At 38.9% G+C, this 288,358-nt stretch overlaps 12 protein-coding genes across 18 annotated transcripts in view; 4 read left to right on the top strand and 8 right to left on the bottom strand.

Annotated features, from left to right (window-relative positions):
* Window positions 1-19,653: 19,653 nt before the first annotated feature.
* Window positions 19,654-22,846, bottom strand: drd1a (dopamine receptor D1a). Its single transcript, XM_056250311.1, has 2 exons — window positions 22,452-22,846; window positions 19,654-22,350 (listed from the first exon to the last, which is right to left on the bottom strand). Exon 2 carries the CDS (start codon window positions 21,940-21,942, stop codon window positions 20,839-20,841), a length of 1,104 nt encoding a protein of 367 aa, XP_056106286.1. The 5' UTR covers window positions 21,943-22,350; window positions 22,452-22,846; the 3' UTR covers window positions 19,654-20,838.
* Window positions 22,847-61,441: 38,595 nt separating this feature from the next.
* il4 (interleukin 4) lies at window positions 61,442-62,788 on the top strand. Its single transcript, XM_056250310.1, has 4 exons — window positions 61,442-61,730; window positions 61,832-61,879; window positions 61,975-62,073; window positions 62,595-62,788. Exons 1-4 carry the CDS (start codon window positions 61,581-61,583, stop codon window positions 62,697-62,699), a joined length of 402 nt encoding a protein of 133 aa, XP_056106285.1. The 5' UTR covers window positions 61,442-61,580; the 3' UTR covers window positions 62,700-62,788.
* A 35-nt stretch (window positions 62,789-62,823) lies between these two features.
* kif3a (kinesin family member 3A) lies at window positions 62,824-87,665 on the bottom strand. 2 transcript variants are annotated; one of them, XM_056250307.1, is made up of 18 exons: window positions 87,514-87,665; window positions 81,356-81,638; window positions 81,130-81,274; window positions 80,878-80,962; window positions 79,387-79,492; window positions 78,111-78,250; window positions 77,837-78,034; window positions 77,528-77,702; window positions 76,600-76,698; window positions 71,289-71,445; window positions 69,713-69,893; window positions 69,502-69,612; window positions 69,301-69,426; window positions 67,694-67,747; window positions 67,520-67,588; window positions 67,290-67,417; window positions 63,630-63,666; window positions 62,824-63,508 (listed from the first exon to the last, which is right to left on the bottom strand). In XM_056250307.1, the coding sequence occupies exons 1-17, from the start codon at window positions 87,517-87,519 to the stop codon at window positions 63,657-63,659; spliced, it is 2,073 nt and encodes a 690-aa protein (XP_056106282.1). In that variant the 5' UTR covers window positions 87,520-87,665; the 3' UTR covers window positions 62,824-63,508; window positions 63,630-63,656. The 2 variants fall into 2 exon arrangements, with proteins under 2 accessions (XP_056106282.1, XP_056106281.1); XM_056250306.1 differs by lacking the exon at window positions 63,630-63,666.
* Window positions 87,666-88,385: 720 nt separating this feature from the next.
* On the bottom strand, window positions 88,386-101,189 carry sh3rf2 (SH3 domain containing ring finger 2). The gene is made up of 10 exons (XM_056250309.1): window positions 100,829-101,189; window positions 98,994-99,254; window positions 98,358-98,453; window positions 96,053-96,358; window positions 92,398-92,519; window positions 91,896-92,066; window positions 91,506-91,747; window positions 89,648-89,937; window positions 89,262-89,551; window positions 88,386-88,973 (listed from the first exon to the last, which is right to left on the bottom strand). The coding sequence occupies exons 1-10, from the start codon at window positions 101,183-101,185 to the stop codon at window positions 88,793-88,795; spliced, it is 2,316 nt and encodes a 771-aa protein (XP_056106284.1). The 5' UTR covers window positions 101,186-101,189; the 3' UTR covers window positions 88,386-88,792.
* Window positions 101,190-133,130: 31,941 nt separating this feature from the next.
* On the bottom strand, window positions 133,131-176,610 carry kctd16a (potassium channel tetramerization domain containing 16a). Its single transcript, XM_056250308.1, has 2 exons — window positions 175,194-176,610; window positions 133,131-133,956 (listed from the first exon to the last, which is right to left on the bottom strand). Exons 1-2 carry the CDS (start codon window positions 175,996-175,998, stop codon window positions 133,523-133,525), a joined length of 1,239 nt encoding a protein of 412 aa, XP_056106283.1. The 5' UTR covers window positions 175,999-176,610; the 3' UTR covers window positions 133,131-133,522.
* Window positions 176,611-182,953: 6,343 nt separating this feature from the next.
* Window positions 182,954-211,234, top strand: nr3c1 (nuclear receptor subfamily 3, group C, member 1 (glucocorticoid receptor)). The gene is made up of 9 exons (XM_056250305.1): window positions 182,954-183,279; window positions 185,046-186,145; window positions 203,469-203,623; window positions 207,767-207,883; window positions 208,032-208,316; window positions 208,395-208,539; window positions 208,700-208,830; window positions 208,971-209,128; window positions 210,319-211,234. The coding sequence occupies exons 2-9, from the start codon at window positions 185,055-185,057 to the stop codon at window positions 210,469-210,471; spliced, it is 2,235 nt and encodes a 744-aa protein (XP_056106280.1). The 5' UTR covers window positions 182,954-183,279; window positions 185,046-185,054; the 3' UTR covers window positions 210,472-211,234.
* Window positions 211,235-214,147: 2,913 nt separating this feature from the next.
* fgf1a (fibroblast growth factor 1a) lies at window positions 214,148-216,886 on the top strand. Its single transcript, XM_056250141.1, has 3 exons — window positions 214,148-214,439; window positions 216,424-216,527; window positions 216,610-216,886. Exons 1-3 carry the CDS (start codon window positions 214,295-214,297, stop codon window positions 216,805-216,807), a joined length of 447 nt encoding a protein of 148 aa, XP_056106116.1. The 5' UTR covers window positions 214,148-214,294; the 3' UTR covers window positions 216,808-216,886.
* A 1,705-nt stretch (window positions 216,887-218,591) lies between these two features.
* Window positions 218,592-227,170, bottom strand: ndfip1 (Nedd4 family interacting protein 1). The gene is made up of 7 exons (XM_056250304.1): window positions 226,947-227,170; window positions 224,056-224,143; window positions 223,814-223,944; window positions 223,633-223,720; window positions 222,174-222,298; window positions 219,848-219,914; window positions 218,592-219,758 (listed from the first exon to the last, which is right to left on the bottom strand). The coding sequence occupies exons 1-7, from the start codon at window positions 226,974-226,976 to the stop codon at window positions 219,652-219,654; spliced, it is 636 nt and encodes a 211-aa protein (XP_056106279.1). The 5' UTR covers window positions 226,977-227,170; the 3' UTR covers window positions 218,592-219,651.
* Window positions 227,171-234,339: 7,169 nt separating this feature from the next.
* gnpda1 (glucosamine-6-phosphate deaminase 1) lies at window positions 234,340-236,524 on the bottom strand. The gene is made up of 7 exons (XM_056250140.1): window positions 236,436-236,524; window positions 235,931-236,078; window positions 235,742-235,843; window positions 235,453-235,635; window positions 235,196-235,380; window positions 234,593-234,767; window positions 234,340-234,488 (listed from the first exon to the last, which is right to left on the bottom strand). Exons 2-7 carry the CDS (start codon window positions 236,052-236,054, stop codon window positions 234,448-234,450), a joined length of 810 nt encoding a protein of 269 aa, XP_056106115.1. The 5' UTR covers window positions 236,055-236,078; window positions 236,436-236,524; the 3' UTR covers window positions 234,340-234,447.
* Window positions 236,525-237,344: 820 nt separating this feature from the next.
* On the bottom strand, window positions 237,345-251,679 carry hspa4b (heat shock protein 4b). The gene is made up of 19 exons (XM_056250303.1): window positions 251,396-251,679; window positions 250,121-250,178; window positions 249,006-249,146; window positions 248,660-248,782; window positions 247,582-247,681; window positions 247,371-247,504; window positions 247,038-247,282; window positions 244,173-244,249; window positions 243,931-244,082; window positions 243,705-243,811; window positions 243,452-243,585; window positions 241,672-241,856; window positions 241,422-241,514; window positions 239,813-239,968; window positions 239,598-239,723; window positions 238,920-239,027; window positions 238,279-238,398; window positions 238,028-238,189; window positions 237,345-237,832 (listed from the first exon to the last, which is right to left on the bottom strand). The coding sequence occupies exons 1-19, from the start codon at window positions 251,500-251,502 to the stop codon at window positions 237,635-237,637; spliced, it is 2,526 nt and encodes an 841-aa protein (XP_056106278.1). The 5' UTR covers window positions 251,503-251,679; the 3' UTR covers window positions 237,345-237,634.
* A 244-nt stretch (window positions 251,680-251,923) lies between these two features.
* Window positions 251,924-276,158, top strand: mars2 (methionyl-tRNA synthetase 2, mitochondrial). The gene is made up of 3 exons (XM_056250302.1): window positions 251,924-252,238; window positions 256,571-256,905; window positions 274,948-276,158. Exons 1-3 carry the CDS (start codon window positions 251,956-251,958, stop codon window positions 276,136-276,138), a joined length of 1,809 nt encoding a protein of 602 aa, XP_056106277.1. The 5' UTR covers window positions 251,924-251,955; the 3' UTR covers window positions 276,139-276,158.
* An 875-nt stretch (window positions 276,159-277,033) lies between these two features.
* med12 (mediator complex subunit 12) overlaps window positions 277,034-288,358 on the bottom strand; it is a 36,001-nt gene continuing 24,676 nt past the window's right edge. For 2 of the 6 annotated variants that reach the window (XM_056250294.1, XM_056250295.1), the window contains exons 31-39: window positions 287,968-288,079; window positions 287,797-287,886; window positions 287,478-287,587; window positions 287,256-287,391; window positions 286,400-286,549; window positions 285,952-286,308; window positions 285,728-285,863; window positions 285,432-285,631; window positions 282,732-282,939 (exon numbers count right to left, since the gene is read on the bottom strand). In XM_056250294.1, coding sequence (XP_056106269.1) covers window positions 282,808-282,939; window positions 285,432-285,631; window positions 285,728-285,863; window positions 285,952-286,308; window positions 286,400-286,549; window positions 287,256-287,391; window positions 287,478-287,587; window positions 287,797-287,886; window positions 287,968-288,079 — 1,423 coding nt within the window. In that variant the 3' untranslated portion in view covers window positions 282,732-282,807. Of the gene's footprint in view, window positions 277,391-279,477; window positions 279,560-279,717; window positions 279,961-281,849; window positions 282,022-282,512; window positions 282,940-285,431; window positions 285,632-285,727; window positions 285,864-285,951; window positions 286,309-286,399; window positions 286,550-287,255; window positions 287,392-287,477; window positions 287,588-287,796; window positions 287,887-287,967; window positions 288,080-288,358 lie in introns of those variants that run through there. The other 4 variants (XM_056250299.1, XM_056250298.1, XM_056250296.1 and 1 more) reach the window with 4 other exon arrangements.

The raw sequence follows: 288,358 nt of genomic DNA, 5'->3' as shown, positions 1-288,358 counted from the left end.
CAAAACTCCAGTGTTAAATTAACTCTCCTGGGTGTTTATATGACTCCACACTCAAGAGTGTTAAATTAACACTGAAGCAGTGTTAAAGTTAATGAGATAATTAAGTGATTAATTGAGTGATGATTGACCAACATTGAAGACACCTGATGTTAGAATCACTGAAGGTGAAAAATCACAATTTTAAGTCACCATTATAGAGATCGGTGTTTGCTTCAGTTGGGCAGTTAACCCTTACATTTTTTACTTTAGATTTTGTTTGGCTGTTGTAATAGCGTTATAACTGCCAGATGAACAAAGGGACAAGATGATCTGATGGTGTTGGTTATGTTTTAACAAAATCATCAGTTGACCTGAATCACTGAACTAATTTAGAGCCTAATCTCTGACTTAAATGTATATTGTTGACACAATACAGCAATACAGCATCACAGTGATTCTACAGCGTAAGATCCAGAATTTTTTATACTATTCAAATGCTTTCTTAAAAGTTGTTCTGATAAAAAAATCTTTCTTTTAGGCACTCACAGACATCAAGAATCAGTGTATGAATCTCAACAATGGTGACAAACAAAATATTCAATTAGGAAAAGGAAATTACTAATACAATTCAGATCATAATTTATTCATACTGCAATGCATGATGGGAGCCATGAATGAGTTTTAATTGGTGGAGCCCATAATGCACTTCAACATGCTTTTTTATTGTCACCATTGTTGAGATTCACAGGCTGATTATTGATGTCAGTGTGTCTAAATAAAAACATTTTTCAAACTCTTTTGATCAGAACAAATTTTAAGAAATATTTTGGATTATATTGAAAGTGCTGAAAAACGTTTGCTATAGAATTATAGTGTTGCTGTAATCAACAAGGTAAACCTAATGCTCTAAATGAGTTTTGTGATTCTGGTCAAACGATGATTATGTCAAACCATAACCAACACCCCCGATCACCTTTTCTCTTGTAACTCAGTAACAACAGCCAAACTAAATCTAATGTTAATAGTTTAAGGGTCAAGAGGCCAACTAAAGCAAACAATGATCACCATAATGGTGACTTCGAAAATGAGATTTTCTCCTTCAGTGATTCTGCTTGTTAACATCAGGTGTCTTCAATGATGGTCAATAATCATTCAATTAATCACATAATTAGCTCATTAACTTTAGCAGTTTGTGGTGTGTAATACGCACGCACTCCGCACCCCTAATCCTACCCAAGGGGTTTACATTGCATATGCACGCAAAAACGAATTTTGGCTTATAAATGGCACGATAAATAAAATTCGTGGTAGACAAATCTAACATATAGATCCATAATAAAACAGCAGCATACTTTCTTGTATAAAGCTGTCACTCAAAACAGTCCCAAACGCAAAAAGTGTAACAATTTAGTTTAAATGGTTACATCTCTTACATTTTTTGTCAAAAAAGTCTGGAAAAATAAATAAGTAATGATGTGTATTTTGACAGCCTTAACACATTTACAAATCTCATCTTTGTAAAATTTTAAGTAAAAAATAATTAATCTTAATAATAAATAATAAAATGATGTACCTCTTCCGGGTCAAAATGGACCCGAATGCAATAGGAAGGTTAAGAGTTGGAGGCCTTTTGCGTCGTACAAAGACTGCAGTGCTAATGACAGTAGTAAATATTATGTGACTAAATACTGATAAAGGACCATTTTTGATCTTCAAGTCCAACTTTTTTTTTTTAAATGCAGTGGCTTCAAAACGTCATTGGCTTCCTAGATGCTGCTATTTACAGATGTATTTTATTTGTGTAAAATACATCTGTTTTTTATAAGTGATTTAGTCCTGCTGACCTGGTACCAATGGCAACATTCTGATTATCCAGTAGGCCTATAGTGTCTGTTTTAACTGTCCACTAGATGTAGCAATTTCTCTGAGAAAATAAAGACAAGACAGTCCATTGACAATGAACATTGAATATATATATATATATATATATATATAAAGTTTATATTTTATATTATAATGTATCTATATCTCTTAGTATATTTATTTTGTCTATATTTATTGTAACACCACTTTTATCACATCATAGTACATTTTAGTGAAACAAAAGCCTTTTGATGTTTATGTTTCACAACTGAAATAATGGTAGAAAAAAAATGTAATGTAAAGACATACCACTAACATCTGATAGACCCTGGGTGTATTTTATGTCACACAAGTGCAACGTTTTGACCTGCTCAAGGTTGCATCTGTGAACAAATTTCCTGTGCCTGTCAATATTTATAGACACACAAATACAACCTCCATCTTCGGAGGAGCAAAAAATAATTTGTGTGCAATGTTTCCAATATGCGAGGTGCGTCCGAGGTGGAATAAATTGTGGTAATTGCTCAAAGGAATGCACAATTGATTGACAAAGAGCACAATGGCTCTGATGGGGAGTAAAAGAAGCCAACCGATGCTGCTGTGCTGAGCTGCACACACCTGCCAACATGACCAGTGGCTCAGGCATCTCTCTGCTCAGCGGAGCATGCAGCGAAACCAGTCTGAGAGAAACAAACTTCTGACTTTGTGTTTTCCTCTTCACTGAGCTTTGGAGAAACATGTTTTCTCGAAACAAGAGGCTGGCTGAGAGAATGATTCAATGATGAAAAGTCTGTAAGATAAATGAAGAAACAACGAGCAACAGTACGATGAACAGTGCATATATCAATGTGCCAAGATCACACAGTTAAGATTAAATGTCAAATTAGATGGAGGAAGATATATTCACACAATGGGAATTCATCTTTCAGCTGAAGCACAGCACAAAAAGAGTCGTATCTGAGCACGCGGTGACTCCTTTACTCCAGAGGCTGAAATGAAACACTCTTTTTATTTCAGATGGTGTCATTATGGGAAATCCCTTTATCTGGCTTCAAAGCCCTTGAGCAGGTGTGTTTTATGAAACAATCGCTTTATTCAGCCTCTTAACAGCAGGGGAATGAAGCTGTCTAAAAGCTATCCTCCAGGAAGATCTCTCTGTAGTTATGCAGGTGTTGTCGATGCTTACCTTTATTTGAATTTTGAAATAATTAAAACACAAATTACATCATTAAATAATACTAATAATTCGAATCAAGATGCTAAAGTGTTAATTGTATATCCTACCACTATACTCAGTGATCTAGACAACTGTACAAAAGTTTGGGGTCAGTACTATATTGGCCACACATTAAATTAGGGTTCAATTCTCACTAAATATTAACTAAGACTTTTGCCTCAATAAACTCATAATTACTGATTATTAATAGTTAGTAAGGTAGTTGTTAATAGGTATTGGATAGGATTATGGGATGTAGAATATGGTCATGCAGAATAAGGCATTGATATGTGCTTTATAAGTACTAATAAACAGCCAATATCCTAGTAATGTGCATGCTATTATAAAAATTAGTTAATAAACTAGTTAATAGTGAGAATTGGACCCTAAAAAAATACCAAAAAATGTATATTAAACTAATATTTAGCAAGGATGCATTAAATTGATCAAAAGATTGAAGAAATGAAAATAAATTTTATATAATGAAACATTCTGAATTTTTATTTTATTGTGATTAAGCCACACAACTATTTTCAACATTGATATTATTAAATGTTACATGAGCATCAAATCAGTTTTACGGGTTCAGGGTGCTGTCCGAGGGGAGGGCTCTGAGCTCAGAATATGGCCCCAATATATATACTGTATATATATATATATGAAAATAGAAAGATGAAAATGTGCTTACTGTCCAATCAAAATTGCAGCCATTTGTAGAGATTCCTTTTGTGTTTGCGTGTTAAATTTTTGTTTGTTTGTTACCATATAACCTGCCAAGGGACTACGGAGGAAAGTCCCTTGGCAGGTTATATATATATATATATATATATATAGAGAGAGAGAGAGAGAGAGAGAGAGAGAGAGAGAGAGAGAGAGAGAGAGAGAGAGAGAGAGAGAGAGAGAGAGAGAGAGAGAGAGAGAGAGAGAGAGAGAGAGAGAGAGAGAGAGAGAGAGAGAGAGAGAGAGAGAGAGAGAGAGAGAGAGAGATTAGTTTCTCGCCCTGATTGGTTGGATTACCTGAACATTCTCCTCCCAAACTTTGTTAAATAAACTTCTTATATTAGAATGATTTCTGAAGGATCATGTGACACTAAAGATTGAAATATATTCAAATAGAAAACATTTATTTAAAATGTTAACATTTGTTTGTTTGTTGGTTTATTTAATCAGGGACTATACATAATAATACATGACAATATGTAAAAGGTGCCAGATTTAGCCAAATTGGCTAATTTTCCTCCGTAGTCCCTTGGCAGGTTATACGGTAACAAACAAACAAAAATTTAACACGCAAACACAAAAGGAATCTCTACAAATGGCTGCTATTTTGATTGGACAGTAAGCACATTTTCATCTTTCTAGAGAAACCACAATGACCTTTTATATGTTTTCATTCCTTTAGTTCTGTTGGAAGTCTAGTCCAGCCATGTGTTCCTCTAAAAGTAAATAACTGGCCAAAGGTTCTTCTCAATCGTATACAATTACCCCTTATACCAGCTCTTGTCAGCCTGTGGCTGACATTTTGCATGTACATAACAACACCATCAACACATTTGACAAATCAACATATGGGGAGAAGACATGGTAAATCATTTACATATTCATACTAAACAACAATGGACCTAAAATCGATCCTTGTTGAACTCCAATGATATAATCTAAATATTCTGATTTTGTATTTATAACTCTTGTACATTGTTTCCTATTTTATAAATAAGATTTTAACCACATAATGGACTCAACTGAGAAGTTAAAATTTGATTACCTAGAAAGCAAAATATCGTGATTTACAGTTTCAAACGCTTTCTTAAAATCCAAAATAATACAGAACCAACTACACCTCCTTCGTCCATCTTTGATTTGATATTTTCCAGCATAAAACAATTTGCAATTCATTTTTTTACCCAGCAACTTTAGACATTAGACGGGAGAATACTGATCTATAATTATTGATTTCTACATAATATATTTTACAATGTTACTGATTTTATCAATCAATCACTTTATTTTTAAAGCACAATTAAACACAACTTCCGTTGACCAATGTTCTGAACAGAGTAAAAAAACAATTTAAAAAAACAATAACAGAATAAAATCAACAAGGACAAACAGGACAACTGCATCAACATTCATATTTTTGTTAGACAGATCAAATAAAAATGTTTTTAACCTAGCTTTAAAAATGGACAGAGTGGGCGCAGGTCTAATTTCAGTAGGCAGATTGTTCCAAAGTCTTGGGGCAGCGATGGAAAATGCTCAATCTCCTCTAGTCTTAAAGGAGTAGTTCACTTTTGAAAAAACTTTTGCTGATAATTTACTCACCCCCATGTCATCCAAGATGCCTATGTCTTTCTTTCCTCAGTCGAAAAGAAATTATGGTTTTTGATGAAAACATTCCAGGATTTTTCTCCATATAATGGACTTAAATGGGAACCATACGGTCCAAGGTCCAAAATACAGTTAATAACAGTTTCAGATGCAGCTTAAAATGTCTTTAAACGACACCAGACGATGAATAAGGGTCTTATCATGTGAAACGATCGCTCATTTAAAAAATAAATAACAACGTTTAAGTTTTATAAGCTCACATGCTCGCCTTTCTCTGTTCTGTGTAACTCTCCTGTTCGAACTCGTTCATCAAAATGAACAAATCTTTTTCCGAGTCAATTCGTTCATTTCGGTCGTTAAATGAATCAAATGACTCGAAAAAAGATTTGTTCATTTTGATGAACGAGTTCGAACAGGAGAGTTACACAGAACAGAGAAAGGCGAGCATGTGAGCTTATAAAACTTAAACGTTGTTATTTATTTTTTAAATGAGCGATCGTTTTACATGATAAGACCCTTATTCATCGTCTGGTGTCGTTTAAAGACATTTTAAGCTGCATCTGAAACTGTTATTAACTGTATTTTGGACCTTGGACCGTATGGTTCCCATTTAAGTCCATTATATGGAGAAAAATCCTGGAATGTTTTCATCAAAAACCGTAATTTCTTTTCGACTGAGGAAAGAAAGACATAGGCATCTTGGATGACATGGGGGTGAGTAAATTATCAGCAAAAGTTTTTTCAAAAGTGAACTACTCCTTTAAGCCTGGATATAGGAGCCACTAAGAGACCTAAGTTTGCAGACCTAAGAGCTCTTGCAGGTTGATGGACTGTCAGCAGATCAGAAAGGTAAGACGGTGCTAACCCATTTAAAGACTTAAAAGCTAATAGCAGAACTTTAAAATTGATCCTATAATGCACCGGCAGCCAGTGAAGTGACTGAAGTACAGGAGTTATATGTTCTCGTTCACAAACTCCTGTCAAAGCTCTGGCAGCACCATTCTGAACTGTCTGAATTTATGGAAGATTGACTAATCCCCAAATAAAGCAAATTGCAATAATTCAGCCTTGTGGTGATAAAACCATGTATTACTTTTTCAAAATTTGAGAATGAAAGGAAAGACTTCATTTTTACCAGGGTTCGTAACTGGTAAAAGCTTGACTTCACAACTTGGTTGACCTGTCTATCAAGCATTAGGGCACTATCCAACACCACACCCAAGTTTTTGATTTATGGCTTAGCATAAGGTGCCAGAGCACCGAGATTTACATTTGCTGTGTAATGTACATTGGAAGGGGTAAACACCATAACCTCAGTTTTACTCTCATTCAGACTTCCGAAACAAACTCCTGTTTGTCAGATAGGACTGAAACCAATGTAAGGCTGAACCTCTGATGCCCACTATGTGTTTAACGAGACAGCAGAACGTTATGGTCTACCGTGTCGAATGCAGCACTTAAGTCCAGGAGTACCAATGCTACCGAGTCTCCAGAGTCAGTGGCTAAAAACATGTCATTAAGCACTTTTAAAAGAGCCGTTTCAGTGGAGTGACATTTTCTGAAGCCTGATTGAAATATATCAAAAATTTTGTAGTCGGCCAAGACACTTTGAAGCTGACACAAAACTACTTTATCTAAAAAAAATATGTTACTAAGCAAACCTGTGTATTTTAACTGGCCTGCAGGATCACCAGCAGTCAATTTGATGTTATGTCTAATTCCAGATATCTGTAAATAACTGGCAGAACCGCTCACATATAGCTCACACAGTAACTATTTTACTGTAGTATTGATCAAATAAATGCAGCCTTATGAGCATAAGAGACTTCTTTCTATAAGATTAATATGATCTTACTGACCCCAAAACGTTTGAAATGTATCATTTAATACTGTGTGTTAGCTGCTGCCTTATAATTATTTAAGGGTCAAACACAGGGCAAAATACTTCCCTTTGTTGTTGAAATGGACATGTATCCAATCAAACTCATAATGCATTCAATTAGGAAGAGGCTAACATGGACAGGTTGCATGACATTTGTGACTTCATCAATACCATAAACAAAACCACACAAAAAGAAAAGACAAGCCATCAAAGAGAGACGTTTAGAGCCCAATCATAAGCAAATTATTCAATTTAAATGTCAGTTTTTGTATACTTCATATCTTGCTAAACGGTAAGCAAATTATTCAATTTAAATGTCAGTTTTTGTATACTTCATATCTTGCTAAACGGTTTTGGTATCGTGTTGGATCATCAATCATCACTCAATGTCCGATATAAAAACTGGGTCCTGAAGCAAAACCTGTTAAGAACCGCCGCCGCCTTAGGCTGAAGTGTGTCAGATTTGAAGCCAATCACATACAGAGAGGAACATCCTCCCATCCAACACTTTGTGGATCACAGCTCTCTCCCCATGGCTATTACTGTCTGAGAATGTTATATCTCCGTCCCTACGACTCTCCATCACAGGATGTAGAACAACACAGTTCTGGTCCTCTGATGGCAATGGTGTGGACATTGTTTTGCTGAACGAGAGCTTGCACTTCAGTGACTTTGATCTCCGGGCTGGAAGTGGAGTTTTTTTTTTTTATCTCAATGTGCAAGGTTGAGAGGTCTTAGCTTAGAGGTTGGGTCCATTATAAATATTTCACTGGCAAAGCAAAAGTGCTAAAAAAAAAAAAAAAAAAAAAGCCAGTGACCTAAAAATACAGCAGCTTTAAATAACCTCAACCACGACCCGTGAGTTTAGTTGCAATGTAACTCAGTCATCTGTAGAAATGGCACAGATTGTTGCATTGATCCGACAACAACACAACTATTTTTAGGGTGAGATGCAATGTATATAAACTGTTCCCAAAGGATGTGTGCTGTGCATGCTTTAAGGTCAGAATAACAAAGTACAGTGTGTTTTGACCTCTCTGTGAGGGAGTGTTTGTACAGCACGTTGAATGTGATGACTGTGGGAATGCTGTGGGAGATTTTGTACGCCACAGCATCTGCTTCAATGTGTGCATTAGGATCGGAGATGTGACATTCAATGAATACTAATTCTCTTTGACTGATGGGATGAACTGGATTTATCAGACCAATGAATATTAAGAGAATCGTGTGACCGTTTCTGCCACTGCCTCTCGATCATTTACATAAGAACAAATGTAAGAGAATCACATAGATGTTTGCTTTACTCTTTCATGAACTGGGGAAGGTTTGTGCAGCTGTTGTCAGTTTTATATTTATTTATTTTCTCCTCTGGAAGCTGTTGCTCTTGTTTTGAGTGAGTCATCAAATTCTCAGTCGGACTGTAGGGCGCATGTGACATGCAAAGATACGGCCCCTTTTCTTGCTTTTATCAAAGGAAAAAGGCCTGGGTTGTGTTTCTAAGCGTGCTTAACAAAAACTAAATGGCTGTGGATGAAGACTTTTAAAGGACTGTTCAAATCACTTAATCTGTGTTACAAGTTCAGAGACCCGATGGATTTTAACACAAGGTTACATAATAGCAGAAAACAGCACATAAGATTTAGGTTAGTGATCATTTTGGGATAAAATGTAGCTTGGCAAGATTTTTTGCACATCTGCACAAAGGAATCACTGCTCAAATGAATCAGCATGTGATCCAAATATGTACATGCAACATCAACAGCACTTTCCAACACGTTATTAATGACATTTGTAATGAAAGGTTTTTGATTTTTAGCCTTGCTTCAAGTAACCACTTTTAAAAAAGTACACTCAAAAAATACCTTGTCCTAAATTTAAGATTTATGCAATTGAATTGCATATAAATGTCCATCCGTTTGGATTACACAGTTTTAATATAAACAAAATAATGAACGTAATGTGATGCATATTTGTCAGTCATACACAAATCAAACAGGTAATATTTCTGTAATCGACCTAAAAACTGAATGAGTCGAATGCACAATAACCGGGTTTATATATTTATCATCATTAAATCCAAATTGTTTCAATCTCATTTTAACTATGAATGTTGCTTGTTCCACAGCTGCTAGCCATATTTGAACAATGTTCATACATTTTATCTAAATAAATCTATGCTGATTCTTAAAGGTACTTACTATTTTACATCATCAACAGTCAATACATCATCAATCATTACTTCCAAAACATGTTTGTATCTTACCCTGATTCACTATGGTAAGCCTGTTTATATTTTAGACCTGTCAGGATGTTTTTTTCGCTGGAAATTTGAGTACTCTTCACTCGCCAGTGTGTATCCATAAATAAAGAAAAGTTGCTCCACAGCTACTTTGACGTGTGTCTGGCAGAGGTTAGTTGTCACAATGAGTGAGAAAGGTTGACATGAAACACACTAAATCTCGATCCTCGGGGGAATCACTCGTTTTAAAAATGGCAGAACAGAGGAGAGTCTGCTGGCAATAAGAAAACATGAAAGAGCTCGTAATAAAACCAGAATCAACATGGGCTTGGCTTTTTGGAGATTGGTGAGAGCTGAGGGATTTGAAATGTAAAAATGTTGTGTTTTTATCACTCAACAGGTGGGGGAAGGTATTTTATTGAACAGATAAATTGCATATGTATAGCTCTCTAACAGAGTTCATTGTAAAGCATTATCTATTGTGAAGGGTCGTTTCATTATGGTTGTTTTAGCGCTGTGCTGGAATCTATTTTCAAGGAAGTACCGTGTCTATTAATGGGTAAAGCTAGAGAAACGTCTTCAGCTAGTCAGCTTGAGATCCTTTCCATCTAAACTGGTTATATCTCTTAAGCCTAGTAGTGAATGTTTTATGAGCTGTAGAATAACCATATTCATCCGCACAGTCACGTAGATCCGAAGCACAACCAAAACAATGTTCTTCCACAAAATGAATGCAGTTTTTTTTTTTAGTGTACCTTCAACAATTTGAATAAATGCATTTAGCATTTAAATTAAATCTGCAAATAGTTAACAATAAACAGTCATTATTTTATTTATTTATTTTGGAGTGAATCACAATATGCATCACATTAAAGGGATAGTTCGGCCAAAAATGATATTTAACCCATGCATTACTCACCCTCAAGCCGTTCGAGATGCATATGTCAATCTTGTTTCAGACGAACACATTTTCAGTTATTTTAGAAAATGTCTTAGACCCTTCAGTGGATATAATGTGAAGCAATGGGGTCCACCCCCTTCAAGTCCCAAAATGTGCATACATCCTTCACAAAAGTAATCCATCCGGCTCCAGGGGGATAAACGAAGGCCTTCTGAGGGTAATCCATGCGGTTTTGTCGTAAAAATATACATATTTAAAACTTTATAAATGAAAATATCTGACTTCCGGCAACGATCGACGCGCATTCACGGGTGAACTCAGGGTGAACTGAGTGGAGTTTTGTTTTGCTCTGCTCTCTGGCTGCGCAGGCGCGTTCGTTCTACGTCACGACGGTTCCTACGTCATACCTCGTACGCCGACTTCCATCCGTGAACGCGCGTCGATCGTTGCCGGAAGTCAGATATTTTCATTTATAAAGTTTTAAATATGCATATTTTTACGACAAAACTGCACGGATTACCCTCAGAAGGCCTTCGTTTATCCCCCTGGAGCCGGATGGATTACTTTTGTAAAGGATGTGCACATTTTGGGACTTGAAGGAGGTGGACCCCATTGCTTCAAGTTTATTAGTTTATGTCAAAACTGAAAATGAATGGAAATTGTAAATTCAAATAAATAAATGTAGGCCTATTTTTTTTGTGGGAAAAAACTGAGGAAGACTAAAAGCCCTTGTTGTTCATTTTCTGGATTTCACTGTATATAAAATATTCAGGATGCAAAATCCCTACACAGCTGCAGCTGAGTTTATTTGACTCTTCCTTTTCAGAGGGGGTCGGCTGGCTCCCAGGAACCCATTTGACACATGCATTTTTCAAACGGGGCCATATTTAGCCTGCTATTTGCTATTTCTATTGTGAATCTGGAATTTCTACTTCGACGTGGGCACCGGTGCAATATTATTTAAGGCTGTTTTGTTGAATGCTGAAACGTTTGTCTTCCTTTGGTGAGGCCGGACTCAAACCTCAGAAAAAAAGGTAAAGCTGTCACTGGGGCGGTACCTTTTCAAAAGGTACACTTTTGAACCAAAAGGGTACATATTAGTCCCTAAAAGAAACAAAATTGTACCTTTGAAAAGGTGACAGCTTTTGTACCTTTTTTTCCTGAGAGTGTATGTATTGTTTAACTCTATACACATGTGGTGTCTTTCTTGATCAGCTATATTTTTCTGTTCCTTTACGATCAATGTTTTGTTGTGTATGACTCACGCAGCTGTGGAATTCAGGTGCTCTCTAAGGTGAGTCCGACGCACAGGAAGCTTGGCAGCATCGTTTGAGAGCTGGAAACCCTTGTTGAAGGTCTAATCGTTGGCAGCAAGCAGGAGTATCATGCTTGATTGTGCCCCGCGCCTTTGAACGGCATCCAAACCGCACCCAAACCGCACCAGAGGTAACGATGTCTTTCACAATCTGTAAATTAGCGCCATTCACTACTGAGATGTCGTATTCTTCATATGTTGCCAAGGCGTTCATGTTTTTTTTTCTGGGGGGAATGCAAAGAAACAAATTTTCTCCCTCACTTTCATCCACTTAAGTCCTTTAGTCTCTCATCCTCTCAGTGCGAGGTTGGTGTCTTGTTTTGTTGATAGAGGGCATCTGTCCGCCAATGGCAGTGATGTGATGAGATTAGTCCGATTGGACAGGCCGCACTTCAAAAACAGGCCTAAAGGGCAGTGCATTAGCATTGCATCCATTCAAACATGACACAGCTTCCCCAGACTCTGTCCTTCAATGGGCATTCCTATTTTTGAAAGACCAAACCATCAAACTCTAATTTACATTACACTGTAAAAAAAAAAAAAAAAAAAAAAAGGTTGCTGCCTTCAATTTTTAGGTAGGTTACATATTTAGGTCATTTCGAATTAAATTTCACTTCACATTAAACTGACTTCTGTTCTATAACATAAAACGTGGACAGCTTAACTTATTTTGATGAGTTAAAGCAATGTAAAAGCATATGTTGTCATAACTTATTGATCAAAAAAAAAATTTTTACAGGCCTACATCTATTATGGCTGTCTTCATTCACTCACACGTCACACAACATGTTGCTGGCACAAACCGTATCAAATATGCATCACAAGGGACTTGTAAAAGTAATTTACAAGTCTTTTCTGATTAAATAATTTAAAATGTGTAGTCTTGTTGTGACTTTTGTTTTGAGTTTTTGTGTTTTTGGTTTTATGTTTGCTATTTTACTTAAATTGATGTCAGATTTTAAGCCACAGCAAGACTTGACATTTTAAATCAGAAAATATTTCCTTTTAAAGTTTACTTAGCCTAAATTATACATGCAAACTGTTTAAGTTGCATTTTAACATCCCTTGTGACGTATAGGCTATTTGATACGGTTTGTGCAAAAACATCAGTGACCTATCAATTTAAGTAACATACTAAAAACATGCGGACATCATGAGACAGCTACTAAAATATGACAATAAAATCAACAACTAGCCTACGTAAATTAACCAAAGTGTAAAATACTGTAAACAAGTCATGACCCAGGGTATGCTGTGCTGGGAGGAATGCATGTGAATTATGGGACTGAACCCAAACACATTTATTAGGTCTCTTTAAACTATTTGAAATTCATTCATCTAATGCTTCACGTAAAAGCTCCGTTTGTGAACGCAAACCTGCGCCTCAATGCCAGAACATGTCTGATCAGGGGCGTAATTTGTGGGGGGGATATAACCCCCCCAAGATTTAAATCTATGCATTACAACCCCCCCCCCCCCCCATTATTTATACCATGATCACAATATCAGGAGGCATACCCAAACTTCAACCCCCCCAATGTTCAAACCAAATCTACGCCCTTGTGTCTGATGATGGGGTTCTGGCAGAGGAAGAAGCAGCAGAACGTTTGTATAGCCTACAAACACTAAAATAAGGAAAAAGAACAATCGCTGCGAATCCGGGCAGACGGAGAAATGAACCGCGAGTGAATCGGATCCGTTCAGAATAACACACAAATGAATGAGTGGGGACTCTCGGCTCGGGGACTAAAGACTATGTCACATCGTGATGGCTTCACGGGACTGCCCGGAGCACATCTTGTTGGTTGGTTGGTTTGCTTGAAGTCACAAAATAAAAGGAGCGTTTTGGGTTTTCTTTTCTTTTTCCCTTAACCACAAGATGGCACAAAAACTCACCGCAGCACAAACATCCGCATTTACTATGCAGGTGGAAATTTGTCTGATCCTTGACACCATTGCGGGTAGCCTACATATTTTAATGTCGATTTAATGTTTTTAAAAATGTTATAGATTAATGTAGGAATAAGAATCGTTTAAATAACCAACAAAAAAAAAACCAATACAATTCTTTCAAAACTGAAATAAGTAGGCTACTAGGCCTACTGTAAAAGTTTTTTTTTTTTTTTTTACACCGTCTAAAGGCATATAATTGACGTGATAATAAGCCTAAATGGCTGGCTGACTTTTCCACGTGTTGACATGAATCAAATGGTCAATATCATTTATTAAGATTAGAGATAATCGCCATATTCATAGTGATATTTTAAGAATATGGTAGGCATTAATCATATTATATTCTATAATTAAATATCATATTTATTGTTACTACTGATTTTCCTTAAAGTCACCATAAATCAAAATTAACAACTATTTTTTTTTTGTAATATTTTTTAAATTAATTTGCCCTCGTAACCTTTAATCAAAACACCTTCCCGCCTCTCTTGCAGCGACATCTTCTCTGATGATGTGTTTCATGACTCGAGGACGGGACAACCTGGCTGAATCCGAAATCGCATACTTCCCTAGGCAAAAAGCAGTATGTGACAAAAGAAGTATGTCTGAATTCACAGTAGCCTACTCATGAAAGAGTAAAAAGTACCCTGATGATCTACTTCCGGCGAGATACTAAAGTGTGCATACGATGGACCCTTTACTATCAAGGCCACGGAAGAGGATTTGTGAATGGCAGTGAAGCGACCCAACTGACGCTGGTAGGTCACGTGATAAGAGTTTCTCCTTCTCTCCTCCATATCACTTTAAAATCTAGCGTTCTGTGCAGATTTCAAATGGGCCTGCATTGACTCGCGCATATGATCCGCTCTGTGATATCATGTCTCTGGACCAGAGCTGTGTGTGCGCGGTGGTTCAGTGACATTAACGTGAAACCAGACTTCATTCACCCCAATATTTACACTGCCTGAATCGTTCCCTATCCCCTATATAGTGCACTATGTGCCATCCACCATATAGTCATTTTTTAAACAAGTGACCGATTTTATCCACCGCTTCAGCGCCTATTTATAGGGGGCCGGACGCTTTAGATTCGAGCATTTGATTGGACGGAAAATCTGATGAGAAGCTGAAGTGCAGACAGAGTGATGTCATTAAAATCATTGATCCATATTGGCAGAAGTGAGAGACTAAGTTTTGAATGCTTATATCTTCTAAATGAGAATTTTTTATCTAGATAACAGTAAGGCTAACATATTCATACTAAAAGCCAAAAAACGTCAATTTTGATTTCATGGGGACTCTAAGGTGTGTATTTTGCACTCTATATATGTATATTGTAATACTTTTCATAGTTTGAACTCTGGAATATCAATTAAACAAACAAAATCTACATAAAAAAAATCAGTTTACTTGAATTAGCGAATTAGGCAACTTTTTTTTTTTTATGAAGAAATTATAATAACTGGCACTGCAATACACACTGATCAGAAACAGCATGAGTACCCTGCAGTGGAGTTTCATCTGAATTCACTGGCACAGGTTCAGCCGTTGTCAACACAGTTTATACAGCCCTTGTCTTTTGTCAATTGATTTAGCATAATCTCTTTAAAGGCACACTGCGGAACTTTTGGCCACTAGTGGCGCTCGACCTGTAACTTTCACGTCTAGCGTCCCTAGAGGCCACAAGCTCCGCAGCACTGTCGCAAAAGTCAACAAAAAGTCAACCGGTCCGCCCATAGACAGTGGGTCAGCTTCCCGTGTCTTTAGATTGTGTGTGCTTGCAGTGTTTGAGGCGGGCAGCCTGGCCGCGCTCGATTCCCTTATAGCAGTCTGCTGAGAGAGAGCGAGCGGCTTAGTGCTAACATGTCTGTGAGTGAATGTGGGCGCGGGACGGCGGGCCGGGCACATTTACTGCACTAAAATCACCGTCGGCCTGAGCTGACTGTAACTTATGTGTGTTGGTTTCGTTTTACAGAAACCGTGGGACATGTTGTGTGTAGTGTTTGTGGGCACTGAGTCGTGGGAACGTTCACTACATTTAATGTACATTTGACATGAGTCGATTTTATTTGTTCGAGCCCTGCACTGTGGCGGGCTGTGTTTGTGTGTAGAAATGAACAATGGGCTGTGGGCATTTTATTACACTCATAACACCATCGGCTGTGGCCGGAATACCAGAAAATACTACACTGCTTATTTGATTTATCTGTGTCACCTTGGAAACGGCATTTGTGTGCAGGCAAGCGTTAGCATCGGTCGGGCACCCCTCCTCCTCCTGTAGCTCACGCCAGCGAGCGAACGCTGGACCAATGGTGATCCTCGTCCTGGCTTTTCATTTGTCACTATGCCTTTTTCTTTTTTTTAGTGTCCTCTGACAAAACCTTTGCCTTCTTCCTTGTAGCTGTTGGTTCGGCCATGACGAAAACATACAGACGGCAATCAAACGCGAGTTGAGCTCTCACGTCAGAATCTGAGGAAGTTGTGGGTGGTGGGGGAAGTGACGTATGCCGTAAAGCGGTCGAATTTTGTAGTTCTTTTTGTGCTCGGGTTCCTACCCGAACCCCGAAGTTACATAGTGCTAGGAAAAGCGATACAGACACCTTCAGGCTTCGGCAGACGTGTCATTCAACCTATTGTAAGTCGATGTACCATCTCAATGGGTTTTGGTAATATATTATAAAGGTTGAAAAGTTCCACAGTGTGCCTTTAATGCAATTCGAGCATGTTTTCATTTTTGGAGGGGAATTTACTCATCACTCTTAAGTCCCAGTCAGGGGCTTCTTTTGGCAAAGTGGGTGCACCATTTGGGCCTGACATGTGAATGGACTGCAAGGATTAGGATGGATTAATACAGAGTTTGCCTGATGGCTGCTGAGATTTATCTTAGCGCTACAATGTGTTATTGCTCCCAAAAGGCTGCACCCACCCATCTTTACTTTGTAATAAGGTTGGATAATGCTGATCGCTGGTATTTGCCTGTTTCCAATTTACGAATCCAGCGGTTGTGGGAGGGGTCTGGAGGTTGAGTGACAGAGCATCGCTGACAGGTTAAACGGCTGTGTGAAAACAAAACCATCACTCACCAGCGTGGTAGCATTAAGACATCAGCATGTACAGCAGTCACTGTAGCCTTTAACATCAAACGTGCAGTTCTATCAGTCGACATGTGGATGTGTAGACTCATTACCGCTGTGTCCCTCACCGCTTCCGACCCTTTCCTTATGAATCTGTCACAGCAATTGTATGCCAGCTATTAGAAATGCATTAGTTCTGGTAATACATACAGTAGCAGCCTATACATTTTAAATGAGGGGATAAAATTAATCTAAAGGGACTTGATTGCACTTCCATCATTCTCCTTTCATACAGCTGAGAGCGTGGACAAAGGCAATGTGTTTCATATTTCTCCCACCCGTATTTACTGGACATGTCTGTTATAGGACAGTCTCCAATGACATGGTGAAACATATAAATGATTCTCCCACATTTTGCCCAAAACTGACATTGTCGGAAAATTGTGGTAATAGACTGCTTATGCAAGTCTCTCTCTAAGGGGCCTCTTCCTGTCCCTCTCTCTCTCTCTCTCTCTCTCTCTCTCTCTCTCTCTGAGGTCATCAGTAACTTTACTTCTAAAGGCTACTACACTGACCACACAAGTTACTGTTACACTTAAAAATGTATGAATGTTCTGGCATTACATAACAAATACAAATGGAATTTTTCTGTAAGAAAACAAGCACAAACACACTTTTCAAGCAAGACATTTTACGTGAAAAAAATTGTGTTAGGTTTGAAACAATAGATTAAATGAATTCAAAAAGATATTCTGAAACTTTCTGGCTGTGAACTGTTAGTTGATCACAGTTGTTCATAGTTAATGCGATGAACTTCACCTGTGGTTACACTGCTACGGGACCTGTGCGAACTTGAGGAGAACTGGCTTCATGCATCCACTAAAAACTACCTCGACACCAGCTGATTAAAGTCAAAGCTGAAGGCAAGAGAAAAGCGTCGTTCTAGCATTATTTTCAGTCAACGCTTTGATCATTTGTCTCATACAATAATACATTTTAAATGTGGCTTATGTCCAGATACTATTTGGGGCTATATCTAAACATTAAATACAGGCTGGAAACCCATGTAAATAACCTAGACCTACTGTAAAAGAAAAAATTATATTTTGACTTGAATAAAATCAATTCATTTAGATGGCACCACATGTACTGTATATCTCAATGAACTGATATTATTCAAGTCAAAAGCATTATTTTAACTTTTTTATTATTATCTGTTACTGTATTACTAAATCAACAGAAATGAATTAATGAGCTTCATGTGGTAACATCTCTTTTAAAGTAATTGAGTTTGTTCATAATAAGTCAAATTAACATTCCTGAATCAACCTAAATACATTAGGTTACGCTGACCAAACAAAATTTAAGCGTTCAAAATAGTTATTTAAGGTTTCAGGTTACCACTTTTTTATAGTTGTACAAGAGAAACAAAGGTTGCTTTAATAGTTGTACATCATTGTGTGAGTTTATTTATAGGAGGCTGGTAAATTGAATATACACTCCTATGGTACCTGTCTATTAAGTATGCACATATGCTATACAATACTAATGCTCTTCATTACACTAATTACACAGTGGCCCCGCTGTTTCCTGTCAGCTGACGTAGACCAAACACAACGTAGTACGACAGTGATGACTCACTCACTGCTGTTTCTGGATCTAAAGCACAGCATCTACTGTTTAATAACTCATCCAATATGCTTCCTATTGTTTCTAATATGAGAGTGTTGTATTTGAGGCTGAGTGGGGATGTCAGCTTTGAGGGCCCTGCTGTGAAAGCTTGACTCTTACACATTCACGGAGGCTGGCAAACAAAAACAATTTGACTCCCCAGTTCCCCTGAGCCAAGGCTGAGCTTATTATCTCTATTTATGCCAGCTTTGCACAGTGTCAAAAAGCACATGACGGTAACCAATGAAAGTTTAAGAGGTTGAGGGCCACGGTTCCTGCCGTCTGTTATTGCTTCCAATTCAAGTTTGATCAAATGAAAAATAAGACCATGAGTGCTGAGGAATTATGAATCCAGAGATGTAATTTCAAGAATTTTCTAGACGTAAAGTTGATCATGTTTTGAACAGTTTAACAAACACAATGCTCGCAAAGAAAGAATGAACACTTTAATTTACCAAAAGCCAATGGAATGAACTTTAACACCATGAGTCCTAATGGTTGCTTTACATATGTACTTTCTCATCAGTCAATACCATAATTGATAACACTTTAGAATAGTGTTCCATCATTAATGAATAATTACACAGGAACAAATGAGTAACGCACTATTAACACTAGTAATAGTGACACTCATTAGTAGGTAATAGTTCATCAATAACTACTTTTTTTTCATTCCTCCCAGAGGACTACTAAGAACTGTTACATACAGGTTCATAATCAATGTAAATAATGCAAAGTGAACGCTATAATAACGCTAAAATGAAGGTATGGTAACCCACTAGTAATGATTCAAATCCATCAGAAGCAATTACTATCCAAAAACCTTCCAAAATCCTCAAAATATTACAATGACTTTGGAGTTGGAGTGGAGTTACAATGAAGTTATCATGCTTTTCACTTTAGAATCCAAATTATTAGTAATTAATAATTCCTTCTGAAGGATGTAGTAACACTTGAGTCATAACTAGTGTGTTACCATGACCTTCACTTAGAATTAATTATACATTATGTATTATTCATGTCAATTATGAACCTGTATAGTCCTGGGAGGTATGAAAAAAATAGTAGTTATTAATTTAACTAATAGTGAACTACCACATTTGACTGAGCACTATTACTTACTAATTCGTTAATCAGAGTTTCTTGTTAGTTAGTATTTACTAGAATGTCAATAGTGCGTTACTCATTTGTTCCTGCGTAGTTATTTATTAATGACGGAACGGTATTCTAAAGTGTTATTTAATTCTACTTCAACATTGTAATGCTAAAAGTCAAGAGTGAATCAGTGTCTTTCTCAAAACACCACAACAACAAATGTAGTGCTGTGAAATACCAAATTATGTGTTGTGAAAGCATGAAAATATCTCTGCCACAAAAATACCATAAAATTGACCACATAGTTGGACTCATCACAATTAATTACATTCAGTTTGCCACAGACGTTCTGAGATTCTCGACGTTTCATTTTCTACATTATCACATGGCACATTGCATCACATCCACAGACATAGTAACAATCCAGTGTTATTTTGTACTGGGCCTGAAGGCCCCATACGCTTTCAGAAAATAATTACAATCTCAACAATAACGTATCTATTACTGGATGACCGTAACTGAGCACACTGCCACATCTGCATTTTTATTTTATGGCCATCTGTTCTGCTAGTCGTAGTGTTTAGCTTTCACAGTTTAATAATGAATCAGAAAACAAGTACCACAGAACAATATACATGTTCATTATGGCAATAATGGGATGGCCATCTCATGATTGACCATCTGCCCTCTTGTTTTGGAAAAAAAAAAGTCTCATGAATAAGGCAGATGTAAAGGAAATGTAATGAGAGTGGAGAGGATGAGATAGTTATTTATCAAGCAGTGATGTATTAGATTTAGATTACACTGAATTTTATTGCAAATGCCTGAAATGGTCATTTATTCAGTGAAACTTCAGATTAATGGAATGATACATTGAGACCATATTCTCAATTCATTTGCCGCTAAATACACAACATTTGTTCCAGTGTATTGCAGTTTTGCCCAGCACTGTATAGCTTCACAAACATTATTACTGTACAGTTTCTTTCAAATGAAAATGAACATTCAAAGAAACATCTATATTTCTTTTGATAAAACATTGCTTCTCTAATTTCTGCAAGTCACTTGTGGATTCAATAATCTGTTGAGTATACTGTCTAAAATACACAGACCACCCTTGCGTCATTCTTTGGTGAAGAATAGCTTTTTATAGAGATTAGCCTTGCTTAAGGGACGTGGCGACTGCTTTCTCTGCTCTCCAGCTCAGCAGGAGGGCTCTCTTCCCAGAGTCTTAATCCCAAATCCATTTCCCCCCCCCCCTTTTTTTGCCTTCCTTGGCAAAACATTGATGTGACATGGGCTCACACATTGAGCGTTGCTTTTCAGTTCTTGTTCAGGCTCGGTGTCTCCATGCTAGTGGTTCCTGGACAGAGTCTCTGGCATCCCAAAAGGATGGCAAAAGCTCGCCGAAAGTCAGCATTGAAGGCGTATATGATGGGGTTGAGAGAAGAATTGGCCCATCCGAACCAGACAAAAACATCAAATGTCGTTGGACTGATACAGGGGAGACCAGTCGAAGTGCTCTTACAAAATGGCACAATGCAGTTCAGGATGAAGAACGGCAACCAGCAGCACACAAAAACTCCGATTATTACGGACAAGGTTTTTAAGACTTTCGTCTCCCTTTTGAAGGACAGTTTGAAGGAGCTTTCGGACTCCACGTTGGAGCTGCCGCCCATGCTGTCATGGCGGATCTTGGCGTTCTCCGCGGCTCTTTCCAAAGCGGAGATCCGTCGGATCTGCTTCTGGGCGATTCTGTAAATCTGAGTGTACGTTACAATCATGATGGCGACGGGAATGTAGAAGCTGATGAGCGAGGAGGAAATGGCATACGTTCGGTTGAGGCTGGAGTCACAGTTGTCCGGCAGCAGAGCCCTGTGAGAAGCGTTGACCTCTGGGAAGCTCACTGGCTGAGCCTTGTGCCATTTGAGCTGCACTGGGATGAAGGAGATGAGCACAGACAGGGTCCAAGCCATGCTGATCATCACGAAGGCCACCCTGGGAGTCATCTTCCTCTCGTAGCGGAACGGGCTGGAAATGGCCCAGTATCGGTCCACGCTAATAACGCAGAGGTTCAGGATGGAAGCTGTGGAGCACATGATATCGAAAGCGACCCAAATGTCACAGAAAGCACCAAAGGGCCAGAAGCCGGCTACCTCTGTCACAGCCTTCCAGGGCATGACCAGAATGGCCACCAGCAGGTCTGACACCGCCAGTGAGATCACAAAAAAGTTTGTGACTTTAGAGCGCAGGTGGCGGAATTTTGTGACCGCCGCACAAACCAGTGTGTTTCCGATTAGGGTGGAGAGGATTAGAACGGAAAGAAAGCAACCGGTCAGAACCCGCCTGGACTGGTCACTTTCCATGAAACCGCTGTCAATTACAGTTGTCAAGTTCAAATCCATCACTGCCATTGTGCTGTGCATTAAGGATCACTGCATCATGAGAACTAGACGTGAACTGTTCGAACACTTCATCTTCGAATCCGTCAGACCTGTCACACTTCAGGTAATGTTGACCGTGTGTTCTTATTAAGACATTTTCATACCAACGTTAACATTTCCAGTTCATGCTCCATTACACAAAAGATTTGTCCTGCATTCCAGTTTGGAAAGTGCCAATAAAGTGTTTCAGTTCAGTGTTACTGTCATGCCGGTTGATATCATAATATCATAGTATATGATCCCATCAAAACTGTTCAGATAAGTTCATCTAATCACTCTGCACACAGTTTTTTAGTGTTCCCTTATATATTTGAGTGTGATCATGTATGAGTCCTTATGCCATAAGAGGACGTTTTAGATTCCAGTGAGCAATAACCGGTTCCTGCAGTTCTGTTAGTCAAACAAAGGGACAAAACTCATATTACAAGAGTAAAGACACAAAACAGCTATTATATTCTCTATGATAATTAAGAAAAACACCTTATCCTCACCTGTTAGATAATACCGAAGAGCTTCTTTTGTGCTTAAAGCTGCATTTATCCGAAAAATGTTGCACAATTTGGTCTTTGAAACATCTTGTCCGCAAAGAACGATTCACTTAAATAAACTAGAAAGAAAACTTGTTTCGTGTACGTCCTCCTCGATGAATGACTGTAACGCACCTTCATCCTGTCGAAGATCAGGTGTTATTCCATCAGCATGAGCTCCACGCGACGAATGCGCGTCGTGTTCTTGCTGCGCGAGCGTGGCGAGATTGGTGAGACCCACGCCGAGTGACATGACAAATACATTTAACACCGAGATGTGTCGTGTCCGATGCCCGAGGGGTTCGACAAATTACTCTAACAGTAGGTCATCCAGTTTCTAGAGTCGATGCTAAAAGAAAGAAAAACACTGTGGAGTCACAGTGAAGTGCACGTGAGCGATGCGCTCCTGTAATATTACGATCATATTACGAACTTGAACGGTTCTTGAACCGTTCATCTTAATTAAATCTTTACTTTATGGTCAGGCTATTAATTACATGACTAAGTTTCTTTATTGTTGTTATCGCTTTCCACTAAAGTAGGCTTCTGTGTGAATGAATTGCTAATTCCTTTATTTACCTGAGTGCTGCAGATTTTCACTGCTAATCTTCACCTAACTGGAATTAAGGAGATAGCCTACCTGAATTAAAGAAAATGTTGCAAAACTCGCATATTTGGTTTGCCAGATGCTATAACCTAAATCAAGTCTATGAGGCCACCTAATGGGGAGTCTTATACTAAGCAAATGTGTTTCTTACATGCTTTTACATGACATCCAGTGCTGTTAGGCTACTTGTTTGTTATCCTCAGTCCTTTACAAACAAACAATGCTTCATAATTAAATTACAAAATTCATCATTTTTTCAAGATTAAAGATAGCACAGCACATTTCATGTCTACTGCATGTAAAATGTTGAACTAATGGTTTATCAGATAAAATATTAATAGAATGATTAATACTGCATGTTTAATTCCCTAATTAGTCATTTGTTACAGTAAAGTGCATCACATGAATAAGCAGTGATTCATAATGAAGAACAGCATGTATTTAATATGGATTATTTCCTAGAGCAGCGTACACGTTGTTATTGTTAGTCCTATTGTATTTATTATTGCACTGTATTTATTATTATTATTATTTTAAATATGCAATGCAGTGTCGGGCACGGTAGTTTGAAATACTGCTCAAATGTCCTGTGGACATCAAATTTCCACACAAAATTGTTGTATGGAAAAATACACATTAAATTATGAATATTTTAATAAGTAAAATTCTCACAAAGGATCAATATGACAAGAGTTGTGTATAAACACACTGGCAAGAGAGAAGTGGCTACACAATGCAATAGGGTAAAAAGTCCAATGTGAGTATTTTTATCTTCTGTCTCTGTCATTTCCACTCTGGATGTAGGTCGGCTCTTGAAATTTGCTCAAAGTTCAGTGGAATTGTGTGAGAGAAACTTTTGTGATGATGATGACACCTTGTTGGTGGGTGTGATGTAGTAAAGCTTCAGATCATGAGTAGATATTAGACTGACCTCATCGCTGTCATCAACTTTCATCATCATCCACAGCGTGGAACAGAAGAATGCTGCTTAACTGTACAACTTTAGTGTGCTGCTTTAAAGCAACATAACTGTGAACAGAAAAGACATGCATTATATCTATAATGGACTATAAAGTGGCCTCTTTCCTCAGTGTGTTTTCTGCAATAACTTGGTTAATCTTGCAGTGCTTTGAAAGTCTAGAAACGAGCATATTTTGCCTGCAGCAATTCCTTGAAAAAAAATCATACATTCCCCCTACCAATAAATATCCTTTTTCTTAGAAGTTACTTTTTCCCCTTTTATTGTGACAATGTTTGATGCTACATTCCCACAGTGATATAACAAGTCAATCAATTTTAAAAGCTTTTGCAATAAGGATAAATGCACAATTATAGTGGTTAATCCTTACCTAAATTAACTGGTAGACTCATGATGTGTACCACCGTTGAATGCTTAAAGGTTCTCTAAGCGATCCTGGGTGACGTCACTTCTTGTTGACGTTCGAACTATTGTCAAACAAAACGGAGGCTAGCTAGACCCCCCCTCCTCCTCATTCGCACACTAACCCCCCAAACCACACCCCCAAACCCTTCTTGTCGGTCATTGGCTGGAACAGTTTGTTATGTTTCGTGGTGCGGGTAAGCCCAGTTTGTTTTTGTTGCCGTTTGTGGAGCCTGGGGTGTCTGCAGAGACCGCGTTTTTTTACAGTGTGTTCAGGGGACAGGCAGCTAGCGGATAGTGAGGAGATGTTTGCTGTGTGTGACAAAAAAAGTTTTGGCCTAAAAAACGCGTGACATCGCTTAGAGCACCTTTAACTTTGAATTGTTATATTGCTATAATCAGGTCAATTACTGAAACCAAAAGGATCCATTTCATAAGAACTAACGCCTTAAATCGACTTTGTTTGTAGAGTTTCTTGCTGAATTTCCTGATTATTAGACTTTATTCGAAAAAACAACAATATATTTTAGAAATACTCTATTATGCATTAGTATATTTAGAATACTAATATGTAAACTGTTAAACAATGTGATTGGTAAAGCCTCTTGTATAAATGGCACACCATCTAAAGGAGTTTGCTGACCATATAAGGTGTGCCTACACTTTTTCTGACCATTTCCTTCTGTGGCTCTTTCCTGATTAAGGTCAGCCTGCTTCAAGATCAGACCTAGATCAGTTCAGACATGGCTACTGGTTTCTCAGGTTGGAGTGATGAATGTGGACACTTGAAAAATCATCAAAGACACTGTGATCTACGAGTTTAGATTTGGGCACCAGCAGCCCATAAATCACAGCTTTAACAGAGACGATCTTGTCTGGAGTCACCGAAGCCTCAGTTGAGGGCTTATACAACCTCCAGCTGCTCTTGGAGTTTCTTTCAAAATCATTGACTGACTGGTGTGGGTTCTTTCAGTCATCATTGTCTGCCAGCTAGACTGACAACAAATCTAAGTATAGTTATTTAACCACAGAGGCTCCTTCATGACTCATTTGCAATCACTCATCATTACCATCAAGTGAAAGATTGATGATTTCTTGCCTTGGGAATTTATTTGGTAAAGCATATGAGGACCTTCAAAAAAGAAACCAATGCAATAAGGTCAACATAAAGTTGGACTTCCCCCTACTCACCCTCTTCCTTCATGACAAACTAACAAGCCTAACAAAAAAAAAAAAAAAAAAAATCCTATAAACAACCAATAAGAAATATCAGTGAATTATTTATTCTACAATAGTATTCATAGAGAACAAAGTAAAGCGTTTACAGGAAATCTCTTCCCCACACTCGTCCTCGCAACTATGACTCTCAAGATAGCATCTTATGTTTCTATGCATGATAGACCTGAAATTTCAACTGTGACTGGATGTCACAAAAAACCCTAGTTCAGTTGTGAAATGGATGGATTTTTTTATTGAATGCTTCTCAGTGTTGCAATAACACCCACAAAATACGAGTGTATTGTGTGAGTGCATACTGTTTTGTCCATGTCCATGTTCATGTCTAGTCCAGTTCTAACCAGATGGAGTTTATAAATAAAGTAATTGCAGTGCAGCTGATGGCTCCCTTTGTGGTTGTGGACAGGGTCCAGATAAGGTGCATGTACAGCATGTTGAAGTCTACATAATGTTTGATGAATCAGCAAAGACACTTTCCACAAATAGGGTACAAAATAAGGTCCAAAACCCTTTAAAATACTACATTTTTAAGCAAATATGAAGAAAATTTATGTAAGGAGGTGCAAAGCCTTCAGAAAATGTTAATCGTCAACCACATTAGGTCAAGGTATCTATAAAATACATAGCAAAAAGTAACGTAGTAACACTTTACAATAAGGTTTCATTTGTTTCATTAGTTGTGTAATTATACATTTAGGTATTGAGTAATATTAAAGGGGTGGTATAAAGCCCCTTTTTACAATATGTAAAATAGGTCTCTGTTGTCCCCAGAGTGTGTATGTGAAGTTTTAACTCAAAATACCCCACAAATAATTCTTTACAGCGTGTTAAAATTGTCCCTTTTTGAGGGTCAGGACGTTTCGTGTGTGTCCCTTTAAATGCAAATGAGCTGCTGCTCCCAGCACAGAGGGTGGAGCTTCAAGAGCTTGTGTGTGTGTGTGTGTGTGTGGGTGTGTGCAGTGTTGCCAACTTAGCGCCTTTGTCGCTATTTTTAGCGACTTTTCAAACCCCTTTAGCACATTTTTTCAAAAAAGCGACTAGCGACAATTTTAGCGACTTTTTGGACAAACCTCAGTAACTTCCAAATGTTGCCAGTACTGTCCTGCGAGCGTGAGGTCTTGCTTTCTCCATGTCATCACTCTCTCTAGCTGCGTCTCCCCTGTTCAGTGAATGGCTGAGAGGAGCGCACGGCCGCTGACAGACGCGAATGAGCAGTGTTTTTCCACGGACTTATCACTTATCTGCTTTTCTTTTGTTTTATATTTAAAGAATTTAGTTTGACCATTTTAATTTTATTTCTTTTCTTGTGCTTATTACTTGTAACACTCACTTTCACAGAGCTTAGTTCATCCGGTTCCCTAACTCTCTCAATTCAGATAATGTTCCACGGCCTATAAAAAATGTAATCATTCACTATATTATGGCTACTCGTTCTATTGTCTGACAACAAAAAATAGGAAATGAGAACAGCTTTATTTGACATTCGGCTATATTATATTAAATAGAGCATTAATTTAGAGAGAAAACGCACTAGGCTGACCGAACGCGAGTACGACGCGATGACGTCATTAACCCTTTGACGCGTACGATCACACCGGTGTGATCAGTCTTGGCTGGTCCCTGGTGCGTACGATCACACCGGTGTGATTAGAACGGTCAGTGCATCACGTGATCAACTGCTAAATTCAAACGTGCTTTCGTGCGTTGGCTGGCGCTGAGCCAGAGACAGACGCACTCAGTGCTGTCATATATCACAACTATTGAGTATTTTAAACCACATAATGTTTATTTTAGGTTTCAGACATTTAAATACACATAAGTACTAGCAAAACAGTGATTTTGAATTAGTAAAATAGACACTGATGTCTATGGAAACGGCAACAATAATCATTTCCATTATAATAAGACAAAACGTTTTATTCATATCAGATACACATTGTGTAAGTAGCTTTACATTTTACCCTATTCTTCTCCTAGTTCACCGGCCACTTACTTTCATGTATTTCGTGAGAAACAACAGGTCCGATTCTCTGAACTGTGAAACAAACTAACATGGCGCCGCCCATCGTGCATACAGCTCAACTAACGCGATCGTTATAAATATGTTTAAACAACAAAACACATCCACTTGCACATATTTGACAATCGGAATATCAGTGTTTCATGCTGTAGCTAATACATTTGTGAATATTTTGAATAGAAAAGGAAAAAAGACATAAAAGCAGATCATCACTCATTCAGCTCTGTGTTGTGATTGCGCTGTGTCACGTGACAAGAAATGACGCGTCACCATGGAAACATTAAAGTGACAGGTTCTAAATAACGGTCGCCTTGAAAAACTCACGCTGGGGGGTCAGTTAGAATATTTTAAACTTACGTGTGAAAGGGTTAATATGCTAAGTAACGTATGACGTCATCTAGCGACATTTAGCGACTTTTAGGGAAGGCCTTAGCTACTTTCCTTTGAAAATAGTTGGCAACACTGGGTGTGTGTGTTAGCGGCTCCGATTAGCTACCTCACGCAGACAAGCACTAAAATGTCAGAAACTGTTCTGCCTTTTATTTTTAAACTGGAGTCGGAAAATGATGGAGAGACTTGAGAAGAAGTGACAACATGTAGAATGCAGCAGGACGTTTCTGAAAGGTTAGTTGATTCATTTATGTTGCTGATTTGGAGTTAGCTATCTTCAATTACCATATTCTGGCATGATAATCTATAAAATCGCTCGTGTGGGAACGGGTGCATGCTATTGCATTTGTGTTACGTAGTGTATTGCATGTAAAAAGACGGATGCGACAGCTTGAGCAGACTCACAAATGTGCTCTTCTACAACAACTCTTCCTCTTCTCAACACTGCTTGTGTGTTCCCGGGGGCGGGGTTTATGTACATTTTAGGGTTAGTGATGTCACTAACCCGGAAGAAATGTTGTGTAGTCCATTTGTTGTAGTCCTTAAAAAACGATTTAAAAAAAAAAGCAAATATCTTCCTTTGCTTTGAACTTTGAGTGTTGTAACTTTACAGACATTTATGCTCAAACAGCAACATTACACACTAACTAAAGATAGAAAAGTGAAATCATAATCAACCACCCCTTTAATAAACAACATATAGGTCTACTTGCTATAGGTTAAAGGGTTAGATTATGGTTTGGTTCGAGGTTACTTGCATGTAATTATGCATAATTTATAGTTATTACAACACTGTAAAAATGATCATAAGTAATTAATAAGTATGATCAATAAGTTATGACCATAGACTGTAAAAAAAGATGGACGACGCCCCTTCGCTCTCTTCCATTGGTGAGAACCCAAGTGGGTAATCAACCAGCCGGAAACTGAAGTCTCCCCAGGGGCCGCCATTGGCTAACAAGCCTTCACCAGCTGTTAGCATTCCATTGACTCCCATTCATTTTGCCGTCACTTTTACAGCGAATAACTTTACATCTGAGGCGTTTAAAGACTCCATTTGCCCATTGTTTATTTCTAAAGAAACACAACAATGTATAAAAGGCTCCATTACCTTGTATCTTACGTTATGGCCCCGTAGAAGCAGTTTTTGTAAAAATAGGCTAATGATTGCGTCATACCACGCGACTCTCTGTCGCACAGAATGAGAAATTACCGTATAGACAGAAGTAGAAGCTCGCGCGCAATCGGGGGGACGTGGAGGCATAAAGTCCGATAAAGTCAACGGAGAAGCCTATAGAGAGTCATAAAGTTGCTCCTGCTGCTAGCTCATGGACAGCTAATACTCACGATCTCCGGCTGTGCAAGATTCGGAAGGGAATGATTCAGATTGCTCTTGGCACAGCTACTAGAAGACGTACAACTGTCAGACAGGTTGCTCACGTCACATCTACGTCGTCAAGCTCAGTGTGAGCCTGCGCAGTGCGCTCAGCCATCATGAAGTGAGTGCTTCTAATTGACTACACTTTTCTCCGTTGAAATCTATGGGGTCGCTGTGTCCATTTCATTTACTGTCTAAGAACTGAAGCCGCCAGTGTCCCGATATGGCGCTGACATCTTGGGACTTGAGTCTGCGCAGTAACGATCTCAGGACCAGACCTGCGCAGTAGTGAGCAGGAAGTAAAGCCGCGAAATCAACGCTCCGCCCTCACTCTCGCAGAATGCACTCTCCCTGCTCTTTTTTAAGTGGCCTATGTCTGCTCCGTTCCTCCGTTCTGCTCCAATTTTGATGTCTGTTGATTGTAGTATGACAAGAGGCTTGTTAAAATAAAGTAAATACAATCTCCTCCTCAGTCCTCCGAAGATCCCGGAAAAAAGTCTGTTGGTGCTTCAGTGACTACTTCGCTCAGAGAACCTGTCAATCACAGCTGTCAATCACCGAATTACACCGCCGTTTTTACAGCATCACGTAACTAACTAAAAAAAACTTATTTTAAAAACAGACACTTGAACTTACATCAGCCGCAGCGTGATAAAAATGACAGCAAATGACAGAAACCACCTTTGGAAAAAAGATTTTGAAGTGTTATTTAATTGTTTAATCGTTGATTAACACGGGGAGGCGGGGTTTATGACCTATACTAGGACCAGTCACCGGGGGGCGATCAAGACGTTTTGGCTTCACTTTTCAGGGCTTGTGCGGCACGCTAGGTTATGACAACATATGTTTTTAAAGTTGAACTAAGTAACTTTTTTACCTTAACCGAACAGCTTCGGAGTCATTGTAATGTTTATATTACTGATTTCGTGTTGAATGGTGGTCGTCTCGCACCCCCCTGGTGCCTGTGAGCCGCAAAACCACCCTTGCAACTTTGGGCCGGCGAGCCGCCGGCCTCAGTGTTAGGAAGTATCGTGTGATATCAGGTCTCGCGAGGTAACGAATTGCTTTACGGCAAAAAAACAGATCTGATAAAATTCTGATAAAATGAGCATCAAACAGAAATAACCCGGCGCCGTATACATGTGGTGTTGGGCGCGCGCAGCTCTTAAAGGGGCCATACCTTATTTCCACTCGTTACAGCGTCCATTCTACTGAACAGGTACCGGTGTACAGGGGGAGGGGATCCGGCCGTGAGTGCGTGCCATCTCTGCGTGAGTGCTATTCACGACAGTACAAGTACTCCACAGCGACTCTAGGGGTCGCTGTTTTGACAAAAACGGAATTCTTACTGAGTGCTGCTTTAAATTGCTTTAACTCATCAAAATAAGTTAAGTAATTTTCAACTTTTTTACAAGTTATACAAGATTCAACTAAATTTAAGTTGAAATGATTTAAACATCCAAGTTGACTCTTAAAAATGTAAGGCAGGATTTCATTTTTACAGCTTATACCTGTAACAAGGACACTGTAAAATAGTGTTACCAATCATTATTTTAAGAGGGGATGCGGACATTTGATATTTAACTTGCTACTTCCGTACAATTTTTTTGTTAGATAAGAGTTTTTTATAACATTTCTAATAGTTCAGAAAGGATTTGTGCATCTCATTTTTAATATATAAAAAAACAGGTACATTAAGGTCCCATTAGTTAACGTCAGTTAATGCCTTAACTAATACATTTGTTACAGTATTTATTAATCTTTGTATACATTAGTTAATAAAAATAAAACTGCTCATTCACTCCAAAGAAATTAAGCCTTTTTTTTAAGATTTACACAATTTTATTTTACAGTTAAATTCCATCAAATTGAATTGAATAATCCTTACATATTATTCCTTTTATGAAATCAAGAATTTTAAATGTTTTTTTTTTTTTTTTTAAAGCTATAGCTTAATAAAACATTTTATTTAAATCGTAACGGAACAAGGGAATGGATCATTTAGTTTATGTGATTCGTATTCATAAATTTAAACATCAGATAAAATTAAATGGTCCATTCCCTTGTTCCATTAAGATTTGTATAAAATGTTTTATTAAGCTAGAGCTTCTTTTTTTTACTCATTTAAAATTCTTTAATTCATAATATGAGTAAGGATTATTCAATTCAATTTGATGGAATTTTACAATAGCCTTTAGGCTTTATTTTATTTTAAATTTGTGTGTGTGTGTGTGTGTGTGTGTTGGTAGTTCATGTTAGCTCAGGCCCACTACATAATATTAACAGATACTGCAGCTGTACATTAACTAAGGTTAATAAATGCCTAACATAGTTAACTAATGTTATCAAATAACCTCATTGTAAAGTGTTACCAAAAAAAACTAATGGGACACAGAAGTGTACCATGGTGGAAAGCGTCATGAATTGATCGATACTGAAGTCTTGATAAGACCGAGGAAGCTAAATCTCTGGACACAATGGTTTCGAAACACACTCTGGAAGCGGGATGTTCTTAGTCACCGGTCTCCTGAACATTCCATCCTTGTGTTGTTAGAGATGTTCCCTTTCGACAGGACACTGCCAGCAGCAGCTGCGGGACTGTCTGTTTCCATCCATCAGACTTAATATTGTATACAGCCTCCTTCAAGACTCGCCACATCCCAACAAAAGACAAACAATACACAGCTGGGTCAGTTAAAAGTGAGTGAAGTTTTTACTGCAGCAATACAGATTTGTTTAGTGGCCTATAAATATTATGTTATATGCAACTTAATGTGCATGAAGTTTTGTATCAGTCTAGCATATAAATGCACGGAAAGGTATGACATTTAGCAGATACGCCATTTTTACTAGGCATAGGCATAAGAGTCAAGACAAAACATGAATGAAACAACAGAAAGAGTTCATCTTAAAAATATTCTTTTTATTGTTTATTACATTGAGCATAAAATACTTTGGACCAATAAGTAACATGATGTTTGTATTGTTACAATACATGTCAAAACTTTAAAGAATAAAGTATAGATCATTTTCCATCCCGTGATGAAGAAAACAACATTAATCTTATTGAACTTGATACATTTTGTAGCATAATTTTGTAATTAAGTGCGAGGATAGAGAACAACCAAACACGCACTGATCAAAATAAATAAATAAATAGCCCATTAAATAAATAAATAATTACAAAGTGACATTTTTTTTAAATAAATAAACATGTGATTCGCATTTCCACATCAGGACGTCCGTTTAGTTTCTTTAGTGCCTTTTCGGCTTGCAGTTTGTATTCCAGTTTTCGATGAATTCAATGTTATCCTTAATCAAGTCATTTTTGAGAGATGCATATCTCAACTTATGTGTTCTGAAGTGACAGTTGTCATTTGGCTTCTGGAAAATCAAAAGAAAAAAATATTCATGCATTGCGTTATTTTAAATGATAACGCAGCTTTCTATGCTGCATAACTGCATTGTCTTTCAATGATCCCGAATGATTTCTTTACTTGAACAGAGATGTTAAAATGAAATGAGAATGTTTAATAAGAGTGTCTTCGGGCCTACACTCTTCATCTTTCATGTATTGTGCAGGGTTAAATATTAATAACCCAATGGATGATGCAAGTAATTTAAGGCAGAAGTCTCACCTTGACCTTAGGCAGATGAAGGTAATCAAGGTTGTCCAAAATGTTGGCAATTTCATCCATGGGTAATACTTTTATAACTAACATCAGAGCATCTTTCAGGTGTTGAACAAATGGTGCCTCACACTCACACTGTGGGTGGAAAAAAAAATCCCCATAAGTAACAAATTTATGCAAATTATTATTTAAAGCATTTGTTTCAATGATCTGCAATACAGAGGGAATGTGAAAATACTTACTGCATTCTTTAAATCTCGAGGTGTTTGGATTTTTACTGTTTGATTGAATTCCTGGAAATTGACAAAGTCAGTTGATATCAGAGAATGTGTGCAACTGATGTTACTTTACATCTGCTTATACAGAACATATCTATAAGCTATAAAGACAAATACTTCTCTCTTCACACTTGGTGGTTTACTATTTTAACTTAACTAAAGCAAGTATGACAAATATGGCCAAATCACACGAAGTCTCTCTCCCTTGCCATAATGAAAAAAAAGATGTACTTACTGTGAGATGCTGCTTAAGTTCATGCTGCTCAAGTTTATCAATTCCTTTTTGCATTTCGTGAAGGTCTACCTTAATTTCATAGAAGATCGAGTGAGGGTTTGAGGTAGGATTGCTCAAACTAGGGTTAGTTCGAACAAGCAGTGCGACGAGAAGAATTAGCAGTTTCATGTTCTTGTTCACAGGGATGCTTTCTAGAGATAATGATCTCATTCTGCACTCTAACCCTTAAATACGTGGTAAAACAGGAAACTAATGCCACATAACGCTCACACCTTAAAACCGTGATGTCAGGTTTCTAAATTGGTTAAAGGGGAAAATACTGGGGTTTCATTAACAACGCTATACTGCCCACAGAGGAAAAAAAAAGGCCAAACTGCACGGGAATATACAATATTGTATGTGAAAAAGGCACACGTTACATGTTAATTTGTCAAATTTGTTAAAATGTTACAAGAGTAATTTTTTGTTGTTTTTTATATTAATACTATTGCAAATTTGAATTCATATAATGGCTGCAACATGGTCTCCAAACAAAGCTCCAACAGTCATTATCCCGTCTGGCGGACACAAGGAACTGACTGGACTGTGCGAGACTCTTGGAAAAGGAAGAGGACATGATAGTTAATCAGCTTAATTTCAACGGTCTACTTTTGAAACAAAGCATCATGAGAGTTTCATCAAAAAATACATTAAAACAGCAGATTTAGGTTAACGGTATTACTTTGATAAAAAGTGGCCAGAATATTCAGTTTGTAAATCCCAGAAAAACTTCAAATGTGTTTGTAAAGCACCATAAGGGTTTCATCAAACATTAAAGGTCCCACTTTATATTAAGTGGCTTTAAGTACTATGTACTTTCATTGAAAAATAAGTACAATGTACTTATTGTGTTCATGTTGTATTGTAAAACACTTGTGCTGCTATTGATGTGGGATACAGGTAAGGTTAGGGTCAGGTGTGGTGGTATGGGTAGGTTTAAGGGTGGGTTAAGGTGTAAGGGAAGGGTCAACAGTGTAATTACAGCTGTAATTATATGCAGTGAAATGTAAAAACATATGTAAATTGTAAATTTACACAAAAAGTAAATTGTATCAAATTATTAATTTCAATGTAAGCACATAGTACTTAAAGCCACTTAATATAAAGTGGGACAAGTGGGGAGAAAATTCAGTTTGTATTTCACAGAAAAATTCCACGTGTTTAGAACAAGTTGAGTGCGAGTAAATGTCTGTTTAATGAGATCAAATTCTAACTCACACATAAGCTGACAATTCATGTCGGTGTCAGTGGTTTCTGTAGACAGTCTGTTTGACAGTGGCAGATTGACGCTGTTTACATTAGTATAAAAAAGGTCATAGTATAGATATTTTTACATTAGAGGTCTGAGTGAGAAGACTGGGTGTTTTCACATTGCATTTCAAAGCGGAAGAGGCTTGTGTATTTATAACATATGTAGGCTTGTTGAGGGAAGTCCATTGATGATGCAGTGATAAATAATATAGGCCTTCACAAGGTGTCATTAGCAATAAAGGGAAATTTAGAAATTCAAATGAATGACAAAATAAAATAAATAAAAAACTTTTTTTTACACTCATGGACAGTGTTAGGAAAGTTACTCTAAAAAGGGTCGGCATTTCTTTCATAAAGAATTTTTGTTTGACTTTATTTTGTTTGTTTTGTTATACTGGTTGAAACTCTCTTTACATCCTGATGGCAATCAATAATAGAAGTGGTCTAAATTAAAAATTAAAAAAGTACATACATCTTATGTGGAAGTCTCGGGACCAAAAAATGTCAATCCAATTTGGTCCGAACGCAATGATACGATGTCCTACCTGCCTGCCAACAAATGTATTTCCATACATCACTCGCCAACAGTGTGTTTCATGAGGCTGTAGTAGTTGTAGACAGACAGTCACCGCAAACCGCAGCCTTTTACAGTTCCTCCAGCACCAACACAATGAGCTCACGCTGCGATCATGCCATGTCGTAATCGAAATTACAAGGCGACCTGTGAAGTTGTTCACGTACTCGAAGTTGTACGTTTCTATGTCAACACTATCAACGCCGAAATGAATCTGCAGCAGTCAGGTGGTACAAGAGCTCTGTAAGTTGTTTACTTTCATTATTATTGTAATGTAATGTAATGTAATGCTTTGAGACATGAAGTAATTTAACGCTGTCTATCGTGTCGCGTCTTTGGAGACGCTCTGAAAGGAGGGTGGGATCTTATGCTTTCAAAGCTAGCTTGCTATTGCTAGCCTCTCCGAAATTGCCTACCCTTACTTTAATTACTAGCTACTAGTTGCATCTTCAACAATTACATCACTGTACTAATTAGTTGAACAATACAAGGAAACACATGAAATAGCTATTAATTTAGTTAAATATAAAACTGTATAAATTATTCTTGAACTGGCTGAAATATTTAAAGAGAAAAGATTACATTAACAACAGGCCTACATATAGTCTATACAGTATTTATTGCAATTACATCAGAAGTAACTGTAATGAAATTACAGAAACATTAAGAGTAATCCCTTACTTTTCCAAGGGAAACGTAATTAAATTACAGTAATTAATTACTTAATGCATTTCACCCATCACTGCTCATAGATAATAAATAGTAATAATAAATTAAATACCAAATTTTATTACGTGTTTAGTGTTTCTTCAATGTTTAGGACAGAATTTTGATTGCATTCTATTAATAGTACATTAAAAAGTTATTGAGGAGAAGTGTATAGATTTCATCCATGCTACATTTTATTGAGTATTTATTTGATTAACTGATTTCCTAAAGAGTTGTGCTAGTTTCATGGCATACTGTACATTCTCTTTCTTTTCACATTTTATTCAAATAAAGTCAGCTCTAATCAGTAAAGGCATTAATACTTACAGACAAAGCTTCTATAAATGATTGCAAAGATGATGAAGAGATTGAACTGCTTTAACCATGTGACTATCAGCTTCCACTGAGTAAACAAGATGGCTGCAATTAAGGTCAGAGGTTACTCTCTCTGACAACATCAAAAACATACATGGACAAGCACCACCTAGTGGCTCTTAAAATAAACTACACTAAGAACAGTGCATTTATGCCTCGTTTCCACTGAGTGGTACGGTACGGTTCAGTACGGTACGGTTCGGGTCGGGTCGCTAAACCATGATCGGGGATCGCGTTTCCACTGCCAACAGTACCCTACTTGATAGGCGTGGTGTATGCCGGAAAGTAGTGATAACGTCACTTGATAGGCGTGGTGTTTGCCGGAGAGAAGCGATCGACGTCATTTTCGCGCGAACAAAAACGACATAGTAAACAACAATGGATGACAGACAGCAGATCTTGTTCTTGCTTCTCGGGATGTTTGTCACAAGAAACAAGCGCTGGCATTAGGCGTTTCTCAATACCAAGTAGCCACGCAAAGTCCGACTCAGGAGAATGACTCCCGAGGACGCGAGTCCAGTAATTCTGCTGATGGAACAGCGCGTTCTTGAAAGCGCCACTCAGCTCGCTCTGCTACTCCGGTTATGTACATTTTAGCCAACAATAAAACGAAATATGTTATAAAACACCACTCTGCTTCTTTTCGATTTTATTTAAATACATTTTAAACATTATAAGCACACAAATGTGGTTCAGGCAACGCATAGCCTATATTGATTATATTCACTGCATGTAACGTTATATTTATAACAAAACTAAATATAAAACACAATCCTGCCTCTTTTCGTTTAAATTTAAAAATATTAAACATATTCCAGGCAATGTATTGCATATTGCATTGGTACAAATGTTGCAATAAACAACATTACAGATGATCTTGTAATAAAATAAAATAAATTACAAAACTATCTATTTTTGTTGAATTGCAGTTTTATCAATAATAGCCATTATAAAAGTATAAGTAAAAGGTACAAAAATATATACAGTAAAGCTTTAATAACAAAGCAAACAATTCAGTCAAATATACAAATTCAGCGCTCAAATATATGAAACTTCACTTAGCCTTCTGCCAAAACTATTGGCCAGGGAACGAATTATAGATTCACGAGACCAAAGATCGCCTGTTAGGTCTGTACAAGGCGAATTATATCTCATGTTTAACCACTACAGAGACGTCAGAGTCAGCGGCAAACATCAGAACGGCTAGCCGGGGAAAGGCTGCTCCAGGCGGGGTGCACGAGCGCCGAGCGTCCGGTGATTGCTTGGAATGGATCTTCAAATTATCATAAATCTATAAATAAACCACAGATTTGAGCTTTAAAAAACTACTTTCTCGCCTGAAAAACTCTTAAAACTACATTTCGTGACACAATAACAGTAGTATTATATTTTAACTGTATGCTTCTAATGCCCTTGTAGCACGCGCAAGTGACGATACTCTGACAACCAATCACCGTTCTGCAGTGAGTCTAGCTCCACCTTTTAGTACCGTACCACTGTGCTAGGTACCACAACGGAAGGGTACCCAAAAAGTGGTACGGTACGGTTCGGCTTTTTGGTACCATTCACAACTTTTGACAGTGGAAACGCAAATAATTGCGTACCGAACCGAACTGTACCGTACCGTACCGCTCAGTGGAAACGAGGCATTAGTAAGTAGCTATTTAATAATTAGTATGATGACAGTCAAAATTACATTGAAATGAAGGCTTTCAGGAACAGGCATTGTTCGGCCCGGGACAACAAACACGGTGTAAACATGCATTCGGGAGACACTTTGCTTCATGTAAGGGTCCTGATCGCAATGTTGAGTTTCACTTTGACTGGTTACCTTTACAGGGATAGTTACCCCAAAAATGAAAATTCTGTCATTAATCACTCACCCTCATGTCGTTCCAAACCCGTAAGACTTTGATTCATCTTCAGAGCACAAATTAAGATCTTTTTGATGAAATCTGAAAGTTTTCTGTTCCCCCATTGACAGCTATGCAACTGAAACTTTGATTGCTTTATATGATGAACAGATTGAATTTAGTCTTTTTATTCATATAAACATTGATCAGCGAACATAAACTCATTGGTTCTTGAGTAAGCTCAAACAGGCTGCGTAACACGAGAATGGACCTCGTTGGTTCTTGCTGAAGCTCAAACACACTGCGAAACACAGGAAAATGAATTTCATTGGTTCATGCTGAAGCTCAAATGTACTGCGTAACACGAGAATGAACCTCATTGGTTCTTGCTGAAGCTCAAACACACTGCGAAACACAGGAAAATGAATTTCATTGGTTCATGCTGAAGCTCAAATGTACTGCGTAACACGAGAATGAACCTCATTGGTTCTTGCTGAAGCTCAAACACACTGCGAAACACAGGAAAATGAATTTCATTGGTTCATGCTGAAGCTCAAATGTACTGCGTAACACGAGAATGGACCTCGTTGGTTCTTGCTGAAGCTCAAACACACTGCGAAACACAGGAAAATGAATTTCATTGGTTCTTGGTGAAGCTCAAACGCACTGCGTAACACAGGAGAATGAATTTCATTGGTTCTTGGTGAAGCTCAAACGCACTGCGTAACACAGGAGAATGAATTTCATTGGTTCATACTGAAGCTCAAACGTGCTGCGTAACACGAGAATGAAACTTTGACGGTTTAAAAAGTTCATAAAGAGATTTAGTTATTTTCTGAAGAGACTCGATCGCTTTATTTGATGAACAGCTTGAATTTAGTCTTTTATTCATATAAACATTGATCAGCGAACATGAACCGACTTGACCCGCCAGAACAAACCTCTTGTGGAAGCTCAAACGTGCTGCGTAACACACAAGAATGAACCTCATTAGTTCTTGCGGAAGCTCAAATGAGCTGCCTAACACGAGAATGAACCTCATTGGATTTTGCGGAAGCTCAAATGTGCTGCGTAACACGAGAATGAACCTCATTGGTTCTTGCTGAAGCTCAAACATGCTGCGTAACACGAGAATGGACCTCATTGGTTCTTGCTGAAGCTCAAATGTGCTGCCTAACACGGGAATGAACCTCATTGGTTCTTGCTGAAGCTCAAATGTGCTGCCTAACACGAGAATGAACCTCATTGGTTCTTGCTGAAGCTCAAACATGCTGCGTAACACGAGAATGGACCTCATTGGTTCTTGCTGAAGCTCAAATGTGCTGCCTAACACGGGAATGAACCTCATTGGTTCTTGCTGAAGCTCAACTGTGCTGCCTAACACGAGAATTAACCTCATTGGTTCTTGCTGAAGCTCAAACGTGCTGCGTAACACTAGAATGGACCTCATTGGTTCTTGCTGAAGCTCAACTGTGCTGCCTAACATGAGAATGAACCTCATTGGATCTTGCGGAAGCTCAAATGTGCTGCGTAACACGAGAATGAACCTCATTGGTTCTTGCTGAAGCTCAAACGTGCTGCGTAACACGAGAATGGACCTCATTGGTTCTTGCTGAAGCTCAAACACACTGCGAAACACAGGAAAATGAATTTCATTGGTTCATGCTGAAGCTCAAATGTACTGCGTAACACGAGAATGGACCTCGTTGGTTCTTGCTGAAGCTCAAACACACTGCGAAACACAGGAAAATGAATTTCATTGGTTCTTGGTGAAGCTCAAACGCACTGCGTAACACAGGAGAATGAATTTCATTGGTTCTTGGTGAAGCTCAAACGCACTGCGTAACACAGGAGAATGAATTTCATTGGTTCATACTGAAGCTCAAACGTGCTGCGTAACACGAGAATGAAACTTTGACGGTTTAAAAAGTTCATAAAGAGATTTAGTTATTTTCTGAAGAGACTCGATCGCTTTATTTGATGAACAGCTTGAATTTAGTCTTTTATTCATATAAACATTGATCAGCGAACATGAACCGACTTGACCCGCCAGAACAAACCTCTTGTGGAAGCTCAAACGTGCTGCGTAACACACAAGAATGAACCTCATTAGTTCTTGCGGAAGCTCAAATGAGCTGCCTAACACGAGAATGAACCTCATTGGATTTTGCGGAAGCTCAAATGTGCTGCGTAACACGAGAATGAACCTCATTGGTTCTTGCTGAAGCTCAAACATGCTGCGTAACACGAGAATGGACCTCATTGGTTCTTGCTGAAGCTCAAATGTGCTGCCTAACACGGGAATGAACCTCATTGGTTCTTGCTGAAGCTCAAATGTGCTGCCTAACACGAGAATGAACCTCATTGGTTCTTGCTGAAGCTCAAACATGCTGCGTAACACGAGAATGGACCTCATTGGTTCTTGCTGAAGCTCAAATGTGCTGCCTAATACGAGAATGGACCTCATTGGTTCTTGCTGAAGCTCAAATGTGCTGCCTAACACGAGAATGAACCTCATTGGTTCTTGCTGAAGCTCAAACATGCTGCGTAACACGGGAATGGACCTCATTGGTTCTTGCTGAAGCTCAAATGTGCTGCCTAACACGGGAATGAACCTCATTGGTTCTTGCTGAAGCTCAACTGTGCTGCCTAACACGAGAATTAACCTCATTGGTTCTTGCTGAAGCTCAAACGTGCTGCGTAACACGAGAATGGACCTCATTGGTTCTTGCTGAAGCTCAACTGTGCTGCCTAACATGAGAATGAACCTCATTGGATCTTGCGGAAGCTCAAATGTGCTGCGTAACACGAGAATGAACCTCATTGGTTCTTGCTGAAGCTCAAACGTGCTGCGTAACACGAGAATGGACCTTATTGGTTCTTGCTGAAGCTCAAATGTGCTGCCTAACACGGGAATGAACCTCATTGGTTCTTGCTGAAGCTCAAATGTGCTGCCTAACACGAGAATTAACCTCATTGGTTCTTGCTGAAGCTCAAACGTGCTGCGTAACACGAGAATGGACCTCATTGGTTCTTGCTGAAGCTCAACTGTGCTGCCTAACACGAGAATGAACCTCATTGGTTCTTGCTGAAGCTCAAACGTGCTGCGTAACACGAGAATGGACCTCATTGGTTCTTGCGGAAGCTCAAATGTGCTGCCTAACACGAGAATGAACCTCATTGGTTCTTGCTGAAGCTCAACTGTGCTGCCTAACACGAGAATGGACCTCATTGGATTTTGCGGAAGCTCAAATGTGCTGCCTAACACGGGAATGAACCTCATGGGTTCTTGCGGAAGCTCAAATGTGCTGCCTAACACGAGAATGGACCTCATTGTTTCTTGCTGAAGCTCAACTGTGCTGCCTAACACGAGAATGAACCTCATTGGATCTTGCGGAAGCTCAAATGTGCTGCGTAACACGAGAATGAACCTCATTGGATCTTGCGGAAGCTCAAATGTGCTGCGTAACACGAGAATGGACCTCATTGGTTCTTGCTGAAGCTCAACTGTGCTGCCTAACACGAGAATGAACCTCATTGGTTCTTGCTGAAGCTCAAACGTGCTGCGTAACACGAGAATGGACCTCATTGGTTCTTGCTGAAGCTCAACTGTGCTGCCTAACACGAGAATGAACCTCATTGGATCTTGCGGAAGCTCAAATGTGCTGCGTAACACGAGAATGAACCTCATTGGATCTTGCGGAAGCTCAAATGTGCTGCGTAACACGAGAATGGACCTCATTGGTTCTTGCTGAAGCTCAACTGTGCTGCCTAACACGAGAATGAACCTCATTGGTTCTTGCGGAAGCTCAACTGTGCTGCCTAACACGAGAATGAACCTCATTGGATCTTGCGGAAGCTCAAATGAGCTGCGTAACACGAGAATGAACCTCATTGGATCTTGCGGAAGCTCAAATGTGCTGCGTAACACGAGAATGGACCTCATTGGTTCTTGCTGAAGCTCAAACATGCTGCGTAACACGAGAATGGACCTCATTGGTTCTTGCTGAAGCTCAACTGTGCTGCCTAACACGAGAATTAACCTCATTGGTTCTTGCTGAAGCTCAAACGTGCTGCGTAACACGAGAATGGACCTCATTGGTTCTTGCTGAAGCTCAACTGTGCTGCCTAACATGAGAATGAACCTCATTGGATCTTGCGGAAGCTCAAATGTGCTGCGTAACACGAGAATGAACCTCATTGGTTCTTGCGGAAGCTCAAACGTGCTGCGTAACACGAGAATGGACCTCATTGGTTCTTGCTGAAGCTCAAATGTGCTGCCTAACACGGGAATGAACCTCATTGGTTCTTGCTGAAGCTCAAATGTGCTGCCTAACACGAGAATTAACCTCATTGGTTCTTGCTGAAGCTCAAACGTGCTGCGTAACACGAGAATGGACCTCATTGGTTCTTGCTGAAGCTCAACTGTGCTGCCTAACACGAGAATGAACCTCATTGGTTCTTGCTGAAGCTCAAACGTGCTGCGTAACACGAGAATGGACCTCATTGGTTCTTGCGGAAGCTCAAATGTGCTGCCTAACACGAGAATGAACCTCATTGGTTCTTGCTGAAGCTCAACTGTGCTGCCTAACACGAGAATGGACCTCATTGGATTTTGCGGAAGCTCAAATGTGCTGCCTAACACGGGAATGAACCTCATGGGTTCTTGCGGAAGCTCAAATGTGCTGCCTAACACGAGAATGGACCTCATTGGTTCTTGCTGAAGCTCAACTGTGCTGCCTAACACGAGAATGAACCTCATTGGATCTTGCGGAAGCTCAAATGTGCTGCGTAACACGAGAATGAACCTCATTGGATCTTGCGGAAGCTCAAATGTGCTGCGTAACACGAGAATGGACCTCATTGGTTCTTGCTGAAGCTCAACTGTGCTGCCTAACACGAGAATGAACCTCATTGGTTCTTGCGGAAGCTCAACTGTGCTGCCTAACACGAGAATGAACCTCATTGGATCTTGCGGAAGCTCAAATGAGCTGCGTAACACGAGAATGAACCTCATTGGATCTTGCGGAAGCTCAAATGTGCTGCGTAACACGAGAATGGACCTCATTGGTTCTTGCTGAAGCTCAACTGTGCTGCCTAACACGAGAATGAACCTCATTGGTTCGTGCAGAAGCTCAAACGTGCTGCGTAACACGAGAATGGACCTCATTGGTTCTTGCTGAAGCTCAACTGTGCTGCCTAACACGAGAATGAACCTCATTGGTTCTTGCTGAAGCTCAACTGTGCTGCGTAACACGAGAATGGACCTCATTGGTTCTTGCTGAAGCTCAACTGTGCTGCCTAACACGAGAATGAACCTCATTGGTTCTTGCAGAAGCTCAAATGAGCTGCGTAACACGAGAATGAACCTCATTGGCTCTTGCTGAAGCTCAAACGTGCTGCGTAACACGAGAATGGACCTCATTGGGTCTTGCTGAAGCTCAAATGGGCTGCGTAACACGATAATGGACCTCATTGGTTCTTGCGGAAGCTCAAACGTGCTGCGTAACACGATAATGGACCTCATTGGCTCTTGCTGAAGCTCAAATGTGCTGCCTAACACAAGAATGGACCTCATTGGTTCTTGCGGAAGCTCAAATGAGCTGCCTAACACGAGAATGAACCTCATTGGATCTTGCGGAAGCTCAAATGTGCTGCCTAACACGAGAATGAACCTCATTGGTTCTTGCTGAAGCTCAAATGTGGTGCCTAACACGAGAATGAACCTCATTGGTTCTTGCTGAAGCTCAAATGTGCTGCCTAACACGAGAATGGACCTCATTGGTTCTTGCTGAAGCTCAAATGTGCTGCCTAACACGAGAATGGACCTCATTGGTTCTTGTGGAAGCTCAAATGAGCTGCGTAACACGAGAATGAACCTCATTGGTTCTTGAAGAAGCTCAAATGAGCTGCGTAACACGAGAATGAGCCTCATTGGTTCTTGCGGAAGCTCAAATGTGCTGCCTAACACGAGAATGGACCTCATTGGTTCTTGCTGAAGCTCAAATGTGCTGCCTAACACGAGAATGGACCTCATTGGTTCTTGCTGAAGCTCAAATGTGCTGCCTAACACGAGAATGGACCTCATTGGTTCTTGTGGAAGCTCAAATGAGCTGCGTAACGCGAGAATGAACCTCATTAGTTCTTGCTGAAGCTCAAATGTGCTGCGTAACACGGGAATGAACCTCATTGGTTCTTGCGGAAGCTCAAATGAGCTGCGTAACACGAGAATGAACCTCATTGGTTCTTGCTGAAGCTCAAATGTGCTGCCTAACACGGGAATAAACCTCATTCGATCCTGCGGAAGCTCAAATGTGCTGCCTAACACGAGAATGGACCTCATTGGATCTTGCGGAGGCTCAAATGAGCTACCTAACACGAGAATGAACCTCATTTGATCTTGCGGAAGCTCAAATGTGCTGCCTAACACGAGAATGAACCTCATTGGTTCTTGCTGAAGCTCAAATGTGCTGCCTAACACGAGAATGGACCTCATTGGTTCTTGCTGAAGCTCAAATGTGCTGCCTAACACGAGAATGGACCTCATTGGTTCTTGTGGAAGCTCAAATGAGCTGCGTAACACGAGAATGAACCTCATTGGTTCTTGAAGAAGCTCAAATGAGCTGCGTAACACGAGAATGAGCCTCATTGGTTCTTGCGGAAGCTCAAATGTGCTGCCTAACACGAGAATGGACCTCATTGGTTCTTGCTGAAGCTCAAATGTGCTGCCTAACACGAGAATGGACCTCATTGGTTCTTGCTGAAGCTCAAATGTGCTGCCTAACACGAGAATGGACCTCATTGGTTCTTGTAGAAGCTCAAATGAGCTGCGTAACACGAGAATGAACCTCATTGGTTCTTGAAGAAGCTCAAATGAGCTGCGTAACACGAGAATGGACATCATTAGTTCTTGCTGAAGCTCAAATGTGCTGCCTAACACGAGAATGGACCTCATTGGTTCTTGCTGAAGCTCAAATGTGATGCCTAACACGAGAATGAACCTCATTGGTTCTTGCTGAAGCTCAAATGAGCTGCGTAACACGAGAATGAACCTCATTGGTTCTTGCGGAAGCTCAAATGAGCTGCCTAACACGAGAATGGACCTCATTGGTTCTTGCTGAAGCTCAAATGTGATGCCTAACACGAGAATGAACCTCATTGGTTCTTGCTGAAGCTCAAATGAGCTGCGTAACACGAGAATGAACCTCATTGGTTCTTGCTGAAGCTCAAATGTGCTGCCTAACACGAGAATGGGCCTCATTGGTTCTTGCTGAAGCTCAAATGTGATGCCTAACACGAGAATGGACCTCATTGGTTCTTGCGGAAGCTCAAATGAGCTGCGTAACACGAGAATGAACCTCATTGGTTCTTGCGGAAGCTCAAATGTGCTGCCTAACACGGGAATGAACCTCATGGGTTCTTGCGGAAGCTCAAATGAGCTGCGTAACACGAGAATGAACCTCATTGGTTCTTGCTGAAGCTCAAATGTGCTGCCTAACACGAGAATGGACCTCATTGGTTCTTGCTGAAGCTCAAATGTGATGCCTAACACGAGAATGGACCTCATTGGTTCTTGCGGAAGCTCAAATGAGCTGCGTAACACGAGAATGAACCTCATTGGTTCTTGCTGAAGCTCAAATGAGCTGCGTAACACGAGAATGAACCTCATTGGTTCTTGCGGAAGCTCAAATGAGCTGCGTAACACCAGAATGAACCTGATGTGTTCGTTGATCATTTGCTGTGTCCCAATTCGTATACTATCCATCCTAAATAGGTTTCGAAAATAGAAATAGTACGTCCCAAATCATAGTATGTTGAAATGAGTGTTCCAAAGATACCCGGATGGTCTACTATTTCCGGTCAGAATCCGAAGTGCAGATTGATGCACACTCTGACAGCTAATATTGCCCACAACCCATCGTGCGTTGGACGAGGATTCGATTAGAACTACAAACACGAGTGAAAAGTTTTTTTTTTTTTTTTACTACAGACATGGAGGACGCGCGAGTCCGGCGTAGAGAGGTTTAAATAAAAGGGTTTGAGTGATTAATTATCAGTATCTAACCTGACGAAAATGTATTTATTCAATGTTGTCTACAGTATTTTGCATCTGCAGCAGCATTGTGAACTTTTGTAAAGATACGTTTAGCCATTAACTTTTAAATGCATCATTACATTCAAATTGCAAACACATGAGGAGAGTCTCCGCATGAAAGACCCACGACTGGCAGATGAATGTGCTACAACATTTCTCTCTGAAACGATAGGAAATTAATTAGATTGAATGGAGGACTTTAACTGCGACAAGATGATTGACAGGGCAGTTTACGGTGATAGGATGGACCAAGGGGGTAATCCACCAGCCAGAAACAAGCTTTCCTTGGGGGCCGCCATTGTAGCAGATCACCAGCTGTTAGCATTCCATTGACTCCCATTCATTTTGGCGTCACTTTGACAACGAATAACTTTACATCTGAGGCGTCCAAAGACTCCATTTCTCCATTATTTATTTCTAAAGAAACACGACAATGTATAAAAGGCTCCATTACTTTGTATCTTACGTTATGGCCCCGTAGAAGCCGTTTTTGTAAAAATAGGCTAACGATTGCTTCATAACCACGGGACTCTGTCGCATAGTAGAGAAATTACCGTATAGACAGGAGGAGAAGCTCGCGGCCAATCGGGGGGACGTAGAGGCATAAAGTCAAGGGAGAAGCCCAGAGAGTTGTAAAGCTGCTCCTGCTGCTAGCTCATAGACAGCTAATACTCACGATCTCCGGTTCTGCAAGATTCGGAAGGGAATGATTCAGATTGCTCTTGGCACAGCTACTAGAAGACGTACAACTGTCAGACAGGTTGCTCACGTCACATCTACGTCGTCAAGCTCAGTTTGAGCTTGCGCAGTGCACTTGGCAATCAGGAAGTGAGTGCTTCTAATTGGCTTCACTTTTCTCCGTTGAAATCTATGGGGTCGCTGTGTCCATTTCTTTTACTGTCTATGGAATGCACGCGACAGATCTGTCCGTTAAAGATGACGAAGTAGTATGTCCCAAAGCTTGCCTACTCTTTTGCTACACACTCAAAAGTATGTACTTTTTCTTCACAAAAAGAGTACATACTTTTAAGGCGTAGTATAAGTAGGCGAATTGGGACGCAGCAATTGTTTATGCACTCACCTAAAGGATTATTAGGAACACCATACTAAAACTGTCTTTGACCCCCTTTCGCCTTCAGAACTGCCTTAATTCTACGTGGCATTGATACAACAAGGTGCTGAAAGCATTCTTTAGAAATGTTGGCCCATATTGATAGGATAGCATCTTGCAGCTGATGGAGATTTGTGGGATGCACATCCAGGGCACGAAGCTCCCGTTCCACCACATCCCAAAGATGCTCTATTGGGTTGAGATCTGGTGACTGTGGGGGCCATTTTAGTACAGTGAACTCACTGTCATGTTCAAGAAACCAATTTGAAACGATTCGAGCTTTGTGACATGGTGCATTATCCTGCTGGAAGTAGCCATCAGAGGATGGGTACATGGTGGCCATAAAGGGACGGACATGGTCAGAAACAATGCTCAGGTAGGCTGTGGCATTTAAACAATGCCCAATTGGCACTAAGGGGCCTAAAGTGTGCCAAGAAAACATCCCCCACACCATTACACCACCACCACCAGCCTGCACAGTGGTAACAAGGCATGATGGATCCATGTTCTCATTCTGTTTACGCCAAATTCTGACTCTACGATCTGAATGTCTCAACATAAATCGAGACTCATCAGACCAGGCAACATTTTTCCAGTCTTCAACTGTCCAATTTTGGTGACCTCTTGCTAATTGTAGCCTCTTTTTCCTGTTTGTAGTGGAGATGAGTGGTACCCGGTGGGGTCTTCTGCTGTTGTAGCCCATCCGCCTCAAGGTTGTGCGTGTTGTGGCTTTACAAATGCTTTGCTGCATACCTCGGTTGTAACGAGGGGTTATTTCAGTTAAAGTTGCTCTTCTATCAGCTTGAATCAGTCGGCCCATTCTCCTCTGACCTCCAGCATCAACAAGGCATTTTCGCCCACAGGACTGCCGCAAACTGGATGTTTTTCCCTTTTCACACCATTCTTTGTAAACCCTAGAATTGGTTGTGCGTGAAAATCCCAGTAACTGAGCAGGTTGTGAAATACACAGACCGGCCCGTCTGGCACCAACAACCTAGCCTGGCTGCGCCCTCCTACGCACTTCCGCTCAATTTCATTTTCCTTCAGTACTACGTCTGGGACTGCTGTATATTCTTAGGTTTCCAGAAATCAATTTTTTGTAGGACCAATCAGCGAACAGAGGGAGTGGCTGAGAACGATGAAGTTGATGTAGCGCGTCAGTTTGAGTTGGAGTTCAGTAATGGCAGCGGAGAAAGACGTGAGAAAATCTATTCGGTCCGTTGTTGCAAAACTGCCGAATATCCAGAAGTTAAAGCCGGAGCAAGACCAATGTTTGCTAAGTGTTGTTGGTGGCCATGATGTTGTGGCCCTCCTCCCCACGGGGTTCAGGAAAAGTTTGATTTTCCAGCTCACTCCGCTAGTGGTGAATGAGTTAGCTAAGGCGAACGATAGGGATGCAAAGCCGATAGTTGTTGTCGTCCCCTCTTGTTGCACTAATGGAGGACCAAGTGAGGGAGGCAGAAAGGTTAGGAGTTCGTGCTGGGCAGCTCGGCGTGCACGATGATCACTGTACAGCATTTGCGGCAGATCCGAAACGACTGCAGCGGCGTATTGTTGATGATTACACCCAGCTTCGACAGTTGACTGAATACATCACTGTCCTTAGTGTCAAATATACATTTAGAATTGTTCCTTGAACTCTTTAAATCTTAAATTCGATGAACAAAACATGCAGCTCTCGTTGACAGACATCTTATTCTAAACATAATCCTCTGATCATTCGGACTTGTTTTTTGTATTGCTTAAAACAATACACAAGTAATAACAGAAAACATAATACAAAAAAAAAAAATACAAAAAAAACAGTAGGGGGATAATATAAAATAAACATGCACAAGTTAAGAGAATTACATGACACTAAAAAAAAGGAAAATAATTACAAACAGATCATGTTTTTAAGGCTTTTTTGTTCTCAGACAACTTAATTGAAAATAGGTATTTTTAAAATTCTTTCACAAATATAAGAAAGAGAGGTTCAGCATTTAGATTTATGAAAATGGAATTCGGACTTGTTGTTTCCAGCCGGTTTCGGCGCATGACATACGTCACGACCACACGTTAGCGATTGGCTATGGCAGATCCTGAGTGACTCTGGGCAGATCCAATAGTTTTGAACTTTAACAGAGAACCCGCCTACAAGGAAGTAAACGTTTCTCAATGGAGCGAGGCCAGACTCTCTGTACAAATTGAAATGTACGAGAGTCTGGTAGAACCAGGCTACCAACAACCATGCCACGCTCAAAATTGCTTAAATCACCTTTCTTTCCCATTCTGACATTCAGTTTGGAGTTCAGGAGATTGTCTTGGCCAGGACCACACCCCTAAATGCATTGAAGCAACTGCCATGTGATTGGTTGATTAGATAATTGCATTACTGAGAAATTGAACTGGTGTTCCTAATAATCCTTTAGGTGAGTGTATGTGAATAAAAGCCTAAAGTCAATCTGTTCATCATATAAAGCAATCGAGTCTCTTAAAATGTTTAGTCCAAAATTTGGACTAAACCGCTCAATTTATATGGATTCGTTTTACGATCTCTTCATGAACTTTTTGAAGCGTCAAAGTGTCAGTTACAATAGCTGTCAACGGAGGGGGACAGATCTCAGATTTCATCAAAAAGATCTTCATTTGTGTTCAGAAGATAAATGAGAGTCTTACAGGCAGTCTTGAATGACATGAAGATGAGTAATTAATGAAGTAATTTTCATTTTTGGATAAAATATCCCTTCAAATTATGCCTTATGTAATTTAGCTGTTTGTCATAGCAGCTATAGTTTAAATATTTTCATATAGAAATGATGTACTTGACAAAAAACGCCCTGCTAAAAACAACTTGTTAGGCTTTACTTTACAATTTGGCAATTTGAATATCGCTTAGAGAATTGATTATGCTTGTGTCACATGTAATATATATATTTTTTTAAATCAGCATATTTTTATGATGTTGCAAAGTTGCATGTTTTATCACCTCAAATGAAAATGGGAAAGAGAACTGAGTCATTTCAGGTGATCAGCATGGTGAGTCTACATTTCTACAACTTGTCTTGTCTTAACACCATCAGTTGGTTAAAAAAAAAGATTATAAGTCAGCCCTCTCTATTTAGTGGAATTCACCCTATGTGGTTCTACGTTACTACAGAAACTAAGCAGCCTATGGTCACACTAATTTTGTTTGTGTGTGTGTGTGTGTGTGTGTGTGTGTGTGTGTGTGTGTGTGTGTGTGTGTGTGTGTGTGTGTGTGTGTGTGTGTGTGTGTATTTTACACACACACACACACAGTATACTGTACATATAATATATATATATATATATATATATATACACACATATATAAGTACAGTATATATATACTGTATGTAATATATACTGTATGTATATAAATATACACACAGTATTATTATATATATATATGTATACTGTGTGTATACTGTACATATACTGTATATATATATATATACACACACAAATTCATTATCGTTGATGTCAAGTGAGTGGGCAGCATTACACATTTTTGATCTTGAGGTCAATGTGGTATGTGATCTGAGAAATCCATAGATCATTCCATTAAAAAAAGGAATAATCCGACTCATCCGTACCAGCTGAACTTCCCCGGCTTCATTTTCTCCAGCCCCTGGAGATTTTGTGGGCCATGACAACATAAGCGTGCGTGTCACTTTTGTAGCGGTTAACGCTGTTTGTGAATGTTGAGAGAGGGCAGGCCTTTCTGCATACATAACAGAGATGGTGAGGTGATACGCATAACACGGTAACTTCAAACTCAAGTTCTGACATTGCGCTCCTTCGCATTGGAGAAAAAAAAGCTTACCAGAGAGGAAGCACTTAACACGAATACTAAGATGACTCACATTTTCGGCCGTAGACATTCTGTGCAAAGCATGGACATTCCAATAAACAAGTACTGTACGTTTTAAATGAATGTTAACTACATTAGTTGACATGAATTAATCAAAAGTACTTCTAAAACATTAATTATGTTAATAAATGCTTAATGGTTCATTAATGTTTATTTCAACATTTACGGATGTATTATTAAAAAGAAAAGTTGTATCGGTTAATATTTAATGGACCTGAGCTAACATGCACTGACAATGGATTAACGTTAATGAAGATTACTAATTACTGTAACAAATGAATTGAGTCCCACTCAAGGTGTCTTTACTATGAACTTACTGTACGTACTATGCATTATGCACTTATTGTGTTCATGTTGTTTAGGAAACACTTGTGCTGCTATTGAGCTGGGATACGGGTACTAACCAACAGGTTTGGTGGTCTGGTTAGGTTTAAGGGTGGGGTAAGGGAAGGTCAAAGGTCAACAATTCCAGCTGTAATTACATACCGGTATTTTTTTAACAGTAAAATAAAAATAAAAAACATTGGATTAAAATGTTAGTACATACACTGTAATAAATTATATGACCATTAAGTTATGACAACTTATGTTTTTACATTGCTTTAACTCATCAAAATAATCAGCAATTTTAAACTTTTTTGCAAGTTATACAAGATTCAACTCATTTTATATAGTCAATTTAATGTAATTTAAGTTTAAATGACTTAAACATCCAAGCTGATTGTACTTAAAAATTAAATGCAGCACCTTTTGTTTTACAGTGTAGTATACTTAATATAAAGTAGGTCCATGATTTTGATTGTGATTTATACTGTATAATGTTTATATATTATGATGTTTATTTTAAAAGGGACACTGCATATTAATTGACATGAGCACATTGATAAGTCGACAAAGCTACAAGTTTTCAAGCTAGCATAGAGATGCAAAAACTGGCGAGACTAACCTAAAGTTTCCAGAATGAAAATTCTCAAGTCTTAGGTTGATTCAGAGCTGTGAAAAGCAAACTACAGTCTTTCGTAAAGTGTAATGAAATGGCTGGATGATCATATCACCACTGCGGGACAGAGAATGTGAAGGGCTGGAAAGGAGCTTGTCAGTCCTAAACCGCAGATGTCATGAAGGAACATCGATTTGCGTCAGTGACTTTGTGAGAGGATGACTTTCATATGCTTCATCTTGAACTTATACTTTCTGGATCATATGCTTCATCTTGAACTTATAATGTGGGCAGATATCATATACTCATAAGAAATTTGGGGTCAGTAAATTGCACGTACAACGCAAAACTAAAACTGCTCAGGAAAATGTTGCGGTTCACACCTATAAATAACAAAACACAACAAATTTGTCACATCCAGCTGACAGTCTTGATGAATGTCAGCTGCAGGCAACCTTTTTTTGTAGTTGTTGCTTGACCAGGCTACTAAATTGAACCTGGCAGGTCATCGGGAAGTTTTTTTTAGCTGTTCGGCCAATTGCAGCACAGACTGAGAGCTTTTCTTTTTTATCTTGAGGGGGCAGAGCACCTCTCCATCAGTGCCACTAGAGAGCACTATAAAGCCATGGAAAGTGATGCCCAGTTTATCAACAGCACCAGTGCTCTCTTCAGGTCTGTATGGTTGGCTGATGTTGAAAGACCATAGCATTGCACTTTTAAAATGCATGATTGTCTCTTAATTATAAATATAATAACACTTTACAGTAAGGTTTTATTTGTGAACATTAGCATACTATATTAGTTAACATGAACAAACAATGAACAATTCGATTTTTACTAATGTTAACATATTAATAAATGCTTTTAAATATATGCTATATGGACAAAAGTATTGGGACACACCTTAATTCTTGAATTCATGCGTTTCAATCAGACTCATTTACATGTTCAAAATCAAGAACCTAGCCATGCAGTCCGCAGTTACACAAACATCTGTGGAAAAAAATGGGTCGTTCTGAAGAGCTCAGTGAATTCAAGCATGGGACTGTGATAGGATGCCACCTTTGCAATAAGTCCGTTCATGAAACGTTTCCTTTTACAATACAGTACTTACGTGTACTTACAGTGTACTTACCTAGAAAGTACTGGCTAATATAAGGTAAGTACTTGGGTTAGGGGTAGGTTCAGGGTTAGTACCTAGTTATTACCCAGTAATTATAATTACTATAATAAGTACATAGTAAGTACATGGGTAACAGGACTGTAAAAGGAAGCGTTACCTGAAATTTCATCCCTGCTAGATATTCCATGGTCATAAGTGGTATTATTGGAAAGTGGAAGCATTTTAGAACAGCAGCAATTCAGCCACGAAGCGGAAGACCATGTAAAGCCACAGAGCGGGATCACCGAGTGCTGTGGCGAATAGTGCCGAAAAGTCGACAATTTCACAGTTCCAAACTTCCATTTGCATTACTATCAGCCCAAAACCTGTGCGACGGGAGCTTCGTGGAATGGGTGTGCCTCACATCACCAAGTGCAATGCCAAGCGTTGGATGGAGTGGTGTAAAGCACACGACCACTGGACTCTGGAGGAGTGGATAGAAACGTGTTCTGTTGAGTATTGAATCATGCTTCTGTTTGGCAGTCTGACGGGCGAGTCTGGGTCTAGCGGATGCCAGGAAACCGTTTCCTGCCTGACTGTAAATTTGAGGATGGATAATGGTATGGGGCATTTTGGACAATTCTATGCTTCCAACTTTATGGGAACGGTTCTACTCCAACATGACTGTGCCCCAGTGCACTAAGAAAGGTTCACAAAGAGATGGTTGGATGAGTTTGGTGTGAAAAAACTTGACTGGCCCACACAGAGGCCTGGGATGAACCCTTTGGGATGAACTGGAATGGAGATAGCGAGCCAGGCCTTCTCATCCAACATCAGTGCCTGACCTCACAAACGCTCTACTGGATGAATGGGCAAAAATTCCCACAAAAACATTCCAAAATCTTGGAAAGCCTTCCCAGATAAGTGAAAGCTGTTATAGATGCAAAGGGAGGACCAATTAATGTCTATGTATTTAGAATGCAATGTTATTAAAGTACCTGTTGGTGTAATGGTCAGGTAATACTTTTGTCCATAGTGTAAATTGCTCTTATTTAGTTCATGTTAGCTAATGCATTCACTTATGTTATAAGACCTTGGGTGCGTCTCAATCAGCTCTGTAGTTCAGTAGCCTGGGCACTGATCAGGGAGACAGTCATTTTAGAAAGTGAAAGTGACATGTGAAGGCCAAATATGGTAACATGCTCGGAATTTATCCTCTGCACTTAACCCATCTAAGTTAGTGCACTCACATTTGGAGTAGTGAGTGAACACACGCTGCAAACCGTGACACACCCATAGTGCCCAGGGAGTAAGTGCCTTGCTCAAGGGCACCTCAGTCATTTACTGCCGGTGCTGGAATTGAACTAGCGACCTTTGGGTTACCAGTCAGACTCGCTATAACCATAAGCCCACGACTGCTCCAAAAAAAGGGGGTCATTTAGGGGCCATCTCAATCTCAAAATCCTTCCAATGCACTGAAATGCTCCCCAAAAAGTCCCACAATGAACTGTGAAAAACAGTGAGCATTATTTAAGTGTCTAAATATGTTTTGGGTACATATGTGTATTATAATATTTAACAATATGAATTGGGAGGCAAACAATTTTGTCAGCTTTTCCATTTATATTATATCCATGTTTGTGAGGTACAAAAGGCCAGGATCTTATACCAAATAAAGGTTCTTAATTGGCATCGATGATTCCATGAAGAACCTTTAACATTCATGGAACCTTTCTATTGCACAAAAGGTTCTTTATAGTGTAAAATGGTTCTTCAAACTAAGAAAGACATCGTTCTTTTAGGAACTGTTTACTCAAAGGTTCTTTGGGGAACCAGAATTGGTTCTTCTACGGCACTTTTGGAACATCTTAAAATGTTCATACTTAATAGATTTCACAGTTTTTTTTTAATTGTTTTGGAAATTCAGAGTTATTCTTGTAAAATAGTTTCCTTTTTTTTTTTTCTTTTTTTTTTTTTAATTGCTTGGGCTAAATAAAGAGGTGTTTCATATTAAATAAATCAACATGAAAATGTATGCTAACGCTTATTAGGCCAAGAGCAAAGTCAGCAGAGAGCATTGATCACACAGGAAACTGCGCAGAGCATTTCTAGAAACAGAGATAGGAATCACATTGCAAAGCCACAACTGAGCAAGAGCTGTAATACACGTCTGACAAAAAATGCTGAAGCCTGATTACATAGACAGTTATTAAATACACACTTATGTTTTCCACTTAACAAATGTCATACAGGTTTAGAACAGTTTTTTTATGTATATTTTAATAATGCTATGAGTTTTAATGGAAATACACGTATTGTGCAGTGAAAGAAGTGCTGTGTGAATTTCTTCTGTGCTCTCATTTTAACAAATATGATTTATAGTTCAAGTCCTGATGGTGTGATATGCAGTTTTCATCAAATGGTGTACACTTACTTTACCACGATTTAACTCTAAAACAGACTCATTCAGGTCATTTGTATACATACATATAGCTAAAGAGTAAAACTAGATCCCATGTAAAGGGATAAAACTAGAATAAAGATCCCAAGTTTAGCTTGTATACTGATCACAAACAGCGCAGTTTAGCTCACTCTGGTTTATAACTAAAGTATTGATTGTTTTTTACATACGTGTGTATATATTCCAAATTAACATTTCAACTCTCAGAATAGTTTTAAAATGTTATGCAATATGGCAATGTTAATGTATTTGGTCTTGGTGGACTAGATCTGCTATGCTGCTGCTGCTGTTGATTATTACTTATTATTATTGACTTATACTGCACACTGCTGTGAGCATGTAAAATATACTGCTGCTGCTGCTTAAATAGACATAAATCCCATGGCAGATCTAGGCAGGTGGAGCTGGGGGAGGTGGAGGGATTCAGAGGAACTCTGATAGCGCAATGCTGGACTAGCTTACAGCAAACACTGAACCAGACTATTTAAATGTTGAGCAAGCATTCTCTTTGGCTGCAGGATCAGCAGAGGCCAATCAGCTCGTGCCGTGTAGTAATGATGTGACTGCTTGCATGTAAAGGACCTATCAGCTTGCGCCCTCTAGAGTTTCATGACTGATATAACTACATATTTCATGTCTACAGAATAAACACTGAATTAGACTATTTAAGATGATAGTTTCTCTTTCTTTACAACCTGAAGACACACTAAGCCTGATCAACTAAGGCACTTTCTAAGAGCTCTTTCTAAGATCTTTTAGCTTCTCATAAAGGTTCAACTCTTGTGACAAAATGTGAAACTTTCACTTGCTGCCCTTTGATGTTAACTCCTTACATGACTAATGACTTGTACTTTCCTCAAGTTGAAGAGTTAATATAAAAGCATCAATGAAAATGTAAAATATGTGTAATGTAAATGTATTTGTTGTATCATCATACATTTACAAAACAATGTATTTACAGAAACTCAGGGACCCACTTTGTATTAGGCTGGCTTATTATGTACTAACATTTAAATTAATCATTTGACCCAATGCATTTATTTTATACATGCATCTAAAAAGAAAATATAGAAAATACCTGCATGTAATTACATATGTAACTAATTTCTGTAATTACACCTATATTACACTGGTGACCCTTCCTCTACCCCTTAACCACCCTTCAATAAGTACATCGTACATAACATTTTTATGGAAGTTAAAAACACCTCATATGTGGGACCAAATTCAGGGTTGAACCACTGTAAACTGATGCCGATTACTGCTTCAGTGTTACGCTTATATTCAGTGTTTCTAAATTAATGTAATAATGACACCAATGTACATTTTTATATTTTTACAAATTAGGTCATGTGTAATACGTTTCTAGAGTTGAGAATCTCACACTATCCAGCAAGTGCCAGACTGAACATAGAGAACCAATAGAGCGACAGCACCCCCTGCAGATATACTAGATTTTTAGATTTATTGTCATATAAATATTTAAAAGGACCAACAGATAGATAGAAAAAAGAATCAGAAAGACTGAGCTTATTTTTATGCATGAACACCACACATATCATTACAAGCAAAAAAAAAAAATGCTTTCAATCTTTAGATTATGAAATATTTGCCATAAACCAGTGTTATTTTAGAACTATTCCACGATTAGTGGGATAATCCGTTTTATTGATATATATACACTCACCGGCCACTTTATTAGGTACCCCATGCTAGTAACGGGTTGGACCCCCTTTTGCCTTCAGAACTGCCTCAATTCTTCGTGGCATAGATTCAACAAGGTGCTGGAAGCATTCCTCAGGGAGTTTGGTCCATATTGACATGATGGCATCACACAGTTGCCGCAGATTTGTCGGCTGCACATCCATGATGCGAATCTCCCGTTCCACCACATCCCAAAGATGCTCTATTGGGTTGAGATCTGGTGACTGTGGAGGCCATTTTAGTACGGTGAACTCATTGTCATGTTCAAGAAACCAATTTGAAATGATTAGAGCTTTGTGACATGGTGGAAGTAGCCATCAGAGGATGGGTACATGGTGGCCATAAAGGGATGGACATGGTCAGAAACAATGCTCAGGTAGGCCGTGGCATTTAAACGATGCCCAATTGGCACTAAGGGGCCTAAAGTGTGCCAGGAAAACATCCCCCACACCATTACACCACCACCACCAGCCTGCACAGTGGTAACAAGGCATGATGGTTCCATGTTCTCATTCTGTTTACGCCAAATTCTGACTCTAACATCTGAATGTCTCAACAGAAATCGAGACTCATCAGACCAGGCAACATTTTTCCAGTCTTCAACTGTTCAATTTTGGTGAGCTCTTGCAAATTGTAGCCTCTTTTTCCTATTTGTAGTGGAGATGAGTGGTACCCGGTGGAGTCTTCTGCTGTTGTAGCCCATCCGCCTCAAGGTTGTGCGTGTTGTGGCTTCACAAATGCTTTGCTGCATACCTCGGTTGTAACGAGTGGTTATTTCAGTCACTGTTGCCCTTCTATCAGCTCGAACCAGTCTGGCCATTCTCCTCTGACCTCTGGCATCAACAAGGCATTTCCGCCCACAGAACTGCCGCTCACTGGATGTTTTTTCTTTTTCGGACCATTCTCTGTAAACCCTAGAGATGGTTGTGCGTGAAAATCCCAGTAGATTAGCAGTTTCTGAAATACTCAGACCAGCCCTTCTGGCACCAACAATCATGCCACGTTCAAAGTCACTCAAATCACCTTTCTTCCCCATACTGATGCTCGGTTTGAACTGCAGGAGATTGTCTTGACCATGTCTACATGCCTAAATGCACTGAGTTGCCGCCATGTGATTGGCTGCTTAGAAATTAAGTGTTAACGAGCAGTTGGACAGGTGTACCTAATAAAGTGGCCGGTGAGTGTATATATATATATATATATATATATATATATATATATATATATATATATATATATATATATATATATATATACAATTATAGTATTTATTGATATTTAGAATTCGTTTTTATTTTCATATTTCTAGTTTTCATTAAAAAAATCATTTTAATTTTGACATAAGTTTTAATATTTATATTTAGATTTATTTTTAGTAATTTTAACACTTATGTTTTCAGTTAGTTGCCAAGGCAACATTTAAAAAAAATGTGTATTAGTATAAGTTAGTATAAGTTTTCATCATCATATGTTTTATCATATTTCATCATATGTTTTATTTTATTTGTAATTAAAGAAAAAGAATACAGTAACAACACTGCCATAAACTATATCTAAATCTAAAAATAGGGGGAAACAAGAGCCCTCAACAAAATTTCCAATATCAACAGACAATGCTAAATAAAATAATAATTTTTAAAAAGTTACACTATTTTAAAGGGGTCATATAATGGTACGTGCACTTTTACAAGTTGATTGTACTGAAATGTGTGTTGGCAGTGCCTGTACACAACCATCATATAATGATAAAAATTCATCCAGTATTTTTGTTTTAATCTCCTTATATGTTTTCCCCTGCCTCAAATCGAGCCGTTCGTTTTTTGTGACGTCACACGGTCGGACGCCCATCCCACGATTGTTGATTGACAGCAGTGTTTCAACACCGACCCGCCCTGAGCGAGCTGTCATCATAGTCCGCCATTGTTGATACGCTGGAGCAGAATGGCGTCTAAGCGATTGTGGTGTTCTGTTCTTGGGTGTAATAACGAACACAGCAGTCATTTTGATGTTCCTAAATCCGAACCGCTGAAGTGGCTGAGTTTGTTTTCGAAGGGAATATTCCCCACGAGCAACGTCGCTGCTTTCATGTTTGCGTGAATCATCTCTCACCAGACTGCTTTATAAACGAGGGTCAGTACGAGCTGGTTTTGCTAAGAAGCTGCTCCTGAAAAAAGAATCGGTACCAACTATTCGTGTTCCTGCTGCACCTCCAGAAGAAGTGAGTGTAAAATTTTGCTAATCTTTATATTATTCTTTGCAAATCGCCCAAAAAAGTTGTTCATGACCATTAACTGTAACATCAATCTGTCAACGAACTAACGTATACATCAGTAAACACATAGCGTTCGTATCTCATACTCTACCCTGCCAGTGCATACAAAAATAGATCAAAGTGACATTACGTTACTCAGAAACGTCCTGTTCAAGCCTTAATTGTCGAACTTCTTTGCGGCTGTCATCTTGTTCCGGGTCCGACTCCGGTTCAAACTGATACGGTTGCACAGATGTGTCCTCAGAGACTCCCGCTGCCATTCAATTTCCAAAATATACCCTCAACTGTTGTCAAGGCAACACTGCACGTGCGTTGTGTCAAAACCACTGATCTATATAATCATTATTATCAAAACACCCCAAAGAACAGAGGGGCATTTATCATTTAAAGGCATAGGCACTGAAACGGCATGCTGAAAGCAAAGCTGTTTTTGACCAGGTAAAATTAGTGTTTTCTTACAATACTAATGAGAATTTTGAATAAAAGTATATTACAAAGTTTTCATTTAGACCCTAAAGATTCATATTAACTTGTACAAAGATGGCATTATATGACCCCTTTAAGGTGTCATTGTTACAGTGTAATTACAGTGTAAGTACTGAGTAATATTAATTAACATACTAACTATTTAATTAGGGTTAAGGTTTGGTTTAGGGGTATTTGCGTGTAATTATGCATCATTTACTGTTATTATTATAGTAAGTACAAGTACGATGTGTAACAGGGACACTGTAAAATAAAGTGTCACCAAAAACACTAATATAAGCTGAAAACCAACATGAACTTCCGATAGACTTGTTGCAACAGCAACAACAAAAATAATAATTGATCTAATTATTGATATCATGAAAATAAAACCGTAAACTTTCATTACTTTCCGAAAGTGCTACATCTGACCTAGATAAGGAAGGAAGCCTACCGAGCTTTTTCTTGGCACAGCGTGATTAATCAATCATCTGTTGTGGTTTTGTGGCGTCTTCAGAGAAAAAAAAAACGGTTAATAAACATTTGCATCACTGTATTCTGTCCGATGCACTGTCTCTGCTTAACGTAAAGTGAAAGAAGGTCAGGGGGATGTGGCAAACGGTTCTTTCAGAAACCCAGATGCTGATTGAGGCTGTATGACAGCAATAATCTGAGACAATCACTGCTCGTGTTGCATTAATCCAATCTCTTGCTGCAACACTGGACATTATTAGTTCCTAATTTAAGACACACGACTAAGAAATAGTGCCTCCGACAGTCTGAAGTAAGAGTGATTCTTTTATTAGGATTAAAACACCGTATTGGTATGTCAAAAGTTATGTCAGATGACTCCAGCTGTCTTTAGGTATAATAATAGTAAACAAAGTGTCTTTCTACTTCTTTTGAATTCTACTTTGGTGGGAATTCTCATTTCAACATCCTCTGAAATCTATAAGTGAGCGTGAAGGTGGGTGTGTGTGACGTGTAATCAACTCCATCACGGAGATCACCTCAGCATCACATCCTCTACACACTATAAGTAGACTGACTGATCAGTGTAGAAGCTATGAAGACCTGCATCTCAGCATCTAGACACCTCAATAGAAATCAACATGGAACCAAGCATAAGGACTTTCTTGCTCTTGGCACTGACACTTGTAGCCGTTAATGGATCAAGACCCAACGTGGAGAAAATCATCTTAAGGGAAACTATAGAGAACGTGGAAAAGATCCTAAATGACCGTTCAGACAGGTCAGAGAAGGTAAGAATCAAAGTCGAGCATTTTGGTCTTGTTCTGCAACAGCTCTGAAGAGGCAAAAAATGATTCGAAAAGTCTAACAACGTTCAATCTTTCTTCCGTAGACTCTTAACCAATTTGTGAAAGACATATTTCCAAGCGGAAGCTGCTCAGTAAGTTGAATTTTATATCAAACTACAGTATTTAAGAACTAATGTTCATGATGGTAAAAATATTCATATTCAAAATTACTTTTTCGGTTACATAGAAGGAAACCCTTTGCCAAGCAGCAATGGTCCTGACGAACACACATCTAAACCACAGCAAGCTACAGAGGAACCTGTTTGCCTATGCCGAATACACCGGGGTAAGTCATCGCCCAATATTCATTCATTGAATAAGATGAAAAACAACAGGTCATATTTATAACCCTTACCATACTGTGTCTATATTATTGAAGTAGCATTCTGCTTAAACCAATGCTATTTGCTGATAGTATTAGCATGATGCTCACACTATAGATTTTTTTTTCCATTGAACTAAAATATCAGTAACAAAAAAGCCAATAAAGGTAGTCATTTACCTGCTATCGGTATTCTTCCTGCCCCTATGGTAGCACCAAATGGAACTGCAAAAGGAACTTAAAGTTAATAATTCTGTAAAAAGAGATCGGTTGACTTAATATTATTAAGTAAACGGACTTTATGCATAATTGAAAAAATTAAGTTATGAGGAATTGTCAAGTTTTTTAAGTTAAGTCAACTGATCACTTTTTACAGTGCAAAGTATGAACTATGCCTACACTGTAGATATACTTATTTTAGACGGCTTAAAGAAAAAGGTTCAATGTAGTCTAATATAACTGAATGTGTTTGTTTTTCTCCACAGCACCGTAACTGTAGCGTTCAAGCTTCAGTCAAACATCCAATGAAGGAATTTCTCACAAAAATCAAAAAATGCTGCCAACTACTTAATAATGTACATGTGAAATGACCTTAGACTTACTGCTTATGCTATATTTTTGTATTTGCTCATATTTATGTCATATTTATTGTATTTATGAATAAACATATATGATTAATTTTTAATTCGGGATTTGAAATGATTATTTACAAACAAAAGCAATGCTACAATTTTACCTTGTAAAATAATTTAATAATTTAAGGACGAGTACACGAACAAAAAAACAAAACTGTAAATGTAAACATTTTTACAGAATACATTAGACTAATGGTTTTACTACAGTGCACAATGGAAATACATTACAATTAGAGTAAGCTGAGCTAATGGCAAGGGAACATGGCATGCACATTCTCACTATAAAAAAATGAAGTAGCATAGCTTGTGTAGATGGAGCTAAAGCAATTGCACGCTGCCAATTTGATAAAACATTAAGATTAGATTGGTTTCTCAATAGCATGTTACCTGACGGCAAGCGCATCTCTTGTGTCAGACCAATAAGCTGCTCAACACATGCCAGCACAGCCATCAGTGTCAAGCCGAATATACAGTAACAGTGTTTATGTGAAGGTGAAATGTGCCTTTTGGAGTGCTATCATAATGGACATTTTACCGCAAACTATCCTCATCTAAACCCAGCTTTGGAGCAGCTCTGGAGTTTCACACATGATTTGTTTTCATCTACACTTAAGTCAAAGTGCCTTTACGTCACAAGAATCGGTATTCCCTAAGACATATACTGGCCTGGCCTTGAAAATGTACAAAATATAGTGGTCTTCATCAGACAACAGGCTCACTGCAGCAGGGATTCAATCACCGCCTCTGGTTTGGAGGAGCGTTTCCTAAAAAAAAAAAAAAAAATTTAAAGAAATTAATACTTTCATTCATCAAGGGTGCATTAAATTGATCAAAAGTAACAATGAAGACTTTAACACTGATACAAAAAAAAAAAAATTAAAATACATGCTGTTCTTTTGAACTTTCTGATCATCAAAGAATCCTGAAACAAAAAAACATCACGAAAAATATTTCAAAATGCCATTGATGTTTCAAGAAAAATATTAAGCATCACAACTGGTTTCAACATTGATAATAATAAGTAATGACAGCTGAAAATTCAGCTTTGCCATCACAGGAATGAATTACATTTTAATATTTAAAGCAAAAATAGTTATTTTAAATTGTAATAATATTTCACATTATGACTTTTTTTTTTTTACTGTATTTTGATCAAATAAATGCAGCCTTGGGGAGCATAAAATACTTTATTCAAAAACATTTAAAAAAATGAATTATTGTCAAATTTGACTGGTAGTGTATTAACTTAAAAGAACGAAATATATAAATATTACTGTTTTTATTGTCTATTTTTCTGTCTGTGGTGGTAACACTTTACAATAAGGTTTCATTAGTTAACATTAGCTAACAAACTAACAGTGAACAATACTCCTACTACAGCATTTATTAATTAATATAAGGTTAATAAATGCTCTAAAAATATGTTGTTAGTTCATGTAAGTTACAGCATTAACTAATGTTAATGTAAAGTATATAAAGCTATGGATTTACTATTTATTAATTACTGTTTATGATCAAATAAATGCAGCCTTGAGCATAATAGACTTCTTTCAAAAACATTAAACAAATCTTACTGACTCCAAACATTTGAAAGGTAATGTACAAAACGTGAGATGTTTGACTCAAATCACACCAAAAACTATTGTTAAAGCTTAAATTTTCTTTGAATTATTTAATAATATTTAATTTTAATAATATAAAAGTAAAAAAAAAGTTTTTGAATCACTTTTCCATAAAAATATCATTATGGACACAGAATATTGAGATATACTTTATGCTTATAGTGCCAATTTCAACAATGAATGTACTAATCAATAACACAGACTCGCTATATGATCAATAAGTTATTACAACATACGTTTTTATATTGTTTTAACTCATCAAAATAACTTTTTTTTGTAAGTTATCCAAGATGCAACAACATTTTTAAGTCAGTTTAATGTAATTTAAGTTTAAATTACTTAAAAATCCAAGTTGATTGTACTTAAACATTTCATTTTTTTTATAGTGCTGTACCTTTAAACAACATCTAAAATCATACAGCCTATTAATATTAGCATTCAGGGTTCCTACACATTTTCCATTTCAAAATTCCATAGTTTTCCAGACTCAAATTTCCAGACCTCCTTCCAAACAATTTTTAGACCATATTTAACATAAATGTTCCAGCATTATTTTTGGTAAATAGTAGTCATCTGTAAATATCTTTACATGCTTGCATGATGAGAAGAAACCTAAGAAGCTTTATAACCTGCATATATTCACCTTTGACAAATGATTTTGATACTGTAAATGTGGTTTGATTTTGCACGATCACCAAACAGCAAAGTGATTTAGATGTCTGTTTGCTTCTTTATCTGTTTCTGTGTTGAGTGGCTCACGCACATTCATTTAGAGACTCGCTTATGGTAAAGAATTTATTCAGTCAGTCATGTTCGCAAATCAAACAATCACTAAACATTTACCATGAAAACTCTACTTGTAGCGCTGGGTATTGACAAATTTCACAATTTGATTTAGATTCTCAAGAATGTGATTCAATTCAGTTCCGATTTTGATTAAATTCCATTCGATATTGATTAATTGCGCCATGTATCAGGTACAGAACGTAGCAATTTTTCAAGAAAAAAAAAAAGTCTCATCTAATTCTGTATACTGTACAAGGAACCCCATTTGGTACATTGGAAAACCATTACAATCTGTAATATTATTGTAAAGTTATTAGCCACTCCGCTTTTTTTCACTGGCCACAATTTTGACATCGATACCATGGGGAAAAAACTGCCATTTAGATATTTTTTTATATTATCTCATAATTTGGCAGCATGCATATTAGGCTGCTGTCACTTTAAGACCTGACGCACGGATCCATTATACTGTTACACGTGTTTTCTTTCTCAACTGTTTACGTTCACTATAAAACATAACTGACTATATTTACATGAATACTCACCCAGACTGGTATTTTGACATTACTTTGTGCGTATTTGACTGTTTAATCGCAATAAGCAGAGAAGAACTCAATTTAGTACTGAGACGCGGCTTTATGTGTGCACACTTTGGGTGTGAGCATAAAATCGGGGGGAAAGAGAAAAATTATACGCAAAACATGGAAATACCACGCTGAAATTCTTCCGGAGCAAATGAAAAGAGTGAGTGAGTGGAGGCGGTGTGTCAACTCGCTGTCGGAGAGATCATGAGAGAGCGAGATAGCGCAGCTGGTATTGTGTATCTATTTTGCGTAAAATTAGTATTGGAAGCGTTTCAGATATTTCAGTATCGTTATGTATTGAAAAATCTATATTGTCTTTTTTAAAAGACTACAATTGAAAAATGTATATTATATATAAAATTCAACCAGCCAAAGAAAGTGGCTAGTAGGCGGGTTGACGTGTGTTAATGTCAAGGCCTGGTTATAATAACTTTTTAAATGGCATTATTATGTTTCTACTCGTTTTTTGAAATCTAAAAAATTTAAATAGTGGCTGTGATGAAAAAAATACATTAAATATTAAAGAACATGTTAAGTAAAAATACAATGAATATGCAATATAGTGTGTATATTTAGCAAAATGCTCCACTCTAGAGTTAATTTTTGTAGCTGCCTAACACGTTTATGGTTATTGAATGGCTTTTCTGAGGTAAATGTAGGTTAACTATACGTGGCATTTTGATTACAACAGGGGTGCCCATTCCCATTCCAGGAAATCTACCGACCTGAAGACTACAGATCCAACCCTGATCCAACACACCTAATTAATCAAGCTCCTGTCTGAAGATCTTAATTAGCTGGTTCAGTTGTGTTTGATCAGGATTGAAGCTGAACTTTGCAGGTACAGGATTGGGCACCCCTGGTCTTTTTAATTGAGCAATTACCCAAGACATGATACGGATTTCAGTAAGATGTACTTTATCTTTTAACATTTCTTCTAAGGTGCTTAGAAGTGCTACAGCGATCTGTCACGCCATAAAGAGCGCCAAAACGGTATTTATTGTTTGAATTTATAACAAAATGTACAGAATTTGAAAGCTGAGACTTTGTTTCATATCAAAAGTAACAAAACTCAAAGCTATTTGCGATTTATTGGATGGGAGGGGCTACAAAGTTTTGTTTATTCATCAACTGAAAACCGCATAGACTAAAAGATTGATTCTTGGGATTTAAGAATTGATATTGGTTCATAAAAATAAGAATAGATTAAAATCGAGAAATTGATATTTCTAAGCCTGTGTGATAGTCCTACATTTATTTTTAGAAATTTTTCATTTATATTTTAGAAAACTCAATAGGGTCAATAGTCTGGAAACACAAATATGTTTCCATACTCTGATTTCTTTTTTTCCATACTTTTTCAGACCTGGAAATGACACATATCAAATTCCATACTTTTCCAAACTGCGTAGGAACCCTGTATGCACTAAACTAAACTGAAGGATTATTTAATTGTAAATGTTGTAACATTTATATTGTGACTGTGCCTCTGTTGTGCAAAGGTGGACCACAAAGTAAGAAAAAAAAAAAAAAACTAAAACATAACACCTCACCTACGACTAGTTTTCGGCCTGGACTTTCCGCTCTTTGATGTCCGAGGCCTTTCTAGTTTCATTAGGGACTGTCTCATGCTCTCCTCGGTGTACGCCAGATAAACATGGGAGAGGTCCACTTCAAATGGCTGAGTGACGAAAGAGGACAGAGGACAAAAATTAAACATGAAAAGGGAAGAGCATGTATCATGTGCGCCTCTGGAAAACATTCGATCTGAACCGACACTTACATCTTTTTCTTTCTTGTCTGACACAGGTGTCTGTTTTCTCATGTTGTTGCCTGTATAGGCCACGCATTTCTAAAAAATAGCAAATAGATCAGCTATATTACACCTTTTCATTGCTCCCAAACATCATGCCAGATCGGAGAGAATCGCAGAATGAAATGTGTTAAAGAAGCTCACCAGCTGCCACTCTCCAATGTCCTCATTCCAGTGCACATAGTTCTCAATCATCTCCTGTACACAAGACAACAAACAAGATGTCGTTTACACATTTTTATAGTTGGGAACCTGAAACGCTGAGATAAAAATTAAGCTAAGCTCAGACACTCTGGATATTCTTTTGGGGACTTTCGAAAGTCATGAGAATATCATCTTTTACAGACGGTAAATGCGTAAAGTTAAAAAATGCTCATTATTTCACTGAACTGCATTTGATTTATTCAGTTCTTAAAGGGTTGTACAGCCAAAATGAATTTTTTTTTTTTGAGAAAAGACGACATATTTGAGCATTCTTCAAAATATCTTCTTCTGTCCTTTTCTCAAAATGTCGTCTTTTTGTGTTTCGCAGAAAAAGGAAAAGTCTTTCTTTCTTTGAAACGACATGAGGGCGAGTAAATGACACAATGGTAATTTTTGGGTGTACTATCTCTTTTTTCTGTACAGTGTATTTGCCAGCTCAGTTTTGACATTTTTGCCTTTGTAGTGCAAGAGCAGCAGTTCACACTTTATATTATCAGCAAAAATATCAGACTAATCCTGGTAACGGGGAAAATGCAAAAAAATTATTTGCATATTAATTTATGCATGTGCTACGGCCTGAAGCGCTGTTTTAGTGCAGGAGAAAAAATAATAATGCCACCTTTTACAAATATTGAAAACTGGTGTAGTACTGTACAAAATTATACTCTAATTACTGCAGTGGTTATATAAACAGTACTGCGCTAAAGTCTTGGGCACGTTAGTATTTTCACCCCCACCCCAAGAAAATGTTTTAAGCCAGTTGTGTATATCTTTTGCTGTAATGTTTCAGTAGGAAATATCAGTTTACATTCCCAAACGTTCACTTTGCCATTAATTGTATTAATCCAGTGAGATCTGAGTCTGACAACAGCTGGTATGTTCTGATCTCACCATCATCAAGTCTGTCTGTGATTACATGAAGAAACAGAAAAAAACTGAGACAGACTAAATTCAGAAGAACTGCGGCAACGTCTCAAAGATACTTATAGAAACTTGCCTGCAAAGCTACCTGAAAAACCATGTGCAGGTGTACCAGGACAAAAGCGGTTTTAAACAAAAAAATCTATTTATGACATTATTTTTTTTAAAGCATCCTGACTTTTTCACAGTACTGTAGCTTTGCAGGCAGGTTTCTTATGTGTATATATAATGTAGATGCTTTAGATGTATTGTACATTCTTAGTTAATGTTAACTAATGTAGTTAACAAATGAGACCTTATTATAAAGCGTTACCGAAAAAAAAATAGTCAATGTGTCCCTGGGGTTCTTTACAAAACAAAGGTTTTTTTTAAATGGTTGGAGCAGATATTGTGGAAAGAGCAGTTAACAAGTGTTCAGCATACATGTGAACTCCTTCAATACTGTTTAAAAAGCATATCGGGAGGTCGGTTGAGCTGTGATCTAGATTTTTTTATCTTAATACATCATGCCAGCTTTTTTTTTTTTTTCATGGGTCTGTTATTCTAAAATATGTCAACCATAAAGAATGAGTAGCTGTGTCCAAACTTTTGACTGGTAGTGCATGTGCACCAGCATAAATATAGACCTGATATTCCTGAGGAATAAAATTATCAATGATGAGCATCTGCAGACGCAGCTCTCGGCTCAGCTGCCGGATGTTTTCCAGCAGACCTTCGATCTCCCTGTGATGCTCTTGCTGCAGATCAGCCATCTGAAACAGAAGAGACAGAGAAGTTCAATATCATTGTCAACTATGCTATTTGAAAGCACAAGAAATGTACCGCACCTCAGATTTTGCTGCCATCAACATGGTCCACACTTTCTTCAGTTTCTTGGTCTTGCCTTGAGCCTCTTCTTGTAAACTGGTGTATTTCTCCTCAATGTCCAAGCGCTCTTGCTGTTTTAGAGACATTTGCAACCATGATCCACTGTGAGATAAAACTATACAAGAATATTGGTCAAGAATGAATCTGCTAAAGTCTTATCATCATCTTTACCTCCTTTTCTTCCAGTTCTCTTCGGAGCTGCTCAGCCCTCTTCCTCCTCTCCTCCAGTTCATTGTTGGATTCTTCCAGAAGCTTCTCTTGCTCCTCGGCCTTAGCCAGTAAATCAACCCCACCAACAATAACCCTCTTTTCCAGAGCAGACAGCTTCTCAAGTAATAAGTGATGTTCCTGTCTGAGATACAGAAAATAATACAAAGCATGACACCATTATACTCATACACCCATTAAATTAATATCCATGTCAGTGTTTCTCAACCGGTTTCTCATTTTGAGTGGGTCATGGAGTGTGTAGTCAAAGAAACATCAACAACAGTAATTGTAAATGTGTTTTTTTTTATGCAAGACTTTTATTTTTAAGGATGTGTGTGAAAGCTGTTGATTCTTCTGTCATACGCAGTTTAAGTGAGAAAAACACACTGTCCTAACATTTAAAAAAAAAAAAAAAAAAACCTTCCTGTCAGGCGCTATACTGTGCTCGCGGCGCGTGCAAATGTGAAAGTGTGCGCTGTATATCACTTGATCACTATCTGTAACCCTAACAGAAAATACCCCATTATTTTCACTTTGTGTTACTTTCTATATTTTTGATGACTATGGTGGCGCAAACCAACTTACTAATTGTATTGTATTCAGGGCCAGGGGAAGACAATCCAGCACCTTGGGCAAAATAGGAATATGCCGCCCCCTACGTTCAAAATTTTAAGAAAAAAAGTCAATTTATCACATTTTGACCACTACTGTTGACTTAAGACAGGTGTAATTAATACAGTTGGATTAACTCCAACATTGGTTCTTTATTTGTTTTAAACAGCAGACTTAATATCCGTCTCTGGTCATAATTTGGAGACATATGAACCGTTTTGCCGCGCGCCCAAAACCAGTCGTCTGTGATGAGAACCCGAAACCAGGACTGGTGGGACGTTGTCCTGCTCCACTTCACAGACGCTCGCTGAGTGAAAGGAGAATTTTAGAATGACGGGACACTCATTTATATGACACGTCATATGTCATTACGCTATTTCTATGTCATTGCACATGTGCAGTGCTTTCAGTTTCGGTTTTCAATCCGATCATGTTCTCTCGATCTTATTAGAAAAGGAATAAACCACCCCTTTCAATCCGATCGAAATTTCATTTGGATAGAGCTCATTTGGATCGATTAAGGTGCTTACATGATGGCTTATTTGATTGCATGTAAAAGTATTGTCGATCGCAAAGTTTGAGACGCTCGTACTTGTCATGGTGCGGCGCCCTCTAGTGTCTGGCGCCCTGGGCATTTGCTCAGTTTGCCCAGCACTTCCGCAGGCCCTGATTGTATTAACAGACACTAGTTTAGGACTGTTATTTAACCTTATACTGTATATTCATCAGTGTTAGTCATATTTTTGAGAAATAAATTAGCTTGGATCAAATTCCTAAAAATGTGAGTCGCAGCTTAATGACTATGGGAAAATGGGGGTTCCACGACCAAATGAGTTGATAACCACTGATCTATATTGGACTGCGCCGAAATTTGTTCTGGTATCAATACCCGTTCAATGACTTGTTACACAGTATATCATCTTACTGGGCTTTGAGAAGGTCCTTCTCTCTCTTCTCAAGCTCTGCACGTGCTTTGTTCCTCTCTTCCTCCTCCATGTCCAGTTTGGCCTCCAGCGCCTTCCTTTCCTCCTCTATCTTCGCCTGCATCTCCACCATCTTGTCAGGAGATACCTTCTTTCTTCCTGAGCATGACACATTCAGAAAATATATAAAAACCTCAGCAGAAACACTCAGCACAAGAAATAACATCACATCAGATCAACATCACATCAGATTAACACAACCATTTTGTAGCAGCGATCTTACCCAGCTTAATTTCATCCCAGTTTCATTGTAAGCTGACTGACGCTGCTCGCACAAAGGCACCATAAAGCAATACAGTGATTCATGACTATTTGCACAGTAAACTTATTGCTAGTTCAGACATTTTTCACATGAGGTGTTCAAAGGTTAATGACAAAGTGATTAACTGCTGTCATGGGTGAATCTCAAAAAAAAAAAAAAACTGTTCAGGTCTTATTTCAACCCAAAAACCAAAAAGAATAAATCAATTATATTTTATATTAAGAAAATGGATCCTGTATTAGTATTTCTAACAAGTTCATGACAGGATTTGAGACATTCACTGGAGGCTGCAATAAATGTCAACACATTTTTCTCATCCTCAATGTTAAAGTCCCCCTGCAGTCAATAATTGTATCCCGAACACATCTTTGATAATCAAGATGACATTTTGTTGACATTCATGCCTTAAAATAGCTTGAATTTAACTCTGCACCCTTGCTTAATTAAGTATACATGGAGCCATGAATGTACGAATTATGCGTAATTACCCTAGGCTCGAGATGACAACACGTGACGTTCTATTTGGAACTGTTCATGTCCTCGGACTGCAACTGGGTTTCTATGGTGATACTATCAACGCGTAAATAGAAATTTCAAGAATATTTGCGATAATGATATTCATGACGATATAGAAAAAAATATTAACAAAATTAAGGGCATTTTCCATCCTTTTCCAATGAGCTAAATGCACAATGGGCATTTTTTAGCTAAATGTTGCGCTTGCAACCTAAAATGTTACAATGGCGTTATTTTGTTGTTAAGAGTTTACACAACACAAGGAAGCTTGATTTCAATCATTGAATTAAATAGAAAAAAGTAGCAAAAATGTATACAAAATAACAAAGATACAAATAAAGAGAAACGTTTTTGGGTATGTCTAACACTAGTATTCAGAAATACTACAGAAACTGAATAAAGTAATCAAATGTAAAATAACACTGATAGTCTTTTAGTCCTGAGTAAATTAAATAGGCTATTCATTCTGATTCCTTACAATTAAAGCTATCTTTTGTTGTTTTGACGACAACATTAATGACAGACACATGGCTGCTGTCACTTTTAGAACTAGTGCACGGATCCATTACTGTTTTCATTACACTGGCTGTCACACAAGTTTTATGCTTATTTAAGACAACCGACTGTGTTTACGAGTATACTAACCAAGACCTGAATTTTGACAAAATTTTGCGTGTTTTTTACCGCGAGTACTGAATAGTTTAAAATCGCTGGAATATTTAAACTGATATGACTTAAAAAGACGTAAAAATTATAAACTTAAGTTACGATGCACTGCTGGCCCGATTGTGCAAGTGACAATTCCGTCATGTCCCGACTCCTAAACACGAGAGTGTAGTATCGCCGCCTGCACCGCTTGGCTTGTGCAACCCATTTTGAGAGATGAGAGAAAAGATGCATGCACCATACATCATTGCGTCGCTATATCATTGATATTGCGATATGACACTTTTTTATCATGTAAAAATGTATACCGGTGTTATAGTGGACGGTATGATATGGCACACCACTAATGACTACATTACCAAAAAGCTAATAATGTGTTAGCGGTAGGAAAGGGGGCATTTTCAAACCACATTGGTACGTTTACACGACAGCGACGTACTAAAAATGTAAACGTTTTTTCTTTGCGTTTTTTTCGCATACAGACCACGTCGTGGTCAAAACCATCCCAGTTCACACGGATCTGTGAAAATGACTAAAACGCTGTATTATTCATGCCAGGCCAGTAGATGGCGATGTCACTTTGTAAAGCATCACATCACAGTTTTCACAAATTCACTTTTTTTCGTTTACACGGAGATGGGAAAAAATGTGCACTTTTGAAAGCCGTTTTCAAAAGATTGCGTTTTCAGCCTCCCACAATGCCATTGTCATGTAAAAGAACGGCCAAAACTAGGGCTGCAACAACTAATCGATAAAATCGATTAACTAAATTGTGGGACAGTAAAAAAGCGTTCTAGAGTCTATTTCTAGAGTTTGGAGGTGCCGGGAGGTTGGGCTGGTGAAGAGATTATGACCTCTTATGACCCCTTTACCTCTGTACAGATAATCGTTGTCGGGATAATTCCGGTTCACGTGGCTACGCCGAAGCGATAAAATTCTGTATTATAAATTTTAAGGCCAGACAGACAAGTAGTTTGTTGAGGGTTGGTTTTTTAGGGAAGGACTCCATGCCTGCGCACATACAGTTAGGTCCATATATATTTTTGGACACAGGCACAATTTTCACACTTTTGGCTCTGTATGCCACCAGAATAAAATTAAAATGAAACAATCAGGATGAATTTGAAGTGCAGACTTTCAGCTTTAATTCAAGAGGTTGAACAAAAATATCAAGTAAACATTTTAGAAACTGCAACCATTTTTATACACAGTCCCCCCATTTTCAGGGGCTCAAATGCAATTGGACAAATTAATATAATCATTAATAAAATGTTTATTTTTAATATTTTGTTGAGAATCCTTTGCAGGCAATGACTGCCTTAAGTCTGGAGAGTGTCCTTCACTTGGCTGGATGCTGTGAATGGGTTTTTCTTTATCATGGAGAGGATCCTGCGATCATCTACCACTGTTGTCTTCCGTGGACGTCAAGGCCTTTTTATGTTGCTGAGCTCACCAGTGCATTCTTTTTTTCTCAGAATGTACCAAACTGTTGATTTGGCCACTCCTGATATTCCAGCTATCTCTCGGATGGATTTATTTTGTTTTTGAAGCCTAATGATGGCCTGTTTGACTTGCATGGAGAGCTCCTTTGAACGCATGATGTAGGTTCACAGCAATAGATTCCAAATGCAAATACCACTCTTAGAATCAACTTCAGACCTGTTACCTGCTTAATTGATAAAGAAATAACGAAAGAATAGCCCACACCTGTCCAAGAAACCACTTTTGATTCAATTGTCCAATTACTTTTGGTCCCTTGAAAAAGGGGGGTGGCTACTCTCAAGAGCTGTAATTCCTAAACCCTTCCTCCAATTTGGATTTAAATACCCTCAAATTAAACCTGAGAATGTGCACTTTCAGCTCATATCCATTATATAACTATAGCTTGAATATGTTTTGGTAAATATCTGAAAAAAAAAAAATGTGCCTGTGTCCAAATATATATGGACCTAACTGTATATTCAAACGCGCATACCTGTGGAGTGGGCTCTTAATACGCATGTGCACGCCATCAGCGTTCTCACAGGTTCGCGTTTTTAAAGTTTGCGTAGAGAGAACTTAAGAGTTTCCTGTTAAAATGGTGTCGTGTTAGCGGCCCCTAAGTTAGTAACTAATGATCGTTGTGACGTTTTAATTTCCTATCATCACTGTAAAGCCACTTTGGAACAATCTACATTGTTAAAAGCTCTATATAAATGAAGATGACTTGACGACACTCAAGCACATTGCGCAATAAGAGAAAACACAAGCACATATCACATCATCATCTAAATGTCTTTTAAAGAGGAATCAAGTCTGCAATTGTGTTGGAGTGAAATGACACAGCAGTGACCGAGCATTAGGCTGATGCAGAAAAACTGAGGTGCACCAGAAAGGAAGACGATAAGCATGAAGTAATCAGATGTGAGTTTCAGTGAGAAAGGTGGTGCCTGTGAATCATTTATAAAGTTCCTGTCGGTAGAAGTATGGTGTCCTATATTCAGCTTCTGCTGTGTCACTGAGTCTGCTGCTACCTACTGATTCAATTTATTACACATCTGTTCTATGGCACCTAAAATAAAGGCTTGACTGGTGAATAATTCATGTCATTTATTAAAAGTTATTAGAAGCTGGGTAGATTTTATGATTAGCAGCGGGTGCCACATTGGAGCTTGAGCATCCAAGACTAATTTAAGTTCTTTAAATTTAATTTATATTGTGTAATACGCACAGCACAGTGTGTGCTATCTGGGGCTTTGAATACAGTTATGTACACTACTGTTCACAAGTTTGTAAAGAAATTAATACTTTCATTCAGCAATGACACATTGTGATAGTACCGGTGTTGCTTCTCCATCCCTCAAAATTGTGTTCTTTTGAATTTTCTATTCATCAAAGAATCCTGAAAAAAATGTGTCATGGTTTCCACAAAAATATTAAGCACCACAACTGTTTTCCACATTGATGATAATACGAAATGTTTATTGAGCAGCAAATCAGTATAGTGTGTATTTGGGAAAAGTGATTAAGGGAGCACAAAAAGTGGGAATAACTCGCGTTTTCCATGTGCTGCTCCATCCATCACTCCTCAAAATGCCACAAGGCAAGCTAAGATGCTCTTTGGATGATTCTCAAATCATGCTGGAGAACATGGTCATCAGGTTTACCCTGTGCAGCTTGAGTGCTGCTGTCATTAAAGCAAACCAAATACTAAGCCATCCTGAAATTCATGTTTATTTTTCAATCCAGCTTTTCACTCAAATTGAGGCTGAATCTGGCTGATGATAATATCTTTTTATAACAAAAATTGCATTCATCTGCATTTTTACCAGTGGTCCCAGACTGTTGGGCTGCATGTGGGCACAATCAGAGTGTAGAGTCATTACCAGGCATTAACTGTTTTGCTCTCATGACGCACAATGAAACTACATCTGCTTGATCTGATGGTCTAGACAAGCACACCAAAGCCACATTGTCTATTCCTTTCACTGATATGTTGTGATATCCAGAAATTTCAACCTAGATGACGTCAGGGTATGTGCAGTGCATCAGAAATTTAATAGACATAAATGCCCAAAGTTTTTATAAATACACTTGAATGAAAGTTTAATCTCTTTATGTTTTGCAATAAAGCAACATTATCTAATGAGGTCAAAGACAAAAATAATAGAACGACCGTGACATGTCATAAGCAGAATATGAAGATGATTTGTAAGGCAATACTTGTGGTAAAAAAAGTCAAAACCACAGACTGCATCATCTTTCTAAGAGGCCTCTCTGACTAATGTTGTCCAGTCATGAAGTGGAAAAGAAAAAGGGGAAGTTCATACCTCTTCGTTTCCTGCGTCTCTCTCCTCCCTCACCAACTTCATCTTCACCTTCATCCATGTCATCTGATCCACTGCCGTCAGAACCAGAGATCTCCTCACCTGAACAGTAGTAGCATAGCATTTATCAGCACTGAACATGTATAAATACTTTGGCTCTGTACCAAACCCTAAAGGGACTCTAACTTTGATAAGTGCATCTATGATTGCTACAATTCAGTCAAAGAAAGCAAAAAAAAAAAAAATGCTGCCTTTCAAGACAGCATCTTTGGTCAAATTCTAAAGCAAAATAATGTTTTATGAACATTAATAATATTTTTTAATATTTAATAATACTTTATATAAATTTAGTGCAAATAGTACAGAAAACATACACAACGTTCAAAGTTTTTTCTTTTTGCAAAAAATTAACAACAAGGATGCATTAAATTGATCAAAAGTGATAGTAAAGACATGTTACAAAAAAATGTCTAAGCAGTACAACTTTTTATAATATTGATAAATAATAATATTAAATGTTTCTTGAGCAGCAAATGAGCATATTATTATGATTTCTGAAGGATCACGTGACACTGAAGACAGGAGTAATGATGCTGAAAATTCAGCTTTGAAATCACAGGAATAAATTACATTTTTAAATATATTCAAATAGAACAAGTTATTTTAAACTGAAATAATATTTCACAATATTACTGTTAAATATAATTTTACCAACATCACCAGCCATTAACTACGTAATCAACATGCTAACATAAAACTCTAATAGAATCAACTATGAGTGTTAATTGGGAGTCTTATGCACTGTATTCTGTGTGACCGTTAGAAGGTAGTTCCCTATGAAGACAACCTTGTAGCTAATGAGGAAATGAGTCACATCCCGAAGACCAACCCTGACATAAAAAAATACATAGATGAAACTGATGTGTGGTACCTTCTTCCAGTTTTTTCTTGAGCTCTTCAATTTCCTTCTGAAATTGGCGCAACAGTGCATCCTTGGGGTCCTCATTAATTCTGGCCTTATTCTTGATATTTTTGGCACGGTTAGCATAGCGGAGAGTACTGATGGTCTCATCGTAGTTGTAATCTGCTGGGCCGATGTTTGCACACTGCAAAGTAACAGATCATTAAAACAGAATTATACTGTCTGCAGTACTTTGACTGAAATGGCATTCATTTCTACAGAGTTTTAATCATAACTAGTAGAAAAAGCTCATAACTATGTGCACATCGACTGTCGTACCATCATGGTTTTAGAGTTTCCTCCGAGAGAGTCCTGTAACAGTCGGGTGAGTTTTGAGTTCCTGTAGGGCACGTGGGTGCTTTTCCCATCCACTAGTGCAGAGATAACATTTCCCAGGGTGGACAGGGACAGGTTGATTTTTGTGGCTTCTTTAAGACGCTGACCTGTGGCACCTGTTTTTCCTTGTCTTTCAGATCCCTGAGCAATAAAACAATTGAGTAACGGAAAGGAAACCAAAACACTAAAGTTCATCCACATGATGAGGGTCGCTTACCGCAAGGTCGACCAGGTGTAGCTTGCCCATGCGCACATGTTGATTTCCATCTACACCTTTCTCACTGCACTCAATAGTTATGGTGAAGATGGCATGAGAGCGAGAACTGTGCTCGTTCATATTAGTCGCACCTACAGAACCTGGACAAAGACAAACAACACGGATTTTGGCCATCTTTGGACTTCCTGTCTAGAAAGCACCGAACCCAATGCCAAGTAAAGTTGACCCTCGCTCTAATATTCTCACTTTGGTCAACACATTTTTCTATATTACTATTATAATCAGTTGGGGAAAGTTAGTTTTAAAAGTAATGCGTTACAATATTGCTTTACTCCCAAGAAAGTGACTAATTGTGTCACTTTTTTATGGAACATTACTTTTACGTTACTTTTTCTCACCTGGGCTGGGCATGCTTGTTTCTAATTAAACACAACACAAAAAAAAAAAGTTCAATTTTGGCACCAAAAGTGAAGCCACAGGCTGAAGGAAATGCAAATTTACGCCTGTAGAGTAAAGGACGTAACTCAAACAAACCTAACAGCTGTGCTGCAATTCTGAATCGCAGAAGAATAGGACGCAGAAGAAGAAAGTTCAACCCTCTTACTTAAAAACAAACGATGTTTATCTAAAGTAATTTTTGCTTTTTTAGTATGGTTGAATTGGATCATTGAAGGTCAGCAGCAAAGTCAATGGTTGTGAGGTTAAATACATAAAGTATATTTGTATTATTTAACATTTAATTATTGCAGGTCTGCGTAATATTCTGAGTTTGCATATTATTCTGAAATGATTCAACCCCCATTGCAAATCAGGTGCTTCAGACTGCAGAAATCATTAAAAGTAGCATTTTCGGTTGGATTTGGGGAAACCACTTGAAACATTTGTTGGTTTGAACTATTTCAATTACTTTTATTTGATTTGTTCATTGTAAACAGCTGAAAGTCAGTAAATTTTGCTAATAAACCTGATTTGAAATGGGAGTTGAATCACTTCGATTGTAACTGTACGTAATCTGATTACGTAACTCACATTGCTTGTAATGCGTTAACACTGATTATAATTACTCATTAAAATTCATTTTAGATTTTTGCAACCAATAAAGAAATAAAGCAGTCATCCATGCTCATGGCAAAACATACCCACACAAATATTACATATTCATACCCACATTTAAGATTTATTTTAAAGACTTTACTTATCCAACTCTAAATATTACTTTGCATTCCGAAAACAACTAGTATGTTTAATTTATTCAATAAAATAATTATACACTCACGGTTTTTGTGTCCAAGGGTCATAATCCGGTCCATATCGTCAGCATTGTTTACCACATATCCAGAAAGATCCTTGATATAAACTCCTACATCAGGTCTCTCCTTGACCTGTATTATAATTTTAGCATTCATTATTTGCATTTGTGGCCTTTACAATTCTGAATTTAAGTTGCACAACAAATTGCCTCATTTCAATTATAGCTGTAGTTAAGTCAGACTTCCTCAAAAACAAAAGTCTTACATTCATAAGGTTACACTACCATTCAAAAAGTTTAGGGACTGTCAGGTTTTTTTTCTCGAAAGAAATTAATACCGGTATATTTATTCATCAAGAATGCATTAAATTGATCAAAAGTGACAGTAGACATTTATAATGTTACAAAACATGCATTTTTAAATAAATGCTGTTCTTTTGAACTTTCCATTTATCAAAAAATCATGAAAAAATAAAACATGGCTTTCCCACTCTACAGATAAAGCGTTGTGAATTCCGGCTCGCGTACCCCGAAGTGATAAAATAAAACAAAATTCTGTATCAAAATTTATAGGCAAGAAAAGTAGTTTGTTTAGGCTGGGTTGTATGAATTACAAACCTGCGCACATATTTTAAAAAGCACATAACTATAGAATTCTGAATGAGCATGTGAACGCCGTCAGCGTTAATCACAGGTTCGCGTTTAAAGTCTGATCATTTCGACGGAGGTGAATCAATCAAAGTTAACTTCAGCTGGAAGAAGAACCGCTATAACGCCAAAACAATCTGTTACCTTAAATTATATGTTTGTCTCTGTAAAGCTGCTTTGAAACAATCCATTGTTAAAAGCGCTATATAAATGAAGATGACTTGACTTGACAAACAAATTAAGCAGCAAAACTGTTTTCAACATTGATAATAAGAAGTTTCTTGAGCAGCATATCAGCATATTAGAATGATTTCTGAAGGATCATGCGTGAAGACTGGAGTAATGGCAGTATTGCTGTTTTACTGTATTGTTAATCAAATAAATGCAGCCTTGTTGAACTTAAAATTTAAAAAGACATTACAAAAAGCTTATCGACCCCAAACTTTTGAATGGCAGTGTATGTTGTTATTTATATAAGCCAGTGTTTGTTGACACTAATTGTGGAGAAAAATGCTGAAACCATTGAAAAGCTGAAAGCTGAAAACAACATCAAATTAAATCCAATATAGAAAAATATTTAATAAACAAACCCGCAGAGTGTGCAATTATCAAATTAGTTCGAATTATCAACTTCTGTTTGACGCGTTAGAATTCAGTGGAAGTTGGTGCTGTTTTCTGTAGAATTCTGTGGGGGCAGATTTCATGCGGATGTATGCATTAGTCGAGTGCTTCATGGCCTATATTTGGAGTGTTGGATTAATGGCACACCTAGTAAGTGCAATGCTGGGGGGCCCCCAGAAACAGGAGTGAGAAACACTATCATCTCAAGCTCTCAACTTTCAGATATGCGGAAATATGTCGGTTTCTCACCTCCAGCCTCTGCATCTGGTCCTTTCCCAATAGGTCTCGCACCTCCTCATTGTATATTTCCAAATACGAAACTCTTACCAGAAACCTGTGGTCAGATGACACATGTCAGCAGAGTTCATCTTAATACTGTTCACATCTCTGATAACGTTGAGAAGATGAATCATAAGAAATCATGAGAATTCATTAATTCAACACATCGAATAAACACATTAACCCCTAAACCACAGCACTCAAAAACAATCCCCGTCTCACCTGGTGTCTCCTTCTGCTTTTGCAATGTGGCCAAATACATGAGCAAATGAATTTGGAATGATGCCTCTGAGTTCAGGCACTGCCCTGACACCCTCCATGGTGAACGTTTTCCCTGTGCCTGTCTGACCGTATGCAAATATGGTTCCTGAAAAAAGAAATGAATCTTTGCAAAAACAGCCAAATAGATGAAAACTTGGCAATCTATGCAATATTGTCTTTTACTTACCATTGTAACCCTCTAATACTGAGTCAATGATGGGTCGAGCTGTTAAATTATACACATCCAGCTGTTTGCTATCTTGTCCGAACACTGTGTCGAAGGTGAACGTCTTTGGCGGCTCACTAGTTATATCAAGTTTGTTCACAGTAATGGTTCCTCGGATCTCGTCCACAGTGACGGCCTGCTTGTGTGCCATCATCTTCTCCTTCTCGTTGAGGGGTCGACATCTCACCACCACCTTCACGTTATCACTCACCTCCATCTTCTCTGGTTTATCCAGCTTATTACTCTGTACAAATACAAACCAAAAACATTAGGGCGGGACTGTTTGTCAGCACAATGGAAGTCGGCCATAAATATGTGAAAATTCATCATTATTTTTTTAATTTTTTTTATTGTGATTGTAATAGATTTTGTAAAATCTAAACTATGAAATAAAAAAAAACAGACAATTTATAGGTGCATTCACACCTTGTCGGAATTACCGTAAATACGAGATTCTGGCTTGTAAAAAGTGTTAATGTCTTCGTAGAACTAATTTCAATTTATAAACTCTGAATTTGTACCATGTGACCGCTGTACCACCTGACCACAGCAGATTCATTTTAACAGCTCACGGGTTGCCATCTCGTAATTACGGTAATTAAGACATGGTGTGAACGCAGCATATGACTGCACCTTAGTTGTGGCATCATTTCTAACTATTTTGTTCTTAAAGGAGTAGCCTAGTTCACTTTTTAAAAAACTTTTGCTGATAATTTACTCACCCCCATGTCATCCAAGATGTCCATGTCTTTCTTTCTTCAGTCGAAAAGAAATTAATGTTTTTGATGAAAACATTCCAGGATTTTTCTCCATATAATGGACTTCAATGGTAGCCAAACGGTTCAAGGTCTAAATGACCGTTTCAGTTCAGCTTCAAAGGGCTTTAAACGATACCAGACGATGAATAAGGGTCTTATCTAGAGAAACGATCTGTCATTTCAAAAATAAATAAAAATGACTCGAAAAGATTCGTTCATTTTGATGAACGAGTCAATGACTCAAAAAAAGATTCGTTCATTTTGATGAACGAGTTCGAACAGGAGAGTTTGCAAGGCGAGCATTTGTGCCTATAAAACTTGAACTTTTTTATTTATTTTTGAAATGACCGATCGTTTCTCTAGATAAGACCCTTATTAATCGTCTGGTATCGTTTAAAGCCCTTTGAAGCTGCACTGAAACGGTCATTTAGACCTTGAACCGTTTGGTGCCCAGCAAAGTGCATTATATGGAGAAAAATCCTGGAATGTTTTCATCAAAAACATTAATTTCTTTTCGACTGAAGAAAGAAAGACATGGACATCTTGGATGACATGGGGGTGAGTAAATTATCAGCAAAAGTTTTTTAAAAAGTGAACTAATTCTTTAATAAGGTTTACAAACAGAATCAGATAAGAATAAGTTTTAGAAGAAATTTGCTGCAGGGATAACGTTAAAACCCGGAAGACTAATTCGCCACTGGTTCCCTCAAGATTTTTCCTATGGGGTTTTATAAAGGGGTTTTTCAATTCATGAACAAAATGAGGTCTGGAAAACATAACTTAAAGATACTTTCTATATTTCTAGATACTTATTAAAAACATATGTTTTTTAAAATAAAAAAATAACAGCTTCACATACTTTTTGATATGGGTGTGTATTATTTACGCTGTTGAGCAAAACTTTCAACAACTATTGTCAAGTTACATTTACCTCAGACCTTATTTTACTCATAAATTGAAAAACCTCATTATAATAGGAAAACCAATGGTGAATTAGTCTTGCTGGTGGAGACTAATCCCTGCAGCAATCTATTGCCAATTCTAAGTTACCTTTGTTAAAGTATTATTTGTCTTTATGTCGGATATTACAAACACTTTATAATATGGGAGGACCAATATGCATTAATTCATGCTTAACAAATTAACACATAAAACTGGAGTTAGCATATAGGCCTAATTCATGAAGAACTAAACCATTCATTAATAATTGCCACATCAGCAACTAATAACGAGTCTATCTGATTAATAGATTAAGTCATATAACAACTCTTATTAATTAAAAGTGTCAATCTTGGATTAATTCCATATAAATATCTAGTTTTAACTAATAGTATAAATTGATGTTTATAAAATAGATAGTTCCGGTCCTTGATTCTGATTGGTTGAGCCGCGTACAAAGCCGTTGTAAATTACGCTACAAACATATACCTGTGACCTCATTACATCAGTATTACTTTATACAGTATTATTATTAGAACCTTTTTATAAAAGCAATAAGCCCGTTGAAACCATGGTTTATAGTGAATTTAGAAAAACAGCCAAGGCTGTTTTAGGCATTCCGCATTTGTGACTAATACATAAACGGCATGTGGCAATTACCGTAGGCTCGAGATGACAACACGTGACGTTCACATCCTCGGACTGGGAATTATGCGTTTCAACACTATCAACACCTAAATAAATCTGCAGCGGTCACATGGTACAAGTAGGAGCTCTCAGAAAACTCCCATCTTACAAGCTGTAATTACGAGGTCTACGAGGACGTGAATGCTTTTTGCAAGTTGAAATCTGGTAATTACGGTAATTACAACATGGCATGCAAGCTTCAGTTAATTACCACAATGGGTCGAAGCCATGCTTCTCAACTTCCAGACGTCTGTTTTGAACTAATCACTAGCTAGCTAATGATTTGCAAATATATCAATCTTCAATGCTGCATGCACACTCACCGGACACTTTATTAGGTAGGCTACACCTTTCTACCTGCTTGTTTACGCAAATATCTAATCAGCAAATCACATGGCAGCAACAAAATGTATTTAGGCATGTAGAGATGGTTAAGACGATCAGCTACAGTTCAAACTGAGCGTCAGACTGGGGAAGAAAGATGATTTAAGTGACTTTGAACGTGGCATGGTTGGTGCCTGACGGGCTGGTCTGAGAAACCGCTGATCTACTGGGATTTTCAAGCACAACCTGCTTCAAGCTTCGTCATGTTGTGTGTTCAAAGAGGCTCTTCTGCAGACCTCAGTTGTAATGAGAGGTTATTTGAGTTACTATTGCCTTTCTATCAGCTTGAACCAGTCTGGCCATTCTCCTCTGACCTCTGGCATCAACAAGGCATTTTCTCCAACAGAACTGCCGCTCATTGGATATTTTATGCACAGCAGCACACACCCGAAGCACGCACACACTGAGTTGTGCGTTTCAGACAGCGCACAAAGATCGAATTTAATCCTCTTTCGCACCTCCTTGCGCTTGAACAGACACATACATGTACACACAAAATGACGATAAAATGCCCGTCTCGGCAAGTATTTTCATAAACAGTCGGTTATGTCTTAAGTGAACGTAAACAGCTGAGAAAGAAATAGGATCCATTCATTAGGTCTTAAAGCGACAACAGCCATAAATATCTGCCATTGTCTAATAATGTTAATCAAACAACAAAACAAAGTTGTTGCTTTAACAAAGATTAATCTATATTAGGGATGGGGCCGATCCGATCCAGTATCGGTATCGGGACCGATACCAGCGTAATTCACGTATCGGATTTTCCCGATCCAACCTGCGGAGATATCCGATATCCATGAGCCATGTCTGCGCTTTAACGTAGTCTGCTGAAACGACTCCAAAAGTGATTCCCGCGGCTAGTCTCATAGCTGGCTGCAAACTGTGGAATGGATATCCTGAACGGAGGTGCGGCTCAATGAGACACAGAGACCCCCCCTCAGGAAATCCATTCCGCAGTTTGCAGCCAGCTAGCAGGATAGCATTGAGCTGCCAACATGTTCACTGTGTGGAAATCCTATGGTGGACATACTTCACACTGGAAACACCACAGCAGAGCAAGACAGCAAAATGCAATGTTCGCAAAGCCGTATTAATTAAACCATTTGTCTGTGATGCATGTTTGCTATTCGCAGTCCAGAAGAGAAAGAGAGAGATCTCTCACGCGGTGCCACAGCGCGCACAACACGACAGCCCATCAGCATGATCGGTGATTGTTGTAAAATGCAGTCTCTACTGTTGCTAAATTGCGGGACGCTTTTAATAATAAAAAAAGCTATTAAAAGCACAAAAATCTGCGCAAGAGAAGCTGTTCCCGCGTCGCGCGCTCCGAAACAGACCGCAACGAGACAAGCACATTATGCTTTGGGCTTCATATGCACGTCTAAACGATCAAATGTAGCCTACACAAAAATGTCAAAATGACCGGCTTGGAGATTCACTAAAACAGTTTGTCTAAAATGGACGTAGTTATGGAAATAGTTGGGAGAAAATATGGTGCACTCGTTCTTAAAGGGGAAGCAGTCTAATATAATTAACATGCTGACGATTGCCCCATTACTGAGAATCAAACAACAAAAGGCAAAGAGAAAATCACTCACAGCTCTTGAATGAATAACTTTAGCTTTAATAAGCATAAATCTATCTATGATAAACTTTGCAGTGCTATTTTACTTTTGATTACTTTATTATAATTATTTTTAGACCATACCTGAATAATGTTAGTAGACCTTCCTGAAATTAAAGCACTGTGTAGGCCTGTATAATGTGTATCTTTGTTTAATTGTCTATCTTTTGTTTATCTATTGTTTAATATATATATATATATATATATATATATATATTGACATACATGCATACATCCGTACATATCATACTTGCCTGTAGAGAGGAGTTTATTTCAGCATCATATAAAATCAACAATAATGATAATAATAATATTAAAGCAAACACAGCTCTGGTATCGGAAAAGTATCGGTATCGGCCGATATCCAAATTCAGGTATCGGGATCGGATCGGAAGTGAAAAAATGTGGATCGGTGCATCCCTAATCTATATTAAATGTATACAGGGAACACTATAGTGTTATTTTACATTTAATGAACACTTTAGTTTTCTGTACCTGAAAGGCTGTTAGACCTTACTTTATTTGTAACTTTGTTATATTGTATTTATCCATGCTTGTAATTTGTGTATTTGTTCTTATTTTATTACTGACTGTTCACTAGTCTTTAAAAAACGTTTGATTATTAAAAGCTAGATTTTTGCTGTGGTACTGAAATACTTAAAGTGGACTTTAGGCAATAAATGAAAAGCAAAAATACATTAACCCCACACATTTGTTTGTGTGTTGTTGATCCGAAAAATTTTCCGATCTATGACTCAAAAACCAATATAATCCAATGACCCGTTACACCACTAGAATTTGGCATAAACAACATAAAATAATGGATCCATCCGTCCTTGTATCAATGGTTCAGGCTGCTGGTGATGTAATGGTGGGGGATACTTTCTTGGCACACATTGGGCCATTTAGTACCAAATGACAACGAATATGGACCAAAATCTCTGAGGAATGTTTCCAGCACCTTGTTGCCACAAACAAGACAAAAGGGGCTCCAACTCGGTACTAGCAAGGTGTAGCCTACCTAATAAAGTGGCCGGTGGGTGTATGTCCAAGAAGTTAGTTGACAAATAAACTAGTAAAACTGTTAATTGTTTTATAAGAGCTTATTTTTCTAAAAGTCACAAAGAAAAGAGCCCATAAATAAAGAAAGACCAAATTAAGGTATATTTACGTGAGCTATGGGTTCTCTTGTAATCTCAATCTTTATTGTAAAGGTCACCGGTTACTGATGTCTCTGAGAGGTGGGGTCAACGCTGTTGCTAAGCAGCGGATATGATCGGCCTGTGTCGAGCTAACGGCTAAATTTATCGACAACAAAAAGGCAAATTCATTTTTACACGCAGAACATCCCTAGTTAACTTATCTGTTGTAAGCGGTTTTTAAAATAATTTCTCATGAATCCAAACGTGAATCTGACTAGTTGACAGATTTTAACATTGTAAAACCCCTTCAATTTGCTATGATGCTAATAACTAGCAGGCAGCTAGTTTGTTGTGCACAAAACCACTCTAGTCATTAAAAAGGACAAAATCATCACACAAGAATTAAATGCATCATAGAAGTGAACGATAACGCCGAGTGCATGTTAGAAAACGCAGTCAAATAACAGTCCGTGAATATTTGCATGAGATTATGGTTGCAAAGCGAAGGAAGGATGGGAAGGTGGGGCATAACAACACACATATTACACAGCGATAAATAAAGATAGGAGATTACAATCTTACCGGCATTTTAAGATGCGGATATATGGCTCTTTATTAAGACCTCAATAAACGCGTTTTCTGAGGAATGACACTCGATGAGCTCATTCGGGTGGATGTTGTGTTTTTCCAGTGCCGATCCCAAACTCAACCTGCCCAGTGCTGCGGTTACTGGACATGCGCGAGCGGCAATGCGTGCTCCTGATATCACCCGGACATAAACATTTATGTATATCAATAATGTTTATTAGTCTTTCCCAATACCATTCCTTTCATCTAACGGCATAGTATTATATTCGTCATTTTGCCATCTGGTATGCTTTATTATTATCAGTATTATCCCACTGTCACTAAATCCTTGATTTTTTTGTGTCATGTTTCAGTATGTATCTTACTGAAATGGCAAAGTATTCACGTGAAGGGGACGCAAAAGGAGAAATGTGTTTTTATGTTTAATGCAAATAATACCCAATTAAATTCAATAAAAGTCAAAAAGGCCTTTAAGAGAAAATTCTTAAGTATTTTTTGTTTATTATTAGTAGTTGAATCATTTTCACAAAAATAAAATAAAAAAATACACGGACTGAGAACAGGAAACCTGAAGATTCAGGATATACAGTAGTTGCTATGACATTTTATACAACAAAACGTTTCCACCTTTACTATATTGAGACAACAGAATTTTGTGCGTGAAAAAGACAATCTTGAGTAAGTCGTCATTAGGCCTCCTTCAATCCAGCAGTCGTACCCCCGGTTTCACAGACAAGGCGTAAGCTAGTCCCAGTCTAAAAACCATGTTTGAGCTGTTTTAACTGAAAGCAACTTGTACTGACACATCCTAAAACATGTCAGTGCCATTGTTTTGTCTTAAGATGCACACCAGTAATGTTTTTTTTTTTTTTTTCTAAGGCATGTTTATAAAAGCCACTTAAATGTCCTAATTGAGCTAAAATCTAATCCTGGCTTAATCTAAGCCCTGTCTGTGAAACCAGGCCATAGACTCATTGGCTACTTGGTTCCCAGAATTAACAACCTTCCCCCACCTCTCACCCCATCCTAAAGTGCAAACAGTGATTCAACATACAAAAAGGCACAGTTTTCAGTCATAACTGACTAATGACGAAGGAAAAGCCAACAGGTTTTTGTGCCAAGTGGGTGTGCATGAAAAATGATGTGTTCTGTCATATGTTATACAAGGAATATTGCTTTAAATTTCGGTATATTGCACAACAGGCTCAAATGACTCGACTCTAAACACAGCACTGGTCGGAGAACACGTACACAACAGAAGAAACTGTGGCTCTCAAAGGACTTTGTCTAGTATTTCCAGAACGCTGATGTGGAAAAGGCCCGTTTTCCCACTGATCTCCTGAGTCACCAGAAGCCTTCCGTCTGCTCGAGGCCTTTGAACGATGACTATTTCACCTTCCGTCAGCGTGAGCTCTGCATCTGTTTTAGCGTTGTACCCCTTCATTACCCTATATCTGCAGAAAAATCCATGTGTCAACATCAAAAACAGAACGCACCAATCACAAAAAGCCAAAATGTGCTACAGCATATCTAAATGCTTCTTGACAGGAAATGTTTTTCAGTTAAAAACAGTTTCGGTGCATTATCTCCAGAGATCGCGTAATAATATCTGCTAACTGACAATTTTCAGGAGGAAGAAAAAAAATTATCTGCCAGTCATTTCTAGATAATTTTCCCACAGAAGAGCAATTAGATCAGATAACGCAATACTTCCTCTTAAAGAGACACTCAAGAATACCCACCTACTAGAGCCAGACTGGTTGCTGATCAGTACTGGCTTTATATTTAGTGAGAGGCAGTCCATAGTGGCATGATCCTGACCTGTGCTCTTCCTGGCTGGAAGTGTTTTTGTGTCTTTAAGAACTAATGTATTTCCATCCCGACCCAAAATGGCTGAAGGGTTCCAGTGGTCAAGAGCCGAAAGGCCAGACTGGGAACCAGAGATATGTCCTGCAGATGAGGCGGACGCCATTTTTGATGTTGTCTGAGCCTGAGGAGCATCGTGAGTCAGGAACCGCACTGACTTTACTGGCTAAAAGAACATCAAAAAACAAATTATGCTTATGTTATTCATTTAAACCTGTGCCTTTAAATATTAGATCCTATTATTCCTAAAACATTTTTTTACCTTCTCTGCATTGTGCTTATGAGCCTCTGGTTTAACCAGAATGGACTGACGAGCTGTGCTGGCCTCTTTCTGGACAGGGTCCCTGTAGACCGGCTGATATCCACCAGCAGAGGGTGCTGCTGTTGTTTCATACGCCCAATGCTGCGTCTTAATGGGGTTTGAGAACAGCCCGTTTCTCTTTTTGGGAAGAACGGGTGAACGACCGAAAGTATAGATCTGTCCCAAATCCTGAGGAGGAGGCTGAAGGCTTAGGATGGAATGTGAATTGTAGCTTCCGTGGTGAGGCGACCCTAAACGAAAGGTCAAGCAGAAGTGAATCATTGCATCAGACTGAACAAATACACAAATATAACTGCTGCAGAAGAAACACAGCCCATGCAAGTTAATGTCTGTATGTCAACTAATCTATAAAAATATATGAAGAGAGAATAATCCATATATAATTTTTTTCCATGAAAATTAAAGGGATAGTTCACCCCAAAATTAAAAATGTGTCATTATTTACTCACCCTCAAGTTGTTCCAAACCTGTATAAGTTTCTTACTTCTGTTGAACACAAAAGAGCATATTTTGAAGAATGTTGGTAATCGAACAGGTGACAGCACCCATTGACTTCCATAGTAAGGAAAAAAAATTGCAATGGAAGTCAATGGACACCGTCACCTGTTTGATTACATTCTTATATTCAACCTTCTTTAAAATATCTTCTTTTGTTTTCAACAGAAGAAAGAATCTCATACATATTTGGAACAACATGAGTTGTTGAATGATGAGTTGAGTAAATGATTTCCTTTTTGGGTGAACTGAAAATTAATTATGTACACATTTTAATTAGGTACACAAAAAATGTACCTGTTTTGTAGAGTGGCCCTACAGAGTCACAACTGGTAGAAGGTTTGGAATAATTACGATTTTTTTTAATGTTTTTGAAAGAAGTCTCTTATGCTCACCAAGGCTGCATTTATTTGATCAAAAATACATAAAAAAATTGTAATATTGTGAAATTTTATTACGATTTAAAATAGCTTTCTTCTAGTTTAATATATTGTAAAGTGTAATTTATTCCTGTGATGCAATGCTTAATTTTCAGATAGTCACTCCAGTCTCCAGTGTCACATTATCCTTCTGAAATCATTCTAATATGCTGATTTGATGATCAATGATCAATTATTATTGGTTCATATTTTTGTGGAAACTGTGATAATTTTTGTAAGATTCATTGATGAATAGAAAGTTCAAAAGAACAGCATTTATTTGAAATACATATCTTTTGTAACATTATGAATGTCTTCAGTCACTTTTTCAATTTAATGTGTTCTTGCTGAATAAAACTATTCATTTATTTTAAAAAAAATCTTACTGACCCTTTAACTTTTGAAGGGTCAGTATATCACAGTTTCCACAAAAATATTAAGCAGTACAAGTGGTTTCAAGATTGATAATAATAAGAAATGTTTCTTGATCAGCAAATTAGCATATTAAAATGATTTCTGAAGGATCATGTGACTGAAGACTGGAGTAATGCTGAAAATTCTGCTTTGCATCACAGGAATAAATTACATTTTAACATATATTCAAACAGAAAGCGGTTATTTTAAATTGTAATAATATTTCACAATATCACTGTTTTTACAGTATTTTTGATCAAATGAATGGTATTTTTGATCAAAGCATAAAAGACTTTCAAAAACATTTTAAAAAAAACGTACTATAAATTTTGACTGGTAATGTATATTGACTTACAAGGACAAAATGTGCAAATAAAACACAAATTGGACTAGTTTTTGATTTAGAACAGTTGCAAAAGCTAAAGACTGACTAATGTTGTCACAGCGTGCTGGGGCTTGTTGGCTCTCACCCCTGTGTGTGGCATGGAAGGCGCGTCTCACTGTGCTCCATCCCTGCTTTCCACCCGGCTGCGGTGCTCTCCCGGGACCGGCAGATGACATCACGGCCATTGTAGCTGATGGGGAGTCGCTGTTTACTCTGTCTAGGGCCAGGACTACAGCCTGCGGCTTGTGTGGGGTGTGTCGTTTTGTTGATACTGTGCTTGTATTAGGAACAGCAGGTTTGGTTTGTTCAAGAAACCTTGCAGATGTTCTGTGAGAAAGTTAGTATATTACTGTAAACTTGATTATCAAGATAATAGGCGTGTGCTCGTAAAAATAAAAAGGTTCCAATTAGAACTAAAATGTTCCACAAAAAAAATGTTTGCATTCTCTAGTTGTTAAGTTATTTTTCTGCTCACCTGAGTACAGGGGTAACATAGTTGGCCGGCAGGATCCCTACTTTGCCTGTTCTGAGAGACAGTCCACGCAACCATCCCTCCTTGAATTTCCCATAAACCCCCACCATTTCACCCTTCTTCAGTTCCAGCTCCTCAGAGCGATGGGGTGTGTAGGAATACAGCGCTGCACACCTAAACAGATCATACATCAGGTTGAAGAAATATTGCAGCCAAACACCCGAAAAGGAAAATACTGTCATTATTTACTCACTCAAACCCATACTTTTTTTGCTGTATGAGAAATGTAAAGATTCTTCAAAAATTATTTAAAAAAGGAAAAGAAAGGGTGAACTGTCGCTTTAAAAGCCCAAGGAATTAATTCCTAAATGTCTCTAGGCCACAAAGAGACACAGTAACTAAAGATCTTTACAATCTACAAAATTAAATTAAAATGTTTGCGCTTCAATGCAAGACAATCTTTTAGGTGTTCTTCAAAGTTACATATGATCTCAAAAGCACTCACACACTGATGGAGAGCTGCTGTGTGGCAGACATCTTGCTCTCTGATGATACGGGGGACGACTGGGGGTTAATCAGTGCCATGGTAATGGCTGGCGGACTTTCACCATTCATTGTCCTGTCCCTCTGTAATAGTTAGAAAGTAACTGGTGATTTTTGTCTCTGCACACAAACACTGACAGCAATGTAATATCTTCAATACAGGTTTTTGAAAACACTTCCATAGATTTGTTGACCTTCAAACATTCGTGCTTATGTAGACCCTTGACAACATGTCTTTTAACATATGAAAACAATGAGTAGTACTTTATTAGTACTTTAATAAAACTAATTAACAAAACAAACAAACAAAAAAGACAAAAGACAGACAAGATAAAACAAAACAAGGCAACACAAAGATAAGACAAAAAAAAAAAAAAACCGAAAACAAAACAAGATGAAAGCAAAGCAAAACAAAACAAACAAGACAAGACCAAAAACAACAGTAAAAACAAAACAAAAGAGACAAAGTAAGACATGATAAAACAAAACTACGCAACACAAAAAGACAAGACAAAAAAAGAAACAAGCCTGAAAACAAAACAAGACAAAAACAAAGCCAAACAAAAAACAAGACAAAATAAAACAAAAAATACAAGACCAAAAACAACAGTAAAAACAAAACAAACAAACAAAAGAGACAAAGTAAGACACGATAAAACAAAACTACACAACACAAAAAGACAAGACAAAAAAACAAGCCTGAAAACAAACAAGACAAAAACAAAGCCAAAAAACAAGACAGAAACAAAAGACAAGACTAAAAACAAAAGTCAACACAAACAAATGACACATAAAATAAGACATTATAAAACAAAACAATGAAAAAATAAATAAACAAGCCTGAAAACAAAACAAGTCAAAAGCAAAGCTAAACAAAAACAAGACAAAATCTGACAGAACAAAAATGAATCAAAGACCACGAAGAACTTGAAATATGTGAGTTTAATGACATATTACTATTGTAGAAAGTTACCCAATTAATTATGTAATAATGTAACAGTTAAGAATTTCCAACTTTTATGCAATCCCTAAACCCAACTATAAACATAACTGAAGTTTTTAGGTTAATTTAGGAGTTATTTTGAGTAGTTACATACACATCTCTTACATAAACCCAAATGAAATATCTCTGACATCAGCCTTAGACTGAGATGTTTCCTCACTGATAACAAACGACTAACATTAAGGCCACAGGCTCGTGGAAGAGTCACATGGACTGTCGGAGAAATACGTCTGGGCAACTGAGTCTTTCTCTTAAACTGAGATCCAGTCTAATATTAGTGCATTACAAAAGCATGATGAAACAAGAGACCGATCTGTGAATCCTGTAGAGTTTCTGTAATTTTGACAATTTCCACGCCTCTCTTAAACACTTACACCTACAGTACGTCCCATAATAATTATCTGAGAGAGAGCAGGGGATTACAGCTTAGTTACATCAGCACTGCCACAGAAGACACAGAAGGCCTAGACAGTACATTAACACATTTTATTCAAAGCGACGTACAAATGAGAAATACAGCACAGGTGATTCATCCTAGCGAGGCGGTAACATTAACATAAGAAGTGCTGCAATCCAAAATTGTATCTTAAAAGTGCAACAAGAGTACAATAGAGCATTTATTTTAAGAAAGGAAGTTCGGTCCCAGTCCATATCACTGAAAATAAATTGGTGTAGGATTTACTTTGCGATCATGTTCACTCAGAAATGGCAAGTAAATTTTAGAAATAATAACAAATAAACAGCAAGTGACCCATTGAATTAAACATGAAATTTGGATGTAGAAAGACTGAAATTTTATTTTCTTTGAAAAAAAAACTTTTTTTTTTCAATGTGGGTGTCTTTAACTAGTATGTACTTGTGTAACAGAAAATTGTTAGGAGCAATGAATATCGTGTTGCTGCTTTTGAGGTGGGAAACGGGTAAAGTTAGAGACAGGCTTTATGGTAAGTCTAAAGGTTAGTTAAGGGAAGGGTCAACAGTGTAATTGTAGATGTAATTACAGAAATGAGTTACAGCTGTGATTACATGCAGGTATTTGCTATGCAAGTACAATCTAAAAACATTTACGGACACAGAAAAAGCATTGTATCACGTTATTATTAATTTAAATGTCAGTACATAATATTTACTGATACTTAATATAAAGTGAGTCCATCCTTTATAACTTTCTTGGAGATGTTTAATATTTGCCTTTTAAGAAATGTAATTAGTTTGTAAGACTTTGCCTATTCAAAATGATCAGGTTTTTGACTAGAGATTGTTTGACAAGAATATTGCTCTGTTATAACCAACCATAGGAGACCCAACTTCACAGATCATATTTAGATAACCCATTTGCTTTTATCCTTTTATTTGCAACTTCATATTTAAAGATTGTCTTGCAAGACAGACATCCAGTTATTTCAATCAGAATCAATGCGATTGTGAATTTCACGTCTAAGGGCGAAAGATTTCCCCATGCATATGAGTTCAAGTTGGTCATGTGAACACAAAGCATCAACCAACAGACAGCAGCTTGGTTTGAAAGTGACTTCAGTGTGAGCTGTGCTTCATACATCTACTGACAAAAGACAAAGGACCTTTTTTGCCCTCAAAGTTCTGGTGAAATTATATGATACCGCACCTATGGAAAAGAGCAGCCAGCAGATTCTGCAATATTGTTCTTTTGTGTTCCATTAGAAGCTCATGAAGGGTTTGCACCAACAATGAATTACTAAATAATCACATCAGTTTTATTTTTGGGCGATCTATTGCTTTAAATATTTTTCTTCTATCTGAATGACACTGCTGAGTCAGAAAGAGTGGGCATGTTTCCTATGACTTCACACAGTGTTGCACAATCTGAAGAAAAATCCAGTGTTAACCGACCCCCGAGTGACTCGCCTCTCCATGATGCGATGTTCTCCTCGCCATCTATTAATGACACAACTGATGGCAGGATGGGAGAGAGAGAGAGAGAGTCACTGCTCAGTGGAGAGGAATGAGCCTTTCAACCAGATAAGAGGAAAGTGTTATGTAACCCTATATGAGTCATGAGCTTGTAAAGCTGCAACAGAGAATGGGGCATTTTTAGCTCTCAGGCACGCTGCCTTCCTCTCATACAGCAAAACATCTCACACTGACAGCGGAGAGAAATATTTGTACACATTTTTTAGGAGAAAACATGAAGAAAGTAACTGCTCATTTTAGGTAAATCACATACATTAGCAGTGATTTCAAAGCATTATGTTTCTAATAAAATCTCATTTGCAACACTGCCAAAATCTCGTGAGATTGAAGCAGGTAAATCTGCATCATGAGCACATTAAGATATTATAAGTATTGTTCCTTTTCTATACAAGAAGGATCACAGATAACCAAAACAAACATTGCCTCACCATTAAAAATGAAGATCTCTGACTCATCATCTCTCTCCTTCACCAATAATGAATAGGATGTTAAATTCATGAATTATCATCCAAAAAACACCCAGTGTAGCTAAATCACAGCACTGAATGACAAAAACACACGCATGGCTCACTAATCGCATGTCTGCGTAGCACATAAATAGCCAATCGTCATTCCTACACAAAGAAATGTGATCAAAATACAGCCCCGAACAGGGATTGCTCACCTTAGGCAAGTTTCTGTGAGAGCTCCTCAGACGTGGTTTGTTAAACGTGCCGAGATGTGGCGTCTTGCTGGAGGAAGGCTGTGCGGTGGAGCTGATGTGAGCTGGCTGCTGGCTCTGGCTGAGAGGAGGATGGTTCAGGCTGTTCAGGAGACTGACATTTGGAGGCCTGGCCGACTTGTGGGACGCTCCAGTGAGCCGCCTGTGGACGCAAGCGTCTGCGTTGACCCTGATGGCGCTCCGTGGGTGCGATTCCACTGAGTCCCTCCTCTTGCGTTTCTCCAGAAGCTCGTACGCCGCCGGATTCGGCTACAGCGGAAAGACACAAATCAGGGTTAAAAAAGAAGCTGAGATGCACAATAAAGACATGCTGGCTCTCATCTGCATAAGCCACTTTACCCGCTGTGAGTTTGCCAGCAAGAAAAGTGCAAGTTAAAAGCGATTAGTCCCACCTGCTCGCTCTAAACTTCCTAAAAGGCAGCTGGATCTGAGGAACGCACTGTTAAGATGGACTGGTGCAGCACATGTGGGCAGGAGTGACACTCCCCCTCCCTTTTCCCATGATGTGCTGCTCTGCCACCAAAGAAAAAGACAGCATTACTGTGCCTTCACGCCTGGCTGGTCACCGCTGAGATGCCCGACTGGCGCTGAGAGGGAGGCTGGCTGCCTGTTTTATCTGACTAACCTCAGATTTAATTCAGTGCATGGATAATGAAAAGCCATCTGGAGCTTGATTATCCAGCGACACATGAGGTTCACCGGAGCAGCAGTGGCGGAAGAATGCACATCTCAGGCACAGAACTGCTGCGTCAGAGATAGCAAGCTCACTAACCACGTCTAAAAGCCCGTTATCACGCTCCGTAAGTAGCTGGCGACACCACGAGTGCTAAGAGACGAGGGCCTATTGTTCGGAATTTAATCGTGACATTAAACAGGGAAAACGATTAGCGGAAAATTGAAAAGATTCCCAAATAGTGACGAAGATTTCGCGTCACAAAGCAGTGAGTTACGTCATTTTAAATTAGCGTATTATTGCATAAAGGCTTAGAAAGAACAAAATAGTCAAGGAATATCTGGGTTATGTTTAAAATCAAAAGAAAAATAGGATATTTTGCACAAAGGAGTCTATTTTTTTTTCGTGCTGTGACATTATTTTCATGACAATTAAGCAAATATCCCTCATTCTCAATGGTCCACAATATTCTCATTACTGTAGTTGCTTGAATCAGGGGTCGTCAACAGGAGGTACTGTATGTGGCGGCACTGCAGGGGTCCTTCCAATTAATGTTCGATCGCAAACTCATTTTTGCTGAAGAAAATATAAAAATATGCATTTTAAACTATGAAGTTAACTCCAACCGAAGCTAAAGTTCAAGAGTCCACTACTACATTTAATCAGAGTTGAAGTCGTTTTAGTTTGTCACACTGTCCATTAGTTTTGTTTGTTTGTTTGTTTTCTGAGGGGTTGTTAAAAATCAACAAATCAAAAAGTTGCTAAAAATGACCGAAAATATGTAAATTCAGCTACATGCTTCATTAGCCCTTCCACATTAAAAGTTAAAATGTAATGTACAACTCTATGCACATTTTGAATGATTATTTTAGTGGCTTTCAATGTAATGTAAGCCTCACAACAAAGTATGTGAATATAGTAATATCATATACTATATACTATGAGCAAGTTATTGTAGTCCAACACTAACCTTCATAAATATAACAGAAAAAGACCCCTGGTTTAAATTGTAAAGCAGATTTTAAAGTATAATTGAAAGTATCACTGTTGTACTGTCTTTAATTTATGGTCTTTTTAATAATGAAAACAACATTATTTCCAATATTTTACATTACAGTAATGAGGGGAAAATCTACTCAATTTAAAAATAGGCTTTCTTTTCTTTGTGCAAAATATTTCTTTTTTTGGTAACATTTTACAATAAGGTCCTCTGTTAACATTAGTTACTGTAATAACTAACATATTTGTTCATCTTTGTTCACATTAGTTAATATAAATACAGCTGTTCAATGTTTGTTCATTTCACTTCACAGTGAATTAACTAATGAATGTTAACAAAAACAACTTTTGATTTTGATGTTGAAATGAACATTAACACAGAATAATAAATGCTGTAGAACTGCGGTTCACTATTAGTTCGTGTTAACTAATGTAGTAAACTAATGAAACCTTATTGTAAAATGTTACGCTTTTTTATATTTTGATTTCTGGGGTTAAGTATGATCTGAATCTGAACATTTCTTCAAAGAGATTCTCCATGTTTTGAAATCTAGAATAAAAAAATTGTTGCCTTACCTCTGTGAGCTGCAAAGGAAAAATCCCAACTTTGTCTCCGAGTTTACCTTCGACCCAATTTTCATTGACTTGTTTAATGAGAGTAATGCTGTCTCCCTGTGGGGGGGAAGAGAGACAGCCGTTAGGCAGCTGAGGGTGCATGGACGTCCCTGAAGACGTTTTACTTGGCTCAAATCACTCTACGCTGCAGGCCCATTACACCCTTAACTCGGATCCAGACCCATTTGGACCATCTGCTCTCAGAGAAGAAGAAAACACTCCGGGAAATGTCCTTTAATGGAAGCTGTGCCTGAGTCAGAACTGTTATATAATTCAAGTCCTGTGGTGTGACTAACAATACTGCTACATAAAAGAGCCCAAAGAAAAGAAATGTATTTGCTTCCCAGTTCCTACTCTATAAATCACACAAATGGGGCATGTAATACTCAAAATGCTTAAGTTTAACATACAATGGCCAAAAGAAGTATTTTGTCACTTCAGACACACATAAAAATCAATCATTTTAGCAGATGCCACTTTTGTTAATGTAATGAAATTCCTTCTTTTTTTTTTGTTGTTGCATGGATTAAGTTTCGTGGCCATTGTACCAACAAAACTGAACTGTGGTAGTACACTGATTAAAAAGAAGAGATTGACCTTGAAGAAGGTTAAGCATTCCTTGCTGTCGTCTGGATCCAGATTGTTCGCATTGAAGTCATAAAGTGCTCGGCAGAGGGCCAGCGGCTGCTCACTTATGACTCGCACCACGTTGACTGGTAGCAGACCAGTGCTCTCTTTGCTTTCCCCATAATACCAGTTATCATCTACTTTCCACCGCAGATAAATGATGTCACCTGACTTCATTGTGATCTCCCCAGGTGCATTCCCCTGGAAGTCATATAAAGCTTGGGCTTGAACCTGAAACAAATAAAAAGGAAGCCTGTCAATGCCATATTTTACTCCAAATTCTAAAGAAAAAAAATAATGAAGCCATTGTAGGACCATTATACTTTTACATTGTGGCATTATCAGCATGACAATTAAATACATCCAATTCTTATTACTGCAATGCCGAAAACTTAATTTTCATTACCGTAATGCACAACAATTATGAAATGACATATTATATATGTATGTATGTATACTTGTAAATAACACAGCATCTAACAGCTCTCTTTATTGTATACTGTCTCTCTAGTACTTCTAATGCATGTCTACTAAATTAGCATGGAATGGGAAATGCAGTGCGGAAAGTTTCCCAAGAGCTCAAAAGCATCCCAAGTGTGTAAACAGAGTTACTGTTTGTGGCTGCCGATTCAATGGCTTTTTTCACAACTGAAACTCAAATCCACCGACCTACTTAAACTAAACCAAGGCCCTGTGTGTTTCAGTGGACATTGTTAAACACACACAGAGATAATTGAGCTCTTAAGCAGGTCGGAAAGGCAAACTGACCTCCCATACATCCCAACACCAAACCCACTGATTTATTTATAAATACACATTTCATCATAATTTACGCTGCGCAGGATTATTGTTCTATCGAAAAACAAACATCATGTTTGATTTGGCATGACAACAGACACAATGTAATATGATACATTCTGGACAGATTTTTTGGAAATAATTCATATTTTGAGCACTATTTTCAGCATAATGATAAATCTACATCATAACATTTAAAAAATGATAATAATAATTTTGGTCCCACTTTATAGTAAGGGCATTGTACTGTATGTACTAACATTTAAATTATTCACTTGGTACAAGCATTTATTGTTTATATTTTTACAATGTATTTTTTTGTTTTTTTAAATACCTTCATGTAATGAATTTCTTTACATCTAACTACACTGTCGACCCTTCCCTTACCCGTTATACCCACTCTTAATCTACCAATACCACCAAACTTCTGCCTAACCTTACCCGTATCCCAATAGCAGCAAAAGTGTTTTGCAATACATGAACAAAGCGCATTGATTTTTTTTATGTAAGTACACAGAAGTTTTTAAAAAAGTTGCTGCCTTACATTTTTAAGTACAATTAACTTTGATGTTTAAGTCATTTGAACTTAAATCACAATAAACTGACTTAAAAAAACTTGTATAACTTTAAAATGGCTTAACTTAATTTTGATGAGTTAAAGCAAAGTAAAAACATATGTTGTCATAACTAATTGATCATTCATATATATATATATATATATATATATATATATATATATATATATATATATATATATATATATATATATATATATATATTACAGTAATATAAAGTGTGACCAAACCAGAAAGAATTTTAATCCAGAAAGAAACGCAAACAAGCCTAAGTCTTGACATGCATGCAAGACCAACTCAACTGCATGTCAAAAAATACAGCAGCTACACACAAAAAAAGAAAGACAAAGGCAGCTTTTTAAGTCTGTGCATTTCAAATCGTTATTCACACTCTAATGCAAGCAGCAAAAGTACATGTAGCCTACTTCTTACTTGTGTGTCTTGCTCCTGTTTGGGCAGATCTTGAATGTAACTGCCTAAAAGTTTCTCCTGGACTGTAGAGCTCACATATCTGCCGGATCTGTCCCTCGGTGTGCCCAGTGGAACCCGTTCCTGGAGGCTCTCTAGGAGTCTCACTAGCAGCGGATTGGTGGGAAGCTCCTCCACTGATCCTGGAACAGCAGTTCTGCACTCTGGGCAGCACATCTGATGGTGGTGTGATGCCTCGTGCTGCTGAAGGCATGATTTACAAAACGTGTGCTGGCACGGCAAAACCTTGGCAGACACGTCTAAAGGCTCCATACACAAAGGACACTCCAACAGGTCCAAAACAGCCAGATCCTCCATCATACAGGACTCAATCATACAGCACACTCCTCCTGCACACCTGACACATGATCACAAGCTTCACACAATATTCGATAACTATTTTAGCAAAAATACATAATATTATACAATAATTTTTCAAAGTAAACATGTTGCTAATAGCTCGTGTAGGCTACTTCCGTCAACACCTGTTTATCACGCGTAGCCAATATGTAAACAGGTGTGAACGCTGAACAATGCGAACGACATAAAGGCAGACACGACACGTGTATATTTTTAGCTTATATATCTATATTCTAGCTTAATTACGCTTACATTTCGATACATTTGTGCTATTATGATACTGTAGAGAGATGAGAAGCAAGTTTTCATTGAAATCAAGATCGGGCGAGTCGTCAGCACGTGACGTCATGTCACGTCTACCTGGATTACACGAAACACGTCCACAGCAAAATGAGTTAGATATAAAACTGAACATTGTACTCGAATACAGTTAAATATTCACATACCTTATGGTCACGAAAGAGTAGAAAAACTGATGGGGGAAAAAAGTCCTACTGGCGACTAATAGAGCAGGTCTAAACTGGATGTTTGCGGATAGGTGTCATTTTACACCTCAATGACAGCTGATTCAGCCGGAGACAATATTGGACTGAACATGACAGAAAACACTACGGAAACTTCTGAAATCAAAAATAATGTTTTCATTGCAAAAGTTCATAAGTTATTAATTAGGTAATAATTAATCAGTTGAATGATGAATTATAGTCAGAGACAGATTTAGAAAGATAGCCCGATACATTTATTTTTTCAGTGAAATTAAAGAAAAGGTTGGTCAATCAAACTAAATATTATTTTCTGTTCATTTTCTATAGAGTAGGCTAAAAAGCGAAATTTGCCAAAATTGCAGTTGTGTTATTTTACAATTTGCAATAATCAGTTACACTTTATTTGGTAACACTTTATATTACAGTGTCCGTGTTACAAGTTACATGTTGTTACTATAGCCTAGTAATAACTATAAATTATGCATAATTACATGCAACTAACCCTAAATCAAACTTAATCCTAACCCTTTAGTAAATAAGCATGTAGTTAATTAATTTTACAGTACCCTACTTAAATGTGTAATTACACTGTAACAAGAGCACCTTAAAATAAAGTGTAACCCTTTATTTTAAGGTGACAGTTGTACTTACTCAAATAAGTATACTGAGTAGTATGAATTAACTACATGTAGGCTACAGAGTTACTGTTAGGGTTTGGTTTTGGGTTAATTATACTTGTAATTATACATAATGTATTGTAATTACTAAGTACATTGTGTGAATGACAGTCAAGAAGGTCAAGGCCTCTGAGGTGGGAAGGAAAAATTCAACATCAAAGTCAACATTTTAGAGTCAATTATTATAGATAATTTTTAAATCAGTCTCACAAAAAAAATTGGATTTGTTCCTGTAATGGTTTAAAAGATGGGAAACAAAGTTTACTGTACTCGTGGAATGCACCATACGCTAAAAACAAGACACAATACACTGAGATCAATAGCTGGATGAGTTGCATGGAAATTAATTTCATTGCAAGGTCCAATATTCCAAGTTAATTTTGAAGTAATACTGCCGCCCTCTAGTGGTGAACAAAAGCAATTGGATCATGTTTTATAAAAATGTAGCATTGCCTTGTAATTTCATGTGTCATCTAGATTTTTCATTGAAACAACCCCATCAGGGAGCTTCTTTTCTGCCTAGCATTTCCCTACATGAATAAGCATATGCTTCAGTCAGACAGATTAATGAGCAGAAGATCTATTGACAGACAAGACAAGCCTAATGATGATGGGAGTTCTGGTAGTGATGACTGCAGCCTTAGTCAACGCATAAATCATCTCCTACTTTACTCTGCAATGAAAAAATTCAGACATCTGTTTTGAATCTATGGGATTTCAAATTCACACATCCCTTAAACCCCAAAGTCCCGTTAACATCTCTCACGGTTAAATTATTCATTAATATTGGCTCTGCGTTCTGCACAAGTTCAGGACATTCACTTAAATTTTTTAAGGGTGCATGAATTTTTTATCTGTTTTGTAAGTCTGCAGAATATTGGGAGGTTTTAGACATTCTTTAAAATAGATATTCATTTTCTTTTTATGTTTGTGAATTATTGCTGTAGTTTCATGTTTCCAGTGCTGCGTGTCAGATCTATGAATGCTTTTAAGTGATTCATGTAATCAGTTTGTTAGGTTAGGTTAGGTTAGGTTAGGTTAACATCCTGACAAAACTCAGAATGAGCCCTTGGCTGCTGTAAAGTTGAGTGTTTGTGATGAGCTGGAGAGATTATGCAAAAGTTTCAATGGGCCCTTACTGTGTGTTTGTAATTCTTTGTCCTCTTGTCTGATAGAGAGGAGAGAAGGAGAAGAGAACTTGCCAGCAGAGGGAGCAGTTTGTACGGCTACATGCAGCTGATAAGCCTTTCCTCTCAAATTGTTAGTGTTTCCTCTTTACGCAAAGATTATCACTGGCTCCTAATAACGGTATTCCATTACTTTTCTCATTTCATTTGTCATTCGGCTGGTTTCGTTGTTTGATCATTCATTGAGATTTGTGCTTTCTCTGCAGTTTGAAGTATAATCAAGTCATCTGAGTTCTGTGGGAATGGGTGTTTATAGGCTTCCATTACAGGCCATCGATTATTCATGGGTTGATTATATGGCTATTGTTTCCTGCCATTATTTCTGAGAGTTTTTATTGATCAAAATAGTCCACCCACATGTAGGCTACACTCTTTCCTTGCTCATCTCGATGCAGAAATTACTTTTGTAACTATAGTCACTTATAATGATCAAAATATTGAAATCTTTGCTGTGTATAATCCATGCCAGAGAGAGATCAACAGTAAATCTAAACACTGTTAAGGTGTCTCTAATAAGTAGTGTCATTCGCGTTTCCTGCTGGGGGATGTCAATCTGTTGTATCTTCCTTTTCTGGGATACTACAACAACTTCTGTTTGTCTTGCTTCTGGTGTTTTGTTAATTATGGTTACATATGTAGCATGTGTGATTGTGCAGAGTTTTTAATAAAGAGCCTGCTGCGCAAGACCAACCGGAATAACAACATTTTTTTAAGGTTAAAAGTCCCTCTTGTATTTGTCACAAAATGTTAAAACAATTCCCACAGATCAAATTGTATACAGAGTCAAAAACTGAATATTAGTATAAATAGATGATAGATAGATAGATAGATAGAACTGTCACAATCTAATGATAGATAGATTATAGATACCTATGTGTTATTTGTCACAAATTAAATTTTTTTTTTTTTAAATACCACGGATCAAAATATTCAACCCCCTACTATGAAACAATGTTGAAAGTCTGTCACATTGGATCAACTTAATTATCCTTGTCTGAATGCCTTGAATCTAATTTGGAAACCAAATGTTAGTTAGCTGTTTCAGTAGCAGGTGGTCCCCTGCCAAATGTCTTTACCATCCATCTGCAGAGCACCTGTGCTCTCGTTCTGCTTATGCTCTGGTTCGCCAGTGAATCATTCACCATTGAGTAATGCATTGTCCCTCTCAGCTCTGGGCATTGACACCATGAAACCAATGTAAATGATTGAAGTAATGACTGAACATGTCACTGGATGCTGATACTCCACCGTGATGAGAACATCAAGCCACTTCAGCCTGGTTCAGTTCAGTGCTGACCTGATATTGTTGTGCATGTCCATTAAAAAAAAAGGGCTGTCATCAGTGTGGCATCTGTGATGTTGTGACATTATGCCTGACCTCTAGGCGAGCCATCTAAGGTCCTGCTTGCCTTCTGGACCTGACAGGCCATCATCAGAAATAAACCTCAAGCGCTCTCATTACAGAGGACATTACGTTCATTTGCACAAAAATGATCTGATATGTCCTGGGTGGATGAGTGTAGTAGTAGTGGTGGGCGTGCATGAAACATCCGTGGAGCTTTACATCTGGCTGTGAATACTAAAAATGGGACATGCATACGGCTCAGACTGAAGCCAGCTTTTAATTGAAGAACACATAAACAGCTGTCAGAACAAGCAAAGGACCTAAATATAGGACACACACACACACAAACATGCTTGCAAGCCAGCTGCCTCCCTGTTTGTCCTCCTCGAGAACACTCTATTTTCTGAAGAAAAAAAAAAAACAGCGAGAGAGGGGGGTTGAGTACAACATAAAGCCAAACTCTCCGTCTCTGTGCCCTGGGTTAAGGCTGATTAACTAGCAAAATTAGAAAACCAACCGCAATGACCTCCCGCCAAACATATTTTTGAAATAATTGATCTCCTCCAATTCCCTCATGCTTTATTCCCATTGATTTCCAATGAGTGCTATTGGCCCCCAAGGGAAATTCCATCAGTGGTGAATAAGAATGCAGGAAGGGAAATGAGGCTACATTTAACATCAGTGCACACAAAAAGGGTCTGTATGAATGTTCACTGAACTGATAAGACCTTTATTCATTGTAGCATGGCCACTCATAAACAAAGAGAGCGAGGCACAACTCTGCGATGAAAGACAGAGTTCTCACACTGATTTCGGTTTTCAAGAAAGAAAGAAAAGGCACTTTTTGAGTTGTTTATGCAGCTCGTGTGAAATAAACAGTGCCTTTTCATTATTTCCCGTGACACCATGCAATAGGCTGTTTGGTTTCAAAGTAAAAACTGTAACATGATTACATAGCATCCCACATGTTTGTAAATGATGAAACTAATTCATATTTGAAATGATACTGGCTGTCGTTCCCGCACTTATCTGCCGGGAAACAAACCAGCTCAATAATCACGGCTTTGATGTGTTTGTGTGTGTCTAATTCCAATTCCATACAAAGATTTCATTTTTGAACTCAGCCGAGGATCCAGACACAGTTTTTTCGCTTGAAATTTTGTGCCGCAAGTCCCCAGAGTTTTTGTCCTTTTGCAACCAAAACCTTTTTATACCTCTGCTATATGTGATCTGTGTGCAAGCCACTGAAAATGTATTATTATAACAGATCTGCCATATTTCATGCATGAATATCCTTTTTTACGGAATAATGGTGTTACTTCTGCATCAAATATTTTCCAAACGTAAGTGCATTTTACTTTGTCACTGGACTGACGTTCTAAAATGATTTATAAAAACACTTGGTTTGATTGATGCTTTATGGATAAATCTCACAAAGCCTGCAATAGCCTACTACATTGTATAATAATATCTTCTTAATCATAATAATTAAGGCTGTGTCCAAATCACAAACTCTCTTGATATTTAGGTACAGCTAAAACACCCGGTGATCGCCTGGATCTCACAACTCCGAAAACGTCAGATACATTTTTCAAATAGGCGCTATCTTTATAAATAAACCACAGATTTGAGCTTTAAAGTAAACAATTACTTTCTCGCCTGAAACACTCTTAAAATTACATTTCATGACACAATAACAGTAGTATTTTGATATTACACGGGTTTTCTCCTCTGCTGTTGAGGCTTGCTAGTTGGTGTGAGATGCATTCTGGGATACCTGGCTGTCTCAAGTCGCACAAGTCACCTCTCGATGCATCCTCGGTAAACGGGGCGGATCAAGAACACATCCGGGGATTTGAACTGGACTTGGCTAGATGTGAACTTTGAATTGGAACAGTACTTGGGCAGTGACTGATGACGTTTCACAAGTCCACAAGAACACAAGTAGGCTACAGACAAGAACGCATATTGAGAAACGGCCAATGATTCACTCATACTGTATTATAATTATAACCTGCAGAAAAAGACACCGTTCTAAAAGCAAACCAAAATTGAGGACTGTATTGTTGTATAATTAAATAAAATATTTTTTATTAGTATTTATGAAATTTAAATCAAATCAAATTTGTTATTGGAATTTAAATAAAAAAAATGCAGAAAATCTGAAAAGCAAAAATCCAGATTAGAAGTAGGCTACAATTGTAGGTATACATCATGTAATTAAAAATGTACTGTACAATTTAAATACCCAAATAGTAATTCATTTCTTTCCATTAGTGGGCAACTGAGAAAGGTTGGAGAACAGGAACGGTTGCTTATTTGGCAATGTAAAATGATTCATTGTCTTAATGCAAAAAATAAGGCCTATATATATATAAATATATATGACCCAGTTCTTAACTGACATGAGATTTATCCTTACACTTAATAGAGGTTGCAAATTTAACAAAACCTTTCATGCTTTTTCATACATGGCATAAAGGCTTGAATTTTAAACTCATTCTTCCAAATTAGCACCCTGATTCCCACATGGTTGTGATGCTACTTAATGCTGACAGAGTGATGACACCTCTCCATTGAGAGTGTCTGAAGAAGCCAGGCCTGATATGCACAGCACATGAGGTGAAGTGACAGAGAAACAGAACCAAGCCCAGGCCATGGCTGAAAATGAACCACGTATTCACAGTGTGGCAAAATAGCATGAATAAAATGTCGCCTGCACCCTGAGGCATTCCTGAGTATCTCTCATGGGTCACAAACCACCCCATCATCACGAGACACACCCAGAGCCAGGCTACACTGCTTTCATTTTTCAATAGTGACAGCTTGCCCTCTCTGGAACATGTTAGACAAATACTCCGGTCTGGTGCCATTTAGAACCTGATTTCGTTTTGAGGTCACATATATTTCTTTCCTCTTAAATGCTTCTTTCAAGTAATCAGTTTTCTTCTTGTTTACCCATAGCGCCCTGTGGCTCACGTCTATAGCCTACCAGTAAAGCATGCAGGAACTCCTGAGAAATATCTGCATCTGCAAAACGACCTGAATCAAAACAAGTCAACCAGGCCAGGGGCCAGACTATAGATTTAACTTGTGTTCATTAAGTCCAGCAGGGCTCATAGACTCTCTCAAGGCTCACCTTGCACCATAATGACTGTGGCGCCTCGATCTGATGACTCAGTGAATCTTTGAACAGATAAGGCGGTATTAATGTTATCCATTGCAATAGATTAAAAGAGTAAGCAATAAGTAAAGCAAACTGTTGCCATGAAATGACATGACATGTAAATCTACATTCAGAGCTAGATTTGTATATTTTATGAAGAAATGTGAGTGGAAAAAACTTACTACCATGACTGTTGTGGGTGGTTCTCACCTGTGAAAGGTTATCCCATTTCTTTGGGAATTTAAGTCTTGGTGCGCTATGGTGTGGCATCATTGATTCTTCTTACTGTTCCTGACAACACGCTGAATCCTCCAAGATGGTGTGCGCGAATGTGACATCTACATAGTGTCAGAAAAACAGTACAACAACAGAGTAGAATGTCTGAATTCATAGTATGCGAAAAACAGCACGTCAAAAGAGCAGTTCAAATTTATACTAAATGCATCTAATGAACACTTTACTATCCCATAAAGCCACGGGAGAGTTGTGAATGGCAGTGAAGCGATACAACTGATGCATGTAATGTAGGTCACGTGACAATGACAATATGGTTGATGCTGTACGCCTGAATTTCATGTATACTAGAAAATACTTTTTTAATGGTCACGAAGTATGTTTTAAATTAAATGTAGTACCTACTAGACCTTATACAATTTTAGGTACAGCTCTAGTTTATGGGTCTGTTGTACCGACCTTTAAGAACCAACTCTTAATCCTGAATATATGAGCAATAATAAAAGTGATGCTTTCCAGATCGAACACAGCTAATAAATTGAAGTGCTCTCAGTGAGACTTTGAGTTGCTGTGTGTGGCTCCTCTTTTCAAGAGTGGGCCGAACAGATCACTTAAAGGAGGAAAAGTGCAAGCTTTTATGACAAATGATCTCTCTCTGCCCCACACCACACCATCAAGGAGGTAAACATCATCTGTACTGGCCCTGTTTTCTGATGGGTAGATAATAACTCACATCAGGAGGCTAAATGAAACTCACCGGGAAAAAGGAGGAGCAAATTACTTTGCCTTTCTACTCCTTGACACTCATATCAATAGAGATAAATGTGAGGGTGTTTATAAAGCAACTCACCACAAATATTTTCACCTGATTACGTGCCACAGCGAATTCTTCTTGATAACATATCGCGTTAGCATCATAAAATATTTTGTTTAAATGCCAAAAGTAGCCAATTAATAGTTTTTAAGTGCATTTGACAATTTATTGTAAAATGGGTAACACTTTAATTGAAGGGGTGTGCATAAGACTGACATGACACCTTCATAATCATGACATGACACATGTCATGAATATGAAGGAGGTTTCATGCATGTTTACGACAACTGTCATTAAGTGTCATTCGCTCAATTATGACATTTTTAATGCAAATATGACATTGTTTGAGATGTCTTGGTAATGACAACTCGACATAAACCAATACATCATAACCTGTAAGTGTCTTTGTCATGACAACTTGACATTACTAAGACGACACAACCTGTCATAAACATGACATAGCAGATGAATCATCAAACTTTACAAACCACTTAGCTTTATGGGTTAACATCACATTAAACTGTCAGGTAGTTGGTTTTGACATTGGCTGTCATGAGGCCATTATAACATTTAAATGACAAATTCAATTTGTACCACTGTAGTTGAGGTCAAGAAAAATATTCATGACGCAGTTATAATGGCCTCATGTCAGCCAATGTCAAAACCAACCACATGACAGTTTAATGTAATGTTAACCCATAAAGCTAAGTGGTTTCTTAAGTTTGATAATTAATCTGCTATGTCATGTTTATAATGTCATGTTTATAACAAAATGTCATAATTGAGCGAATATGAAATGGCCGACGCAAGTCGACTTACGCCAAAAGAGTGGCACTTGACGCGATGTATGATGTAGGATGTTGGAGCAGCGTAAGCTTTGACGCCTCTCGCGCTTCAAACAAACAGGGGTGGGCAACAGACTCAAGCTCCTCCGACATTTCTCTTTAAAAATTCTTGTTTTAATTTAGACTTCTAGTTCGTGACCGGTGTTTTGTTTTGCTCTATCATCTGCGCTTCGGCGTTCGTCAATGTGTCATGCATCAGGTCAAGGGTCACTCTTCCCCGTAAATCGATGCGTATGACCGTCTGCCGGAAGCTAGTTATTTTAGGTGAGAAATATGATTTTTTTTTTATTTAACTCAGATTCTATTCTTCTGAAAGAAGACAGTCATAAAGGCCCACTAGGATGGCTTGAGGGTGAGTAAATCATGGGATAATTTTCATTTCTGGGTTAACAGTCCCTTTAAGTGTAATTGGTGAATTAAAATTGTAAGTTTTTGTGAACTTAAATACCCATGTTGTCACTTAGGACAACTTCACATTTCAAGTTGACTTAACTTAAAATTTGAAGGCAGGACAAACACTTACTTTTTAAAGTTGAAACAACCATTTTTTACAGTATTATAAAATGTAAAATTTTAGTGAACATGTTCATATTATTTTGTCATGCTAAAAATTATGTTGTCGAACGTCACAACTGACTTTATTTCAGTAGTGTGACGTGCTTTTTGCGTTAATTGAAATAGCGAATGAGAAAAGGGCTTGATTTTCTGACTTTCTGTAGATTAACTTGCACAGATGAATTGTGTTGAAGTAAACAGGGTCTGTTTTGATTTCATGTGGACTGTTACATTAAACCAATTTCTTTCCCACCTTCATATCCTGTACTAACAGTCGCCTCTTTCTGGCAGTGAAATGCACAGCTCAATTGATGTGCACATGCACAGAAGTTAATGAACCCATATGTTGCTGTGGATGACTGTGACAGCTTGTGCATTTTCTCAAAACACAGACATCAGCTGTCTCATCGTTTCCTGGACTGACGTATTAATAATCCAAAATACAAATACAGTACAACATAAATGTCACACTGGAATGAAAATAAATTAATAACCTAATTATCTTATGTTATCAAATTACTTGTAACAAATGATTAGCTTCTCCACAGTAAACAACTAACCACAAATACAACAGGGATTTCTTTCATTAAAACAGAGACATTCAATGTTTCCAAATCCACATGAAATGGTCAATATGTAGAGGAGTAAATATGTAAATATGTATGGAGATTATATTTTTTGTTTCAGATTTAGGAGTGGTTCAACAATATTGGCAGCACACTGTTTCTCTCAAGGCAATGTTTAAAAAGCATGGAAGAATTTACCTCCAAACCCAACGTTTATCTACACACATAGGCCTACTGAAAGGGTAAAATCAGGGAAATGATTCCAAACTAATTAGCGGTGCTTTAAAAAGCATTTTCACCTTTAGCTATGATTCTAGCGTGCATCTTTAATCACAGCAGGGGAATTGCTCGCTTAGTGATCGGATTTGCTCTCCTCATCTAAAGAAGTGTTAGCCAAATATATATACCACTGGGGAAATGCATAGGCTCATTTGAAAACCATTTAGCATACAAGAGAACACATAGAATATTGTGATAAATTAGTTAATTTAATAGTGCACTGCAAAAAGAAAAGTTTTAGAGTAGTAATTATGATCACACTTTTGGAGAGTGAAAACCATAACAGACTGCACTGATAAGCCTGCGGTGAAACTATTTAAGTTCATAAATAGCTCTGGTGTCACAGTTATCTGGACTTATTCACCTTTAGTTTCACTTTCATGGACTTTCAGTTTGTTTTCATTCCTTTGTTTGATTTTCCCGCCACTCATCAGTTGTCATGGACACTCATCAGATCATCACACCTGTTCGTCATCTCCTCATTATCACTGTGTATTTAAGTTCCCCACCTTCACTCTGTGTTTGTTGGATGTTGTTTGTTCGTGCATGTTACACACACATACTTTCTCTTCGTCGTTGTGGATTACCTGAGTTTGTTTATAGAAACCGTTTTGAACTCTCCTTCGTCTTCGTCCTTGTGACATGCTGTCAATTAGCCCAGAAAATCATGTTGATCATACCTCAGTTTGTAAAAGAACAAGAGAGTTCACAGTTCAATGGAAGCCTATGGGGAAAGGTATTGCACTGAAATAAACAGTACAATACACAGTTGTATGTACAAAGTACATTTTTGTATACTTTTAAAAAGATCAATCATAACTTAAATACTTTATTAGTATGCAGTAAACACTTTATTAAGTAAATCCACTTTTGAGCTACAAGTAATTCTGCAACTACATGTCAACTAACTCTCAGAGTATTAGTAGACTTTTAGTAGACTGTTATGTTACGTCGGGGTTAGGTTTAGTAGAATAAGTTGACATGTAGTTACATATAGTCAGTAAATGTTTGTTTACGGACCATCAAAATAAAGTGTTAGCAGATATTAAGCAGACAGTTTACTAATACTCTAATGAGAGTTAGTTGACATGTAGTTGCAATGTTACTGATAGTTAGTAGAATGCCTAAAGTGGACCATCTTATGACCCCCTTCAGGTGCATTCTGGGATTTCAACCTCCTCTTTTCCTCTGAGCTGGAGACCCCTCGGACCTCCCGTCTGTGGACCACTGGATGTGCTAGAGCAACCCGGTCTGGGACTCTGCGACAGCATCCCTCCCCCACGCTCCAGCCAGGGCAGAGTATCTCGCTGTCTACCTGCAACCTCTTGTGTGAGAAACTTAGCCTCAGGTATGTTGGCCCTTACTCCATTAGGTAATTGGTCAAATCAGCACGTTACATACAAGCTAATGCTCCCTTCAATCTACCGCATCTCTCTCTTAGTTTCCATGTCTCATTGCTGAAATCCATTCCCTCCTGGACTCTTGCTGAAGGGGTTGACACATGTTCTACCTGGTTGACTGGAAAGGATATGGGCCGGAGGAATGATTATGGGTTGCAGCAGATGGCATCCTAGACTTTTCCCATTTCATTTACCTGTGGATTTCACAGTGTATTACCCTGCTCCTTTGTGTTTACTCCTTCTGCCTTCGGATTTGGATTTGGATTTGATTGCCTGGTCAGATTTTTCTCTCTGGTTTTGTACTCCTAAACCCTGTTTTCAGTTTGTCCCTGCTAATAAACTCTGCACATGGGTCCACATGAGTCTCCTGTGTCTTCACCATCACAGCATGCACCACCTAGATTGCCATTGAGATGAAAAGGAATGCTATTGCTCTCTCTAAATAACCAAAACTAACTAAAATGACCATTTAGATTCCTATATTTTTGTGCTAAAGAATTAATATTTCTGCTTTTAAAACTCTTTGAAGTGCCTTGCACCTTAGACTTCCATGCAGTACTGTGGGATGAGTAGAAAATTCTGTCAGCTAAATGACATCATATCATAGAGCTTAACTTTTGAATGCAAAATATTCCTTTAAATGAGAAGAAGAGTGACTGATATTTGGCCCATAAGACTATGACGCATCAATCTCAGACTCTTCTTTCAATGTTCAAAGGTGGGCCTCGGTGTGATGCATCCAACATAGTTTATGAGTCACTGTGGCTTCTCCTTCATTTGATGCACATGTTCATAGTGCAAAATGACAAGGTGATGATACTATGTCTAGTTAAGCAAATGAGAACCAATGATGCATGAATAGATTGTGAATTATGAGTGCAAACAATATGCTACACACATCCACGCTGCTACTTGCATCTGTCTCCTATACTGATCAACCAACGGCATGGATCAAACAGATCAAAATTGGTATATTTCTAGAATTCAATTCCCAGGCGCTGATACAGGCGAAGACCACTGTGCTGATAACCCTCACCTCTGTCCAAGAAATCATTCTTTCAGCAGCAAACTGATGAATGTGTCACACATGGGCTGTTCCTGATGAGAGCTTCTCTGTGACTGTGCTGCTTCAAGGATAAATATTAACCCTCAGTCAGACTTCAAATCAAAAAATACAGGGAGTCACACTGTAACTTACTTTTAGTTATCAGAGCTCTCAGTCTCCAAGACCCATATCATTTTAGTGTAAATTGGTGGATTTTACTAAGGCAAGAATCACTATTTCTAGTCATAGGGAAACAAAGTTTAATAAGTAAATATATAAAGAATACTTCATTACTTTTGAAGGTGACCTAACTTGTGATTTTACGCCTGGTGGATCATAAAACAGGTGAAAAAAAATACATTGTATTGATTGTAGTCATCCTGTCACGGTAGGCTGTTGCAAGGAAGCGTACGACAAAGGAGAATACCATAGTCTTTAATACAAAAATAACAGCAAAGCAACCTATTAACACTGACAACATCGAACAAAGAACTGAAGGAAGACAGGAAATATACAGAGGAACAAAAGAGCTTAATAAATGAGCAAAAGGTGAACGGGATAATCAATCAAGGGAACAAACTGGCACACAATGGGGGCCGTGTTCGAAATCTCTCCCCATTCACTATACCCTACATTACTTCACTAATATAGTCCACTTGAAGGAGTGAATGAAAACAAGTGAGTGAATTCGGACACTGAGTGCGCCGGAAGGGCTGCCGCTTTTACATAGTTTGTCCTTGCTGTTTAAAAATTATTTGAAACTAAGCAAACTGGCAGCTCCAGTAGTGAAAAGAAAAGACTTATCTTGAACTCTGTTATGTATAAACTTAATTAAACAATTTTATAGGCTAATCAATTAAAGAAAGTTAAACCTGTATGATATTACGCTGTTGCCACATTGGACCAGCGGTTTGGAAAATGGATGGATGGATAATTCATCTACGGCCGCCATCTTCTGGCCAGACGCTGGAATTTTTCCGGTGCACGGTCTCTCACAGTGCATTATGGGTATAATCTAACTGTCTCTCTCTAGCCGTTGAGCATACTTCAGTTGTACACTCGGTATTGTGGTGCATTCTGGGATTGAATGAGTGCACTAGAGAATGTCCACTATTGTTTCGTATTGTAACATTTTCCCTAATTGCAATGCAAAGAAATTAAGTTATTGCACGAGCAAGCATTACTCACAATTATAAAAAAAAAAAAAAAAAAAAAAATCTAATTTAGAAGTACCATGTGCAGAGGTTTGATTTGGCCAGAACACAAATTCTACATTTTCCACACACACAAAAAAAAAATCTAATATTTGGAGAACTAACTTGGTATTTTGGCCATGAAGCATTTTCCACTTCTCACATGTGGAAATATGTTAGTTTGTCAATTAGGCAAGAGTGTTTGTATTACAAGGCCAGAGGGAGTCCAGGTTATATCCAGACATACGGTGTTTTGTTTCAGCGCATCAACATATTTCATTTGTCTTTGCAATTCTCTTTACGGTGCACCATAAATTTCACTGTAAGCTTGTACCTCTGAGTTAAAAACAGGCCCCGTTTGTGCTGCCCTGTGGCAGGGCTGATTAGTAACCCTGGGAAATGATTAATAACCACTGGGATTGCTGGTCAGAATGGCTTAATTGACTTTCTGTAAATTCGGAGGCAGTCCTTGAGAGAAGATTAGGTAATGAGGGGGAAAATGACAAGCCGCGGCAGTAAATCTCTCTTCCTCTTGCCAAGCACGGTAACAGCATGAATGAGAACAGGTTCGCAAGCAGTCACCATGCAACTGTGATGCTGTCGAAGGCAGCACAGCTCGTTGACTCCAGGGTAGGTTGTTTATAGGTATCCATGCAGATCTTGCCATCTAACTGTCTCTCTCAGCTTTAATCTATAGTTAGAGCCAAGAGAGGGGAAACACAGATGAGCATTGGAATTTTACAAGGCCTGCATCCCTTCCCCCATGACACTTTTGCAGGAGCCAAAGGCACCTCTCTCATTAAGGGCTGCTCACCTGCAGCGCTGGCGCCCGGCTCTGCTGAGGGCGGGTCTCTGGGGAGGACACTGAGAGTCGCGGATAAGAGTCAGGGGCTGCACTGCTGAGCACAGAGAAAATAGAAACCACATAGAGAAGAGTGTGGAAGCTCTCTCAGGATTGAATAATGGGCCACGCTCTTTCTTACTGCACCGTGTAGCTGATGGAAGGACATTTTGCTTGTGTCTGAGGTCGAAAGCTGCAGCCTTTCTGCCTCACTGGCCAATCGGTCAATTAAATTTCATTTGTTTAGAGCCTTTCACAATACAGTCTAAGTGTATTGTGACTGTTGCAAGGAAGATTCCCTAAGATGTAAGGTTGACGTAAGGGAGAAACCTTGGTAGAAACCAAAAATCAATTATAAAAAAAAAATCAGAATTCTGACATCATTTACTGACCTTCCCGTCGTTTCAATCCTGTATGAATATGAAAGAAGATCTTTTGAGAAATGTCTTTTTTTTTCTTCTTCTTCTTTTACACAATGGGCTCCAATTTTGTTTTCCCAACATTCTTTAAAATGCCTTCTTTTGTGCAGAAGAAAGAAAGTCATACAGGTTTGGAACAATAAGTAAATGATTTTGGGTTGACAGTCAACTTTTTGTATGAAGGTACACAATGCTGTGCATAATTCAGTTTAAACACTTTAGCCTACTAGCTAACACAAGTTACATCATATAATTATATAAAAAGATAAATTTTGTACATGTGAAAATGGAAAGAGTAATACCATATTATTTCTCTTTAACACCACAACAGAAAGATCTTTATACATTGTATTTAATGTAACAATCATACATATAAGAAATATATATGGATTTATATTATATTATATTATATTATACTATATTATATTATATATTATGAAGTTCTGTCAAATTGTATTTATGTGTTCAGCTACAACAGAAAGATGACAGACACTTCTGATCAGGCACTACAAACAGCTACCCTACTTGAGTTCAAAGTGGATCAGATTTGATGAAGGACAAGGACTGAATCTTGGTTTCCATGGTACCATATACCTTCACAACTAGTAATACAAAAGAAATTCATAATAACTTTTGAGAGGTTTAAGGACTAAAATACTTGTAGTAGAAATGTAATCATAAATCGAAAATTATAATACATTCTTTTACCCGGTCCATCAGGCACAACTTTTCTGCTTTCAACCACACAGTTAACCACACGGGCAGGATTTTGGGATACAATAAACAGTGAAGGATACATATGTAGCCTGCAAAAATCTTTTAGATGAATACATCACAGGTACCAGATGTTATGATGAATACAGGTTTTGGACATGCCTTGATGCCTACCTTTGAATATGGTTAACCTGATTTCACTATGTTACTGGATCAACATCTTTGTTGATCTTGGAACAACATTCCAATCAACCAATCAGATTTGAGGGACAAGTTTACAGTTTATGTCAAGTTGAGGCTTACAGTCAGAGTTAGGTGCTTCTACATCAGTGTTATTTATCAATCATTTCCCTCTGATTTTAGGGATAACTTAGAGTTAGGTTTAGGGGTAGGGATAGGGTTAGAAGTACATTTTCAGGAAATAAACCTTTAACCCTTAAACGCATACTTCGGGTCTTTAGTGACCCGGGACATCATTCACTACCCTCCTCCTTATTCCTTTTTTAAAGTTAGACATCAACCTTCTTAATATTTCTCAATCAATTCATTATAAACAATATAACAAGAAATAATAAAAGAATGCCTGTTTTCCCATTCATTTTTTGTAAAAAAAAAAAAAAAATGTATTGGGTTGCTAACCTGATGTGTGTAACAATCTAAGTATATTTTTTCTGCACAACAATAATTGAATCTTTGATGACTGAATAAGTGCAATTCACCTTTATTCCACAAGGTGGCAATGTCTGATACACAATGATGAAGTAACGTTTCACTCATAGTTACAGCAGGCGGAAAACAAAAGAATAGGAAGTATCATCAGCAAAACTGGAAATGGCTCAGCGATTTACTGCAGAGCAAGAACTACTCGGTTACCATCGTAACCTCAGTTCCCTGAGAGAGGGAACGAGTATTGTGTAGCTATTCGCAGTGGGGGGAAACTCCTTTTCCTCGATTTACTGAAGTCTATATGTAAAACGCATTTGCAGCTGCACAGCTAGCACACTGAGCGTCTGGCACGCTCATAGTCTGTGCTGCAGCAACTGCACATCCAATGGCGTGGGCGACTCTGACGTGTGACCAATGAGCTAGCCCAACGTCAGAGCCCACCGAGGGGGCGTGGCCTAGCCTATAATAGACCCCCGAATTCGCCATTATAGCAGGTTTATACGACTGAAGCGACAACTTCACCAATTACTATAGTGCGGCCGTCTACGCAATACTTGTTCCCTCTCTCAGGGAACTGAGGTTACGATAGTAACCAAGTAGTTCCCTTTCGAACGGTCACTTCGTATTGCGTAGCTATACGCAGTGGGGACGCCATGCAAACGCCGCACCCTAAGTAACTGGTTGCACTGGAACTCAGGACCCCTGAGCTAACAGAACATGCCAGAACCCAATTATATAATTATATATATAACAGACCAGACACTGTCGGGCCTGAATAATATATAAGAGTCAGTAACAACTAACATAATATACTAACAAAACCAGACACTGTCGGGATTATTAGTAGAATTTTATAACCGGCCGAAGCGGGTTTTATATATATATGTATGTGATTATGCACAGTAATTTTTGTAGACAAGACCAGACCACGTCAGGTCTTAATCATACCAAAAGTACCTTCGCCTGCAGGGAAGGCACCTCCATATTATAGAACTTCATAAATGTGGAAGGCGAGGACCAGCCGGCCGCATCACAAATATCTTGAATGGAAAAACCAGATGACCAAGCCCATAACGAGGCCATGCCTCTGGTCGAATGGGCCTTGACACCTATAGGGCAAACCTGACCCACTGAGGTATAAGCCATAGAAATGGCATCCACTATCCATCTAGACAGTCTTTGCTTAGTGACTGGATCACCCTTAGATCGGCCACCAAAGCAGACAAACAACTGTTCTGACTGTCTGACGCAGAATGCTCCAGATAGATTCTCAGCGCCCTGACAGGGCAGAGAAGATTAACCTCCCCATCCTCGGCAGAAGGGGGAAGGGCTAATAGCGTAATAACTTGTGCTCTAAACGGCGTTGAAAGCACCTTGGGTACGTAACCATGCCTGGGTTTGAGAATGACTCTGGAATCATCCATTCCAAACTCCAAACATGCAGGACTCACAGAGAGAGCCTGCAGATCTCCCACTCGCTTGATAGATGCCAATGCCAACAGGAGAGCAGTCTTTAGCGAGAGTGGTTTTAGATCAACCGACTGGAGCGGCTCAAAAGGCGGTCCCTTCAGGGCCCTAAGGACCGTGGAGAGGTCCCAAGGCGGCACCGAAGGGGGCCTGGAGGGGTTAATCCTCCTAGCGCCTTTCAGAAACCTTACCACCCGGTCATTTCTTCCCAGTGATTGGCCAGCCACCAAAGCATGATGCGCTGCGATGGCTGCCATGTAAACTTTATGCATGGATGGGGTGCAGCCACGTAAACTTTGAGCATGGACGGGGTGCAGCCCACGTCCAGTAGCTCCTGCAGGAAGGAGAGTACCACAGATACCTCACATGACTCTGGGTCAACACGATTTTTCGAGCACCAGCTGGAAAAACCCGACCACTTCAAAGCATAAAGGCGCTGAGTAGATGGGGCCCTTGCTTCAGAGATAGTGCTTAAAACCCTGTCAGGAAGGTCCCCGGATACCCATTTAGGGGCCACACATGGAGGGCCCATAAATCGGGTCGAGGATGCCAAATCGTTCCGTTGGCCTGTGTGAGGAGATGCTTCCTCATTGGAACAGGCCAGGGGATCGTGTCTGACAACTGAACCAGCTCCGGAAACCATGGTCTGGATTTCCAGAGAGGAGCCACCAGAAGGACTGGGCATCCGTTCTCCCTGACCCGTTCAATGACTTGTGGGATCATCGAGACGGGGGGAAAAGCATAAAGGGGGCGTTGGGCCAGGGATGAGCCAGCGCGTCCCCGTTCTTCGAGAAGAACACCCTGCAGTGGGTGTTGGCTCTCGAGGCGAAAAGGTCGACTTCGGCCTTGCCGAACATCTCCCATATTAGACTGACCGTCTGAAGGTTCAGGGACCATTGCTTAGGGGAGTGTTGCCCCGTGAGAGCATATCCGCGCCCAAATTTTGGACGCCCGGGATGTGCGCTGCTCTCAGAGAGCTCAGATTGGCCTGTGCCCACAGGAGGAGGTCCCTCGCCATAGCATGCAGGTTGCCTGACCTGATGCCACCTTGGCGATTTATGTGGGCCACCACTGACATGTTGTCCGTATGGACTAGGACGTGGTGACCCCTGAGGTTTGACAGAAAAGCTTTCAGGGCCAAACCAACTGCTTTCAATTCCAAACAGTTGATATGTAAGCTCTGCTCCGTGCTCGACCAGAAGCCGGAGGCAGGCTTGCCCTCGTGCAGCGCTCTCCAACCCAGGTTGGATGCATCTGTAAAAACCACCTTCCTCCTGGAAACTATCCCCATGGTCACCCCATTGTTGTACCAGTCCTGAGCCCGCCAGGGAATCAGTATTCTTAAACACCCATGATTCACCATAATGTGCAGGCTGCCTGACTGCCATGCAAGGGTTGGCACACGGCGTTTCAGCCAGTGCTGCAGCGGGCGCATGCGCAGTAATCCCATGTGGAGTACTGATGATGCAGCTGCCATTAGACCAAGCAGTTTCTGAAATTTCTGCGCGCCCTGAACGCGGCTGCCAGTGTTTGCACAGAGAGCGCACGCTCTTGAGTGAGCCGCGCTTTCATTGTCACCGAGTCTAAAACCGTGCCCAGAAAGACTACAGTCTGGCTGGGGGTCATTGGCTCTTGGTAACATTGATTGTGAGCCCCAGACATGAGCCCCAGATGACCGAGAATCAAATCCCTGTGAACTATCAGTTCATCTCTCGACTCCACCAGCACCAGCAAGTCGTCGAGATAATTCAGCACGCGCACCGAGGGAGCAGGTAGCGCTTCACGGGCCTTGACTGGCGGTGGCTATCAGCCGCAGGGCGGGGCTGAGAGGCCTGCTTCACCGGTTTGGCTGGATGAGGCGAAGACGGTGGCTTGGGCTTGCTGGTCGCGGAGCTCGAGCGTTTCGGCAAGAAGTGTCGCATGGCCTGGGACGCTTTTTGTGCCTCTGTGTACCTCTCCGAGAATCCCTTCACCGCCGGGACGAAGAGACCGGAGCTGGGAACCGGGGCGTCGAGAAATCTAGTTCTGTCGGCTTCTTTGATCTCGGTGAGGTTGAGCAAAAGATGGCGCTCGAGCACGACCAAGCTCGCCATGTTCCTTCCGATGGCCTGTGCTGTAGCCTTAGTAGCACGCAGCGCTGAGTCTGTAGCACTTCTCAGGTCTCGAAAGGCCTCCGGGTCCGGGCCAGCCTCATCCATGGACTGGAGGAGTTTGGCCTGGTAGACCTGCAACACGGCCATCGTGTGCAGGCCAGATGCAGCCTGACTGGAGGCGGAATACGCGCGTCCAGCGAGGGCTGAGGTGTTTCGGTGTTGTTGGGATGAGCAGTTCTAGCTTGCCAGAGGGGCGGCAAAGACTCATAACCCCTTTCCGCTGCGCCATCCACGGAGGAGAGCATCGCGGAAGCTGCAGATCCCACACGTGCTGAGTATGGAGCGCGCCAGGCCTTGGTGAGCTCCTCGGTGGACCTCGGGGAAAAATGGTGCCGGTTTGTGACGTGGGGCCTGCTGGCGCCTCGACAGGAACCATCCATCCAGCCGACTACGAGGCGGCTCGTCGGGCGTGGGTGAGACGGCGTCAGGAGACGATGGCGTGCAGGCAATGTCTGCTGAAGAGAAGCTCGCTCAGGCTGAAAGACTTGTTCGACGTAGGGCTGGGCGATATGGAAAAATGTTTTATCACGATATGTTTTTCCATATTGATCGATCTCGATTCTTATCACGATATGTAGTTTTTGCAGATGTTGCCAGTGTAAGGGATATCCTGAAGCTTGAAGAAATAAGAGATTCACTGAAACTTTCGAATAAAGTTTAATAACATAAAAAATTAAACAGTATACCTTCCAATAATGAGCACAAAACATTTTTGTTAAGGTCTTCATGCAGACCAAGGATTCACATTACCAGGGTTCATACACATTTTAACCAATACTTTTCCATGACTTTTTCATGACTTTTCCATGACTTTTTGGCACATTGACTATATATTCCTGAAAATGTCATAAGACTAAAAAAGTGTTAAAGCTTACCCTCAGAGGTTTAACACGCACAGCCACAACTGCCTGGTGCTTGGCGCCTTTAGCATGGCTAGCTAGCGCTGATTCTCCCATATTAGACAGGGCTCGACATTAACCCTTTTCATGTGCTTGTCCTTCGGACAAGTAAATCTGTCATTCACTTGTCCGGATTTTTTTGTGTGTGTGTTAATTTATTCTGAAGCAATATTCTCATCAGTGTTCAATCAGCTTTGATATTTAAATCGGCATATTGTAATATCTGCACCTTTAAAGGGCATCCCCTCCCCCAATATTATTATGCTTCATCTTTCATTTTAAAATTCCTAAATTTGATCAATAAATTCAATTATTTAGAATAATAAGACACTATGGCTGTTACCCTAGATAGGGCTGATCAAATTAAATAATTTACACTTACAAATTACAATTTGCATAAAATAACGTTATGAAATTGATTTAAATATACATATAAGAAACGTTGGAAAGAATGATACTACTTATAAACATAACACTAAACCGCCAGTAGGTGGTGGCAGGCGACCGTCTTAATGAGTGAGTCATTGATTCATTCAATCAAACGATTCGTTCAAACGGTTGATTCATTCAAGAATGAGACAGATGTTTATGAATGGGTCATTGAATCTTTGACTCAACCGATTCGTTCAAAATGCTGAATCATTCAGTAATGAAACAAGTGTGTTCTTCTGAGATGCGTCGTGGTTCTGCTGTGATTTTTGTTTAGAACTATTTTCGCTGCTGAAACAGAACAAAAACAGCCAAGATTGCATCTAAAATGTAAGTGACTTAATTGTAACTGTTTATTGAACTGTTGTAGGAAATCAATGTCACATTTTCAATCATGATGGTATTCAGGAAAAATAATTGAGGCTGCTTAACATATGTTAAAATATAAAAACTCCACATTTAGATGTTTTATTGGAAGTATGTTGTTAACAGTGTGCGTGTGTGTGTGTGCGCTGCGCTCATGTGTGTTACGGTAGAGATCCACTTTTGCGACACGACTGTAGCGTGGTGTCGCGACGCCTCCCCACATTGTACTTTGATGGGCGTTCCTCAAGTTTACCGCTATGGGTGTGGTTTTGAGCCAGCGCCAGTCTAGAACAGAGGACCTGCGAGAGACTTCCCCCCCGTCTCCATATGCTCTGCTTCTATTGGATAGTCGCGTCGCGTTCAACGGAATTCATTTGCATAAAGATGGGGATCGGCCAGCTTTTTGACGCGCAGCATTTTTCCAAGGGGGTAATCCATCGACCGGAAGTTGAAGCCGGCCGGGTGCCGCCATGTTGTAGCAGAACTTCACTTGCGTTAGCATTTCCATTGACTCCCATTCATTTTGGCGTCACTTTGACAGCGAATAACTTTACATCTGAGGCGTTTAAAGACTCCATTTGTCCATTATTTATTTCTAAAGAAACACGACAATATATAAAGTGCTCCATTACCTTCTATGTTACATTATGGCCCCGTAGAAACAGTTTTAGTAAAAGTAGGCTAACGATTGCGTCATAACCACTCGACTCTCTGTCGCGCTGTACAGAAATTACCGTACAGACAGGAGGAGAAGCTCGCAGGCAATCGGGGAGACGTCCCGTCAAGGGAGAAGCCCATAGATAATGAGTCCATAAAAGCAACGGAATACTTACTCCTGCTCACTCACGCCCCAAAGAACTCTTTGCTCAAGTTCCCGTCTCTGCAAGATTAACGTTGGCAATTTTCACGCACAGCTGAAGAGTAACGTCTGTCAGACAGGTTGCTCACGTCATCAAGCTTAGTTTGAGTCGGTTTGAGTCTGCGCGTCAGGAACGGAAGTGCTCAGAAATCGCTAAAAATGGGCTTCAACTGTCTCAACTGAGTTCCAATGAGATGGCTCTGTCCATTTCTTATACTGTCTATGCATTTTTCCAAATGAAGCGCCGCCTTCCCGGGATGCTTTGCGGGCGCGTTAAAGTCGCGTGACGTCACCCATAGGAATAAAGTGGAGCGCGGCGCAACAGAAGTGTCGCACGGACAAGTGGATCTGCACCGTAAGTTAGATTTCTCCTCGAGAGGCTGCGCGAGCGTCAACAGCGCAACTTTACCGTCAGTAATACATTATCCACAATCGATCGCAACTTACAATAAATGTAATAAAATCAGAATCATTCTCTCGGTTTAGTGATTCCCTGGTTATTTTTGTTTGTTATTGATGTCCTAATCAGGCTAGCTATACTGTCCGGTCGGGCAAGTAAAATTCTCTTTTACTTGTCCCTAGTTCAAAAATCCACTTGTCTCCCGGTAAAGCGTTAATGTCGAGCCCTGTTAGAGATGTCAATTATCTAACATAGTCGACATCTCGCTTTTATTATTGTTCCTGGTCGTTTTTGCCATATCCAAACCACGTCCACACAATTGACGTCGTGTTACCTTTTTTTTCAACAATGTATTCGGTCTCGAATGATGTAGTGATGTCGCCTTCACGTTCGGCATTATTTTCGCTGTCCTCAACTTCAGTTTCGCTCATTTTTTCTCCTTTTTCCAAAAATGTCTCCCTCTCTCTGTCTCCTTCTGTTTACTGTAGCCACGGCTGCTCGCTGAGAAGTGGGCGTGTCCTACCGGCATACGGCAGACTCTGATACTGTTGTTGTTGCGCTTACTTTTTCATGTGATATCGAATAATATGTCCCAAGCATATTATCGAAATCGTTCACAATTTTATCGCGATCCGTATCGAGATCGAATTATCGCCCAGCCCTAGTTCGACGGCGAATAAACATTAGAAGGCTCAGGGACATGTGTACTGTCGCTGAAGCCAGGAGTAAAAATCTACTATAATGGCGAATTTGGGGGCAGTGTTGCCAACTATTTTCAAAGGAAAGTAGCTAAGGCCTTCCCTAAAAGTCGCTAAATGTCGCTAGATGACGTCATACGTCAATTAGCATATTAATTACATCATCGCGTCGTACTTGCGTTCTGTCAGCCTAGTGCATTTTCTCTCTAAATTAATGCTCTATTTAATATAATATAGCCGAATGTCGAATAAAGCTGTTCTCATTTCCTATTTTTGTTGTTGTCAGACAACAAGTGAATTATTACATTTTTTATAGGCCTATGTATGTGGAACATTATCTGAATTGAGAGAGTTAGGGAACCGGATGAACTAACCTCTGTGATAGTGAGTGTTACAAGTAATAAGCACAAGAAAATAAATAAAAATAAAATGGTCAAACTAAATTCTTTAAAAATAAAACAAAAGAAAAGCATATAAGTGATAAGTCCGTGGAAAAACACTGCTCATTCGCGTCTGTCAGCGGCCGTGCGCTCCTGTCAGCCATTCACTGAACAGGGGAGACGCAGCTAGAGAGAGTGATGACAGGGAGAAAGCAAGACCTCGCGCTCGCAGGACAGTACTGGCAACATTTGGAGGTTACTGAGGTTTGTCCAAGAAGTCGCTAAAATTGTCGCTAGTCGCTTTTTTGAAAAAATGTCGCTGAAGGGGTCTGAAAAGTCGCTAAAAATAGCGACAAAGGCGCTAAGTTGGCAACACTGTTTGGGGGTCTATTATAGGCTAGGCCACGCCCCCTCGGTGGGCTCTGACGTTGGGCTAGCTCGTTGGGCTAGCTCATTGGTCGCACGTCAGAGTCGCCCGCGCCATTGGATGTGCAGTTGCTGCAGCACAGCCTATGAGCGTGCCAGACGCTCAGTGTGCTAGCTGTGCAGCTGCAAATGCGTTTTACATTTAGGCTTCAGTAAATCGAGGAAAAGGAGTTTCCCCCCACTGCGTATAGCTACGCAATACGAAGTGACCGTTCGAAAGGGAACTTAACACGATCAAGTATTAGTGTCACTGTCACTTGATGGTGGATCTGGTGAAGAAGCTGTCAGCGATCAAAATATTGATCTTGAAGATTATATGATGTTTGAGAACAGCATGAGAAGCATTACATATGTTTGAGATCACGAAAATTATCCATATGCTTAATGTACTGGGAAATGAACTGTGACGAGGACAGTGATGATGGGATAAAATATCTGCTCAGACTGAACCATTCCAAGCTCCAAAAGGTAACAAAATAAGCTCAATTTAATTCTTCAGTAACTGTTACTCTAATATCAGGAGAGATTTATATTATCGTGACAGGTAGAGATCCATCCGTTTTAAAAAATAGACCTGGGTCGCTAAAGACCCGAATTTGTAATAATGATAGCTGAAACAATCATGCATTTAAGGGTTACGCTTTCCAAAAGCTGGACTGCCAGCTAAAGTCTGAGTTCTGCAATAAACCACTTAAAATGATTTTTATTAAAGCAAAAACACACAGTTTTTTTATTGAGACCTGAAGGGGTGATGATAATACAGCTCAGCTGGAAAAATCATGGGGCACAACCATGAATCTCGACAACACCCATCATCAGAGGGCAAATAAACCATATCATTTATTCTGTGACTCTAGGAGTGTTGCTATGAGGCAGGATCTTCTGCGCTTCATACTGAGATGCTGCAGCTAAAATAAATATATTACGTAACACACTTTTACATGCTAGAACAGAACCTGACGTCCTGTAATGCATCATTCTAGACAGCATGCCATTAAGATGCTGAAAAAAACATCAGTACTATATAGAGTTTGTGAACATGTACTTTTTATAGATTTTTGCGCCTCTTTTGACATATTGTGGAGATTATTTCCTATATTATATAAAGCCTGATTGATTATTACTGTTTTATTATACTACAAAGTGACTCCAAACGGTATGTGTATACTAAATGACAATCGATTTAAAAACGATGGATAAATATAAAACTATTGACTTTAAGATGTTGATCATGTATTTAGAAACAATATATTTCCCATTTATTGCAAAATATGCATCTATACACAAATATATAAAGGGCATAAAAGAGGTCTTTGAACCATTAAATCGTCCTGCAAGTTTCATAGCTTAAATGTCCTCCTCATTATAAGCAAAGCCTTTATTTAATCAAGCTCCAAAAACAGGCAGGCAAATACATTTCCAGAGCAAGACGTTGATGAATAGATATACATCATCGCACCATAGGCCCCGCCGTTCAGTTGCTTAACGCCTGACATTTGCCTGCAACGTATGTGAGCGTCGCTTCAAAAGCAAACAGAACCCATTATAATCACTGACGCTGTCTACACTGGATAAAGTATACAGATGCGTGTTCAGTTTCTGATATACTCTATACACCTGAGTCTGTGACAAGAGGACAATGGAAGAGTAAAAAGAACGTTAGTTTTGACGCGTCCAGTTTAATGGTACGGATCCACTTTTGCGACACGTCTGTCGCGGGGTGTCGCGACGCCTCCCCACATTTGTACGTTGATGGGTGTTCCTCAAGTTTATCGCTATGGGCGTGGTTTTTGTAGCAGGACGTCTAGAACAAATGGGATCCGCGAGAGACTTCCCCAGTCTCCATGTGCTCTACTTCTATTGGATGGAGCATCCCGTTCAACGGATTCATTTGCATAAAGATGGGCATCGGCCAGCTTTTTTGACACGCAGCATTTTTCGAAATGCAGCGCCGCCTTCCCGGGATGCTTTGCGGGCGTGTTAAAGTCGCTTGACGTCACCCATAGGAATAAAGTGGAGTGTGGCGCGACAGAAGTGTCGCACGGACAAGTGGAGTCGCACCGTTACAGTGCATTCACACAAGGCGTCGACGCTTGACGGAGGGCGTATCTGAAGCTTGGTGCTGATGTGACAATCATAGTGTAACAGCCAATCATGTTACCTCCAAACTGGACTGCAACACGATAGGGTATTTGCATAAAGGCGATCTGATTGGCTTACGCCTGCATTGGCGCTTGAAAAGTTTATCAGCTTGTGCCACAAGCAATGCCAGTGACGCGACACAACGGAACCCACCATTCAGTTTAGTAACGCATACTTTGAATGGGTAGTGTTGACGCCGACGCCCGAATGCACCGTAAACAGTTCGTACAGATTTCAGAAGCATCTCAGCTTTGGAATCAAGTCAATGGTCTATTTTAATGGCATCCCGGATCACTTCGGAGGATGATATGTTTGTTCAGAACATTTTGTTTTGTAAACCAGGCACAGTTTAATGGAGAGTTCTTGTCTGAAAATGATTTTTTCAAAACACTTACGAGTGGGTGTTGATACTGTTTCCTGTGCAATGACATTAGCCAATCATATCAGTGGGCGTTTACTGACAAGCCTTAAAGGAGCCGCCTCTTAAAAATGGATCATTTCAGACAGAGGGTCAGAATGAAGGTTGAAAATAATCATTTTTCTGTTTATATAATGTTTATATAATGTCTGTGACAAGAGGATATTGGAAGAGTAAAAAGAACATTAGTTTTGACGCGTCCAGTTTAATGGTACGGATCCACTTTTGCGCCACGACTGTCGCGTGGTGTCGCGACGCCTCCCCACATTTGTACGTTGATGGGTGTTCCTCAAGTTTATATATTTTTTTTTACCATATATGGTATTGGGCGAGTGTTCTCTTGGCATTATCTACTTGTTTCTATTTTTTGATTGGTGGAGATATCTTTGCAGAATCATGGGTAATGTCATTTTTCAAATGATTTCTGTTTTTAAAAAATAAATAGAAATAATGCACACTGATGACTTCAACAAAAGCATATACCACAACCGCTATTTAAGTTCACTTCACTTGACAAAATGTGTTCATTCGGGACACCCTGCAACATCAAACACAGATTGAGTCTTGCATCCAATCCATGTGTATTTATAATAAATATTTATTATAAATTGAACTAATATAATCTGTCTGAGGCGGTCGGATCCATGTGCAGAACTTTATTAAGAGGGAACATCAGAATCGAAGTCAAACAGGCAAAAGTCGAGGCAGGCAGCACAGGTTCATAAACAGAGTCCAGATAACAGGCTAAGGTCAGGAATCCAGGGAAATACAAAGAACTAGAAACAGAGAATAATGCTCGGAATGGTACGCTTACGCTATACAAAACTTCGCCCTGAACACAGGGCAAACACGGGCTTAAGACAGGAAAACTTAATCAGCTTAACAAAACACACCTGAACATAATAAACATAATGAGTCCATAATGAAACATAACATAAAGAGAGAGTGTCCTCCAGAGGCTCTCGAGGGCACTACAGCTGCCGATCGTCACACTGTCATATTTGAAAGCCCTAAACTGACTGATAAAGGTTTGTTGTGAAGTTTAATATGAAAATAAAAGGCATACTTTGGTTATATTAGATCTCATGTAACCCATAATCATGATAGTTGCACATTTTGCCAACTTTATACCCCAGACCAACAATGTACAAACTGTAACATTTATATATTTCATATTTTAATACTAATTCAATGATAGCACAATGTCTTTACAGAAATCCTTTATGTCTCTCAACTTAACTTTCTAAGAACAGTTTGATGAAATACAGCAAGGATTGGGTCAGTAGCCGCTGCGGTCATCTGCTCTTCCTCTTGTCTGACCAGGGGATGTTACTCACACTGAACTTCCCTTAGGAGGTTCTGCTATTGATTCTCAAAGAGAGCGGTGTGTCAGAACACAGGACCACATTTCGGATCCTTCCCATGCCCTTTCATTGATCTGTTTGGGAGTATATTATGGACACAAGGAATAGATGGGGGGGTCATTTTGGTTTTTGAACATGGGGCACATATAGACAAGACTGAAGCGGGATCAAAAGAAAAGCAAGATGACGTATGCCTTTGATGCTGATTGAAATATTTAAACTGCAAAATCAATTAAATGTGTCTTGAAGTTGTATATTAGTATGCATGCTGGGTTTTGATGTTTTGCTCGGAAAACATTATATAGAGCTAGCCTACACTGAGTATCCCACTAAAAAATATTTGTTAAGAAACTATACATATGAATTAGATGAAGAATATTAAGAGAGTATCACAATATGATAATAGCACAACACAAAAGTGTTGCAGAAAACCTCACACACCTAAACTTCCTGGCTTCCCCGAGATTTGCAGTGCTTTTCTTCAGCATAAAAAACTTGTATTCCAATATCTGAATGATAGTACATTTGAAACATTAGTGTCACCTTTATAAGATGCTTTCTAGCAGATTTGTGATTAAGTACATATACACTTCTCCTAGTCCATCATGCTTCTGTCCCAAAACGTCTCTGTTGCAGATGAAATGTAGCAACACTGCAGAATCTTATTGCTAAAAATAGTCAGTTAAAAATGGTATTTGTGATGCATTATATTAACAATTTTCTGTCACAGTGACAGAAAAACAGAAAACTAATATATCAGGCAGCAGAAAGCAGAATTACACCGTTGTGCATCTGAAATCAGCTGGAAGGTCTTGCAAAGAGATTTGTCTGCGGTTTAGTATTAGATTCAGCAAAGCTCATAATCTGTTAAATTCGGAGAGAAGGTTAAGGTCATCTGCCACATTCGTGAAGAGACAATTTACCTTCTCGCATCTTTTATCTGATTTGCATACATAGAAACAAGCAGCTCTTGATTTGTCTGTCAAGGATCCTGTTTAAATGCTGTGCCTACTCTAATGTGAAACCGCATTGCAATGTGTCAGGATTATAACAACTCAAATGAACAAATCGTATTTTAAACCCAGTTCATTTAATGATTAATTGGACATTCAAAACAAAAACAAAAATCCTCATATACCCACAAGCGAAATCAAAAGTCTCAGCACAAATGTTCACAAGGACAAACAGAAACAGCCTAATATTTCAGTCCGATCCTCCTGGTGTATTTCAGCTGGGTTTGGATGAATGATGAATAATTGGTGAATAATGTAGATCACATCACAAATTAAATGCATTGATATGAGCCATTACTCTGTATGAGTGAAATAACATGCATTGTCATCCGTCTACCGCAAGAACATCCTCACTTGTGCTGTCTTAACGTGCGGTCACATTAGCGACATTTTGTGTGGGGAAAAAAAGGTCCATTGTCATTTGCGTATAGATGTATTAAGCACAGCTCACACAGAAGTCACTTTCAAACCAAGCAGTTTCTGTTGGTCAGTGCAGTAAATTTATGTGACCAACTTGAACACCAGTGCAATCTGCTCCAGATCACGCAGATTCCTATTGGAATGACTGGATTTCGCTTGTCAACCAACGGTAAATGTGACCTCACCTTTAAACTCTTTAAATAAAGGGTAGATTTGAGGTAATAGTCTCCATCAGCTGAACACAGTATTGGATGATGCAAACCGCATTCACATAAGAATCCTACAGTTCTCTGATGTGCATTTGAACGCCGTACAAAAGTGCTGTCCATGCACTTACTTTGAGCATTAAAGGGATAGTTCACCCAAAAATGAAAATTAGCCCATGATTTACTCACCCTCAAGTCATCCCAGGTGTATATGACATTCTTCTTTCAGATAGATACAATCGGAGTTATATTAAAAAATGTTTTGGCTCTTCCAAGCTTTAGAATAGCAGTGAATGGCCGTTTCTGTTTTGAAGTCCATAAAAAAGCATCCATTCATGATAAAAGTGCGCCACACGGCCTTCTAAAGTGAAGCGATACATTTGTGTAAGAAAAATATCCATATTTAAAACTTTATAAAGTAAAATAACTAGCGTCCAGCCAAACGAACATATATTCCACTTAAGTCTAAAGCGTAACTTACACAACTTGTGATGTCAGAAGTAGCGTAGTGCATCATGGCGTAGTGTAAATATCAGCAGTATTACTCGCATAAGTTGTGCTTTACACTTAAGCCGAATCCGTATGTTCGTTTGGCCGAAAGCTAGTTATTTGACTTTATAAAGTTTTAAATATGGATATTTTTCTTACATGAATGCATCGCTTCGCTTCAGAAGGCCTTTATTAACCCCCGGAGCCGTGTGGAACACTTTTGTGATGGATAGATGCACTTTTATGGACTTCAAAACAGAAACGGCCATTCACTCCCATTATAAAGCTTGGAAATGCCAGGACATTTTTAAAGGGGTCATATAATGCCATTTTTGTACAAGCTAGTATGATTCTTTAGGGTCTAAATTAAAAGTTTGTAATATACTTTAATTAAAAATTCTCATTAGTATTGTAAGAAAACACTTATTTTACTTGGTCAAAAACAGCTCTTTTTTCAGCACGCCGTTTCAGTGCATGTGTCTTTAAATGATAATGAGCTTTGCTCACCCCGCCCCTCTGTTCTGTGCGTACACGTTTATAACACAATAACACAATAACCATAACGCGTTGTTCAGTATAAACGTGGGATTATGAATTATATTGAGAACATCATACATAGAAAACATGCCGTAATGTACCCTAAGTGTAAACCTTAGACGCATTCATTGTGAAGCGTGCAGCTAGCGATTTGCAAAGATTATTATAAATATTAATATAAAGTTTAATAAAACGTTACACTCACTTCAGTTGTTCAGCAGAAACACGAATAGCTGGTACCGATCCTTTTTTCATGAGCAGCTTCATAGCAAAAACCAGCTCATACTGACCCTCGTTTATAAAGCAGTCTGCTGAGAAATGATTCGCGCAAACATGAAAGCATTGACGTTGCTCGTGGGGAATATTCCCTTCGAAAACAAACTCAGCCACTGCGTCTTCAGCGGTTCAGATTTAGGAACATTAAAATGACTGCTGTGTTCGTTATTACGTTATTAATGTCCCAAGAACAGAACACCACAATCGCTTAGATGCCATTCTGCTCATAGACAGTGCTCCAGCATATCAACAATGACCGCGCCGGTCCGCGCAGACTATGATTGGTCTGTGTTGAAACGATGCTGTCAATCAACAATCGTGGGAGGGGCTTCCGAGCGTGTGACGTCACAAAATCGAACGGCTCAATTTGAGGCAGGGGAAAACATATAAGGAGATTAAAACAAAAACACTGGATGGATTATTATCATTTTATGATGGTTGTGTACAGGCACTGCCAACACACATTTCAGTATAATCAACTTGTAAAAGTGCATGTACCATTATATGACCCCTTTAACATAACTCCGATTGTATCCGTCTGAAAGAAGAATGTCATATACACCTAGGATGACTTGAGGGTGAGTAAAACATAGGCTAATTTTCATTTTTGGGTGAACTATCCCGTTAACAGGTAATACACACTTGTGATTCTTTTGTATATATACACAATCTGTTTTTTTTATTTGAGAGGTTTGTCTAGATGCTGTGAAATTGGTTTAATGTCATTGTGCTTGGTAGAAAAACAGGACTGGTCCCTTTAGGAGTCACTTGAGGTTCACTGAATTGTTAATTGTGCATCTTGCTGCATGATTACACAGACGAGCCAATTAAGCCAGAGCAAAGAAGAATTATGATGTCATCTTATGCGCTGAGAGCTTTGTTGTGTTGCACACTAATAGGCTCAGTGAGCCTGCAGGAAATCATTTCAGAGCTGATATTTTTTCAAGAGCTCCGACTGCCACATGTTCTTCCTCTCCGGGAAGCGCACTGGAATTTGAATCCTTCTGAAGTCCTGGATGCATTTCTCCAGCTCCTGCTCTGGGGTCATCTTCTCCTTGGCCGGTTTCCTCTTCCCTGCCATGGCGTCACGTGGCCCCGTGGTCCGCACACGAAGCAGGTCAGTTCTCCTGGGGATTGGGGTCGGACCCTTTTTCACCGGCCGGTCCAAAGTCTGGATGTTGGGCTGGCGGGCGACCGGACGCACAATGACCGTTTCCTGGGGAGAGCTGGCTTCTGATTGGGTCTCGGAACAGGAAGTGGAGAGCTCATTAAAGGAAGTGCCGCTCTCACCTTCGCGCTCGCTCTTGTGACTCTTGCAGCAGCAGTCGCAGTGAGAAGAGGACCATCCGGATGGGCCACCTTAAAAAACACAAAGCCACAAAACCCACAAATGTCAACAGAGCACAAAAAGACAGCCAAAATGATAACAGAAGTCAAATTGTAAGTCATTTTGGAAGTCAGTGCAATTTTGCTGTAGGTATCAGATTGCAGAGTCCGATCAAGAATCAGGATGTGTGAAACCTGATAACAAAGGTGAAAGGACTGAAGTGAACAAAGATATTCTTTATTTTTCCCTTTATGCAGTTCAACCAATGCAGATATTATAAATGCCCCTCAGATGTTTCTCATTTTACACAAGTCGATGCTCATGCCACCATTTAAGTAGCCCATATAACACACACCATTTACTCAAAAGAAATGAAACTCACAAACTTGGAAATAAAATAAAAAAAGCATCACGTGCACTTCACACAGTGAAACACATTAAAATGTGCGAGTGCAAGCTAGCCGCTTGGCAGTTTGACCTTATCACGTTGACCTTTTCAAAGACATATTTAAATCACCATTTGAACTATATGTATCGATTTGTTTTGTGTTTTGGACAAAGAACTTTGCTAAAACCACAAAGGACTGAGTCCTTGTCACAAAAAGATAACAGTGTGCATGAACCCCTTTTGTTAACTGATGGACGTGCATGCATCAAAACACCCTATGACTGCATAGAAATATCCAAAGATCAACTTAGCTGAACAAAGGGACAGAACCTCTCCGACACCCTTTTTGTTATACTGGTTAAAACTCTCTTCACATCCTGACAGCAATAGAAGTGGTCTAAATATTAAAACATGGACATATATCTTCTGTGGAAATCTCAGGACCAAAAACTGTCCGTTACGATGTCCTACCTGCCTGTCAACCTATGTATTTCCATACCTCCGCACACCCTGCTCGCGCAGACATCATACATCATCAGTGCGTTCTGTATGGTTATGCAGAGTGTTACGACCGCTAGGGGTCAGCCGCAACAGGAAAAGGAAGAGAGTCACACTACCAGAGAGATAACGAGTAATATGAATTTTATTGACCATAAAGGGTTAGCGTCAGGGGCAGACAAGGCCAAAATAACAAACAAAACAATTCTCTTTTTAGAACCTAAATGACCTTTAACAAAAGAAAGAAATGAAAATACAGTTTAACTTACCTAACTCCCTTACACATAAACAAAGTGAAAAATAAATATAAATAAATAGGCGTCAAACCCCCTACATCCCTTGATATGGTAACAATTACAAGAATGTTTACTCACATTTAAAATAGTATCAGGTTGACAAGTTAGAATCCGATTTCCAAAGACGTAGTCAATCAGGCAATAATCAGATATAGAAGAAAACCAGAAGTAGGATTACATTCAACAAACACTTACTCAATTTCACTAAACATTAATAATCTCTCTGGTACGACACTCTTACTCAATTAAATGATGGCGAAACAAACAAAGCTGAAGAGAAACACCTAAACGGTACAACCGCAAAACACAAAGGCATAAAGCACAAAGTCAGCGAGGCTCAAAGGCAACCATGGTGTGTCAGAGGCGGTCCTTATATCCAGGTCAGGTGCATAGCTGGTCCAATCACAGTCTTCCACAGATTAACAGAGGTAACGCCCATCTGAAACAAGCTGGTCAACACACAGAGAGAAAGAGAGCAAGACACACCCACACACAAGGACAATTGATACAAACACACAAAATATCTCAGAATCCTAACACCCCCACCCATAAAATAAAACATAATGTTTTACTGGTTGACACGGGACAGTGAGTCAGCAAGTACATTTTCGATACCTTTTTTATGACAGATTTTCATATTGTAGCTTTGACAAATCAGAGACCATCGCATTAACCGATGATTGCTATTAGACATTAGCTGGAGAAACGTAAGAGGATTATGATCAGTGAAAATGGTAACAGGTGATACACTCGAACCAATATACACTTCAAAGTGTTGCAAGGCAAGAATTAATGCAAGGGCCTCTTTCTCTATCGTACTGTAGTTCATTTGATGTTTGAGAAATTTTTTTGAGAAGAAACTGATCGGATGATTCAAATCATCTTCACCGGTCTGCAATAAAACCGCTCCGATACCAGTACCACTGGCATCAACTTCTAGCAAGAATGGTTTTTCAAACTGGGGGGCAACAAGTACAGGAGCAGTACAGAGCAGAGTTTTCAATGCTTCAAAAGTGGACTGACATTCAGAAGTCCACTTGAATGAGACGGCTTTACGCAGTAATTCCGTAAGAGGACTAGCTACAGATGAGAAGTTCTTACAAAAACATCGATAATAACCCGTCATTCCGAGAAATCGACGGAGATCTCTTCTATTATTCGGGATGGGAAAATCAAGAACAGCTTGAATCTTTGAATTCAAAGGGCAAATCTGACCACTACCGACCTCCTTACCCAAATATGTGACTGTAGCACAACCGAATTCACATTTTGCTAGATTCAAGGTAAGATTAGCATTTCTAAGACGTTTGAAGACTTCCTCTAAAACTTTAAGATGTTCTTCCCAAGTGCTAGCATAACACACAACATCATCTAAATAAACTTCACAATTAGATATGTTGGATAACACAATAGACATTAACCGCTGAAAGGTGGCTCCAGCATTTCGAAGGCCAAAAGGCATGACCCGGTATTGTAGAAATACATCAGGGGTGGCGAAGGCAGAAATTTCAGCCGCTCGCTCTGTGAGCGGCACCTGCCAATAACCTTTTAGCAGGTCGAGTTTAGTCACAAATTTGGCATTACCCACACGATCTATACAATCTTCCATTCGCGGAAGTGGAAAGGAATCAGCCTTAGTTAACGCATTAACTTTCCTGTAATCTGTACAGAACCTTGAAGTACCGTCGGGCTTGGGGACGAGAAGACATGGTGAACACCATGGACTAGAACTAGGGGCGGCCAAGTTGTGTTTAAGTAAATACTGAGTTTCTTGCTTCATCAGTTCCTTCTTAAGTGGATTTACTCGGTAAGCACTTTGTTTAACGGGCGCATGTGAACCAACATCGATGTCGTGTTTTAACACGTGTGTAGTTGTAGCCGAGTCACTGAACAAAGTCGGATACCTCTTTATCAAATTTAGGATGTCAGCCTGGGCCGATAAGGACAAGTGCAACAATCTTGTTGAAAAGTTTAACAGAGTTTCTGAATTGGGCAAACGAGCGGTTGAGAACGCAGCACTGTTCATCTTCAAACCATCGATTTCTGGTGAATATTCGGAGGGTGATACATTTACTGGAGCGACAGTGACAACAGGAATCTTAGTCTCAGAGTTAGAGCGCTTCACATATTCCTTCAGCATATTGATATGACAGACGCGTGACTTTTTCTTACGATTTGGGGTGTCAACAACATAATCCGTAACACTCAGTTTCTCTTTAATATCATAGGGTCCAGTAAATCTAGCCTTAAGCGCTGAACCAGGCATAGGAAGTAAAACCAGAACTTTATCTCCAATTTGGAATGAGCGCTGTACAGCTTTTTGATCATATCGAGTTTTCATTTGGTCTTGAGCAGAATCAAGAGAGCGTCTTGCCAGCTTCCACACTTTATGAAGTCGCTCACGAAACGAGCTAACGTAATCTAGGACGTTCGTTGTAGGAGTAGGACGATCGGATGAAAGGATCTGCTCCTGCAAAATTTTCAAGGGTCCACGCACGGTGTGCCCAAAGATCAATTCAGCAGGACTGAACCCGAGAGAAGCTTGAGTCGTGGTACGAATTGCGAATAACAATAGTGGGATTTCCTCATCCCATTCTTTCTGTTGATCAACGCAAAAAGTTCGAAGCATGGACTTGAGAGTTTGATGAAATCTTTCGATTGCTCCCTGTGACTGAGGGTGATAAGCGCTAGATACCTGATGTTTAATATTGAATTTTTTTATTAATTTGGCGAACACTTTAGACATAAAATTGGTTCCTTGATCGGACTGAATGTATTTCGGTACTCCAAAAGTGGTGCAGAATTTAATGATTGCTTTGACAACTGCATGAGCTTTAAGAGAGCGTAGTGGTATCGCTTCAGGATACCTGGTCGACGTACACATTAATGTCAACAGGTAGGAATTTCCAGATTTTGTTTTGGGTAGTGGTCCAACACAATCAATCAAAATACGCTCGAACGGTTCGCCAAGCACAGGTATCGGCCTCAACGGGGCTGGAGGAATGACTTGATTGGGTTTACCGGATAACTGACACGCATGACAAGATTTACAGAATTTTGAAACGTCTGATTTCATGGAAGGCCAAAAGAAATGTTTCAACAGATTATCATAAGTTTTTCGAACTCCTACATGACCCGACAGTTCATGGTCATGTGCCACACTCAACACTTGTTCTCGGTAGGGTTTTGGAACGACAACTTGAACAACAGTGCCCCAGTCCTCCTTGACATGACCTGGAGACCACTTACGCATGAGAACGTCGTCTTCAAAGTAGTAAGCCACTGGACACTCTGGCAAAACGCTCGGCTCAACGACAGCTGCAACACAATGACACAGAGTTTGATCGGCACGTTGTGCCTCAATTAACATGGTTCTTCCAAATGGGAAATCAACATTGGGAAGTGCACACATTTTTAACTCAGCTGCATCAGCTTTTTCCTCTGTCTCACCAGAATTATCAGCACACAGAAAAGTTTTAGACAGATCCACAGTTTCTTTTAATTTATGAGCTTGAGCTCGAGTCACTACACACGTACTAAACACATCGGGAAATTCTTTCTGCAATGCATCTTCATTGTGTGCATCAGGAACATCTATCACTTCAGGCAAACAGAAAACTTTGTCACCCGCCAGATCATTTCCTAGAATGAGTGATACACCTTTAACAGGTAATTCAGCCCGAACTGCCAGTTTAACGTTCCCTGAAATAATTCAAGAACGTAAATAGACATTGTGCAAAGGAACTTTAACTACAGTGAGGTCAATACCTTGCACTAACACACTAGAACCACAGTTTGACAGTTCTGAAAATGGCAACACACTCTCTAAAATGAAGGATTGCGCCGCGCCAGTATCACGGAGCATAGAAACGGGTTTTGTTTCCGAGTCTGCTTCATTGAACAACACAACACCATCAAAAATGAACGGCTTAAAAGCAGATTCAGCGGTTGTATAATCCAGAGATACTGGCTCGGTGGGAAAGATAGGTCGCTCCACTAACGCAACGCTTTTGAAAGTGTTTACTTTCTTGCCAGTTTTACGTTTCAGAACAGGGCAGGCGGAAATTAGATGTCCCACCTCATGACAGTAAAAACATTCACTGTTTTCAGTAGAGTCTGCCCTCAAAACGTTCTTAGGTACCACTAAGGAATCCTTAGAACTGCGAACACGATCAGGAAAATTACGTTTTGTGGGTGAAAACACTACTCTGTGCGTAAGTACGAACTCATCAGAAAAAACTGCAGCAGCAGAGAGAGAGGAAACTTTCTGCTCATTTAAGTAAACCACGATTTTCTCTGGTAAACAATTCTTAAACTCCTCCAATAGTATTAGTTCTTTAAGCTGCTCAAACGTGACTATTTTGTTTGCGGCGCACCACTTCTCAAATAAACTTGCTTTGTCTCTAGCGAATTCAACATACGTTTGACTAGGGGTTTTCACATGATTACGGAACTTCTGCCGATAGGCTTCGGGGACTAATTCATACGCACGCAAAACGGCATTTTTCATTACTTCATAGTCCAAGCTCTGTTCAAGCGATAACGCTGAACAGACTTCTTGGGCTTTACCCACGAGTTTACATTGTAACAACAGCGGCCAAACATTCCGCGGCCATTTCAACGTGCCGGCAATTCGCTCAAACACGGTGAAATAAGTGTCAACCTCGGTCTCTCGAAAAAGTGGCACTAGTGATATCTGACGACTAATATCAAATTCAGGTTGACTTACTTGTGGGTTGCGTCGAGGTGCAGGAATAGGACTCGGAGTGGAAGCAATCATGGGTGACGGTACATTCACGTTCATGCCAGGCGCATCAACAGCTGAGGGGTGAACAGGTGATTTAATTTTGAGCTCCAGCTCCAACTCCTTGAGCTTGATATCTCGCTTGGTTTCAAGCTCAACTGTGCGCACATGCAACAGCTGACTCTCATAACGCTGTTTGCTCAGCTCCACCTCTAACTCTTTCAATCTGATCGCCAGAAAAGGATCCAAACAACAATATACAAAGCAAATTTCATGAGTTTTTACTTCTCTTCTTTTTCTCTAACACACAGTGACGAAACTCCAATTGGTTTTTACAATAAAATTATTTTTAAGACGAGCCCCCAATTTAAAACTAAAAGAGTTTTAGACACACAGTCACTGAGAGCCACCAACAAACAGCAGCACCTTTTACAGTTTCTCCAGAACCAAAACAACGAGCTTATGTTGCGTTCACACCATGTCATAACCGTAATTAAAGGGGTCATATAATGGTACGTGCAGTTTTACAAGTTGATTGTACTGAAATGTGTGTTGGCAGTGCCTGTACATAACCATCATATAATGATAAAAATCCATCCAGTGTTTTTGTTTTAATCTCCTTGTATGTTTTCCCGTCTCAAAACGAGCCATTCAACCGTGTGACGTCACACGGTCGGACGCCCCTCCCACGATTGTTGATTGACAGCAGTGTTTCAACACAGACCCGCCCTGAGCGAGCTGTCATCATAGTCCGCCATTGTTGATACGCTGGGGCAGAATGGCGTCTAAGCGATTGTGGTGTTCTGTTCTTGGGTGTAATAACGAACACAGCAGTCATTTTGATGTTCCTAAATCCGAACCGCTGAAGACACAGTGGCTGAGTTTTGTTTTCGAAGGGAATATTCCCCACGATCAACGTCAATGCTTTCATGTTTGCGTGAATCATCTCTCACCAGACTGCTTTATAAACGAGGGTCAGTACGAGCTGGTTTTGCTAAGAAGCTGCTCCTGAAAAAAGAATCGGTACCAACTATTCGTGTTCCTGCTGCACCTTATTAAGCTTTATATTAATCTTTGTAAATCGTTTGCACGCTTCGCAATGAATGCGGCTAAGGTTTACTCTCAGGGTACATTACGGCATGTTTTCTATGTACGACGTTCTCAATATAATTCATAATCCCACGTTTATAATGACCAACGCGTTATGGTTATTGTGTTATTACAAACTGTGTACGTATAAGTTACATCAGTAAACACATAGCGTTCGTATCTCATACTCTACCCTGCCAGTACAAACAAAGATAGATCAAAGTGACTTTACGTTAACCAACCATTCAGAAACGTCCTGTTCAAGCCTTAATTGTCTAACTACTTTGGGCTGTCATCTTGTTCCGGGTGCGACTCCGGTGCAAACTGATACGGTTGCACAGATGAGTCCTCAGAGACTCCCGCTGCCATTCTTTCTCCAAAATATACCCTCAACTGTTGTCAAGGCAACACTCCACGTGTGTTGTGTCAAAACACCCCACAGAACAGAGGGGCGGAGTGAGCGAAGCTAATTATCATTTAAAGTCCCTGTAAAGGCAATTTTAACAAAACATTCTAAACACATTCTAAATGTTATAAATGTATTGCTAAAACATATTACAAAGACTGTGAACTGTGAAGTACTGAATTGTGGAGTTAGACCGTTAAACAGTTTTTCACCCTGGCAATTTCACGGATTTTTTGGGCGGGTCTAAAACAGGGCTCGATGACGCACTGGAGCTCTTGGACACGCCCCTACTCGATGACGCACTGATACTGATCCCTCTAACAATATAAATAGAGCACATTCGCATCAGTTTGGCGCTCATTTGCGAGTTACTGTCAGTACTATTATCAGTTACTACAGCCTACAGTTTGCTATCTAGCCATGCCTTCGTCACGGAAATGCGTACTACTTGGATGCAATCATTTGCAAAACAGATCGGTGTCCTTGTTTAAATTTCCTAAAAACGACGACATCAAGAAGAGGTGGATTAATTTTGTGAAGAGCCACCTTGATGGAGAGCTGAGGATCACCAGCCAAACCCGCCTCTGTAGTGATCATTTTACTCGTGATAGTTTTATAAACTTTCGTCGGAGACAACTGGGATTCACAGATAATCCGTTGTTACTGGTGAAAGGTGCCGCACCGACTATCTCTCGCCTCGGCCTTCATCCTCCCGTCCCGCCGACAACTGGCGCCATCATCGGCAATGCGTGCCCACCAATGAGTGTAAGTTGCCTTGTGTGCTTGTTATAATTATAGTAGGTAGTCCACTGTAACTACTAAATTCTGCAACCCTCTAACGTGATTTTTATTTAACGTTATATGATCAAAATTCCTTAGCCAAGTAATTTAAACTAGTATCTGTTCACAAAGCAGTCCCTTATCTAATGGATTTATGCACATCAATTTATCGTTAATATAACAACCATGATGGCTATTAGTTTGATCTATAACTATAAAGTGTAAATATATTTTTTAATCAGTTGTTTATTGCTAGTCTAACTTAGTTTGATCTATAACTATAAGGTGTAAAAATATGTTGTTTTTTTCTGTTATTTATTGCTAGTCTAACTTTATTTGTCTAAGTTAGGTTAAGCTAGTTAACGTTTACTTACATATAACTTAGCTAACTTGCATAAAAGGGAGAGAAAAAATTTACCATTCTGTTGCAGAGCGAGGGGGACGATGTTGACTTCCTTGGTCAATGTCTTCTGAATCGGATTCAGGCTCTGGAGGCTCAAACAAATATGGCTTGGTATAACCTAATAAGCTGCTAGGAGCATCCATTTCGGCTGTAGCGGGTCCCGTCGAGTGCAGCTTTCCCGCGAGTGGGCGTGGTTTCAGCGCAGCCAGCGGACACGCCCCCAGCGTTTGAGAGCAGAGAAAACTGCTCATTTTTTCAAGATTTTGATAGCTTATTTTATGTACTTGCCGGCTTTTTTTATCATTCAAATTTGGCTGGGTGGCTAATAACACATTTTTCTGTGGTGTGACAAACTCAGAACACATACTTAATTTTGACTTTACGGGGACTTTAAAGGCATAGGCACTTAAATGGCATGCTGAAAACAGAGCTGTTTTTGACCAGGTAAAATTCGTGTTTTCTTACAATACTAATGAGAATTTTTAATTAAAGTATAATACAAACTTTTAATTTAGACCCTAAAGAATCATATTAACTTGTATAAAAATGGCATTATATGACCCCTTTAAGAGATGGCAACCCATACTCATGTCATCAGACTCGGATTTACAGTATGCACTTCTATGTCAAAACCATCAACGCTGAAATGAATCTGCAGCAGTCAGGCGGTACAAGTAAGACCTCTGTACAAGAAAGTTGTTTACCTTCATTATTATTGTAATTTATGTGCTTTGAGACATAAGCTAATTTAACGCCGTCTCTGCTTTGCAGACTCTGCTGTGTGCGTTCATGTGTTTTGAAGGAGGCGTGGCTTTGGAGACTCTCTGAAGGGAGGGTCATGCTTTCAAAGCTAACTCGCTATTGCTAGCCTCTCCGAAATTGCCTAGCCTAACTTTAATGCTTGAGTTAGATAGAGGCGGAGAAGCTGAGCTTTAAAAGTAGTATTAGAAAAACATGCTCCTCTTGAATTTCTGTTTAAAAAGTCAGCTTAAATAAATATCTGAAAATCAAACATATTCTTTTCTTCTTTGAAGCACTCTGTAAAACTTTGAATGGATGACATCTTGTTCACCTTCACTGGCAGACCGCAAACCAACCTCTAGCTATTCTGTTTCCTGGCAGGGCTGTACCGGCCCCATGTATCACCGGCCCTCGAGCCCAGGGGTCTCCTTCAGTTGACGGACACAAATCACCTCCCACTCCAGTGACAAAACTCTGTGAACATGTCCGGGTCATATTTCAAAGCAAAATCAAAGCAAAAAAATATTTTGTATGAAGAAAACAAACATTTTGTAATACATGTGCATCTGTGGCAAAGAAATAGAAAAAAATATTTTCAAACATGAAAAACCTTTCATGTAGAGTAATGATAATTTATATTATTTTGAATTATGATAATTTGCAATATGCTTAAAAATTTGACCTGGGCATTCCATTGAGAGATTCACCCACCCAAATGCACATTTGTGTGCGTGTATAGAGCTGGTAAGTCCCGCCCCTTCCGCTTACCCCGCTGGACCTCTAGGTTGAAAAATCGTCAATGCAAGTGAATGAGAGAAAATAATTATTTTCTAATCCCGTTTGAATTTTGCAATGAATGTGAACATATGTTGTCTGTGAAATTTTTATATAATGTTTCGAGTAAAGAATGCTACAATTTAGCGGGTAGAATAGTCATACGGTTAGACTTTGTCTGAGAGCACTTTGTGGACTACAACTCTTCGCTGCTTTCGACGCGTTTGATATACGTCACCACCACTAGCACACGGATCCCGCTAAACATGTCTGTGTCTTTGGTGCACTTCATGGTGACATTTGTGTACAAAACTAACAGGCATCTCGATCTAATTCCTTAGATTATCGCACCATGATTTGTGGAGGAAAAATGTGTTTTGCGGTGACGTCACATATGCGACGTGAAGTCTTTCTCGTTATGTTTATTCCACAACTGCTAGCTAAAGAATCATACGATATACTGTCAAACTCGTTACATGAGAAATTATATAAAAAATTCACAGACAACATATGTTCACATTCATGGCACAATTCAAACGGGATCAGAAAATAATTATTTTCTCTCATTCACTTGCATTGACGCTTTTTCAACCTAGAGGTCCACTTGGAGTTTTACGGATGGGCGGGACTTACCAGCTCTATAAAGAAAATGCTGCATTTTCTCATTCCAAACTCTATGAATCGCTACTGTGGTTTTGAGAACATACCTGTAGCTTGACAGAGGCTCGATAAAATAAGTCTGACTCTCCCAAGGGGTCACCATATCTCCATCTTCCTGTTATTGGCGTTTCTCTTTCTTTCACTCATGTATAGAATTTCCAACCTTTTCCCATCAGCTTGACATACTATTAAAAAGAATGATCACCAATGAGACACTGTCTGCATAGAGGGATGGTATTTTACATCTGAATATCATAATTAGCTAAACACGATTCTCAGAACTAGCAATAATTTGTGTTCATTGTATCTCCAAAGTAGCTAATTTATCCTGATTAATAACAAAATCATTCAACTGAGCTGCAAATACATTTTACGGAATGCAATAAAAGGCTAATTGAAGGCAGTGTGATTGCTAGTGGCTTTCTAATGGGAATCCATGAATCTGACACCAGAATAAGCAGAATATTTCCCTGCATAACAATTAAACCAGGTTCGCCTCTTTCCTCCTGCATCCACTTCTGCTCTCTGTCCATCTCTCATCTTCACTTCTTTTTCCTGCAGCGTATGCAGGGTGAATAGAGAGGCTTTTATTGAAGGATTGCTGCAAAATGGATGGTGCAGCCTGATGGGACCACAAGTCAAGAACGGAGGCGAGCAACAATAACGCTGCCATAAAACTAAATAAGCTGGGTTGAAACTGCTCCCCAGCTTACTGTTGTCCTCATTTATATGAAAACTCACATTTCCCAAACAGTCTGTAAAGATCTCGAGACATTGCATTCCACAATCGTTTCTTATTGGCATTACTGTAAGGGGTAAATATCAAATGGCCTTGGTCAGCAGGACATTAGGCTAATCTGGTGCTGTTTACCATTAATACTCACCAAGCTTATGGCTGCAGTATCTATCAGACAAGAAATTGATTGCATTTTGCTGTATCCACCCCATCCTCTGTCTTCTGATCTCCAACCGACTACAGAGAGGCACACGGCTGCCTGGATCATATTGCAGGCCCATTACGGTTGGGGCTTGTCTGCAGAGTTAAATCAGTTACCGTATGTGAGTGCATTCTCATGAATTACACAAGCTTGAGAGATGCATTTGGCACCGGGCTTGAGCAGAGACAATCTCATCACAAGGGGCATCCACCCACCAGTGTCTACCCACAATGCATTGTGTCTAAATGCCTGAGAGTGCTTCAGATCTGAATTCTCCTGAGCAGCATGCCTGGTGTAATGTGTTTGCTAGCACTACAGCGGAGCTCAGACAGCAATCCTAAAAATAGTGTGACGCACATCTATGCATTTCTAATTAACACTCAATCTTCTAATGCTGACATGAAGCAGCTGATGCTAATCATAGGGGCGGCAACTAATGTATTTGTGCTTATGGCCTGCAGCTGTAATGCTTCCTGTGTTTGTGTGCATTCAAGTTTGGAAAGATGTTTAACTACTAAATACTGTGGTGTTCATTATGGAGTATGTCTACTGGAAATCACAAGGCTTAAAAATACAAACCCATTACATCCGGTTCACAAATTAGATTTCTTTAATAACTGCATTGTTTTCCCTTAACATCAATGGGATTAAATTGAGAACATAAAGATTTATCTTAAGTCTCATGCTTCCCAGACAGGGGGGACGATATGCCAGTTACTAATTCTGTTACTTAGTTACTTTTTATAGAAAGTAATGTGTTACGTTACTTTTGAGTTTCTTTCTCACCTGGGTTGGGCTTGCTTGTTTGTTTTTTAATAACAAAAAAAAGTTATATTTTTGGCAAATATAAAGGCACTTTCAAATCAAAAGTGAAATAATCCCCAGGCTGAAGGAAATGCAAAGTCAGTCAACAAATGGGAAAACAAAGTAACTTGCATTACTCATTTGAAAAAGTAACTCAAATATTTTGTTGAAAACCTACAAGTAATGTGTTACTTTAGTTACTCGAAAAAAGTAATCTGATTACACCCAACGCTCACGTTACTTGTAATACGTAACGCTGCCCAACACTGCTGCATCACGGACCCCAAACCTGAGCCAACGCCCACCTCAGACCCTGAGCCTGAGCCCACACCAGCCAGCGGTGGGAAAAAACTAAGCTTTCAAAGCTTCGAATCAATTGCTTCGCAAAATGATTCACTGTTTCGAAGCGTTCAAAACACCACACGCTGGTGATCCCTGCTGGTCAGAACAGTGAAAATGCAACAAAAAACTCAGGCCAAACATGCATAAAAACACCTTTTACACACCCATTGCAAATGTTTTATTGAAAGTAAAATCTATCAAATGCAATTAACTAATAATCTAATAAGATTAAATGTCAAGGGTCTGTATAATGTGTTCTTTTGTCAATTTTCAGGGCTTGTTTTGTTTTTTCCATGGACTGCTCAGCTAAACAGGCCAATAAGAGACTATTAACTACTATTATACCTTTTATTTATACTAATTTATAATTAAAACGTCTACAAATGTATAAAACTGATCAGAGATCAGGTAAAAACCAATTGTTCAATGGTTCCCCGCTGGGGGGTGATCAGTGATTCAAGGGTTGACAGAGATAATTGTCCAATTGTCCAACCATTTAAATTTTGAAATGTTTCAAAACAGTTATGACTTAACAAAGCCTTGTTTACTGAAATCACGTGACTTTTTGCAGTTTGACGCATGCTCCGAACCACTGATTCGAAACAAAAGATTCGTAAAGGTTTCGAAGCTTCATGAAGCAGTGTTTCGAAATCACCCATCACTACCCCAAACCTAGAGCCAGAGCCTGTGCCAACAGAAGACCCCTGTCTGTGGAGAGTTCCAACCTGGAGCCAGTGCCTGCAGCCTAGTTCATCCCGGAGCCAGAGCCACATTACCAGTCTGCCCTGAAGATAGTGCCAGCTACTACGTCCGTCCCAGAGGAGACATCCTGAAGCTGATTCACACCATCACCTCACCCCTGACGTTGAATTGTTCCATCGAATCCAAGTTAATGTAATGGACTCTATGGTCCTGGGGTGCGTTTCCCAAAGCCAACTATGGTTGCAAGTTCTGTCGTTACCTCCCACTCTGCCAAAAATCCATTTTGTTCCTCGGCCCCGACTCCACTGGATCCCTTCAGTCACTCAGCTCCTCCTTCACTGGCTCCAGTCAACTGCTCGGATCCACCTTTGGCTTACAAGTCTCCAGCTTTGCCCTGGTGTGTCGATTCCCTAGCTTCACCTCGGGCCTCCGAGCCCCGGACTTCACCACGGTGAGTCATCCCTCGGGCTCCCTCGTCCCTATGGCTCCACCTTGGTCCATTGTCGCTCTGGCTTCACCTTGGACTTCCGGGTCTCAGACAACGCCTCAACCCTCCACTCCTCTGGCTCGCTGGGCTCTCCTGTCCTCCGGTTCCACCATTGTCTGCACTCCCACTCCCAGTCTGCTGAACCCCCATCTCCACCTCGGTCCTGTTGGATTACCTTCTTTGTTTCAATAAAGTTTAAGCTGGAAAAGATCCTCATCTACTCTTCCTTGCCTGCCTGCACCATAATGGAAAAGATCACAAGCTGTGCAATCAAAAGCCTAACATTTCGATATAGATTCAACAATTTCTAAATAAATTAATCCAAGACCAAACTACCTGAGATGCAGCACTGGCCCAAGTTTCTGCCAAAAGTGATGTTCGGAGAGAATATTTATTTTTGACCCTGCAAGTTTAAGTAAACCATCAAAATATGAATAATAATAATAATAAAACATATTTATATGAGGGATGAACAAAAGAAAACACTAAACTTGGTTAAGGTATTTATCTGAAAAAATTAATTGGCAAAAGAATGCAATGCAGCTACAGGTTTTATTTTACTATACAATAAAACTGCATAGAGAAAAAAAACTCACAGGAAAAACATATATTGACCACAAAATAATCAGTTATTAATATGTTGTTGGGTTCTCTCTGGTTTTTACACGTTCATAATTTCTTTGTATGACAGCCTGACCAATTTTATTTTTAATGTGTTTTGAAAAAAAAAAAGGTGCTAAATGGGACTACAGAGGTTGTCTGGGACATAAAGCTTCCTCACACCGAACAAGACAACTCATTTACTCACTTGTCCAATTTTATAAAAAGCCTTGTTGTAAACAGCCTTGTTGTAAAACTATTTATTTCAAACTTTTCAACTTTTTAAATAAAGACTGAAAGAGTTGTTGGAAGCTTAGTGATGGTGACGTTGAAGTCATGTGACCGTACTGTAGTTTATCGTGAAGATTGTTATGATGAACAACCCTTACAAAAAAGAAGTTTATTCAAGTGTGCTATTAGTATACTTCTTTTAAACATTAAATAAGAAAGTATACTTTCAGTCTACTTTTTATGTACTTCTTAGAAATATACTTTATAATAATAATAATAATAAGTTTAATTTATATAGCGCCTTTCCCAAGCTCAAGGACGCTTCACATTGACAGTAGATAACAAGCAGTTTACACATAGATAAACAGACAATGGGCATTTGCCCAGTCCAAGTAATGAGCGATTGCAGTTGCAAATCACATTACAGTTACAATACAAACATAAAACAGGGCAACGGACATTAATTACAGACAACATTGGGCAGTTGGAGTGAAGATGCAGTAGAATTATTGGAACCTATAGGTTAACATTGTGACTGTGTTATGTCAGATTAACATTTCATGACTGATAATACTGGTTAAACAAATGTGTTTTGAGTTTATACTTAAATACATGCAATGTGGTTGTTGTCCTGAGAGCCAACGGAAGAGAGTTCCAAAGCTTGGGGGCTATAACAGAGAAAGACCTGCCACCCATAGATGATAGACGGGATCTCCGCTCACATAGGAGTTCACAGCCAGAGGATCGCAGAGTTCGAGGGGGAATATAAGGAGAAAGTAAGTCAGAGAAATAGGCTGGAGCAAGACCATTGAGTGACTTAAAGGTAAGCAAAAGAATTTTGTAAGTGATACAGGGTGACACGGGTAGCCAGTGCAGTTTAAACAGAATTGGTGTGATATGGGCAGTTTTTTTGGTGTAAGTTAATAGTCTTGCGGCAGAGTTTTGAATATATTGCAAGCGTGAGATAGAGTGTGGTGGTAGACCAGAAAAAATAACATAACAATAGTCGAGGCGAAAAGTGATGAACGCGTGTACTAGTGCTTCAGCGTCTTTTGGGCTGACATAGGCACGGAGTTATGTACTTCTCAGAAATATACTTCAAATTGCACTTAAGTATTTTAGCACTGTACCTGCCTCACAGTTTTAGTTGGGTTTGTTACTGTTTTTTGGTTCCTACCTGAAAAATAATAGATCGTAGAAGCGGAACTAATTAGCGCCGATTTTGTGTCCGCACGTAACTAATAGGACAAAACACCTGCAAGTGAAGCGCTAAAAGCATAGCATGACGAGCTCTCCGGGCTAGGTTAATATTAAGAATATAAAACACATCTAGATGCGTATTATCTGAGGCAAGGAAGACGTTAAAGATTTAGCCCCTCTTAGTAGAAAGCAGCCTACGAGGTATGTTCTTTTGTATCTGGTTTTACGTAATATGTTTTGTGTGAATGCTTGTGTTATCTAGTGTGTAACAATAACGTCACAATTTGTATTCAAGACATACATACATACATGCATTGTATTTATATTATCCTTTTATTTTTCTCTCTTCCAACCCAGTTCTCACGGGTTGAGGGTTGACATATGTTGGAGAAATAAACCCCGTATTTTAAACAAGACCTCGTGTTTCGTGTTGACTACTGAGGGAGCTACAGTGAGAACTCGACTGCTCCGCACGAAGCCTTGTTTATACTCGACGCGTCCGCAAGAGCGCGAGTCTCCGCTGACTGCGCGCGCACCTCTCCAAACGGACGAGGCGTTTATACCATAAATAGTAAAAGAAATGGACACAGCGACCCAGTTGATTTCAACGGAGAGAGTTGAAGCGCAACATGGGCACTCACTTCCTGATAGCCAAGCGTTCTGCGCAGGCTCAAACTGACCTTGACGACGTAGTTGTCACGTGAGCAACCGTTCTGACCTTCTAGTAGCTGTGCCGGGACAAATCTGAATTGAAATCTGAAACAAATCTGTTGTTGAAATATTTTGTCCCGTTGCTTTTATGAACTCTCTATCTATGGGCTTCTCCCTTGACTTTATGTCTCCATGTCCACCCGATTGCCTCATAGACAGTAAACGATTGCCTACGAGCTTCTACTGCTGTCTATACGGTAATTTCTCTACTGTGCGACAGAGCGTCCCGTGGTTATGACGCAATCGTTAGCCTATTTTTACAAGAATGGCTTCTACGGGGCCATAACGTAAGATACAAAGTAATGGAGCCTTTTATACATTGTCGTGTTTCTTTAGAAATAAATAATGGACAAATGGAGTCTTTGGACGCCTCAGATGTAAAGTTATTCGCTGTCAAAGTGACGCCAAAATGAATGGGAGTCAATGGGATGCTAAAAGCAGGTGATAGCCAGCTACAATGGCGGCCCCCGGAGGCAGCTTCAACTTCCGGCTGATGGATTACCCCCTTGGTTTATACTCGACGCGCTCGCCGTTGTGCTATTCTGTGAAACGACAGGGGGCGACTGAAGTAATTGTCCTCTTAACCATCAGGAATCAACGTGAGAAGAAGAAAGGTCCACATGTGACAATGTTTATTTTAGTACATCACCACCATAGACAGTAAAAGAAATGGACAGAGCGACCCCATTGATTTCAACGGAGAAGACTTGAAGCCCGATTATTGCACTTCCTGTCTGATGTCTGAGCGACTGCGCAGGCTCAAACTGAGCGTGACGACAGTCTGGCAGTTGAAAATCTTATAGTAGCTGTGCCATGACAAATCTGAATCACCTAATTCCTCAAAAACGTTGTTGAAATATTTTGTCCCATTGCTTTTATAGACTCTCTATGTATTGGCTTCTACCTTGACTTTGTGCCTCCATGTCCTCCTGATTGCCTCATAGACAGTTAAAGATTGCCTGCGAGCTTCTCCTCCTGTCTATACGGTAATGTCTCTATTGTGCGACAGAAAGTCCCGTGGTTATGACGCAATCTTTAGCCTATTTAAAAAAAAAACGGCTTCTACGGGGCTGTAACGTAAGATACAAAGTAATGGAACATTTTATACATTGTCGTGTTTCTTTAGAAATTAATAATGGACAAGTGAAGTCTTTGGACGCCTCAGATGTAAAGTTATTCGCTGTCAAAGTGACGCCAAAATGAATGGGAGTCAATGGGATGCTAACAGCAGGTGATGGTCTGCTACAATGGCGGCTCCCGCGAGGCTTCAACTTCCGGCTGATGGATTACCCCCTTGATCACCACCAATTGAGAATGAGAAGGTGACGTCACGCGTATCACTCCGCGTTGCATTGTGGGAAGGATTCGCCATCTTGGTAGGATACGCTATCCGTTGTCATGGTTACTTCGACCGTGAGACCGAGAGAAAGCAGAGCAGCTTGATATTTGTTTGCATTTTTGCGATAAGGCACAGTTTCTTGGGAATAAATGAAGAAGGGGGAAGCAAAAGGAAAGGGGCTCTATCGGGAGAGACTAAATAACAACACCAAGCAGCGTTATTTAGAGAAACTACTTGACATCAACATGGACCCGTACGACCTGCTACAGAATGGACGAAAGACCCAAAGCACTACCATCTTTCACATACGCTGACATAGTTAATTACCTGGTTTGTTTATGGTATCAGTGACTAACGTTACTGCCTACACAATGCAAGAGTTCAGAAGCTTTAAGTCATTAGAAGCTGAACAAGTCTGTTGCGGCTGCGGGTGCAAGACTTAGAAACCCCCAAACCTGTAACGTTAAACTGCGAGAGTTCAGTCATACTTGATGTTTCATTCAGGCCTCATTCGTATGTGGAAATAAATCTGATATGAATCAGATACGTGCATTTGCACCTGCCGTGCAATGTTAAGCGAACAGATCGGACATTCCCCTGTCAATGCGATTCGTACGTCATTAAAAAAAGTGTCTTTTTAAAACATTTCGCGGTACAGATATATCTATAACAAATGAAACAACTCTAGTTGAATAACAGAGTATTAATTTCGTTCGTTTGTGTTAAATAAAAGGCGAACTGTGCTGAAATGTGTTGCTTTTGAAAGCAGGCTTTGCTCGCTGTTGCTGCTGTCAGTTTATTGACAAGCAGTTTCTCTAAGCTGGCTAGCATTGTTATTTAGTCTCTACCGATAGAACCCCTTTCATTTCTCTTCCTTCTCCATATCTTCCAAAGAAACTGCGGCGTATCGGTAAAATGTAAACAAATACTAAGCTGCGCTGTCTCTCTTTCTCTGTTTCTGGCATGTTTAGTCGCGCCTCTGTAAAGTTCTGAAGGCGCGTTGCCCCTGGCAACCGATAGCGTCTCCTACCATCATGGCCGACCGGCTCAGACCCCGCCCAAATCGGCACATGACTCCTCACTCTCAATAACACTACAAAAAGAATCGTGTAAAATCTCAGTAAACCCTGAGATTATTGTGACATTAGAACAAAATATGTGGATATAAAAACGTATGTAGGATGTAGGCTATACAACTCAATTAACGATCTTTTAAATATTTTCTTATTTCACTAAACATTTAATTAAGTTTAATGGACATTTTATAAAACATGGAACTTTATTTTTATTAAAATGGCTTATGTTTGCTATAGGCTCATTTTGTAAATGTAAGAAACTAATTTAAGACGCACAAACTGGGTGCCGGTGCGGTGATACATACATGGTCGGCCAGATTCGGCTCGAAGTCGTTCATCTTCGGATGCGGCGTCACGCGCGATGTTACAAAAATTGCCGTGCACACCGCCAGGCGAAATGGGGTCTTGCGCACCCAATGCGCACGACCGCCCACACCGCAATTAGTATAAACAAGGCTTGAGTAGGCGAGGAAGACGGCATCGGAGAGCGCGAATCGTGGTTGGGCCTGGACATCCAGTATAAGAAGTGGACAGAGCCATCTCATTGGAACTCAGTTGAGACAGTTGAAGCCCATTTTTAGCGATTTTTGAGCACTTCCGTTCCTGACGCGCAGACTCAAACCGACTCAAACTAAGCTTGATGACGTGAGCAACCTGTCTGACAGACGTTAATCTTCTAGTAGCTGTGCGTGAAAATTGCCAACGTTAATCTTGCAGAGACGGGGAACTTGAGCAAAGAGTTCTTTGGCGTGAGTGAGCAGGAGTAAGTATTCCGTTGCTTTTATGGACTCTTTATCTATGGGCTTCTCCCTTGACGGGACGTCCCCCCGATTGCCTGCGAGTTTCTCCTCCTGTCTGTATGGTACTTTCTGTACAGCGCGACAGAGAGTCGAGTGGTTATGACGCAATCGTTAGCCTATTTTTACTAAATCTGTTTCTACGGGGCCATAATGTAACATAGAAGGTAATGGAGCCCTTTATACATTGTCGTGTTTCTTTAGAAATAAATCATGGACAAATGGAGTCTTTAAACGCCTCAGATGTAAAGTTATTCGCTGTCAAAGTGACGCCAAAATGAATGGGAGTCAATGGAAATGCTAACGCAAGTGAAGTTCTGCTACAACATGGCGGCACCCGGCCGGCTTCAACTTCCGGTCGATGGATTACCCCCTTGTGGACATCTCCACATCGCAGCACGCGCCTTCACAGACGGCATCGGAGAGCGCGAATCGCGATTGGGCCGGGACATCTCCACATCGCAGCGCGCGCGCCTTCATTCCAGGGCGAGAAGACGCAGTGCCCACGGGAAGAATCAGGTTTCATAACGCAAATTAAGCTGTAATTCAGAGACATTAAGCGTTCTGCATAAGAGACTGAGACATTTCTTTGCATTTCACATAACAAGTTAATATTGTTTTCTTTACTCCCCTTTTCAAATTGAAGTTCATTGATATTGCTACAGTGTTGATATTGTGTCTACTGATGAGTATGATGTAAATATTAATAATAAATAAGAGTATAATAGAGTAAGGCACAATTGGTAATATTTAGACATTTAAAGGTGAATGTTATTACTTAATGTGGTATATGTACAAGTTTAACTAAGAGTTAATATATTTTCCTTATCTTTTTGTTTAAGTTTCTTTTGTGGTAATTTAAGTTTTAAATAAGGCCATATATAACTATAACAAGTTATCAGGCAAGACCATAGCTTCATATAATTAAGTGTTATTTAACTGTTTACAGTTACAGTTTTATTTTGAAAAACCAAGTTAATTCAGCTGCAGACAGTAATTTTCCTCCATATGAGTATTAGTAGCTGCAAGTAGTTAAAGGCTGAGTATTCATATATCAGATTGAAATAACTACTCAATTGAGCTTAGGCTACGTTAAACCTAACTTAGATTAATAATAATAATTCATTACATTTATATAGCGCTTTTCTAGGCACTCAAAGCGCTTCACATGGAAGGGGGAATCTCCTCAACCACCACCAATGTGCAGCATCCACTTGGATGATGCGACGGCAGCCATAGTGCGCCAGAACGCTCACCACACACCAGCTTACTGGTGGAGAGGAGACAGAGTGATGAAGCCAATCAGTGTATATATATAGGGATTATTAGGAGGCCATGATGGACAGAGGCCACTGGGCAAATTTGGCCAGGATGCCGGGGTTACACCCCTACTCTTTCGAAAGACATCCTGGGATTTTTAATGACCACAGAGAGTCAGGACCTCGGTTTAACGTCTCATCCGAAGGACGGATTATTGTAAACAAGATAATTACACAACTAAAAGCAAGTTTAGATTTAAACCAAACTAAAGCAAATTAAGTGTCAGAGTTTGAGCTTTTCTTTGAGAGTGACAAAGAGGGTGCAGGTGAAGACACGCAGCAACACTGCGCAGACATGCAACCACAGGCTGCTAAAGGCACAAGAGATGATGACCACACTTCCTCACAAGAGCCACAAAGAAGCCACAGAGTCTGCAAGTTTACGGAAAAGGGCCAAGAACTGCACGATGAGCAAGTAAAAAGATTTGCACACCGTTTCAGTGTAAGCTACGAGTAGTGGAAGGCTATCGCTAAGGACGCCAAACAAGCGCTGAGTGGACATTGCTCAAACAACCTGCTGTGTGACCACATCACTAAGTTAGGCAACGCCTCAGATAATCTGAACATTGTTCATGAAGATTTAAGGCACATTGACATTCCCGACCAAGACACGCGTCGCAGAGCAGACACCTGCGAAGCAGTAACAAGAACAATCATCCAGACTGCTATGGCTCTTCTAGATACAAGAGGTGAAGAAGAACAAGAGGTGATAGCAATAGAGTCTGTAATTAAGGCAGCAGCCTCAGACAAGGTAAGCGTCAACTCTCACCGCCCCAAGTCGTCTGCTCATTCTCGAGCTAACTCAAGAATAACATCCTGTTCAAGCCAGTCTTCTGGAAGACAAGATGCTGCTGCTGAAGTTGCTACCAATGAAGCCACTTTAAAGGTACTGCTAGAGCAAGAACGTCATATCGCGGAACTTGAAAGACTTGAAACTAAAGCAGCCAATTTACGAGCCAAACAAGAGGCTGAAAATGCAGAAAGACAAAGGGTGCTGGAAGCCAAGCGCAGAAAACTAGAAAGACTGGAGACAATTAAGAAGCTAAAGGCTGCAAAGGCGAGACAGCAAGTATATGAACGAAGTGAATGCTCAGATAAAGAAATATTTGGGCTGCTCCATCAATGTGTCCCTCTGAAGGAGAATGAGGAAGTCAAGCATGAAAGTAGCCTATTGCAGCATCGCTCCCCACCTCACTCTCTGACACAACCAAAACAAGAAGACAATACTGCAGCTCTTGTTAGAGCATTTGCAGAGTCCATCAGTTCGAGTCGTCTTCCCGTACCTGAACCAACAACGTTCAACGGCGACCCACTCAGATTCAACGACTGGAAAGTCTCTTTTCAGACACTTATTGACAGGAAAAAAATACCAGCTGAACAAAAAATATACTATCTGCGAAAGTATGTGGGTGGACCAGCCAAAAAGGCCATTGAAAGCTACTTCTTGCTAGGCACAGAGTCAGCTTATTGTGCAGCGTGGACCATCCTAGAAGAGAGATACGGCAATCCATTCCTTATCGCTAAGGCCTTCAGAGATAAGCTCGATACATGGCCCAAGATAAGCTCCAAGGGGAGTGTGGAACTTCAAGAACTCGCTGACTTCCTTTGCAGCTGTGAGGCGGCCATGTCTCAGATCAGAGGTCTTGATGTACTCAACGACTGCAACGAAAACCAGAAAATACTCTCTAAACTTCCAGACTGGCTGACCTCAAGGTGGAATAGAAAGGTAATAGAAGTGGAAGTACAAAGTTACACGTTCCCAAGCTTTAGCCAGTTCGTCAAGTTTCTCACACGTGAAGCCAAAATCGTCTGTAACCCAATAACATCCCTCAACGCTCTAAAACCAAGTGAAAGTGAGAAGATCAAGGTTTCAAAGACAAGAGGTCATGGAGCAAAGATATTGGCAACTAACTCAGATGAGAAAGCTGTTACTACAAGCTGTGTCTTCTGTGAGAAGGCAGGTCACAGTTTACACAAGTGTCGCAAATTTATGGATGAGAAGATTTCAGAGCGAGTCAAATTTGTTCAAGAGAAGAAATTGTGTTTCGGCTGTCTGAAGTTTGGACATCGCTCAAAGGACTGTGAAAACAGAAAGATCTGCGATCTGTGTGAAAAGACATCCAGCTTGCCTCCATGATGATCGCACCAAGGAAGAAAGGACGTCAACACGGCCTAGTGGAGCAGGGGACAGTGGCAGGTCAAGGGAAATGAAAATGGATCGGCCACAAGATAAAGCAGCAAGATCATCACGTGAGGCAACATCCAATAGAGTTATACAGAATGTTAAAGACACACACACATCCACAGTCGTTCCTGTGTGGTTGTCGTAAAGTGAGCCAGATCGTAAAGTTCTTGTGTATGCACTCCTCGATACACAGAGCGACGCGACATTCATCCTGGAAGAAACGGCAAAGACTCTTCACACAAAGAAGGAACCAGTTCAGCTAAAGCTCTCCACAATGGCTTCAAGAAGCACCGTTGTGTCCTGTCGGAAACTGACTGGACTACAAGTGAGAGGATTCTACTCAGACAAGATAATTCCTCTGCCAGTGACCTACTCGAGAGAATTCATCCCTGCAAACAGAGAGCATATTTCCACACCAGAGACTGCAAAGGCATGGCCTCATCTGGAATACATCGCAGACGAGATTGCTCCTCAACAAAGCTGTGACGTGGGCCTGTTAATCGGCTACAACTGTCCTCAAGCTCTTGTCCCAAGGCAAGTGGTGCTGGTAAAGAAAATCAGCCCTTTGCTCAGAGAACAGACCTGGGCTGGAGCGTAGTCGGCTATGGCAACCCATGTCTCGACTATGGAGATGAAATTGGAGTAAGTCACCAGGTCATCGTGAGGCAAGTGATGCCTGGTCTTCAGTCCTCTTCAAACCTTACAAGCGAAGTTCACTTTGTCTGTAGAACTCAAGTCAAAGAGGTAGTTTCACCTGCAGACGTCATCAAGGTGCTGGAATCTGACTTTGTCGAAAGGTCTTTGGAGGACAGCCACATCTCTCAAGAAGATCTCCGATTCCTGTCAAAGATGGAAAGAGGCATCAGGCTCAAGGACAATGGTCATTATGAGATGCCGCTGCCATTCAAGAATGAAAGACCCAACTCACCAGATAACATGGTGTGCGCCATCCACCGTCTCGGATGCCTAGAACGGAAGCTGAAAAGAAACAAACAGCACTACAGAGACTACAAGACCTTCATGGATGAGATCATAACACGTGGAGATGCAGAAAGGGTCCCAGAAGAAGACCTCAAGAAAGCTCCAGCATGGTACATCCCACACCATGGGGTGTATCATCCCCAAAAGCCTGGGAAGATACGTGTTGTGTTCGATTGTTCGGCGAGATTTCGAGAGACATCCTTAAATGACCATCTCCTGACCGGTCCAGTGCTGACAAACACCTTGGTGGGAGTTCTGTGTCATTTCCGGAAAGGTCCAGTGGCAATCATGTGTGACATAGAACGCATGTTCCACCAGTTCCACGTTAAAGCAGAAGACCAAGATTACCTAAGATTCCTGTGGTGGGAGAATGGAAATCTTGAAGCCAAACCATCCATCTATTGGATGAAGGTCCACTTGTTTGGTGCTGCTTCATCACCTGGCTGCGCTAACTATGGACTCAAGCACCTCGCAGCCGAAGGACAAGGACACTTCCGTGAAGCAACCATCAGGTTCATTCAGAAGAACTTCTACGTTGATGACGGCTTGTCAAGCTTAGCGTCTGAAAGCCAAGCTATCTAGTTAGTGAAGGAGGCAAGAGACCTCTGCAACAGAGGCAAACATCGGCTGCACAAGTTCATTTACAACAGCAAGAAAGTCCTAGCCACAATCCCCAAAGAAGAATGTGCAAAGGCCGCCCAAGACCTGGACATGGCCCTGGGAGAGCTACACGTGGAAAGAGCACTTGGCATACAGTGGTGCGTGGCTTCTGACGAGTTCCAGTTCAGAGTGATTGTGAAAGAAAATCCACTTACCCGAAGAGGAGTCTTGTCCACTGTCGCTTCAGTATACGATCCACTCGGATTTGTGGCACCGTTCATCCTGGTGGGAAAACAGATCCTGCAGCAGATGTGTCGTGACAAGCTCAGTTGGGATGACATCTTACCTGATGATCTTCGACCCCTGTGGGAGTTTTGGCTCCAAGACCTGCGAAACCTAGCTGGTGTGAAGATTCAGAGATGCTACATTCCATCAAACTTTAAGGCTCAGAGCTATGAGCTCCATCATTTCTCTGATGCCAGCGTGTCAGGTTATGGCGAGTGTTCGTACCTCAGAGCAGTCAGTGCATCAGGTGAAGTCCACTGCTCTTTGGTAATGGGGAAGTCAAGAGTAGCCCCTGCTAAGGTTACCACCATACCAAGACTTGAGCTGTCAGCAGCAGTCGTAGCCGTCCGCACCAGTGACATGCTCAAAAGGGAACTGGAGATAGATTGCCTACAAAAATTCTTCTGGACAGATTCAAAGGTTGTCCTCGGATACATCAGTAACGAAGCCAGGAGATTTCATGTGTTCGTGGCAAACCGCGAAAAAGTCTGCGCAATGGAGGTATGTGGCTTCTGAAGAGAATCCAGCAGATCATGCCTCAAGAGGTCTTGCAGCAGAAAAACTTGTAGCTTCTAACTAGTTTACGGGTCCAGACTTTCTTTGGCAGAAAGAGCTGCCCAGCGAAGTAGTCAAGGTGGGAGAGATTGCAAGTGGTGATCCAGAGATCAAGAAGGCCCAGGCTCATGACACCCAGGAAAAGGAAATAAGGTCACTGTTAGATCGTCTACAAAAGTTCTCTGACTGGTCAAGAATGGTGAAAGCTATAGCCAGACTAAAGCGGCGTGCAAAGGAAGCGAAAGGCCTCAAGCCAAGGTCCTGGGAAAGCACCAGTTTAGAGGAAAGGCGAGACGCAGAGCTCAGCATAATTAAGATGGTCCAACAAGCAACCCTCTCTCAAGAAATACAGGGCATCCAGTGTCATAAGAACACACAAAGCAAAGACAAGGCCAACAAATTACACAAGTTAGGTCCATTCCTGGATGACCAAGGTATCCTCAGAGTCAGAGGCCACTTAACTCATGCTGCTCTTCATCCACATGTGAAGCATCCAGCTGTTCTCCCTAGAGACAGTCACTTGTCAGCATTACTCGTCAAGCACTATCACGAGAGAGTGCACCATCAAGGACGGGGAATGACCATAAATGAGATCCGATCCAATGGTATATGGATCCTGGGAAGCAGCAGTGCAGTGTCATCCCATATTTACAAATGCACAATGTGCAGGAAGTTCAGAAGATGCACAGAACAACAAAGGATGGCAAATCTTCCGGAAGATCGAATGGAAACAACCCCTCCATTTACTTACTGTGGGATGGACTGCTTCGGGCCATTCTACATCAAGGAAGGAAGAAAAGAGTTAAAGCGTTATGGACTGTTACTTACCTGCATGTGTTCCAGAGCAGTGCATATTGAAATGCTCGACGACTTGACCACAGATGCCTTCATTAGCGCTCTGCGTTCATGCATTGCTATTCATTGAACAGTACGGCAAATAAGGTGTGATCAAGGTACAAACTTTGTCGGCGCCAGACGTGAGTTCATTGTAGCATTAAAGGAGATGGATCAAGAGGAACTCAAAGAACTGAGATGTGAGTTCATCATGAACACCCCAGCTTCAAGTCATATGGGTGGCGTCTGGGAAAGACAAATTCAAAAGTGTCTTGAGGTCCATTCTAGAACAGTCAGCCAGACAACTTGACTGCTCCTCACTACGAACGTTCTTATATGAAGTCATGGCTGTTGTAAATAGCAGACCTCTGACCACTGATCATCTGAACGATCCATCCTGTCCAGAGCCCTTGACACCAAACCACATCCTGACCATGAAATCCACGATCATCTCTCCACCTCCTGGAAAGTTCGTCAGGGAAGATCTGTACCTCCGCAAGAGATGGCGCAGAGTTCAACTCTTAGCCAACAACTTTTGGACACGGTGGAAGAAGGAATACCTCCTCAATCTCCAACACAGACAGAAGTGGACCAAAGACTGCAGAAATGCTAAGGTCAATGATATTGTCATTTTGCAAGATGATGCTACACCACGAAACCAGTGGAAGTAAGCAAAGGTTATTGAAGTGTACCCAGGAAAGGACGGAAGAGTGAGAAGACTCAAGTTGCTTATCGGCGATTCAACTCTAGATGGAAGAGGAAAGTGCATCTCTAAACCTGTTCATTTGGAGAGGCCCATCCATAAGACAGTTACATTTTTTGAAGCAGACTTAAGACTCCAGCATCCTCTAGTCACTCTGTCTATCAGTTCTTATGTTGAGCCATAAGTAAATAGTTAGTACTTTGAAATTAATATTATGTGCAGTTTATATGCAGTAGGTGTGTCTCTCTAAGCTGTTCTGAGAAATCACTTGTGATTTGGTGGGAGTGTAACTGCCTCACAGTTTTAGTTGGGTTTGTTACTGTTTTTTGGTTCCTACCTGAAAAATAATAGATCGTAGAAGCGGAACTAATTAGCGCCGATTTTGTGTCCGCACGTAACTAATAGGACAAAACACCTGCAAGTGAAGCGCTAAAAGCATAGCATGACGAGCTCTCCGGGCTAGGTTCATATTAAGAATATAAAACATATCTAGATGCGTATTATCTGAGGCAAGGAAGACGTTGAAGATTTAGCCACTCTTAGTAGAAAGCAGGCTACGAGGTATGTTCTTTTGTATCTGGTTTTACGTAATATGTTTTGTGTGAATACTTGTGTTATCTAGTGTGTAACAATAACGTCACAATTTGTATTCAAGACATACATACATACATGCATTGTATTTATATCATCCATTTATTTTTCTCTCTTCCAACCCAGTTCTCACGGGTTGAGGGTTGACATATGTTGGAGAAATAAACCCCGTATTTTAAACAAGACCTCGTGTTTCGTGTTGACTACTGAGGGAGCTACAAGCACTTAAGGCCAATTTAGTCCCAAGCGGTATTAAAATAGTACACTTACAAGTTTACTACTAGTACATATTGACATTAGTATACTTACTACATAATGTATAGGACTTAAAAATATACTTGAACATTACTTAAGTATACTTCATAAAATGAACTTGAAGTAGCCTATACTTCTTTTTCGTAAGGGAAAGCTTGTAAGAATCATAAACTTTTGTTGGTCACAGCTTATTTTCTGCAATAATCCAAAAGCCAATGTAAAAATCCTATTGGCTTTTAGTCAAGGGAACCAGGGTAATGCCATTGGCACTGCAGCACTCTATAGCCATAAGTCAACAGTTTGCTCATTTGTGTCAATTGTATTTCAAATGTATAAAAGATGTACTAATCAAATAACCTATAAAAGTGGGGCAATACAATTTTCTTTTAGGTTGTGTGGATCAGCTTCAAATATAGGGTCTATCTACAAACAGCAAGGAAAAAATAAATATTCTGAGCTCTTGAAAAATGACTGAGTCAAGCCGTCCATTTTGGTATGCCAGGAAAGTCAACCAATCATACTCACCACGACCCTGCAGGCATTTCTGGATTTGAGCTATTTCCACACACACACACACACACACACACACACACACACACACACGCATACGGCTCTCAGCCTCGGTTTGCACAAAACAATGATAACCATCAATATTACTGAGATAGAAATAAAATTCCTTCTGCAGGTATTGGTCTTCCTGCACACTCAGCTTTTGTGGCTGAGTGTGGCATCATAAAAAAAGACAAAAAATGAACCTCTTGATTTTCAACAGAATGGTTTGTTATGTAAAATTAGCAAAATAATCTCTCTGCACACTTTAGGGTTTGTTAATGATACCGATCCTAAATTCTGGAAGCCATGTGCTATATTCTATGAAAAACTGCAGATAAACGTTAAATCAACATCAATTCAACATGTTGATAAACTCAGTGGCCTTACTACAAGAGGTTTGTGTAAATATGCATTGTGCCCATGATTAAAGTCCCTCACTTATGGTTTTGAGTTTTGCCTGAGGTTTGGTAGTCTCAGCCTCAGACGTCACGCCCACGGAACGTTGGCTAAACGTCTGATGCATATGGTACTTAACTGGAAACACTTCAGGAATGTCGAAGTCATCATCTGATTGGTTGAGTTTTATCGGATTTCCGGGGGGCGCGAGTGTCGCGTTTATTTTCGGTCCGCCGGGAAACAAAGCGCAGACGTGTGATTGCGGAAGAAAAACTGTTGTGTTTACATGAGTGACAATGAGCATTTATCAAGATCAGCTAAACGTAGGATTCTCAAAAGTATGCGAGGTTCACGGCAGAGACTCTTGAAGTTTTCTTCTCCTTCTTTGATTTTCTATGCTGACTGACGGGTTGCACGCCGGTCTGTTGTTGTGGGGACATTTCCACGCACCGAAACGTGACGCTGAACGAAACGAACTGTAATTGGTTGTTTGACATGTCGGTCAAACGGCCTTATGGGCGGGCCTTGGCCAAAGAAAGCTGCTATGAATTCCAGACCTTCAGCCGTCAGTCTGAAGGTCTGGCTACGCGAGACTAGAGGTTTGGTAATGTGTATGTGCTTTTAATGTACAAAGTAGGCCAATTCTGTTCTTGCAGGGGAGCAGTCATAGAAGACTCATCTTTGCAGATGAAAAGAGCTTTTATCTAAGAAACATAAACATTTTGAAACACTGAACAAAAAATTGGTGTAGAAACAATTTTCACTCATTAATGAATCACAATTAATTACAAAGAAATGGCAAGTAACAATTTCATTAAATGTGAAAATTTTAAGTAGAAAGATTGAAATAGTTTTTTCTTCTAAAATGAGTGTTTTCTTGTAAAACTTACTACAATAATCTTTGTTTTATTTACAACTTCAAAAAAGTTATTTTTTAAAATATTAAATATTTTTTCATAATACTAATGAGGTGTCTGAATGTAAAAAAAGCTGACGGATCATGGGTGGGTTGATTTGAAATGAGTCAGGGTGACAGAAGCCAGAAGGGTCCAAAAGTGTTGTGCTTTTTTGCTTTTTTTAAGATTTTCAACTTTCTTTAGTGTGTAATCTTGCTGTTTGAGCATGAGCACAAAGCACAGTCACTCAAAAGGGGGTTATTTTCTATATCAGTAAGAGCTGTTTCTAAACTCCCTGAAACGCCTCGATTGTTGTTTTGAGTTTTCTTCCGGGAACGATTATGCCACAATATACCTCATTTAAATAATTCCCGAACAATGCATATGCAAAATAAAGGGGGTGAGGCCTAGTTAGTATTGTGTTGAAACTGGCGGTTATGGTAAGGGGCGTGGCATTTCCCAAACAGCTCAAAGAGGTTGTCCAATCACAACACCCTGATCCCGACCAATCAGAGCATACTGCATTTTTTTCGGAAGGAGGGGCTTACCGGAACTAAACCGACTGTTGCAGACAGAATGGGAAGAGAGGTGCTGCAACAATGTGAAATATGTGAAAAATAATGTGTTTTTGGAACATTCAAGCATCAAAGCCTAGTAGACCCAAAAAACGAAATCAAGATTTTGAAAGAGGGCTTAATAGGTCACCCATTGTCCTAATCTAAGGACAAGTAATGTGAATCCCAGTCTCCAAGTCAGCAATCCAGAGGCTGTGTGCTGGAAGATTACAGGCAATGTGACAATTTCATCCTCTGACTGATGTTGACACGAGCTGCAATCTCTTTCCTTTGTTAAAGGCGGCCATGCGCGTCTTTGGCAAAGAAGTGCCTGACAGACAGATTGGAGAGTCCAGATCATCTCAAAGCAGTCATGATCCCTCTCGAAGAGCTGATGGGGTGGAATAAGACCATAGAAAGAGATGACAGAGACCCTGTCATTACTACAGTGGTTCCTTTTGAGATGTGGAGAAAGAAAAATTTCACAGTGTCATAGAGAAGCACAGTGAAGGAGAGCAGGAATAATACTAAAGAAGAGCAACTGCTGTAAAAATTCACATTGTACACTGTAAAAAAAATCTAGTTTTTACAACAACAAAATCTTGTCAGCTATGGTTGCAAGAATAATTCTGTTAAAAAATCTAGTAAAAATGTAAACATTTATAGAACAACCAACCAATACATTTTACAGTAGAGAACTGTAATGTACAAACAAGAAAATTGACCACCACCATAATAATGCAGGTGGTAAAAGAGGAAGCAACATGAAGAATCATGAAGTTCATCACAAGTAGCCTTTCCACAAGCTGAATTATACTATATACAGAAAGTGAACACACTTTCTCACACACACAAAAAACACCATCATGGTAACACATGACACTAAAATAATGCCATGAACATTCATTAAACAACAGAAGATGTAACATAAAATACAAATGTGCATAACTGATAACAAAAACTATGAAGAAACATCATTATTTAAAATAAATACTTCAAATGTGAAGTGTCATATACAGAGAATTCTGTGAATGTCAGTTTACAGTTTTTCATTCTAAATTATAATTTGATTTGTCTTTCTTATACATTTAACACTATTTAACTGTAAAAATGACATGATAGTACTGTATATAGTACAGGAACTTACTGTTAACCTATTAACAGTTTTTTTTTTTTCCCCATAGTGTTTTTACCATATTCTTTTGTTAAAATTACACTAATTTTAATGCGATAGCAATTGCTTCTTTGGGTGAGAGTTTTTTTACTTTTTTTTTTTGGTACTTGCAGTGGTACATTTTTGTTAATTGTAATGTACTGTATATAGGCTACACTAAAAATACAGACACATTTCCTTGTATGCTATTATTAATATTTTGTACACTATAGAAATTATTTCAACCAATTTCATGAGGTGCATCCTGAGATGCTTTTTAAACAGCAGGCTATTAAAGAAGTACTTGACACATTTCCTTCACTATGTGGTTCAACACTAACTAACTATAAATGAGCACTGTATTCGATTCCAATTTTTTAACCAATTTGATTAAAATGTCTTAATTAATTGTACATAATATTAACATTCATAAACAGATACACTGCCATTCAAATTCATTTTGGGTCATAAGATTTTTTAATGTTCTTAAAATAAGTCTCTTATGCTCACCAAGGCTGCATTTATTTGATTAAAAATACCCAAAAAAACAGTAATATTGTGAATTATTTTTACAATTTTAAATAACTGTTTTCTATTTGAATATATTATAAAATGTAATTTATTCCTGTGATGGCAAAGCTGAATTTTCAGCATCATTACTCCAGTCTTCAGTGTCACATGATGCTTCAGAAATCATTCTAATATGTTAATTTGCTGCTCAAGAAACATTTATTCTTATTATCAATGTTGAAAACAGTTGTGTACAAGTTTTTCACTATTCTTAAATGAATAGAAGATTAAAAAACAGCAGTTTTTTCTGAAATAGAAATATTATGTCCATCAGGAATTGATTGGTTAGCTGTTGCTGTGATCTCATGTCCGTCCTCACGCCAGTAAACACACCATCAGAGAGGAGAAGAGAAGAGATGTCGCTGCAAGAGTGAGGCGAAGTGATTTTGATTAAAGATTACGAGGCACATTCATTAAAAACAAAATAATGATGTGCAGTGTGCACATATAAATCATTTATAGTGTATTAAATACTGCAATGTTCCATTAAAAATAAGAATTGTCAATTATCATTTCATGGCGACTTTAAAGATTACAAGGGCGTAGTTTAGGTTTGAACAAAGGGGGGTTGAAGTGTGAACCGTATAGCGGTGTCCAGGGGCACGCTCCCTTGTGAGATTTATTTATTTATTTGTTTGTTTTTGCTAAATGGTTTTTTTGTGGTATCATCCACACAAGCCTTGATAACACAACTGCAATAAAGTATAGCCTAGTTAACAATTACTTGTTAACCCTTTCATGCATGAATTATTATAACCTCAGTCAGGATTTTTTTCCTATGTGTTTTTATTGCTCTTAGGGCATGAAAAACAAGATTTGATTTTTTATTTATTTTTTTACAAATTTTTCAAAGAGATTTTCAGGTGTCCACTTGAGTGGACAGCATGCATTTATGGTTAAAACTGAAGAGATACTATATTAAACATAATACAATAATCAAGCAGATAAAGTATGTGTATTTAACAAACTAATCAATACAATTATATCAAATCATGTGAAAACTATAAAATATATACAAAAAATATAAATCCGAAATATTGCAAAGGCAATTGAACTTCATACAAGTTGCACTTCGTGTATCTTTGATATCAGAACATGAGGACGTGATTCCATCAGAAATTTCTACTGCCTGTCAAGGGACAACAGTGGAAACCACTCAGATGCTCCCTCCAGTGTGCAGAGTATGTCAATTTACCCTTATTAGCTGATAATTCTGATTATGTTCAAGATAGACACATTTCTAGCATAGGCCTCTTCTGAGAAAACCTAGCGATACGTATTTTTCAATCTCATCTGAAATTAGCAGTGTTGGGGCATGCATAACTTATTCAGATTACTTTTTTGATATTACAAGTAAAGTAATGTGTTACAAGTAACATGTATTACCTAATCAGATTACTTTTTGATCTAACAAGTAAAGTAATTAATTACAAGTAATGTGCATTACGCAATCAGATTACTTTTTGTTGTTACGAGTAAAGTAACGCATTACAAGTAACATGCATTACGTAATCAGATTACTTTTTGATGTTACGAATAAATAAATGCATTACAAGCAACATTCATTACGTAAACAGATAACTTTTTGATATAACAAGTAATGCATTACGTAATTAGATTACTTTTTTGATGAAATGAGTAAAGTAATACATAAGTCACATAAATTATGTAATCACATAACTTTTTTCGATGTCAATGAAATTAACATTCTAATAATACAAATACATTTATTTACAGTCAAAAAAAGTCACTGCAGATGAAGTATTTTCAAAAACAATATTCACAGCATAAGTATGAATTGTAGCTGAAATATAGCCATTGATGCATGAGGTCCACTATAGTGGACAGGTGATTAATCAGATTTTTCTCCCAATCTAAAATCAAAACTTGGAAATTTTTACTGTCATATGACTCATTAGATACTGCTTGATGCTGCAATATTTTTTTTACCTACAAGAGTCTCCTAGGATAGAAGGAATGGGTGGATATTCCGGAGCAACTTGGCATGTCCGACTGACCATTGGCCATCTTGGTTTGGAGGGGGAAAAACTCGAAACACAACGGCTTGCAACTTGGTTGCAATGTATAGGATGATGCACCAGGGTCCACTGAAGAGATTGATGTGCAACTTTGCCATCAAAACCCTTGCAAATTCAAGAAAATGCTTTTTTAATAGCTGTCCACTGTAGTGACCACTATGCATGAAAGGGTATAGAATATATTTTATTTTATTTTATGTAAGCATCTAAAACGTATCAGTTTGACAGAATTTTCTAAATCAAAGGGCCATAGGTCAAACTAACTTTACTTAAATAATTTTCTTATATTGAAAATGTTAAATTCTTGTCATCTCTTCGAATATCTGAAAGTCCCTTTTTTCCTAATATCTGTCATTATTAGCAGAAGACATTTTACGCATGGAGAAAATCAACTGTTTATTTAATAAATCAAGAAGGTCCAGACTTTAAAGCTCTTAGTTTGTAGCCTACTTGGCCTTATGACAGAACATTTACATTTACATTTATTCATTTAGCAGACGCTTTTATCCAAAGCGACTTACAAATGAGAACAATAGAAGCAGTTAAACTAACAGAAGGACAACAATACGTAAGTGCTATAACCCCTCTCAGTTTAATTTTAGTGCAGTTTTTTTTTTTTTTTTTTTTTAGAATAGAAGAGAAGAGAAGAGAAAGTGTTAATTCTACTGAATCAAGTGCTGCCGAAAAAGATATGTCTTCAGCAGTTTCTTGAAAGTGGCTACTGACTCAGAAGCTCTGGTTGAGTTAGGCAGATCATTCCACCAACAGGGAACAGCCATGGTAAAGGTCCGAAGCATTTGTGCATGAACTACAGAAGTAACATAGTTCTTGTAATTGTTTAAACGCTGTGGGATACGCTATGTTTTTCGTTGCGAAAGCCAAACTACTTTGTTTGGCCTTCCAAAAGAGGACACAATTAGAAAACAGTGATTACGCTTTATTTACAACACTGTTCCAGAACATTACAACCAAAATATTCGAGTGTGTGCTGAGCATTTTTCGGAGGACTGTTCGGAGGCCGGCTGTGCACAAAGGCTGATTCTAAAAAGTGGGCCAATTCTATCTTTGCATGTACATTCTGGTGCTTCTGACTCACAGACACAGCCTGTAAGTATGTTTTCATATGTTAAGAATTTGCTACTGACTATTCAAACGCGAGTTTTGAGCAGTATTGTGAGTTTCGTGAGGTACCTTCATGCACAAACGCTGCCTGCAAAGTCATTGCCTGATAGGCCAGCGAGGCAACAAGTCAGCTGCCTATACGTTTTCGGGTGCAGCCAATATGTCTGAATTCACAGTACTCATAAAAGTGTAGGCAAAAAGTACCCGGATGATACTTCGGGCGAGATACTGAAGTGTGCATATGGACACTTTACTATCCCATGAGGCCACGGGAGAGGATTTATGAATGACAGAAGCAACATAAGTGACGCTGGTAGGTCACATGATAATGACAACATGGTGAATGTCAACACATTCTCGCACTGTTATGGGTAGGTTTTGGTCTGGGGTAGGGTTACGGTTATGACGCCTTGGGATCCGCGTCTCATATTGACGCTAAAGGATGCCATGTGCGTCGGATTTAGACGAGCGTCACCTGTATGACGCCTTGGGTTCTGCGTCTCAAATTGACGCTAAAGGATGCCATGTGCGTCGGATTTGGACGAGCGTCACCTGTATGACGCCTTGGGTTCTGCGTCTCAAATTGACGCTAAATGATGCCATGTGCGTAAGATTTCGACGAAATGTCCAAAGCATCACATGTATGACGCCTTGGGATGAGAACTGGCTGTGGATGTAGTATGTCCGGATTACATTCATACTACACACACTCATACTATATAGAACACACTTTTTTAGCGTTTGCAAAGTATTCAATAGAAGTACTTAGAGAGTATGTCATTTTGGATGCAGCCAATATCTCCATCTTACAGTATATCTTACATAGAATTTTTGCCCAAAATCCCATTTCAAAGCATCAACCCTGTGCTCTTATAATTTCATAGTTTTCGTAAAGGGATAGTTCACCCAAAAATGAAAATTAGCCCATGATTTTGGCGTGATTTTACTCTTTTGGCGTAAGTCGACTTGTGTGCGGCACTCTGGCTAGTTATTTTGGTCGATAAAGTTTTACATATGGATATTTTTCTTACACAAACGCATCGCTTCGCTTCAGAAGGCCTTTATTAACCAAAGCACTTTTATCACGGATGGATAGGCTTTGAGGGACTTCCAAAATCATATACCCATTGACTCCCATTATAAGGCTTGGAAGAGCCAGGACATTTTTTAATAGAACTCCGATTGTATATGTCTGAAAGAAGAATGTCATATACACCTAGGATGGCTAAATCATGGGCTCATTTTCATTTTTGGGTGAACTATCCCTTTAAGCGCAGAAATCTTTAACACAGTTGATATGGCTGGTTCTGCTGGGAAAACCACTTGCACTGCTTTCTCGCTCTTCTCCATTTACTTTCAATCTCAGGTGGGCCAAGTGACTCTTTCTGTACAGCAGCCTATAGATAGAGATAGGAACAGTCTATATTTGCCCCATTCCAACTCCCACAGTGGACACAGGATTTGTTTATTGTGCCAATTCAATAAAGACTGTATAGTGTTCACAGAAACTGCATATTCACATAAGGGTTCTTCGAGGAAATGGCCAGAATGATCTCTCTCTCTTACCATGGTTTATTTTGACACGTTTAGTTGCTGTTTTCCCCTTACCTGTTGGGGCAGAGCGTGGGAATTTCTGATTCGCTCCCCAATGTTCATTAAGTAGCTGAATAGAGTATATAAGGGGACTGGGTTGCATTTGGAGTGCACTCCAACGAGCGGGCCACAACAGTTACTCCCCCCCCACAGGGCCCACACTAATGTGTAATCTGCACTGGACTGGAAACAACTTGACAGGCCGAGTCGTGATGTTGGGTTACATTAAATGCAAAATTATATAGTGTGAGCTAAATTCTAGGTTTTGAATGTAGAGATAATTGTGCGTGCAGAGTCATCTTCAATGGATGATTCTGCTTTATGATGCAAAAACATGCCATAGATCATCAGTATTCTTAGGCAACAGAGAAGGTGACCTTACGAAACATCTAATAGATTTTTAATAGGAAAACTTTCAAGCTGGCTTATGATGTAAATAATTAGCTTTACAGTTTTGGTCCTGAACGATCAAAAGAATAAAACTCATCCATTTGAAGAGGGATTGTTACTGATAATGATCAACTTTTTTCTAAATATTTCATAAATTATTCTTATTGTATTAACTTTCAGGAGAAGAAACAAGTATTATTTTACATATTCTGGGCTGTTCGTCATTAATGTGCAACATGTGTAGAATTTTAAATATTTCGACTTCAGAGCCTTGACAACAAGTTAAACATTTAGGGTCAAAATGGAATGCCAAAACTGATGCAGGCAATAAAAAGAGAGAGGGAAAAGTCAGCAAATGAGTTCCCGTCTAAATGCAGCTATGAAATGTGGCTATGTGTGAGTTGTTTACGAATTGCATTCTCATGCAATTTGTTTTTCTGCCTAACAGAATTCACTGTAACTGTGATCTTTGGCCATTAGTCACGACTATTAATTCATTCAAAGACAAAACTGAGCAGTTGGTACAAATAATTAAAAAAATAATAATGTCAAGGACAACCTGCAGCACATTTTTAACTGTAAGAATGGGCTGCGATGGCATGTTAAGTGATGAAGAACATAAGAAAGAGGATGAGTGAGTAAGAGACAAAGAAAAATAAGCATGCAAGAAGCTGTAAGGAAAAACTGAGAAAAGCAACCTTATTGACCGCAAATTATATGTTACCAATCATTTGGGCAGTCTAAATTGGTCAAATGTGTCATGTGGTTGATGTTCTGAGAAGTAACAGCACAAATAAGGCAGTGAGGCCTGTAAAAAGCAACTGGTTCATTTACCAGGGGATTCAAGAGCAAACTAATTCAGAAGAGAAACAAGAACCAATCATGCTGTAAACTGAACAGTGCAGGGTAAAGTGAAAATATGACATTTCAACCATTATTTGAAATGCATCTAACATTATCATTTTATCTTGTTAACAGAGTTATTTTAAATGCAACAAATATACAATGCACAATTTCCTAACACTGTGGTGGAAAACACATATTAACAGTCATTCATAGTATTAGTATTTTTTGCTTTAAACTGAAAATGATGTGATCATTGACACACCCTCATGTCTCTCCACACTCATATGACTTTTTTCTGAGGAAAAGAATGTCAAACCTGCTTCTTTTTTTTCTTTTTATTCTTTCATCATGAAAATTCATGATGATCACTAGCTGTCAAATTCATTTGTTTGCTTTATTAAAAGAAGTAATAGGTTAGGATTTAAAGCCAGGTCCGCTTTCAGGTTAAATAAAATGTGTACAGTAGATTGTCACATCTTACCCTAATATAAAGTAACAACTAAGTAGATAAAAAGTGCTTTTCTTTTCTTTTGTCATTTCTTATTTCGCTCGTCTATGGGATCAAGTGAACCAGCACTCCTGTCCTCTCAATAAAATAATTTCATGACACCCCTGGTGAGTGGTGATTCTCCACTTTTGCTTAAATATACGAATGAGTCTGCACAAGAAATAGGCATCACATGAAACAAAAACAATCTATTTTATGTGAAGTTTAATGTGAGTATCTGGATTTTTAGGTGATACATGTGATTATTTTTGTGAAAGATAATTTGTATGTGATTGCCCTTTGAGATTCTTAGTAATTCTGTGTTTGCTTGTAAATCTTTGAGAAAAGCCATAAAATTGTATCTGCCATAAAGTTCAGCAATGGTCTTATATAAACATAAATTAAAGGTATCATTTCCCTGTAAAACAAATATGCACACTTGAACTTGCCAATCAAGTGCTTTCCTAATGAAAACATAAAACGGAAAACTGTGTTACTTAAGTAATGATTACGTAACTGATTATAATAGAGAAAATGTATGTTTCTTAATATATTTAATTTATATAGCATCTGACTGAGTGGCTCACTAATTCATTGTATTATTTATTCATTCGATTCAGTCAAATACACTGAATTATTCAGGAATGAAACAAATTACTGTCCTTACAAGTCATTGAATCATTCATTTAATCGATTTGTTCGAAAACACTGATTCATTCTTGAATAAAACACTGATACTGTCTGAGACAACGTTTAATTCTGCTTGGGCTTGGTGGACAAAAAAAATTACAAAGCAACTGCACTATTGTGTTTAAAATGTAAATTACTCATCATTCAAAGTTGCAATGAAACGGAAGTAGCGATAGATTTTTTACTACCATCAGAGTGAAACTTTGATTACAGAATTACAGATTACGGATTACAGAAAAAGAAAAAATGTAGGGCGGGGACTTGGTTCAATGCATCGGTTTTTGATTGGATGTTGATATGTGGGTTTTGCAATCAAAAGTGGAGGAAGATTACTGTTAGCTTGCAGGGACGGGTTTAAGTGACTATATAATTGGAAAAGTCCTGCATACATCTGACATTTTGATTAAACATTACGAGGTAAAAAAGAAAAGAAAGAAACGTGCACAGATGTATAGTTCACAATAAGATCAATGCATTTAGAAAAAAAAATAGATAGGCTGAATATACAGATCATGCTGATTTTAACTTCTTGTTTAATGAACTAATGAGTAAAACCAATATCACATTTGCAATCATGCTGTCGGTCTGAATATCAGCGTGACTGTGGCGTAGATGTAGTAACCGTGACGTACAAGCATCCTCATACCTTTATTGTATATCTTGATTTGTCATAAGTTTTTCCATTATGTGTATGAGGTGCTGAATGCTGCAGTAATTATACTGATGACAAAGAACAAATCATTAAGCAGCCATATGTCCATTCGCCCCAAAAGATCTAGTGACTGTCCTCCAAAAGCTCTCCGTTCCAGGCCCACTCTTTTTAGGTTTTCCAAGGGGACTCGTTTGGAATTAAGCACAAAGTGATTTTTAATTGGCCATATGCTTAAACATCTCTCTCATTTAAGACAAAAGCAAGTCAAATGAACTACTAATGAATGCAGGCGCTGGAGAACAATTATATCCAAAAGGTGCACATGTATTTAAATAAAGAGAGAGAAAAAGAGAGAGGGGGGGGGGGGGGGTGACATGACCGTCACTCTGGTAGATTACTGAAATATTCATATGCCACACTCTGTTCATATTCCTGAGAGCTATAGCCTACTTGAGGGAATTCTTCACATCTGCATTGGCTCAAAAGCTTCTCTCTCTCTCTCTCTCTCTCTCTCTCTCTCTCTCTCTCTCTCTCTCTCTCTCTCTCTCTCTCTGTCTCTCTCTCTCCCTCTCTCTCTCTTCTATCAATGTTCTTACTGGAAAAACTCAATTCAGTCAACTAATATTTGAAGGGACGTGCATTTGTCACCTACAGAATTAAGAACAATTTAGTTTGAGGCAGATTATAGAATTGATCAGGATAGAATTGAACAAACTATGTGCGCCGCCTAGCGGTTCCGGCTGAGAAAAGTGTAAAAACTCACAGTGCTGGTAATGTTGTGCATCTTACTCAAATTCACTTTATCCTAAATGTTTTATTAATTAGGATTTTATAAATTGGAGCACTGTTATATTTGATTCTGATTGACCAGTCGTGGTATTCAGTGGTCAAACATAGGCTACATTTGCTACTGAAGAAAAAATAATTCGATTTGGCCTTAAATCGATATAATTGACAACAATCGATTATGATTTAGAGATAATGTCCGACTGCCATTTTTGTTTGCTGTACTTACGGTAGAAGACATACTCCGTGTTGTTGGCCCAGTTTCTGTCATCTGTATGTCTGTTGTGAGGAGATGTGGTGAGTGATGAATTGCACGCGACGATGTGGAATCCGCTCTCCGCGAGCATATCAAACGCTCGCTCCAGGTGGCGAAACTTCAGGGAAAACTGAGAAGTGTATCGCTCAGGTGCCCTGTCAGGATCCCGGTTCTCGTTTAACGTGTCTCCAAAAACTTCTTTAGCCAGACCGACCCTTCCGCAAATAAAGATTTTGGGTATTCCTCGAGCTTTTGGATCAGCGTCCCTCCCGAGGGCGCACGAGCTCTTGTATCCCACCGTGATGAAGCCGTAGCACCTATCGCGCGCGTCCAGGTAAGATGCAGGGAACAGTCTCTGATCGCTTCCCTGGGATGCTTCGTCAAAATCATTGTGAATAGAATCATCTGGTGTCAGGATTTTGACGAGCTCGGGTAGCTGGAAGAACTCAGCCTCCCGTTTCAGCCTTCCCTTCTCCGGGAAATAATCCGGCAGGACGACGTTCTTATCGCGGAGATAGTCCAAAACATATCGAAACAGAAATCCGTCCCTGTCAATGAAGTAGCGTCCCTTGATGTCCTGCGCGAGGTCGTTGGAAATGTCCTTTTTAGTGGAGAATAATTTCCCCAGCAGTGAGTTTGGCACGCTGGTTAGGGTGGCATGGCGTGTGTAATACACCTGTCCACCTACATTGAGCTCAATCACATCAGAAGAGCAACTCTGAGCACATCCACTGTCCTTGGGCGTTTGATAAGTCCTGCAATTTTCAGTCAGGGCCATTTTGGCGTTGCACACTTCAAAAAATGCAAAAGCGAATATGCAAAAGTTTTTGATTTCTCTTTAGTGAGCAAAAAGTCAAGAGGAACATAACCTGCACACTCTTTAACAGACGTTCACAGTCCATTGTGTTATGCACAGCATCTCTGAGGACCTGCAGAGTGTTTATGAAAGTATAAATGTATCAAAATGACACAGTGAGACTGTTAGCCTTCTCCCACTAATACGACTGGGCATCTATTGCCAGATGATATATCTGAACACACATCTCCTGTTATTTATAATAATGTAGAAATAGAAGAGCTCTCACCCAAGGGAACCAATTGTGCAGCTCGTGTAACCTCCAGCTGAGGATCCAAAAATAAGTTCTGCTTATAAAAAATGAAAAACTGCACCAACCAAGACAGCTTCAACTTCCTCCTGAAGAGTGCTTCTCTCTCATGAAATCTGGTCCGTCCGGAACAGTTAGTCTCCGTGTACCTGGCTCCCACCCAGCATTTCATTAAAAGGATCTCGAGTTGAAGAGGAGGGTGCGTTGGGAAGTTTGAGCATCCTTACTCTCCAGAGCATCAGCAGCGTAGTGCGAATGAATGCAGCGTGCTGAGAGAGGCTCAGGACGGGGGAGGGAGACCATTCTTAGGGAGATGAGCCTTACATCATCTTAAAGGAAAATGACAGCTGGAAAGATACAAGCATTGTACCCTTCTTCTCCAGATTTCCAAACATGCTCATGCAATTATTGTGCTAGATAAGAACATGAATTGGTAAGGATGCACTGTACGGTTTCATCTCAGAACTTCATTGATTTATTAGTAGTGGTTGAGCTCAAATCCCACATGCCTTTCCAGAGATTAGCTTTGGGATGTTTTAGGGGACCTCAGTGTATGTTATGGTTTCAGGACCATGGACAGATCCCCATAAACTTGGTTCCAGTTGGCTTACTAGGCAGCTGACATATAATTTGAGCGTTATATGATATTCGATGTAGCTACATTTCTTGTCACTATTACAACTCAGCAAGATTTCAGTTTCGACCGGTTTTGCGGTTTCAGAATGTTTTGTAAAATCCCCTCTGAATTTATATCACAGATTTAATGGCATTTTATTGACTTACCCTCACAATATAATGTGCACCCAGAGGATTCTTTGAGTTAGAGAACATGTTTATTTAGGCATGCAAACCTTTGGCATTGTGTGCTGATCTTGTTTCAAGGAATTTGTGAGCTCAGCTTCACTGAGCGATGGCTTTGAGGCTGTGGTCACGCTTACCCTGCTAATTTTGTGTATTCTGCTGAAAAAGTGTTGCTAGGCACCGACAGGAGAAACTGTGAGTGGGATTCAGATGGCAAATGCTCTGCTGTTTTCTTTTTATCTGCAATAATGTTTCATTATAAAGGACCCGCAAATGTATGCATTGATACGTACAGGAATACAGGCATGAACATGATGATATCTTCGGCATTCGAGATGAAGTTTCTTCTCTCTTGGGCACTTCTAAAAATACTCAATTCTCAGATGACATGAATCATTTAACTATAGGCTGCCAGGATGTACTCTGTCTGTCTGTTTGATTTGATTTAGTCCTCGTTTTTAAAGCAGGTAAGATTTGGTGCATGATGATGACATGCAAAGTTGAAGACATGCCTGCAGCCACTGCCTTTAAAACACTTAAATAATGCAGGACAACTCTTAAGGTACCATCACTCTTTACTCATTCAGCCCTGTCTGGATGAGTATTTCCAATATAAAATGTAAATTAAGAAATGCAATAAATCAAATAAAAATGTGCATTACTCCATTCATCCACGGATTCATGTAAAGCTTAGATGTTGCATTACAGATAATCCACGTATAAACACATATTATCTTTTCATTACTTGGATTACTGGTCAAACTGTGTGGTCTTCATCCATCCATAAGTATAACGCATACACTTCTCTGGAGGAGGGAGCCGTCATAGCTGTGCAGCAATCCATTGACCTAGATTTTTAGTATTCTCTGGATTTCAGCCACCCCTGCCTCAGAGAGGAGCCATTTATGTGGATTTGGATGTTTCTACATGTGGAGGGCCTTCGTGCTTAATGGAAGCAGAAGAGTGCCATTATTGCAATTATTTATTTTTCAGCTCCATGGTGTGCTTTTGAGAGTCCTTTTCCTTGCGGTAAACATATTGTGATTTCTACCCATATTTTTTTAACGGTTTCATTATTCCTGACAGTTTCTAAAATAGAGTTATGTACACCTCCACCCATTTTACATGAAAATGGAAACTTAACTTACAGACCATCCCATTTCTGTAAGTAAGTTGAAGGCAAGTTTGAAGAACCCAAGTGCAACATTTATTCAAAACAGGATCAAACATAAAACAAAGGCATGAACTCAAAACATGAACATGAGCGAACAGTGGTTACACAAACAATAATGGCACATGGCAAACATGAGGGCTTAAAAACACAAGACTAATGACAAGGGACATCTGTGACCATAATCAAGACAATCAACCAATGACAACATGACACATTCACATGGGGAACACATGGCACGATCACATGACTATAACAGGGGATCACATGACAGACATGAAACAAAACCTTCTGCGGTTTCTCCATATGCATATCTACGAAGTTGTGTTATTTTAGCATAATTGAGATACAGTTTTATTAATATGTTGAATGTACTAAAAATGGAAAAAACTTTTTCTTTTGCATTTTTGACATACAGACGACAACGTTGTCAAAACGATCCCCGTTCGCATGAATCCGTTGCACATATTATTAAAACATCACAAAGTCAAATTTAAATAAGCACCCTGATACAAAATCAAGACCATGCACCCTCAATTGATACTCACTGTAATAATATAATATTATATATTGGCGAGATTTGTCAAACTCTATATAGGCTTTATTTGCGCTCTGGAGAATGTGAAATGTTCCTATTAACAGCGTGTTTTTTGCAGCGGCCATTTTTAAATCATTTTAAATGCAAAAAACTGAAGAAGAAGAAAAAAGAAGAAAAAACGTTAAATAAAGTTTATATCTAAATTTCTTGAAATCTACAAACCCTCTTTCGCCTAAGGGGTCGTTGCCCTGAAAAACGTTGAAGACCCCTGTAGACATAAAAAGTCCATCAAAACAGCTGCATCTTTGTTACGCTGCCCTTTTCAGATCCCCCCACAACTTTTCTATAGGATCAGGTCTGGGCTCTGGCTGGGCCATTCCAAAACTTTCATCTTTCTTTGCTGAAGCCATTCTTTAGTTGATTCAGATGAGTGTTTTGGATCATTTTCATGCTGAAAGTTCTCTTCATTTTGAAAGTTCTCCCACCCCCCCCCCCCCCCCCCCAGCAACTCTCTTTTTATGTTGCTGTAGGCCTCTTGACAGCCTCCATGACCAGATTTTTTTGTTGTTGTCTTGCTTATTCACCTGCCCTGTAAAGCGACTTTGAGTTCGAGAAAAGCGCTATACAAATTCAATTTATTATTATTATTATTATTTCTCTTTGTCTTCTCATCAATTTTGGAGGGACAGCCTATACCGTTCTTGTTAATAACACTGTTGTGCCAAACTTTCTCCCCTTGTTGATTACTGTCTCCACTGTGTTCCATCTAATGCATGCAACCAAGAGGTCAGAAAAATCTTACAACAACAGCTGAGATTTATCAGAATCGCTTCAGGTGAAGACAGGTTTTCAGATGAGCGTAATGATTTGTTTATTTCTGAACAATTACATTTATTTAATACATTTTGGGGGGGTTATTATCTTTCTTCTGTGTTCAGTGGCATTGCACAGGTTGTATTTTCACTGTAAAAAGTGATCAGTTGACAACTTAAAAAAAGTGAGGAAACCCGTTGCCTTAAAAATTTTAAGTAAATAAACTTCATGCATAATTGAAAAAAATAAGTTATGTGAACTTGACAATTCCAAGTTACTCTGGCAAGTAAAAGTTATTGAAATAAAATGTGCTGTTATTACGTTATAACAACATTTATAAATAAAAACTAAGTAACCACAACTTATTATGTGTACTTATAATTCACTGACTGATTTGATGTCATCTCATTTTATTAATTTTGTTGAAAGTCTTAACAAAAAAATGTAGGGTAATACAATACTTAAAAAATACAAAATTTCTCAAACAGTATATTCCTCTTTCATAAACTGCAAAAACTTTTCTTACTTTAACTAAAAACTTTTAACATTTTAAATTGTCAATATAATTACTTTAAATTTGAGTGTATTCAGAAAAGCAAAAACTTGATTCAAAGCTACAACATTCCCCTTTGGCTAAGTGGAGAAAGCACTTTTTCACATTAAAACGTCTGTTCTTCGGTTCTGCCGATGCTGTAAAATAAATACTGGTCACCTTCTACACACATTGAAATGTGTTCCTCATACCTGCAGGGTAGTCTAGTGCAAAATATTTATATTTGTTTCATTTTTTTATGTAACAAAAAACATATTTTTAACAGTGGTGTGTAGACTTTTTATATCCACTGTACATAATTTGGCTTTATTTCAATAATTACTCTACTAGCACCACTTTAGTTGAAGAGTCACATGATATCTTGAAGAGTCATTAGGTGTGTTCGACATCGGCTGCGGCTGGATGTAACTGATCGGCGAGAGTAGCCGCGTGCAGGCGGGGAGGAGCTGCAAACGGAGACGTGAAGTCGGACACTTTCGGGTTCCCGTAGTGACCGCTCACGTGGTGTTTGCATACTTTACCACAGCTAAAGTGAAATAAATGCAATATTTGCCAAATACACAGATGTTTCAGAGACATTTTCATTCAATACTTTATGTACTGCTTCATACAGCGTTTGTTTGAACAAGAATAAAGTTCAACATAAGCCTACAGCCAGGCCTACTATCAATGAAGTGGAATCAACGTTTTTTAATCAGTTTTATTTTGATAAACATAACACAATAAATCGCGACTACATGAAAAGAGTGTTTACTGTAATTAAAAAAACTGATTTGTGAGCTTAAGTGGAACTAAAGGTGTGAGAATAAACACGAAACGCACGTGATCGTTGTCATGCGGTGAATCCGGCCAATCGTGGAACAGCTGTGTCGTCATCAGAGCTCGTGCAGCCCAGAGCAGCCGCTCTTCAGAAGCTGCGCTGGCTGAGTTCTCCGGCTACTCTCGAATCGCTCTCGCGGTACTTTGATGGCATACGTCACAGTCACGTGGCGTCGGCGCTGTATCAAGTCGGACAACATTTCTAACCGGCATGCACTGCTTCAAGTCTGCCGCCGATCGGTCTGCGCAGAGCTGCATGAAGTCGAACAAGCCTATTAAAGTGAACACCTGACCCTACTTTCATTATTGTAACCCAATGTAGATTCATTCAAGATTTTTAAATGAATTCTGTGTACATTTTATTTATTTATTTATTTAAATGTGTAATTACTGACAGCACATCATTGCTGAATTTTTGGTTGGTCGTTGACAATGATTTGCAGAACTGCCACATCAGAAAATATCTGGAATAAACATAACCTGGTTTGTCTGTTGTGACCATGCCATTTAAAGCACTGTTTGAACATAGTATTGCATTCTCAGCTTACATGTGTTAATATTTATCCTGAACAACTTTACACTCTCTTTATCTAATTTTTTTTTAAACGCATGTAAAAAAAAATATATATATATATTTCTAGGATATATTAATGGATATATTTCTAGGATATATTGCGAGAAGATGCATAAGACAATCTGATCAATAATAAATGCACAGAAACTAAATAAAGCTAAGCTAGGGAATTGTGCTTGAAACACAAACTTTATTAATAGGCCAAGTCATTTTACTTCTATGTTCATGAACTAATGATCATTTATGTATTACGGGTCAACGACATACACATTTTTGTGTCCAAGTGCATTCTTTCCTTTTAAAATATAAAGAATACATTTGATAAATGTATTCTTTATTCACTTTATTCTATAAAACCTATTGAATTCAGTTTTAGTAGGTAGCCTACATTTCAATAATACATATTATTTTATGGTTTGTTATCTTCAACCCCCAAAATGTCAGGTGCTGCAACTGCCTGAACAAATGAACAGACTAAGCAAACTATTTAAAACTGTGCTTTAATAGGCTAAAAAAACAAAACAAAAAAAAACTAAATACTATGGCATAATTTTATCTTTGAAACCTTTCATATAAATACATTTCTGTTGAGATCATTGAAAAAAATTGTCCAGCAATTTGTATGGGTGGCACAACTGCAAACATGAGTTTTTATTTATTTATTTATTTATTTTATTATGAATTGACAAAACAGTAAACATAATAATTCATCATCCAGAAGACCTCAAATGATCCTTGAGGCAGTGAAAAGGTTTGTAGATCTCTCTCAAATATAGGCTATATATATATATATATATATATATATATATATATATATATATATATACACAACTATTTGGTTGTACAGCCTGACATGAAAGCATGCATTTACATGATAACATGAAACAACAACAACAACAACAAAAAAGAATGTAAACACTTTGAAATGTTATTCAACAACTGAAACTTGTTTAAACACATTGTTCATGACTTAACAAATATGCATTACATCAGTATTGAAAATATATTTTTAAAAAAACCTTTTTGAAGCTTTATTTGTCAATGACCCATTCATGTAATAATGTTAAAGTTATACAGCGTCGCCAATGTGTGCATGTGTATGAGAGAAACAGAAGAACAACAGAAATAGAAGCAGTGAAGAGAGAGGAGGCAGTGTGTGTGTGTGTGTGTGTGTGTGTGTGTGTGTGTGTGTGTGTGTGTGTGTGTGTGTGTGTGTGTGTGTGTGTGTGTGTGTGTGTGTGTGTTTTATGATGGTGATATCACCGAGGTTACTCTCATCTCACCCAGTGAAGTCACTGTAATAAGAGGCGAGATGTAATAACTCGTCACTGCCAATAGGTCGCACTGCACGTTGTAAACAGTGTCGCCACGGACCTCCACTGTAATCTCCATTTTGAATGTTTTTATGGTTTAGGGTTTTATGTGGCACGCCTCTTTTCTCATGGCCGAAAATGAGAAAATTGCCTGGATTACCCAGATGGGGTTATGAATTCGGACTAAAACGCTGGACGATATCCGACCCGCGACCTTTTTCTCGCAGTTTGCGATTTGTCTTGCTCTTCTAAAACGACCTCAGACTGCGGTGAAGGCTCATGTTGTTGCTAATCGCTTTCAGCAGAAACCTCTACACTAAAACAATGTCAGATGATGCAACAAATCAAAACAGGAACGTAAATATCAAAAGGTACGCATTTCCAGATCTTTTCTTGTCTATCGTGCACCTGGATACTAATATACGTATTCATAGCGTAAAAGTATAGCAACTCGTTTTAAATTAGTAACTCTCGTTTCTACACTCTGACTGATCTCGCGACTTGTTTTTCACGCCATTAAACCGTTATTGCAGTCCTGTTAGGGTGATGTATGTTGTGTTTTGGCTGTTGCATAGGTATTGCGCGTTATTTTAGGGGTTCAGAGTTGAAATTTGAAGTGATTGACTCGTCTGTCTGCTGTGGGTTAGCAGTGGGTGTGAGTACTAGAGTAGGCCTCAGTGCGTGTCACACTGACTGATCCGCGCGCGCTCGTGCTGCTGCTACAAGAACGCGAGTCGCGAGATCAGCGCGAGACTTAACGGTACACATTTGGATTTTTATCCGTTTATTAAAATAATGGTCGAAAGATGTAAGCTCCACGCATTCAGCTGCAGATGATGAGGCGTTTTGGACAAAATAGTGCTTATAACGTTAAAGATTGAGATATTTTATGAGGTAGTTATTATAAAAACATCTAGTTACTTTAATAAGTTTAATAATTAGGCTAAGTTACTGTGTGCAAGTAAGTACGAGACGTATGTCCAACGGCGTTACTGTTATTTTAATACATTTAACGTTAAATATAGATAACTCATCCAGTGTCAAAATATATAATTTCAAAGCACGCATAGTTACAGTTTATGTGGCGTTTATGCAGAACAGTCCAACTTCTCGCGGGTCTTTTTGTTTGTTTATTTTTTTTATCACGTCATACAATAGTACTGCTGTTTGTTGTTGTGGCTAATACTAAGTTACCACAGTTTACCTCAGAGTAAATGTGAGCAACTATGCTATTTTAGAATCAGAATGAGATTTATTGTCAAGTATTCTTGCTTACACACATAAGCGATTTGCCTTGGTGAAGCTTAGGCCCTCAATACGCAGAAAAAAATCAAGACAGAATAATATTAATAAGTGAATATACTGTACCGGTCAACAGTTTGGAAAGAAAACCTACTATTTTTAATGTTTTTGAAATAAGTATCATATGCTCATCAAGCCTGCATTTATTTATAAAATACAGAAAAATCATTAATATTGTGAAATATTATTATAATTTAAAATAATGGTTTTGTAGTTTAATATATTTTCAAATATAATTTATTTCTGTGATGCAAAGCTGAATTTTCAGCATTGTTACTCCAGTCCTCAGTGTCACATGATCCATCAGAAATCCAATATGTGATTTGATCAATGTTGAAATAGTTTTTTGGAACCTGTGATACTTTTTTCAGGATTCATTTATGAATAAAAAGTAAAAAAATAACTGCATTTATTCAAAATAGAAATCTTTCCTAATACATTTTTTATCAATTTAACTAATCCTTGCTGAATAAAAGTATTAATTTATTTTAAAAAAGAAAAAATTACTGACACCAAACGTCTGAACGGTAGTGTATATTGTAATTTGTTACAAAAGATTTCTATTTTGAATAAATGCTGTTCTTTTTTAACTTATTCATCAAAGAATCCTGAAAAAAGTATCACAGGTTATAAAAAATGTTAAGCAGCACTGTTTCAAACATTGAAAATAAATCAGCATGATTTCAGACAAGTTGTTACCATGGTGCATTTTTGTCTTTACCTCTTTTAATCATGTTTTGTTTTCATGTAACTAACAGTAAACTATGCTTTTTTTTTAGTGATGGTATTTATGGTGTATTAGAAAATATAATTGTTTTGTTGTGTTTTACCACAGTAATGCAAGATGGATCAAGGAGGACTGAAGAACGGCGCCAAGAGAGATGGGCGTTTGAATACGTTGGATTACAGCAACAGCCCAGTTGAGGGAATTTTACGAAGCGGGATACAAAGCGCCATGTCTGTCGCTCCCACGTCCATGGTTCCTCAACCCAGTCCACTGATGCAGCCAGTTTCCGCGGACCTTCCCAATGGCCTGAGCAATTCACCCACTCTAGAGGAGCACACCACTTCCACTCTTGGCTTCTTCATGGAAGATTCAGAACTCAAAGCGGTCGGGAAGGAGCAGAGGGCTCAACAACAACAGGCCCTGTGCTCTTTCACTTTGGGGGACAGCTTCTCAGGTCTGGAGGCCAGCATTGCAGACCTCAATAGCTCCTCCCCTTCAATGGACTCCATGATCGGTGGAGTCGACCCCAATCTCTTTCCTTTAAAAACAGAGCAATTTTCTCCCATGGATAAATGCGATATGGATCTTGACCAAGATTCCTTTGGTCCAATGGGGAAAGATGTTGATGTTGGCAATCATAAGCTATTTAGTGACAACACTCTGGACCTCCTGCAGGACTTTGAGTTGGACGGATCGCCTTCTGATTTCTATGTGGCAGATGACGCGTTTCTCTCCACCATAGGTGAAGATGCTCTGCTCGGAGACTTGTCGACAAATACAGAGAGGGACTCAAAGGCCACGATCTCGGTAAACAGCACGCTCAACGGCATGAGCACTTCCAGCACCACCACTACCAGCCTGGCCACTGTGAAAGTGGAGAAGGACTCTATAATCCAGCTGTGTACTCCAGGGGTCATCAAAAAGGAGAACGTCGGTGGGACTAACTACTGTCAGATTGGTCTCCACAGCACACCTATTAACATTTGTGGTGTCACCACTTCAAGTGGACAGAGCTTTCTCTTTGGGGCCGGCCCGTCCACAGCTGCTGTCAGTCAGCAGAAAGATCAGAAGCCTATCTTTAACGTGTACACCCCTCTGAGCTCTTCAGAAGACAGTTGGAGCAGGGGCCAGGGCTTTGGGAATGCAAGCGGAATGCAACAGAGGGCCAGCGAATGCTTTTCCAAAAACTACACAAGCCCCTATGCCAGGTAAGCCATGAAAGCCACCTTGATGGTCAGTGCTTCAGTTACGGATGAAAATTGCCAGCGTCATGGAATTTTTCAATTTGTGCCTCGCCCTGGAAAAGTCTTAGAAATGACTTAAAATCTTAAGAAATCATGGAAGAAATCATAGAAATGTCTGTAGTGATTATAAATGTATCTTGGTGTGCTGAGCTCTAAACCATTTTATAGGCATCCCGGCGCCATCTGCACTGCTGAGAGCGGCGTATGTGATGAATGGATCACATTGTGATGAGTAGATTACATAGATGAATATGTAAATATGTGCCACGTGCTTTCCTCTCAATAATTCAATAAACGCACAACAGAAATGACAGCGGTGAGAAAACAGCAGTTAAGAAAGTATCCGATCATAGCTATGTGAATGTTTACACAAGCTCTGCAATTTGGCACTCCAGTAGTCTCTCGTAGCCAGACCTTCAGACTGACGGCAGAAGGTCTGGACTCCATCACAGCTTTCACTGGCCAAGGACTGCCCGAGCAGACGTTTGACTGACATGTAACGCAACCAATCACAGTTTGTTTTGTTCCGCATCATGTTTAGGGGTGTGAAAATGTAAATCGATGTCCCAACGATAAATAAATTAATAAATTATTCATTCAAGAACATTGTGCAAGTATACTGCAACAATGGAGCCGCAACCTTCACATACTTTTGATAATCCAGCATTTAGTCGATCCTGGTAAGCGCTCATTGTCACAGTTGTAAACACGACCACTTTCTTCTTCCATGAGGGGGTTTGGCGTCACAACGGATTTGTTTCCAATCAGTTTTAGAATATCCTGAAGTGTTTCCAGTTAAGTGTGCCATATGCATGAGACGTTCAGCCAACGTTCTGTGGGTGTGTGATGTCTGAGGCTGAGCCTAGCACTCCAGTGACATCACGCCATGTTTATTTATATAGCACTTTATATAATAGATTCGCTTTAAAGCAGCAGCTTTAATACGATACCTTGAAAAATTCATTTTTTATACAATGCTTACAATTAATGTTACAAAAGTTATTCAGTCAAGAGCAGTGAGTGACTTTCTCTTTCTCTCTTTTTCTTTGATGAACATGACAGAAAGCAGCAGGTTTATTAGGCTGCTGCCACTTTAAAGGATTAGTTCACTTCAGAATTCAAATTTCCTGATCATTTACTCACCCCCACGTCATCCAAGATATTCATGTCTTTCTTTCTTCAGTCAAAAAGAAATGAATGTTTTTTAGGAAGAAATTCCAGGATTTTTCTTCATGTAGTGGACTTCAACGGTTATCAACAGGTTAGGGAATGCAGCTTCAAAGGGCTCTACACGAGGGTTGGGCGATGTCTACCAATTTGGCATCAGACGATGTCTACAGTGAAACATCGCGATGGACGATGACTTGGGGGGGGGGGGTATTTACGTAATATTCTCATTTTCCACTAAATATTTTCCTCTATATCTCATCAGCAATTTCGATTTCGGCACGCTCTGCAGCAGCTGAGCACTAAGAGCGAATGTACAGTGACGTGACATCACTGCCAGATTCAAACTTCGTGCTTTCGCTCTATGGCTGGCGCTGAGCCAAAGACGGACGCGCTCAGCACTTGTCATAGGTCATCTGTTCAGTGTTTTTAACCACATAATGTTTATTTTAGGTTTCAGACATTTAAATACATATAATTTATAGCAAAACAATACATTTATAGTTTGTAAAATACACAATGGTGTCTATGGAAGCAGCAACAACCCATTCAAATATATTTGACGACGCTTTTTTTCATATCAGAGAGACACAGTGTAAATAACTATAAAGTCAACTCTATTTTTCTCCCAGTTCACCGGCCACTTACTTTTATGTATTTCGGGAGAAACTGATGAATTCATGCGCTGTAATAAATCCCAACAGACAGAAATCTCTGAACTGCGGCCCAAACACGGCGCCCATCTCACGTTACAGAGCAAGATACATTTTTTTTTTTTTTTTTTTAACGACAAAACAAACTCACTTACACATATTTGAGAATCGGAATAGAAGATAGTTCATGACATGGTAAGCAAGATTGTTCATATTTAGAAATAAAAGCGCTAAATCTGTCATACAGCGCTTTTTTGGCTGTGGTGAATCACGTGCCAAGCATGACGCGCCACCATGGCAACGGGACGGGGGGACATCACGATGTTTAGCCGATGCCGTCTAAACATCGTGATGTCTGTCAGCCATCACCATCGGCCCAACCCTACTCATTTTCTTAAAAAGGTCAGGCGGTAACTTGACGTAGGCGGAAAATGTAGAGTAGGACGAAAAACTCATTTTCTCCTGCAATTTCAAAATCGTCCGATACTGTTGTTTTACCTTTTGGTTTTTGATTTTTATTTGTAAAGGGCGTTTTACTTAGTCTTTGCACATTCGCTTTGTAAACACCAGGTGGGTACTTCCGCCTACGTCACGTGTGACGTTTCAACGTGATTACGTAACGTGTGGCGCATCACAGCTAGAGCAAGACGAGCATTTGTGGTTAAAAAGTATTTTTTTTTAGAAAATGACAGATCGTTTCGCTAGAAAAGACCCTTATTCCTCGGCTGGGATCGTGTAGTTCCCTTTGAAGCTGCATTGAAACTGCAATTTGGACCTTCAACCCGTTGATAACCAAGTCCACTATATGGAGATAAATCCTGGAATGTTTTCCTCAAAAACTTTAATTTGGATGAAAGAAAGGATGAAAGAAAGACATGAATATTTCTGATGATGTGGGGGTGAGTAAATTATCAGGAAATTTTAATTCTGAAGTACAGATCCAATATACTGTTACACAACATGCGATTTATTTGTCAACTGTTTGCGTTCCAAAACTGACTGTATTTACCTGAATACTTGCCAAGACAGCATTTTGGCAATTGTGCATTTGAACATTTAAGCGCAATAAGCCACGAAAAAGAACTAGCCTACTAGCCTACATTTTGTACTCGTGAGCTGTTTGAGAGGTGGCTTTATGTGCGCGCCACTTATATAGATCAGTGGTGTGAGCGTGAAACCTTCGGTAATGAGAACAGTTTTGCAAAATTTAGGACTTGTAGCACCAACACTATTCAACCGGATCAAATGAGAAGAGGTGGGTGTGTGTCAAAGTCAATTCACCAGAGAGAAGAGAGAGCGAGAACGCGCAGCTGGTATTGGTGTATTGATACTGCAGAAAAAAAATATTGGCATCGTTTCAGATATTTAAGTATCGAAATATCTATATTTTTGACAACAGTACTCCAGTGTGTTCATGTTTTTGTGTACAGACATCTGATCTCAAAAGACTGCACATTAGAGTTAAAGCCACACCCGACTATTATATATTCACCACAGGCCAATGGTGGTACGAACATGATTACCTGCCATAGCGTACATTTCTGGAAAGTTCACTTCGGCATGCTGTTTCCTGAAAAAAACTCCAAACAAACTTTGTTTTAGCCTGATTTTGTTCGAAATGACGCCACACCAGTTAGTTCTTTGATTTCGCTTGAAGTATATCGGGGCCTTAAATGAATGGAGAAACAGTTTTCAGTTTCATTTTCATTTTCATTTTAGTTTATGTTGAGGAGTTTTGTTGTGCTTTTGTCCTTTTTGTTAGTTTTTTTAATAATACTGTTTAGGTTTAATTAATTAGTTATTTTATTTAATTCGTTTAATTTTAGTTTTAGGTTGTATTTATTTACAGTTAGTAATTTTAGTAATTTTAGGGCTCAAACTTAAAATTATTTCAGTTATTTGCCAAGACAACATTTCTAATTTTCTAATATTTTGATTTAATTTTATTGCAGCTTCATTTCAATTAATAATAAAAAAGAAGGTTTTAGTTAACAATAAAAACAAAAAAGTATGGGAACCACACTCAGTTATCCCTAAAATAAATGATATTTTAGTCGTTTTGGCACAAACATATATTCAGTATTGAAGAGGAAAAGAATGCACAAAATAAGAATTACGTTTTGAGAGTATCTTTTCTGGGAATAATCATGACATGCATTTCCTCCAGTAAGAAACAGCCATGAAATGGAGCATTAAAGTCAGTGCTGCTCCCTAAATTAGCCCAACAGTTACTGTACCATTATTGGTTTGTTACAGTTTTACCCAAAGTATTAAACTACTTAAAAATGCTGTAAGGTCAATGCAAGAATACAATATCTGACACTATTCAGACAGAACTGCACCATTTTCTTTTTCACAATCATGTTCCATCATGTTTTCTACTGCCATCTCTCCTCAACTATTTGCAAATCCTGACTTGTGTGAGCATAAATTGTAATCGAATGAAATGTGCTCAAAGGGCATGATAGTAGGGCACTTCTTTGGAACTGGAAGCAATCTGTTAATGTGCTTCTTTTAAAACCGTTTTGTGTTTACTGGAAGTCTGAAGATGACTAGTTATCAAGGAGTTATGTAACTGACACACATAGCTGAGTGATCTCCACAAAGCAAGCAGGTCTCTGCAGCTCGACCCGAAACCTGCTCATCCAAAACTGCAGCAGTTTGATCGATTGCCAATGACGCGTCAAGTGTACAGTCTTTGAGGAAGTGTCTAGATATATGTCATGTGAACGGGCCATTAGTGACACACCCACATAGTCCAGCTTTTTCTAGTGCTTAAAATAAACACAAAGATTGTTTTTCTAATGTCAGAGTCATTGGGTTCAGATTAGGGATGTGCACGAGCACTCGGGCGTGACAGCGACGATCGTTTATGACAACGATGTTTGCTGTAACTTATACAAATATATTTCTTTTTTTCTGATACAGTTAATTGCAAGATCTGCCATATAATATTTTTAAAAAGAACAATGTTTACAATATTTGCAAACTAACAACTTAATTTACATGTAGAATGTTGTGAAATCTTTGTGCTTTATTTGCCCTTGTTTCAGTGCGTTACACGGGAAGAGCGCATCCCCAACGGGAGTAACACTTTCTGGCTAGCGTTCACTCACATTTGCATTCTTTTGTGCTGATACAAGTTGTAATGTTAAGTTTATGTTGTTGATATCTAGGATATCTAAATCTCCTATGCGTCACATAGAACGGGCTTCAGTTTACTGGTGTTCATTCACTCTTCAGCTTTACCTCATGCAACTATTCTGTTTAGATGTTTCTGTTTTAAAAACATTAATGCATTGTTACGGAGCCCCGCACATGACATGCAGGAAAAAAATAGTAGGCTATAAATCGTGCACACGATTTACTATTTCGTTGCCTTGTTTTGCTTTATCGTGCACAGGAAACAAACTAGTAAATCGTCCATGATTTAGCAAATCGTGGAAACGAAATATTCAATCGTGCACACGATAAAATATCTTTATTTGTCAGCATTATTTTCGTAACTGTGTTTTAATTAAAGTATTTTCATTATCGCCATGCCGGACATTTACATGTGTGATATGTTGCCTAAACAACTAAATGAAATATAATAAATTTAAGTTGAAGTACTAAAATTACTAAAAAATATAAAATAAAGCTAAATAAAAGCATTTAAAACAAATTAAATCGAATTAAAAAGGATATGGACATAAAAACTCATTTGAAATAGGCTATACTAAATTAATTGATTTGACAAATAATTACTAAATTAATACTGGTCTAATCTTTCTCCAGGAGGGCCACTTTCCTGCACAGTTTAGCTCCAATACACACTGTAAAAAAAAAAAAAAAAAAGGTGAAATTTACAGTAAAAAACGGCAGCTGTGGTTACCACAAATTTTCCGTAAAAAATACGGTAGCAACATTTTAGGTTTTTACAGATTTATCTTACATTTACTGGAATATACATATACACTTTGTATATACTTCTATATACACCAAACACAACTCAAGTCTGAACACAGTGGATGACAGGGACCATTTAGAACAAACACTAGTAAATACTAAATGCACATGAAAATGTCAAGTGTACTTAAGTTACTAAATTGCTCACACACACTCACATGCACACATACTCGCACTCGACTCGCTAATACACACTTACACGCACGCACACACGCTCGCAGTTGCAGCCTCGCTCACACGCTGTAAAGTTTAAAATAGTGGGTTCCAGGGCCTTACGCAGGGTTTCATAATTACCGAGATCTCATTTATAGAGTTTGCTAGGGGGGTTCCCCGAGAAGATTTTGATTCCTCTGGTCCACATATGGGCATTTTAAGACGTTTGAAGGCCAAACACTTTGGATAACAATAGCTTTAAAACTATGTCAGTTCTTTATTTGTCAAGTACAACCCGATAACAGAATCTTAAACATGAGAATCAGGTTAAATGTTGCAATGAATGATCCACAATACAAACTGGAAATACAGAAGATGTTTAATGCTAGTGATAATCTGCATTTTTGGAACTATGATGACCAGTTGGTAACACTTTACAATAACTTTATGACCGAAGCGTTGCGCTGTAATTCATGATCAGCATTCAGCAGCTTCTGTCAAAATAAAGCCCGCCTACTTTGATTTGATTGGTCATCTTAAACATTTTGACTTTGATGAGCGGTGTAAGACCGCTGACAGCTCAGATGAGAAGGTAGTAATTGTGCATTGTGCAATATTTATGCAGCACCAAAGTAAAGTTAATATTAGGCAATTATTTCACATTTATTATACACCTCGGGAAAATACAGAGGTCCGGACCTCGGGGACCTCAATGGTGGGTATGGCCCTGGTGGGTGCATTTTTTATTACTCGCTTTTGTGTTTCGTCTTCCTCCGCCATTTTGCGCTAGCGAGAGAAGCGTGTATGTTACGAATGATGTCAGAGAAACATCAGTAGGCTATAATCGATTATGGTCTATTAATACGCAATGATTCATTTCAACACCTCTAGTGTTAACCAATTAAAAGGTTTTTACCGTAGCATTTTATGAGTCTTCTACCGTTAGAATTTTATTCAGTGCACCTGCTTGGAAGTTTCTAAAGATTGTGAAGACTTGATTAGCTGGTTCAGGTGTGTTTAATTAGGCCTGGAGCTAAACTCTGCTGGAACTGGAAGGTGGCCTTCCTGGATCAAGATTGGACATACCTGAGTTACAGCAATAAGAGCAAATAACTAGATTCGTATAATAATAACCATTAAGTGACGTTGAGATGCTCTCAAGGATAAACTTGACCTTCAGCCTCCACATCTTGGTCAAAAAACGTCCTCAAAAGTTTTGCTCCAACACCCACGTGTAACACCCACTTTTTCACAATCCATTTCACAATAATTTCTGATGGATAAAACCAAGAGCCGTCCTACATTTTTTTTTTCTCATTGTACACCGTTTCACTTAGATTTTTTTATATACAGTCACAATAACTTGAAAGTGCACCTTAAATCATCTAAGTAGTTAGTGGTTCTGGATAGAAAATAGTCAGTGGTTCAGCCATGGAGAGCAGGAACAGATGGTGAAACACAAGAGAGGTTTCATCTTTAATTTACATGTAGACTCAATTATCAGGCCTTTGTGGTCTGCAGGTTTTGAGTGGGAGTTGAGGTTGTTTGCGACTGCGTCCCAACCTGCGTGACATTTAATGGCTTGCAGCCAGCTTAGACAGGAGCTGTCTCTCTCTCTCTCTCTTTGTTTGTTAGTCTCTCACTTTCTTTCTTGTGTGCACGCTATGCGGTAAACACGGTTGGTATCAGGTCTGTGGCGCCACATTTCTCACACAAACATGCAGTCAGTTCACACCCCTTTTGTTTTGCGGCATTTTTTTTCTCTTCTATGTGACTCTCCATCTTAAATGACGATCTAATTAAACCAAAACCTTTTATTTAAAGTGACTCAGACATTCTTCCTGAAAGCTTTGCTCAAATCGTTCCTGGCTTTCTATGAGTCAATATCGATGGCACTCTCCGGCAGCTGTGAATAAGTAGCTTGTTTTCTCTTTCTCGTTCTAGTCTCTCTCTCCTCTGTTCTCCTTCCTCCAGCACACACCCACTGAGTATTTTTAACTCTGCATAACCAGCCCCACAATGAGGACCTTTGGACTAGTGAAAATAGAGGTTTTCTGAAAAAGAAAAAAAGGCCCCAAAAGTAAAACAGACTTTGTGCATTAAAGTGCTCTGAACTAGTGGTCGACCGATATTTGTTTTTTGATGGCCGATGCCGATATCTTAGAGAGCAGGGTGGCCGATGGCCGAAATAAGGCCGATATTTTATATATAAATTAGAAAAACAATATAAAACAAAAATAAAATAATATAAAAATTTGAAAACTAATCTTTAAAATAAACATGCTTATACTTTAGATGGCAACTTCTTGAATCTGCAATCCTATAACACTATTTTTTACAAATAAAGTATTTGTTTAAAAATATATGAATATGTGAATAAAAAGGAAGTAACTGTAACAGGGCACTCAGTAATTTGGAGCACACTGGTAATCATATCTTTTCAAATAAAGACAAGGCAACGATATTTTACATACAGGACACAGTGAAAACGATACAAATATGACACAGTGGGCAACTGGATATAGCACAGCACATTTTAAAATGAAGGATTTAAAAGTTTTCGATCGCGTCTCCTGTGAAGCTGATCTTCTGTTCGCATTCACTCACTTCGCATGGATCGACCATCACTCGCAGTAACACGTTTATGCAGGCTACAAATGCACACTTCACAAGATATCACAGCTTGATTCGATTAAATCTGCAAGGGTTGTGAAATTAAAGGTTTATTAGATATTCAGAGATTTGTTTAAAGGTGTAATGTGTAATAATTTTGAGTATCTATTAACAGAAATGCAATATGACATCCATAACTAGGCGTTTATTTTTAGTGGTGTATAAAGAACTTACTTAATAAACCGTAATGTCTTTGATTAGCTTAGAATTAGACATTTATATCTACATAATCGCGGGCACCCCCTTCTATGAAGGACGACATATTGTGACGTCATGTTTCTACCGTAGCCGTCAGCGAACAAACAGCGTTACAGAGCACGTTTCGTCACTACCTTGAAAGCGAAGCCGCAGAAATCTAGAAGCTAGCCATAGACACCGTGAGTAGTGACTTTTCCCTTGTCAGTGGTGTAAAATATGTAGTTGGATTGTTTCATGTAACTTAGTTCTTCTCCCTCGCTGTGTTATGGCTTTGCTATGTGGGGATAAATGTGCTGGTTACGTTCGTGAGACAGCTGATTAGTAACTCTTGTCATTGGCCGTAAAACAGTATGTTACAGGAATCACCAACCTGTCGATCGCGGTCGACAAGTCGATCTTGGAAGCATTTTAAGTCGATCGCGAAGAGTTTTTAAATCAGAGGAAAAAAGCCTATTGTGTGTAGTAAATGGTGTCTGGGGGATGCGGAGGTGCGCGCGCTGTTACAATCATGTCATTTTTGCCGCACGCACCTTTGGGCTCATGCGGACGCGTCGAGTTTAAACAAGGCTTTACGCTTTAACCAGCTCAGCCACAGTAACAGCTCATATTAGCCAGCTAAACTTTTACTACCCTTTTAGAAAAAATATATATTTGCATAGTTTCATGTGGTTCTTCCCCCTCGCTGTATTATGGGTTTGCTATGTGGGGAGAAATGTGCTGGTTATGTTCGTGAGACAATCAGCTGATTACTATTATTATATTATATATTAAGACCCTTGATCCTCACCTGACTATGGCTTTGTAAACTTTATCCATGATGTGGTTTATAATGGACTGTGGTACAGAAACAGTGACAATTTTACACACTCTTGGCTTACTCTGGCTATTCTCTGCTGCCTCAGACGACGATATGTAGGGCCCTATGATTTCCGCGATTACGGAATCGCGGACGGAATTACGGAATTGGCAAATTAACGCGGAATCTAGTGTTAACGCGGAATTTTGTGGAATTTTACATATTTGGATTGAAATTCTGTTTTTGTGTGGGAGAAGAACGTATGTCTGGTGAAAATGCAGACCGGGGGAAGCAAATCTGGGCGACACAACCCCTCCCGTCATTTCAGCTCCAATGACGGCATCAAAACAATGAAAGCATGGCGAAGCGGCTCTCCACGACTCTGCTTTCGTCGGCGAAAAAGTTAAGAAACTCGACGCTATAAGCCCTCAGTACCGAGCCGAGCAGTTTGCACGTGACTTTTATGCAGTGTTTCCCACACATAGACTAATTCGCGGCCACAAAATCAACTCCGGCCGCCACATATTCCGTTTCGTCTCTCTAACACTCACGCGTCTCTCTCACATACACACACACGCGCACACACACACACACACACACACACACACACACACACACACACACACACACACACACACACCGCGTCTGTCTATGAGGCGCCGGACTGGACAAAAGCGAAGCGAACTCCGCGAGCGACACTGGGCGAGAGAGAGACAGAGTGTGACTTTTATTTAAACTAATATAATTTATTTTACTGGACAGTTTAAAGCTCATAACCATATTTTGTTGTTACTTGAAGAGTGCAGTGTCATGTTGCATCATGCAGTATTTGTCCTGAAAAGGCTACTGAGTAAATGTCTGTAATTTAAGGTCATTCCTATTTTATTTGTATACATTTTAATCATTAACTTTAAAAGCACACTCTTTTTATGACTAAAATAACAGTAAAGGGTAAAAAAAAATGAATTCCCAAAAATTTAAACGGAAAAAACGGAATTTGGGAAAAAATAAAACGGAATTTGGGAAAAAATAAAACGGATTTCATAGGGCCCTAGATATGTTTGTCCCGTTTTAGCCACCGTAGCTTCTTCGAAAGGGAGGGGTGAGCAGTGGGCTGAGCCCTTAGTGCAAACTCGCAACCGAACGCTAAAAAATACACACTGCACCTTTAAATGATGTAGATGCGCATTTGCTGAATGTTGACGGTAAATGAGAAAGTATTTGAGCCTGATTGTTAGCCTTTTCTGTTACAAATAATATAAAAGCAAACGCTTTGTTACTTTTTCGCATACCATTTACTTTCTTTGTTTACCAGTTCTGTCTAACAAAGTATTGGAGATACAGTATGACTGACTGACAGAGATCGTAAACTAATAAAGACGGAGAATGTGAGTGAGCGCTGTGTGATCAGGCGCTGCCATTCTCTTCTCAGGCGCTGGTGTTCTCAGCGCCGCCCGTCAAAATAAAAGTACGGAGAGCGGTCAAAATAAAAGTCCCGCTTCCAACACATCGGCCAATCAGAAAACTGATCGGCCGATACCGATATTTTAAAAATGCCAAATATCGACAGATATATAGGCCTTGGCGATATATCGGCTGACCACTACTCTGAACCTAAAGAAACGTTTCACATGAAACGTTTCTGTCACTCCAAAACTTAAGAAAATCAGCTGTATATTATATTAATCAGCTGTATTTTATAACCTAAAGAAAATCAGCTGTATATTACTCAAAAGCAATCACACAAGGTGCTTTTACTTCCATGGCCAGATGCAATTTGATTACACTTGTAGCTGAATAGAGATACTCCAGACAGAGGACCACTGCGTCCCAATTTGCATGCTGTCCGTCTTAAATAGTATTCAAAATTAGAATTAGTACGTCCCAAATCGTAGTATGCTGAAATGAGTGTTCCAAAGGTACTCGGATGGTCACATTTTTCTGGTTAGAATACGAAGTGCAGATCCGCAAACATTCTAATGGCGAATATTGCCCACAACCCATTGCGCTTTGGATGAGGATTCGATTAGAACTACAAATACAAATAAAAAGTGTTAAACTACAAACATGGTGGATGTGCCAGTCCAACGGTTAAGTATAGAGGTTTAGATAAAGGGGTTTGAGTGATTAATTATCAGTATCTAACCTGATGAAAATATATTCAACGTTATCCACATTATCTACAACAGCATTGTGAACTTTTGTAATGATACATTTGGTCATTAACTTTTAATTGCAAATTGTAAACACATGAGGAGAGTCTCTCTGCATGAAAGACCCACGACTGGCAGATCAACGAACGTACTACTACATTTCTCTCCAAAACGGTAGAAAATTTAATTAAATTAATTTTGGAGGATGTCCCAAAGCTTGCCTACTGTTCTGCTACATATTTTCCTTCACAAAAACAGTATACATTTTTAGGGCATAGTATAAGTAGGCGAATTGGGATGCAGCAGAGATTAATGCAGAAGTGACAGTTCTTTACTCTTCTAACTCACACTTTTCCACAACTAATGCCATTAAAAAAAAGAAATGCTTCAGCAAATCAGCATATTAAAATGATTTCTGAAGGATCATGTGACACTGAAGACTGCAGTAATGATGCTGAAAATTCATCAACATATTTAATTAGAAAACACTCATTTTTAATTGTAATAATATTTCACAATATTACTGTTTTTGGTCAAATAAATGCCAAGTGACATTCAAAAACGTTCAAATCTTACAGATCCCAAAAGATTGTGAAGTACTGATATAGAATATGAGATATGATTGCAGACTGGATATGGAATGTCATCTGGCTTATGGTATTATTCTGCACGTGGACAAAGCCAAGAAATGATTGAGACAGTGTGAAATTTAATAAGCTCATTTTTATATGACAGTTTTTGTTATTTTCAGTCGAATCGTTGTCATTTAGGAATAAGAACGCGTGGGTGTTTGAATCGAGATTGCGATCTTTTAACGATTAATCATGCAGCTCTTCACTAGCGTTTGTTGAGTCTCTTAAAACTTTACAGTAATCCTGGTTTCTGCTTACCATATTAAGTAGCACAAAACAATAAAAAAAAAAGAATATAATGGCATTGATATTTAAGTGTATAACGCCACTGCTAATTAAAAAGTTCTAAATGCTGATTAGTCAATAAAATATTCCAGCTGTTCTAAAATACAATATAGTAGTAACAGATTTAACTGGTTTCTGTTACCAAAAACCAACTTCCCAAACCTCTACACTGAAAGCTACATCAGCTACTGGGAAGGTATTTCACAGAATCTCTGCATTGTCATTGTATAGCTATTTGACACAGGACAGCAGCCAACTCAAGTTTACCTACAGCCATAAAGAGGGCAGTCTCTCTCTCTCTCTCTCTCTCTCTCTCTCTCACTTACTCTTCCACTGTCTCGGTGTGGTTCCTGTAGAGCAGAAATTTTGACAGTCAGCAAAAGTGGATAATGGATGTAAATCACCTCTGTGTTATAAGTGCGTTAGCACACAGAGATCAGGCTGCCTGAAACACTCTGAGTGCCATTGGTTTGACCTACTTTCTCTTCTACAACACAGCTGGGATGCGCAGAGCTTAACCCGCGTCTACACTGCAGGCCTGCAGCGCGACTCAACAAAACTTAAACACCCACGTTGTAATTAATAAAAGGGTCTAAACTGCATGCGTGCAAAGACCTCAAGGATAAACCAAAGTATAATGTAATGAAAGAATATGCTACATATTGTGGTCTACTGCCGAATCACAGCCGTTCTGATATTGAGTACAACAGTTCGAACAATTTCCTCTTGGTGCGTGACATTTCCATTGAGAATTCAGATCATGTAACTGTATGTCGGGTTGAGCAGACCAATGTGGTTAGACTGGTTTCAAAGTAAATGCGACTCACATTTGAATTTTTTTACAAACAGGATGAGTCATCTGTGCAAAAAAGGAAAAAAAAACATGGTGCCTCTCGTGTCGTGATTATATATTATTAATAGAACAATTTATCATGTTGGTAGTTTTATTTTAAGAATCATTGCGTTTAAAATGCAGAGTTTTTGTTCTTGCGGCCTGATCCATGAGGCAGTAATCTTATCAGAACTTATTCAAGGCTTTGAAAAGAATGTCAGAAGCAGCGATGGCACGCTGAACTTCCTCTTTCTGTTTTCATGTGTTTCTCCTCAGGGTAAGAGCCATTTCCCTTTTTTTATTGCTGCTTTTGCTCTCCGATCCTGGGAGACTAAAGACTTTAGCCAAGAATTGGGCATTTCCATCAAATAAACGGGCGATTAAAACTCATGAAGTTTTGCAAAATGTCATTAAGTTCCATTTAAGGTATAATGAAGGTATTAAAACAAATAGACTAATCTAGCATCCGACAATTAAAAAGTTGCCACATAAACTAATTTAATGTGAGATTGTCAGCCCACTGTGATCACTAGATGGCAGGGCCTGAAGAGATCGATCATTACATCACTAGATAGATATGTAATGTGGAGGAAGTCACGTGTTTTGTGGACATCAACTGCAGTCTATAAATAAGTAAACAGAAGATGGAGAGAGGGGGATTTTAGCCACAGATGTCTCATCATTTGCAAATACATATTCGTTCCCATTATTGCAAGGTCAGGCTGTTTGACTTTGGCATGAAATGAAAATTTTCTAAATGCATGTTATAGATCTTAGTAAACTATTCATCCATGCATGTTTTTGAAAGTTAAATGCAGTTCAAAATTAAGAGCTCCTACCCATGTTCGGTGTGCAAATTGAGCAGAGTAAAAAAAATATTTGCATTGACTTGTACCTGGACTTTAAAGTGGACTCAAACCTGTTTGTAGTTGTGATAAAGCATCTCAGTCTACATTACATTCACACTGATGTTGCAGAAAGACAAACAATTAGAATAATACTATTTTTATTATTAGTGTCCCTAAAGCAGCAATATTTTGGGTAACACTTTAGTTTAGGGTCCAATACTCACTATTAACTCGTTGCATATTAGCATGCATATTACTAGGATATTGGCTGTTTATTAGTATTTTTAAAGCACATATTAATGCCTTATTCTACATCTCGTAATCCTACCCAACACCTAAACTTAACAACTACCTTACTAACTATTCATAAGCATTACTTAGAAGTTTATTGAGGCCATATTTAATAGTTAGTCAATATTGAGAATTGGGCCCTAATCTAAAGTGTGGCCATATTTTGTAAAATAAATGCACTTTAAAATCAAATTTAAATGAAAGATGATTATTTCATAGTAACTATAACTTACTTCACACTATAGTAGGGAAATTACAACACTTTTTTTCTTAATTTCTTCACTTTTTTATTTTGAAAGAAAACAGCAGTTGAGTTTTTATTTTAGCAAGAAACTGCTGTTTCTGTGAAACAGGTTTACAAATGAGTCTCCATACATTATAAATCTAGTGAAGGCTGTAATCATATGTCCACAAAAATGTTGTGAATTATGAAAATGTGAAAATAATTCATAACTGATACGTGTTGCATTCCAAAAATGCATGTTATATGGACAGCTTATGCAGAGAGTTGCTGCATTCACTGTGAACTGAGCCATTCTGAGACACTGAAATCACTAGATCACGAGCTGATCGCATGAGCAAAGTGTGCACTCCCTTTTGAAACATGCAGCACAACAGACTTCTTTAATTAAATCACAGGTTAAGAGCACTAAGCCCTATTGCGCTTTCAATTTTAGTTTGTTTTATAAATACATTGCCAAAGAAATTCCTTTTTATGTTATTATGAGAAGTGTAAAAAAAAATTTGGTTCATTATGAAACTGTGGCGGGACAGATTAGACAGTGGGGGGCAGTCAGAGTGTAGGGAATTACTGGGAAACACTGCTTGTAATGTTTAATTGAAAATGTTCTAACTGGATCTTCCATTGAAAATGACAGACCTCTGTCTGGTGACACATGCAGGACTTTTCCAATCATTTAGTCACTCAAACCCATCCCTGCAAACACGTTCATCTGCCGTCACGTTTGAGGCCACGCCCACTTCTCAACATCCAATCAGCAACTGATGCACAGAACCTGATGCACTTTTTTTTTTTTGATAATCTGTTTCACTCACATTTGTTTCTCAGAACAGAAGAAAAAATCTGTCACTACTTCTGTTTTATTGTGACTAATAGTTTTTTTCCCCCTTCAGAAATCTAATGTAGCTCCACATCCACCCTAATAATCCTACATCTCATCACCATTTGGCTTCGTTACGGGTGGACACAGCTTTTCTGTAAGGCTAACCCACTGAATAGAGCAGGGCTCTTCAAAAACTTTATTTTGGGGTCCAGAGTAACCATATTTTTTGAGAACTTTCATCAAAATGAATCTCAAGCTGCATTTGGCCTGTGTTGCCACCAGCAAAAGCTATTATTACCCTGTTTTATAAGTTATAGAGAACAGGTTAAGCCTGAAAGACACAACTCGATGCTATTAAATGTAACTGCAAGCATGCATGACCAATTAAAACTAGCTCAATAAAGTGTAAAAAAAAAAAAAAACCTTTTTTAAGGGTTAGGGATGTGAGTAAAGCAGTTGAGTGTACTTTATATATTGCATAACCATGTAGTACGTTCCGTTATATCAATAAAATACTTAAATGACAGGTATCTTATTTGATTATTTATTTGGAACTTGATGGACACAAACCAAAAGATAAGATTATTGATAACAAAGCAATAAATCAGGCATCTGTGCAAAAACAACTTCACATTATGTAACATGTGAATCATAGATTTAAATCAGCAAAACTAATATTACATGCATATCTGCTGGGTCCTGTATTAATGCTGCGAGTTGTGACATTGCTTAACTGTAAACAAAAGAAGTTTCACCAGTTTCGCTTTGTGCCAAACATGATCGGCCTTGTCTTAACTTGTTTGGGACACGTCTCGTTCTGTATATCTTCACATTACTCCATGTTTCTTTTTTTCTCTCACGTGTGAATGCAGTAAAGCAGTCCTGACCACTCATCGTCATGCAAATATATCAACTGTAGTCCAAATGATATCACAAAGTCTGTACCAGTTGGGTCATAGGTATGCTCCTATGTAATTATAGCCTGTATCATTTTCTATGCAGTAAATCATAATGATACCACAGCTATTAATAATGTGGCATTTGTTCACTGAGCTACATCGCTGAGTGCTGATGTTATAAAAGCAGATGTTATCTGTTCTTGCATGGAAACATGTTTGTGCTGTCTAAAGAGGATATGCAACTGTACTCTCCTCCTTTTTGCTTTGCTTCACTTGATGGATTTGCATGCAAGCAAGCCACTGTTTATTTTTTACTACGCTGTGAAGGCCTACTTGTATTCTGTCTTTTTTTTCACGCTGAATGCGTGTAGGCGTTGCAAATGTGGCTTCATGCAGCCAGTGTGGAGGTGGAGCAGTGCTGAGTGTTTTGGCTACTTTCAGCCGTCGCCCCCTGGTGGCCAGTCTAACATCTTTTATTATGTTTCGTTATGATTGCACTGGCTTCTAACTTCTTAATGAAATTCAAATTTTGTTTTCAGTGTTGTTTTCAGAATCATGTTTTCAGTGATAAATAACTACATTTGTATAGCTGATGATTGGTTCTTGTCATTTAATTTAATTATTGTTTCAAATCTTTGAACAATATTTTTCCTGTACATTAATATACACATATTCTTGTGTTCTGTGTGTTTCAGACCTGAAGACAGCACTGCCACACCCTCGGCTGTTGGAAAGTCCGGCACTGGCATACACAAGATCTGTCTGGTGTGCTCGGATGAAGCTTCGGGCTGCCATTATGGAGTCCTCACCTGTGGAAGCTGTAAAGTCTTCTTTAAGAGAGCAGTTGAAGGTGAGGAAGTCCTCATACATCTGTATCCTTGTTTTATATCTGTGGGCGGCCATTGCTGTATTCATTATGCATACACTTTAGCTTACTTTTAAAAAGAGTACTTATTAGAGAAATACTTAAAGGGGACCTATTATGCAAAATTCACTTTTGCATGGTGTTTGGACATAAATGTGTGTTGGCAGTGTGTGTATACAACCACCCTATAGTGATAAAAATCCACCCACTCATTTTTTTTAAATCCCCATAAATCATAAGCAGTGTCTCCCAACGACCTGTTTTCAGCATAGACAGTAAAAGAAATGGACACAGCGACCCCCTTGATTTCAACAGAGAGAATTGAGGCTCAATAAAAGCACTCACTTCCTGATAGCCAAGCGTTCTGCGCAGGCTCAAACTGAGCTTGACGACGTATATGTGACGTGAGCAACTGTTCTGACCTTCTAGTAGCTGTGCCGGGACAAATCTGAATTGAAATCTGAAACAAATCTGTTGTTGGAATATTTTGTCCCGTTGCTTTAATGAACTCTCTACTATGGGCTTCTCCCTTGACTTTATGCCTCCATGTTCCCCCGATTGCCTCATAGACAGTAAAAGATTGTCTATGAGCGTCTCCTCCTGTCTATACGGTAATTTCTCTACTGTGCGACAGAGAGTCGCGTGGTTATGACACAATCGTTAGCCTATTTTTACAAAAAACGGCTTCTACGGGGCCATAACGTAAGATACAAAGTAATGGAGCCTTTTATACATTGTCCTGTTTCTTAAGGAATAAATAATGGACAAATGGAGTCTTTGGATGCCTCAGATGTAAAGTTATTCGCTGTCAAAGTGATGCCAAAATGAATGGGAGTCAATGGAATGCTAACAGCTGGTGATGGTCTGCTACAATGGCGGCCCCCAAGGGAAGCTTCAGTTTCCGGCTGGTGGATTACCCCCTTGGTTTTCAGCCATGGGGCTGGTGTGACGTCATATCAGCCCACGAATGTTGACAGACACTGCCGTTTTAACATAGAACCGCGCTGATCGAGTTCACAGCGAGTTGTACATATCTGCCATTGCTGCACTGACGAGAATGTCTTTGTAGTTGGATGTAAGAACGAACATAGCTATCTTCATTTACTCCCGTTGTTACTCGAGGATGGATCTGTATTACTAACTGTTCGTGGTCCAGCTTACAGTCTCCTCAGCGATTGGCCTAACGTAAGTGAGAGCGCGCACTGTTTGACATGTATGATCATCGAGTTTGTCTATGAATCTAGACGAGTCTACAATTTATAATGTTATCATATTAAAGCCAATAAATAATGGATTATTTCCTTCAGCTGAGACACTTCAGATGCGCACTGTTCGGCATGATGGTTTGAATTGCTTGAAATATGATTGGAATCACTTCAAAAAAGGAAAATACAGTTAAGTCCAACATTCTCAGCGCAAGTCTGTCAAATAGGCTACATAAAATTATAATGAGAACATTATTATAAATGTGTGCTTGGGATATGGCTTTTAATGGTGAGACTTTTGTGTTTGTAATCAGCAGATTAAAGTGCTAAATTTCCGTTAATCGCAGCAAGTCTTCGACGGATTTCCGTTAATTGCAGGGTTCCCGTCTGTCCTTATGTCTTAAATTCACTTTTCATAATTTTAAGGCCGTAAATATGCTTATATTCCTCAAATAGTGTAATAAATGTCTTAATTTCAGTTTGAATAGGTCTTAAATTAAGGAAAAATGAGGTGTATTCACCCTGCTGAGGGGGATGTGATCAAAGCCTGGAGTGGAGCAAAAGCACGTTCCTCTCTGCACTCTAAGCATCCACTCCGGGTTTTCCATTCCCGCTCACGGAAAAACTGCTCCGTGTTCATTCCATTTTAAAAGTTAATCTAATATGTTTATTTTTTATATCATGACCGTCTGAATTTATAATACTATATGTAACATTTATAATACTATATGTAACGGTTTGGAAAGATAAGATATAGGCTACAGGTAAAGATTAGGAGACTGCGAAAAGAAGTAAGAGAGAATGTGATGGAGATGAGAGAGGAAGAGCAAGTATTGCATACTGTGACCATGAGCTTAACATTATTACAATGTATTCCTATTTAACACATATAAATGTTCTTTGCTAATTACAGTGGAAAATAAAGCTCAATTTAACAACACAAGCACCTATTAATTATAATGCCATAATAGTAGTATTATATTAATATTTGTATGGTCCTCGAATATGTTATATTTCACCAGCATCATGCATAGCAGGATCACTATAGCAAGGACCTCGGTATTTATAAAATTCTGCGTACGGCCCTGCGCTTGCTGTTTACTTTTCATATAATCAACATAAATACATTTTAAAAATAACATTATGTATAGTTTGTGATATCACTTTTCGGCAAAAGCTCTGTTGGCTTTTATTATTTGAGAAATAAAAACTTGTGTTAAAGTTAAGCAAATGGTTAATTATTTGTATGACTACATCACAAAGAGTCAAGTCTTGTAAAAGCATTAGATTGAAAACATTGAAATTTCATAAAGTGTGTAAATAATAGAAATGCAGTTCAAAATGGCCTTTTTTAAATGCAAATGTTCTTTGAGTATTTCATTTGTGAAGGTAATGCATGTACTCACTATATTCCTAATTACAAGAAGAAGAAAAAACTCCTCACAAACTTGGTGCGTGACAGGCTGTGGAATGGGGTTTGGCCGAGGACAAATTTTCAGTCAAAATATTTTTTTCTGCTTTAACCCCTGAATCAGGCTATCAAAAATTATATAAAAATTTGGATTTAGATTTATTCGCCAATAGATCGGCTAGTGCGTATTTGTGTTTGTGCTCTGGAGAATTCAAATGTTTCTATTTACTATGTGTTTTTCCAGGGGTGATCAATGTAGCCAATCACAGACATGTTTGCTCATCTCTTGAATTAATATATTCAGAATCCACTCACTGGTTAAAAACTAGAGTTTTTGTTTAGCATCGAGTTCGGCACACTCTCAAATCCTCTCATTAACAAAGTGTAGACATGATGTAAATAAGAGTCATTGCAGTGTAGACAACTTGATTATTATCAACAACTTGATTGATTATAACTTTGTGAGATCGCGAACTGAGATGAGTGGCAGCTTTTTAAGGTTATAATCTTCTAGAGCTGTCTTTGCACGCTAGATATAATCCATTCAGAATTTTAATAAAAGTCGACACAAATAATGGTAATTGATATGATTAGCCTTTGACCTGACTACATTATCAAACCATGTTCCCGTTCACCTGTCAGACAGCAGCCTTCGAAAAATCAGCATCCTTAGAAATAATGATATGTTGCACGTTGACTGGATTGGTCACATGCTTTTTTGAAGGAAGAGAACAGGGGTGGATTCAAACTGTGTGTTTGAGACCGGTTGACAAATTTCTACCGGTTAATCGTGTCTACTGGTATATCGCCCACCCCTAGTCGAATGTGCAGACGAGCATTTAGGGTCAACTAAAATATACCTTAATCTCATTTATATTGAAATTTGCACGTCATGTATATAAATATATCTGTACTTATAAGTTGCATTTGAATACATTTAAAACTTTAACTGTAAAATGTAATACATTACAGTGAAAATGATTATCAAGTGTTTTACATGTGCTTTGATATTTAGCATTTTGCAAAAGTGTGTTAAGAAACAGTTATGAAAGTATGCTCAAGTTTTATTTTAAATAGTTTAAGTACACTACAATAACAAAATATGTGATATTTTTTGGCTCTGTCCTTCTTTACCTGATTAGGTAGAGTTAGAGACCACGTCCTTCCAGCATGATCTGACTTCTCACTGCATGTCTATCTCAGATGACTCATACTGTGTCATTCATCGGTCAAAGCGCCTTTTATTCTGTGGGTGTTGAAATGTGTCTCTGCTTGACAGAGGAAATGCATTTGGATAATATGCAGACAAATAACTTGAAAAGGATTTTACAAGAACCTCTGTTAATTAGCATATATTTCAGTGGCAGAAATGTTCATTGTGCATATTTGTTCATTTAAAAAAGCAGCAAATGCATGCAGTGGGTTTTAGGACAGTGTTTGACAGCTCCTGTGCATGATGAGGGATTTTTGAGAGACATCCTGTCTAATCCACACTTCACTTGATTCTCACAGGGCAACACAATTACCTGTGCGCTGGACGGAACGATTGCATCATTGACAAAATCCGCCGGAAGAACTGCCCTGCCTGTCGTTTCCGCAAATGCCTCATGGCAGGCATGAACCTAGAGGGTAACACGAAATGCTGCACTTATTACATAATTATACCAGTGTGTACCCAAATGTCAGTCTAGATTTATAACAAATGTAAAGTTTAATTAAGGGAAATGCATAAAGTTTGAGAACTGACTATTGTAAACTTTCCTCGTTCACTGCTCAGCCCGTAAAACCAAGAAGGGGCGTCAAACAGGCAAGGTAATCCAGCAGCCGACGATTCCAGAGCGCAATCTTTCCCCACTGCCCGAGGCCCGGGCACTGGTACCCAAACCCATGCCTCAGCTGGTGCCCACCATGCTGTCACTACTAAAGGCCATTGAGCCGGAAACCATCTATGCCGGATACGACAGCACCATACCTGACACGTCCACCCGCCTCATGACCACTCTGAACAGGCTGGGCGGCCGGCAAGTCATCTCTGCGGTCAAATGGGCCAAAGCTCTGCCAGGTACAACTTAGGATGTCTTCAAAAAGTCCTGTGGGAGATCACAGAACATACTAAAAACCTCTATTCTGCCCTTTTTAGGCTTCCGGAACCTTCACCTGGACGATCAGATGACCCTCCTGCAAAGTTCCTGGCTGTTCCTCATGTCTTTTGGACTAGGTTGGAGATCATACCAGCAGTGTAATGGAAACATGCTGTGTTTCGCACCGGACCTAGTGATCAATGAGTATGTATCTCATTTAACAGGCCATGTGCTTTAACAAAGCAGTAAGCAGCACCAATGTTTAGCAAGGACTGGAACTATCCGTTTGATAGTAACATCTTTTACTTTGGAAGTTTAACGGCCCATATAAGCACAAATAAGAGTTATTTGTCTCTGTCCACAGAGAGAGGATGAAGTTGCCCTACATGAATGATCAGTGTGAACAGATGCTGAAGATCTCCAATGAGTTTGTGAGACTGCAAGTGTCCAATGAGGAGTACCTGTGCATGAAAGTCCTTCTGCTCCTGAGCACAGGTGAGCTACTTTAGAAGCCATTGACCCATAATATATATATGGTTTCAGGTTCCCTGAGAGACCAGATGTATCCACTTGGTGTTAAATGAGCTTAACAAAGCAACATCATTGTACCTTTTTATGTTTCTGTGGTTTCTCAGTACCGAAGGATGGTTTGAAGAGCCAGACAGTGTTTGATGAGCTACGAATGTCTTACATTAAAGAACTGGGCAAGGCCATTGTGAAGAGAGAGGAGAACTCCAGCCAGAACTGGCAGCGATTCTATCAGCTCACTAAGCTACTGGACTCAATGCACGATGTAATGCAGTTTATCCTAAATAATGCACATAGAAAAGTATGGCTCTGCTCCAAACCCTTGTGAGATGTCTACTGTCTACATAGGTGGCTGCCTTCTAAGGCAGCATCCGAACCGAGATGGACTGATATAGAACACTGTGCGAACACCGCGCAGAGACCCAATTCAGCAATTTATCCCAGTAAAGCATTGCGTGTTGCTAAGATAATGATCTAATAAGCATGGAAATACATGGCACACACAAATATGGGGTCATTTTTATTATATTTTAGATAATAGACTACACTATATTAAATTGTTTAAGTATTACTAAATTAACAGCTTTATACTATATATTATAGTAAAATCATTTTTACTTGATACTTTCAGCATTGAATGAAATACAGTAGTCCTTTAATGCTGTACGCCATGGATTGGATTTTTTTCACTGAATTTTTGGTAATGCTTTTTAGGATTCGTTTCACTGCAAAGTACTATGCTATGCTACCTTAGAAGAGGTGTCATATAAGGCAGCATGTAATATTTATGCTTGCTTTTTGAAACAGCCTTCACATCTGGAGTTAGCCTATGATGCAGCTACTGAGGCAAATCGCAAGGTTTTGAAACAGAGCAAATGTCTATTGTTTATCTTTTTTTTTGCATTGCAACAACATGAATTCATAATTGGCCCTATTTTTTTATGTGCCTTACATTGTGACATTCGTCAGCGCATATTAGTCTGATAAGAAACCCAAAAAACTGAAATATTATTACAGCTTAAAATAATTGTTTTCTATTTGAACATATTTTAAAATGTCATTTATTTCCTGTGATGCAAAGCTGAATTTTCAGCGTCATTACTCCAGTCTTCAGTGTCACAGGATCCTTCAGAAATCATTTTAACATGATGATTCGCTGCTCAAGAGACATTTATTTTTATTATCAATGTTGAAAACAGCTGTGCTGCTTAATATTTTTGTGAAAAACCGCTACATTTTTCCAAGACACTTTTAATGCATCCTTGCTGAATAAAAGTAGTCATTTCTTTCAAAATGTATCAGCTTCCTCCACTTCTAAAATAACTCTTCATTTGATGAAACCGAGACATGAAAAACGATATTATTAACCAATACTATCACTCGGAAATACAAGTAGAGTGCAGTACAAATGCTGTTTACAAAGTTTGAATCTCTAACCCCTCTGTGTCTCTTCAGATGGTGGGTGGACTCCTGAACTTCTGTTTCTTCACGTTTGTGAATAAATCCCTCAGCGTGGAGTTTCCCGAAATGCTTGCGGAGATCATCAGCAATCAGTTACCAAAATTCAAAGCCGGGAGTGTCAAGGCGCTGCTCTTTCACCAGAAGTGAATCTCCTCCCAGCAGCAGGACACAATGCCTTAAACATCCACCCCATCCCCACTCCCACTCCACCCGAGACAGCAGAGGGAGGCAGAGCAGAGCGAGACGGAGGCGCAGGGAGGGTGAGGGGCAGGACAGTATGCAACCCAGCACAGAACTCCACGATTGACCAGAATACAGTGGAAGAGGAAGAGACGGGTAATTAGAGAGGTTCTAAAAAGCTAACAAATGGCTGAACTGTTGAAATTACGTAACTGTGAATCTCACAGATAGGCTATCACATACATGTCGTCTCAGGTGTTTGACTCCCAGCATCAACTATCAGTAGAAGAAATCGAATTGTCTAAGATCACTTACTATGTAGAGTTCCTCACATCTTTTATTTTTGGAGCAGATGCAGCACCCCAGCACTTACAGTCCAGTATGCGCAGATTATATAGTTTCTTTTACGTCAGATTATCTTCAGATATCATACTTTATAACTTCGGATGATAACAGTTTCAAATAATCATTTCAAATAATATGTACAGAGATAATGGCTTCAGCTTGGTTTGAAAGAATGAAATGCGTTTTGTATAACAACAACATATCTTCAGTCACTGTTTTAAAACAAGTCATGTCGTTAACAGAATTACATATATACAGAAAAAGGGAAAATATGTGCCTTTTTTTTTTAGCTTGTTTCCTTTTTAGCCGTTCTCTTGACTCGTCCGCACCAGACATCTGGCACCCATTGTGTTAGGACTTCTTCATAGTTGATTGTACTTTTATACCCACTTGCACTTGTAATTTTAATAACGGCTGTTTTTGTTTTTTGGCAGCTTTGTAATCAGTAAAGTGGTCCTTATTGATAAGACATGGAGATGCATCTAACAGTTATTTTTAACACTGATTGGTCAGTCGAGAAATGCAAATCTAGCACTTTCACTCCTTGTAAATGCTTTAAAGGGGCTGGTTTAGGTTTGTTCTGCAGAAAGATGTATTCATCATGTCAAAGAAAGCCATTTATTATTAATTTCACCTGTTAATTCATATAGGAATTATGCAATGTGAAACGTTTTTGTGTGTGTGTCGTAATTGTTCCTTTATTGTCGCTGGCTTACATAGTAATGCCACTGTATACAACCAAAACAAAGGATGCAGATTACAGTACCTATAACCTTCTTTATTCATACAAGCAGATGTTTTTAATTGTCAGATACAGTACAATCGTGCTCAGCTACACCAAACATCAACTCAGGCCCATTTCATTTATATTTGCAGCACTTCTCAGATTCTTTCGATTCTGTACAGCGGCGTATGTTTTTTAACCGCTTTTTTTTTTTTTTTAATCAGGTCTAGACTAATCCGTAAAACTAACCTTGTCTGTCTGATGGTTCATTCAGTCAAACTGTGGCGCAGGAGCATGGTTAACTCTGGGAATTTCTACTCACCTGTATTGTTGCAATCTGTTATTTCTGTGCCAAACATATACTGCTTTCAATTTGTACAATCTAAAACTGTGCTTGTCTTAACAGCTGTCAAAGGTATATGTATTCAAGAGAGGGAAAAGAGAAGATAAGACTATTTTAAATTTCTTCTGTGGAAGCTTAATACATGATTAAAAATCAGATGATATCTCCAGCTTCAAGCTGCTTAGCATTGCATTGTGTGGTACAGATTTAGCAATCAACACTTATTTTCAAATTCTAATCAATATCTGAGCAGCACTTTTCACTTTGCTCTTCTGTTCCTACAGATATATATGATACAAATAAACAGATGTATTTACATGAACTTTTGCAACATGTCTAATAAAATGTTCTCTTAGACCCTATAGAATCAGGAGTGGCCTGTTATGTTGGGGTGGGCTTTAACTTCATGCAGTGATTCAGGCTGCCTTGTCAGCCATTTCAACATGTGCTTGGTTGTCTTACCTCTTATGGGGTATTATAATTTTTTTGTGTAACAACACACTCGTCACGATTCGGTTCGATACTGATCTCATGATTTGATAATCTGACAATATTTTGAACAAAATCAAATGGAGTTAAAATGGTCTGTTTTTTTTATTATTACTTCTAACACGTGTAGGTAAACACAACAGTTAAATGATGTATTTTATTTTTAATTTATTTATAATTAGTAAAAATAGAAACTATGTGACCTTCTTATTTAATGTGCCATAACATCTGATGCTAAATTAAATCTCTCTAAACTTTCATTTTGGGCGAACTATCCACAAGTAACGCAAGTTATGTAATCAGATTACTTTTTCAAGTAACTAGTAAAGTAACACATTACTTTTACATTTACAACAAAATATCTGAGTTACTTTGTTTCCCCATTCATTGACTGACAGCTCTCCTGTCCCCATGTTGAGAGAAATAGGGAATAAGTGCAGAGGCGGTTTTTGTAGTTTAATCTAGACTAAAAATCTTACTTGCACAAAACAGATTCAGTAATTCCTCAAAATGAATAAAAACAGTGAAATGCAAACGGAATATTATTGCAAACCTGCAATAATTAAACACAAATATACGTTATGTATTTAATCTCACTTTATTAATCAATGTCTTTGCTGCCTGCTGACTTTTGATAACCCAGCCATACGAATAAGCAAAAATTACCTTAGTTAAACATCACAGTTTTGTTTGTTTGTTTTTGAACTTTCTTCTCCTGAATCCTATTCTTCTGCAATACAGAACGGCAGCACAGCTGTAAGGTTTGTTTGAGTTGCGCCCTCTACTGTACAGGCGTGAATTTGCATTTCCTTCAGTCTGAGGCTTATTCGTTTCTTTTTTGTGTGTGTGAAAGGGCCTTTGCCAAAAATATAACTTTTAGAGTTTTTTTTATATATTAAAAAACAAACAAGTAAGCCCAGCCCCGGTAAGAAAAAGTAATGCAAAAGTACAACACTGCATTACTTTCCATAAAAAGTAACTAAATAACACATTTAGTTACTTTTTTAGGGAGTAACGTAATTATTTTTAAAAGTCTCTTCCCCCAACACCGCTATCCACAATGCATATTGTTGCATTTGTGTATTGCGATATATGGTGATGCGATATAGTAACATCCCTATTTTTTTTAGAATTCTAAATCCATTCAAAAATCTTTCAGCTTTTCATATTTAAATCTGGACAGTTAAAAAGATATAATTTGCAATGGCAAGGCCCAAATGCCTAAAATAAAAGGGCTGATAGCAGTACTGTTTTGAATTTAACATTAAAGACCATCTCCTAACAACAAACCAATCCATCTCCATCACAATGTAGGCTACTAGTCTTCTTGAATTAGTAATATTCCCCTTGAGACCTTACTATAGGGTTAATAGCTAGAGTTTTAGTTTAGGGTTAGTCACAGGTAATTATGCATTATTTGCTCCTATTACTACAGTAAATGCATGTAACGTGTAACAAGGAAAAGGTTAAATAAAATGTCACCCATAGTGGTAGAAAATTATAGTGTCACCAGTATGCAGTAAGCCATTTTAAAAAGAAAATGGAGGTTAAATAGAGAGTAACCCTAACTTCTTGATATTCATTACTGTGTGTGTGTTTTGTTTTGTTTTGTTTTCCCCCTGGGATTTCATAATGTCAAACAGCCAAGGCAAGTCTTGAGTCCCGGTTAATGAATACAAACCGTTTGTCGTCCCCTGCAGCTTCAGCATTATTAACCGTGTCTCAAACCTGCTGAGCTGCCTATCTAGACAGCATTTTCGACCATCGCATGCACGTTCCGAGCCAGCTGCCCTGAAAAGCTGCAAGCAAGCAACTCGCTAGGTTTGAGTCACGGTCATTTTCTGTTTTCAAACAGGGCTGAGCTCAGAATAGATCATTGAATAGTAGGCATGACCACCGAGGCCGATATTGCCGTGAAATTCAACCCGCCCGACTATAAGAAGCTCGCGCGGCTGTACTGTATGAATGGAGGATATCACCTTCAGATCCTGGCGGACGGGACAGTGGCTGGAGCTCGAGAGGAAAACATCTACAGTGAGTAATGCTGCATGTCTGTGCCATGACGCTTTCACACAGAGCGATAACGTGTTTCTCTGCATGAGTTCAGTCAACTGCAGTTTTATTGGTGCTAAATAAGAGCCGCAGTTTGCTGATGGTTCAGATTCCCAACGGAATGAATGATGATAATAAAGTACAGAAAAGAATAATAAAGTAGGCAACATAGATTCAAACATGCTACTTTTAGATAATATTGTTATTGTGCTTTGTCCAGAAAAAAAAATCCTTTTAAAAATAACAGAACTAACTGTAAATGGTCCTTAAATGGGTCATTTGATGCTTTTAAATGTTTTCTTTTTTCTTTAGTGTGTAATATCTGTTTGTGCATGTACAAGATCTGCAAAGTTACAAAGCTCATAGTCTCCCAAACATGGATTTATTCTATCTAAAATTAACACAGATCCAGACCTGCCTAAACACATCGATTGAAGTACAGGTATTATTTCCTCAGACGTCCACGTCACAGTGTGACACACAAAGAAAGAAGTCAAGGCTTCAGGGAATTGTAGTGTTGTCGTGGAGACGCTGTGTGTATGCCGAATGCCGATTGCTTTGGCCTTGCAAAAACGTATGACATTAGGAATCAGTGGTTAATATTTATTTATCAAGCACCCTGAGCAGTAACCCAAACGTTTGCTTGTGCACAGCGCATTTTACAGAGGACAGCTTAGTACAACCAAAGTCCCTTTAAGTGTAATTCTAGAGTCTTTCGTACAACGCAGGCTAAATACTAACAGTATTTCCCACAGTAAAACATTCTGCTCAACTGATGCAACAAAACGACAACGTTATTATTAACTGTGTTTACAAATGCTTCATTAGAAGTCTTGAAAGCTGAAGTTACATTTCCAACACACGCTTGAGGTGTTTTTTTTTGGCCAATCACAATATACACACTGAGTCAGCTGGCCAATCAGAGCACTCTGAGCTTTTCAGAAGGAGGGGCTTTTTAGAAATCAAATCAGCGTTTCAGACTGACTGGGAATAGAGGAGCTGCAATAATGTACAGTAGGCTATGTGAAAAATAATATGTTTTTGAACATTAAAGCATGTTAATCCATTCTATTACAACCAATAAACAAAATAATGAACTTTTAAAATAGTATCATATGGCACGGCTAAAGTAGTTCCAGGGAGGTCTTGACCGCATTACATGTGTCGGCCAATAATGAACCAGCGTTCTGCGTTGAACCTGGAAGCACCGCACCGTGTGTAAGAAATTGTTGAATAAAGTTGTTATTGTCGCACAAAAAGTATTCTTGTCGCTTCATAAAATTAAGGTTGAATCACTGTAGTCAAATGGAATTTTGTATCGATGTCTTTACTACCTTTCTGGGCCTTGAAAGTGGTAATTAAATTGCTGTCTGGGACAGAAAACTTGGATTTCATCAAAAAATATCTTAATCTGTGTTCTAAAGAGGTTTGGGGTTACGGGTTTGGATCGACATGAGGGTGAGTAATTAATAACAGAAATGTCATTTTTGGGTGACCTAACCCTTTCAGTTATTTCAAAGGTCCTTACAACATTACAGCAAAAGAACCTAAACTCACAATGACACTGACCAAGCAAATAAATATTGTAAACAATATGATAAAAACAAATTATTTCCATGTTTTTGACACAAAATTAAATTTTATTACGTTAACATAACTTATACAAAATATTAAATAAAAAATATTATTGAATACAAATATGGGAGTATGAGTGTGTCCTCTAAATGAGAGGCACCAGAGGGATATGCATACTGTATACTATAAATAATGCCACATTTCAGTGGTTCATGTATGTTAAAAAGATTCTTGTTCATCATCTGACTTCATCCTCGAAAACATTTGTCCTTGATTTTCTGTTCCTTGTATCATGGGATGCTGGCTGGAACAGTATGTGGAATCTGTTATTGTTCTGTATCACTTTCAATAGTCCTCCCACCCACATGTCTCTCTGTGTGTGGTTTTAAAGGCATACTGCGCATAAAAGCAACAAGTCCAGGAGTGGTGGTCATTGAAGGAACAGAGGCAGGACTTTACCTCTCTATGAATGAAGATGGCAAGCTGTATGCTTCAGTAAGTATAAAGAAACCTTTCGGATACAAAAAGATGCATCAGCATTTGCACGACTATTATGTGTGCTTTTCTGTCTCTGCAGTCATTAGTAACGGATGAAAGTTTTTTCTTGGAGAGGATGGAGGAAAACCACTACAACACATATCAGTCTCAAAAGCATGGTGAAAACTGGTATGTCGGAATAAAAAAGAATGGAAAAATGAAACGTGGCCCAAGGACACACATTGGGCAGAAAGCTATTTTCTTTCTCCCACGACAGGTGGCCCAGGCAAAGGTCTGAGGCCTGAAACCTGATAATGTAATCAGCATAACCATAATCCACTGTCAAGTCACAGGCTTACTCTACAAACTACACATAAACCGCTTCTAACTCGCTACGGCAGAAAAGGTACGTTCACGCCATTTTGAAATTACCGTAATTATGAGATTTACGTTTGTAAAAAGTGTTCGCTTCCTCGTAATTACAGCTTGTAAAATGAAAGTTTCCTGAGAGCTACTTGTACCGTGACCGCTGCGGATTTATTCAGCTGTTGATAGTGTTGAAACCATAGACTGTAAAAGGTTGAAACGCATAATTCCCAGTCCGATGATGTGAAGAGCTCTGAGTAGAACGTCATGTGTTGTCCGCTCAAAATTACGGTAATTATGACATGGCGTGAAAGCAGCATAATATACAAAGTTTACTAACTCTTGGATGTAAACATGTTAAGATTCACAAATATGCACTGACAAAAAACAACAACATAAAACTACTGTAATAGTAACTTCTTTTTATTTTGTATTTGTGAAGTGATTCTTTAGTTAGAACAATCTCAATTTTGCCATTTCATGTTTTTTCTTATTCGTATATACTCGTGTCTGATCGTATTTGTTTTTTTTCTTCTTTTTCTTTTTTAGAACAACACAGTAATAGCACGATTATAGTGCTGTGTCATTGAACTTCTGGATCATGTTAAACACAATAAATCTGTGAGCTGTGCCGAGTCATGGAAATATATATTTATTTATGTAGTTATAACTGTTAACTATAAATGGTGAACATTACTACAATTAGATACAATACTGTAAAAAGTTGCTGCCTTAAACATCCAAGTTGATTGTGCTTAAAAATTTAAGTCATTTCAACTTAAATTGCAATAAACTGACTTAAAAAAAAAAGAGTTGAATCTTGTATGAATAATAAAAAGTTGCTTAACTTATTTTGATGAGTTAAAGCAATGTAAAAACATGTTGTCATAACTTATAGATTTTTTTTTTTACAGTGACATAAAGAACGGATTATAGTCGATCTTAACACACAAAATAGATTTATATTTAATTGATTTATTGGATTTATATATAAAATATAATACATTTATATGTAAAAGTCTGCAATTCATCTTCAACTGAGGATGTAAAAATGATGACACTGTGGCAATGATAGTGTTTAAACGGTATGTGAGAAATAATAATGTTCAAAAGCCAATTAGAATTAAAACTTCTATTTATACTTCTATTCAGCTAGGACGCATTCAATTGATCAAAGGAGACGGAGACAGTAATAACATTTACAAAACTCTTTATTCTTCAAAATAATCCTGAAAATGTATATTGAATGATTTCTTAAGGATCATGTGACTGAAGACTGGAATAATGATGCTGAAAATTCAGCTTTGCATCACACGAATAAATTATATTTGTAAATATATTCAAATAGAAAACTATGGAAGCTTGTTTCGACCAAGAAATAAAAAAATTAACTGCGACTATTCCTTTTTTAAATTCTTTTTTTTCCTCACAATTGCAAGCTTATATCCAATAATTGCAAGTTATAAACACCCAATTAGGAGAACATCTTTGTTCCCCTTAGAATTGAGGCATAAACTCACAATTGCGAGAAAAAAAGTCATAATTGTGAAATATATATATTTTTTATTCCATGGTGGTTCTTTTAAATTGTAATATTCCACAATATTACTGTTTTTACTGTACTTTTGATCAAATAAATGCAGCCTTGAGCATAAGAGACTTCATTCTAAAACTGGTGATGGTATAGTGTACATAACTGACAAATGCACCAAGTGATCAGCGTTGCCATAGATGATACATTTATTAAAAGTTACTTGACAGGTGTAAAACATACAAATCACAAACAACATATTGTGAAGCACTATCTCATACTGAAGTCTTCAATGAAAACAAAGATCAATGAATCATCTACTGCTACATTTGGCATCATAAAACATTCTATTCACACCAGATCACTGATTGATCAAGCGCATTACATAATCAGGTGTGCTTGAATGCGGAATTAGTCTGCCGTTTATATTGAACTGCTATGAATCTAGGCTTAGCTTTTATTTAATGAGTAGATTGGTCCTTATTGTGACAGTAATTTGAAACGGGCTTACATAATCTCGAATAAACTTTGCCCTAATATGCTCTTGGCTTTACAAGGACCTGGCAGTTCCTCTGTGTTGTTCTGTTTATATCTTAAAAGTGCATCTTTATAACGTTTAATATCACTCTTCTCGTATACTGTATATACATACTCTTTTTCTAGTTCACAAAAGAAAGTTCAGTTACTAGATTTACTCACAAAGTAAAATTACAAGCTCCCTCCCCCCGATTAAAAGAAAACCCACAGAAACAAACAGCGACTGGGAATTTGACAAAAACAGATTCTCTGATGGCATGACTGCTAATTGGAACTTGAAATGCCAAATACATGCAAATGTAAGCAAGTTCAAACTCCATAATGAATGCATACTGTACGTCTACACTTTAAGCACTGATAAACGGTTGAATCCTTTAGTAAAAAATGCCAATGAAATGAGTTGCATTGTGCAAACAACTGAGAAATGCAAGGGCGTCTGAAGCAGATGTACTCTTCTTTGTTGTCCTGAAGAATCAAAAAAGCTGTGGGTGGCTCTCTGACTTTGCCGTTTTGTTCATTTCGCAATTATCCTGAGATTTTTTTATCTATTCCCAAAAATCAGAAAGAGAAGATACTTCACCTTCATGTTAATATCATATCCACAATCATTTAGATCACAGAAAGGTTGTCTTTTAATTAGTTTCCCGCTAATGCAATGCTTACACATAAACCCATCTAAAAGCCAGTAAATAGTTTCTTATGATTTACCTAATAGATAAAAAGAACGCGGGTTCGAGGAAGGGTGGACATGGAATGATCGGCCATGTTGCGAACTCTGGAGTAGTTAACAAATCCCCGGAAGAACAGCAGGAATCCTGGGTGTATTCAAAATAACGTGTTAGTTGTACGGATGTATTCAATTTTATATTCATTTATATACACTAATGTGCAAATATACACTCACCTACAACAAGGAAAACCCACCACAGCCAGTACTGGCCATCGAAATATCCAGGGAAGTAGGTAGAAAACTGTTTAATCACAGAGAGAAAAGGTTGAGTGCTCGTCCTCTGTTACATTGCAATAAAAACACTAATGCAACAAACAAACAGCTTTAAATATTAACCCACTGCCACGATTTATGATGATGGTAACACTTTTCAATAAGGATCCATTTGTTAACATTATAGTTAACATGAACTAACAATGAACAATACTTCTGTTTATCTCAACATTCACTGTTAACAAAAAATGTGTCTTGATTTAGTTTTTGGGGTCTACAAGAATAGATCTTCGTGCTTGAATGTAAAAAAAAACATTATTTTTCACATTGTCGCAGCACCTCTCTTCCCAGTCTGTCAGTAACACTTGGTTTAGTTCAGGGGTGGAAACTCAGTTCCTGGAGGGTGAAAAGGCTTACAGGCTTAATGCTAAACGTCACATGAACACTAGTCTGATCGCATCTGCTCGTCTGAGAAGGTGTTAACAGCAGTGCAAACTGACGGTGATATCTATGGATTTTTACGATAAGCAGCTAACCTAGCTAGTTCTATTTCCTGTTGGCATTATATTTGATATCTAAGGGTGTATTCACACCTGCCTTGTTTGGTTCGATTGAATCGAACTCTAGTTCGTTTCCCCCCTTGGTGCGGACCTTTTGGGCAGGTGTGAATACAGCAATCGAACTCGGGTGCGGACCAAACAACCGAACCAAGACTCAGCTGAAGAGGTGGTCTCGGTACGGTTCCAAACGAACTCTGGTACGGTTCGTTTACGGTGTGAACATGAACCGACCCAATTGCAAGAAAGCACTGCGCCTTTGAGTTAACAGGCTTCCGTAGTCGGAGTTGCGTTATGGGAAAGTGATCTGTTGTAGCCTACTACATTACATCTGTTGCGCGTCTTTCTGCGCGTCGTGTGTGCGTCATTGGAATGGAATGAATGAATGAGTGTGTGCATCAGGACATTCACATACAGAGAGTTCTCTTTAGTCTAATCGCGCAAAGATGCAAAAAAAAAAAATTTTCAGTTCATATAATGTAACGATAGTTACAATACAAGGATGACGCTGCGTTAATTTACGTTAAGCCTTTTTTGCACTTCCTGATTTCCCTACTTGAGAATCCTTGTCCAATGAATGGACGACCTTAGCACACGTGTGGTTTTGTTTACAAATTTTGGTTCACTTGCAAAAAGAGCAGTGTGAAAGCGAACCGTACCAAAAAAAAAAAAAAAAACTAATTATTTGGTCCGGACCAAAGCAAGTGAACTATCGGACTTTCCTGGTGTGAATACACCCTAAATGTTAGTGAGAAGAAAGATAAAAAACATTTAGTTATCAATCTGCATATGCTCATCTCTGCTCGCTCCTTTGAAGGTATCTTGAGTAAAACCGCTCTATATTTAACGAAGCACATATAAAAGACTGGAAGCGATGCGACCTGTTTTACTGCGCTTAACCCCAATTAAACGAAGTCCTTCAGGCTTATTTGGAAACTACAGGTATGTGTGTTGGAGCAGGGTTAGGACTAAACTGAGCTTCGCACCCCTGGTTTAGATCTGAACTCTACGTGCTCTGATTGGTTGGCTGGACCAGTGTGTTGTGATTGGTCAACCACTTTGAAGGAGTTTCAGAAATGTCACGCCCCTTACCATAAACAGTGCGTTACAACACACTACTAACGTAACTCAACCAGGCCTCGCCAGCTTTATTTCGCATGTGCCTTGGGAGGAATTATTTAAATAAGGAATATTGTGACTTGTTCATTCCCGGAAGTGCTTTGTAACTTTGCAGAGCTTTTTCGTTCTCAAACAGCAATATTACACACTAAAGAAAGTTTTAGAAAACCTTCAAAAAAAGCATAATAGCTCCTCTTTAACAGTTAATGCACTGTGCACTAACATGGACATTTTTATTCACTAACATTAACACGATATAAAATGCATAATAAACGTAATAAAAAAAAAAACGTAGTAACTAATGAGACCTTATTGAAAACTGTTACCATTATGTTGATATATAGGTATGATATAGGCCTGGTTTCACAGACAGGGCTTAGATTAAGCCAGGATTAGACCTGAGTTCAATTAGGACATTTAAGTAGCTTTTATAAACATGTATTAGAAAAAAATATTAAATGGTGTGCATCTTGTGGCAAAACAATGGCACTGACTTATTTTAAGATGTGTCAGCGCAGGTTGCTTTCAGTTAAAACAGCTCAAACATGCATTTTAGTCTGGGACTAGCTTAAGCCTTGTCTGTGAAACCGGCCAATAGTATCCTGTCATACCCTGACAATCAGGACCCATTTGACCAGGGACAGTCCAAACCCAGAGATGGCCCCATAGCGGCCGGCCGCAGACGTGGTCAGACAGAAGGACAGGAAGAAGCCAATCCAGTTGAAGAGGAATGCCACTGATGGGGCAAAGAAATGAACAGCTATTAACGTATCTGCTGCACTTCTGTGTCCAAATGTCCAATTAGTCCAATTATTCATCCATTTCACACTATCAAAGTGTATCTCAGTCCTATTCGGACGGTAATTGTTTCTCATGAGGACGTCTGTAAATAATCAATGAGGAGCCATGCAGATTTAAACTCAGATGGCAATTTAATTCATCGTAGAAGAGCGAGTTCTGTGCTGTGTAGAAGGGCTGCCAACTTTTGGATTGAGAATTATGTAAAAAAATGGATGTAAAAAAAATCTTGCATCACAATAAGTGTTTTGTGAATGATTGTCAAAACATTTGGTAACTAACCAGAATTTTATAAAGTTTAGTGACAACATGTTACAATGTTGACATGGTACAATCACTGGTAGACTACTGTTTTTATTTCACCATTTCAATTCAATTCTTGGGATTTTATTCCAATCTTGACTCAATATCAATTCATTTGAATAAATATTAGGTACAGTAGATACATGTAAATTTTTCTCAAGAAAACAATGCATTTTTTATAACAATAACAACGTTATAATATTTTAATGATACAAGTAAAAATATAATAAATATATAGTGCACATATTTAGCTAAATACTCCTCTCTATAGCTATTTTTTTCTCTAGCCAACTTACGTGCTATATTATGGTCATTAAATGGCTTTCCTGAGGTAAATGTAACGTTATGTGACATATTGTGCTCCAGCTGTTTTATTGACCTCTTTCCGCGGTTGAAAAACACTGATTGATCAATATTATGCATGAGGCATTTCGGTAAGTTGTATCTTTCAACACACCTATTCCTGTTTATTTACTAGTAACTAGTAGTAAAGAGTAAGAGATGATTGGTAAAATTGACAGAATCTGAGAGCCGAGAATTTATTTCATATGAAAAGTAACCTGCTCTGTCTTGTTTGCCGGTGTCAGTGTCCTCTTTGCTTGGCAATTGTTCTCTGCGTGAGAAACTGGATGTGTAGGGAGAGAGAGCGTGTGAAAAGTGTCGAATGCATTGGCAGCCCTTTGTGTAGTTATACGCATTATGAATATCTATATCGGCAATAGACTTCAGCAGATGAAAGACAAGAAAATGAGTTAACACACAAGTTACCATAGTTTAAAAAACATGTTATACAACCAGAGGCTGTGCAATGTTGTGGCATCGTAAAAAAAACGGATTGATTTTTACTGTGAGTGACGCCAGCATATGAAATGTTGACAGTTCCAAGATGGCGGATGCATCAACGTGTCTAGAGCGGTCTAATGTGCCATCTACGTATACATATCTACAGTGAGTACTGTGCACTCTTACTGAAAAACGTAAGCATGAATATCCCATCATTGCCAACCCGCAGTTGATCCGTATCGTCAAAGCTCTCCCTGGCAATGAAGTCCTCATCCTGTAGTGGATGTAAAAGTAAAGATGTGTCAAAAGAGTGTTTTTTTTTTTTTTTTTACCTGTAATTACCCCTAAAATAATCACAAACCCTCACCCGGTCACTGACTAGTGGAACAGTGGACTCTGCTTTGCTCCTCTCGGCCTCATCGTATGATGGGAGTGATGTGGCAACATTGTATGAGGGGGGTTTAGGGAACACGTCATCCTCTTTGTACTCAAAAAAAGCTACAAGAAACAAATGAATCAGACACAGAGTAGAAGGTTATGAATAACGACACACAAGTTATTTCTGGCCCGTCAGGACAGGCAGTGGCTACATTTACACACTTCTGTTACCTGCGTTACTTGCTGCAATGCTGCTGTACGGTGGAGGTGCATCAGCGGCCTGTTGAAACACCTCCCCTGACTCCTCCTCATTATTCAACTACAGAACAAATGACACACAAGCTCGTGATATTTGGAAAGGATATGATATTATATCAACTTTCATTTTAATTTAACATGAATGTAGCATTTTAATGCGTTAATTTAATCAATTAATTATGGAAAAAGAATGCAAATAAAATGATTTAACGCACCCACCCCAGACCTACGTAATTCATAAAGTTGATTGGTGACAGCCAGTGATGCAGGGCAAAAACTCACTGCGTGATGTAGCCTATTATAGAATGCTCTTAGAATGGCCCTATAATTCAAGATATCAGGGCAAAAATGCCTCTGTATGCTTTTTTCATCTCATATTTAAATCATTTGATATAGTTAAGCAATATTACACGAGTAACGGCGTAATATCATACGAATTATGTGTTTCTATGGATACACACTCAACGCCTAAATGAACCTGCAGCAGTCGGGTGGTACAAGTAGGAGCTCTCAGAAAAGTTACATCTTACAAGCTGTAATTGCGAGTTTCTCATTTAGAGTATCACTTCATTAAAAAAATAATTTCATATTTTGGGGATAGTTCGCCCAAAAATGAAAATTCTGTTTATTTACATTTACTCACCCTCATGTCGTTTTAAACCTGTAGGAATTCTGTTGAGCCAAATAAAATATTTCTTTCTAAAGCTAATTTTTCATAAGGTCTATTCGATTATTTTCTCATTTAACACAATAATGACTTTAAGTGTCTTTTGGGGGTAATTTTTCAGCCAAATTTGACATGCGATTCAGGTCTTAAAGTGACAGCAGCCTAAAAACCCGCTGTTGTCTGCCATTAAGGATAATCAAACAGCGCTGATGTGGAAACCAGTAGAAACATTGTGCACAAGTTATAGAAGATTTTCAATCCACAAATCACTAATATTCTTTGTTACCAAGTCAGTACTCAAATTTTAAAAATGTGACGCTTTGAGCGCTGTTGAGCAGAATCGTAAACACCTCTGATTGCCCATTGTGCTCATCGGACATGTCTGTGATTGGTTACAATGATCAGCGCTTCAAAAACATGTTGTAAATATGACGCTCTTCACCGAGCGCTTACACAGATACAGACGGGAGCGTTTGAAAACAGATAGACGCCTGCTTGTGCTCTCAAGCGCTCCCTCTCCCGTTTTGCAAAACAGTTTTAAACACTTCCGTGTGCTCTCAAACGCTCCCGTGTGTTGATCAATGTAGCCAATCACAGAAATATCAAATGAGAGCGTTTTATTCATCTCACGGTTCGTACAACCTTTTGAGACTGAAATTCATGCACTTTACAAGGGCTTTCAAGTGCTTCACACTTTTTCCAACACTTCAAAGCTCTAAATATTATCCAATTTTAGTGTTATTTTTTAATTGATTACTTGTAAAACTAAAAGCTTAAAGATGTAGGAAAACTAACACTTCGTGGCAAACAAACACTTTTATTTTAAACAAAGACGTGAATTTACAACTATAACCAGTATATGGCCGCAGAGGAACACTTATTGACTTATTAGCCATTTTCACTCCCTAATATATGGAAAAGTAGGAAGTCGCAAAGTCTCATGAAAAACAAAAACTTTTCTTTAAATTGTGACTTGAATTACACAGAAAGCAAGTAAAGAGCGCTCCTTTTATAATCAGTATAATCGGTCAGCTCAGTATTATGTAAGTGATTCAGGACAAGATAAAAACACGGTTTGGAAAATGGATTCATGATGTACTCGCTTATTATATCAATTTTGTAAATTTCGAACACAAAAAAGTTATGGACTGCAGCTTTAAATTAACTTTATGAATTTATGATTAAAAATCCCCCCAAGCGCTACAAAATCAGGTTCTGTAGAACTGGTGCTACTCCTATCAAATGTTACTAGCCTAGAGCCTTGTAGGCTATTGCCTTTATGTTGTTTCTACATACATTTGTAATTATTACAATATAAAAATATATTAAAAAACTTTAATGCTAGGTGCGATTAAATACAGAAAAATCGATTTTTTTTTTAAATCGATTGACAGCACTCATATATATATATATATATATATATATATATATATATATATATATATATATATATATATATATATATATATATATATATATATATAATTATATTTTTTAGTTTTTATAAAATTATATAAAAATATTATGATATATGATACATTGTCTATCTGGAAAAAGCCCATAAAGTATTTATGGACATTTATCTCATAAGTTATACAAATATTTTCCTCTAGTTTTGTATGTTTTTGTAGTCCCGGTGTTGTTGAGTCTCTCATATTATATTTTAACATTTAATATTATACGTAATACTTTATATTATACGAGTCATATAATATAATATAAAAATAGGCAAAATATGAAAATAATTAATCCAAATGATTTAGATATAATAAAAAGGGCCACCTCGGTCTTTTGTAAGTCATGAACTTTAACACTAACGTTATATTGTGAGAAGAAATTAAATATAGTTGCTCGCTATAACACTTGATCTGAATGACAACCTTAAAAATTGATAATTCGCAATAAAGTACAGACTATATTGTATGAATATTCTATGATTAATCATCTAAAACTCCTCGTTTTCCGGTTTGTTGTTTGTGTTAACGAAGGCCGCTGAAGGAGCAGCTAACCAGCTAATTAGTCGAACTGGGATTACCATCTCTCTTCGGAAAAGATTACACAATTCAGAGTCTGAGAAATTATTATCACAACCGATTCGACTCGATATAACGTTACGTTCGTAAAACCATCAAGCTAAGTTACAGAAGAAGAAAAAATCGCTCTAAAAACCAAACAAATTATCTTGATTATGTTTTACCTGCTGATATCCACTCCTCTGAGCTGTCATTCTTCTGCGTCGATCTGTTCACTTAATCAGTCATACAGTAGTAGATTACTAGTTTAACGTACCTTTTACTTAATATCACAATTTTACTGTTCCTTAATTTAAATGTTCGTATGAATCCAGATAGACAGCACTAGGCTAATCTATAGCCCAAACAATGGCGACTGCTCATGCTCAGTCGGGTTTCGTGTCAGCCTCTCCTGTCTCTGTCTCAAAACCTGGTCTGCTGCCTACCTAGATAGCATTCAGTCACAGACGCGCTTCCAGCAGACTCAGCTCAGCTGCCTAAGTAGGCAGCTCACTATGTTTTGGACACAGTCTTTGCCATGGATGTATTTATGTCAGTGCAAAGATTATTGTTATATAACCAATTAAAAGTGTTTCCAAAAGTGAGTTTGCCAAACTGCTGAACTAAAGGTACACATTTGAACTTGTATACGCTCTTGTCTTTAGAATGGTTAAAGGGAGACAATAACATTATTCCTAAATACAACACAGATACTACACTGTCGTTGTCTGCCATAGTCAGCGCCAAACAGTAATAAACACTCTGTTTCTGCAAGTGTAATCTTTTGTGTCCTCTAATATTTGTCTCTGGAGGGTGCATCTGATTTCCCAACCATTGTGAATCACTGTTATTTTTGCTCAGTTAATTTTTTTGCAATACAATATAAATACTAGCTGATAAAACTCGTATGAAAATTTGAAATGTAGCAATATGAAATTTAATAAACAAAAATGACTAAAACTAATATTACTTTTTCAGGTAGGTCTATAGTTTTAAAGCTGCAGTCCAAAATAATTTTTTGAGCAAATACATAACCAGCCAGTGTTCAAAACTATCTGCTTGCCTTAGCTCGATTCAAAAGCCTGTAATAATGTTTTTAATTCCAGTGGTACTGGTGGATTTCCGCGAGAGATTCAAGCATGTCTTTGCGTCATTACGTCACATCTGTACACATAAAGAAGAAGTCTCGGCTAGTAGGCTATATTGCGAGTGAGGATGTTGGAGGTGGAGATTTATAGCCTTTTCTCACAGCACTTGATATAATTAAACTTATTAATTTGACGGTGGATCCAGAAAGATTCAAACGACAATCACCAGTGACAACTGTAAAATGCAAAAGACTTCGGACTTCGGAGTGGCTACAGAAAAAAAGAGACTGCAACCGGCCCATGCGAAAACAAGGATAAATATAGGACGGGCATTTGAAAGGTAAAAATTAGATTATATTCCAGTTTTAAATATGCATCTGATTACAGATACGTGTGTTTGTATTTCAAAGAGAACCATTTCTAAGGAACATTCATTTGTTGGTATGTATGACAATTAGAAATTAGACTGCACAGAAATGGAAACTGAACTACAGGTAGCCCTAATACACATTAAGGGTGTATTCACACCAGGAAAGTCCGATAGTTCACTTGCTTTTGTCCGGACCAAATAAAAATGTTTTTTTTTTTTGGTACGGTTCGCTTTCACACTGCTCTTTTTGCAAGTGAACCAAAATTTGTAAACAAAACCACACGTGTGCTAAGGTCGTCCATTCATTGAACAAGGATTCTCAAGTAGGGAAATCAGGAAGTGCAAAAAAGGCTTAACGTAAATTAACGCAGCATCATCCTTGTATTGTAACTATCGTTACATTATATGAACTGCAAATGCTTTTTTTTTTTTTTTGCATCTATGCGCGATTAGACTAAAGAGAACGCTCTGTATGTGAATGTCCTGATGCACACACTCATTCATTCATTCCATTCCAATGACGCACACACGACGCGCAGAAAGACGCGCAACAGATGTAATGTAGTAGGCTACAACAGATCACTTTCCCATAACGCAACTCCGACTACGGAAGCCTGTTAACTCAAAGGCGCAGTGCTTTCTTGCAATTGGGTCGGTTCATGTTCACACCGTAAACGAACCGTACCAGAGTTCGTTTGGAACCGTACCGAGACCACCTCTTCAGCTGGGTCTCGTTTCGGTTGTTTGGTCCGCACCCGAGTTCGATTGCTGTATTCACACCTGCCCAAAAGGTCCGCACCAAGGGGGGAAACGAACTAGAGTTCGATTCAATCGAACCAAACAAGGCAGGTGTGAATACACCCTAAATGTAGTCACACGATGCTTATGTTGTTAACATTAAAAATTTGAGAACAAAGTATAATTTGCACGGTTTGACGTGATATGATAAGCAATTGTTAGATTTAATCAGTGCGATTTACGGCAATGCTTTTTTTCCCTTAGTTGGTCTGAACAAAAGTGGATGTTACTTGCTTGTTCAGATGACATTTTCTGGGCATTTTATTGGTCATACTTCCAAAAAGTTGAATCTGTGATTCCGAATGACAGTATCCACACCGGCACGGTAATTGACTGGCAGATTTCGAACAGAGATGGCGACAGAGAGGAAAAACTACGGACTGCACTGTAGCAATGTTCAGGGAAGAAGGAGGCGGGAACCGGAGAACAATCAAATAAAACTTTATTTAAATGAAATAAACAAACAAAATACCTGCCAGCAGTCCCTCACGGAACTGCTGGCTACCGAAAATAAAATATAAATACCTGCCAGCAGCCCCTCACGGACGACTGCTGGCTACCAAAATAAAATATAACAAAATACAAACAAAAGCAGGCCTGTTCCTCTCTCGATCATCCACCCCGTCGCTCCCCCTTTATGCTTCCGCTCCTCCGTGAGAGATGCGAGACCGGTGTGCTTCACAGGTGCTGCTCATTAGCAATCGCACCACCGGCCTCGCGACGTTCTCTCACGTCCCTCGGCCGTCCTGCTCACCACATACCCCCATCACCCCTCACAGGCCGGGGGGTACACCCGAGACTGTGCCTACTCCCCCCCCGGCGGCGGCGGCGATCCCTGGGGGTATGGATCGACAAGCCGAGGGAAACGGAGACGGAAGCATGAGGAGCGACAGATCGAGAGAGGGGAGAGAGGGAAAAAAAAACTTGGTCCAGTTCCCACAACGCGCTGTCAACTGGTCCCCCACCAGCTGGGCGATCTCCTCCGCGGTGCCTGGCGATGACGCTGGGTAGCCCTCGGTGGACGGCTCGACGCTCCTCCGCCGCCCGGTGGACGGCGACAGCTCCTTGGGCTCTAGGGCAGACGGTAGGAGTCCCCCGCTCCCTGCTCCTCCCCTTTTCTGGTGGACGGCAGCAGGCCCCGGTCCCTCCCGGACGGCAGCCGCCCCTCCAACTCCCAGGCGGCAGGCAGCGAGCTCGACCGTCCCCCCAGCAACTCACTCCAGCGCACCGCCTCGAGCGTCCATGGCCGCGAGTCCGGTGACTCGCGCACCATCCTCGATGGCACCGCGGATTCCCCACAGCGGCGAGGACTCTCTGACAGCGCGTTCCTCCCTCCTCCCGGGTTTCGGCACCAGTGTAGCAATGTTCAGGGAAGAAGGAGGCGGGAACCGGAGAACAATCAAATAAAACTTTATTTAAATGAAATAAACAAACAAAATACCTGCCAGCAGTCCCTCACGGAACTGCTGGCTACCGAAAATAAAATATAAATACCTGCCAGCAGCCCCTCACGGACAGGGCCGGATTAACCATTAGGGCAACTGGCACTTGCCCAGGGGCCCACGACATCTAAGGGGCCCTGGGCACCAGGGGCGGAGTGGCAATCGGGAGAGTCGGGAGTTTCCCCGGTGTGCCGGTAGTGTTTCGAGTCCGCGAGGGCCGGTCTGATAAAATGTATTCATTGCAAGTTCGCCATGTGCACTTGTGGCCCAAGCGAGGGGAAGAAAAAAAATACGCAAAAAGACGCCCTTCACGGAATAGCTACAGTGGCGTAGGTCGTAGCGCGTGAGGTGCTTGAAAGCAGCTTTTGATGCGCTCGACCCGAGTTCGATTTCGCATTTTGCCGAACTCTCTCTTCTCCCTTTTCCCAACACATATGAGATGTAAAATGTATAACCTAACATAAAGGTCTCTAGCGTTATATTTTGCCAACGAACTAAAATCGAAACCATGACATGGCTTTGTGCCTTTATAAAACAGCACAGGACTTTGAGAATAGGCATCCTGTTTGTGCTGGGTGATTTAAAGAAAAGTGTGCACTTTGCTCACGCGATCAGCATGGTTATCTGGTGTTTTCTCCTAAATAAAAGCTCAAGGGTTTATTTCTTGCAAGTGAAGAAATTAGGACAAAAGTATTTTAATTTTCCTGTATTATAGTGTAATGTAGACTAAAATATACTTTTGAAATATTCATTTTCATTTATATAGTACATTTATAGGCTATATGGATTTTACGTCATAGGAATAATTATATAAATCAATATTACATTATTATAATAATTGTTTGGCATCCTAAAACACCATTGATAATGTAATGTAGACTGAGACTCTCATAACTAAAAAGATGTTTGAGCCCTCTTTATTGTCCTGGTACAAATCAATGCTTTTTCTTTGGAGCAGTTCATGGGTTGAAGCTCTTAATTTTGATCTCTCAAAGAGCACGAGATTGATGCATTTAACCTTAAAATGTACACAATTTTCTTGTGGGGGAGCATGCCCCCGAACCCCCCTAGAGGCACAGAGATCCACCCAACATAGTTTTACAAATTCCTATGGGAAAGAACGACCATTTATTAACTCCAGCATAGTACAACAAAGTTCCTTTTAAGTCAGTAAAACTGTAAATGCCATATTAAAATGCTTGGACAAAATATACATTTGCCCTGCCTAAGGGGGGAAGGTAAATGCAAGACATTGTGCCCAGGGGCCTCTGAACTCTTAATCCGGCCCTGCTCACGGACGACTGCTGGCTACCAAAATAAAATATAACAAAATACAAACAAAAGCAGACCTGTTCCTCTCTCGATCATCCACCCCGTCGCTCCCCCTTTATGCTTCCGCTCCTCCGTGAGAGATGCGAGACCGGTGTGCTTCACAGGTGCTGCTCATTAGCAATCGCACCACCGGCCTCGCGACGTTCTCTCACGTCCCTCGGCCGTCCTGCTCACCACGTGCACCTTTAAGGTACAGAAATTGAATAAAGTATAATCAAATGTAAAATATCATTGCATATCACTGTATAAATTAAAGATTAATCCTTATTAAAGTCACAAAAGGTGATTCAGTCAAGAGCAGTGAGTGATTTCCTTATATGTTGTTGTTTGATTAACATTAAAGCTGCAGTCCGCAGTTTTTCCTCTTTGTCGCCATCTCTGTTCGAAATCTGCAATTGCAGTCATTCTCAGAATTATCAACTTTACGTGAGTTGTACCTCGGCACGGCACAGTCCAGATGAATCCAATGTTTTGAGGAGAATGTGCGGCTGTCAGTCACTGCGGATACTGTGGATACTGTCATTCGCAATAACAGATTTTACTTTTTGGAAGTATGACCAACATAAGAATTTTCACCCTAAACAAGTAAGTAACATCGACTTTTGTTCTTCTGACCAACTAACTGAAAAAAAAAGCATTGCAGTAAATCGCGCTGATTAAATCTAACGATCGTTTATCATATCACGTCAAACCGTGCAAATTATACTTTATTCTCAAATTGTTGTTGTTCAACGTCAGCATTGCGTGACTACATTTAAGTCCTTCAGTTATTTATCCTTGTTTTCACATGGGCCCGGGTTGCAGTCTCTTTTTCCAAACTCTCAGTCCAAAGTCTTTCGCATTTTACAACGGGTGAATCTCTAGTTGTCACTGGTGATTGTCGTTTGAACCTCTCTGGATCCGCCATCAAATTAATACGTTTAATTATATCAAGTGCTGTGAGAAAAGGCTATAAATCTCCACCTCCAGCATCCTCACACGCAATAGCTTATACTAGCCGAGACTCCTTCTTTATGTGTACAGATGTGATGTAATGACGCAAAGACATGCTCGAATCTCCCGCGGAAATCCAACAGTACCACTGGAGTTAAAAACATTATTACAAGCTTACCGTTTTGAATCGAGCTAAGGCAAGCAGATAGTTTTGAACACTGGCTGGTCATGTACTTGCTCAAAAATTTATTTTGGATAATTTTTAACCTAAAAAAGTTACGGACTGGAGCTTTAAATAAAATGTTGTCACTTTAAGACATACTGCACTGATTCAATACACTGAGACTGTACTCATCTTTCTCTACTGTTTACGTTCACTTAAAGGTGACATATGCCCCTTTTCACAAGATGTAATATATTTCTAAGGTGTCCCCAGAATGTGTCTGTGAAATTTCAGCTCAAAAATTTGTCCCAGATCATTTATTATAGCTTGTCAAAGTTGCCCCTTTTTGGGTGTGAGCAAAAACGCGCCATTTGCGTGTCCCTTTAAATGCAAATGAGCTGCTGCTCCCCGCCCCCTTTCAGAAGAAGGATGACCCTTTACACGAGCTTCGGATACTCCAATGACAAAACATGCGAATTTCAGTCAAATTTCAGAAATAACAGTAGCGGAGTGCAGCCTTACGGAGAGACTCAGGAAGAAGTTACAACTTTTAGACTCACCTGGACGTTTCCGAATGGTTAGTGGATACATTTATGTAGTTGTTGTGGAGTTACATTGATTAATCTCATTGACTTGCATGTACCGTCATTAACTTTTACACAAGTTGACATAGTTCCCTGAGGTCTTTATAAGACAGCTGTGACATTTTTTGGTCAAATTTTGCCATTGGGTTAGAATAGGTTACACTGTTGTCTTGCGAAAACCAAATGCGGCACCGTGGGTGGAAATTTGCAGATTAAGGGGCGGTATATTATAATAATATCACCTTCCTATGTCAGATGGGGAACGAAATCTGATCGGCTTATGTTTTGACATGCTTGCAGAGAAAGGCTTACCAAAACAAGGTTACTGGGTTGTCACTTTTCACGTTTTCTGGGTTGGTAGATGCTCCGGGGATCCGATTATAGCCCTTAAAAAGTTAGATATTCATATGTCCCCTTTAGGACATAAATGACCGTCTGCTAGGATACTCACCAAGACGGGCATGTTGACATAATTTTTGTGTGAATTTGACCGTTCAAGTAACTTATACAATGAAAAAAGCATTTAACTGCAGCCATCAAAATCAAAATTTGTTTATATTTACAAAATACACTTTTGGACAGTGAAAACTTTGAAAATATTTTCTTTGTACTTTTGCCAGTTAAATAAAGATTTAAGAGAATAAACAAATCACAGATTTTACTAAATGTCCCAACTTTTCTGGATTTGGGGTTGTAAAACTTCAATTGAAATAAACTTGCTTAGTGTACCATATCATCAGTCCACACTCTATATTTGAGGCCAATCAAATAAATGTAATTTTTATTTATTCATAAGTGGTTTATTTGTTCATATTTAAGGAATAAGGATTAGCAGTCGAATGATATGAACACATTTTAATTCAATATATCATATGTATGAGATGTTTAATAAAAGAAAAACAGACAAAGGAGCACAATTTGAGCAAATACACAAGCACATATCTGCTGCGTCTCCAATCCTCACGTCAGTATCAGACTATGGCTCTTCCACCATCTTGTTGTGCACATGCATCATGCCTAAAACATTAGCAAATGGATTATGTAATTTTCTTGCATACACAATATCCATGCATTCACTTTATTCCCTCAGCAGAGAGAGAAAGAGATCTTTTCTTTATTACCTTTGAAATACTTGACTGTTTTGACCTTGAGCTCATGTGTGGCATCTTCATCACACACAAACACAGTCTGCGGGTGCTGCTGGAATGCTGACACAGTCCACATGTGATTCACTCCCTCTTCTATGGCTTTATAGAGGGCAAAAGCTTTATGCGAGCCAGTAATAAGGACCATGACCTAAAAATGTCATATAATCAAGTTATTATTGTTTCAGATCAGCCCACAACTGAAATTCTTGACCTTGGTGATGCTGTTGAATCTGTTGCTATTTCTGGCATAAAGGCTTATACTAGTGTGTGCTTTCCAAAACAAACACAAGTTGCTCGTTTTTATTAATTTTGCATATTGTGATATTTTATTAATAATGCATATTTTAACTATCAGCTTATTTTAAAAATGGCAGAAGATAGTATGCAATTGTTTTTGCAAGATGTACACTGTATATAACTAGCTTACAATAAATGTTCAAAGCCAGAAATATGTAATCTTGGCAATAAAGATGAGCCATCTTATAGCAGCAGCAGCAGGAGTGGCTGACATTTATAGATGTATTTAACGTGCATAAGGAAAAGCACATAAAGATTCTGAAATATGAATATTTGTACCTCTCGAGCATCCATCACTGTGCCAACACCAACCGTGAGGGCCATGGTGGGCACTTTAGAGAGATCACCATCAAAGAAACGCGCGTTAGCCAGAATCGTGTCCATAGCCAAGGTCTTAACACGCGTTCGGGACACAAGACTGGAACCAGGCTCATTGAACGCGATGTGACCGTCAGGTCCAATACCTGCAACGCGAATACAAGGCAGAGCTGTTTAATGGTGCCATTCACAGGTCAAAGTTCGATCTACTGTCTTACCGCCAACAAACAGTTCGATTCCTCCAGCAGCTTTAATTTTGGCTTCAAAGTCCTGACATTCCTTCTCTAGATTGGATGCGTTTCCGTCCAGGATGTGAGCGTTCTCTGCTCGGATGTCGATATGCTTGAAGAAGTTATTCCACATGAATGAATGGTAACTTTCAGGATGGTCTCTAGGAAGTCCTGTAAAGACAACAACCATTTGTACTTAGTTCAGTGTTAACTAAATACAGTATATGACAGGCAGTTCAACCCTTGATCCCTCAAGCATAAATGACCGGTCACATACCTACGTACTCATCCATATTAAACGTTTTCACATACTGAAACGATATTTGTCCCTTTTTGTGATACTCGATCAGTTTCTTGTAGCATCCAAGCGGAGTGCTTCCTGCAATGCACACACAATCAGTATAGACCTGCATTTCAATTGAATGTGCATTATACAAAGTGATTTTTTTTTTTACGACTAGCCTACCTGTTGGAAGACCTAGAGTGAAGAATCTGTCAGGACCTGGATTAAACTTCCTTATCCTGTTTCTGATGTATTTAGCAGTCCATTCGCTGACCTGGTCATAGTCATTGAGTATGATGAGCTTCATGGCTTCACCTGTGCCTGAGAGAAACTACCAGGAAAATCGATGAGGCGCTGCCTTCTTCAGACTTTAGCCCCTATTATGGTTAGAATAGGACGGAAGTGCAGTTGTTGAAGCAAACTACACCTCATATCCAGCAGTGCCTTCTGTCAGCAGCTGGTGTTTGTTATAACACAACTGTACACTGCAACCACCACGGATTATTGAGGGCCGTTTTTCGCGTCGCTTTCAGTAAACTGTACTGCTTACAATGCTCTGAAAAACCCGTTAAATAGAACCCGTAACTAGGATATTGCAAGGACACTGGGAATAATAAAAAAATATGAAACGACATTAATAGTGAGGACACACAAAGAGGTTTACGTATTTAGTTAGTAAAACACTTACCAGATCATATGTTTGTAAGTTGCAGTAACTCTTCCAGCAGCACAGAGGAACACGATCATGTGATCGAGAGGAAATGTTGCGGAGTTTGCAGATCTCACTCAGGACTTGATTTTTTCAATGGAAAATACAATGCTTCACAAAAACTTATGTTTAGGAATGTAAATCGGCCAATTCAGCAAGATTTGTACACTTGTTAATCCACAAATGTATGACACTTTATAAGTAGGCTACTCTTCCCTGCAACTCAAAAAAAAAAAAAAAAAAACCTAAATATTTTAATGTTCAATGGTCTGTGAAATATGGAAATTCCTCCACCGAATAATAAAAACAATATTCCCCCCCCCCTCCTCAGAATTGCGATATCTCATTAACCTTCAGAAAGTTGATCAATAACACCAGGAGGTTAAATTATATTACCATACAGCCTTTAATCTGCATTCATTTTATATGGGTGTTTCTTTGCGATTTTTGGAAGACGTCACACACATGCACAAAATAAACTTAATTTGTGTAATTTAGCCAGCAATGAACAAAAACGATAGAGGGCGAGGGACTCCGAATAATTTTTTTGAATTATTACTTAACTGAATATTAAAATGATTTAATATGAATATTAGTATGATTTAAATTTTTGGCATCATTTGCCATCATTTGCCCACTCTTATATATAAAAAAAAAAAAACATTCTGTGATTCTTAAATGCAAACAGGGTGCTGAATGTAAAATAAAGCATATTACCAAAATTTGACCATTTTTGTAACACTTCACCTGTTTTGGCCTATATGTTAACAAGTAACATTTGTAATCTTATTCATAAACCAATAATTGAAGCAAATTACACTACACAAAACAAATACACATGCTTTTGCACTATGTTAAAGTAATTCTACAATATAAACGTGCACAAACTGAATGTTTCGATACGTATTTATTGAAACAACAGTTGACAGAACCAGCATTTAACAGAAACTCAATCATGGGCAAACAGAATGGTTCTCAATCAGAAGTCTTACAGCATTATGATTTATGTTTTTCTTAATATAAAAGGACATGCAAATGTATTCTCTCATTGCCAGAGTCACCCCGCTGCGAGGATGATGATTTAGCGTTAGCGGTCACTGGAAATATAAGTTAACATTAACAAAACATTATGTCACATAACATAACGTGTAACGTTAACATAACATTACACAGCGCGGTTAATCGAGGTCCATGCCAGGCTTGGCTTCTGTGGTGTCTGCACTGTCAGCAGCAGCTTGCTCTGTGCCGCTGGGCTGGGCTTCAGGGTTTTCCTGCGTATTGACCGGCCCGTTGGGTTCTGCGGGGTTCTCTTCTTTTGGCAAATCCACTTTGGGCTTGGGTTTGGTCACAATGGGATTGCAAGTGGAGAACAGCTCCTATGGAAAACAGAGATTTAAAAGGGATTTCATACAAATGTATCAAAATGGTATTGTGGCAGAAATCTGGAACAGTTATGGTATCAAATGCCAATACCATAGTACTTTTATATACACCATAGTACTAAATGATATCTGAATGCTAACATACTCGTGTGCTCTAGACTAAAAAAAGTCAATATAACTGTGACTGACCCGTGTTTTGGCCTGTATCTCTGATATTTTCACCACAGGCTCCAAGGCGAGACTCTGTTTACTCTGCTGGTTCATTTTACTGTTCATCCAGATCATGACATCATTCACCATCCTGTCCACCTTCTGAACCTCTGCCTCATCCAGATGATCATACTGCTCTTCCTGTAATTCAAAAAGACACGTCAAATCCATTGTGCACGAACCAAGTGTAAATTTGTAGCTTAAGCAACATTAATCCAACACAACCTCACCTTGGTTTTGTAGGCCTCTACAATCTTCATGTATTGCTGCAACTGTCTTCCCAGCTCTTCAAAAGCTCTGGGTCTCTCCTCAAATTCCGTGTATCTCTCTTGAATGGGTTGGCCGAGATTCTGCAAGAATGTTTTTTGATACATTAATAGGCATTAATCGATTGTAAACATAGCACGGGTATAATTAGCAATATCAATAGTATTGAGCTTGAATAGTATTGACCTTCCATAGGAATTAACTGAAAACAGTGGACACGCACCGTTATGAACGCCCGTGCCCATTTTACATTCAAATTTGCTGCATTTCGGGGGCAGCAATTACAATAATGGCCTATTTTGGATCCAAAACGGCAAATTCCGCAGAAAGGTGACAAGTTTGCATCCTTGCCTATAACTGCACTGTTGACCCTTCCCTTACCCCTTAACCCACTCTTAAACCCACGCATCCCACCAAACCTGACCCTAACCTTACCTGTAGCAGCACAAGTGTTTTACAATACGAACATGAACACAGTAAGTACATTGTACCTATTTTTGGATGGAAGTACATAGTAGCTAAAGACACCGAATATAAAGTGTAAGCTTATATATAATTTTACATCTTACATCATAAATTATAGACATCAAAAGACATTTGGTACCTTCAGTTCAACAAGTTTGTCGATGTATACTTGTTTAGACTGGTCTTCACCATCCTCATACAGCCAGACCTCAGTGTCCTCTAGTTTTAATGAGAGAGCATCTCTGTCCTGTAAGAGAAAACAGACTGCACTCATGCACCACTGTTGTTATTTGCAACTAAAAAAATAACATTTTCGTTAATTTAAATAAAGCTGAAATAAAATAAATACATGATGAAAAATTATAACTATTGTTATCATATGATAAACAAACTACAAAAAGTAAAACCTAAATTAAATTCTGAAAAAAAAAAAGCCAATTCAAAATATTATTAAATACTATAGCAGTATATAAATAATAAAATAACACTGTCAAGCACTGATATTTGTGTGTCATTCTGACAGGGATATGAATGCATTTTTTAAACTTCCACAATAAAAGTCTGTGATTTCTAAGTTATAGTGATATAAAACATCAATATATGGCAAACATAATACCAGGTCATTCACAGGATTCCCACACCTGACCAATCAATGTCTAGACATTTTCCAATCTTCTGTAATCACTGGACAAGGATTTCAAAATGGTTTCATGCAGATATCTCACTTATAAAGAGCAAATTCCAGCTAATAAATATTTTGTATAGAGTTTCATGAGAAACTCTTCCGATGGATTTCAAGCCATGCGACTGTTCTCACACTCTCATTGACGAACTTCTCGAATATCCCGTGCAGTTTGTCCCTCATCTCGTACACGTACTCCTCCACATAGTTCTTGGCATCGTTGCGCTCCTTCTCAAGCTTGTCCTGCATGATCATCTTTCCCTGAGGAAAAGCAATTTCACAGTAGATTTAACTCAATGTTAAAAAAACATGTCCGCCTTAATCCAGCTTCAGCCGCACAGAAAGCATACCTCGTTCTCCACGAAGAGATTGAGCATGTCATTGGCTAGCTGCCACTGTGGGTTGTTTTCAATGGGCAGCTCCAGGACCTTTGTTTTCACTTTGGGCTTCTTGGCTTGTGGAGGCTGATCCGATTTCTTCTCCTGTTTGCCTTCCTCTGCTGATGTCTGAACAAGTCCACGGAGAGAACCATTTATAAAGACACGTTCACAACAACTATAACGATAATCTCAAGTTCTAAAACCCTTCTATTATCTTCATTTGTGTCTACACTCATTACCTTTGGGGTCTCCAGGGACCCCAGATAATAACATTTAATTTTGTAACAGTATAATATTTTTTTTTTTTACAAATGTAATTTTACTCGGTTTATTAATGTTTTTTACTTAAATAAATAAATATTTATTTAAATAGGCTTTTTTTTTGCTATGTGATTAACCAAACTATATATCTTTTCACAAGTTTTTCCAGTTGGATTCATATCTAAATATTATAAAATCACAATTATAACAAAAAAACAAAACAAAAAAAACGTTAGCATTTTTTTGTACTGACAAAAGTTTTTCAATAATGTTACATTATGCTAGGAATCAAACCTGAACAAGACTCCAAATGTTGGTGTCTTTAGATTTTATCATTTATTTCAATCATCTGTTTTTAATATAATTCTACAATTTTAATTCTACAATTTTACTAACTGTAACAGAACAAAACATTACAGAAATTAACAGTTATATTACATATTGAGTAAAAATACATGACATGAACATCAAAATGCAATGAACTGAACAGCAATAACAAATGAGCAAATAAAACAGTAAAAAAAAAAAATGTAGTTAAAAAAAAACAGTGAATGTGGAAAAAAATTGAACAACTAGGAACAATAATTGGTGGTCATCTCATACAGTCTCGTTTACAGTGCACTGCAGGTGTTTATGCGTCAGTGCACTGCAGGCAGTATGCATAGTACAGCCTTACAAATGTATTACTGTGTGTGTGCATTGTAGATTTTTTTTTTTTGCATTGTTGGAAGTGTGCCACTTTATTTCTGTCTATGTGACCTGCGTTGTTTCTTCGTTGTTTCTGATTTTGATGATGAATTTTGTATATTTACTATGCGGGGTCTCCAGGGACCCCGAAGATAAAGAGTGTTGGCATTTTTGTCACGCTAACATAAAAACAGATATCATTCCAAATTATTATTTTTTTGGGGTAGATCTAGACAGTGTTAAGAGTCGTAGAAACTTTCATACCATTTGGACAAAGAAAACATTTTTTAAAAATTGACCAAAAGTCATTTGCGGGTCAAAAAGATAATAAGAAGGTTAAAGCAGGATGGATTCTGATTGGTTTTCAATGTTTTTTTATTGTTCATCAGCTGGAAAAAAGTTCTGAATTAGTCTGATTCCACTTACATCGTTCCTTTGTGCTGTTATCATTATAGTTGTGGTGTGGACACTACTATTCTTCGTTTTTTTTTTTTTTACTATATCTTTATTGTTATAGCTATAGTGATCATCCTTGGTGTGAACAGGCCTTTAGTTATGTGATGGGCGTCTGAACGGTAATTTGATAAATGATTGAGTCATTTAATTGATGCTATTGGTAGATCCCATTTACCTCCATTTCTTCCGTTCCAGCTTTTTTCTCTCCATCTTCCTGATCTCCATTTCCCGAAGTCTTTTGTTCATCTTGATCAACCTGCATTTTGTTCTGTGAATGATTGCAAACACATGGTGGCAACTTTACCCATGATGTAGAGCTGAGCAGTATGAATGCACTAACAACATGGAGTAATACAAAAATACAGGTCATGATGAGGGTGTGAAAGCAGTTTTGAGAGAGGGTATGTGGACAGTAAACGCAATACCTCATTTTCTTTTTCTGTGCTCTGCTCTGTGTCCATGCTCTCCTCTTCCTCCTCAGATTTCTGCACCTCCACTAGCGAGGCACTGGACACACTGAAGATGCCATGGATGTTCACTCGCACCTTCACCTTAACCTTTGAACTCTCGCCTGAGGCCTGGGGAACCACCTTCTGGACAACGTACTGGCCTGCATGACAGTGTTAGTGTATATGTTAACATGAAAATAACATAGCTTCACAAACTACGAAAAGCAAACAGCATTTGCAGGGCAAGAATATTTGCCACCTCAATTACTGGCCAACCAAATACATGTATTTTTGCATTTCCTTAAATATATTTAGTTTCAAAAGCAACAGAATTATTTTTTTTTGTTTTTCTCCTGTTTCTTCCAGTTTTCACCGGAATATTCAGTTATGGCATTTTGATTAAACATTACAAGGACATTTTTTTTGTAATTAAATACATACATGGATAGGTAGGTACATAAAAAAAAAAAAAAAAAAAATCAAAAAAAAAAAAAACAATCAATAAAACAACTGACCAGTCAGAATATTGTTGTGCTGCAATTGAAACCATGCATTATTTTAGCAAAAAAAGACAATTGGCCAGTAACTGCATTTATACCATGGTGTCTTAGGGCTGCATGATATTGAATGCGATAAGTCGTTCAAGTCCCCGTGAAACAGAAGTTGCAACTGACTTTACTTCAGCTTTGTGACGCATTTCCACTTTGTATTTCCAAGTGAAACGGAATATTGAATAGAGGGCTGGGTTTTACTTTAGCGCACCTCCTCTCCATCCCTCGCTCATAGCAGACTGACGGTTGGAGGGGAGAGGTTAAGGATTTGATTAAAGATTACCTCAACAAACAATTTTATGAATATTAACCACAAAACTAGTAATGTGCGCTAGCAAAGTAAATAGGGTCAATTTTGATTACATGACGACTTTAAAGAAAAGTGCGATATGCAATAATGTGATATATTCGATGCAATAATGCTTTAAGTGTGTAAAATAAATGTAAATTCTACTGAAATATATTTTAAACCTGAATTATGCGCTGTCCGAGAGGCGGCTTCCTGTGCGAGAGTACTTCACTTATTGCATTCAATAACATGAAGCATGTCACATGTATGTAACAGTCATGTGTCCAGTCTATTCTCTGCTGTCTGCGTTGACCACTTTTCGTAATCTTTTGACGTATTAAAATCATTCATTTATATTAAGCCATTGCTATATGCATATCGCAATATGTACATTTGCAATATTTAGTTAATTTCGATAAATCGTGCAGCCCTAGTCTGTCTGAATGCTCGATTCTGATTGGCTGAAAGGTGTGCATTAAAACAGTTTAAGGCACAGGTAGTTCCAGTCAGTTTAATAACTGTTCAACATTAATGCACACACACACCACTCGCACACAGAGATAGGAGATTGTGCTGCGCACTCACACACACACACAGATACACTCAGGAGCGCAGAAACTCATCAACCCTGCCCCGCTACTTTTATTAATAGAATAGCGTCACTACTCAATCGCTCCATTATATTTCTCAGAAACGAGGAGGTAATGAAGTAATTAAACTCACAGCTTTGTCACAGCTCTCATTTCTCTCTTTCTCGATAATTAAATCAAATAAATGCTAAAATTCCTTCATTCAAACAAATTGTTTAATGCACAGCTAGCCTTGGTTTATCCCTTATTTACGCACTAAGAAGTCGTTTTTACTCATGTACAGTACTTGGCGAGTGTTCCTTTGGGATGTGTTTTTGTGTGCTTACCTATTGTGGGATCTGGATAAGGGAGCTCTTTAGGGCAGTTGTAATACGCATCCAAGGAGAACGGCTCTCTCCGGTAAAATGTCAACACTTTGGAGAAAGGCGCTGCATGGTTCTTTGGGAACACCTCACAGTCGCTGAAATGGAAAAAATTTAAAAGCATTCTTAATAAATTAATGTATTAGTATCAAGCACAATGACTGCAATGCAAACTAATAACTTGATCACAATCTCTGAATGTCACAGCTGCTTGTACCTGACTCCATCTTCAGCTGCAGAATTCCATTTCAGAGAGATGGGAAACGGAACCACGTCTGTTATGGCGATCTCACGGACTTTAAATGCAGGGGAGAGGATAGCGCACTGTGAAATCAGGAAAAAGAGCCAATGAAGGGGTCGAAGCACACTGACAGGTCACAAATGCTATCAAATACAGTCTTGTTAATCTATTAGCATGGCTTTAGTCAGCAGAAGAACCTGACCTGGAGGGCACATCCTCTGGCCACGGCCTCATCTGCATTCAGCGTCGTGCTGGGCTCCTTCCCAAAGAACTTGCCGATTCTTTCTTTAATGGCCGGCATTCTAGAGGCACCGCCCACGATTTCTACAGCATGGATGTCATCTTTTTTCAGATCTGCACAGAAGGAGGTGACAGACAGACTGGGTTAATGAATGATTTCTACGACGTACACTGTTAATTATCCAAGAAAGGGTCATTACTTACGAGCTTGTTCCAATAAACTGCGCAAGGGAGGTTCCACTCTGGCTAAGACATCAGCACACATCTCTTCAAACTGAGCCCTGCCAAAGTGACAGGAATAAAACAATATATAAAGCTCAGAATGAACTACTGACAGGATAACATCTCTGATAAAGGACATGAATGAATGTGCAACACAGTATAACAGGTTGTGAATGTAAAGGAAGAGAGTTCATGCAAAAAAAACCTCTTGACTCGTTCGACTGTACGACTCAAATGTCATTTGCATGCTATTGGGTTTTGACTCAAGACTGAATATGCAAATGAGATATGAGCATTGGACAAGATTCAAGTATTTTAAAAGCATAGTTCACCCAAAAAATCCATATTCCGTCCCCATTCCAAACCAAGTCTTTTATTCATCTTCCAAACACTAATTTGTATACCTTTTTTTTACCTAAAGAATACAACTTTAATGGAGTCAGATTAATTATATTGAAGTCAGATAACTTTATCTGAATTATGCAGGCATCCTTTAACTGCTTTTTGTTCTGATTATCCATATTCATTAGTCCAGCATTACATAATGAATTGATTTCATGTAGGCTTTTATTCACATGTATGATTAACAGAAGAGCAAACATACTCTCTCTTGGATTTAACCTAGGGGTGTGCCGGTTTCAGAATTGGTGATGACGGTTATGACGTGAGTCAAATGTGACGGTTCATAACATAGAGCTGGTAAGTCCCGCCCTTCCGCTTACCCCGCTGGACCTCTAGGTTGAAAAATCGTCAATGCAAGTGAATGAGAGAAAATAATTATTTTCTAATCCCGTTTGAATTTTGGAATGAATGTGAACATATGTTGTCTGTGAAATTTTTATATACATTTTCGTGTAAAGAATGCTACAATTTAGCGGGTAGAATAGTCATACGGTTAGACTTTGTGTGAGAGCACTTTGTGGACTACAACTCTTCGCTGCTTTCGACGCGTTTGATATACGTCACCACCACTAGCACACGGATCCCGCTAAACATGTCTGTGTCTTTGGTGCACTTCATGGTGACATTTGGGTACAAAACTAACAGGCATCTCGATCTAATTCCTTAGATTATCGCACCGTGATTTGTGGAGGGAAAATGTGTTATGCGGTGACGTCACATATGCGATGTGAAGTCTTTCTCGTTATGTTTATTCCACAACTGCTAGCTAAAGAATCATACAATATACTGTCAAACTCGTTACATGAGAAATTATATAAAAAATTCACAGACAACATATGTTCACATTCATGGCACAATTCAAACGGGATCAGAAAATAATTATTTTCTCTCATTCACTTGCATTGACGCTTTTTCAACCTAGAGGTCCACTTGGAGTTTTACGGATGGGCGGGACTTACTAGCTCTATAACCGTTGTGGGGGGGGGGGGGGGGGACAACTTAGTTTGAATAAACAAGCAGACACTGATTAGCTACTGGCGTTTATTTAACATGAACAGCAAGGCAACTAAGTGAATGTGCTTTCCATTAAATGTATCACACACAGTAAACAAATCCTTAACAAACAAAACAAACAAACGTTGCAATGAACGTGCTTTGTTTTAAATAAATCACATACAGTAAACAAAACCTTAACGAAAAAACTTTGGAATGAACTTTGCAATTTAGACGCGCAAACTGCGTGCCGGTGCGGTGAGACGTGCATGCTCGGGCAGATTCGGCTTGAAGTCGGTCATCCTCGGACGCGGCGCCGCGCGCGCTGTTACAAAAAACGTCGTGCACACAGCCAAGCCAAATGGGGTCTTGCGCACCGAACACGTCTTTTTTGCCGCGCTCACCTTCGCGCTCGGGCGGACGCGTCGAGTATAAACAAGGCTTTACTCCGTGTCCCGCGCGCTCTGATCGGTAAAGTACAGACAGACCTCTCCCGAATCTTCTCCAGCAGTAGCAGCCTCCGTTTCCCTCTTAAGCTAATATTAGCATTTCATTCTCTATGATAAAAAAATGTTTGTAAAAAATATTTTAATAGCACGGTTTTGGCGGTTATAGAGTTCTAATGACAGTGTTCAACTATAACCGTCGGTCTTACGGTTATATAATAACCGTCACACCCCTAATTAAACCGCTCGATTAATATGGATTACGTTTACAATGTCTTTATGAACTTATTGAAGCATCAAAGTTTTAGTTTTCTGGACTTTCAATGAAGTGGCAGGAATCTCTCAGATTTCATTAAAAATATCTTCATCCTGTGTTTCGAAGATGAAGTGTAGTGTAACTGTGCAACGCTTCTGTGTTGTACGTCACATGTAGGCTCACTATTGGCCAACACTGGTCATGTGTGTGATGCGTGTGAAGCGCTGTGCAGTTACACTACGTGAAATCTCGAGGCCCACAGAGAAGGAAATGAATAGTTGAATAAAGTCGTTATTTTTGTTTGTTTTTTGCACACAAAAAGTATTCTTGTCGCTTGATAAACTTAAGGTTGAGCCACTGTAGTCACTCGGACTATTTTAACGATGCCTTTAATAACCTTCTGGGCCGGCAAGTTTCGATCCCTTAGAAGCCTATGGAGGAGTGATCCAGCTCTCAGATTTAATCAAAAATATCTTAATTTGTGTTCCGAAGATGAACGAAAGTCTTACAGGGTTGGAACAACATGAGGGTGAGTAATTACTGACAGAATTTTCATTTTGGGGTGAACTAACTCTTTAATGTAGCACACAAATCATGTGGATTACTTTTCATTTTATGATGCTTTTTGGACCCTGACAGCCCCTTGATCCCTTTCCTTGACTTAAGAAAAAGAGCAGCTTGGATGGTGTGTAAATGACGACAGGATTTTAACAACTTTGCAAGTGATTTCTTCATTAAATAACTCTGTACCTGTTGAGTTTGCCTGAAACATCAATGTCGTTCATGAAACACTCGATGTTCAGTGGCAGGTCTGAGGAGTTGGCACTCATCAGCTTCTTGAGCTTTTCACATTCCTGGTAGAGTCTCACCAGAGCTCTGGGCTTGGTCTTCACATCCAGCTTGTACTTCACTGCAAACTCGTCACAAAAATGTTTGACCAGCTTCTCATCAAAGTATTTTCCTCCCATTTCAGCATCAAAAGCTGTAGCAAGAATCTGTACGGGCAGAAAAAAAACATCCGTCTATAATTTCACATACTATTCATGACCACATTTCAAGGGTATAAATGTCATTGGTACGCACCTTGAGCTTGCCTTTATTAAAGGCACACACAGAAACCTGGTAGCCTGAATGGCCAATATCCACAAACACCACCGTCTTTGGCTTTTCCTCAGGAGTTGGAAGATCCTGCTTGTAGATCCCATATGCCAGAGCAACTGCGTGGAAAAACAACAGGTGTCATTTAAGAGTGGAAAATTGGTGTGCTGCAAGTGAAACGGCACATTAAACTCACCAGCAGTGGTTTCATTCATGAGTCTCAGACAGTTGAGTCCTGCAATCTGAGCTGCATCAATGACGGATTTCCTCTCAGAATCGGTATAGAAGCAGGGGACCTTAGAAGTAGGGATTTTAAACAGCATTCACTTAGGAAAGTGATATCAGAGAGAGTATTCATGATCTCTAAGGTGGATGTCTGTCTCCAATAACTCATTTACAGAAAATGGACTGAGGGAAAAAATGACCATAGATCATTCACCAAATCCACCATTATAATATGTAGCATAACTGCATCTTTCAGCTGATCCTATGAGATGTTAAGCCCATTTCGGATGGGACTTGGAGGAGGTTAGAGAAATTTGTGTTTCAAAGATTTTAATCCCATCCAAAACTGCACAAAACCTGTAAAACTTCTACATGTCTACACTAATCTGGATACATTAGAAAACACATCTTTTTTATGTTTTGGCTTTTTGTTATGATTTTAGCGTTTACCGACGTTTCAGTGTGGATGTGAAACGTCTGGGAAATGCTAGTGTGGACGGAGGGCATTTTGAAAAACCAAAATGCCATTTTCAAATGTATCCGGATTTATGTAGAAATATCCTCACTGTTTTTCAGCAAACTCGATTGTCTTCTGAGAAATAGAATCCCATCCAGAGGTGAATGTCTGTAATTGAGACGGTTCTCCTCATACGTTTTTGACTAACCTGACCAACTGTTTGCACACGTTGCGCCTTTCAATATGAACGGCATTCGGCGAAAAAGTTATATAATATTAATATAAAATTGAGGAAAGTCAAATCACGGAAATTTCTAAGAGTAGCCATTTTATTATCAGTGTCAAGTAAGACACATCTCTCTGCTCAGTCATGTGAGTTATTATAAGCAGTCACTTCTATAAACTCATGTAATAAACTAAATCTACATCAAAAATAATTAATTAAACGACATGTATACATCATACGTGATGCACGCAACCACATCACATGACCTCCTGTAACGTAACGCCCACATCTAGAAAGAACTGTAACCCAAGCGCCGTTCAGAAAACTAGTCCCGTCCGAATGGGCTTTAGTGATTTTTAAACTCACAGAGATGACACAGTCTGCAACAGGCTTCTTGAGGGCACTCTCAGCAGTCTCCTTGAGTTTGGTGAGGAGCATCGCAGTGACCTGTTCAATGCTGAACACCTTCTCCTCCTCCATGTACATCACCTACAACAACATCATAGACCACACGACTGCTAAAGGACAGAAACAGCTCACAAACATTCACACATTCATTGCACAACAGAACTCTGTGCTTGGCTTTACAAGAAGGCTTTGCTGCCAAAACTAGACCTTTAAACAATGCTGGCACAGATCAGTCATCTCAGAACATGTTGTGTTTGCACATGGAAATTGAATCTCGGTTTGCTCGATCACGACATTCAGCTACCTTTATGCCCGTTGTGCCCGATGGCATCTGTGCCAGGTCATAAACGAGACTGGACTTCATGTTCTGGACAAATGGATCTGAGAATGCCCGACCATGGAAACGCTTGAATCCTTGGACAGTGTTTTTGCAGTTGGTGACCATCTGTGTTTCAAAAGAGTTTGAAGGAGTAATGATTACAAACATGAAGACTGTGTAAAGGCAGCTTTAAAGGGATACTCCACCGTTTTTTCATATTAAACTATGTTATTCCCTTAACTAAGACGAGTTGATACATACCTCTCTCGTCTCAGTGCGTGCACTCAATCGCTCTGTCTTGCGGTGAATCTTTGATAGCACTTAGCTTAGCCCAGTTCATTCATTAGGATCCAAGCAGAGAAGCGACCAAACACCGCCACGTTTTCCCTATTTAATACAGTTACACGAGTAGCGTAACTCGAACAAGAATGGTGACACAAAATAAAACGTTGCGCTTTTCTAAGCTTGTAAAATGGATAACTAAAGGTATGGCGGAATACCACAGCAAGTGCTTGGGAGCACTTTGACTCGGCGCAGTAATATCATCACTCGTGAAAAGTCATCTCCCCCTCTCCCCCCCGGAGTGATGATATTACTGCGCCGAGTCCATAGCTATATATGCACCGAGTCGAAGTTTAAATACAGTTACACTACTCGTGTAACTGTAAATAGGGAAACCGTGGAGGTGTTTGGTCGCTTCTCTGCTTGGATCCTAATGAATGAACTGGGCTAAGCTAAGTGCTATCAAAGTTTCACCGCAAGACAGAGCGATTGAGTGCACGCACTGAAACGAGAGAGGTATGTATCAACTCGTCTTAGTTAAGGGAATAACATAGTTTAATATGAAAAAAAAACAGTGGAGTATCCCTTTAAGGCAGTGGTTCCCAAACCTGTCCTGGCGACCCACCAACACTGCACGTTTTCTTTGTCTCCCTAATCAAACACACCTGATTCAACTCATCAGCTCATTATCACATGGGTTAATGAGCTAATGAGATGAATCAGGTGTGTTTGATTAGGGAGACAAAGGAAAACGTGCAGTGTTGGTGGGTCGCCAGGACAGGTTTGGGAACCACTGTTTTAGGAAACACATCACATACCTGGCTTTTTGCTGCAGCTCCAATAGATCGATTTCGTGGTCCAAAAGACACACATGCTCTGTAGTGAAACACAAATAGCCAAACAAATGACTGTCCTGGTGATATATCTATCAGTTTGTGATGCAAAGCTGAATTTTCAGCATCATTACTCCAGTCACATGATCTTTCAGAAATCATTCTAATATGCTGATTTTGAAACCTATGACACTTTTTAAGGATTCATTGCTGAATAAAAAGTTAAAAATAATTTATAAAAAATAGGAATCTTTTCTAACAATATAAATCTTTACTATCACTTTTTTAAAATCAATTTAACACATCCTTGCTGAATAAAAGTATTAATTTCTTTCAAAAAAAGAAATTTAATTACTTTCAAAATTACTGACCCCAAACCTTTGAACGGTAGTGTATATTGTGAAAAAAGATTCCTATTGTAAATAAATGCTGTTCTTTTTCAACTTTTTGTTCATCAAAGTATCCTGATTACAGGTTATAAAAATAAAATACTAAGCAGAAAAACTGTTTCCAACATTGATAATCAGCATATTAGAATGAGGTGACACTGAAGACTGGAGTAATGGTGCTAAAAAATTCAGCTTTGACATCACTGGAATAAATTATGTTTTTAAAGTATATTAAAAAAGAAAACCATTATTCTAAATTGTAATTATATTTCACAATATTGCTGTATTTTTGCTGATTTTATCAAATAAATGCTTGATGAGCAGAAGGGACTTCTTTCAAAAACATAAAAAAGTAATGTTTCCAAACTTTTGAGCAGTACTGTATATTATATATTAATTTATTATTAGAACTTTTATGTTAAATGGAATTAATCGATTTGACAGAACTGATATATATATATATATGGAAATAAGCATAAAAATGCATTAAAAAATTCTCGATCTAAATACAATACAATAAAAGTACAATAACCTGAAGAGAAAGGGAAAACATTTTAATAATGATGTGATACAGGTTTAGTGTAACAGCCTGCTGTTTCTCAATCTACACCAATTAGAAAGTACCATTTATAAACATAATAGTATGGTAATACCATAGTGTTTTTTAAAGTACCATAGTGCGTTATTTGAATATTGCAATCACGCAGCAGCACTAGGGAGGCTCCTCACTGTCAGATCAATGTCCGTCACAGATAGAGAGCCAGTTCACTGCAGATTTCCACTGGCACACAGCTCAGGGAAAGGTTGGCGTGATCATTAACGTCACTCTGTATGTATTTGAGTTATGGATGAGTAAATAAAGCAGACTCACGGTGTGCATCGGTCGCTGTATTCATTGGCCACAGTCTCGATTCCTCCGGCTCGAGCTACCGCTACATAGCAGTTCAGAAAACCCAAGTCAAAACCCACTACTGACATCTTTAAAACAATGTGATTACTCAAATACAATAAGCCCGAACACAAATGTGGACTAGATGATCGATCTGTAAAATGTGAGTATTAAATAAGACGGTTTTAATTCATTATTCTACTGTAACTTCTTGGAGGAATGAGGCTGCGGATGATAAACGCCGCTCATGAAAAAACAGGACCACTTCCGGTTCAAGGCGGAGCTAAAAGGTCCAACTCAAAGGTTCTCATCTGAATCCCTTTGAATTATACTGGTGTTTTTTTAGTTGTACTTCTAATGTGTGTGTTAACGCTATTGGCTCCTAATCTTATACAATACTATAAACGAAAAAAGCTCGTGATTTAAGCATGACAAATATATCTCAAGTAGGGAAGGGTTGTTGGGCCTTTTCTTTGAAGATAAATCTATTTGTGACGGCGCTGACCCGGATGTTCTCTCACGCGCCTCACAGCTGTCTCGTGATGAGGTCTCTGTGCTGTATTCTCACTCGTACTAAAACAATAGTACTGAGATTATCCAGACATGCTCTCCACAGAAGGCTTCCACACGTCTACAGTATAGACTGTCAGGCTTTGCGATGCTGTTGCACAGATCATTCACAGAGCTTGAAACCATATTACATCACAACTCCCATCTTCTATGTCAATGCATCTCCTCACATTGGTCATGTGTATTCAGCTGTCACTGCAGACTGTCTGCACAGATTCAAACTCTTACAGGGATACAACTCCAGATTTGCCACAGGTACGTTTTATACATTGTCTAATTGTATTGCACGACTTAAAAAGTTAACTACATCAGGGGCTGGTTGCATAAACTGATGAGACTCTTTTTCTCTTGAGGACTGTTCGTGTTCATACATTTTGTTTTACGGCAGTTACATAAAAACATAGATTGGTTTAATTTAATACCGAGAAGTAAGACTGACTACCTGCGAATTGGTCAGAAGTTTTTAAAGGGATAGTTCACTCAAAAATTCATCATTTTCTTACCCTCATGTCGTTCCAACTTCGGAACACAAATGAAGATCTTTTTGATGAAATCTGAGAGATTTCTGTCCCTCCATTGGCAGCTTTCCAACTACCACTTTGATGCTTTAAAAAGATTATAAAGCGATCGTAAAACTAATCCATATGAATTGAGCGGTCTAGTCCAAATTTTCTGAAGAGACTTGATCGCTTTATATGATGAACATTTTTAATTTAGGCTTTTATTCACATTTAAACAATGATCAGCAAACCAAAACTGCTTGACGTACGAGAATGAACCTCATTGGTTCTTGAGGAAGCTCAAACATGATGCATAACACGAGAATGAACCTCATTGGTTTTTGAGGAAGCTCAAATGAGCTGCCTAACACACAAGTATGAACCATTTGTTTTTGCAGAAGCTCAAATGTGCTGCGTAACAAACGGAAATGAACCCAATTGGTTCTTGCTGAAGCTCAAACGTGCTGCGTAACATGAGAATGAACCTCATTGGTTCTTGCTGAACCTCAAACGTAGCCTGGTTAAAACCAGACCATTCTCAGTTGTAACTGAGTTATGGTCTGGCAAAGCTTCATAGACAAATCATTTCTAAATGGGCGTCACCACCGGACGTAGCTCAAATGCCTCTGGGCGGAATTGGATAGATCTAAAACCAATCAGAGCGATGGAGATGACGTATGCAGAGCGACGTTCGTCGGTTATAGAACAACTTAGTTTGAATAAACGAGCAGACACTGATTAGCTACTTGCTCTACGTTTATTTAAAATGAACAGCAAGACAACTAGAAGTGAATGTGCTTTCCATTAAATAAATCACACACAGTAAACAAAACCTTAACAAAAAACTTTGCAATGAACTTTGCAATTTAGACGCGCAAACTGGGTGCCGGTGTGGTGAGACGTACATGCTCGGGCAGATTCGGCTTGAAGTCGGTCCTAACACGAGAATGGACCTCATTGGTTCTTGCTGAAGCTCAAATGAGCTGCGTAACACGAGAATGAACCTCATTGGTTCTTGCAGAAGCTCAAACGTGCTCCATAACACACGAGAATGAACCTCATTGGTTCTTGTAGAAGCTCAAACATGCTGTGTAACACGAGAATGAACCTCATTGGTTCTTGCAGAAGCTCAAACATGCTCCATAACACACGAGAATGAACCTCATTGGTTCTTGCAGAAGCTCAAACGTGCTCCATAACACACGAGAATGAACCTCATTGGTTCTTGCTGAAGCTCAAATGAGCTGTGTAACACGAGAATGGACCTCATTGGTTCTTGCTGAAGCTCAAATGAGCTGTGTAACACGAGAATGAACCTCATTGGTTCTTGCTGAAGCTCAAATGAGCTGCCTAACACGAGAATGAACCTCATTGGTTCTTGCAGAAGATCAAACGTGCTCCATAACACACGAGAATGAACCTCATTGGTTCTTGCTGAAGCTCAAATGAGCTGTGTAACATGAGAATGGACCTCATTGGTTCTTGCTGAAGCTCAAATGAGCTGTGTAACACGAGAATGGACCTCATTGGTTCTTGCTGAAGCTCAAATGAGCTGTGTAACACGAGAATGAACCTCATTGGTTCTTGCTGAAGCTCAAATGAGCTGCCTAACACGAGAATGAACCTCATTGGTTCTTGCAGAAGATCAAACGTGCTCCATAACACACGAGAATGAACCTCATTGGTTCTTGCTGAAGCTCAAATGAGCTGTGTAACACGAGAATGGACCTCATTGGTTCTTGCTGAAGCTCAAATGAGCTGTGTAACACGAGAATGAACCTCATTGGTTCTTGCTGAAGCTCAAATGAGCTGCCTAACACGAGAATGAACCTCATTGGTTCTTGCAGAAGCTCAAACGTGCTCCATAACACACGAGAATGAACCTCATTGGTTCTTGCTGAAGCTCAAATGAGCTGTGTAACACGAGAATGAACCTCATTGGTTCTTGCTGAAGCTCAAATGAGCTGCCTAACACGAGAATGAACCTCATTGGTTCTTGCAGAAGCTCAAACGTGCTCCATAACACACGAGAATGAACCTCATTGGTTCTTGCTGAAGCTCAAATGAGCTGCGTAACACGAGAATGAACCTCATTGGTTCTTGCTGAAGCTCAAACGTGCTGCCTAACATGAAAATGAACCTCATTGGTTCTTGCTAAAACTATTCACCAGGGGCCGTATTCACAAAGAATTTTATCTTACCACTAGGAGTACTCCTAAATCGCACTAAAATATTTTAGCTAGGAGTTTTCTCTTAAAAGTTATTCACAACGCCTTTCAGACCTACACTTAGTAAGGAAAAATTACAACTCCTAAACTAAGAGTGAGTCTTCGTTGCTATGGATGACGTCACTTCTCATGCACGAGCTTCCTCGCAGTGATCACGGTGATTGGTTGTTAGATGACAGGACCATCATGCGGAGCATAACACAGACGCAACAAATCATGGAATTACGACATCTAAATATGTCTGTGTCCTACACAAAATAATAATAGTAATGTCATCGAAATGCATATATAATGACATGTTTGTGCAGACCCCAGTGAAGTGTAATTCTAAAAAGGCAGAGAGAGAGAGAAAAGTCGTGAATTAAATTAAATCAAGGTAGCCTAATACCTTAATGAAAACTGCCACTTGCCTAATAATGAAAAAACGACACTTGCATTAACACTTGCTTGGTTAATTGACATCCTATTAGCCTAAATATACTACTTACAGCAAGGAAATGTTGCTCCTATTGAAGTAATGTAATAGTTGAATGACGGTGGATTATGAACTCGCTAAAACGGAAAAGAAAGCCCAACTGGACGCAGGATCAGTTACTGCTGCTGGCCCAGTTGGTGCTAGAAAAAAAATACATAATAAAAGGGAAATTCGGCACTGGGATATCAAGCAAAACTAAGCGTGAGATGGGAGACGATTTGTTTGCAGATCAATGCAGCATTCCCGCTTGTGTCGCGGACCCCGGACGACTGCGAGAGGCGGTGGTATACGCGCTACAATCCTTTGTGAATAGGTCTTAGTGAGTTAGGAGTCCTCTCGACTTCTTTTAAGCTGTCCCAGACTTAGGTGCTACTTTTAGGGCTAAAATGCTTTGTGAATTACTCTTAGTGAAAAAAATTAGGAGTCCTAAAGTTAGGAGTGACACGCCCATTATTTTTAGGAGTTGCTCCTAAATTCGCCAGTTAGGAGCTACTTTATAATTCAAATTTAAACTACGTAAAATTCTTTGTGAATACGGCCCCAGATGTCGTACAGGTCATTCAAGTTTGACTCATGCCCTTTTGCTTAAAGGTGAAGACCCAACTTTATGCATTTTTTGTAAGATTCCCCTCTCTGTTATAATACAAGTAGAATGCTCTTTTATGAAGTTATTTCACTTAAGGACTTATGATAAAAAATCCAAAACCTTTTCAGGCATATTCTTACTAAATATGTTAATTTAAAAGAATTAGTATAATATGACTTGTTGTTTGCTTGGTTTTATTGTATTTATATGATATTTGTATTTATGTAATTTAATTTTTGCCATGAAAATAGCCTTAGATGCTGACATGGCATTATAAAACAATCTACCGGTATCTATCTATCTTCCTGAAGCTCAAATGTGCTTCTAACACGAGACTGAACATCAATGATTCTCGCATGTCAAGCGAATATACTTGAGCTTTTGTTTACTACCGTACATGTGATGTGTGAGTTGATGAATGTTTATGTGAATAAAAGCCTAAATTCAATCTGTTCATCATATAAAGTGATCGTGTCTCTTCAGCAAATTTGGACTAAACCGCTCGATTCATATGGATTAGTTTTACGATATCTTAATTAACTTTTTGAAGCGTCAAAGTGTCAGTTGCGTAGCTGCCAATGGAATGGAGGGACAGAAAGCTCTCAAGTTTCAAACAAAAGATCTTCATTTGTATTTTGAAGATAAATGAAAATCTTACAGGTTTAGATCAACATGAGGGTGAGTAAATGACATAATTCTCATTTTTGGTTGATCTATCCCTTTACCATTATGAGTGTTTATGCAACTGGCCCCAGAGATCAGTTTGTTGAAGTAAGGTTGTTTGTTTGTGCCCTGCAGGTACAGATGAACATGGTCTTAAAATCCAACAGGCAGCGAGCAATGCTGGTAAAGACCCTCTGAACTTCTGCACTGAGGTATCAGAGAGTTTTAAGCATGTTTTCCAAAGATGTGGTATTTTATACACTGACTACATTCGGACAACAGAGAAAAGACATCGACAGGCTGTTGAACACTTCTGGACTGTTCTCCATAGCAAAGGCTTCATCTACAAAGGCACTTATGAAGGCTGGTACTCCACTCCAGACGAAAGTTTTCTTACACCAACTCAAGTCACTGACAGAACAGACTCCGAGGGAAGACAGATCAAAGTATCCACTGAGAGCGGCCACAAGGTACCATCCATCCTGTTCTTGAATTAAAGCCTATGCTTCCCTGTCAGTGGTTTGCATCAACTAAAACTGGGGTTTTCAATCTGGGGTGGGGAGGGTGCTAGCAGGGCCATAGAAAAAATTAGGAATAGTTTTTTCTAAAAGTGATTAAAATGTAAAAATTATATTACAATTAATAACTAAAAAAAAATGTATTAAAAAATATAGAAATAAATGAATAATACAATTATATTAAACTAGATATAAATTAAAATGCATATAACTGTACTGAACAAATTGAGTAGAAACAAATAAAAGTAACACTATTTTCCAAATAATATTTTACATTGGGGTCAATGACAAATGTTTTTTCAAATATATTTTCTAAATGTATGTAATGCTTATCGTGTGACGTACAACACAGAAGCGCTGCGCTGTTACACTACGTGAACTCACTCGAGGCCCACAGAGAAGGAAATGAATAGTTGAATAAAGTTGTTATTTTTGTTTTTGCGCACAAAAAGTATTCTCGTCGCTTGATAAAATAAAGATTGAGCCACTGTAGTCACTCGGACTATTTTAACGATGTTTTAATAACTTTTCTGGGCCAGCAAGTTTCAATAACATAAGCCTATGGAGAAGTGATCCAGCTCTCAGATTTCATCAAAAATATCTTAATTTGTGTTCCGAAGATGAACGAAAGTCTTACGGTGTTGGAACAACATGAGGGTGAGTAATTACTGACAGCATTTTTGGGTGAACTATCCCTTTAAGTGTAGATTTAAATGTGGGTGCTTTTACTTTAACTCAAGTACATTTTCTAATGAAAAAATTGTACTTTTACTTCGTTACGTCGGGCGACGTTCCCCTCATTACTTTATTTTAATTGAATGTTGTTAAATGCGTAGTTTGTTCCAAGCGCGCTGTATCTTTTTTTTTCTGGGGCATGAGCGATGCTCAATTCACAAATTAATCACTCTTTTGAGTCGATTCTGTTCAAAGAGGTCATCAAACAACTTGGCAGATCTGTCTAAATTGGTTCGCAAATCAGTTTGAATGATTTGTTCAGTTTCCTTCACGCACTGAATTGTTTCACACTCGAAGTCGTAAGTAACAGGAAGGTTTAAGAACATTGTAGCAATAATCAGATGATCAGCGCAATCATGTGATTTTAATCAACTAGATTCTAATTAATAAACACCCCTCCATTCTTCAGATTGTGACAAAAACAGATGTCATGGGACTTTTTAAGTTACCGATTCACACACAAAGCTTCTCTCTCTTCATGAACTGCACACGAAGCAAATGGTGCTTGGACTTAATTAAATTACCGATGCCATAAGTGCCTCTGCGGCGTTTTTCTCTGATAAGTAATCACAGGACCCTCTGTGTTACCACATGTGACTCAACAGGGGCGCCTCTCTGGCCGGAGATCCCTTGGTCCCCCCTCTGCACGACACCTCACAAACGCAGACAACCTTGTGTAATTAGACCACTGGCCATTGTAATCCAGACTAAAACTCATCAATTCAAAGAACGCACACACAAATACACGGAACTGAAGACGATCAAAAGTTCACCGCGTGACCGAACGCGGGTTAAACTCTGAATACACATACGCACACACACACACACACAAAGAGACAATCATTCATGACCACGTGTGGTTAAAAGTAACGTTTCAAATGTATAAAATGTTTTCTGGTTGTGTTTCATGATTCCCTTGTGACAAAACTGGTATAACTGTAAGTTTTTATGATATGTAATCAATTTGATATGCGTCTAATCACGAAAAATCATGTATGTTAATCTTACTAACGTACAACTCTATCGTGATATCATTGTGATCAGAAAATTGCATTGATATCAAATTCCTGACCCAAAGTGCAACATGAGGCATACTTTTATTAATCCCAGTTTAGAAGTGTATTGTTACTAAATTTTTATCTGCTATGCACATGACCCGGAAGGCGTGTACTTCGCGAACCACAAGGGACCGCTCCGTTTAAAACAGGGACCGCCACATTCTCCTCTTTGCAGTTTCCTACGCCAGAGAGAGATCCCAAATTTCCTGCGAACTCCCGCCGGAGTTCTGCTTATTCTTCGTCGTCGTTTTCCTACTTTGTTTTAATCTAAGTTTCTTTTTATTTGATCTACCTCAGTTTGATAGTTTTCCTTCGTTCAGTGTATTCACGAACGAAACGAGTTTAAGATTTATCGTTTCTCGTACGGGCCGCAGCTGCTCCAGACACTCCAACCACGCTGCCTTTTTAACACAGCTACACAAATCTCTCTCTCTCTCTCTCTCTCTCTCTCTCTCTCTCTCTCTCTCTCTCTCTCTCTCTCTCTCTCTCTCTCTCTCTCTCTCTCTCTCTCTCTCTCTCTCTCTCTCTCTCTCTCTCTCTCTCTCTCTCTCTCTCCAAATACGTCGTATTGCAATCTTTTGTTAACTGTTTGTTTTGATATGCATATTTACTCCTGCGTGATTTAAGTAGTTTATGTAATCGTTAGTTGTGTTATTAAATTCCATAATCTTTTGAACTGAATCTGTCTTATTGTCCATAATTTGAAGTCCCTGTAAATGTCTAAGATCTAAAGTTGCCAAGCTCTACCTAGTTAAATTTTGGAGATATCTAAAGTGCCTTACATGAAAATATCTTTCCTTTGTGGCCACAGGGAAGTTATTTGTCGGTTACAGGCCGGTAAATTGTGATAGTTAAGTCTTGTTTCCAGTCCGCCGGACGGACAGAGTGCATGACAAACTAAGTTGGAATCACATGAAAATTTACCTTTATAATTGATCCGGTTTACTGACCCATATTAATAATCACTACGAGCAATCGTGTTGATTATTCATATACGTGAGGTTTAGCCCATTCCCTATTTTGGGATAATCTAATTTGTATATGTGATAATATATATTCATTAGCTTATGAATAATATTCCCCATCTGAGTTAATAATTTCCCCAAACAAACTCATTGTTGCTACAACATCAAGAGCGTTGGATGAAGTGGCCGTGGACCTAGTCAAGTGAAAGCAAATCTGCAAATGCATTATTTTGTTTGCCAGCGATTAAGATCTTTATTAGTTGAACATCTTCGTATGCTGTCTGTGAATGAATGATTTCACAGGACGATACATTCGATTTCATTCAGGTAATACATTTTACAACCAAACAGATTATTACACCACGATAGCACTACTACAAAGTATGACATGACCAGTTTTTTGGACATATACCCTTAATCTATACATTAAATAAGCTACCATTGTTCAGTTTATGAAATGAACACCCGCCATCCCGCGGTAATTTGTGTGTATTGCGCAGTGGCGTGAGAACTCGTCTTGAAAACGAAAAATGACGTATTTGCCTGCCTTAGACACAGTTAAAGGGATAGTTCGCTTTGAAATTAATTTTTGATATGTTTTAGCTTACCTCAAGGGCATCCAAGATGTAGGTGTCTTTGTTTCCGCAGTTGTTTCAATTTTGATATTTTTAGGTCAAACCGTTCTTGTCTGTCAGTCATATAATGCAGGTCTATGGTCACCACCTCAAAGAGCATGCACAGAGAAGTCAAAAATTAAACCTGATTTAATGACTCGTAAATGTAAGTACACAGTGATGGCCTAAGACACGAAACGAGCGGTTTGTGTGAGAAAACAAACAGCATTTATATCGTTTTTACCTCTTGTAACCACAGCCACGTCCAAATGATCTGAGGGCGCGGGCGCTTCGGTCTGCGCAATCTGGCAAATGTCTTCTTTAAAACAAGACCAACCATAGGTCTATATTCTATATTGACCGTTAAAGGGTTAATTTAGTGATAACAATGAATTAATAAAGCGGTCATTTGCCAGGTTAGGTGTTTATATTTCTCTTAAAATATGCGTTTCAAATCTTTACTCAATTTCGACCAAATACATAACGTTAGCAAACTGTTACTGCGATTATGGGATAGCTTACATTAACATTACAGCACCTGTTATCGTTGACGTTAGCTCACTTTAACGTTAATAAAAACCTTTTCTACTTTACTTCTCTGGATCTTTGGGGAATCTATGAAATGCTAGTTGATTGGTTGTACACTGGTAGTTGTTGCAGTTGATGGCAGAACACTGTTTTCTTTGTTTCCAATTATTTCCAGACATAATGGTAATGCTGTAACGTTGTGCTAACGGTAAAGCCGTTGGTTCAGTCCAAAATGGCGTCAGCAGCGCCATCTAGCGATTGTTGTCAAAACTGCAACGGAGTTTCGCCTCTTGGTACTTCTATACTCTTTGATACTAGTGCTTATTCTTTAGGAACTAGTACCTTTTTAAACATGGGTGTCGGAACCATTGTATATGGGTGGGACAAGACCCACCCACTTTTTAAGACCAATGATATTGGACCCACTCACCTTTACTGTCTCTAATTCAGCGCATATGTCTGCTCACTTTTCAGTCACTTGCAGTGATCTAATTGATTACTATTCCCATCTTAAAAACGCCGTTACCGCCAAAAAATGCGTTACTATATTTAATAGGGCTGTGTAACGATACACCAAACCCACGATTCGATTCGTATCACGATTTTTGACGCACAATTCGATACAAACCTCGATTCTTTTGGGGGTGTGGTGACGCGGTGTGATACGTTCATGTAACATGTAAGGGTGGCGCTGCCAATAAAGCACCTAAAAGCTGTCACAAAGAACCGGCAAAAGTAATGATTATGAACATGTCAAATATAGCAAGGAGACATTTTAATTGTTTATAACAAGTGTTTTTGTGTGTGTCGGCTGCAAAGATGAAGTTGACGATGCTGACTGCGATCTTTGCAGTAGTGAACGCGCCAGAGAGAAATGCACATTTCATACGCATTACATAAGCAGAGAGCAGTCTGTTTTCTTTCGTTTTGAATTATTCTGTTTAAAAGTTTTCTATATACAGGTCCTTCTAAAAAAATTTGCATATTGTGATAAAGTTCATTATTTTCCATAATGTAATGATAAAAATTAAACTTTCATATATTTTAGATTCACTGCACACCAACTGAAATATTTCAGGTCTTTTATTTTTTTAATACTGATGATTTTGGCATACAGCTCATGAAAACCCAAAATTCCTGTCTGAAATAAATTAGCAGATCATGAAAAGGGTCTCTAAACAAGCTATTAACCTAATCATCTGAATCAACTAACTCTAAACACCTGCAAAAGATTCCTGAGGCTTTTAAAAACTCCCAGCCTGTTTCATTACTCAAAACCGCAATCATGGGTAAGACTGCCGACCTGACTGCTGTCCAGAAGGCCATCATTGACACCCTCAAGCAAGAGGGTAAGACAGAAAGACATTTCTGAACAAATAGGCTGTTCCCAGAGTGCTGTATCAAGGCACCTCAGTGGGAAGTCTGTGGGAAGGAAAAAGTGTGGCAAAAAACGCTGCACAACGAGAAGAGGTGACCGGACCCTGAGGAAGATTGTGGAGAAGGACTGATTCCAGACCTTGGGGGACCTGCGGAAGCAGTGGACTGAGTCTGGAGTAGAAACATCCAGAGCCACCGTGCACAGGCGTGTGCAGGAAATGGGCTACAGGTGCCGCATTCCCCAGGTCAAGCCACTTTTGAACCAGAAACAGCGGCAGAAGCGCCTGACCTGGGCTACAGAGAAGCAGCACTGGACTGTTGCTCAGTTTTTCATGTCATTCGGAAATCAAGGTGCCAGAGTCTGGAGGAAGACTGGGGGAGAAGGAAATGCCAAAATGCCTGAAGTCCAGTGTCAAGTACCCACAGTCAGTGATGGTCTGGGGCGCCATGTCAGCTGCTGGTGTTGGTGCACTGTGTTTTATCAAGGGCAGGGTCAATGCAGATAGCTATCAGGAGATTTTGGAGCACTTCATGCTTCCATCTGCTGAAAAGCTTTATGGAGATGAAGATTTCATTTTTCAGCACGACCTGGCACCTGCTCACAGTGCCAAAACCACTGGTAAATGGTTTACTGACCATGGTATTACTGTGCTCAATTGGCCTGCCAACTCTCCTGACCTGAACCCCATAGAGAATCTGTGGGATATTGTGAAGAGAAAGTTGAGAAACGCAAGACCCAACACTCTGGATGAGCTTAAGGCCGCTATCGAAGCATCCTGGGCCTCCATAACACCTCAGCAGTGCCACAGGCTGATTAGTCTCATGTAGCCAGACCTTCAGACTGACGGCTGAAGGTCTGGAACTCATAGCAGCTTTCTTTGGCCAAGGCCCGCCCATAAGGCCGTTTGACCGACATGTCAAACAACCAATTACAGTTCGTTTCGTTCAGCGTCACGTGGAAATGTCCCCACAACAACAGACCAGCGTGCAACAAGTCAGTCAGCATAGAAAATCAAAGGAGGAGAAGAAAACCGAACACAATACTGAATCGGCCAGCTGCGATGTCAGCGTCTGTTGTTTCATGTTTGCCCGCAAACGCGGCTGATATCCCCTTCACAGTTGGGTATTTCACTTGATCTTCCATAATAGATCATAGCTGTCAACATTGTACATTGAATATAAGGGAGATTTCCCGGAATCCATCCCCAAAATAAGGGAATTTTTTTACACGATTCTTACCCACCACAAACTTTAAAAATAAAGCACTAATCATTAAAAGTCTAAAGAGTTTATAACTACAAATGAGTGAGAGAGAAAGAGACAGTGTGTGTGTGTATTAGAGAAAGTGTGTCATTTTTTAAACATTTTTTATCAGAGAATGTTTAAATACTAATATCAGCTTACGAGGGAAACGGTACGTGGTGCTTCGGGGGCTGCTGGAGATGATTAGGGAGAGGTCTGTGCTCCTTTACCGATCAAAGCGCGCGCTGACACGGAGTATAATTGTTTATACTTGACGCGTCCGCACGAGCGCGGCAAAGATTACGCGTTGGGTGCGCAAGACCGGCAAGACCCCATTTCGCTAGGCTGTGTGCACAGCTTTTTTTGTAACAGCGTGCGCGGCGCCGCATCCGAGGATGAACGACTTCAAGCCGAATCGGCCCGAGCATGTACGTCTCACACAATCAGAGCGTAAAAATACGGGATATTTTACGGGAAAATAATAAAACGGGAAGACAGCGGGAAAAGAGCTAAAATACGTGAGAAACCCGGAAAAAACGGGAGGGTTGACAGCTATGTAATAGATAGGAGGGGACACACAACTAGTAAAGTTGGATCTGCTGGGAATCCTTATAAATGCTGACAAAGGGTCGGCCAGGCTTGGAAAATAATACTCTTCCCAAATCCCGTCGGCAAACAGGCTAAAATATCTCTTTTTGTCTCCACTAAGTGCCTCAAACAAAACTCCTGGACATCTCTTAAAGAGTCTACGCCGTGAACCTTGCATACTTTTGAGAATCCTACGTTTAGCTGATCTTGATAAATGCTCATTGTCACTCATGTAAACACAACAGTTTTTCTTCCGCAATCACACGTCTGCGCTTTGTTTCCCGGCAGACCGAAAATAAACGCGACACTCGCACCCCCCGGAAATCCGATAAAATTCAACCAATCAGATGACGACTTCGACATTCCTGAAGTGTTTCCAGTTAAGTGTACCATATGCATCAGACGTTTAGCCAACGTTCCGTGGGCGTGACGTCTGAGGCTGAGACTACAGGCTGATTGCCTCCATGCCACGCCGCATTGAAGCAGTCATTTCTGCAAAAGGATTCCCGACCAAGTATTGACTATTGAGTGCATAACTGAACATAATTATTTGAAGGTTGACTCTTTTTTTGTATTAAAAACACTTCTTTTATTGGTCGGATGAAATATGCTAATTTTTTTAGACAGGAATTTGGGGTTTTCATGAGCTGTATGCCAAAATCATCAGTATTAAAACAATAAAAGACCTGAAATGTTTCAGTTGGTGTGCAATGAATCTAAAATATATGAAAGTTTAATTTTTATCATTACATTATGGAAAATAATTAACTTTATCGTATTTAACTTTATTTGCATGGCTGCCGTCGCCCGTCGGTGTATGAATGAGTGAGTGAATGGGTGAATGTGAGGCAAATTGTAAAGCGCTTTGGTGGCCATTGGGTCTGTGAAAGCGCTATATAAATGCAGTCCATTTACCATTATCACAATATGCTAATTTTTTTAGAAGGACCTGTATATATTTTTTTCAGGTCTGTGAGGCAAGTAGGCTACCTTATACACTTATAGGCTACGCTGAGTTTCGGTTAATTTATGAGACGAGCTCCAGTTCATGCGCCGGCGCCTCCGTGTCATGATTATTGTCCGCTATATTTACTTCTTATTTATTAAATCCTGGCTGTTTGAGGTCTCTGAAAGTTTTAAAGCAGTCTTTAGTGCCGCTTTCCCAGAGCGGTCACGTCCGTAACGGAGAACTGTCATGTCCTAAGCGCGAGTCTCAGGTTCCTATGGGACATCATACGAAGTGTAAAACATTTAAATAGACACATCATGTAGTAATTAATGTAAATGAATCTTAGTTGATTATAGGCTTTTAGAACTGTTTGCTGAGACGGAGATGCACAGAGACGGCAATTAACGCGCTTTTTGATTTGTTATCTTGCTGTGCTTATTCAAGTAATTCGAGTAGCCTGTATATTGAACAAAGCTTAAAGGTATAGCGGAGGATTTTCTTTTTCCGGGTGGGTAGTCTATACTATTGGTCCACCTAAGTGTCAATCATTCTGGTGATATGTTTACGTAAGGCGGTCGTCCGTGCCCGTCCCTATGTAGTTTTCGCTTTCTGCGCATGCGCACTTTCAGGTGTATTATGTGTGATGAGTTACGGTTTCAGCCATTCCTTTGAAAATGGCTGAGGGTCGAAAGAGAAAAAATGTATACGAAGTGTATGATAAGAAGAGAAAGGCCGCAGAATATAGAAACAAGACCAGAGTGATTTTGGGTGAATATTTCACACGCTGGCGTGCGCTAAAAGCACAGGTTGGGCTTCCCACTGATGCCGCAGTCGCGAAGATTCTACTAGACAGGTAAAGTTTGTCATGCTATTTGGAGAAATCCATTTATAATCACTGCTAGTAAAAGTTCATGTAAGCTATGATTAGCGATGCTAGCCCTGGCACAAGTCATGCAAATAGAGTGTTGCGCATGTGCATTTTTTAAAAAATTGGAGAGGGCGGGTCTTCTCTAAAATTCGGAAAGATCCTCCGCTATACCTTTAAATCATTTAAATATACATACAATAATATACAATATCCTATTTGAGTTGATATTACTCTTGCCAAGCTGTGGTTTCTGAGAGATGCACGCATAGACGGATTTGCGCTCGTTTCATTTTTACTCACTCATTCACTTCACTCATTATTGCATAGATATTTTAGATAAGGTATTTGGCTTCGGGAACACCCCTAATCTACTTCAGTAAAAAAAAAAAATCTGGAGGATGACCCACCCACATATTTTTTGCTTCCGACGCCCATGGTTTTAAAGATACTAGTACTTATTCATTAGATCCTAGTCCTTATTTATTAGATACTAGTGCGTATTCATTAGTTACTAGTACTTATTCATTAGATTCTAGTGCCTATTAAATTGGTACTAGTAGCCTACTTATTCATTAGATAGTACTTATTCATTATTAGTTACTAGTACTTATTCATTATTAGTTACTAGTACTTATTAAATAGATACTAGTACTTGTTTCGATAGTGACTAATAACTATTCTTGTGTTACTAGTAACAAATTCAATTTTTTGCCATTGACTTCTATGGGGATCTGTCATTCAGATATCAACTATTCAGTTCTGACTAGTATGTATTCCAATTATTACTAGTACATATATTAGATACTAGTAGTTATTCATTACTAGTACTTATTATTTAGATACTAGTACCTATTACTAGATACCAGGGATGGAAATTAGCACCAGCCAAATGCTGGTGATTTTGTGTTGTGGTAAACTCGCTTCACCTACCAGCCACCATGGCGGGTAACTTAAAGTAGCATGCTGTTTCACCCGGATACTTTTAGAGGAAGCACACCTTGAGACTTTACCCTTTGGAATAAACGGCTGAAGTATTGTAGATCTTGTAGTATTAATTTTCACATGCACATTGTTGGTTAAAAACAAGAAAGTGGCTGGTAAAAACGTTGAGTGGCTGGTAGATTTTGGAATCCACCACCAGCCACAGTGGCAGGTGGACAAAAAAGTTAACTTCCATCCCTGCTAGATACTAGTATTTATTCAATAAATACTAGTACTAAATCATTAGATACTAGTACCTATTAAATAGATACTAGTACTTATTCATTATCTACTAGTACTTATTCATTAGATACTAGTACCTATTTAGATATATAGTATTTATTCCAAATGTTACTAGTAAGATTTTTTATTTTACTAGTAAGATTTTTAATTTTTAAACTGACTAGTCATAACATACGACTAGTAAAAAAAGCAGTTGTGACTAGTAAGATAACAGAATAGTTACTAGTAACAATTACAAAAGATACTAGTGTCTAATCAGGGTTTCCGCGGGGTTGTAAAAGGTAGTAAAAGGTAGTAAATAAAATTATGCCAAATTAAGGCCAGTAAAAAGTAGTAAACGTCATCTGACGAAGTAGTAAATTTTCGAACCCCCATCCAACTAGGCCTATGAGTTTCAATTTGTGTTAAGTGCAGAACTTTGTTCTAAAATTCGCGTGGATTTATTTATATGTTGCGAGTAGGACCTGTGCGATATCATGTGACGTGGTGTTTGTTCGTTCGCGCGCGCTGAAACAAACTGGGTACCCGGCTGGCCTGGCTTGCTGCCCAACCTGTTCGCGAGTTCGCTTCTATTTCAGTCATCAGTCGGCCGCCAAAGCCATATTTGATCGGTGAGTAGCCTAATGTAGACGACTGACTGCTACGCTTGTGACAGGGTGCATGTTAACTGAAAGAAGGAACAGAGAGAGAGCCCCGGCTGCGCGCGCGCACTCAATTCACTCTTGCTCTCTCTCCCTCGCTCATATTAATCAAAATCAATTGACAGACACGATGGTAAAAGGTCGGAAGACCGAAGTTTCACGTGGTGCAATTGGAAATTTATTTCCCGCTGTGTGTGAATTGTGCTAAAAAAACGTTGCCTTATCTTCTCTCACGGCGTGTGCCACATTCAGCTGACATAACCACACTTTCAATAAAGGAAAAATCTATCCTAAAAAAACCTATTTGTTGACACAAATTTTGTGCGATGTCCTAACTGATGGGATAACCACACAATGCGTACACGTCCGCTAATGACGCGTCACTTTAATGAATGGTTAACACAACGGATCTGTCCTCACGGGACTTCTGAATCGGTAACACAATATGGTTCCATTTATTAAAATCTAGTTAACTACATTAGTTAACATGAACTATTAATAAACTGCACGTCTACATCATTAATTAATCTTTCTTAATGTCAATTTCACCATATAGCCTACATTATTGAAATCAAAAGTTGTATTTGTTAACATTAGTTAATGCACTGTGAAGTAATATGAACAAACAATTCATGTATGTTGTAAACTACGTAGTATTTTCAGGTTATTTATGTTATAATGTGTAGAAACATTGCAAAAAAAAAAAAAAAATTAGTTTAGACTGGAGTGAGGTGAAACCAGAAAAAAAGTGCAAAGCAAGTTGTTATCTAGCAGCAATTTTTGTTATTTAATTTTTAAAAAAAAAAAGTATCTGGCAGCTAATTCTATTAAATTTTACAGTATATGGTAGAAAATTAGACTTCAATAAACTTTTAAAATAAACTTTTTAATGCTCCGTTTTTATTCTACTTTTTGATATTGATATGATTATACCAAAACAATTATCACGTCCAGCAAAGAAGTATTTTTTTTTTAAAAAGGGCAAGAAAGGATAAGTGTCTGTCGGCCACCAACGAAGACCAATTTTGACCAAGGAAAAAACCCTGGACATTATGGGGAAATGCAAGTTTTCGAAGATATTTCATTACTTTACTTGTCTCTATATACGCCACTACAGTTGCATCTTGAAGTCGTGATGGTATTAAAAAATATAGTGAAGGTATTAAATTAATTTTAAGAATTTCTGTGTATACCCTGTATTAAATGAAAGATAAAATATGATAGAGCAATAGAATGAACAGTGACAGAAACAGAAGCATGCTTTTTAGCAGGATTAATTAAGCATGAAAATATCTGAAGGAAATATATATTTGATGAACAAATTAAGCCAACTAATATGATTTATATTCTTTTGGTTTATCTACTAATACATTTAAAAATTACAAATGCAGTGAAAATTCAGGGATCGGTTACGGTATCGATATCGGCGAGTACCAAAAATGAAAGTATTGGTATCCGTCTCGTTCTGCAAAAAGTGGTATCGTGCATCCCTAATTGAAAATATTTAACGGGTTTGCGTGAGGGAGGAGCAAAGCAGTGCCATATTTGAAGCACATTTAGAGATGTGATTTAAATAAATTGCTGTTTTGGGATAGTAATTTCACTGCTTAAGTCTGTGTGTGTGAGAATGTGTGTTTGTGGGTAAGTGATGTGACACACTTTATTATTAATCTTTATTAAAGTTTATGGCTGTTAAGTGTCATTTGTTTTTAAGTGCCAAGGTTATTATTCACCTTATTAGGGCTAAGGGCTAACGTAATGGTTAGGATAACTCAAGGGCTAGGGTTAAAGCGGTCATATAATGCCATTTTTGTACAAGTTAATATGAATCTTTAGGGTCTAAATGAAAACTTTGTAATATACTTTTATCAAAAATTCTCATTAGTATTTTAAGAAAACACTCATTTTACCAGCTCAAAAATAGCTCTGTTTTCAGCACGCCGTTTCAGTGCACAATCACATCCCTTTAAATGATAATGAGCTTTGGTCACCCCGCCCCTCTGCGTACACAGTTTTTAATAACACAATAACCAAAACGCGTTGTTCATTATAAACGTGGGATTATGAATTATATTGAGAACATTGTAACGTTACATAGAATATATGTCGTGTTGGTAGTAAAAAATATTGTGGAGGTAGTAAAAAAGGTAGTAAAAGGTAGTAAATTCATCTCTATGATTCCTGCATAAACCCTGCTAATAAATAGGTACTAGTATCTAATTAATAGGTACTAGTATCTAACGAATAATTATTAGTATCAATTTAATAGGCACTAGAATCTAATGAATAAGGACTAGTATCTAATGAATGCGTACTAGTATCTTTAAAAAGGTACTAGTTCCTAAAGAATAAGCACTAGTAGCTAATGAATAAGTACTAGTACTTAAAGGGATACTTCACCTCTGGGAAGATAAATATGTGTATTTAATATTGGTCATTTATATAGTAGAAATGTGAAATTATTTTTTAAATTGAAGCATTCTAGACTGAGAAAAGGCAGAAAATGTATTTTTTATTCCCAGAATGCACTTCTGAGAAAAGGCAGAAAATGTATTTTTTATTCCCAGAATGCACTTGCTTGGCTGCCCTTACGAGGCCACTCCCAAACCACGCCTACCGGTTACAGGCGGCAGAATCCGAAAAATGGATACAACTAGGCTTGCTTTGATACATCGTGAGTAATTTGATAAATTTCCATCGAAATGGTGCTAAATTGCATTGTAACGGGATGTACTAGCATAATGTATAACACAACTTAGACTTTCACATTCAAAATATGATGCAAGGCAGGACCACGTCAACAGAGTAAAAAAGGAAAACAGTTCATATGCAGAGCTACTAAGCTCTTAGTAGCTCTGCATATGAACTGTTTTCCTTTTATTGAAATCACTATTTCTCTAAGCTAATACATTATCTAGGCTAATCCATACTCTAGTAACACTAAAGGTTTATAAAAAGAACCACAACCAATGTGAGTTATAACTTTTAATAAATTTTTTAAAATAATTAACACTTTTACACTCAAAGCTCTGCGGATTCAGCGATCTCGTCCAGAAGAAAATGGCATCGCTGAGATTCGCGACAGCAATAGGACTCTATCTGTTTCCATAGGCGCACAGCGAGAGCACTGACACCGCCAGTCCGCCCCAGCTCGAGTCTGGCCGGGCTCAGGTCTCGCTCCGGCCGCCTCTTGTTCCTCCATCTCCCGCAACTGTTCATCGCTGTATTGCGGCGAGCATCAGATTCTCGCAACAGATCTTCGTTTTATATTGATACAGAAAGATACAGGATTATAATATCCCAAAATGTTTCCAAGAATGTTTAAATCCAGAGAAATTAGCAATTTTAGACAAGACACAAACCGTGTTCGTGCACCGCCTGTCAATAACATTATACATGTGTTACCCTCGATTTCCGGTTATATTTTGTAAACGCATTTGTTTATTTAAAATTATATTATGTTTTATTAAACAGGTGAGCTACTGTTTGGATACATTCATCAACAGAAAACGAATCATTGTTAGCTCAACAGTCTTTTGTTTAAATCTTGTTTTCTTGATTTACTGCGAGTACCATGTTTTACCATGCCTAATATCGATCTAGCTCACTGCAGTGTACAACAAGTGTCTCAAATAGTAGCGAATGCACAGAGTAGCATTATAACAGAACTTTGAACACACTCATAATATGTATCTAATATGATAAAACAGCACTGCGTTACCCCACATACTCATGACTGGAAGAAGCAGAGGCGGCGTAATAAAAGCTGCACTGCCCTCGAGCCGTGTAACAATCACTCCAATGGCTTTTAGCCCCATCCGGCTTCATACTACAGTAATTCAAATATCAAAAATGCATTCATCATGTTTAAAACATTAAATGTATAGCATTAGCAACTTTAATTGAACACTATAGCTAATAACTACTAAACAAGATTCATCGCCTCTCTATTCTTTTTGCCAGATATGCTTCTCTTGCTGCCGGATCATTTTAATGCGCTCCATGTCGTGCTGAGTTCCCAGTCCAACTTTATATTTAGTGTCTATTACTACTTACATTTAAATGAATCATTTGGTACAATGCTTATTGTGGACATATGTTTTACATTATTGTATTTTAAAAAGGCTGTTTATTACATCTGTAATTCATTTCTGTAATGACATATAATTACACTATTGACCCTTCCCTTACCCTGTTTTGCAGAACATGAACAAGTGCATTATGCTTAACAATTTTTTAATGAGAATACAGTAGTTTGACACCTAATATATAGTGTGACAAATTATTCTTTACTTGATATGATAATGGCATCTAAAACTATTTAAAAATCTTGAACATAATTGAAAGTGTAAAACATCTCTAACTTAAAACAAACATTTTAGAACAATAATTCAAATATAGAATAATAATAAACTATCTTAATATTATTTAGCTTAAATGTTTTTTTGTTTTGTTTTTTACTTCATATCGGGTCATTCATTGCAGTTGCACCACCCGAATTCCTGGTTGGACCACCTGACTTTTGCAACTAGTTTTACATTGAATAGGCTTCTATTTGGATGCCTGTATTAGCTTTTGCCTATGCTAGCAAGCTCATACATCAAATTTTTAAATACAATAAAGAATTTTATGATAAAATAGTTGTACCACCGGACAAGTGAAAAGTGTAAAAACCTACCCATACTTGAAAGTAGCTATTTTTATCAGTATTTAAGAGAGATCTACAAACCTTTTCTCTCCTCCACAATGATCAGTTGGGCTCCTCTGGATGATACATTGCCATGTTTACTGTTATTACCTCGTCAATTCATATAAAAAAAAAAAAATCATGTTTGCAGTTGTGCCACCCTGACATTTGAGAAAATACAAATTCCCGGCTTTAAAACTACTGATATTTATAAAATGTTTATATGAAAGGTTTCAAACATAAATTTATGCCATAATATTTTATTTAGAATTTCTTATTAAAACACCATTTTAAATGGTTTTCTTAGTCTGTTCATTTGTGTGGACGGTTGTGCCACCTGACATTTTGGGGGTTTAAGAATGAATTAATAAAATAATATAATTTGCATGTACTGAAAATGAATTAAGACTTAAATAGGTTTTATAGAATAAAGTGATACCTGTCATGAATTTATCCAATTATTTTAAAAAGGAAATAATGTACTTTGACAGAAATATGCATGTCATGCAGGGCTCGAGACTAACGGCGTCCTATCGTCCTGGGGACGATAGAAAATGTGTTTAGGACGAACAGAAATATTCTCCAGGACGCCTACAGGACGAAAGATATTTTTGTATGCGTGTTCATTTATTTCTAGCCTATGGGCTAACTTACTTAGAAAATGTCAAAATTAACCGACCAAGTGCTGACTACAACGGAGCGCGTCTTCTCATGCTATATAGCCTAACGTTACTATCACCGGCTACTCACCCATAGACTTGTTCCGCGGTACATCTATTAAATGGCTTAATGACATCGTAAATATGTTGCGCTGGTTAAACAACAGATATTCAACGAATAAAAACTAGACAAAAATGTTAGATAGTGACGATTTGGGAAGCGATCCAGTCATAACTGATGTCCTGCGTGTAGATGCGCACATTTGTACTGTAACGTGCTGATCTACCCAGCGGGACACGGGTTGACATTCGCTGCATGTTTCATAAAACGTTAAAATGTGTAAACGTCTGGGAGAATGAGTAGAGCAGATATATATATATATATATATCTGAATAAGAGTGACGACGCAAAAAACAGCTCTATTCGGTTTTCTGTGCGCACACACCCGACCGAAGCGTGCAGCCATGCACATAGACGCCTATACAGCGCGCGAGGACTGATTGAGCTCTCTTTCGTGTCTGAGTGGACAAATACACACAACATTATGTCTAAATGTCCGTTTTGGAGAGTATTCATGTAAACTATGTTGGTTATGTCTTAAACAGTTGTGAGAGAATCGGATGTGCATCAGTGCAATTGTATCCGCATGTCATTAGACATGATCCGACGTCTTAAAGTGACAGTGCGTAATAAACCTAATGCGGTCTGTGTCCTTAATATTGATCAAGCAACAAAAGAAAAAGAGAAAAGCATTCACTGCTCGTTAATAGCTTTAATGTTATATTTAATATAATTAGTTCATACAAATAACTGTCTGCTGCTTGAAAGAATAAAGAATTATGTATGCAAGTAGTTATAAAGAATGCATATATCATTAATTGAAAAGAAGACTGTTCTATTTTAGGAAAAGTGGTTTTATTTAATTTTAAGATATTTTAAGCAGTTAAATCTGTATTGCATGTTCAAACTTTAAAATCATTCATATTAACAGGTTAATAGATGTTTTCTCCGGCACGAAGATCTCAGTACAAAGACTGAGATGGAAACAGAATTTCCCCCAAATTCTGTGTTCTAGGGAAGTCATATTACACTTTTTAAAGCCCTTTCTCTTATTAACACGTTTCCAGATGATCAGCTATGACACATTACCACTTTGAGATATTTAGTCACCAGTATTTATTTTTTATTGTTTAATCCAACCAACTCAACCAACTCAAAAACGTTTTGAGCTGTAGGCCTATGTATTTTTCTCTTAATTTTCGTAGCCTATATGTAAAAAAAAATAAAAAGGAAAAAAACAATTTTATTCTGCATGAATACAAAAAAACTACCAACAACTATAACTATAGATCATAATAACAAAGTACAGAAACAACAGTTTTATTTTGGGACGGTTGACATTCACTTTAGGACGGTTCAAATTGGTTTTCAGGACGGTTCCAGGACGGAGGTGAAAAAAGTTAGTCTGGAGCCCTGATGTCATGTCATTGACCCATTGGTATACTATAGTATATAGTACACTGATTTAAATGTGTAAATCGGGTCTTTTGGGTTTATTAAAACATAGCTGTCTTTTAAATTTTAGGATGGAGGTCCATCTCATGACCCTGATCTAAAATACATCCACTGGTTGCCAGATGTTTTTTCTTTTTCTACTGGCTGAATATTTGGAAACACAACATTTTAGTTAGGCATGCATGCGCAGTTATCGGCCAGTAATCTTCAAAATAGTTGAATAGTATTATTCGGTTAGATCTCTAATATATCAGTCTATTACTAGTGTTGACATACAAGACCTAACCAATCTTCTGAAGTTCTTCAAAGTGGAATAAGATAATTTCTCTATCCTCATTGACAGGTGGAGTGGATGAAGGAGGACAATTACATGTTCCGCCTATCGGATTTCCGCACCAAATTGCTTCATTGGCTTCGATTAAACCCAAGTATCATCCAGCCTGTGAAGTTTCATCACTTGGTTCTTCAGTGGCTGGAGGACGATATCCCAGACCTGTCAGTATCTCGCCAAAAAAGCCGCCTCCAGTGGGGTATTTCAGTCCCTGGAGATCCGGAACAAATCATCTACGTGTGGTTGGATGCTCTGGTGAACTACTTGACCGTTGTTGGTTACCCACAGAATCACTCCCAGTGGTGGACAGCTGTCCATCATGTTGTCGGTAAGGACATTCTTAAGTTTCACGCGATATACTGGCCGGCGTTTCTCTTGGCTGCAGGATTACCTCTTCCTCAGACCATATTTGTGCACTCTCACTGGACGGTGGAGGGAAAGAAAATGTCCAAGAGTCTTGGAAACGTGATCAACCCATTGGACGCCATGAAGAAGTTCACCGTGGACGGCCTGCGCTACTTCCTTCTGAGACAAGGGGTTCCTGACTCGGACTGTGACTATTATGACGATAAAGTCATAAAGATGTGCAACAGCGAGTTAGCGGATGCTCTCGGTGGGCTTTTAAACCGCTGCACTGCGCCCTCACTCAACCCCACACAGGTGTATCCTCAGTTCTGCAACTCCTGCTTCCCAAAGGAACCATCTGAAGCACTCCGTGGAAAAGCTGTCTCAGAAGACTACAGAATGGTGGAGGCTGTATCTGCGCTTCCGGTCTTAGTTGAGCAGCACTTTGAGACTATACACATATATAAAGCACTGGAGGCCATTAGCGCATGCGTGAGGATGACTAATGCGTTTGTTCAAAGACATGCTCCGTGGAAGCTGGACCGGAACAATCCTGGAGACCAGCAGTGGCTTGACACCATCCTTCACGTGTCTTTAGAGTGCCTCAGGATGTATGGGATACTCCTGCAACCTGTGGTGCCACATCTTGCAGACAGAATTTTATCTAGGTTAGGAGTCATGCCTGAGGAGAGAAGCTGGGATTCTCTCAACTTCCTGATGAAATGTGAAGGAAGAGACTGTGGTTTAGAAGGAAGAGCACTGGGTCCCGACTTGGGAGTGTTGTTTAATCGCCTTGAGAGGAGCCAAGTGAAAGGGAGGACTCCCAAAATGGCAACACAACACAAGTCAAAATCTTAATGCATACTTGAGCAATTCTACCAAATATAGTAATAACTGTGGTGAATGATGGTGTTGGGGTACTATGGATTGAGATGAAAATCTCAGAATTTCTTTTTGAACAAACAATGATTTAAAGGGATAGTTCCTCCCAAAATGAAAATTCTGTCATTACTCACCCTCACGTTGTTTGAAACCCGCAAGACCTTCGTTCATCTTCTGAACACAAATGAAGATCTTTTTGATGAAATTTGAGAGATTTCTGTCCCCCCATTGACAGCTACGTATGGAAGCTTGTTTCCGCCACAGAATAAAAAAAGGTAATTGCAACTTTTTTTCTCTTAGAATTGGACTTTATAACTCGCAATTGCGAGTTTCTATTTTGTGAGAAAGTTACAATTGCGATTCTGACTATATAACACGCAATTGAGACTTATTTCACGCAAATCTGAGAAATAAAGTCAGAATTGCAAGATATAAACTTGCAATTATCTTTTAAAATGTTTTATTCTGTGGCGGAAACAAGTTTCCATAGCTACGCAACTACCAGTTTGACGCTTCATAAAGAGATTGTAAAAATAATACAAATTAATTGAGCGGATTAGTTCAAATTTTCTGAAGAGACACGGTAGTTTGATTAAATTTAGGCTAAATTAAATCTGTTAATCATGTAAAGCGATCAAGTCTCTTCAGAAAATTTGGACTAAACCCACTTCATAGGGATTAGTTTTGCAGCGTCAAAGTGGTAGTTGTGTAGCTGTTAATGGAGGGACAGAGAGATCTCCGATTTCATCAAAACGAAAGTCTTACAGGTTTGGAACGACATGAGGGTGAGTAAATGAAAGAAGTTTCATTTTTGGGTGAAATATCGCTTTAAGGTCACACACTATAATGTTTCGACAATGTAAGACAAGGCTTAAAAAGTGACATGATTTTTTTTAATGAGAAATACACGAAACTGAAAAATTGTACAAATTGAAATAAAATAAAAAAAGTTGCAATATTTTTATAATTTCCTGTACTTCTTTTTACATAAACTCTTTCACTGTTCACCTCAATGTTTCACAGAACAAAGCATCTATGACTTTCAGAAATGTATGTCTGAAAAACAATGTTTGACTCTACTTTAGATACAGCCCTGTGGGCTTCTTTCAGGAGCAGGCTTCCTCATCTCAGAAAGGTCCGCTTATGTGGACACAAAATCATTCTTTGCCACCGCTGAAATTCATTCACTCTCAGTAATATGAGTTGGTGTTCTGTCCAGGTTGAGTATCTGGGGAAAGAAAAACAATTTTAGTACAGAAAATGAATACAATTGTATTTGTTTATTTTTTGCGTGTGAATTCTTTGCATTATAAGGAACAGCACTAAGGATAAAAACAATGAATTTAGAACATATTAAAGCAAATACTAATGTTAGAACTACTTCAAAAGCATCTCTTAAAGCCCAAAGTATACTCCATTTTCACACGTACACTAGGGTATGCATACAGTTTGCCTGAATTACATTTCGTAATCAGCACAGTTGCTCAGCTGGCACATGCACCTGTTTTTTTTTTTGGACAATCGGTTGGTCCACCAGGTGGCAACAATGGCCCAGCCCAATGTCTTACACTAAAACACAAAAAAACACTGAACAACAACAATCTGTGGGAGACCACAATAACAATAGACGGCCATGTTGACGAGCACTTAAACGAGAACAAAGACAATGGTCTCATTCACTAAGCATGCATACTCACAAACGAGTGCATGAAATCTGTGTAGGAATGTTTTCACAAACAATACATGATTCACCAAAACCCTTTGAACTTCATTTTTTAATTGACAGAAAAATAGGAATGACTAAAACCACACATACACAAAAATCACTCTGGGCGCCTTATAGTCGTGCTAAGATAAAATTGTATACATGGATATCATCTTAAATATATTTCATCATATATACAAAAAAAGAAAGAAATGCTGCAATTATAGCTTGAACTGTGAGATACGCCTATATATAGATCTGGCTAATGAAATGATCTGTATTAAAGTTTGTGTTTGAACTAGTTTCAAGGATCAGCTTCAGGCAAGATTGCATAACTAACCTTGGGCACGTGGTCGCTCGTTTAGAACACTCAAAATTCATGAAATGAGTGTTGTGTTGTGAGTTCAGACGGAAATTTTACATGAGCAGTTTTTTTTAGTAAAAATAGGAAATTTATTCTACACAATTATTAGTGAACGAGACCCATTTTTTAAAATGCTTAACTTCTGTAGATAAAAACCGCAGACACTTGACAAAGCCGAAACTTTCTAGTGCGCATATGTCGACCGTGCATGCTAACAAATGGAGTACACTTTGAAAGGCTTGTACGTATACGCTAAAAAGCGTTGACGTCAAAACTGTACTGTGTTCTTATCTGTCTGTTTTGCAATAACCTTAACTGGCAGTTAAACAGTTAAAGGCATAAGTGTGCGATGACCCAGATTTTTTTTTATTCCCAAAGGGGTGTCTGTGCTGTGACTATATTGCTAGTTATTTTCATGCATTTATAGCAAGAAATGACCAGTATTTATGTTGATATTGTCCAAAATCCTGCCATGAGCATTTGAAAACCTTTTATGAAGGCAATGTATATGCAGCAAACATATGAGCAGTGTGTCATGGCTAGGGGTGTCACGATTCTCCAAATCCTCGATTCGATTACATTTTCGATTCTAAGGTCACGGTTCGGTTCGATTCGATTGTCGATTTTTACATTTATTTTCTTTAAAGACGAAACCGGCCAATCAGGATGCTCTGTCTTACATGCGCTTCATGAGGCACACACGCAAGGTCTCTCGCTCTCTCCCTCTCTGCAATGCGCGCTCTTGCTCACTCGAGATTCCAGGAGATTTTAACTAATTTGCGGGCATCAGGGAGGGCATCATATATCAGGGCATCATATATCAATATGCGGGAGACTCCCGGAACTTCCGCGAGACTTGGGATGTCTGCAAACTGTGGCATTTTTGAAGTCAACATAACTCACTGGAAATCCAAAAAACTTCCACACCTGCGACTTCAATGAAAGAGGAGGGGGTTCAAGTTCTGTGGGGTCTCCTGCATCTGCAGTTGCCATGCTATCTTTTGAATAGCTGTAGCTAAGTTAGAGGAGGTTGACCATAGACTCGCAGCACTTCAACACGCGTGTTTTTTTCCGCTTGGCACGCCGACCGGACGTGACATGGGGGCGTGGCAGCATCGACGATTCCATTTTTTAATTCGAAGTTCGAGATTGTGAATTAATTTCGGTCGATTTCGATTTAAAATCAAAATCGTGACACCCATTACATGGCTGTTTGAAACGGAGTAGTGTAAAGACTGAAGCATACTTGAGAGCTGCTGCTGGAGCTGTCGGACCAGTGCTGCAGTCTGCTGCTGCTGCTGGGTCTGCTGCATGCCTTGCCGTGGGAACTGACACCAAATAAAATGACACAGAATTACATGTCTAAAAATCCACAAACGTAAACCAATAAGCCACACGAGGCTGCTAGAACAGTTTTATAATGAGCACTTTCCCACTCTTCTTTTTTTCCAGTATGAGTTTTAAAAGTTGTGGTTCCAGGTCTTACCATGGGCTGCTGCGGGGGCAGAGGCTGCATGCCCAGGGCCTGAGCGGGAGGCTGGGCTGATGCCTGCTGCTGCTGTTGAACCTGCTGCTGCTGCTGAACCTGCTGTTGCTGCTGGACCTGCTGTTGCTGCTGGACCTGCTGCTGTTGTTGCTGCTGCTGCTGCTGCTGCTGAACCTGCTGTTGCTGCTGCTGCTGCACTTGTTGTTGCACTTGTTGTTGAACCTGCTGCTGTTGCTGTTGCTGCTGCACCTGCTGCTGTGAAGACACAAACACACCAATACATTGACATTACCAGTGAATCACTGTAGTCACTAGAAAGCCAGCAAGTATGCATTATGCAGGGCTCGACATTAAGCCTTTCATGTGCTTCTCCATTGAGTAAAAAAGTTGCTTGTCAAGAATTTTATTTTGTTTTGTTATAAATATACACTGAACAAAATTATAAACGCAACACTTTTTTTGCCCCCATTTTTCATGAGCTGAACTCCAAGATCTAAGACTTTTTCTATGTACACAAAAGGCCTATTTCTTTCAAATATTGTTCACAAATCTGTCTAAACCTGTGTTAGTGAGCACTTCTCCTTTGTCGAGATAATCCATCCACCTCACAGGTGTGGCATATCAAGATGCTGATTAGACAGCATGATTAATGCACAGGTGTGCCTTAGGCTGGCCACAATAAAAGGCCACTCTAAAATGTGCAGTTTCATCACACAGCACAATGCCACAGATGTCGCACGTTTTGAGGGAGCGTGCAATTGGCATTCTGACTGCAGGAATGTCCACCAGAGATGTTGCTTGTGAATTGAATGTTCATTTCTCTACCTTAAGCTGTCTCCAAAGACGTTTCAGAGAATTTGGCAGTACATACAACCGCAGACCACGTGTAACCACACCAGCCCAGGACCTCCACATCCAGCATCTTCACCTCCAAGATCGTCTGAGACCAGCCACCCGGACCGCTGCTACAACAATCGGTTTGCATAACCAAAGAATTTCTGCACAAACCGTCAGAACCGTCTCAGGGAAGCTCATCTGCATGCTCTTCGTCCTCTTTGGGGTCTCGAACTGACTGCAGTTCGTCGTCGTAACCGACTTGAGTGGGCAAATGCTCACATTCGATGGCGTCTGGCACTTTGGAGAGGTGTTCTCTTCACGGATGAATCCCAGTTTTCACTGTACAGGGAAGATGTCAGACAGCGTGTATGGCGTCGTGTGGGTTGGCGGTTTGCTGATGTCAACATTGTGGATCGAGTGCCCCATGGTGGCGGTGGGGTTATGGTATGGGCAGGTGTATGTTATGGACAACGAACACAGGTGCATTTTATTGATGGCATTTTAAATGCACAGAGATACCATGACGAGATCCTGAGGCCCATTGTTGTGCCATTCATCCACGACCATCACCTCATGTTGCAGCATGATAAGGCACGGCCCCATGTTGCAAGGATCTGTACACAATTCCTGGAAGCTGAAAACATCCCAGTTCTTGCATGGCCAGCATACTCACCGGACATGCCACCCATTGAGCATGTTTGGGATGCTCTGGATCGGCGTATAGGACAGCGTGTTCCAGGTCCTGCCAATATCCAGCAACTTCGCACAGCCATTGAAGAGGAGTGGACCAACATTCCACAGGCCACAATCAACAACCTGATCAACTCTATGCGAAGGAGATGTGTTGCACTGCGTGAGGCAAATGGTGGTCACACCAGATACTGACTGGTTTTCTTTTTTGTGTGTGAGATGCGCTCATTTGTTTAATTTCTCCTCGAGAGGCTGCGCGAGCCTCAACAGCGCAACCTTGTTTTTAAATTTGTATTATCCACTATCGATCACAACTTAAAATAAATGTAATAAAATCTGAATTATTCTCTCGTTTTAGTGGTTTGCTAGTTATTTTTTTTGTTATTGGTGTTTAATCAGGCTACTTGTCCAGTCGGCCAAGTAAAATTCTCTTTGGACAAGTAAAAATCCACTTGTCCCAGACAAGCGGACAAGTGTTAAAGTCGAGCCCTGCATTATGTTTTCTCTTGTAGCGCAGAATAGCCTGAAATGTGCAGAATACACCCAAACATACTGTATCCCACAATGCAATGTGATCGACTTTGGGTGTGTGTGCATGTACGCACTCGGAGAGCTGGATGCTGTCTTATCAGCTGCTGCTGCTGCTGCTGAGCTTGCTGCTGCTGCTGGTCCATCATCTGATTAGGCCTCATGTTGGGGTGCATCCCCTGTGGTCCCAGGTGACCTGGAGCCAGGCCGTGCATCATAGGCGCCTGCTGCATGGACTGATGGGAGAATCTGAGACAGATGGTAAAAGTTAGTTAAGTTTCATTTTATTATTATTTTTAATAATTTATGTATTTATTTTTATTGTATAGTGTTATTAATGCATTGGCAATGTAATGATTTCTTTCACCATGCCAATACAGCTATTTGAATCTCTTTGAATCTTTCAGTAGCACCTCAAAGCAGTACATGAGATCCACGGGGAGGAGTCGGATCAAGATCCAAGGGGTGGAGATGGGTAGGATTAGGGGTGGGTTTAGGGATCAGGGGGCGGAGATGGGTAGGTTTAGGCATATGTAAGGTGGGAGGAGTTGGATCTGGATCCGACTCCTCCCCGTGGATTTCATGTTCTGCAGTGAGGACCATCTCGAATCTTTGGTGAAAGTTAAGATGATTTGTTTTACACTGCTTCAAATTAGGGTTTTGCAGTATAATGTTACTGAAGTATGGAAGTACTGAAAATGTATGAGGTGCTAAGAATTTTTAAGAGGTCTGTGACTGACCTCTGTGTGTTCTGCATTGTGTGTCCGTATGTTCCGGGAGCTTGCTGATGCACATAGCCACTCGGCCTCTGCTGCATTGGCCTAAGAGAATCCACCATGCCTGGGTTGGTGCCAGGATGTCCTCCCTGGAAGCCCTGGTTACCGTACGAGGAAGGAACTATTCCAGCGGTCTGAGAGGGGTGTGGCTGAATCCCCATGTGTGAGCCGTAGGGGGTGTAGCCATGGGACATGTTCTAGAGAGAGAAACGTGACATTACTAGGTTGTTATCTCTGGGTTTCAGTGAATGTTGAACAGTCAATCAACACTGCAGATGTGCCAAGTGTCTGTAAAAGCACAAGAACTTGCCTGTGTCGACTGCATTGGTGGATACTGTTGATTAGGTGCCACTTGTCTAATCTGCTGTCCAATTAAATGATTATGATTCCCCTGAAAAGACCAACAAACAAAACATACATGCCTCACCCTTTCCAATTATTCTGAGTTTAACATTCACAATCACTAAAAGACAAAAACTAGACAGTTCTTGCACGTGCCGCCAGGATGTTGCAACATGGTTGCTAGAGCATGCTGTGAGCAATTGAGTGGTGTTTCTAGATGGTCGTGACGTATCGACCTTTCAATAATACTGTCTCCTGGTCCAAGCCTCTACTCCGTTTCAAGTGAAAAAACCTCTCAATTCTCAAGTCATTTATGAACACTTTTCGTTTATCGCACACCTTCAACCTAAACTTTCAAAAACTCATGGTGAACACTACAGTCTCTAGGGTCACTGTAGTCTCTGCCATCAGTCTGAAGGTCTGGCTGTGCGAGACTAAGGTTCACTGTTTACCAGCCACCAATTTTTTAACGATTTAGAAAAGATCAGTCACTGTCTGGCCAACTGAGTTTTAGCTATGGAGATAAAGGTTAGATTATGACTTTTCGCTAGTTGAACAGCACACTGTGAGTGGATATTAACATTAACACCGTTCTGAAGGAGTGAATCTGAAGGAGTGTTTGGACCCGGAAACAGTGGTCAAGTCGAAAGAGCCCAACACCAAGTCTCTATGATATTTTGACACCTAAATATGTGTGGGGCCTTTGCAGTGCACATTTGACAAGCACAAATAATTACATGACACCTAGTATAAAATAAAAGTATATGAAACTTTTTATTATTCAGAAATAATAAAAGGACCTGCTTTTTTTTAATTTCCAATAATAAAAAGACCTGTTTTTTTTTTTGTTTTTTTCTTTTATAATAAAAGGACCTGCTTTTTTTTTTATTTCCAATAATAAAAGGACCTGCTTTTTCAATAGCAGGTCCTACGCTCTGGAACTCGCTTCCTCTCAGTATTAGAGCAGCTACCTCTGTGGAGTCATTTAATCATTGTTAAAAACGTATCTTTTTGCACTGGCGTTCGAATATTAGCTGAGCTGTGACATTTTATTTTTTACTGTCTGTTTTGGAAATAGTTTTTATCTCATGTTATTTCTTTAACTGTATAGCACTTTGGGGCAGTAGCGGCTGCTTGTAAATGTGCTTTATAAATAAACTTTGACCTTGACATTCAAACAAGGACTGGAACTAATACATTTTTTTTTTTTAAATGATTAACCCATTGATTTTTTGTTGTTCTTTCGATTAATCTACCCCTGGTTAATCTATTGTTTATTTTCTGAACAGTCGATTAATCCTTTGGTTAATTTACCAATAAATAATAACCGTAACTAACCCATGTATGAACTTTTACTACAACTACAAAGTAGATATATTAAAAGAATTATTTATTTAAAAACACCACGTTATGTAGAGAAATGAAAACGATAGTGATGCACCGATCATGATTTTTGATGGCCGAATCAAATTGGCCAATTCCAATACCGGTTGCCGATTTGTTTTTTCTTCAAGCAAATGTATTTGTTGTTAATTTGCTATAACAGGCCAAACTGGACTTAAAAAAACATCTGTAGCCATGTGAAATTAGAGGCAACCACTGCATTCGAAATCACGATCCAAACAAAGATGCTACACACATGTAGCATGAGCAGTTGTTTTTGAAATTATGCACAGTATTTGCTCTTGAGTTTAGCTTTGTGAAATTGTTACATAAGACACACCTGCACACACACAAAAAAAATAGCAGACGGCCTGAATGAAAAGGCAAACTCTATGAAAGCAGGAGGCACTTATGGAAAAGCGTTTCTTTGGGTACCGCTATAAACAAAGCAGCTGCGCTTATAAACGCTACTTTATACGGAGGGAAGAGGAAAAGGAAACGCCATCGAAACTATTCTGAAGACAGTCAGTTCCCGTCAGAGATACATCCATTAAACCCCCCACCCTCAATTCAATATATATATTTTTCTTCCTATATTTCAAGCATCATTAACAGTGAGCTTGCTGCTCTTTGCGTCTGTCTTCAGCGTGTCGCATCTCTGGCCTGTGTTAATGTCCTGTCTACAGACTTCGTAATATTTACACACAAATTACATTTCGGGAAATTATTGTAATGCAGTTTTTGTGCAAGTCAGGAATATAGATTAGCCAAAATTAAACAAAAAAAAAGTAGGTTTAAATTTAGTTTAAATTATGTTAAAATTGTAATTTATGGCCGGTTGGCCGGTGCAGATGCTCCTGCATAGAACTTGTGCTGCCATTTCGGTTTTACAAAGTGTGCAGAGCACTATTTTATTTGGTTTTATTCCCACACTTCAAATCGGGCCAGTTGATTTTCAACATGCCCGGGAGCCACCATCATTGGGGAACATAAATAGCACAATGAATCGACGCATTCCAGGCAAATCAACTAATTTATGTAATAGACACAATCGATTGCGCTGATGCATTGTTCCAGCCCTAGATGAAACAATCATACAAAATACAAGGAAACCATGTGTTTTTGGTCTGGGGTCTTGATTAGTAAAACCAGACTCACCAGTCTGACCTGTAGCTGATGACGGAGAATCTGCCCCTGAGGCATGCTGGGTGGGGGTTTATAGGTCAACTGGTACTGCTTGTCCATTCCCATCATGTTGCCCATGCCAGCAGCCTGCATATTAGCCATAGTGTAGGGACGTGGAGGAATTTTGGTCATAGGAGTCCTGGGACGGAAAGGGGGCTCCAAACCGGGGCCTCCTTAAGGTGGAAAATGTGGAAGACGATAAAAGAAAAGGTAGAAGATGTCCATGTAATGTGTTTGAGATGTTTAGGCATGCTGGGATATGTGCTGACCTGGTGGTAGAGGCTGGTTTTGGGCATACATCATTGGAGGCCGGTAGCCCATCGGAAAAGGCATGTTCGATTGGCCCATGCCCATGTCCATGGGTGGCGTGTACTGCATGACTCCTTGGTTGTGCGGCTTGTAGTCCTAGACCACAGGAACCAATCAAACATATTGATTTCCATCTTGATTTCTATGTATGGCTTTTCAATATACATACACATATTTTTTGTACCTCTTGTTTATTTGCAGATGTCTGTTTCTTTTTCTTCTTCTTCTTATTGTCAGGTGCAACACTGTTGACGCTCTTCTCCTGCTTCCCTGTTTCCACCTTCTTGTCCGGCTCAGGAGCCACAGGTGTAGGTGGCTCCTCCTCCTCTTGGGGCAGGTTGAGGGGTGCCAGATAGTAACTGCGTTGTTTGGGCTTTATGTGGGTGTGGTAAAGCAGGAGCCGCTGCTGCTCCTCAAACTTTGTGACTTTGCGATCAACCCTCACGGTTCCGAACCAGCCCCAGGAGAGCGGAGCAGAGTGCTTCAGCCCCTCAAACACGTCCCATGGAGAAATCTTCTGCTTAGTCGACACCTGAAGACCCTGTGCGCGAGAGATCACAAAACAAATGCAAAGGTAACTGAATGGCCAGCAGCTGAGCAGCACTACACCACCAAAGAGGCTTGCTACTCACCTCTTTTTCAAATCCAGCAATTTTGTTGCCCTTGGTGTCGATGAGCGATCCCTGGGGCTCACAGGTGATGACATCACGTGTCTGCTTGGGTAGAGGCAGCAACTGACGCACTTTCTCCAAGCTCTCGGACTGACGGTCACCGAGTTCTTTCTGCAGGACAAAACAAACTGGAGTCTTACATTTTCGGAAGAAAAATTGAGTGGCGCTTGCAAAACTGATGTTGCTCAGTTGCCAAGCTGTTCAAAACTGCCACGTTTTTTTTAGTCAGAAATACTTCTTTTTAAATGTTTTTGAAATAGAATTCTTATATGCTCTACAAGGCTGCACTTATTTGATCAAAAATAAAGTTATTTTAAATTGTCACTATATTTCACAATATAACCATTTTACTCGAATATATTTTAAAATGTAATTCATTCCTGTGATGCGAAGCTGAATTTTAAGCATCATTAATGCAGTCTTCAGTGTCACATGATCCTTCAGAAATCATTCTAATATGCTGATTTGATGCTCAAGAAACATTTTGTAACATTATAAATGACTTGTCACTTCTGATCAATTTAATGTGTCCTTACTGAATACAAGTATGGTAGTGTAGCTTCTGAATACAAGTATGGTAGTGTAGCTTCTGCTATTTTGAGCCAAGTCAGAAAATGAGTGATCACTTAGAAAAGCAGTAGCATGCACCTCTCCTCATGCTGCATGTTTCTGAGGTATTGTTCATGTTAATGCTTTGGGTTTATGGCTTTAGAATCAATCCAAAGTCAAAAGAAAGATATAATAGCGATGCTTATGAAACACTTTGACTGTTTTTCAATGTGAGGCTTTTTCTAAACAGTATCAGTATTCGTCTCACCCTGAGCTTCTTGACCAGGTTCATGTAGGCCCTCTTGTTCTCCTCCATACTGCCCTGAGAGATGCTGGACATGTCAGCCGCCAAAGTGCCGTTAATCAACACGCTCAGCATGTCTAACACCGTAGTGAAGAGCTCACTAATGGAAAAGAACAAACATCTTTTCAAATCAGATGGTATAGCAAAGACGATCAGTGGCAGTGAATGAGAGGTGTTGGATCTCACTTGTTTGACTGCATGTCCACTGTACCACTGCTGATGATGTCCAGCAGAAGCACCGCCCACTCTGTCGTTTGCTGTGTGCTACGCTGTACCGTATCAAACATCCCGCCCACCTAGACCACATGACAAGAAATTGAAAAAAAACAAAACAAATAATGAGTTCACTGCAGTTTAACCAGATCTTATTGACATTCATTTGTCTTTTAACCTCAGTCTCACAGTACAAGGAAATGAAATTGATAAGGAAGATCAACACAGAGATTGTACTTGTTTTGTCAGCTTAAAAGCAGATGTATGAGAGAAAGAGATAACAGTTGCACACCAGATTGAGTCTCAGCTTCAACGCCTCGTGCATCATCTGCTTGGCTTTGCAGTCATCCTGGTACTGGTCCTCCCGCCAATTAGTCACAATCTGATGGGGGAATACATTGTATCAGTCCAAAGAGACGTGGAGCACTCACAGCGTTTTTGAGGGGTGGGGTTGATGAGGTACCTGCTGGACTTGGCTATAGAGGGAAGTCAGGAGACCTTCTCTCTGCTCATCTTGACCCTTGAGACACGTCAGCACCAGAGACAGGAAGGGCTGCTGGCTCAAGAGAGACATACTGAAAGAGAAAAGAAAACATGAGCAAAACGGTGATCCTTGATAACTCAATTATACATGTTCATTATCATGATAAACTGCATTACTGAACATGCCTAGGCTCCAAGAACAAAACAAATAGCACACACACAAATACAGAGTGAAAGAGTGCATTTTTAAATAGCATAAACCTTTAATTAATTCATTTCTTATGGAGTGCTACAAATTATTGATATAAAGTTGCAATCAAAGTTTGGGGGGGTTGTTGAAAGAAATGAATACTTTGTTCAGCAAGTATGCA

This window comes from Rhinichthys klamathensis, unplaced genomic scaffold, assembly GCF_029890125.1.
Source record: "Rhinichthys klamathensis goyatoka isolate OS25496 unplaced genomic scaffold, OSU_Roscu_1.1 h1tg000068l_1, whole genome shotgun sequence".
Taxonomy (NCBI): domain Eukaryota; kingdom Metazoa; phylum Chordata; class Actinopteri; order Cypriniformes; family Leuciscidae; genus Rhinichthys; species Rhinichthys klamathensis.
The sequence above is the reverse complement of the archived record's forward strand: the minus strand, read 5'-3'. Positions and strand labels throughout refer to the sequence as shown.

Bases quoted from the DNA above. Each gene is read 5' to 3' on its own strand.
- drd1a (XM_056250311.1), bottom strand. From the start codon at position 21,942: ATGCACAGCACAATGGCAGTGATGGATTTGAACTTGACAACTGTAATT.
- il4 (XM_056250310.1), top strand. From the start codon at position 61,581: ATGGAACCAAGCATAAGGACTTTCTTGCTCTTGGCACTGACACTTGTA. The intron at 61,880-61,974 runs GTAAGTTGAATT...TCGGTTACATAG, and splicing joins TTCCAAGCGGAAGCTGCTCA to AAGGAAACCCTTTGCCAAGC. The intron at 62,074-62,594 runs GTAAGTCATCGC...TTTTCTCCACAG, and splicing joins CCTATGCCGAATACACCGGG to CACCGTAACTGTAGCGTTCA.
- kif3a (XM_056250306.1), bottom strand. The intron at 80,963-81,129 runs GTGAGACGGGGA...ATCTGACCACAG, and splicing joins AAAGCAGAAGGAGACACCAG to GTTTCTGGTAAGAGTTTCGT. The intron at 76,699-77,527 runs GTACCACACATC...ACTACTGTTCAG, and splicing joins CAAGAAAAAACTGGAAGAAG to GTGAGGAGATCTCTGGTTCT.
- sh3rf2 (XM_056250309.1), bottom strand. From the start codon at position 101,185: ATGATGGAGGATCTGGCTGTTTTGGACCTGTTGGAGTGTCCTTTGTGT. The intron at 96,359-98,357 runs GTAAGGCAACAA...TTTCCGCTGTAG, and splicing joins TTCCTTTGCAGCTCACAGAG to CCGAATCCGGCGGCGTACGA. The intron at 89,552-89,647 runs GTAAAAAAATGT...ATGTTCTTTTAG, and splicing joins ATAAGCACAATGCAGAGAAG to CCAGTAAAGTCAGTGCGGTT.
- kctd16a (XM_056250308.1), bottom strand. From the start codon at position 175,998: ATGGCCCTGACTGAAAATTGCAGGACTTATCAAACGCCCAAGGACAGT. The intron at 133,957-175,193 runs GTAAGTACAGCA...GTGTTTTTTAAG, and splicing joins CACGGAGTATGTCTTCTACC to GTGGCCCATCCGGATGGTCC.
- nr3c1 (XM_056250305.1), top strand. From the start codon at position 185,055: ATGGATCAAGGAGGACTGAAGAACGGCGCCAAGAGAGATGGGCGTTTG. The intron at 207,884-208,031 runs GTAACACGAAAT...TTCACTGCTCAG, and splicing joins GGCAGGCATGAACCTAGAGG to CCCGTAAAACCAAGAAGGGG. The intron at 208,317-208,394 runs GTACAACTTAGG...TGCCCTTTTTAG, and splicing joins ATGGGCCAAAGCTCTGCCAG to GCTTCCGGAACCTTCACCTG.
- fgf1a (XM_056250141.1), top strand. From the start codon at position 214,295: ATGACCACCGAGGCCGATATTGCCGTGAAATTCAACCCGCCCGACTAT. The intron at 214,440-216,423 runs GTGAGTAATGCT...GTGGTTTTAAAG, and splicing joins TCGAGAGGAAAACATCTACA to GCATACTGCGCATAAAAGCA. The intron at 216,528-216,609 runs GTAAGTATAAAG...CTGTCTCTGCAG, and splicing joins ATGGCAAGCTGTATGCTTCA to TCATTAGTAACGGATGAAAG.
- ndfip1 (XM_056250304.1), bottom strand. From the start codon at position 226,976: ATGACAGCTCAGAGGAGTGGATATCAGCAG. The intron at 224,144-226,946 runs GTAAAACATAAT...TTTGTTCTGTAG, and splicing joins AGAGGAGTGGATATCAGCAG to TTGAATAATGAGGAGGAGTC. The intron at 219,915-222,173 runs GTATGACAGGAT...GTGATTAAACAG, and splicing joins AATGGGTCCTGATTGTCAGG to TTTTCTACCTACTTCCCTGG.
- gnpda1 (XM_056250140.1), bottom strand. From the start codon at position 236,054: ATGAAGCTCATCATACTCAATGACTATGACCAGGTCAGCGAATGGACT. The intron at 235,636-235,741 runs GTATGTGACCGG...TTGTCTTTACAG, and splicing joins TAATATGGATGAGTACGTAG to GACTTCCTAGAGACCATCCT. The intron at 234,489-234,592 runs GTAATAAAGAAA...CTAATGTTTTAG, and splicing joins AACAGTCAAGTATTTCAAAG to GCATGATGCATGTGCACAAC.
- hspa4b (XM_056250303.1), bottom strand. From the start codon at position 251,502: ATGTCAGTAGTGGGTTTTGACTTGGGTTTTCTGAACTGCTATGTAGCG. The intron at 239,724-239,812 runs GTATGCTTTCTG...GCTTTTCCTCAG, and splicing joins ATCTCTTCGTGGAGAACGAG to GGAAAGATGATCATGCAGGA. The intron at 239,028-239,597 runs GTGAGAACAGTC...TTTCTCTTACAG, and splicing joins AGAAGTTCGTCAATGAGAGT to GACAGAGATGCTCTCTCATT.
- mars2 (XM_056250302.1), top strand. From the start codon at position 251,956: ATGAGGTCTCTGTGCTGTATTCTCACTCGTACTAAAACAATAGTACTG. The intron at 252,239-256,570 runs GTACGTTTTATA...TGTGCCCTGCAG, and splicing joins CAACTCCAGATTTGCCACAG to GTACAGATGAACATGGTCTT. The intron at 256,906-274,947 runs GTACCATCCATC...CCTCATTGACAG, and splicing joins CCACTGAGAGCGGCCACAAG to GTGGAGTGGATGAAGGAGGA.